We start from the raw sequence: 288,358 nt of genomic DNA on the forward strand, positions 1-288,358 counted from the left end.
CAAGTGTAGTATCTGTTCTTATCAGTGTCCAGTAGGGGTGCTCCATGGTCATTCTAGCTTTGCGGGGATGACTGTATAGTACCCCTGCTGGTATGATGGGGGTCCTGATGGCTATTATGGGGGGAACAGGAACCGGGAGCCCACGAGTAGTAGCTGGGGCCTGGGAGTAATTCCCCTTTGGAACGTCAGAGGGACCCAGTACCTCCTGATTTGGACGGATCTACCTTCTCTGGCCAGGGGTCGGGAAGGCAGAAAGTCTGCAAACCAGTGCCCCCTGAGTAGTCGCCTCAGGGGTGCCACTAGTAGCACCTGGGTGTGGGACCCCACTGTGTGAAGATGGCACATGGTCACTGTGTTTTCACTTTTCCTGCACAGCGCCCTTAGGACCAGGCCTTCTGGTTAGGACCAGGGCAATTTTTGCTACAGGCCTCAGGGCCTGGTCTGTGCACTATTTGGCACGACCACTTTTTTTATTTTCTTTTTATTTAATTTATTCACCTCCCACGTTTTGTCACTTTTTCTTACTTATGTGTGTGTTTTTCTCACAGGATGGAGGGTGTGGGTCCTCGGGCCTGCCGTGAAGTCTAGGGGGAGGATGTGTGGCCTTTTGGTTCCTTCCTCCCTGTCCCTGGGAGGTTTTCTCCTCGTGAGAGCCCACTGACCAAGTACTGAGTGGCTGGCTTCGGCTGGCCACAAGGAACGGTGGTCCACCAGGCCTTTTGGCCAGGAGGACCAAATGGGAACCTTGTCCCTGTCAGGAGCTTCGTGCCCCGGGGGATCAGGGTAGTGGTCCATCCCCTTTGGGGGAAGGACAAAGCACACCCCTAAGTGCACTTTTTCGTGTGGTGTTTTGCACTTGCACTTTTTTTGTGAACACTTACGGGTTTTTTCGTTATCTGCACGTTTGCGGACTTAAAAAAAAACAAAAAAAAACAAACAAAAAAAAACATACAATTTTGAGGACAAGCTTTCGGGGAGTGTCCCCTTCTTCAAGGTCCAAGAAGCTTGGACCTTGAAGAAGGGAACACTCCCCGAAAGCTTGTCCTCAAAATTGTATGTTAGTGCAAATAAAAAAAGTATCACGGACAGTACTCAATTGTTTCTGTCACAAAGGCACCAATACGGTTACAATCACCTCAAGTTTTTATACCATGAAATGTATGCTTTAATTCTTTAAGATGTGTTTTTTTTGGCGTATCGCATTAATAAGTCAATTTATCCTGAATGGGTGGTCTGTGCACTTCAAGGCATAAAAAATTAGATCCTGATCGATATTTAACCCCTTGGTGTGGCACCTCCCAGCCGTTTAAGGGTTTTCTGAGGCCGGGAGGCAGGTCAGGGTCATCAGCTGTCACAGCAGTCACATGATCGGAAAGCTTTATTTTTTTTTTATTGGATATATTTTATAGCATAAAGTAAAAAAAAAATGTTTCTAAAATTTTTTTTTTTTTATTTATAGGGCAAAAAAACCTGAAAAACCCAGTGGTGGTCAAATACCACCAAAAGAAATTGTGAAAAACAAAAGATATAAATTTCATTAGTGTACAGTGTTGCATGACCGCGCAATTGTCAGCTAAATTAGCGCAACGCCGTATAGAAAAAAATGGTCTGGTCATGAAGTCGGGTAAATCTTCCGGAGGGCAAGTGGTTAAAGAAGATAGGATTCTGTGTATAGCAAATAATAACAGAGGTATTTCATATGATTAAAGTGGTTGTAAATGCTCAAGGTTTTTTACCTACATGCATTCTTTGCATGCAGGTAACAAACCTTCTCTGTGCAGCAGCTCCCCTAGCCCCCCCCCCAATGCTCACCTAAGCCCCCTTTTGATTCAGTGGAGTCTCAGCTATTCCGATACTCCCTCTCCTCATTGGCTGAAACAGCAGTGGGAACCATTGGCTCCAGCTGCTGTCAATCACAGTCAGTGAGCCAATGAGAAGTGAGAGTGGGCGGGGCCAAGCTTCGGCTCTGTGTGTGAATAGTCACACGAAGCAATGGGTGCTCCCAAAGCAAGTTGCTTGCTGTGGGGACACCCGACAGGAGGGAGGGTCCAGGAGCATTGGCGGGAACTCAAGAAGAGGAGGATCTGCGCTGTTCTGTGCAAAAACACTGCAGAGATCAGGTAAGTATGATGTGTTTGTTATAAAAAAAAAAATAAACCTTTAAAATCAGTTTAAGAAAAAGAAGAATAACAGTACAAGTTTATGACACAAAAGACAGTCCTCCCCAATGACCATGCAATCTGGAGGTGGCTATAGACCTATGAGGGAAGTTAGACCTGTAGGCATAATCTGATTTAACAGATTCTTACCTGTTGGCCAGCCATCTTTGCCTTTGGATACATGAATTACTAGGTCTTTACACCTACTACATTTAGAGGCATAAGTAATGGCTAATGCAGTCCATAGATTAGTCCTTTTTTTTGTTGTTCAACCATTGAAAAAACTGACTGGATTCCCTCATCCACACATCCAAGCTGGATGGGGAAATTCTCCCCACTTTGACTGATGGAAGACTCCCCCACCCGCCTTCAGAATACACTGTGGCTAAAATCCAATAGGGTGGGTAAGCAGAAGTCGATCTGTAGATCAACTTCTGTTCAACCACAGTGGCCATACATGGATTAAAATTTGGCGAGTCCCTGCTGAACCAGTTGAATTTCGGAATTTCGATCCATGTATGGCCAGCTTAACTGTAAATTTTGTACTACAAAAATATAATAGAAAATAATGAGCAAATTATAATTACATACATTTGTTTATTAAAGGATTTGCTGTGCTTTACACTGATTCAGTTGTAGAGCTTTTTGATTCATTTAGTCCCTTCTCCCCATAACCTATATGGTTATACTGTCTCATTGGGTCCAAAGTCCTACTCTATAGAAGCCATGGTTTCCATACACTGCACTGATAATGACAAACAACCATGAAACATCTGTGTGCAGTTTTGAATAATAGGCTCTATATTAAGTTATATTTGCTCAAGTGGATCTGGATGTGTATCTGGCTGATGGACATAAAGGAATGACTCGCAAAGCTCTACCTGCTGTCCTGAAATGTGGAATAATCGTCTTGTTTTGGGGATATGCTCTAAGTAGGCTTTACTGTGCTAACCACTAAGGCTGCATTCATGCTTGAGCGATTTATAGCTCAAAGCTGCAAAAATGCTCAAACTTAAAAAATGAATTGTTCTCTATGGTGCCTTTTTTTGCATGGTGAGGTGTGAACAGGCACTATAGAGAACAGTGGATTTTATAGGTTTGAGCATTTTTGGAGCTTTGTGGTTCAAGCTACAAGTTGCTCAAGTGTGACTACAGCCTGATTGAACTGGGGTACTTTTTGAGTTTGTCCTCATCCTAACGCGTATGGTTATACAAGCCATTCTCAACCAGGGTTCCTCCACAAGGGTCACCAAAGATCCATTATCTCCTGCGCTCAAGGACTCAGATCAAACAGGCGTTAGTGACAAGCAGCGTGTTGTGTGTTCATCCACTGGTGATCAGAGGTTGTGCAGCTCTATCATGAAGCTGGGGAAGCTTAATAAAACTGTAGAGGAACAAACCTCTAAGGCACAAACCTTGCGCATTACCTCAATAAATAGTGACTAATTTTATTAATAAGGAAATATACTCACAAAATGATTGTATAACAGGCATAAGTAACCATAATCCAAACAGTGTTACAGGTAAATCAAAAAGGGGGTGGGTGAAGGCTAACGCGTTTCGAAGTCACTAAACAGGCTGAACTGCTGTAATATTGACACTCAGTGGCTGAATATTTCCTTGCCATGGGAACTCATCCATACTGAAGTTTCTATCTGCCAAACCCAGCTCTGATGAAGAAGGGAGCACCCTTCGAAACGCGTTAGCCTTCATCCCCCCCTTTTTGATTTACCTGTAACCCTGTTTGGATTATGGTTACTTATGCCTGTTATACAATCATTTTCTGAGTATATTTCCTTATTAATAAAATTAGTCACTATTTATTGAGGTAATGCGCAAGGTTTGTGCGCTCTTTCTTTCATCTTCCTCCACAAGGGTGGCTGAGGGTTCCTTAAGCTGTGGCTAACTGACCCCCAATCTGATGGTGCCTGAATAGTTCCAGGACCAATGCCATTTTACAGAGTCAACAGCATGACTACAAGGGTGTCATTCTGGCCACCCATGTACGGAGAGCATTTTTTTCCACTTACCACCACCATTTTCCCAAATGGACTATTCTTACTAGGGGTTCCCAGAGATCTGAAAATTATTTCAAGTGTTATTCTTGGGTTAAAAGGTTGAGAAAGGCTGGATTATACTAGGACTTGAAATAAAAAAAAAAATGTAAATAACTTTTATACCTTAACAAACTGATCCTTATTGGGTTTCATATTGATTACAACCTGTCACTCTTTAGCACATTTGTTATCACAGTAGCATGCCCTAAATTGCACAGCTAACAATTGTTCTCTCATCACAGCCTTCTCTGTACAGTGTTAGATGTTGGTGTCATTCAGTCTGGTGTCATTCAGTAACCATTCCTACAATTGGATGATTCTTCTTTAATTGACTAGTACAAGAATACAAGTCTGATTTGACCTTGGACAAATGACTTTTAAGTCTATTGTGACTCATGCCTCAACCTGAGAATGCTGAGCAATGGGAAGTTGCCAGGTTTAAAAATAACTAGAGATAAGGAAATGCTAAATTGAGGTCCTTTAAATTCCTGAAAACTTCCTTCTGAGGTTTTATTTTCTGAATTTCTCTTTTTTTTTCCTCAATCCTTTAATTACTGTCACTTTGTCCAAATATCTTCTGCCATTTCTTGTCCATCTAAGGTGTTCCCATCCTTTGCTGGAAAAATCTGTTTGTGTTTTTCTAAATGTATTGCCAGCTTGCCTTCTACCTCCAAAGACATTTCAACTGCCAAACCATCAAAACTGATAATATTGCTGGTATTCGGAGGCTAGAAGGGGATCAGCAATTGATTGACATATTTGTGGATCAAAATGTGAAGGAGAGACTCCAAAGAAAAATAAGCAATCACCATGGCCTTCTGATATGGCCTCAAAATATCTGTCACAGGCTACAAGAATGCACCATTATCTCCAGAGTTTTTCAAAATCATTGCTATGCTATGAATGAACAAAATCTTGGGTTTTCACTTAAACAAAATTTTGGCGGAAAATTAGAACATCAAAGTCAATAATGGAAGGCAAACATCTTTTTTAATTTGTTTAAATGGTCCTTGAGGGTATAGAAGCTTCTTTCAACTATCCTGGACCTGTTCTGGGGCCAACAAACCCTAACAACAATGTTAATACTATTCCTAACTCCATTGTTAATCCTAAAACACTGTAAACAACACACTACTACCAAACCCTCTTACAGTCATTTACCTTCAGTACAGGGGCGGACTGACAACTCATGAGGCCCCTGGGCAATAGGGGATCATGGGGCCCCTGTGTCCTCACCCACACTCAAAAAAGCCTATGAAAAAGCCAATGAAAGGTACCAGGGGCATCTCATGGGGCCCCTTACTGACCCTGGACCCTCGGGCAGAGCCCAAGTGCCCAAATGGTCAGTCCGCCCCTGCTTCAATATAAATCCTAATGGTATAAAAGAAGGCCGTCTGATCTTAGTTGGCATTGTGTAGCCATTTATAACCATGTCAGGGCTGACATGGTAATCACGTGATTTTTATGGATTTTTTCCAAGCAACTCTTTTCAAGGTAAATTTTGCCCACATTTTTGCAAACATGAAATCAGTAATTTGGCAGCAAAATCAGTTTCAGTTAAATAATTTGCCTTATCCTTATACCACACATAAACAGATAACAAGAAATTGCTACAGTTTATTCCAGAGTTACGGTACAGAGACATTGATAGTGAGAAGATGTGCTATATGAGTTCCACAATAAAGGAATTAGGTGTCCGTTTATGAACCAGCGGTAATAGATCTCTGCTCAGTTCTCCTGTGAATGCAGTTTATGAAGCAGTGTAGATCAGTTCTCCAAACGAAGGGAGAACGGTCTACAAACGCTGGAGAACGGTCTACAAACACTGGAAAATGGCTGATTTTACTATAATCTCACGAGATTACAGTAAAAGACCAGTTTACTAAGCAGAGAATCTGGAAGGAGAACACAGATCTCCAGTGAAGGGCTGAACATGTTCTCCGCTGATCTCCTGAGTGTCATAAACTGTGAATGACCAGAGAATAGCTGCGATCCTCGGAATCACAGCTATTCTGTGTGTCATAAACGGACACCTTAGTGGGCAACTTGTTACCCATTTTGATCCATCAATGAAGACGAATTAAAAAAAAAAAGTTCTACCCTTGCAGAGGCTCTTTGATCATGAAACAGAAAACAGGATATTTGTTACACAGCTCTGTCAGCTTGAGTATCTCCCTCCCTGCATCTGATGTCGCTCTAAGTGCCATATGAAGTTCTAGATTGATTAAGCCTTGTTCAAGGGTGAAGTACTTTAGAGTTTAAAGACCATGGGGGAGAGTGTGCTAGTTTTCTCTTGTGTAATAGATGGATGATTGAACACTAATATGACTGTTCAGCTGTATTTCTCATCGTTTGATCATTATTTGGAAGTAGAGACAAATTTGGGACTGGCAACTGCACCTGTGGGCATGAGTTAGAGGGGCTTGGAGTAGAGGCAGTTTGCTTCTCCCTGCTCGACTAGCTGTCTTTAACCTCTGGCTCAGGCCCTCAGACCGTTCAAATGTCAGCTACCTCTGTCTCTCGACAGTTGCCCAGCCTCGATGATGAACTGATACGACCTCGGGTCCATTTTGCCTATCAGGTAGCCACGTGCTATCAGGATGTCTTCCTCAATCTGTTGCTTCAGCAGCAATAATTTGCTCGGGAGCCCTGACTGAAGACTCTTTCCAATTGTGGGTTTAGCGCTACTCCTGTAGGGCACTCTTTCCCAACAGTACAGAGGCTGCCAGTCACCCAAGCACCATTTCATACACTCCAGCTTCAATTAATCAGTCTAGGGATGTCTTTTTGTATTTTATTGCTTGAAGAGCTTTAACGAAGAGGGGTTAGGTTATGGAATATTCCAAAAACACTTAGCACTTAGTAATTAGAGGGCAATCCTCTTCTTAAGGTATTGGACAGTCTAATTCCTCACAGCTGGGGACCATAAGGCAAGTCTCTGGCCAGTCGAAAGCCTCACGGTGATATACCATAATACAAGTCTCTTTAGCATTAGGTAACATTGCCCCAATGCACAACTGCTGGTACCCAGTGCAATTTCCAGAATTCTGCACAGTCACTAGGATCCATTTAGGGTCTTTGCTCACAAGTCCCCTGGACAGCTGCCACCTTTTAGCTTTCTCCGGACACGGTCCAGTGAGGCTGTCCCTCTACAGACCAGATAATTTGTGGTGAGGTTCTGCAATCAGCTTCTAGCAAAGATAATCCAGGTCCTCAGCCCTGACATCACCAAGGCCTCAAGAACAACTGTACAGTCCAGGGGCTGCTGGGGGGAAAAAACCCAGCTCTCCAATGCTTCAGACTATTTATCACCACCCCAGCCTCCTTCTGGACATTCCTTTCCTGGGACTGGCTGGAACCTTTTAAATATTCTGGCTGGTTGTTTTGAATCTACTACCTTGAACTCTGCCAGAGGCAGGGGAAAGCAGTCAAACTCTCAGCCCGTGAAACCGTGAACAGACCAGGACAAAAACTAGATTTTCCTGGCTGCCTGAGCTACAAGGGTGCTACATCGGCAAAATCTACTTGTCTCCAATCAGATTCCTCCACCGGACTATAGACCTTTCATGGCCAGGCCTGACTCTCCCAGTTTCATTTACCACATTAAGACTCCGTTCAGTTCTTTTGTCAGACAACCAGAAAATGTGCCCAGAAGTGCGCAGTATAACATGATATTTTATTCCAAAGTCCGATCAGAATATATACTTAAATATATATCCAGTATATCTAACGGAAAACAATTTGAAGGCAGAATAGCTAAAGGGGTTACTCTGTGCATAGACATAAGACTTATAGGTGATTCCTTGATCATTCAGTGTCTCATACCAAAATCTGTTCCATACACCCCGACTTTCTCTCCAGAGAGAACTGTATGTTTTGCCAAATACATATGGGATGGAGCTGGGTAATATCAAAATAATGCTTCCAGGCTCACAAAATATCATGTGTTACAACTAACAAACAATTGTTTCCTAAGAACCCTATTTTATGTCTTGGACCGCAGTTAAAGCTTTCTGAGTTTACCCCAAGATATAAAATAGGGGTATTAAGAAACCATTGTTGGTTTGCCTTTGAAGAATCCGCAGCTACCTCCTCTAATGCATCTTCTTTAAATTATAATTTTTTTTTTCTCTTGCCCAGTCTGCTTTTTTACTGTTTCATGTACATGTGTTTGTCATGATGTTATTATACCTCCCTCATATGATTTTACTTTATAGATATCAGAGCTGTATACAGTATTAATTACAACGGGCATTTAGTGAAAAGAGGGCTGCATCTTCAAGAGCTGTGCCTGAAGGTTTTGCACTTCAGGAAATCCTGTTTATTAAAGGGTTGCCAATTTTTTTGAGGTTCATCATAACGTCATTGAAAAAATACAAAGGTGGAAAATGCTTTGAAATGGACCTGAATTCAAAAAGTGATGATTTGCAACATTAAAGGGAACATCCAGAATATTTACCTTTGGCCTGGAATTCATGTTGGAAAATAGTACACTTTTGGTATGTGGAGGTGCCTACAGCCTCAGCGATGTACACTCACCAGCCATTGCTTAGTAACATACATTGCTAATCAGCCAATCACATGGTAGCAACTCAATGCATTTAGGTATATTATTATTATTATACAGGATTTATATAGCGCCAACGGTTTGCTTAGCGCTTTACATTATAGTGGGAGACAATACAGCAACAATACAGTTCAATACAAGAGGGATAGGAGTGTCTTGGACTAGGTCACTTACAGACCATTTACCGTGATCTACCAGTGAGCCAAATTAATATGAGAATACGTGCACGTGGAAGTAAGACACTGACACTTCGCAGTTTGCCAACTTCCTAAAATTCTGTTTTATTGAGGAACTAACAGTATCATTTATAGGGCATATGATGCAGGCAAAGCATATACATTGATTGGGTGAAAAGTCCACTGGGTTTCTGTGTGTTCTTCCATCCGTGTTGATATCTTCCAATCATTGTCCCCAAAGAGACTCATTCCCTTTTATGGGAGTTGTTTACATTAAAAGATACTTTTCTCCTAATGAGTCACCAAGGGTGAGACTCCGGATGAAGGCGCCATCTTAATTATCATCATTGTTCTGTCAACCTATATCTGATTGTTTACTTAAGAGAGTAAGGAATTTAAAGAGCAAGAAACAGACAGTAGCAAGACTATAAAATTGTCATTTTACTGATCATCTAATAAAACGTGGACTGTCTATCACAATCCACTACAATCCCCCCTTAAAATGGCTATTTTATTCCTGACTGTCCCTATGTCTTCTGATGTCCTAACTGCCTGGTGGCCCTCCCCTTGGAACTTTTTTAAGACGCATATAGAGCCCCTGAGTGGCTAATCCATCCCTAGAGTCTTGATACGTCCTGAGAAGGCCACAGTCAGGCACTGTCTTTCCCTGCTTATAGTTGTCTGTTAGGGGGGGGGGAAATTTGTAGCATTCCCCTTTTTTTTATAAGTCTGAAATAGGGCACAATCCACTACAGGAGGGCCCTGCTCCTTGGAGCTTACAATCTAGGAGGGAGGGGTGAATGGTATAGTAGGTACTCACTGTGGGGGATGGAGTGGTTGGAAGAGTAGAGGATTCCAGAATTAGCAGAGGGCGGGATAGGCTTCCCTGAAGAGAAAGGTTTTCAGTGATCGCCGAAAGGTAAGTAGAGTAGGTGATAGGTATATAAACAACGACTTGCTGAAGTTCAAACCGAGCATCAGAATAGGGAAGAAAGGGGGTTTAAGTGACTTTGAACATGGCATGGCTGCTAGTGCCAGATGGGCTGGTCTGAGTATTTAAAAAACTGCTGATCTACTGGGATTTTCAATCACAACCATCTCTAAGGTTTACAGAGAATGGTCTGAAAAAGAGGAAATATTCAGTGAGTGGCAGTTGTGTGGATGTCAGAGATCAGAGGAGAATGGGCAGACTGGCTTGAGATGATAGAAATGCAACAGTACCTCAAAAACCACTCATTACAACCAAGGTATGCAAAATACCATCTCTGAACGCACAACACTTCAAACCTTGAAGCAGATGGGCTACAGCAGCAGAAGATCACACCGGGTGCTACTCCTGTCAGCTAAGAACAGGAAATGGAAGCTAAAATTGGCACAGCTCATCAAAAGTGGACAATAGAAGATTGGAAAAAGTTACCTGGTCTGATGAGTCCTGGTTTCAGCTGCGACATGGTAAGGTCAGAACTTGGCATAAACAACATGAAAGCATGGATCCATCCTGCCTTGTATCAACAGTTCAGACTGGTGGTGGTGTAATGGTGTGGGGGATATTTTCTTGGCACTAGCAAGATGTACCTAATAAAGTGGCCGGTGAGTGTATACCTTTGAATCTGCAGCCTTCAACTGTTAAGCTGGCCATGAATGTTTAATTTTTTTGTTGAACCAGCAGGCTGAATGTAAAAAAAATAGACAGATTCTGAAAGCTGATTGGCTGCAACCATTGATCAACATATGTTCTCCAACATTTCCGTTCAACAGAAGTCAGTCTAAAAATTGACTTCTGTCAAGCAGGGACCACCACATATGGATTGAAATTTGTCCGATCCTTGCTGAACTGGCAGAATTTGGATCAATCTATGGCAGTGGTTCTCAACCTTCCTAATGCCGCGACCCTTTAATAGAGTTCCTCATGTTGTGGTGACCCCCAACCATAAAATTATTTTTGTTGCTACTTCATAACTGTAATTTTGCAGTGGGAGGAGTAGTGCCACATCATTGGTGTCAGTGGAAGGAGTAGTGCCACATCACTGATGTCAGTGGGATGAATAGTGTCCCATCTTTGGTATCAGTGGGAGGAACAGTGCCACATCACTGATGTCAGTGGGAGGAATAGTGTCCCATCGTTGGTATCAGTGGGAGGAATAGTGCCCCATCACTGGTATCAGTGGGAGGAATAGTGCCCCATCATTGGTGTCAGTGGGAGGAATACTGCCCCATCATTGGTATCAGTGGGAGGAATAGTGTCCCATCCTTGGTGTCTGTGGGAGGAATAGTGTCCTATCATTGGTGTCTGTGGGAGGAATAGTGGCACATCATTGGTATCAGTGGGAGGAATAGTGCCCCATCATTGGTATCAGTGGGAGGAATGCTGCCCCATCATTGGTATCAGTGGGAGGAATAGTGTCCCATCATTGGTGTCTGTGGGAGGAATAGTGTCCTATCATTGGTGTCTGTGGGAGGAATAGTGCCCCATCATTGATGTCAGTGTGGTGGGGGGGAATAGTGCCCCATCATTGGGGTCAGGGGGGGGAATAGTGCCCCATCATTGGTGTCAGTGGGGGGGGGAATAGTGTCCCATCGTTGGTGTCGGTGGGGGGAGGAATAGTGCCCCATCCTTGGTGTCAGTGGGGGGAGGAATAGTGTCCCATTGTTGGTGTCAGTGGGGGGAGGAATAGTGTCCCATCGTTGGGGTCATTGGGGGGAGAAATAGTGCCCCATAGTTGGTGTCAGTGTGGGGAGGAATAGTGCCCCATCGTTGGTGTCAGTGTGGGGAGCAATAGTGCCCCATCGTTGGTGTCAGTGGGGGGAGGAATAGTGCCTAATCGTTGGTGTATGTGTGGGAGAAATACACACATAGAATAGTGCCCCATCATTGGTATTAGTGACACTAATGATGGGGTACTATTCCTCCCACTGACACCAATGATACTTACCTTGCTGACCCCTGCTCCAGCCTGGGCTCGCTCCCTCCCTCTCCCATCTACAGCCAGCATACCTGGCTGCAGCAGCAAAATTTGCACGGTACATACACTTACCAAATTAGCTGTCTTCCTTCTCTGGCCGCTCTCCTCTTCACTCGCTCCGGCAGCTCCCTCACTCAGTCTTCTTTGATCTACACGCTGCCGCTCGGCTCCTCCTCTCCAAGCTCCATCTCCTCGCCGGTGATTGGCCGCCTGTGTGCCTCTCCTGAGCTACAGTTCTGGTGGCCAATCACCGGTGAGGAGGCGCAGCTGTTGAGTGATCCCGGAGGTGTGGCCAGGTGACAGGGGCAGCATGTCATCCTGCCCATACATCGCCTGAGACAGATAGAGGAGCGGTGTCTCAGTTCCTAAGACCATCGGAAATATGTGTTTTCCGATGGTCTTAGGCGACCCCTGTGAAATGGTCGTTCGACCCCCAAAAGGGTCGCGACCCACAGGTTGAGAACCGCTGATCTATGGCCATCTTTAGTCTCTTGAGATTTGGAGCGAGATTTGGTGATGTCAGTTTTTGTGCTGCTCACTGTTCTTCTTCCTGGAAGTTCAGACATGTGGAAGCAAACCCCTGTCTCTAACAAGATGGCCACCTCCACACACAGACACACTGTAGAACAAGGCATGGTAAGTCAGTAATGAGGAAAAGATCATTTGCAGGGAGACCACAGGCAATAATAGTGACCAGCCTTTGTTCTCTACCTCCATTTTTTGAGCACAGCCTCCAGAATTCTGTTTCTCAGAATTCAGTGTGTTAAAAAAAAATGCTCATGTATGAAAATTCTTCCACTGCATTGCCATCTATATTTATTACATCTAAAGCACAGATATGGCAAAAACTGTTCAACTACTGATTTGATGGTAACTGCAATGGTGTATTTAGTTCATGTGCTGCCCTAGGCAACACTAAAATCTGGCATCCCCCCAACCCACCAGCATCCCTTCCCCCAGGCACCCCTCACCAGCACCCATCCCCCCCCCCCAGCACCCCCCATTAGCACTCCCCGCCGTCCTCCTGAAAATTGCTGCCCTAGGCAAATGCCTTTTTTGTCTTGCGGTAAATACACCGATGGTTAACTGAACCATTTGACCAGACAGTTTCAAGGCTCAATTTACAAAGTTGTATCCTCAAGATTAACCACTTCAATGGCAGGCACTTTCATCCCCTTCCTGCCCAGGCCAATTTTTAGCTTTCAGCTTTGTACCCATATGAAATTTTTATCATTTTTTGAGACAGATAGAGCTTTCTTTTGGTGGCATTTAATCACCTCTGGGTTTTTTACTTTTTGCTAAACAAATTAAAAATACCAAAATATTTGTAAAAAAAAAGTTGATGTGCTCTTTTGAGGCTGCACTGATGGGCACTGATGAGGCTGCACTAATGAGGCAGCAATGATGGGCACTGATGAAGTGGCACTGATAAGCTGCACTGATGGGCACTGATGAGGAGGCACTGATTAGGCTGCACTTATAGGCAGCAGTCTGATATGTTGCACTGATGGTCACTAATAAGCTGTACTGATTTGCACTGATTGGCACTGTTGAGGTACTGCTCTAATTATCAGTGTAAATGTGTGCTGCCTGGAATGTTGTTTATCCGCTTTCCTTTCCTCACTTAGTGACAGCGAGTGAGGAAAGGAAACGCCGATAACCAGCGGGGGTGCACAGGGGGGCAGGGGTCTGGGAGGACACCCATAGACGCCTTCCCAGAACTAGATGACCACACTGTAGCTGTCTGTCGGCTATGGCGTAGTCGGGAGGTGGTTAAGTATCTTTATTTTAGTCACGTGACTGCAGGGGCGGACTGACAACTCATGGGGCCCCCAGGCAATAGGGGATCATGGGGCCCCTGTGTCCTTGCCCAAACTCAAAAAAGCCTATGAAAAAGGTACCAGGGGCATCTCATGGGGCCCCCTACTGACCCCGGGCCCTCGGGCAGTGCCTGAGTTTCCAAATGGTCAGTCCGCCCCTGCGTGACTGTGATTTACAAACCTCACTGGGTTCAGTTGAAAATATCGGTCACATTTTGAAACTAAGTATAAGCTTTGTAAATTTAACCTTCTAAGTATAAGTTTTGAGAATGTGGAACCACTTTGCCTGTGTTTGGCTCCCATTTAGGCAATGCAGGGCAGTGGAGCCAGACAGAGGCATTGTGGTGCCAACTTGGGGAAAGTTCTAACTTTCGGGTATGATCACTCAAAAGCGGACATTCAGCTTTGATGTGTTCTACCCCATAATAGTTAGATAACCTCCCAGGTGAGATCATCATCTGATATCTATGAGTGCCTTTGGAACTAGGATGTAATTATAGCCATAGCAGACCATGAAACTGCTGTGGGGCCCAGAGTTATCTACATGCATGCTAATTTGCTTTAGGAGCAATGACATTTGAATAAAATGAGCATCTGTATAGTTCTATACTATTGCTATGAAAGCAATTTGTATTCTGTATCAAGAGTGGAATTGCCTTATAAATGGAGCTCATGGAGACAAGGTGCCTTTTAATAGTTTCTATGGGGCCCCATCATGCATAGTTGTGACTCTGCTTCAATGGAATGAGATTAAGCAGCTCTGATCTTCAATCTCTGATAATTATTGACTCCTCTTTCAAAACTGATGGATGTTCACAAGCAGTCAAGGTTATCAAATATAATATTGTCCAGATTAAAAATACAATGAACTTTACTGAGATTGAAGAATTGGAAATCCACATTTTGAGAGAACAGCAGCGAATGTGCTGCATAAATATGACAGATGGCACCAAAACACAAATATTCAACATGTTCATCTTTACCATTTCATAACTGTACCTACAAATCATGTGATGAAATTGTGATGTCACTAACAACACATACTTGTAGGAGAGTAGAACTAAAGCATATCAAAACCCCAAAGCTAAATTGAATATATTACAGCTTTGTAGCACCCTCTAGTGTGCTACTAGGGTAGTGTAGGTAAATGTATTGTATATGACTCATGGTAACTGTGTGAATCTGTAATTATGTCAGGTTACTGTAGGGCAGGCTGGATGGCCTAACAGGTTGGGACTCTACATAGTTTTGGAGGACCATGGAAACTTCCAGAAGCCAGTGGGCGTAAGGGTTGAAGATTTAATCTGCATGTTTATGGAAGTCTAACCAATCCCAGGTTTGGAGGCCCAGGTAGAGTGGTGAGACCAACCCATAAATATGGGAGAGTCAGGCTGGCAGTGAAGTCAGGTGAAAGATGGAGTGCTGAGGAGATTGTTGGTGGCTTCGGAGGAGTTCCATAGGTTTAAAGGGAGGCTGTCCTCCAGGCTGGGCTAAGGCTGTCTCAGGAGGGTCCATTCAGCATCACGGTATGAACAGGATCAATGCCTGGGAGCAGAGGGAGCAAGGAGGACAGAGTGAGTACATCAGAACACCCAGGGATTCACAAGAGGAGAGACTGCCACAAGTAGCAAGCTGTCAAAGGACAGCGTTGTCTTTAATTCTTTATCCTTGTCCTGGGAGATCTTCAAAGCAGCCAGGAGGGCTGGTAGTGTCTTCAGGCTGTGGAGCTGTGAGCAGTTCTACAGCGAAGAGGGGAGACTTCTGCATGTAGTTTGCAGCAAGCTAAGCTAACTTTCAAAAGTACTGTAAGTCCCTAGCCCGTAAAGGACAGTTGCTACTGATCCGTAATGAATGACTGCTTTCAAGGAAAAGAACAGTCTAGGATCTGTTTCTGTAAATAGGAAGGAAGTTGTCCCCGGGCATTGATTCAATCAAGTTGGGCATCCCTTAATCCCTATTACCCTAACCATGTTATTGTCCCTAATAAAATAACAAACACCAAGCTCATGGACTGTTCACTGACTGTGGATGGAAGTGTGACAAATGCTTGTTGGCTTGTTGGCTGGCTGTAAAAGCCTATGAAAAAGGTACCAGGGGCATCTCATGGGGCCCCCTACTGACCCCGGGCCCTTGGGCAGTGCCCGAGTTTCCAAATGGTCAGTCCGTCCCTGGTTCCCCTAGACCTAAATAAGCAATTAACCCTTACAGTGCACAGTCTCACTGTAAGGGATAATCTTTGAGTTGCCTGCAGAGCTGTCTTAATACCTGGACACCCCTGGGCACTGCCCAGGGGCCCCAGGTGCATGGGGGCCTTAGGATAACCTTCCATTACATGATACTTGCCAATTGTTCAGGATTTTCTTGGAAAGTCAAGCTTTTTACTAAGCTGTCCCAGGATGGCAGCATCCTCAAACCTGTACTGTACCCTCCTGATCTCAAAATTGTGCCCTCCTGATTCCCCCTGTACCAGGGGCGGACTGACAACTCATGGGGCCCCCGGGCAATAGGGGATCATGGGGCCCCTATGTCCTTGTCCACACTCAAAAAAGGTACCAGGGGCATTTCATGGGGCCCCCTACTGACCCCGGGGCCCTCGGGCAGTGCCCAAGTGCTCTAATGGTCAGTCTGCCCCTGTCCTGTACTGTACCCTTTTGCCATCCCCCCAACCCAGATTGAAATTCACTAACACGACACCCACATTTTACTGGCCCAGCCAAGTTTTACTGGCATTTACAAAAGTTAATCATTTTAAATTTTAAGTGCAAATTTCAATATTTAGGCTACAAACAAGTACAAAATGCAATTGGCAATGTGATTTAGGCTCCACTCACACTAGTGTTTTCTTAAGCTCCTAGAAGCTATTTTCGGCATCATTGTGTTCTGCTCCTAGCAGCTAAATAGTGTCATCCAGGGGTGGACTGACAACTCATGGGGCCCCCGAGCAATAGGGGATCATGGGGCCCCTGTGCCCTTGCCCAAATTCAAAAAAGCCTATGAAAAAGGTATCAGGGGCATCTCATGGGGCCCCCTACTGACCCCGGGCCCTCGGGCAGTGCCCGAGTTTCCAAATGGTTAGTCCGCCCCTGGTGTCATCCTATGTGTCCATGAACACTATTTTAGGCTGTTAGCATTTTTTAGGCTTCAGCATCCATGAGCAGAAAAAAATTGTTTTTGTAGAGTTTTTTGGAGTGTTTTTCCAGCAGAAAAAAAGCTAAACGCTCCTAAACACTAAATAAACGATCCTAAAAGCTTAAAACGCGTAAAAACGCTAATAAAACGCTGACGCTCCTAAATGCTTCTGAATGCTACTAAAACATTACTAAAAATCACTATTACCAACGATTTTATCCAACATTTATCCCAGAGTTTTTTCAGCTTAAAAAAGAATTCTCGTGTTCATGGAGCATAAGCTCCTAGAAGCTATTATTGGTATATTTTGTCTGCTCCTAGAAGCTAGAAGTGTTATCCTATGGGTCCATGCCCACTAGTTTAGGCTGTTAGCATTTTTTGAGCTTCAGTGTCCAGGAACAGAGAAAAAAATTGTTTTTGTAAAGTTTTCGGAGTGTTTTTTCAGCAGAAACGCTCCTAAACTCTAGGTGGTCCCTTCAGTCCAGTCCAAAGAGCACTGACGGTCCAGCTCCCGGCCTGCCTTACTCCTGGGTCGCAGACCAGCACACGAGGCTCCAGCCACTCTGCTTGGCTCCCTTGCACCATGACATCACAAGATACACTCAGACACCGCCTCCGCTAGACCTCCTCTGCCGGATGGTCTCGGGTGGCTCCGGAGCTGAGTGTCACAGCCATATTTTTAAATGGCAGCCTTTTCCTGTCATAGGCAGGAGAAAAGTGGCAGGAAAATTGCCCAGTTTTTATTGGCTGCCAGCAGGGGCGGACTGACAACCCATGGGGCCCCCGGGCAATAGGGGGTCATGGGGCCCCTGTGTCCTTGCCCAAACTCAAAAAAGCCTATGAAAAAGGTACCAGGGGCATCTCATGGGGCCCCCTACTGACCCCGGGCCCTCGGGCAGTGCCCAAATGGTCAGTCCGCCTCTGGCTGCCAGTAACAAAAGTGACGGTTGGCAACACTGAGCTTGTAATATGCCTGTTTTAGTGCCCAGTCATGCCGATTTCAGGTGCGATTTGCGAATTGAAATCGCACCTGAAATCGCATCTAATGAATGTGAATGTCAGTGTATTAACCTGTGCATTTTGTAAAGCGCTGCACAAACTGCTGGCACTATATAAATCCTGTATAATACTAATGTGTGATTTGCTGCAGCGTCATTTCTAAAGTAGTTCTTACATTACTTTTTCTGCAGTTTTGATGCAATTTCACATACATAAAATAAAATGTAAATCGCACTGAAAATTGAAAGAAATCGTTGAAAACAAGTAAACAAGTAGCAATAAAGTCTTTAGAAGTCGCACTGGAAATCACACTGAAATTGCAATTTTTAAATAACAGTGGTGTGATCGGTGACTTAAAGTGTTACTAAACCCACAACAGTAAAATCAGTCTGTATATGCAATAAAGCATGCTTGTTATACTCACTGTGGAACCTAAGGGGTTAGTCCTCTGCATTGTTTAAAAATGCTGTTTGATCCTGTCTTCTCTGATCCTCCCCTTTTTCCAGTGTCCCCCTCTTATCTCCTGATAAGACATATCTTGTGGAGTCACTCTGCACATGCTCAGTTTAGTGTGTATTGCTAGAGAGGTTTTTTTTTTCTTGTGATCAGCACAGGGCCAATCAGCACTGTCCAGACAGAGGTCAGGGGTTCTGCATCCTCCTAGAGCAGAACAAAAACTCCTCCTACAAACTTTAACCAGTACTCTGCTGGACACTGATAGAAGTCACAAGACTGCTCTAACTGCTGATGAGAAAAGGTATTTAGCAGTTTATATTTACCAAAATAATTGCATTTTCATGTTGTGTGTACTTTGGGAGACCAGATATAGTGATTGCAGGGTCCTGGGAGACCAGATATAGTGAGTGCATGGTCCTGGGAGACCAGATATAGTGAATGCATGGTCCTGGGAGACCAGATATAGTGAATGCAGGGTCCTGGGAGACCAGATATAGTGAATGCAGGGTCCGGGGAGACCAGATATAGTGAATGCAGAGTCCTGGGAGATCAGATATAGTGAATGCAGGGTCCTGGGAGACCAGATATAGTGACTGCAGGATCCTGGGAGACCAGATATAGTGATTGCTGGGTCCGGATAGACCAGATATAGTGAATGCAGGGTCTGGGGAGACTAGACATAGTGAATGCAGGGTCCTGGGAGACCAGATATAGTGACTGCAGGATCCTGGGAGACCAGATATAGTGATTGCTGGGTCCGGGGAGACCAGATATAGGGAATGCAGGGTCTGGGGAGACTAGACATAGTGAATGCAGGGTCCTGGGAGACCAGATATAGTGAATGCAGGGTCTGGGAGACCAGATATAGTGAATGCAGGGTCTGGATAGACCAGATATAGGGAATGCAGGGTCTGGGGAGACCAGACATAGTGAATGCAGGGTCCTGGGAGACCAGATATAGTGAATGCAGGATCCTGGGAGACCAGATATAGTGAATGCAGGGTCCGGGTAGACCAGATATAGGGAATGCAGGGTCCTGGGAGACCAGATATAGGGAATGCAGGGTCCTGGGAGACCAGATATAATGAATGCAGGGTCCGGGGAGACCAGATATAGTGAATGCAGGGTCCTAGGAGACTGGATATAGTGGATGCAGGGTCCGGAGAGACCAGATATAGTGAATGCAGGGTCCGGGGAGATCAGATATAGGGAATGCAGGGTCTGGGGAGACCAGACATAGTGAATGCAGGGTCCTTGGAAACCGGATATAGTGAATGCAGGGTCCTGGGAGATCAGATATAGGGAATGCTGGGTCCTGGGAGACCAGACATAGTGAATGCAGGGTCCAGGGAGACCAGATATAGTGAATGCAGGGTCCTGGGAGACCGGATATAGTGGATGCAGGGTCCTGGGAGACCAGATATAGTGAATGCAGGCTCCGGGGAGACCAGATATAGTGGATGCAGGGTCTGGGGAGACCAGATATAGTGAATGCAGGGTCCTGGGAGACCAGATATAGTGAATGCAGGGTCCGGGGAGAGTGGATATAGTGAATGCAGGGTCCTGGGAGATCGGATATAGTGGATGCAGGGTCCGAGGAGACCAGATATAGTGGATGCAGGGTCCTGGGAGACCAGATATAGTGAATGCGGGGTCCGGGGAGACCAGATACAGTGAATGCAGGGTCCTGGGAGACCAGATATAGTGAATACAGGGTCCGGGGAGACCGGATATAGTGAATGCAGGGTCCTGGGAGACCAGATATAGTGAATGCAGGTTCCAGGGAGAGTGGATATAGTGAATGCAGGGTCCTGGGAGATCGGATATAGTGGATGCTGGGTCCGAGGAGACCAGATATAGTGGATGCAGGGTCCTGGGAGACCAGATATAGTGAATGCAGGGTCCGGGGAGACCAGATATAGTGGATGCAGGGTCCTGGGAGACCAGATATAGTGAATGCAGGGTCCGGGGAGACCAGATATAGTGGATGCAGGGTCCGGGGAGACCAGATATAGTGGATGCAGGGTCCTGGGAGATCAGATATAGTGAATGCAGGGTCCGGGGAGACCAGATATAGTGAATGCAGGGTCCGGGGAGACCAGATATAGTGGATGCAGGGTCCTGGGTTTAGGAACAATTTAAGCGACTTTTGTGAGTGGAATTTATTGTACTTTAACATACACCGTTGAATAAATCCTGCTACACAATTGGCGGTTTAGTGCCTCTTTCTCTCCTTCCTCTTCATTTTGTTGAAGTTTCTATTGCTGTCTGTGCCCCCATTAGGGAGATTCCCCCTCTCTATTTGTCCTGTTTACTATTATCATCAAAAGTGAAATAAAATCCCAAATTTTTGGTTATTCCCAAAACAGGAATATAGAGGACAACCAAGGATTCTCTCACTTTGTAGGGATTTCATCCCAACCCCCGCCATGTACATAAAAGGTGGGGATAGGGATATTTAGTCAAATACATCTTCCCATTTATTTTTATTTAGCTGCAGGGACTAGGAGATGTCATTTGCAGTGAGCGCAATGACTGGACTGGACATGTTCATCAATTGGCATTTTTTTACCCGTCGATTGGTGGGCATTATTATTCTACATTCATGAGGGTCATAGGATGGTGTGATTGACAGTGAATGTACATTGTGAAACATTTTTTTTTGGGAGGGGGTTAATTAAAGGACTTGTCAAAATGTGTTTCTTTATGTTTTTCTCTTTTTTTTGTGTGAATGAGTAGGTGTACTATGTATATATAGATGCACCACTTCACTGGCAGGTTAATGCCACTCCTGGCATGTGATTTAAGGAAATTTTGATTTTTCACTTGTAGACTCCATGCACTCTAGCGGTTTTTTTTTTAATCCAAAAAACACTGAATGAAAAATGCTGGTCATAGCATTTTTAGTAGCGCTTTAGTAGCGGCTTAGTAGCGTTTAGAAGCATTTAGGAGCTTTTAGGAGCATTCACGTTTTATTAGCGTTTTTACAGTACATGTAGAAAAAAAGCAATTTTAGTAGCGTATAATAACGTTTAGGAGCGTTTAGCATTTGTTTCTGCTGGAAAAACGCTCCAAACAACTCTACAAAAGCATTATTTTTCTGCTTCTAGATGCTGAAGCTCAAAAAAATGCTAAAAGCCTAAAGTAGTCTGTATGGAAACATAGGATGACACTATTTAGCTTCTAGGAGCAGAAAAAAATGCTAATACCAGCTTCTAGGAGCTTTAAAAACCCTTACTCTGCATGGAGCCTTAGCTTTACTAAAATCACCGCTCCCTGCCAAACGGAATTTACTTTTTTTTTCTAGCTTTTGTATATATTTCCCAGGCAGATTGAGCTGCACCTACCTCCTCACATCAGCCCAGCTATACATTGATGTAAAAGTGGAACATCTCTTTAACCCCTTCCCACCGGCGCCTTCTGGCCCTTTAAGAGTTTCAGATGCCGGGAGGCGGGGCTGGTGGGGCGCGGTTTATGGATCATGTGATCGGGAATGGTCCCGATCGAAAGAGCAGACCGGGACCTTTCCGTGAGTACCGGACATGTGTGCTGGGAGCACGCAGGGTGCTCGCTCTCAGCACATATGGTTTTTCTTACATGAACGCAAATGTGCGACCACTCGGCGTCTAGGCCCAGACACTGAGAGGCCACACATTTGTGTGCGGCCGGCGTAAAGGGGTTAAGAAATGTTGCAAAATTTAAAAAAAAAAAGTGTCCTAACCACGATGCACATTCGCCATATTTTAGCCCGGATTCACATCAGTGTGGTGCATTTTTTCCGCATTACATTTTTTATGCACTTTTTTTACGCCTTTTAAACAAAGGACCCTGCATCCACTATATCTGGTCTCCCACAGTACACAGAACATGGAAATGCAATTATTTTATTAAATATAAACTGCTAAATAGCTTTTCTCATCAGCAGTATATAGCAGTCTTGTGACTTTTATCAGTGTCCAGCTGAGTACTGGTTAAAGCTTGTAGGAGGAGTTTTCCTTCTTTCCTGATTGTCCTATGAGGCTGCATAACCCCTGACCCTCTGTCTGGACAGCGCTGATTGGCTCTGTGCTGATCACATGCACTCTCCCAAGAAAAAAACTCTCTAGTAATACACACCAAACTGAGCACGTGCAGCTTGCTCCCAAGGCTCTGTTTTAGAAGGGCCCTCAAATCCCTCTTGTATTGAACTGTATTGTTGCTATATTGTCTCCTGTTATATTGTAAAGTGCTGAGCAAACTGTTGGCGCTATATAAATCCTGTATAATAATAATAATAATAATAATAATAAATAATAATTATCAGCAGATGGATTGGAGACAAAAGAAGAGGAGAATCAGAGAAGACAGGATCAAACATCCATTTTACACAATGCAGAGGATTAACCCCTTAGGTTCCACAGTGAGTATAACAAGCATGCTTTTCTGCATATACAGTTGTGCTCAAACATTTACATACCCTGGCAGAAATTGTGAAATTTTTGCATTGATATTGAACATATGACAGATCATGCCAAAAAATTCTCTTTTATTGAAGGATGATGAGCATATGAAGCCATTTATTATCAAATAGTTGTTTGTCTCCTTTTTAATTCATAATGATAACAGAAATCACCCAAATGGCCCGGATCACAAGTTTCCATCCCCTGGAATGTGGAATGTTTGGCCTTGGTACAAACACACAAGGTGACACACACGGGTTAAAATGCCAATTAGAGGTTAATGTCCCACATCTGTGGCTTTTTAAATTGCAATTAGTGTCAGTGTATAAATAGTCAATGAGATTGTTAGCTCTTATGTGGAAGCACTGACTAGGCTAGATACAGAACCATGGGGATCAGAAAAGAACTGTCAAAAGTCCTACGTAACAAGGTAATGGAACTTTATAAAGATGGAAAAGGACATAAAAAGATGTCCAAAGCCTTGAATATGCCACTCAGTATTGTTAAATCACCTATTAAGAAGTGGAAAGTTCAGGGATCTCTTGATACCAAGCCAAGGTCAGGTAGACCAAGAAAGATTGCAGCCACAACTGCCAAAAGAATTGCCTGGGATTCAAAGAAAAACCCACAGACAACCTCAAAAGATATACAGGCTGCTCTGGAAAAAGATGGTGTGGTTGTTTTTAAGGCGTACAATACGGTGATACTTGAACAAAAATGAGCTGTTTGGTTGGGGTGCCAGAAAGAAGCTTTTACTGCACCAATGCCACAAAAGAATCCAGTTACAATATGCCCAACAACACCTTGACATGCCTAACCGGGCCTTCTTGTGTCATTGATGCAGTAAAGGCTTCTTTCTGGGACCTCGACCATGCAGCTCATTTTTGTTCAAGTGTCATCATATTGTGCTCCTTCAAAACAACCACACTGTCGTTTTCCAGAGCAGCCTGTATTTTTCTTGTGGTTACCTATGGGTTTCCCTTTGTATCCTGAACAATTCTTCAGGCAGTTGTGGCTGCAATCTTTCTTGGTCTACTTGACCTTGGCTTGGTATCAAGAGGTCTCTGAATTTTCTATTTCTTAGTGGAAGTGATGACTGGCCTATTCAAGGCTTTGGACATCTTTTTATGTCCTTTTCCATCTTTATAAAGTTCCATTACCTTGTTACGCAGGACTTTTGAAAGTTCTTTTCTGTCTCTACATTAATGTAAATAATAATGTCACTACCTGTCCCCTTCCCCCAAGCCCTGTATCCTCTCACGTTCCAGTGCTGTCCGCATCTACAGCAGCACTGCTCTCTCCTCCTGGTCTCATAGGATCCACTGAGAGCAGCAGGAGCAATAGGCTCTTTCTGCTATCAGTCTAATCCTGTGGAGATGGAGGGGTGGAGGGGCTGTGGCCAAGCTGCACCATGTATATCTATGGATGCACACAGCCCAGCTTAGGAAGGCGCCCGTACAAGTGCACACTCAGCACATGGCTTGTTATGGGGGCACCCAGAGGGAGAAGATGCTGCCAGCACTGGCAGGGGACTCTAGAAGAGGGTGTAAGGTTGCACAGAGCAGGTAAGTACACCCTCTTTTTTAATTTTAGAGGAGAAAAAAATTTGTGTTTAGAATCACTTTAAGAAATGTTGCATATGTAAAAAAAAGGTATCTGTACCTCCAAGTACCATTACCATATTTTACTGCAGAGCCCCCTCCTGGTAGGGTGGGAAGTTTGCAAGATTTATTGTCCTCTTGCAAGTAGAACACTCCCTCCTCACATCAACCCAGTGCAGCTCCTGTATACACCTTCATGATTATGAAGATACTGTACATATTAGATTGATATATACTATAGACAAGTATAAAGATGCAAACTAAAAAAAAACACTAAAAAAAAAAAGGTTTTCCCTGGAGATACACTTTGATAAAAAGTTTACTATGGTAGTAGTAGTAGTAGTGGTAGTAGTAGATAAGTTTACTAAGTAGAACACTCTCTCCTCACATCAACCCAGTGCAGCTCCTGTGTACACCTTCATGATTATGAAGATACATATTAGATTGATATATAGACAAGTATAAAGATGCAAACTAAAAAAACAACACTAAAAAAAGGTTTTCCCTGGAGATACACTTTAATAAAAAAGTTTACTATGGTGCTTGCATAGTCATCAAACTATAAATTGATGTAAAAGTGGAACATCCTTTTAAATAATGCTGCAAAATGTAAAAAAAAAAAAAAATGTCTAGCCTCCAAGTACATGTATCATAGTTCTCTGCAGAACCCCTTCCTGAAAATCCCTGGTAGGGTGCGATGTATGCTGTTGTATTTGCAGCATGTATATTCCTCTGGCAGATAATGCTGCAGCTTCCTCCTCCCAGCATCCCATTGCAGCTCCTCTGTGCGTTTTCATGAATGTGAAAATACATATTGGCTTGATGGATGAATAATTATATAGATACATATTATTTAGATAATTATAAAGATACATACTGTAAAAAATGGTTTTGCCTAGAGACACGGTATAATAAAAAAAAAAAAGAAAAAAAAGCTTGCCAAGAGTTTACTAAAATGTTTGCCTTGATATAAGGTTTGCTATGGTGTGCACATAGGTGATGTAAAAGTGGAACATCCCTTTAGGAAAGGTTGCAGAATGTAAACAAAACGTAGCCATACCTCCAAGCACCATTACCATATTTTTCTGCAGAGCCCCCTCCTGATAGGATGCAATACAACTCCTCTGTACACCTTCATGATTCTGAAGATACATATTAGATTGATTGATCAACTATTTTATAGACAATAATAAAAATACAAACACCTAAAAAAAAGTTTTTCCTGGAGATACACTGTGATAAAAAGTTTACTATGGTGCATGCATAGTCATCAAACTATAAATTGATGCAAAAGTGGAACATCCCTTTAAAGAATGTTGCAAAATGTAAAAAAAAAAAAAGTTTCCTAGCCTCCCAGTACATGTAGCATAGTTCACTGCAGAACCCCCTCTTGCAAATCATTGGTAGGGTGGAAGGTATGTCATTGTGTTTGCAGCCTGTATATTCCTCTGACAGATAAAGCTGCAGCTCCCTCCTCCCAGAATCCCATTGCAGCTCCTCTGTTTTTTTTTATGCGTTTTGTTTTTTAAGGCGTTGTTTTTCGATGCGTTATTTTTTATATATATATTTCTTTTTCTGCTTTTTTGACATAACCCGGTCTGAATATGTATGGTTTTTTGTGACTTTATCCCACGTAGACATACGTTTTTTTAAATGTTTTTTTGCATATATTTATATTTATTTTGATCATTTACCTATGTGGCTTCTTAGCCCATATCTTCTTGGGATATTTACTCACTTTTATCTGTGTTTGGTATTCTATTTTTCATTTATAATTTTTTCATAATAATTTTTTCACAATTATTTTTATCAATTTTTCTTTTTCTCTTTCTTTGTTTCTCTTTTTATTTATTTTTTTTTTGTTTACAAACGATTTTATTGTACATGAGTAGACAGTAGAACAACAGCACACTTTAAAAGTGATATTGTCAGCAAAAACAAGGCACTTTTGAAAATTACAATACATAAAGGTATATTAACATAACAAAGAAGATAAGAAAAAAAAGAGGAAGTTACAAGTACATGAAGTACGTAAACGACAAAGTAGGTTAGGTGATACACCTGTCAATAGTACATGCCAGCCAACTTTTACTGGGGATGTTATTAAGCATGTAATAAGTGTCTGCAATCTCTCCATGACTCCCATTTTTTATCGTATAAGTGCATCTTATCCAGTAGGGTATAATGAATGCGTTCCATAAGCATTACAGTGTCAATTCTGTGTAAAACGGAGTCCAAGGGTACAACATTGGACCTCCAATGTAGGGCAATAGACCATAAAGTGGCAATACATAATGTGTGTATCAATCTCAGATTGGCATCAGAGACCCCTGGGATATGGGCCCCCAATAAACAGGTCTGCATGGACAATCGTATCGGGGCACCCGACAATAAGGCAGCGACCTCAGAAATCCTACGCCAGATCAAAGATATGGTCGGGCAATCCCAAAATATATGAACCAAAGTACCCGTGCAGTCACAGCCCCGAAAACATAGAGGGGATGTTTGTGGAAACAGTACATGTAGTCTTGACGGGGTATAATACCATCTGGTTAGAACTTTAAGGGCCGTCTCACGAACCGAAAGAGATCTAGAGCTCTTGCATATATTATCCACCATGGAATCCCAATCCTCATCCGAAAAAGTGACGCCACAATCCTCCTCCCATTTTCGTCTGTACAAAGGGGGAGCATGAAAAAGACAGATCAAAAATTGGTGATAAAGATTTGAGATAAGACCCCTACCCCTGGGAGAGTCACGGCTGATACGTTCAAAAAAGGAAATCGGAGAGGATGGGGTAAGGCCAAAGTGCGCCTTAAAAAAGTGCCTAATCTGTCTATAACGAAGGTACTCACGAAGAGGAACATCAAACAACACGCGCAGCATATCAAAGGTAATATAAGATCCTCCTCTTTGGAAATCAGATAATCTGATAAAAGATCGATCATACCACCAACGAAACATATGAGGGGAAGAAAAGGCTACAACAAAAGTAGGATCCCCAAAAAATGACACACCTGGGGGAATAGAAGAGACTAAACCCAATTTAGATTTGTGTTTGGACCAAAGCGTCAGTGAGTGAGTCACTATGGAGTTATGAAAAACAGTCGATCAGGGGGAGATGTTAGACCATAAAATTCCCGGTAAATAAAAAGGACGTATCGACTGAGACTCAAACTTGATCCACGGGATTTGAGAGTTAATAGTAGCCCATTGTGACAATTGCGCAAAACGAGCCGAGAGATAATATAGCCAAAAGTTAGGAAGACCGAGACCTCCCGACCGTTGTGAGCAATACAAAATGGATGAGGCAAAACGTGGATGCTTATTTTCCCAAATAAAATTATTAATAGTCCGCTGAAAATGATCCAAAAAGGTTTTTGAGACCGGAACTGGAAGTGCTCTAAAAAGATAAAGCAATTTGGGCAAAATATTCATTTTAACCGCCGTGACTCTACCCAGAAAGGAGATATGATAACCGTGCCAGATCTTCAGTAGAGTAGAGAGACGCGATACACATGGTGGATAATTAGCCGCAAATATATCCGAGTATCTGGGAGTGAGGTTAATCCCCAGATAGGATATCCTGTCCTTGACCCAGCGAAATGGGAAAGAACTACGGAGAGATGCACTTAGGGAGTCAGGAACATTAACAGGCATGACCACAGATTTGGTAAAATTAACGGTGAGACCTGACACTTTGGCAAAATCGTTCAATACAGCACACAAGTTAGGTAAAGAAGTCAAAGGGTTAGTAATAAAAAGCATAACATCATCAGCATACATGCTCAATTTAAAATGTGAAACTAATAATGAATAGCCAGAAATATACTAATGTGATTTAATCGCCAATGCCAAAGGTTCCAACACCAGCGCAAATAAAAGGGGTGAAAGAGGACAGCCCTGGCGGGTACCTCTACCCAATGTAAAGAAGTCAGAGTTACAGCCAGGAAGCCTAATTCTCGTTTTAGGAGAGTCATACAGGGCATGTATGCCTGCCAAAAACCCCTCACTAAAGCCCATTTTCTGTAGCAAGGAGAACAAGTAGGGCCAAAGAACACTATCAAAGGCCTTGTTTATATCCAAACTCATCAACAGAACTTCTTTGGAATGTAAATTGGCGTCTTGAATAACATTTAGAGTGAGATGAATGTTATCAGTAATAAATCTGTCGGGAATAAAACCCCACTGGTCTGGAGAGACCAAAGAGGAGATGATAGGGGCCAACCGGTCCGCCAAAATACGGCTAAATATCTTTAGATCATTATTCATGACTGAGATTGGTCTATAGTTTTGTGGCAAACAGTGGTCCTTCTGTGGCTTGGGTATTAGAGACATGTTAGCCAATAACATCTCCTCAGGGAACTTACCCCCCTGCAAAACATCATTAAATAAAGTTATCAAGTATGGAGCCAATGTAGAGGCAAAATGTTTATAATAGCTAGCGGTAAATCCGTCAGGACCCGGCGCAGTAGAGCGCTTGAGCGCGCCTATCGCACATGTTATTTCCTCTAAAGTACAGGGGGCATTAAGAGTGACAATCTGAGAGGGTGTAAGGGCAGGGAGGGGTATAGAGTCCAGCCAAGAGTCCGACAGAGGGACAGAATCCGACTGCGGAGGAGCTAGTAGTTTAGAATAAAAATGTTCGAAAATACCCAAGACTTCCTGAGGTAGAGATGAGATAGCACCCGAATTTGTGCGTAATTTATACACGTGTGGGGGGCGCAGAGAGTGGTTCAACTTCCTTGCGAACATGGTAGATGCCGAGTTACTATGTAATAGGAATGAGGCCTTCGACCAGCGAAGGGCCTTTTCAGTTTTTTGGGAAAGCAGGGCATTCAGTTCCAAGCGCTTTTGGGACAGTAGCTGTTTATTAAGTAGAGATGGATTAGCGACATGGCTTCTATAGTGTGCTTCTAATTCTCGGGTTAGAAGTAGTATTTGCTGCCAACGTTTTCTATTTCTGGATGAGGCCATGGAGATAAGTCGGCCTCGTAGGACCGCCTTGTGGGCTACCCAGAGTGTGGCTGGGGAAATATCAGGGGTTAAATTAGATTGAAAATATTCCTGAATAGATGTAACCACTTCCTGGCGAGAGTCAATATCGGTTAGCATAGAGTCATTAAGTCTCCAAGAGAAGGGAGTAGGTGCCAATCCCACAAATGTGATAGATAAGGCCACAATACTGTGATCCGACCAGGGGCTCAAATGAATGCAAGCTACCTTAGAATTAGCTAGTAAAATTGGGGTACAATATATATAGTCTAATCTAGCATAAGAGTCATGTGGGTGGGAATAAAATGTGTAATCCCTGGCTCCGGTGTTGTGCGCTCTCCAGGCATCCACCAACTGGAGGGTATCTAATTTCTTAGTAAGGGATTTTGGGAAAGCCTGGGAAGAATGCAAGGGGGAACTACGGTCCAAAAGAGGATTTGCCACCAGATTAAAATCCCCACCCACCAAGAGATGAGGAGACAAAAACCTATCCAGAGTACCAAAAAATTTTGAAAAAAAGGTAGCTTGTGCTGAATTCGGTGCATATACATTAGCAATAGTAAGTTCTCGACCTGAAAGGGTGCCTTTAAGAATGATAAACCTACTGTCCGGATCACGATACACATGTTGAACCTCAAAGGGGAATGAGTTATGTAGAAAGATGGCTACGCCCCTACTCTTGGAGGAATGCAGGGTATAATACCCCTGCCTATAAGATCTATGAAAATATGTCGGGTGTTTTGCAGCTGCAAAATGTGTTTCCTGTAATAAGATAATCTTGGCTCCCAGTCGTTTATATTGAAGAAAGGAAGTTTTGCGCTTGTTTGGCGAATTGAAACCCTGGACATTATGCGAAATACATTGAATTACCATAGTAAACAGAGCTTATTACTATCATCATAAAAGTACACATTACAAGGATATCCCCTAAAATTAATTGGCTAGACATAGAAATCCGCAGGTCTATAGCAGACAGACGTACAGGTGGCAGAACCAGCCCAGGGGACCTCCCGGCCCCAAGATGGGGGCCATGATGTCCACAGACCGACACAACACCATCCTCATGCACTAAAGTGTTGAAAAAAAAGAAGACAAAAAACAATAGAGAGGAGATTTGAAGAGCTCCTACAAATAAGGTAACTAAAGAACATGGATCAGGCTGAAAATTTGTCATACCTGATAAAACAAAAAGTTCAAATATTAAGGGGCCAAATGGGCCCAAACCCTGTCTCCCTAAAACATGGAAAACGGAACTGCCACCCCTCAATCGGGCGGCGACACTTCCGGCCATGTCAGGAGGCAGGGTGGGGTAACGTGTCAAAGAGTTGTGGAACCATAAACCAATGGGCGCAATTAAGAGGGACCAAAGACCCTTGTTATACCTTAACTCGTCCAGCTATCAATGCAAGACACACACATTACTCAGGATTATAAAATTAACATAGCAGTAACCATAGAAATACACATCCTGACAGCGTAAAATGTAAGAAACAAAATCCCTGTGTCTCAATTCTCGGTAAAGTCATAAAAGACAATAGGCAAGACCAAGGACTGTCAAACAATAGGTAATAGGCAAGTGAGAATGGACCTATCAACCCGGATCCTGTCTGACTCTCCTTCTATCTCTCCGTGGAGATGGGGTATGCCAAATGGGAGAGACACGAGGGGTGGAGGGTGGACGTTGAGGTGATGGGGCATCCGCTAGGCCCAGTTTGGCCAAGATTGCTCTACCTTCAGAAGGAGATGTAGCTATATATGTGCTCCCATTATGTGGAACAATCAACTTAAAGGGAAAGCCCCATTTGTAGCGGATACGAGCTGAGAACAGGACCGTTGTGACTTCTTTCATTTTTCTACGCTTCTCCAACGTGGCCGGGGAAACATCCGGAAAGATTTGTAAGACCGAGCCTTCAAAGGAGATCGTAGGGGTATTGCGAGCAGCTCTGAGTATTTCCTCTTTGGTCAAAAAGTCCCTCATGCACAGGACAATATCCCTAGGTGGCTTGTCAGTAGGAGGTTTAGGGCGCAGGGCTCTATGGATGCGGTCACAGGCAAAAGACCCAGGGTCACGATCCGGGAGGAGTGATTGAAATAATTTGGTCACAATTAAGGAGAGGTCAGACATAGACTCCGGGATTCCCCTGATTCGCAGATTATTCCTGCGATTGCGATTATCAAGGTCCTCCACCTGCGCCTGTAGTTGAAAAAAGGCCGTTTGTAAATGATCATGCTCTCTGGAAAGTTCACCATAGGCCAGGCTAAGTTCATCGTGTTTGGTTTCTAAGCGGTCTGTCCTGGAGCCCAGCGTGGCTATTTCCTGAGAGAGAACATTAGTGCTTTTATGCAATTCTGATTGAAATTTGGCGGCTAGTTTGGCGTACATAGATTCCAAGCAGGACTCCAAGTCTCCTTTTGTAAGTTGCTGTGTATTTTCACTGACCAAAGCCAATAAGGGAGCGGTGGTATCCTGTGTGGGATCGGACAGGGATGCTCGCTCTGTATTGACTGGAGACATGTTACAAAGCTCGTGTGCCTTAAGTAGGTATGTCGTGAGGGACTTCTGGGCTTGTCCCTTTTTTTTCTTTGTGGACGGCATACAGGGAGTCTCCTGGGGGTGATCAACTGAAAATAGGATAATGAATGGAGATTATAACCCCAGGGGACCTATAACGCCCAAAATAGGTTTAGGGTTGTAGTTACATGAATGCGGTTAAATTAATCTGCGAGAACAATATATTGTAAAGATAATTAGCAAGTCATGGAAGGGTAGAGAGGACATAGATCACAGTAACACGCAGATATAGCACACCGGAGCAGGATGATGGCACCAGATCCCAACCTAGGACACAAGAGGGACAAGTGGGAAGCAGAGGACCTCCAACACCAAGCACAGGGCCCTCCAGGGAGACACTCCACGGGGCAATATTAAGGCCCCAGTAGGCCTCTGAGCCCAACAGGGGCTGTGGTTACAGGAGATGGCAGGCTCCGGAGTCAGCAACGTGAGGCCCACTCCCAGGTCACTGTGGGGGGAGCTAATAATAAGAGGGCACCCGCATCCCCCACTCACTGTGACCAGATGGAGGCTCCAGACCGGTGATGTAGGCCGCAGAGGCCGCCGCCACCGCGGGAAGCAGCAAGGCTCAGCGGCGTCTCTCCCCCAGTCCCAGCAATGCAGAGGGCGCCGCGGATGTCCCCAGGCGATCTCCCACAGCCCGGATGGCAGCAGGTGCGGATGGGAGAGCTGATGGGTGGCGCCGGAGCCCCGGCCCACGCGGCCGCACCAGGCCACGGACGTCAGCCGCCACGAGGGGCGGAAATATCACCCGGGTTCCGACTCCCCGGGATCGGGGATACTACCCGGGTCCTCCGCCGTCACTCCGTGATCCGCTGCCGCACGGATGGCAGCGGATTTAAAAGCTCGGCACCGGAGCTCCGGATTATGCGGCCGCTCCGGTCGCCATCTTGGACAAAGGCACATTTTTTGACTTATTCAAATAACCTTTTTTTGGGAATATTATGAGATTCACTTTTATTATATAATTAATTATTCAAAAGGTGGTATTTTTTTTTTTTATTATATATTATTATATGATACATTTAACATTTGCTTTATATTGGGAGCACGGCATATAGGTTTTATTGTATGGTGTTTACACCTCCAGGTAGGGTGCAGTACAGCTCCTCTGTACACCTTCAAGGTTGTGGAAAAACATATCGGCTTGATGGATGAATAATTATATAGATACATAATATATAGATAACTATAAAGATATAAAATTAAAAAAAAAAAGTTTGCCTAGAGATACCAAAAAAAGTTTGTCAAGAGTTTAATAAAATGCTTGCCTAGATAGACAGGTTAATAATAATAATAGAAAAAAAAAAGGTTTGCTACGGTGTGTACATAGTTGATATAAATATGGAACATCCCTTTAAGAAATGTTGCAAAATGTTTAAAAAAAGTATCCTAGCCTCCCAGAACAGTTGCCATATTTTACTGCAGAGCCCCCTCCTGGTAGGGTGCAGTGCAGCTCCTCTGTACACCTTCATGATTGTGGAAATACATAGTGGCTTGAAGGATGAATAATTATGTAGATACTTATTATATAGATAACTGTAAAGATACATACTGTAAACTAAAAAAAAAAAAAAAAGTTTGCCTAGAGATACAAAAATAAAAAGAAGTTTGCTAACAGTTTAATAAAATGTTTGCCTTGATATAAAGTTTGCTATGGTGTGCACATAGGTGATGTAACAGTGGAACATCCCTTTAAGAAATGTTGCAAAATGTAAAAAAAAAAAGTATCCTAGCCTCCCAGTACAGTTGCCATATTTTACTGTAGAGCCCCCTCCTGGTAGGGTGCAGTACAGCTCCTCTGTACACCTTCATGCTTGTGAAAATTCATATTGGATTGATGGATGAATAAATATATAGATAAAACTGTAAAAAAAAAATAAAGTTTGCTATGGTGTGCACATAGTTGATGTAAAATTGGAACATCCCTTTAAGAAATGTTTTAAAAAAAAGTATCTTAGCCTCCCAGCACAATTGCCGTATTTTACTGCAGAGCCCCCTCCAGGTAGGGTGCAGTACAGCTACTCTGTCCACCTTCATGCTTGTGAAAATACATATTGGATTGATGGATGAATAATTATATAGATAAATTATATATAGATAAAACTGTAAAAAAAAAAATAAAGTTTGCTATGGTGTGCACATAGTTGATGTAAAATTGGAACATCCCTTTAAGAAATGTTTTAAAAAAAAAGTATCTTAGCCTCCCAGCACAATTGCCGTATTTTACTGCAGAGCCCCCTCCAGGTAGGGTGCAGTACAGCTCCTCTGTACACCTTCATGATTGTGGAAAAACATATCAGCTTGATGGATGAATAATTATATAGATACATTATATATAGATAACTATAAAGATACAAACTGTAAAAAAAAAAAGTTTGCCTAGAGATACCAATATAAGTTTGCCAAGAGTTTAATAAAAATGTTTGCTTAGGTATAAAGGTTCATTAAAAAAAAGGTTTGCTATGGTGTGTACATAGTTGATATAGAAGTGGAACATTCCTTTAAGAAATGTTGCAAAATGTTTAGAAAAAGTATCCTAGCCTCCCAGAACAATTGACATATTTTACTGCAGAGCCCCCTCCTGGTAGGGTGCAGTACAGCTCCTCTGTACACCTTTATGTTTGTGGAAAAACATATCGGCTTGATGGATGAATAATTATATAGATACATAATATATAGATAACTATAAAGATATAAAATGTATAAAAAAAAAAGTTTGCCTAGACTTGCCAAAAAAAGTTTGCCAAGAGTTTAATAAAATGTGTGCCTAGATAGACAGGTTAATAATAAAAAAAAAAGGTTTGCTACGGTGTGTACATAGTTGATGAAAATGTGGAACATCCCTATAAGAAATGTTGGAAAATGTTTAAAAAAAAATATCCTAGCCTCCCAGCACAATTGCCATATTTTATTGCAGAGCCCCCTCCTGGTAGGGTGCAGTACAGCTCCTCTGTACACCTTCATGATTGTGAAAATACATATTGGCTTGAAGGATGAATAATTATGTAGATACATAATATACAGATAATTGTAAACTAAAAAAAAGGTCAGCCTAGAGATAAAAAGAAGTTTGCTAACAGTTTAATAAAATGTTTGCCTTGATATAAAGTTTGCTATGGTGTGCACATAGTTGGTGTAAATGCGGAACATCCCTTTAAGAAATGTTGCAAAATGTTAAAAAACGTATCCTAGCCTCCCTCACAGTTGCCATATTTTACTGCAGAGCCCCTTCCTGGTAGGGTGCAGAACAGCTCCTCTGTACACCTTCATGATTGTGAAAATACATATTGGATTGATGGATTAATAATTATATAGTTACATATTATATAGATAAAACTGTTTAAAAAAAATAAGTTTGCCTAGAGATACCAAAAAAAGTTTGCCAAGAGTTTAATAAAATGTTTGCCTTGATTTAAAGTTTGCTATGGTGTGTATATAGTGGATGTAAAAGTGGAATATCCCTTTAACCTGCTTAGCGGTATTCCCGAGTGTAGCTCGGGGTAAAATTTCAGTACCAAAAGCGGTAACCCCGAGCTACACTCGGGCTTACCATGCGGCATTGCTCAGGGAGTCCCTGCAGCACTTACCTTGTCCTTCGCTCCCACGATGCGTCCCCTGCAGCGTTCCCGGCCATCTCCTCCGGCCAATGCCGGCATCCGGCTTCCGTGTTCCGGTCCCTATGACTTCGGGACGTACGGGCGCCGGAACCAGCGGCAAATTTGAAATTTTTAAAAAATGTCATTTTTTTTTAAAATGACTATTACATAGTAAAACATTGCCGTTTCAATGCATTTCACATACATTTTGTCCCGAGTGCTTTGTCCTGTGCCCTGCCTGCATTTTGACTGTTCTTTCTGCCTGGAAACTTAGAAAAGTCCATGGCGTCCAAAAAGCGTCCCTTTAGGTCAAAAGCGGTTTTAGATCAGCTAGAGAACAGCGATAGTAAATCAGAACCACTTGCAGAATTGAGTGATAATGATTCGTGGGGGAAATTCCTCATCAGACACTGAAAACGATTTTGTGACTTTGCTCAGCGATGTGCGAATTTGCCTCTGTATTTCAAATTTCAGTGTTTTTGGTTTGATTATATTATTGAATTAAATTTATTTTTATTATATTATTATTTTTTATGATTATTTATTAAATTATAATTTATGATTTTGTGTTTCAAATTTAATCATACCCGGGATGTTTACTAGACTCTTGTTCGTAAAGATTTCAGTGAGTTATTCCTAAAAATGACAGGCCTGCAATAAAAAACTACATATTTCCATGCAAAAAAATGGTACCACTTTCAGCACAAAAAATCGGAAATAATCAGACCGCCGAGGAGGTTAAGAAATGTTGCAAAATGTAAATATAAAAAAAAGGTTTGTTATGATGTGTACATAGTTGGTGTAAATGTGGAACATCCCTTTAAGAAATGTTGCAAAATGTTTAAAAAAAAGTATCCTAGCCTCCCAGCACAATTGCCATATTTTACTGCAGAGCCCCCTCCTGGTAGGGTGCAGTACAGCTCCTTTGTACACCTTCAGGATTGTGAAAATACATATTGGCTTGATGGATGAATAATTATGTAGATACTTATTATATAGATATCTCTAAAGATACAAACTGTAAACAACAAAAAAAGTTTGCCTAGAGATAAAAAAAAGTTTGCTAACAGTTTAATAAAATGTTTGCCTTGATATAAAGTTTGTTATGATGTGTACATAGTTGGTGTAAATGTGGAACATCCCTTTAAGAAATGTTGCAAAATGTTTAAAAAAAGTATCCTAGCCCCCCAGCAGAATTGCCATATTTTACTGCAGAGCCCCCTCCTGGTAGGGTGCAGTACAGCTCCTCTGTACACCTACATGATTGTGAAAATACATATTGGATTGATGGATGAATAATTAGTTACATATTATATAGATAAAACTGTATGAAAAAAATAAGTTTGCCTAGAGATACCAAAAAAAGTTTGGCAAGAGTTTAATAAAATGTTTGCCTTGATATAAAGTTTGCTATGGCGTGCACATAGTTGATGTAAAAGTGGAACATCCCTTTAAGAAATGTTGCAAAATGTTAAAAAAAAGAAAAAAAAAGTATCCTAGCCTCCCAGCACAATTGGCATATTTTCCTCCAGAGCCTCCTCCTGCAGATCCCTAGTAGGGTGGGAGGTTGGAGGATTCTACTCCTCTTGCAGCTCTTCATCCTGCACCTCCCTCCTCACACCAGCCCAGTGCAGCAGTGCAGTGCAGCTCCTCTGTCCACCCCAGTGCAGGAGGAGGAGGACAGCTCCCTGAATACATCAAACAGCACTTGTCCCCGTTTGAAGCTGCAAATCCGGAGCACTTTGTTATGCTAATGAAGTCTGACATCACTTGTGTGATCAAAGCCAATGACACGGAATATAAGCAGGTTGTGGAGCGGTGAGGGGCAGAGCAGCCTCTAGCTGGCAGTGTCCTCCAGGACTTCGCACAGGCACCAGCACCTTCCTCTCCAGGACTGTACAGTGCGCTGATCCCACTTCTCCTCAACCCCATGGATGATCTGTGGGATCAACACTTCTCCTCCTCCTCCTGACACCCAGCACCAGGGATATTACACTGGCTGTGCCTGCGCTCTGTCTGGGACTGGGACTGACTGACTGACTGCAGGGAAAATTAGAGGGATTCTGCTTTGGCTGGACAAGTGATTCTGAGCTCACACATCATGGTGAGTGCTGGGATTCTGTGCATGGAAAGAAGGGAGGTGATGGATTGTGGGGCTCCTGTGCTTGTCAGGGGTGAACCCTGTCTGTATGGACATTAGACTTATCTGATGTTTTCACTGCATGTCCCAGAGAGAGGAGAAGAGGGGAGAAGAGAGGAGAAGGGAGAAGAGAGAAAAAGGGAGAAGAAGAAGGGAGAAAAGAGGAGAAGAGGGGAGAAGGGAGAAGAAGCGGGGAGAAGAAGAGGGGGGATGAGAGGAGAAGGGTTAGAAGAGGGGCTCCTAACAACTTTATCTTCAGCGACTCTGCTATTTATCATTTATTCTATTCTATCCATCGAACTATCCCTTTCTCCCTCAATAATATGTCTATACCTCTATATCTATCTATCTATCTATCTATCTATCTATCTATCTATCTATCTATCTATCTAATCTGTGAATCTATCAGTCTCTCTCTCTCTCTTTTTCAATTATCTATCTATCTATCTATCTATCTATCAGTCTTTCCCTCAATAGTCTATATATACTCCTCTCTATGTATATCTCAATAGTCTATCTATCAATGCCTCTCTCCCTCAATAATCTATGTATCCATCTTTCTCTCTCTTTCTATCTATCTATCTATCTATCTATCTATCTATTTCAAATCTATCTATCTATCTATCTATCTATCTATCTATCTATCTCTATCTATCTATCTATCTATCTATCTATCTATCTATCTATCTATCTATCCCTCTTTCTCTATCTATCTATCTATCTATCTATCTATCTATCTATCTATCTATCTATTTCAAATCTATCTATCTATCTATCTATCTATCTATCTATCTATCCCTCTTTCTCTATCTATCTATCTATCTATCTATCTATCTATCTATCTATCTATCTATCTATCATACAAACTGTATATCTGTAATTATCTAGCTATCATCTATGGTCCCTATTAAATATACACATATTTAGGTATACACTATATAGAATCCTCATCATGTGTACATGATTTCTGCTATGTCTTTTAGGTTAGATGTGTATAGTCCTCCCTCTAATAATGACAATCATTCACACACTCCTTCTGACACTGAAAATACTTTTTAGTTTTCCTCTAAATTTCTGCTGAACTATAATATGAGTTGGTTGTGTGTGCTATGCAGGGAACGTCAGAGATATCATTCAGACGTGCTCCATTATTTATTTTGCATTGTTATAGTAAACATAGATCTGATTGCGGTTTATTTATCAATAGAAGATTTTTTCCCACTCCTACACTGGAGATTCTGGTAGAAACTGAAAGTGCAGTGGTGACTTTTAATTTGGAGGCAAACTTAAAAGTACTTTTCTTGAGTGTCCTGTGTGACTTAGAGGTGTAGATTAATAAAGAGATGATAAATCAATAGATAGATAAATAGATAGATAGATAGATAGATAGATAGATAGATAGATAGATAGATAAAGACATAGATAAAACAATATATAGAGAGAGAAAGAGAAAGAAAGAAAGAGAGAAAGAAAGTTATGTAGCTGTATTCTACATAAATTGATACATAAATAATAATGAATTTTCATGTTAGCTAGACAGATAATTAATCATGTAGATATATATTACATAGATAATTATAAAGATATATATTTGATATCTCATTATGAAGATAGATATTAGATAGTTACTTATAAAAATACATATTAGGTCATTAATTATGAAGATACATATTAGATACTTCTAAAGACACATATTAGGTCATTAATTATGAAGATACATATTAGATACTTAGTTATAAAGATACATATTAGGTTATTAATTATGAAGATACATATTAGATAGTTACTTATAAAAATACATATTAGGTCATTCATTATGAAGATATATATTAGATAGTTAGTTATAAAGATACATATTAGGTCATTAATTATGAAGATACATATTAGATAGTTACTTATAAAAATACATATTAGGTCATTCATTATAAAGATACATATTAGATAGCTCATTATGAAGATACATATTAGGTAGAAAATCATGAAGATATATTAACTTGACTGATAAGTAATTGTGTAGATACATATTGCACAGATATATCAAGTATTAGATGGATAAAGGATTTGCAATGGTCGGTATGCAGATAATGGGTGAGCACAGAGCAAAGATGATGGATACTTTAGCAGAATACAGAATGGCTTGAAGGAGGCACTTTGGGTGAAGAAAGCAGTAAAGAAGAATTGGAGATAAAGGCGTAGAACAATAAGACGGGAACAATACTAGGAATGTCTTGGTGGGTAATCATTACAGGGCTGCTGGTGCCACATAAATTGGAGAAAGACATAAAGAGTGTGGGAACAAGGAGCCCCCTAAAAAGAGGTCCAAGTTGAGTAAAAACTTTGGCACCACCAGAAAAGATGAGATGGACATCCGTATGTCTAGACTGGAACTTTCTTGTTTTAAATATTCTGTTTCTGGTGCAGTCAAATAACCATGTAATTAGAGGGTGCATTTTGTTTTTTATAGGAAGCAAGGATCTCCGTAGCTCGTAGTAACCATCCAAATTTTGCCCGCAGGAAGAGACAAATCATTGATATGCTTTATTAATGTATGTTTTCATGAAATTCTATGCTATCTCAGCAAATTTCCTTCTTTCTAAACACCCAACCAGTCTCACAGATTTTATATTTTTTTCATATCAGGTTCTGTAAATTCCTAAAAATGTTTTCACATTTTTAAAAATGTTTTTTAAATGAACTTTTATGCCTTTATTGGGTGCGTAAGTGAGCGCAGGTCACCTTGCTTGAGACATATCAAGGTAAACTGGGCCACAGACATAGAATAATGATTACAACAAGCAAAAGGCAGAACAAGTTTTAGATTGGAGATTGCAATTGTCCGGCTTTATAGTATAAGGATATACAACTTAAAACACAGAAGACCTCGGGTCTGAATTTTCTGTTTCTTGTTGTTTGTTCGATTGTTCGTCATTGTGCAACATTACAGTCAGAATATATCTTTTGAGACAACAGCAGGTGAAAATTCAGTCATTGTGCAAAATTTAAAACTAAAATTACAGATGCTTGAATGGTCAGGTCTAAACTTGCTGTATCAGGAAGGAGAATATTTTTGTCTGTCTTGGTTTTTAGGCTGACTATAGAGAGGTAGATATCTTATAGAGGACGATGGGTCATGAGTAGAAATGAGTGGCAAAATTTGTGCAAATTTTCACAACCAATTGATTCCAGCAAACTTTTCCAAAATTTTGCTTAAAGAGAAACTTAATTTTCGCTTAGTCCTCTGTGGATGAGACATTTTGTTTGGGACCTTTTTCAGTAAAACAGATAAAGTAAATTGGAGAACCTTTGCTCAATAATCCTAAATAATTTTTGCAGAAATTTCTATGCTGAATGCTAGGCGAGAGATAGGGGCCTGCAATCCCACTGTTATGAGATGCAATGATTTGCCACAGTCTTCTCTGCTACTCAAGTAACCTGTGGAAGAGGCAAATTTTGCATTGGAAGTTTTGTTTCTTTTTATTTCTAAGAAAAGGGAAAACCACTACCTGTTTAAGAAACAAATTACCACCATGTTTTGTGACCTTGGAAATGCTTTGGCTTGCTAAATCTTACATTTCTTGCAGATCGTTGCCAGTAATGCTCAGTTCTGTTGCAGGACCATGTATGGGCAGTTGAACGGCTAAACTTTATAGGCCATTTATATTTGTCAAAAGTTCAAAAATGTGCATGAACCTAAATTTATACTGTTGTCGTTCAGTTGCTGTGTGTGAGGTTGGGTTGATTTTCAAAAAAAATTGGGCGATTTGCTAAAGAAGTCATTTTCAATCAAGCCTGTGGTCAAGGTACCAAGAGATTTCCAAAAAGAAAATTCCACTGAACTTGATTTGGAATGTAAAGATAATAGGAACTAAACTGAAAACAGCTACTTTAGTAAATAAAGTTTTTTTTACGTTGACCTACCATTTGTACAGTTAAAGAATTTATTCTGGTTATGCATTCTGACAGATGAGAATAATTCCTAGTTTATACTCTGCCAGGTAGTTTACTAAAAGGGAAACTTATACCTTTGCAGGCTACAATTGTTTCTTTGAGTTTGGGGAAAAATATGGGTGATTTTTGAAATTTCCAGTAATTTTTTTTAAATTGATTAGAGTAAAAAATAAAAAAGACTCCTCTATTGTCTTCTATCCCACAATGTTTCTGTATTGTATGACAGCACAGGATCAGTTGCAGAGTCTCGTAACTAAACGATGTTTCTACAGAAATCCATCTGGGCAAAAATATGTGTCGAATTGCAGCTAAGTCCTATCAAAGTTTCAAATTGCCTGTTTGGTTTACATTGACCATGCATGTTCCTTTACTAGCGAGGGGTGAAAACTGTTCAAGTGATAATGTAGTCATTTAGGGGCTAACAGTCAGTTGATAATGAGCACTTTATAGCCTTGTTGCTCGTATTCACACAGAGATTTTCAGGTTTTGTGATCTTTCGGAATGCGCTATTTCAGAACATTGGCCAGGTTGTGAGTTATGATTATGGAAACAGTGATTGCGGAGGATTGAAGGAATGTTCATGCATGAAGGTCTTTCAGAGATCCGCGTTGTTTAATAAATATTTCCTGTAGGATGTAGATTGTCTTTCATTAACTTGTTTGCATGTTATTTTGGGGTCTCATTTAGAGTCAACATTTCCAATTTGTTTTCATGGAAATAATGCTTTCTATATACTCATTTTCACCATATGTTCACCAAGGTAGAAATACGCAAGGATTTTACCATGAATTTCCACAATTTACAAATACTTTTTTAGCCTTTTTCTTTACAAAAGTACAGTGCAAATTGCTGTTTACTATATATATCTGCAAATGAAGGGCAGCACAGTGGCTAAATGGTTAGCACTCCCGCCTGTCAGTACTTGTACAGTACAGGTCGTCGGTTCAAATCCCAACCACGGCACCACCTGCCTGGAGTTGGCATGTTCTCCCTGTGCCTGTGTGGGTTTCCTCCGGTTTCCTCCCACACTCCGAATACATGCTAGTAGGTTAATTGGCTCCTGTCCAGGGGCAGACTGACCATTTAGAAACTCGGGCACTGCCCGAGGGCCTGGGGTCAGTAGGGGGCCCCATGAAATGCCCCTGGTACTTTTTTCATAGGCTTTTTTGAGTTTGGGCAAGGAAACAGGGGCCCCATAATCCCCTATTGCCCGGGGGCCCCATGAGTTGTCAGTCCACCCCTGCTCCTGTCTAAATTGGCCCTAGTATATGAATGTACGTTAGGGACTTTAGATTGTACGCCCCTTGAGGGTTAGGGACTGATGTGAATGTACACTATATATGTGTAAAGTGCTGCGTAAATTGACGGCGCTATATAAGTACCTGCAATAAATAAAAAAAATAAATGATTGGATATTCAAAGTAACAGGAACTTATTTCTTACATGATTGGATAATTGGAGTGAATATTCACACAATGTTTTGAGTGAAGATTGACAATTTCTTTGGTAAATCATTCTCAAAGGCATTGATTTCAACAAAAATTTCACTATGAGTGGTTGATTTACTAAAGGAGTTAAGCAGGTACACTTTGCAAAGTAAAATTTCACTTTGCCAGGAGGTATTCACTTACCTTAGTGAATGTTGTGAAAATTTACTTTGCCGGCAATACCCAGTCACAAGCCAGGAAAATGAAGAAAAACAAGATTTTTGCTTGCGCATGATTGGATAATTGAATTCAATATACATTCACCTCATTCACTAAGCACAGTGAGAATTTCATGGCAAAGCAACATGCAAAGAAACATGCCTCACTGAGACAATTTTGATAGATCGTAAACAAATGGTTCAGGTGCTGAAAGAACTTTCATATTGTTAGTACACATGATGGATTGTATGTGGGACACAACATCTTGTATAAGAAAGATGTTTTCTGTCTTTAGCACTTTCTTTTTTTCTTTGTCATTTGTCTATACTTTATATTCAGAAATCACTTTATTATCCCAGAGAATGGGGGCTGAACTGTCAACTCAGGTTATAAAGCTTGTGGAGTTAATGGACCCACTTTTTCTTGAGTTCAGACTCCAGATAGCAGGTCATTCTTTTCTTCATACCTTGCATAATATGTACCACAGTTTAAAACGTTTCCAAAGGTATCTAAACTTTTTCTTTTGATAGCATATAATGGTGTGAACATGGGTCAGAAACCTGTTCCACATAAAGTGTCAATTTACAAGTATTAGACAACCAGCATGTTATTAAACAATAAGGTACGTAGACCTCCGATCAGACCCACTTCCTGTACATTAGGACCTTAGATGTGCCTTAATTTCTGCACCTACAGATCCCACCGCAGCCGCAGTTTTCACAACTTCTGGCCCCAGAATAGCTACAGTTTCCACAACTGACCTCTGATCAGTCCCAATTCCTCCACCTTCATACCTTAGATCACCCAAAATCCTGTACCTTCACACCACGAATCACCCTAAGTTCTACATCTTCAGATCACAGATCACCCCAATTCCTGCACCTCCACATCTCAGAGCAGCTCCATTTCCCATAAATTCAGACCTCAGATCAGTCCTAATTCTTGCACCATTGGACCTCAGATCAGCCCCAATTCCTGAACCTTCAGAATTGCATTGGGTCTTTCATTTATACCTACTGCTGCTGGCTGTTACACTACTTCCACACTTCAGATCAGGTCCAATTTCTGTATGTTCAGAGTTCAACTCAACTCCTATTCCTGCACCATTACACCACGAATCACCCAAAGTCCTTCACCTTCAGACCTCGGATCATTCCAATTGCTGCACCTTGACAGTTCAGAGCAGCCCAAAATCCCACAACTTCAGACCTCAGATTAGTCCCAATTCTTGCACCATCGGACCTCAGATCAGCTGCAGTTCCTATACCCTCAGAATCATGGTGGGTTTTTCATTCATACCTACTGCAGCTGGCTGTTCCACTTGAAGGAGAAGTTTAGACTGGAAATCACTGAGTAGGCACAGCTACTCCAGTGTACGAGTGGCTGCCCTGCTGCATTCTGAACAAAGAAGATCAGCTGCCCGGCATGGGAACTTTCAGGGAATGCATTTGGGTTTTTGGAATCAAGTGTTTTTCAACTGGATGAGGTGGAGAGGCAGGGTGGTGATGTCATGCTCGCTACTTCATCCAATCAGAGAATGCTTTGCAAAGCATTCTCTAAATGGCGCCCATGCCGAGCGGCTGACCTCCTGTATTGAGAATGCAGAAGGGCATCTGCTTGGCATAGGACTAGGGATCACCTGAGTAGTGGTGTCTATTTCAGTGATTCCCAGCTTCCAGGAGCCAGGTATAGTACATACATACTTACATTGGTCCAAGCTGGATCACTGTAACTAGGTTTTAAGTGTGCGCAGCCTATTGCATTAGGGTGTGCACCCCCAAGCTTAAACACACGTGTATCTTTCTGATCTCCCTGTGGGCTCATTAACTCCCTGCCTGCAGATTCAGAGTAAAAGAGAAGTGCTTCCACACTTCTATAAGCAGAGCTACTCAGTGGGAGATCTTTCCCATCTCATTGGCACACAGAGCAATAATAGTAATGCACATGGGGTGATTAGGGGTTGCCCAGGCACATCTGGCAGACCCTGTGCGTGCCCCTATGAACTAGGTATGAAATCTCCACTCCTGTTATGTTTTGTTGCTGTCAAAGTCCCGGTTTGGTAGATTCACTGTATTTGTCTGAAGTCCACAAAAAAGTGATGGGAAATAAAAAAAATTGTTTACTTATTTTTAAATTTGAATGAAGCTTAGGAAAAATACAATTCACTGAACTCTGTCAAGAACAGTGTGTTGTGACACCCTGATGTGTGTTGGTGTGCAGTGCACTGCGTTAAATTGTAGATACTTTGCATATTTAAGCAATGCACCTGTATGGCGTACTCAAGGCACATTAAAAATGATATTCATTGTGTCCTTACATTCTGCTTATGTTGATCATAGACTGTTTTTGCCTTGGTTATACTATAAGCTGAAATCTTTTAAATACTCTCTTAAAATATTAAAATACCCATAGTTTCAGATATACCATATATATATATATATATATATATATATATATATATTGGGCCGGTGCTAGACTATTTTGCTCCCTAGGCAAGACTAGCTAATGCAACCCCCCCTCCAAAAAAAGGAAGTTTTTTTTCAAAAAGTCCGTCAACAACCAGAAACATCAGCGGCAGCCATCATCAGAGTATGCCAGCTCTGTATGTGGAAGAAGACGTGAGAAGGTGCCACTAAGTGCAGTATTAAGAAACCAATTTATAAAGCAAGCGCTGTTAAACACTTACAAGACAAAAACATTAAATGTCACTTATCATTGATAATGGTCACTGTCAGTCCTTCCTGTCCTAATGATCAGCCAGTGTGAGTCTGGAGCCATGGGTGAAGAGATGGAGAGATGCCAGGACACCGCTGGACAACCGGAAGTGCCTGGACCGGCTTGGAATGCACACGAGGCGAACAAGGTCTGGTGCCTTGGAGGACAAGTTACAGGCTCAGAGCTCTCTGCTCCTTCTTGAGGCCTGGAAGCACACTGCTGTATCCCACTACTTTTGGGCACAACAGCGGCTAGATGGACTACAGATACCAGCATGATAATTTTTGCAACAATTAAATAAAGTAGCAAAAACAAAGTGAACACAAAACCAGAGGGAAAAAAACACTCTATGCGATATAATTCTCTGCAAGCAGGAGAGCAGGGAAACCAGTGGCTGTGACTGCACCCTAGTTGGCTAGCAGTAGCGTTGGCCCATTATATTAAAACAATAAATAAATAAATATATATATATATATATATATATATATCAGGGGTGGACTGACAACTTGGGCACTGCCCGAGGGCCCGGGGTCAGTAGGGGGCCCCATGAGATGCCCTTGGTACATTTTACATAGGCTTTTTTGAGTTTGGGCAAGGACACAGGGGCCCCATGATCCCCCTATTGCCCGGGGGCCCCATAAGTTGTCAGTCTGCCCCTGATATATATATATATATATATATATATATATATACATACACACACATACAGGTATATATATATATATATATATATATATATACATATATGCATAGTCCCTTGACCTCTGAGACTATATTGTGAGATCTAACTAAAACATTCCATTAGCAAAGTGCCCATAGAAATGTTTTAAAATGTTTGCAGTTTGAAGCTGTGAAAGATTTGGAAAATGATTAGTAAAGAATCACCTTCGGACCTTCCTCCAGTTCTCCAACATTGAGGAACCCAACTTTCCAGGGACATCCTAGTAATGTAATACAAGGACGTTTGACAAGTGACTTCCATCAAAGCATTTTTTTTTGCTTGGAAATAGTGGGATCATTGTGATTGCAAATGAAAAAAGAGAGAGGGTCTCGCCCTCCAAGAATTATTCCAAGCGCCGTAGGATCTATTTTAATCACTACAAACATGTCCTTCTTCCTCCAGTGTGTTCCACGCCTGGGAGGAAGGTCTGTCGGGGAGTGGATCAGCTCCCTGTAATTTTGACCTAATTAAAAATAAATGTCACTATAATTAAAGTCTATGCAAGGCATCCACCCTCACCACAACTGTGTTAACAGCCCAGGAGCTTAGGGGGCTTCGAAAAGCATTTGCCGCAGAGGACCTGGATAGTGATAAATAGACCAAAATAGTCCAATATGCAATTAGCAGCTGCAGTTAGGGACTTGCCCTATCGCTCTTCGCTGATAAAGTCAAGTAAAGAACTTTTCCAGATTAAATCTTTTCAACCAGCCACTCAAGGTGATGCTTCTAATAGCTGCTCTCGCCGGCATAAAAATACCAGATGTAATCCCTAAAACAAAAACAGGGAAAGCTCAGAACACGGCTGGTCAGGTAAAAGAGTCTCAGAATACTTGTATAGACACATGTAGCTCTCAAACTTTGCTCAGTTGTTAACAAACATGTTTCATCTCTACGGCTTTTTCTTTAGGGATTAATTAAAGCTTTCTCTTTTTAAGGGATTATCCTAGCCAAGTATCATTTGGGAATACCTCCTTGGACGCATCCCCACTGAGAAAAGTTTTTGTATTATTTGGAGTTGGTTGCAAGATAGGTTGATGGATTTAGGGGCTGTTCATACATTATGTTGCAGTAACGTGATAAAATGATCGAATGATCCAAAATAAATGAGTCATCTATGGCTAGTCTTACTGTGCATTACCGCAACACATGGTGTGTTTGGGTGCCATTCATTTTGACTGTGGAGGTCATAAGTGGAATTTTTTTAAATCATCTCCAAAAAAGGTGTTTATTTCAGGCGTAAATAGCCAATGCTCCTTGATAATTACAGCTGACACCCAACGTTTAAGGGTTTTCTCTAGTTGTGGTCAATGGACACAGGATGCTCCTAAAAGAATCCTGATGGCTATGGTATTGGACAGACTGGCTCTTGAATTCAAAGTTAATTGGTCCACTGTTGGTTTATTTAGCCAAAATAATAATGTGCTTTGGTAATGCCTTATTATTTTTTTTTTTTATCTGCACCCAATTTTGATTTTGCACATAACTGCAGCTTTCCACAACATAAATGTTGGTCATTGAGGTGCCCTGTGCTATTAAAAAGAGGGGTCAGGTCTGTATTTTCACTTTCAATATTTTTATTCCTTCCACCCTCCTTTCACACAATTACATATATAAACTTTTAATTATAACTTTTAATATGCAACTACTGGCCTGCACTTTTGGGAAATCTACAGCACATGTGGATGTGTAACCAATGGCATATTTACCACAAGGCAAACAAGGCGTTTGTCTAGAGTGGAGTTTTTCAGGGGAGCAGAGCCACCCCCCCTGAAGAAGGGACACAAGAGGTATTGGGACCAGGGGGGATCTGAGAGAGACTGCTTGACAGTGTATGCAGATCCCGACTCTTATTCCTGGGGATGTCCAGAGCTGTGAAGGTGAGTGTCTTTCTCTCTCTTGCCTGGGAGAGGGGCGGGGTTTGGAGGGATTGTGTTGACGGGTGTATAGGTGCGGTGCTAATAGAAGGCTCTCTTGGCCATAGGGATGTTGGTGGAAGGCTCTCTCTTCAGCAGGGGGTGGAGGGTTGGTGGGCAGCTTTTAGTGGGTTGTTATTGGAAGGCTCTCTCGGCTGGGGGGGGGAGGGAGCCGGCCTTTGGCGGGTGTTAGTTGAAGTTTTTCTTTGGGGGGTGATGTGGTGTTGCTCGGTGTCAGGCTTTCTCGGCCAGGGTGAGGGAGGGGCCTATGTTGTCGGTTCGTGTCAGGCTCTCTTGGCCAGAGGGTGTGGGGAGAGGTGTAGGTGGAAGGCGTTCCAACTTTCGTGTTGCCTTGGGCAGCACAAAATCTAAATACACTATTGTGTGCAACCGCATGACATCTCTCTGCCACTTACCGGGTGGTCCATCGTGTAGGTTTTTAATATTCCAGCATTGTCCCGCTGAGATGCTCTTGTTCTCTTCCACCTCTCTGTCCCATGCTATCATATTAATGATTACATCAACAAGAGGCCTGCTGTCTCTTCCTGGTTCAGCTGGCACGCCTCCTGATGAATTAGCGCTAGGCACCCTCCATCCTCCTTACTGAATGAAGCACTTTGCCACCTGGGATATGTGATGTGCATATCCCAGGAGGCAAAGGGAGGATGGCAAAGGGAGGCATATGGGGGGGGGGGGGGGCAGGGTCACACTTTTTTTAACCAAAACTAAATTAATAAAAGAATGCAGTGCTATGGGGACCCAGGCAGACCTGTGGCATCATCTGGACCAGAGGGGTTGGCTTGGCCACCTGACCTGCTTTTCTTCATGGTATTCCACCACGATTATACGTAAGTCATGAATATCTTATAATATTTGGAATAACCACTACTTTGTGACTCTCCTCCGGAAAAGGTAAGGGCTTACGCCCTAGTATGTATTTGTGGTTTTTATGTGTACTAATGTAACTATGTGAATGGTGCTGTTTGAACATTCACACGTTTGTTTTGCTTTGTTCTTTCTCTCTGAAATGGAAATTCAAATAAAAATGATTGAAACAGGAAATAAAAAGAATTCAACAGGGATTGTGGGAGCCCCTCATAATGGTCATAGCAGGTGTACAGACTAAGGAACTCAGTACAGAGATCTACACGGAACTGTCAAATTATAGTGCACCTTCACTCTCTTCCACACGTTCTTTCCATTCCACCCCTCCTCCCATCCTGCAGAAGTATGGCACTGTTTTTTTTGCCTTTTCATTTGCAAGAATGTACAGCCCCGCTTTCCCATGCACTCCATTTGGCGAATGATGCACACTGCCCGCTATGCCTCCTGTGATATGCACGTCAAATATCCTAGGAGGCATAGCCTTTCATTCAAGGAAAAGAGGTGGGGGGTGGGCCTATCAGGGCACCATCAAGAGGCCCGAACTCAGAAGCACCGACGGACCTCGATGACATCAGAGAGAACATGGCAACGTGGGACAAAGTGGTGACAGGGCATGAGAGGAACTCAGTTGGACAACACTGGATCCACTGGATGGGTGAGTATCTGAAAAATGCAAAAATCATCTTTGGGTAAGTGGGGCCAAAAAAAAAAATTGGAGGTCTGTTTTAAAGATAAAGGCTGTAGCTGCTGACTTTTAAAAAATGCACACTTATGTACCTGTCCTAGGCTCCAGTGATGTCCTCACCCGACCACCCAGCTCTTTGCCAGTTGTTGGTGTCGACATCTTAACTGTGAGGGAAGGGGGGGAGGCACCAGAAGTGGGAGTGGGTACCTGTCATTATCAGGTGCCTGCTCCTCCCCAAAAAGACATTTCAAATATGGGAGGGGGGAGCAGAATTTCCATTTTTGGGTGACGTTCCACTTTAACTCTTCAGATTAAAAAATATTTTAAGTCAGGTAGAGGGAAAACTTCCATTTTATTGCAAATCTGTTGAATCATATTTATTATTTTATTGATGTGATCCATTGATCCATGTGAACAATACTGGTAGTTGTCCATTTAAAGGCCACTTGTGTTTTAGGCTTACTGGCCCTTTAAGTAGGAGCTGTAGACCGTGGGCCATCAAAGGACTTCACATCCCTCTGTATATGAGCAGAGATGTGTGGGGGGTTTAGGAGGGGGACAGACAATTCATGGTGTAAATGTGCTACTCTCTGACTTGATGGGACCTCTCTGGCACTCCCTTTATGTCTTCTCTACAGGCACAGTTGGAGATGAAAGATGAGCTGCAAGCCATGCTAGAGGACATGAACACCCACATTTCATACAAGGGCAGAGCACATAGCTCGGGGGCTCTATACACTGCCCACTGTCCACACCAAATATCTTCCTGAGTCAGCACAAAACATTTTCACTTTTCCATCTACAGTATCATTTACATATCTATCTATCTATCTATCTATCTATCTATCTATCTATCTATCTATCTATCTATCTATTTATCTCTATCTATCTATCTATCTATCTATCTATCTATCTATCTATCTATATCTATCTATCTATCATTGTTTATGTTTATCCGTATCTAATTGTCTGTAATTACTAATCTCATCTCACATTTTCTCTCCATCTATCCATCCATCTCTTTCCATCCATTCATCTTTCCTTTCTTCCTTCCTTCCTTCCATCTCTATCTATCTCACTATCTATCTATCTATCTATCTATCTATCTATCTATCTATCTATCTATCTATTTGTAATCTCTACCTGTCTATCTGTCGTTGTTTTATCCATATCTGTCTGTCTATAATTGTAAGCTCCGAGGAGCAGGGCCCTCCTAACCCTTTTGTATTGAACTGTATTGTTGCTGTATTATCTCCCATATACTGTAAAGCGCTGAGCAAAGTGTTGGCGCTATATAAATCCTGTATAATAACAGTATAATTACTAATCACATCTCACTCTCTATCTCCATCCATCAATCCATCCATCTGTATATTATCTATCTATCTATTTATGTTTTATCCATATCTATCTGTCTATAATTACTAATCTCATCTCACTCTTTCTCTCCATCTATCCATCCATCTATTTCCATACATTCATCCTTCCTTCCTTCCTTCCTACCTTCCTTCCTTCCTTCCTTCCTTCCTTCCGTCTATCTATCTATCTATCTATCTATCTATCTATCTATCTATCTATCTATCATATCTATCTCCATCCATACATAACATTATCTATCTATCTATCTATCTATCTATCTATCTATCTATCTATCTATCTATTATCTATCTATCTATCTATCTATTTATCTATCTATCTATTTGCAATCTCTACTTGTCTATCTATCTTTGTTTTATCAATATCTATCTGCCTATGATTACTAATCACATCTCACTCTCTCCATCCATCAATCCATCCATCTGTATATCATCTATCTATCTATTTATGTTTTCTCCATATTTAGCTGTCTTTAATTACTAATCTCATCTCAGTCTTTCTCTCCATCTATCCATCTATTTCCATACATTCATCCTTCCTTCCTTCCTTCCTTCCGTCTGTCTATCTATCTATCTATCTATCTATCTATCTATCTATCTATTATCTATCTATCTATCTATCTATCTATCTATCTATCTATCTATTTATCTATCTATCTATTTGCAATCTCTACTTGTCTATCTATCTTTGTTTTATCAATATCTATCTGCCTATAATTACTAATCACATCTCACTCTCTCCATCCATCAATCCATCCATCTGTATATCATCTATCTATCTATTTATGTTTTCTCCATATTTAGCTGTCTTTAATTACTAATCTCATCTCAGTCTTTCTCTCCATCTATCCATCTATTTCCATACATTCATCCTTCCTTCCTTCCTTCCTTCCTTCCTTCCTTCCTTCCTTCCTTCCTTCCGTCTATCTATCTATCTATCTATCTATCTATCTATCTATCTATCTATCTATCTGTCTGTCTGTCTGTCTATCTATCTATCTATCTATCTATCTATCTATCTATCTATCCTTAATCCATCATGTTTATAGTTAAAAAAATGTATTCTCACTTTATCTCTCTGTATAATACATAGGCTATTCACATCCTACATAGTTCACTGAGAATACTCAAAGAATTCTCGATTTTGTATCTTCCCCCTGTCACATTGTAACAGTCAAGAAGGAAAGGAGGAGGTGTTAGAAAGAAGTAACACTGGGTGTACACATAGATTTTTTTCTTTCATCCTTTAGGATGAGCTAAATAACATTTTACAGATCCCTCCATCCAATCCACGCTGAAAAGCAAACATGGACAAATCTCCCTGTCAGGATATCATATTCTGACAGCTGCCACATGTAACTGTCAGAATACCAAACAGAGGTTCCATCTAGTTGTATACAGGCACTGTTGGGATGAAACATTTAATCTCAGATCCAGGGCTTTTTTTCTCAGAGAATAAGTGCAGGAACTCCCCACTTTTTGAGTCACCCATTGTCTCCACACCATACCCACCTCCAAGCACTGCCCCTTGGTTCCACCTTCTACCCACCTGAAAGCACTGTCCCTTGGTTCCACCTTCTATCCACCTCCAAGCACTGCCCCTTGGTTCCACCTTCTACCCATCTGAAAGCATTGTCCCTTGGTTCCACCTTCTATCCATCTCCAAGCACTGCCCCTTGGTTCCACCTTCTACCCACCTGAAAGCACTGTCCCTTGGTTCCACCTTCTATCCATCTCCAAGCACTGCCCCTTGGTTCCACCTTCTACCCACCTGAAAGCACTGTCCCTTGGTTCCACCTTCTATCCACCTCCAAGCACTGTCCCTTGGTTCCACCTTCTACCCACCTCCAAGCACTGCCCCTTGGTTCCACCTTCTACCCACCTGAAAGCACTGTCCCTTGGTTCCACCTTCTATCCACCTCCAAGCACTGCCCCTTGGTTCCACCTTCTACCCACTTTCCAGTACTGGCCCTTTTAGAGAATACAGAACCAAGTATAATTTTGTGGTAATTTGTATGTAACGTGTTAATGATAACAAGAAAGCTGTAAAAATATAGTAGATCCCCTGAAGCCAGCAACAGTTAGACCCACCAGCATCAATGCCCCCCCCCCACAACAAAATACTTCCCCAGTAATTATAGACCCCCAGCAGCAACAACAGATCTCCCAGCAGCCAGCATGAATAGGCCCCCAGCAGCCAGCAACAATAGACTCCTCCCTCAACAGGAGATCCCTCCCCAGGAACAATAGGCCCCCATGCAAAAATGGATTCCCATCAATGACAATTGATCCACAGAATCCAACACCAATAGACCTTCCAGTACACCCCAGCACCCCTTGCCATTACATACATTCAGTGCTGCATGTGCCGGAACTGCATTCCCCCGTGTTCCCACTGAAAAAAATCCTTGCTCAGATCCTTTGATTTTTCAGTTGAAGAATTTTAGACAGAAGCATGTCAACAGGGCCACCAACATAATGAATTTCTACCATTTCATCAGGAACTGGTCAAAATCCACTTCATGTTTGGCCAGATGAGAAAGATGGTTACGATTAGAGATGTGCACAACAACAAAAAATGTGTTTCATTTTGGACTCACTCGTTAAGTTAATCATTTTGTTCTGTCACATTCATTATGTTAGAATGATTTATATATTCAGACTCGTTTGATATAATTGGATTCATTTGATATAATATGGAAGAATAGCTGGTTGTTAGGAAATGGGCGGCCTCCATGTTCTTAATAACCATGACTCAGCTACTGTCAGCGGGATTCCCTGCTGACAGCAGAATATAAACAGAAATATTGCTGGCATTAAAAAAAAAAAAAAAAACAGTATAGGGGTTGTGACGGACGCAGCGTCAGACCCCAGCCCTTCTCACAGACTTGTGACCAAAGGACTAGCCAATCTAAAACTGTGCTAACAATGCCACGCTCAGCTGCACCCTACACAAAGATTTTCCAGCTAATGGACCAGAATCTATGTACCGCAGCCTGAGAGCGATTGTTACTGGGTCAGGTTAATTACGCAATTAACCCTTCACACTGCCACCACCTCCTTTTTGTACAGAGTAGGAGGAAACTCGCCAATCTTACCAGTAACACTATGATGTTTGAATAAGCGTCTGTATACACACTGTCATCGCAGGCAGATGTATCCAGAGGTTTTAAAACACACAGTAGCGCTCTTCAGAGACAGGGATTCTTAGTTTGCATTAAAGAGCTTTAGAAACAGTTCAACACTTTTCAGATAATAGGATTTATTACTAAAAAGGTCAAAATGAGCAACAAAAAAGAAGTTTAGAGAGGTAGAGTACTTGTGGTCAGCCTTGGTTTAAGCAGATCAAGGTCCTGAACAAAAGATTTCCAGGTCCTGTGCTGAACAGGAGACCTGCTGCAATGTGAACACAGGAGGTTAGCCGCTCAGCATGGGCATCAATGAGAGAATGCTTTGCATTTTCTTAATGAATGCAAAGCATTTGCTGATTGGAGAAAGTGGAATGTGTGAAGTCATGCCCTGTCTCTCCACCTCGTTCAATCAGAGACTGGTTTGCATCTATTCAGAAAATGCAAAGCATTCTCTGAATGATGCCTATGCCAAGAAGTTGACCTCCTGTGTTCAGAATACATCAGGCTGGCCTCTCAGCACTGGACCTGGAAGCAAGTGGAGATCATTGGAGTAGCGGTGGTTGGCCAGCTATGATACAGTATACATAGTTGCATTAGTCCAAGCCACACCAATGTAACTATGTACAGGGAAGGAAATAAGTATTTGATCCCCTGCTGATTTTGAATGTTTGCCCACTCACAAAGAAATGATCAGTTTAAAAATAGAATGGTAGGTGTCAGGGGTGGACTGACCATTTGGAAACTCGGGCACTGCCCGTGGGCCCGGGGTCAGTAGGGGGCCCCTTGAGATGCTCCTGGTACCTTTTTCTTAGGCTTTTTTGAGTTTGGGCAAGGACACAGGGGCCCCATGATCCCCTATTGCCCGGGGGCCCCATGAGTTGTCAGTCCACCCCTGGCAGGTGTATTGCAACACTGAGAGACAGAATAGCAACAAAAAATTCAAAAGAGATGCAAGTCTAACAAATTATGCACTGATTTGCATGTTCATGAGAGAAATAAGTATTTGATCCCCTATCATTCAGCAGGATTTCTGGCTACCAGGTGTCTTTCATACAGGTAACAAGCTGAGATTAGAAGCAGTCTCTTAAATGGAGTGCTGCTAATCTCATTTTGTTACCTGTATAAAAGACACCTGTCTGCAGGAGCAATCAAACAATCAGATTCCAAACTCTCCACCATGGCAAAGACCAAAGAGCTGTCCAAGGATGTCAGGGACAAGACTGTAGACCTACACAAGGCTGGACTGAGCAAACAAACTATCGGCAAGCAGCTTGGTGAGAAGGTGACAACAGTTGGTGCAATCAAATGGAAGAAAAACAAAACAACTGTCAGTCTCCCTTGGTCTAGTGCACCATGCAAGATCTCACCTCATGGAGTATCAATGATCATGACAACAGTGAGAAATCATCCCAGAACTACACATGAGGATCTTGTCAATGATCTCCAGGCAGCTGGGACTACAGTCACCAATAAAACAATTGGTAACACACTACGCCGACAAGGATTGAAATCCTGCAGTGCCCGCAAGGTCCCTCCCTCTGCTCAAGAAAGCACATGTCCAGGCCCATCTGAAGTTTGCCACTGAACATCTGAATGATGCAGAAGAGGACTGGTTGAAAGTGTTGTGGGCAGATGAGACCAAAATTGAGCTCTTTGGCATCAACTCAACTCGCCGTGTTAGGAGGAGGAGGAATGCTGCCTATGAGCCCCAAGAACACCATCCCAACTGTAAAACATGGTGGTGGAAACATTCTGCTTTGAGCGTGTTATTCTGCTAAGGGGACAGGACAACTGCACCGCATCAAAGGGACAATGGACAGGGCAATGTACCATCAAATCTTGGGTGAGAACCTTCTTCCCTCAGCCAGGGCATTGAAAATGAGTCGTGGATGGGTGTTCCAGCATGACAATGACCCAAAATACACGGCCAAGGCAACAAAGGAGTGGCTCAAGAAGAAGCACATTAAGGTCCTGGAGTGGCCTAACCAGTCTCCAGACCTAACCAGTCTCCAGACCTGAAATTCTGTGGAGGGAGCTGAAAGTTTGAGTTGCCAAACGTCAGCCACCAAACCTTAATGGCTTGGAGTGGATCTGCCAAGAGGAGTGGGCCAAAATCCCTCCTGAGATGTGTGCAAACCTGGGGGCCAACTACAGGAAACGTCTGAACTCTGTGGTAGCCAACAAGGGATTTGCCACCAAGTACTAAGTCATGTTTTGTGAAGGGGATCAAATACTTATTTCCCTCATGAACATGCAAATCAGTCATCATTTGTTCGACATGCATTTCTTTTGAATTTTTTGTTGCTATTCTGTCTCTCGGTGTTACAATACACCTACCATTCGATTTTTAGACTGATCATTTCTTTATGAGTGGCCAAACTTTCAAAATCAGCAGGAGATCAAATACTTATTTCCTTCACTGTATAAAATATCCCTACCTGGATTTTCTCTTAAAGTGGTTGCAAACCCTTATACATACCCAGTGAAGTGACTGTCCTGAGGTGATACACAGAGATGGAACAAATCCTCCTGCATAAGTTGTACCTGTCTATCTGCGGTCTTCTCTTCTCTACATCCCTTCAAGGTGCTGAATTTATAAAGTTTGTCTGAAAGTTCAGAAAAAAGGGGGCGGGGCGCTGAAATTACACAGTGAAGAGAGCTCTGAAAGCTGATTGGAGGAAAGAGACATTCCCCCCCCCCTTTCACACATTACACAGGAACAGAACAGAGGCTGTCAATGTGCTGGAGGTCCCTCCCCTGTCACTATTTTTCTCTCGGTGTCAGGAAACTTGTCGAAAGTGATTCGTGCTGATAGCAGAGGAATGAAGCAGCAGACAGAAATGACACTTAGTGCTTTTGTATGAGACAAGTACACACTATAAAGGGCTATGCTTTGTTCATATTTCATGTCTGAGGTATACAACCACTTTAACCTCCCTGGCGGTACTTCTGAGTGTAGCTCGGGGTAAAGTTTCAGCACCACAAGCGGTAACCCCGAACTACACTCGGGAATACACTGCAGCGTTGCTCTGGAATCCCTCGATCACTTACCTTGTCCTTCGTTCCAGCGATGTCCCTCTCGCAGTGTCCCCTGTAATGTTCTGCGGCGGATGCCGGCATCTGTCTTCTGGGTTCCGTTCCCTGCGACGTCGAGACGTACGGGGGATGGAACTGGTGGGAAATTTGAAAGTTGTAAAAGTGACATTCACTAAAATCACATAGTAAAACATTATTGTATCAATCCATTTCACATACATTTTGTCCCGAGTGCTTTGTCCTGTGCCCTGCCTGCATTTTTACTGTTCTTTCTGCCTGGAAACTGAGAAACGTCCATGGCGTCCAAAAAGCGTCCCTTTAGGTCAAAATCGGTTTTAGACCGGCTAGAGAACAGCGATAGTAAAATTTAGAACCATTTGCAGAATTGAGTGATAATGATTTGTGGGGGAAATTCGTTATCAGACACTGAAAACGATTTTGCGACTTTGCTCAGTGATGTGCGAACTTGGCGCTATATTTCATATTTCAGTGTTTTTGGTTTGATTATATTATTGAACTAAATGTATTATTGTTATATTATTATTTTTTATGATTATTTATTAAATTATAATTTATGATTTCGTGTTTCAAATTTGATCATACCCGGGATGTTTACTAGACTCTTGTTCAGACAGATTTCAGTGAGTTATTCCTAAAAATTACAGGCCTACAATAAAAAAATACACAAAAAATGTACCACTTTGAGCACAGAAATATGGACATAATCAGACCGCTAGGGAGGTTACGCATATTAAAACTCTGCTATTTTGGGCTCATTTGGAGAATCTTGGGTCCAGATAGAAGACTTAAGGCCATTTCACATGATATGCTTTTTTATTAAAGATACTTTTATAGCACCAACAATTTACGCAGCGCTTTACATATTATATGAGGGGTGTTCAAGTCTGGACTTTTGAGTTTATATAATAAAAGTTTATTTCAAGGAGTGGAGACTGCATTTATTTTTTTTACATACTCCCTTGCTACATTTATACACTTATCCTAGTGTGTAATGCCTGGAAAGCTTCGGCACAGAAAGATTTGTCAGTACGCCTGAACCATCTTAGGACAGCCGGCTTCACTACGTCATCATTGTGTTCACCGTTCCCACAGAAAGATTAGTCTCTTGTGTAATTTCATGACAGGTTATGCATCGATTATCCAGGATTAGGCATTCCACGCCCTGAATGTTCACACGGCCAGAATTGTCACTGATGGACGTACAGCCATCTTTGAAACGTTTACACCATTCAAATGTCTTACTGCAGCTGAGCATCTCATCACCGGGCTGTGCTTGAAGTCTGTAGATATCCGTCAGTTTTATGGCTTCGTTCACAAGAAATTTCATCACCACACGCTGTTCCATGCACGCACTAACACTGTTGTCTGCCATCTTGATTAGCGGTCTCTGGACTGGCCTATCAGCAATAGGACACACTTGGCATTTACTACTGCGTGTAGTACCACCACGCTAGCATCCCTTTTTATACCTGCAAAAATAAAAGTCCCAGTTTGACTTGAACACCCCTAGTACAGTCACATCAGTCCCTGCCCTCAAGGAGCTTAGATCCCTAAAGCAGGCCATAGACGGGGAGAAAACTGGCCGTATTTTTTTTTGAAAAACGAAAAATCGGTCGTTCAATCAGCCGACATTACCACCATTGGTAAAAAAGGTCGGCTGATTTTTGTCCTGTCTACAGCCAGCTATTATATAGAATATGTGCAGAAGAAGAAATAGAATATGAATAAAAAGAAGAAACAGAATATGCAGAAGAAGAAGAAATAGAATATGAATAAAAAGAAGAAATAGAATACGAATAAAAAGAAGAAATAGAAACACAGGTTCAGGTGCCATTATTTTCTATGGCTCCTAAAACATGGTGCGGTTTTGCCATGATTGTCATGTGAAGTCCTGTGCGCTGACAACCCACGCTACGCAACAAAAAAAACTGTCTCCTTTCTTTTTTAGCTGGCTCCTAGATTCAAAGCAAATTTGACAAGCCCTGACATAAGGGGGGACCCTGCCGGGCTCAAGTTTATTTGGAATTTCTTTGTTTTGGTTTACTATAGTTCTTTCTCTGTTCTAAATGATGCTGCTTACAAAACATTTTAATTTCTTTCATTCATTTATAAAACAGTTGGGGTTTTTTTGGCCGGGGAATATTTGTAAAATATACAGAGTGGCCCTCGTGAGACCCCTGTCCTATATGAACTGTTGCAAGTATTTTGCTCCAAGAGATTTCAGAACACAACTTTTTAGCCGTTTTCAGGTCATTCATACTACATTTTGCATCTTTAATACTAGTTTGTGTGCACATTTTGAGCAGATGGCACATGGACCCTGCTGACATGTTGTATTCTTACCTCTGCTACTAATAGATCCAAAAAGAAATGATTTGCTTAATGGCCTCATGGCAGCAGAAGATACAGTTGCTGTTGGAAGGATGGGCTTGCATGTCACAGAGTCACATTTTTGTATTCTTCTTTTTTTCTGCTACCTGTCACTTGTATTCTTCAGTGTCAGCACACACAGGATATAAACAAACCCTACAACCCACGTTCTATTATTATGCAGATATGGAGTAACTAAGGCTAAAGGGGGGGATGGGAGATTGGAATCCTTTGTGCTGGATGACACTGTCACCTCTCCGGTCAAACTGTAATAGATCTTTTTCTGCAAAGTTTTCAAACTTAAAAAAAAAAGTTCAAAACAAAAGGGAAAAATGTTATCAGAATTGTGCGGTTGCACTTAAGCTGGCCACGCACTAGAATTACATTTGAAAATGTTCTTTTGGTTAGAAGGGTCAAATCAACAATCATTTTTGACCGTAATGACAAAAAATTTCAAAGGAGCAGGATAAAAAAAAATTTTCTCAAACAAATAAAATTCTGTTTTCGTTTGGGAAAAAAAAATCATACTTATTGTAAAACACATGTTCTAGGCGCAAAACAAACCTATTTAATACATCTGGGATTCCATTCATGTAGCAATTCATTTAAGGGATTTTGAATGTTAACACATTGACGGCTAGATCGAATGTTCTAATAAACAATTTTTCAGAATGTAAACCAAAAAATAAATACATTTAAAAAAATATATATATATATAATTTTTTTTTAATATATAAATATTTTTTTGCGGAACTTTTGTTCTATGTATTGATTAGTAGGGTCAAATCAACAATCATTTCATTTTAGTTCATGTTGACAAGAAATTTTGAAGGAGCAGGATAAAAAAATTTTCTCAAACGAATATCTGTTCTCATTTGGGAAAAACAATCACACTTACTGTGAATCGCATGTTCCAAGTTCAATAGAAACCTGTTTAATACATCCGGGATTTCATTCAAGTAGCAAGTCCGGATGACATTTTAAGGCCATTTGAATGTTGACACAATGATGGCAAGATCGAATGTTCTAACAAACAAATTTTCAGAATGTAAGCAAAAAAAAAAAAAAAAAAAAAAAAAATATATATATATATATATATATATATAAACAATTGGGCAGATTCATTGGACCCTTTGGCCTTTTTTCTGCCATCAACTAAACTATGTTTCTAGTTTCTGAACACAGATATTCTAGTGGTGCAGGGCCAGTTTTAGTGATGGCGTTGAACCCTTACCCTGCAGGAAGTGGTACATTTATTTTCTAAAACTCAAGAGGAAGAATTGAGATTGGGAAAATATTTTGGTAGTAAAGGAAGCTCTTTTTTCTTTTTCTGGATTAGAGTTTCCATCTGTCTATTTTTTTCAGTAGGACAGTCTGATTTTTTTTTTTGTCCTATGTTTGGATTTATTACTTAAATAATAAATTATATAATAAATAATAATATAATTTATTTATTTGTTGATTTTTGTAAAACTATTTTGCCTTTGCTCTGTACCACAAAGCTCCAGCCCTTTCTATACTAGGTCCTGTTTCCACCTTCAATTTTCACTGCTGGGTCTCATGGTCCAACCAACCAAATGCTCCCATCCAGCAAACATTGTGTTCACTGATTAGACGACAAGTGGAGCAAAAAAACAGGTCCTCTATAGCCCACAGGAGAATCCACTCCTAGTCACTACACATGTATTGCCTGGTTAGGCAGCAACCATAGGAATTTGCAAATGTATTAAAATCTAAGAAGCTGTATTTGACCATGCCCACTTTATACAGGCCACTCCCCTTTCCCACCTCTTTTGTTTTGCACAGGCTCAACGGTTGCAACCCTGTCACCAAATATTGCCTAAAGTCAACCTGTTCCCATACAAAGAAACAAGTATATATTAACCCCAACAAATGTTTATACATACTGAGGATGAGGGAAATCAAGGGACTATTTGCATCAAGATGTTCCGCATGGTATTGCACAACCCATTCACATCAAGACGTTCCATATGTTATGGCATAATCCAGTCACATCAAGATACTCTGTATGCTATGGCACAACCCATTCATCTCCGCTCCACCGCTCCGTTTCCGCCACCCCCCCCTCTGCCAATCCCTCCACTGGCTTCCGATTGCCCAACGGATCAAATTCAAAATCCTATCACTGACGTACAAAGCTGTCCACCATACTGCCCCAAACTACATCACTGACCTAATATCCAAGTACCACCCAGCACGCACACTCCGCTCCTCACAAGACCTCCTTCTCTCTAGTTCCCTGGTCTCCTCCTCCCATGCCCGCCTCCAGGAATTCTCCAGGGTGTCACCCATCCTCTGGAACTTCCTAGCCCAATCCATCAGACTATCACCTACTCTCCTCTCCTTTAGGCGCACTCTGAAAACCCATCTCTTCAGGGAAGCCTACCCCACCCCCTGCTAATTGCCAGCCTCCTCCACTCTTCCTATCACTCCATCCCCCACAGCCATTTCCTCCTGTACCACTCTCCCCTCCCTCCTAGATTGTAAGCTCCAAGGAGCAGGGCCCTCGAACCCCTCATGTATCGCACTGTATTGTTATTGTACTGTCGCATGTACTGTCTCCCATTGTAATGTACAGCGCTGAGCGAACTGTTGGCGTTTTATAAATACTGTATAATAATAATAATAATCTCAAGTTGTTCTGTCTGTTATGGCCCAATCCATTCACATCAAGACTTTCGTATGTTATGGCACAATCCATTCACATCAAGAAGTTCTGTGTGTTATGGCACAACCCATTCATATCAGGTCGTACTGTATGTTATGTCACAACTCATTCATCTCAAGTCGTTCTGTATGTTATGGCCAAATCCATTCACATCAAGACATTCTGTATGTTATGTCACAATCGATTCACATCAAGATGTTATGTATGTTATGTCACAATCGATTCACATCAAGACGTTATGTATGTTATGGCACAATCCATTCACATCAAGTCGTTCTGTATGTTATGGCCCAATCCATTCACATCAAGACATTCTCTATGTTATATCACAACCGATTCACATCAAGATGTTATGTATGTTATGTCACAACCCATTCACATGAAGTCATTCTGTATGTTATGGCCCAATCCATTCACATCAAGTCATTCTGTATGTTATGACACAACCCATTCACATCAAGACATTCTGTATGTTATGGCACAATCGATTCACATCAAGACGTTATGTATGTTATGTCACAACCCATTCATCTCAAGTCATTCTGTATGTTATGGCCCAATCCATTCACATGAAGTCATCTGTATGTTATGGCCCAATCCATTCACATCAAGTCATTCTGTATGTTATGGCCCAATCCATTCACATCAAGTCATTCTGTATGTTATGGCACAACCCATTCACATCAAGACATTCTGTATGTTATGGCACAATCGATTCACATCAAGACGTTATGTATGTTATGGCACAACCCATTCATCTCAAGTCATTCTGTATGTTATGGCACAACTCATTCTCATCAAGATGTTCTGTATGTCATGGCACAATCCATTCACATCAAGACTTTCTGTATGCTATGGCCATTCACAATAATACGCTCATACTGTGTTTCCCCAAAAATAAGACACTGTCTTATATTTTGTTTGGCTCAAAAAAACACACTAGGTCTTATTTTTGGGGTAGGTCTTTTTTTAGCGGAAACAGGGTATATTATGGTGCAAGCTAATGTGCACTGCGTCGAGGCAGCACATTCAAAAAGAATAAGCTGTCAAGCACCACAATGCACGAAAAAGTGCATTTTTACTAAGTCGGCACACCACAACGTACGGTATGCATTGTGGTGCGCCGAAGTGTGTCGTGTTCTACTGTACAATGCATTGATGTGTTCTTCACAGTGAATGGCACCACAATATAATGCACATAGAGCAGGTACGTTGCCATGCTTTGTGTCAATGAGATGTCATTTGCCGACAATTTAAACAATATCACTTTTATTTCTTCGTAAATGTCACTTTCTCTATAACACATCATACAGCACGAATGAACAAAATAATTGTCTGTCTGGTATAGATTTTAAACAGGTACATCACAAAAAAAAGCATGAGGTCCCTCAGGAAATCTATATAAAGGGGGGTTGGTGAGCATGCAAAGCATCATCTCACCATGTTGATGAAGACAAGGGCTTCCTCCCCACAACCCTGGCTGGTCGTTGTGAGGGTCTGTGGGTAGGGAGCTTATTGGAATCTGGAAGCCCCCTTTTTTAAAAAGATACCAGCATCCCCTGCAAAAAAGACTGAAGAAGTGCATAGTACCCTTACTCATCCACAAAAAAAAAATATAACCCAGAAATAAAGACACCCAAACATTTGACAAGTTGACAAATCCCCAAAAATGCCTCTTGTAAATCCATCATCAATCACGATGCCAAAAAAATCCCAGGTGACCTGGTGTGCATGTCCCATCCTGACAGTACTGCTCACCAAATGACAGCTCATTGAGCTGTCTTCATCTATACATGGGGTGGGGATGGTGGTGTATGATGCTCAACTTCTTCCAAACAGGGGGGTGAATGGGTAAAAGTTCGGGCATTGGTCTGAACACCCAAACAGGCAAAATTCAGTCCAAACCTATGTTCGCATCAAACCATCGGCTCATTCCTAGTAAACACATGTGCTTTAGTGTGTGTTGCCCCAACACACAAATGTGTTCCCTCAACTTTTAGTGAAAAGCATTACATTTTGACACAAGTTTCTATTTTGGAGGAATACATTAGGCCTCATGTACACTGCTGCTCCTAAACGTTTAGGAGCTTTTGCCGTTTTTTTTCCTAAAGCCCCGAACTCAACTCAATAAAATCCCATGTGTCCATGTACACATAAGCTTTTGCCAGAGTTTAGGAGCCACATACTTTATGGGCAGTGAAATGTTCCTCTCCTGAACGCTATTCTTCTGTTTTGGCTAGAAAACGCAAAAAAATGCGTGTAAACACAGCTAAACATGTCTAAATGCATCAAAACTCTAGATGCAATAAGCTCTTGAACATTTATCCATGTCAATAGAAAATGTTACAGCCAATCAAATGAATAAACATCCAAGCTCTGAATGTGAGTAAACGCGGTAGTGCGTTTACACGCGTTTTTGTTGCGTTTAGCGTTTTTCTGCTGCCAGCTTAACATCTAGGGGAGTTCATGTGTACATGCGGCCTCATAGTCAAAGGGGAAGGTGAAATCTAGGTGCAGGGCTTTAAATGGTTCCTGAGGAGAGGCGGACTGACCATTTGGAAACTCAGGTACTGTCCGAGGGCCCGGGGTCAGTAGGGGGCCCCATGAGATGTCCCTGGTACCTTTTCCATAGGCTTTTTTGAGTTTGGGCAAGGACACAGGGGCCTCATGATCCCCTATTGCCCAGGGGCCCCATGAGTTGTCAGTCCGCCCCTGTTCCTGAGAGCTGAAAAAGTTCATTTCAACTATCGTTGATCTGCATCCCTCATTAGGGCTCATTTACATGAGCGGCACTCTGTGCATTGGATTGCTTTTGGTAGGTTGGTAAAGCAGCGGCTGCTAGGGACTTAGGAGACAGCACTCCCGCCTGCAAATGCTTTTTTTTTTTCTGCCAAAAGGTGATTTTTAAAATTAATATCCCACACCACAACTGAAAGCCAAGTGGTTTGCGGTTTCTGCATGGTCCTATTCACTTGAATGGATCACGTTTGGATGCGGTTTTGTCTGACGCGGCAGTGAGTGTTAATCAGGGGCGGACTGACCATTCGAGCGCTCGGGCATTGCCGAGGGCGCGGGGTCAGTAGGGGGCACCATGAGATGCCCCTGGTACCTTTCATAGGCTTATTTGGGTGTGGTTTGAGTGTGGGTGAGGACAGAATGGCCCCATGATCCCCTATTGACCGGGGGCCCCATGAGTTGTCAGTCAACCCCTGGTGTTAATATGGTTGCTTGACTTGTTACCTTGCGGCCAAGGGGGGGGGGGGGGGCGGATATGGCAGTAAAATGACAGCTCAGCCACCTATTTTTACGCCTCTGGTGGGGGAGGGCATATACTGGCTAAGGATGGGCTCGGAGATAGGTTTTAAAGTTGGTCAAGCTTTATATATTTTTTCCAGTTAAGAGCATGTGTGTTACCACTCACAGAGATCACCCCCTGAAAAGGCCTACATCTGCTTTTCTCTCTAGAAGGACAGCACCATTTTTGTTCAGGCATCACCCAGAGTCACCATGATCAGTCATGACTATTTCCTAGACGGCTCAGAGATGACACTATGGGGTTATTTACTAAAGGCAACTAGACTGTGCACTTTGCATTCTGCAAAGGCATTTGCTCCAGAGCTTGGTAAATGAGGTGAAACTTCACTTTGCAAAAAATACACAATCACACGCAAGGAAAATATTAAAAAAAACAGCATTTTTGCTTGCACGTGATTAGAAGATGGACATTAGCAGAGTTTCCCCTCAATTACTAAACTCTGGAGCAAATGGTTTTGCAGAATGCAACTGCACCTGCAAAGTGCACAATCTATTTGCCTTTAGTAAATCAACCCTTATGAATCTGGTTGCCTCTTTGTACTTGGCTGTGTCTGCAACATCTAACACAGATCAGCCACTGCGTAGCCTTTCAACTTGTGACTTCCTACAAAGTTGCAATGTTGCAGTCTGCACACTGTGGGAGAGGAGACTGAGGAAATGTTTCCTCCTAACTGCAGCAGATTGATGACATCATCTAAGCCTAGGCAAACTCATGGATTTTTAATAATAAAAGGTGGAGCTTTCTGGAAAAATTATTGTGTTACTGTATATTGTGACATGTCAGGAATTTATTTACGCAGACTGGTAAAGATACTTAAAGGTCCACTTCAGTGTAAACAAATGTATCAATGTGTGATAATATTTGAAATCCCTTGACTCGACGGATGGATGGTAATTACATTAGTACATGGGGGCAGCCAATTTTGTTCATCCTCATACACTTTAATTTTCCTTTATCAAAATATACAGTACAATATGTTCGTTTTGGAAGCCTTGCCCTAAAAAACGACATGGCGAGGGCTGAATTCCCCTTTAATGTGGCTCTAGGTGCACTTTGAAGGAATTAATACATGAGGCCCCCAATGTTTGTTTATTGAAGTGAGAAAGTTAATGAAGTGAGAAGTAAAATAATGGGTGTCACACATATTACATTTCCCCCATCCTATGAGACGCACACCAACATCTGCAGTGCAAGGGGGGGGGGGGGATCGGGGGCATACACGTTCAGCACGGCGGTGAGGGCAGCACCATGTCCTCACTTTCTCTCCAGTGACAATTATTTTCAATGTCTAAGGATCAGCGCCGGGTTTTAAATTTGATTTTCACTTCCCTGGCATGTAAACCTATATAAAGAAATAATAAACAGACATTCGAATCCTACCATATGTAGAGGGTTAAAGAATAAGGGGGGAAAAAAAATCGACGCAGTCAGAAGAATAATTCAAGCCATACGTTCTGCTGTTGTCCTTATAGAAAGGGGTAAAGGCTTAAAGGAAAACTATAGTTTCTTTACGGTGTATATGTATACAGTATATATACTGTATATGTACTGTATAAAGTATTTTATTTATTTAAAAAAAAAAATATATATATATATTATGTATATTTATTATTGTTTACATATAAGTAAGATGTCCTCTCCGGTGAATTATGTGTCCTACCTCCCCTCTGTTCCACATATATATATATATATATATATATATATATATATATCAGGGGTGAACTGACAACTCATGGGGCCCCTGGGCAATAGGGGATCATGGGGTCCCTGTGTCCTTGCCCAAACTCAAAAAAGCCTATGAAAAAGGTACCAGGGGCATCTCATGGGGCCCTCTACTGACCCCAGGCCCTCAGGCAGTGCCCAAGTTTCCAAATGGTCAGTCCGCCCCTGATATATATATATATATATATATATATATATATATATATATATAAAATTGACATATATTATTTATTTTTATTTATACATATAGTAATGTATATTTATTATCATAGAAACATAATTAATGTGTCCTGCAAGAGAATTTTTTCCTACCTCCCCTCCGTTCCATATACACTATATTGCCAAAAGTATTGGGCCCGCCCTCCAAATCATGTGATTCAGGTGTTCCAATCACCTCCATGACCACAGGTGTATAACATCAAGCCCCTAGGCATGCAGACGGCTTCTACAAACATTTGTGAAAGAATGGGTCGCTCTCAGTAACTCAGTGACTCCAAGCGTGGTCCCGTGATAGGTTGTCACCTGTGCAATAAGTCCATCTGTGACATTTCCTTGCTACTAAATATTCCACGGTCAACTGTTAGTGGGATTATAACAAAGTGGGAACAACTGGGAACAACAGCAACTCAGCCATGAAGTAGTAGACCACGTAAAATGACAGAGCAGGGTCAGCGCATGTTTGGTATGTCTTGGTATGCTGACGCCTTAAGAGTTCCCTTCACTGGAACTAGGGGGCCAAGCCCAACCCCTGAAAAATAACCCCACACCATAATTGCCCCTCCACCAAACTTTACACTTGGCACAATGCAGTCAGACAAGCACCGTTCTCCTGGCAACTGCCAAACCCAGACACATCCATCAGATTGCCAGACAGAGAAGCGTGATTGGTCACACCAGAGAACAGGTCTCCACTGCTCTTGAGTCCAGTGGTGGCGTGCTTTACACCACTGCATCCGACACTGTATGTAAGGCTTGGATACAGCTGCTCGGCCATGGAAACCCATTCCATGAAGCTCTCTGTGCACTGTTGTTGTGCTAATCTGAAGGCCACATGAAGTTTGAGGTCTTTAGCTATTGACTCTGCAGACAGTTGGTGACTTCTGCGCACTGTGCGCTTCAGCATGCGCTGACCCCGCTCTATCATGTGACGTGGCCTACCACTTGGTGGCTGAGTTGCTGTTGTTCCCAGTTGCTTCCACTTTGTTATAATCCCACTAACAGTTGACCGTGGAATATTTAGTAGCCAGGAAATGTCACGGATGGACTTATTGCACAGGTGACAACCTATCACGGGACCACGCTTGGAGTCACTGAGCTCCTGAGAGCGACCCATTCTTTCACAAATGTTTGTAGAAGCAGTCTGCATGCCTAGGGGCTTGATGTTATACACCTGTGGCCATGGAGGGGATTGGAACACCTGAATCCAATGATTTGGAGGGATGTCCCAATATTTTTGACAATATAGCCTATATATATATATATATATATATATATATATATATATATAAAATGTATTTATTTATTTTATTTATGTAATAATGTACCAACATACCAGGCCCAACACCAAACTCAACACTCTCCTCCTTCGACCCTGTCACCACCAAGGAAGTTACCGAACTCCTTTCCAAGGACCACTTCACCACCTGTCCCCTGGATCCTGTCCCCTCACGACTGTTGCAGCCTCCTTCCTGCTCTATCCTAAACTCTCTAACCCACATCTTCAACCTCTCTCTCTCCATTGGCACCTTTCCCTCCCCTCTCAAACATGCACTGGTTACCCCCATTCTCAAATAACACTCGCTGGACCCCACCTGTTTGAATAACTTAAGACCCATCTCCCTGCTTTCATTTGCCTCCAAGCTTCTTGAGCTCCTTGTTCACAACCGTATGAACTGCTACCTCACCGACAACAACCTTCTTGATCCCCGACAGTCTGGCTTTCGCCCACAACATTCCACTGAAACTGCCCTACTGAAAAAACTCACTAATGACCTACTAACTGCTAAAACCAACGACCATTACTCCATACTCATACTCCTTGACCTTTCCGCTGCCTTTGACACAGTCATCCACCAGCTCCTCCTAGGCACACTGAAGCTGAAATTTTAACTGGGCTTTAACCTCCTTAGCGGTTTTCCCGAGTGTAGCTCGGAGTAGAATTTCTATACCAAGAACGGTAACCCCGAGCTACACTCGGGCTTACCATGCAGCGTTCTCTGGGGGTCCCTGCAGCACTTACCTTGTCCTTCGCTCCCACGATGTGTCCCCTGCAGCGTCCCCGTCCATCTCCTCCGGCGGATGCCGGCATCTGACTTCCGTGTTCCGGTCCCCGTGACGTCGGAACGTTCGGGCGGCGGAACCGGCGGGAAATTTGAAATTTTTAAAAAATGACATTTTTGCTGTCATTGCTTTTTCACTGCATTTCACATACATTTTGTCCCCACTGCTTTGTCCTGTGCCCTGCCTGCATTTTGACTGTTCTTTCTGCCTGGAAACTTAGAAAAGTCCATGGCGGCCAAAAAGCGTCCCTTTACATCAAAAGCGGTTTTAGAACAGCGATAGTAAATCAGAACCACTTGCAGAATTGAGTGATAATGATTTGTGGGGAAATTCGTCATCAGACACTGAAAACGATTTTGCGACTTTGCTCAGCGATGTGCGAATTTGCCTCTGTATTTCAAATTTCAGTGTTTTTGGTTTGATTAGATTATTGAATTAAATTGATTATTATATTATTATTTTTTATGATTATTAATTAAATTATAATTTATGATTTCATGTTTCAAGTTTTATCATATCCGGAATGTTTACTAGACTCTTGTTCGGACAGATTTCAGTGAGTTATTCCTAAAAATTACAGCCTACAATTAAAAACTACATATTTCCATGCAAAAAAATGGTACCGCTTTCAGCACAAAATTCCTGACATGATCATACCGCCAGGGAGGTTAATGTCTGTGTGTTCCAGTTGGGTAGTCTCATCTTTTGCCCAGAGGAGTTCTTTTCTGATGTGATTTGTCAATGTTTAGCACATGCTGTAATTGTTCCAGACTTTTCCCCTTGATGCACCAGATATTGTTTTTTTTTTCTCAACGTGGAAACTGACAACCCTGCTACCTGCCAGGTTCCAACACTTTGGGGTCTATTTATTAAAGAAGTGCATAGCCATTCATTTATAAAATCTACATGTACATTCATCCTGTGCAAATAGGGAAAAACACATTTTCTTTTACCATGGGGGACAGTATAGCAGCCCTTAGATTATACACTTTAGACATGTGCAGAACGAAAAATGAATTTTGTTTCGGATTGTTCATTTGGTTTCGATCGGATTCAAAATTTTCCAGTAGATTTGAATCAAATCGAATTTGATTCGAATACATCCAAATTCATTGTGAAGAATGACTGGTTCAATTCTATTTGAAGTTGGAATTTTGAAAGACAGTTATATTTTTTCTATTTTATTTTATTCTTTTCTATTCTATTCTATTCAGTTATTCTCTAATCTATTCCTTTATTTTCTATTCAATTTTATCCTATTCTTTTATTTTCTATTCTGTTTTACTTTCTTCTTTTTTATTCTATTCTGATTTGTTCTAGTCTATCATTTCAAAATTTTAATTTTAGAAAACATTTTGGTATCATCTGCCTGGACAATTGGTGCTGCCTATCCATAAGTTATTATCCCTGATAGGCAAAAAGGGCATTATATGACCATCCTGTTAGTTCAGGGGTCATATTTTTAAGGTGAGCAGCTACGATTGTATATGGTGATGGTAGGAAGCATGTTTCAGCACTGGAATAAATAATTTGCCACTTATATGACACATCCCGATCTATCCACCAGGGGCAGACTGACAACTCATGGGGCCCCCGGGCAATAGGGGATCATGGGGCCCCTGTGTCCTTGCCCAAAATCACAAAAGCCTATGAAAAAGGTACCAGGGGCATCTCATGGGGCCTCTTACTGACCCCGGGCCCCCTTGACTATCCACTTATGTTGGTGGTCTGGCTTTTTTGTGTGAACTTTGATACATTTATTTTGCTGTTATCAATTATTGACATAATATATTTTTCATTGCTCTGCACTATTATTTATTCCTATGTCAAGTTTTGAGGTATTGTGAAAATTGCCTTTTTAGTGTTCAGCTTGCAATTTGTAGGATTTTGAATAATTTACGGTGACTTGCGCTGATTTGCCTTCCTTATATTGTCGCAGCAGACAGGTATATTCTTTCTATTCTGTTCTATTCTTTTCTGTACTATACCTTTATTTTCTATTCTATTTTATTCTTTTCTTTTATATTCTATTCTAAACTATTCTTTTACTCAATTTTTTTCTATTTTATTCTATTCTTTTCTTTCCTATTCTATTCTGTTTTACTCTGTTCTATTCTATTTAAAGCTATTCTAATTTTTTTTATTGTTTTCTGTTCTGTTCTTTTCTATTCCTTTTCCATTCTAGTCTATTTAATTCTTTTATTTTCTGTTCCATTCTTTTATATTCTATTCTGTTTTATTCTATTCCATTCTTTTTGAAATTCGAATGGTTTTATTCGAGCACTAATACACATAGGGGTTTATTTACTAAAGCTGGTTCACTCAGAATCTCGTGCTCTTCTGCATGGAAACCTAACAGCTTCCAGGTTTTATTGCTAAAGCTTAAGTTAACAAGCTGAAGTTAGAAGCTGATTGGCTACCATGCACAGCTGCACCAGATTCTGAGTGAACCAGCTTTAGTAAATCTCCCTTTGTGTCTTTGAAGGAAATCAGCAATAGTTTCAAAATATTTTTCAAATTGGATTAGATTTGAATTTTGGAAAAACTTTTGTTTTGTTATTTTGGATTTGTTTAAATTCATTACATTCCGCACATGTCTAATGCAATTGTCCTTTCTTCCAACAAAGTCAGTGTTGATGGAGGAATTTCCCCCCCCCCCAAACTCCCCTGCAGCACTATTGTGTTCTGCCGGTGTGGAGCCTTCCCTGCTGGCAGGAAATAATGATGAATGAAAAAAATTGTTGGCTGTACTGGAGGCGATCAATGGATCGACTTCAGTACAACCAGTTTGCCTATAGGTGGATTGAATCTCAGGCAGCCCCTACTGAACCACCCGAGATTTGACCCATGTATGGCCAGCTTACAATTTCACATGATTGCCACTAGATGGAGCCAAGCATAGGAAATGCATTCATGATTGTAAAAAGGGATACAATGTAACAATTTTTGAGAACGCAAGAGGAAATGAGCAAATAAATGTAACCAATGGCTATATTGATTTACTCATTCCCTCTAGTGTCCTCTAGAATTGTTACATTGTATCACCTGTTAAAAAAAGTATGTATTTCCTATGCTCCTCAGCACCATCTAGCGGCCATAATGTGGAATTTTACTACATAATAAAATAAATCATAATCATAAATGTAATGTTGTTGTTCCAGAACTGTGAAGGCTTTTTTAGATGTCGTTTGGCAAACTCTAATCTGGCCTTCCTGTTTTTGAGGCTCACCAATGGTTTCCATCTTGTGGTGAACCCTCTGTATTCACTCTGGTGAAGTCTTCTCTTGATTGTTGACTTTGACACACATACACCTACCTCCTGGAGAGTGTTCTTGATCTGGTCAACTGTTGTGAAGGGTGTTTTCTTCACCAGGGAAAGAATTCTTCGGTCATCCACCACAGTTGTTTTCCATGGTCTTCCAGGTCTTTCGGTGGTGCTGAGCTCACCGGTGCGTTCCTTCTTTTTAAGAATGTTCCAAACAGTTGTTTTGGCCACGCTTAATGTTTTTGCTATCTCTATGATGGGTTTGTTTTGTTTTTTCAGCCTAATGATGGCTTGCTTCACTGATAGTGACAGCTCTTTGGATCTCATCTTGAGAGTTGACAGCAACAGATTCCAAATGCAAATAGCACACTTGAAATTAACTCTGGACCTTTTATCTGCTCATTGTAATTGGGATAATGAGGGAATAACACACACCTGGCCATGGAACAGCTGAAAAGCCAATTGTCCCATTACTTTTGGTCCCTTAAAAAGTGGGAGGCACATATGCAAACTGTTGTAATTCCTACACCGTTCACCTGATTTGGATGTAAATACCCTCAAATTAAAGCTGACAGTCTGCAGTTAAAGCACTTCTTGTTCGTTTCATTTCAAATCCATTGTGGTGGTGTATAGAGCCAAAAATGTTAGAATTGTGTCGATGTCCCAATATTTATGGACCTGACTGTAGCTGAGGGACAGGGTAGGGCAGGGGTGGACTGACAACTCATGGGGCCTCCGGGCAATAGGAGTCATGGGGCCCCTGTGTCCTTGCCCAAACTAAAAAAAGCCTATGAAAAAGGTACCAGGGGCATCTCATGAGATCCAAAGAGCTGTCACTACCAGTGAAGCAAGCCATCATTAGGCTGAAAAAACAAAACAAACCCATCAGAGAGATAGCAAAAACATTAGGCGTGGCCAAAACAACTGTTTGGAACATTCTTAAAAAGAAGGAACGCACCGGTGAGCTCAGCAACACCAAAAGACCCGGAAGACCACGGAAAACAACTGTGGTGGATGACCGAAGAATTCCTTCAATGGTGAAGAAAACACCCTACACAACAGTTGGCCAGATCAAGAACACTCTCCAGGAGGTAGGTGTATGTGTGTCAAAGTCAATAATCAAGAGAAGACTTCACCAGAGTGAATACAGAAGGTTCACTACTAGATGTAAACCATTGGTGAGCCTCAAAAACAGGAAGGCCAGATTAGAGTTTGCCAAACGACATCTAAAAAAGCCTTCACAGTTCTGGAACAACATCCTATGGACAGATGAGACCAAGATCAACTTGTACCAGAGTGAGGGGAAGAGAAGAGTATGGAGAAGGAAAGGAACTGCTCATGATCCTAAGCATACCACCTCATCAGTGAAGCATGGTGGTGGTAGTGTCATGGCGTGGGCATGTATGGCTGCCAATGAAACTGGTTCTCTTGTATTTATTGATGATGTGACTGCTGACAAAAGCAGCTGGATGAATTGTGAAGTGTTTCGGGAATATTATCTGCTCATATTCAGCCAAATGCTTCAGAACTCATTGGACGCCGCTTCACAGTGCAGATGGACAATGACCCAAAGCATACTGCAAAAGCAACCAAAGAGTTTTTTAAGGGAAAGAAGTGGAATGTTATGCAATGGCCAAGTCAATCACCTGACCTGAATCCGATTGAGCATGCATTTCACTTGCTGAAGACAAAACAGAAGGGAAAATGCCCCAAGAACAAGCAGGAACTGAAGACAGTTGCAGTAGAGGCCTGGCAGAGCATCACCAGGGAGGAAACCCAGCGTCTGGTGATGTCTATGCGTTCCAGACTTCAGGCTGTAATTGACTGCAAAGGATTTGCAACCAAGTATTAAAAAGTGAAAGTTTGAGTTATGATTATTATTCTGTCCCATTACTTTTGGTCCCTTAATAAGTGGGAGGCACATATGCAAACTGTTGTAATTCCTACACCGTTCACCTGATTTGGATGTAAATACCCTCAAATTAAAACTGACAGTCTGCAGTTAAAGCACATCTTGTTCGTTTCATTTCAAATCCATTGTGGTGGTGTATAGAGTCAAAAAAGTTAGAATTGTGTCAATGTCCCAATATTTATGGACCTGACTGTACATCTAATCTGTTCACTACCTCACTGATTCACTTCCTATTGTCTTTCCTTTCATCATTTCTGGAATTTGGGATTACTAGAACGTCCACACTACCATAACTTAATTTTTCTTAGTACAATGCCGAATGGAGTCGTATCCCGTTTTGCTTCTAACTCATGACCCACCAACCAGCCAATGGGGCCTTGGACAACAGTTGTCCTACCTCCTATGTTATCCTCATGATTCACTTTTTGTTCTGTTGTATATCTATATCTTTTACCATTACACCGATCTTTTATAATGTTTAATAAACCTTTACTCTTTTAAAAAAATAATATTCCTTTTCTTTTGCAGGCTCCACTCTTGAGAAAGGACACTTATCAGTGGTAGCAGGACGGGACACTGTGGAAGATCCTTGGCAGAAAGCACTCTGGGATATCTCTATTACCCTGATTGTGTTGGACTGGAGCGCTTATGAAAATGAAGATTCATCTTTTTATTGGGACTATATTAACCTTCATTGTACACACAAGGATATGCCAAAGCATCAAATGGCTGTAAGTACTTTATTTAAAGAGTACCTGCATTTATGTGTATTTGACCTACTTTTGCCCAGCCGTGGGAATGTATTAAGGGAAAACTCCAGCCAGAAAAAAATCAAGTGAAATGCATGCTCAGTCTGATTCAGGTCGGGTGATTGACTTGGCCATTGCATAACATTCCACTTCTTTCCCTTAAAAAACTCTTTGGTTGCTTTTGCAGTATGCTTTGGGTCATTGTCCATCTGCACTGTGAAGCGGCGTCCAATGAGTTGTGAAGCATTTGGCTGAACATGAGCAGATAATATTGCCCGAAACACTTCAGAATTCATCCTGCTGCTTTTGTCAGCAGTCACATCATCAATAAATACTGGAGAACCAGTTCCATTGGCAGCCATACATGCCCACGCCATGACACTACCACCACCATGCTTCACTGATGAGGTGGTATGCTTAGGATCATGAGCAGTTCCTTTCCTTCTCCATACTCTTCTCTTCCCATCACTCTGGTACAAGTTGATCTTGGTCTCATCTGTCCATAGGATGTTGTTCCAGAACTGTGAAGGCTTTTTTAGATGTCGTTTGGCAAACTCTAATCTGGCCTTCCTGTTTTTGAGGCTCACCAATGGTTTACATCTTGTGGTGAACCCTCTGTATTCACTCTGGTGAAGTCTTCTCTTGATTGTTGACTTTGACACACATACACCTACCTCCTGGAGAGTGTTCTTGATCTGGCCAACTGTTGTGAAGGGTGTTTTCTTCACCAGGGAAAGAATTCTTCGGTCATCCACCACAGTTGTTTTCCGTGGTCTTCCGGGTCTTTTGGTGTTGCTGAGCTCACCGGTGCGTTCCTTCTTTTTAAGAATGTTTCAAACAGTTGTTTTGGCCACGCCTAATGTTTTTGCTATCTCTCTGATGGGTTTGTTTTGTTTTTTCAGCCTAATGATGGCTTGCTTTACTGATAGTGACAGCTCTTTGGATCTCATCTTGAGAGTTGACAGCAACAGATTCCAAATGCAAATAGCACACTTGAAATGAACTCTGGACCTTTTATCTGCTCATTGTAATTGGGATAATGAGGGAATAACACACACCTGGCCATGGAACAGCTGAGAAGCCAATTGTCCCATTACTTTTGGTCCCTTAACAAGTGGGAGGCATATATGCAAACTGTTGTAATTCCTGCACCGTTCACCTGATTTGGATGTAAATACCCTCAAATTAAAGCTGACAGTCTGCAGTTAAAGCACATCTTGTTCGTTTCATTTCAAATCCATTGTGGTGGTGTATAGAGCCAAAAATGTTAGAATTGTGTCGATGTCCCAATATTTATGGACCTGACTGTACATTTTGTCCCGAGTGCTTTGTCCTGTGCCCTGCCTGCATTTTTACTATTCTTACTGCCTGGAAACTGAGAAACGTCCATGGCGTCCAAAAAGCGTCCCTTTATGTCAAAAGCGGTTTTAGACCGGCTAGAGAACAGCGATAGTAAATCAGAACCACTTGCAGAATTGAGTGATAATGATTCGTGGGGGAAATTCGTCATCAGACACTGAAAACGATTTTGCGACTTTGCTCAGTGATGTGCGAACTTGGCGCTATATTTCAAATTTCAGTGTTTTTGGTTTGATTATATTATTGAATTACATTTATTATTATTAAATTATTCTTTTTACGATTATTTATTAAATTATAATTTTATGATTTCGTGTTTCAAATTTTATCATACCCGGGTTGTTTACTAGACTCTTGTTCGGACAGATTTCAGTGAGTTATTCCTAAAAATGACAGGCCTGCAATAAAAAAGCAACATATTTCATGAAAAAAAATGTACCGCTTTGAGCACAGAAATATGGCCGTAATCAGAGGTTAAAGGACGGCAAGGACCATTTAACACCGCTTCGTCTTTTCCAAGGCTTTCATGGACTTGCCCCCAGCCCATGATTGGACAGTGAAGGAGAAGCAGCACACTGAGGGGGCTCATCTCTTTTTCTGTTGCCCTCTCCTCCTATCAGCATGTCTCTGATCAGTAAATGAACTATTGAGTATTTGTGTGGCTTCCCCCTCTCCCAGTCTGAGCTCTGTAGGGAATGCAAGAGGCTGTTACCAGTTCAGATTAAATACATAGACTGCTAGTAGTTAAGAAAAATACATTTGGTGATATATTAAAGTGTTACTAAACCCGGGACCCTGCATTCACTATATCTGGTCTCCCCGAACCCTGCATTCACTATATCTGGTCTTCCAGGACCCTGCATTCACTATATCTGGTCTCCCCGGACCCTGCATTCACTATATCTGGTCTTCCAGGACCCTGCATTCACTATATCTGGTCTCCCCGGGCCCTGCATTCACTATATTCACTATATCTGGTCTCCCAGGACCCTGCATTCACTATCTCTGGTCTCCCACAGTACACAGAACATGGAAATGCAATTATTTTAGTAAATATAAACTTAATGCTAAATACCTTTTCTCATCAGCAGTTAGAGCAGTCTTGTGACTTCTATCAGTGTCCAGCAGAGCACTGGTTAAAGCTTGTAGGAGGAGTTTTCATTTTGCTCTAGGAGGATGCAGAACCCCTGATCCTCTGTCTGGACAGCGCTGATTGCCTCTGTGCTGATCACATGCGCTCTTCCAAGACAAAAAAAAACTAACGATGCACACCAAACTGAGCATGTGCAGTGACTCCACATGATATGTCACAGAAGACAGGATCAAACAGCCTTTTTACACAATGCAGAGGACTAACCCCTTAGGTTCCACAGTGAGTATAACAAGCACGCTTTACTGCATACACAGACTGATTGTACTGTTGTGGGTTTAGGAACACCTTAATGATTACTGAACAGCATTAATTTATGTCTTTTATAGCTGCCTAGAGTTCAGCTCTAAAGCCCAACGCCATGAAAATTTATTAAATCTAATTTTTAATTTATTTATTTATTTCATTTTGTTTTAAAGTATTTCATTTTTTAATTTTTAATTCAAAGTTTTTTTTGTGGAGCAGCCATAAATAGGAGATGTCCACAAGTAATGCTGTGTTATTGACAAGTGTCACTTGGACAGGAAGTAAAATAAAATATCCCCAACAGAGACACATCCATAGTAGCTGTTCTAACCCTGTTGGTTAGAGTTGGCCCTAACCACCTCATTACTACCGTATGTGTATATATATGTATATATATATATATATATACATATATATATATTTCCTCTGGGTACTCCAGTTTCCTCCCACACTCCAAAGACATGCTGGTAGGTTAATTGGCTCCTGTCTAAATTGTCCTAGTTTCATCCCTGGCCATGCGGGATCTCCTGCATGGTAGGAGGTTTGGGGAAAGACCTGGCAACCTACCCTGTAAAATAATTGCTAAGAGAATTCATGGAAAAGTCGCTTACGAGTGACGGTCCATGCCAGGGGTGGACTGACAACTCATGGGGCCCATGGGCAATAGGAGATCATGGGGCCCCTGTGTCCTTGGCCAAACTCAAAATAGCCTATGAAAAAGGTACCAGGGGCATCTCATGGGGCCCCCTACTGACCCCGGGCCCTCGGGCAGTGCCCAAGTTTCCAAATGGTCAGTCCAGCCCTGGTCCATGCAATTGCCAAGGGTCAGATGCAACTGAATGGATATATATAAATATATATATATATATATATATATATATATATATACAGTTGTGTCCAAAATTATTCAACCCCCAATGCTGTAAAGGGGTTTAGGGACTATAGTGTACATTTGGAATTGTATTCAGAATCAAATCCTACAAGGACGTTGTAACTACCCAAATGCAACTAAAATGACATCAATTGTTTATGTAATACAGTAGTAAATGGTTCTTATGTGGTTTCTTCATTGCCACAATTATTCAACCCCTTAAAGACTACCACTCTGAAGAACAGAGGTTCATACAGGTGCTTTCCATCAGGTATTGAAAACACCTGTGGATGTCACCGAGCAGCAATCAAGCATAATAAGCACCAATTAGGCAGCTTTAAAATGACTGTGATACTCAGCTCCTTCTAGACATTTACTGGTGTGGTTACAAACATGGTGAAGGCAAGAGAATGGTCCAGGAAGACAAGAGAAGAGGTGATTTCTCTTCACAGGAAGGGCAATGGCTATAAGAAGATTGCAAAGATGTTAAACATACCAAGAGACACCTTAGGAAGCATCATTCGCAAATTCAAGGCAAAGGGCACTGTTGAAACGCTACCTGGTCGTGGCAGAAAGAAGATGCTGACTTCGACTGCTGTGCGCTACCTGAAGCGTAGAGTGGAGAGAAGTCCCCGTGTGACTGCTGAGGAACTGAGAAAAGATTTGTCAGATGTGGGTACAGAAGTTTCAGCCCAGACAATAAGACGCACACTGCGTAATGAAGGCCTCCGTGCCAGAACTCCCAGGCGTACCCCCTTGCTGTCTCCAAAGAATAAGAAGAGTCGACTGCAGTATGCCAAAAGCCATGTGGACAAACCACAAAAGTTGTGGGATAGTGTTCTGTGGACTGATGAAACAAAATTAGAACTGTTTGGGCCCATGGATCAACGCTATGTTTGGAGGAGGAAGAACAAGGCCTATGATGAAAAGAACACCTTGCCTACTGTGAAGCATGGTGGAGGGTCAATCATGCTTTGGGGCTGTTTTGCTTCTGCAGGTACAGGGAAGCTTCAGCGTGTGCAAGGTACCATGAATTCTCTTCAGTACCAGGAGATATTGGATGGAAACGTGATGCAGTCCGTCACACACCTGAGGCTTGGGAGACGTTGGACCTTTCAACAGGACAATGATCCCAAGCATACCTCCAAGTCCACTAGAGCATGGTTGCAGAGGAAAGGCTGGAACATTTTGGAGTGGCCATCGCAGTCACCAGACTTAAATCCGATTGAGAACCTCTGGTGGGACTTAAAGAAAGCAGTTGCAGTGCGCAAGCCTAAGAATGTGACTGAACTGGAGGCCTTTGCCCATGAAGAATGGGCGAAGATACCCGTAGATCGCTGCAAGACACTTGTGTCAAGCTATGCTTCACGTTTAAAAGCTGTTATAACTGTAAAAGGATGCTGTACTAAGTACTAAGATTGAATGTCACTTGGGGGTTGAATAAAACTGATAATGCTGTGAGCACAGAAAAGACATTTGTGGTTATTTCATTATAACTGTTATGTTATATTTGTCTGACCTACAAGTGCCTCTTTAATGTAAATGTAAGCAAGATGACTGAATGATCAAAAGCAATGTCAAACTGGCCAAAACACTCAATTTCAGTGGGGGTTGAATAATTTTGGACACAACTGTATATATATAGCCTTGTATTGAGGTGGTTATACCGGGATCATGGTTGAGGCTACCCAGTACCATGACATTTTTTCTGCAGGAGGTGATTCTCTTTCATGTAAAAGTGATCAGAGTGGCTATATAGCCACTCGATCACTTATATAGGTAGCGGAAGGGGTCCCGTCCCTTCTGCCTCCACCTTTCCCAGGCTCTTCTGCCCCACTGGGAAGCCTGGGACTGATCCAACGGGCAGCATCGAGTGCACTGAGAAGAGTGGAAAGAAAAGGATGTTCCTTCCCCCCTTCAAACTGGAAGCGACAATGATTTAATCAGTTCGTTTTGTCATTACTGGCTTGTAAAGCATCTGAACAAACCAATCTCAGTTTGATCAAATACTTTAGAGGTCAGAGGAAAGATCGGGGGTTTAATAGGCCCCTCATTTCTCCATAAAGAGGATGTTCATCCCTTGTGATAGCAATAAAGTTGATAAAAAAATGAAAGGTACAGTTTTAAAAAAATACATTTAACTAAAATAAATAATAAAGTAATAATTAATAATTTAAAGTGCCCCTTTACCCCTGTGCTCATGCACAAAGATAAACACGCATGTACCCACACACACATGGAAACGGCGATCACACTGCAGATGAGGTTTCAGTGCAAGAGTCAGAGTGAGAGAAAATATTCTAGTGCCAGATCTCCTGTGTAACTCTAATCTGGTAACCTGCAAAGGCTTTTAAAGCATCACTTACGGAGATTTTTAGGTATCGCAGTTTTTCGCTGTTCCACAGTCGTACGCAATTTTAAAGCGTGACGTTTCTTGTATCTATTTACTTGGCGTAACAGCACCTTTTATATTTTACCAATAAAATTGGGTATTATATTGTGTTTATGTGCATTTAAAAGTGTGCTTATTACTGAAAATGCGCCTTTGATGAACTGCTGCACAAATATTGTGAGACTTAGACAACTTCAACAACCACCATTTCATTCTCCAGGGCCTCTGCCTAAAAAATATATAATGTCTAAGTAATTTTCTAGCAAAAAAAAAATGCTGATTTTTACAAGTATGTGAGAAGTGTCAGAATTGGCCTAGGGGTCAGGTGGTTAAAAGAAATGTTTTATAGGGGACATTTTGAAATGAATCAGTGGGCAGTTTAGTAGACAATGCAACAAGGTGTGTGGGTGTGTGAGAAGGTCTTTGTGGAAGCTCACCACTGTGACAACCATTATGTAGCCATAGAAAAGAACTCCTTTTTATTTAGGCAGAAAGTGGTCAACAGAGGTTCACCCTGGCGGGCCCCCTCCCTTTGTTGCTACCTTGTGCCATTGCTTTTAAGATGGAATTGGAGAGATGTAAAGGTATATAAGTGTGCATTTATACCAGACTGTGTCGTATTCAGGGGTGGACTGACAACTCATGGGACCTCCGGGCGACAGGGGATCATGGGGCCCCAGTGTCCTCTCCCACACTCAAACCACAACCAAAAAAGTCTATGAAAAGGTACCAGAGCTATCTCGTGGGGCCCCCTACTGACCCCGGGCCCAAATATCACCCAAACCAGGGGCGGACTGACAACTCATGGGGCTCCCGGGCAATTGGGGATCATGGGGCCCCTGTGTCCTTGCCCAAACTCAAAAAAGCCTATGAAAAAGGTACCAGGGGCATCTCATGGGGCCCCCTACTGACCCCAGGCCCTCGGGCACTGCCCGAGTTCCCAAATGGTCAGTCCGCCCCTGATCGTATTGAGAACTTTTTGATGGTGGACTAATTAGTTCTATGCTGACTTTAACCACTTCCATACCGGGCACTTTTACCCCCTTCCTGCCCAGGCCAAGTTTCAGGTTTCAGCGCTCTCACACTCTAAATAAGAATTGCGTGGTCATGCCACGCTGTACCCAAACTATAATTTTGTTCACATAACTAGAGTTTTCTTTTGGTGGTATTTAATCACAACTGGGGTTTTTATTTTTTGCTAACTTAACAAAACAAACCTGCAAATTTTAAAAAAAAAAAAGTTTTTTTGTTTCTGTTATAAGTTTGCAAATAACAATTGTTCTTCATAAATTTAGGCCAAGATATATTCTGCTCAGGGGCGGACTGACCATTTGGAAACTCAGGCACTGCCCGAGGGCCCGGGGTCAGTAGGGAGCCCCATGAGATGCCCCTGGTACCTTTTTCATAGGCTTTTTTGAGTTTGGGCAAGGACACAGGGGCCCCATGATCCCCTATTGCCCATGGGCCCCATGAGTTGTCAGTCCGCCCCTGATTCTGCTACATGTCTTTGGTGAAAATAACCCAAATCAGTATTTATTATTTAGTCTGTAGGAAAGTTATAAAGTTCACAATCTATGGGATATACAGTATCTGAAAATTGATCAATCCTGAAGTGCTGACGGCCAATCTGATTTCTTGAGGTCCAAGAATGTCAGAACAGTACAGATATCCCCCAAATAACCACTTTTTGAAAAGTAGACAGTCTGACGTATTTCATAAGAGGCATGGCGAGTTTTCTGAAGTCATAATTTTCTTTGTCATAAATTTTCGGAAAATTAAGAAATTAAAAAAATTATTTTCACAATTTTTTTTTTACATACTGTCACCAGTGCAGTACAGCATCATCATATAACTGGCATGGCGGTGATCAGGGACACTGACTGGTGACAGTATGAAAAAAAAAAAGATAATTTTTTTCATATTTTTAAATAATTTTATTTATTTATATATATTTTTCTCTTTTTTTAAGATTTTTTTTCATATTGCACTATGACCAAAGTAGTACAATGTTACCATAGTAACATTGTACTACTTTGTGGAAGTAATCAGTATTTTGTTTTTTTTTTACACAATTTGATTGCTTATAGCAAAGAATTTCTTTGCTATAAGCAAGCATTTAACTGAATGAAATTGGTTCATTCAGTTTTTTTTTTGTTGTGATTAGATGTGATTGGCCACGGCTAATCACATGACACAGATGGGCTGTAATTGGCCCAGCCTGTGCATGTGATCGCTGTGACCATTCACAGCTAGACACAGTTGTATACAATGGATGGAAAGGAAGCCATCCATTGTATACAACTGTCATGTGACCTGCTATGATTGGTCACAGCAGGTCACATGGTACTGGCAACCGGGCTGGTACACAGATCTGTCATCTGCCATGTCCGTGATACACGTCCGGTGACGGATCGCGCCACAGCGCCGCCCTGTGGGCACACGCAAAGAGCGATCCGGGAAGGACATCATATGTTCACCTGTCCGTCATTTGACCATAGACCGGGCAGCAAGTGGTTAAGGAGGATCTGAAGTGTAGAAGCTGTGCCCAAACAAAGCTGAGGGCAAGGCACTAGACACCAGTATTTCCTGTGGTTTCTCTGCAGATGATCTTCTTTTCCCCATTCCTGACTTACCATGCCTTGTTCTGCACTGTGCCCATGTAAAGGTGACCATCTTGGAAGTGGCAGGACTTTGCTTCTTTATGTCTGCCTGGCAGTACTAGGGTCGTTGGTTCAAATCCCAACCATGGGTTAGGGACCTTAGATTGTACTCTCCTTGAGGGTTAGGGACTGATGGGAATGTACAATATATATGTATATAAGCGCTGTATAAATTGATGGCGCTATATAAGTACCTGTAATAATACTTTTAGAGCTTTTACCCCCCCACCCCGCACCCCCTTCCCCGATGACTGGTGATCTGATGATTGGTGGGAGGTAATCAAGAAACCCAGAGGTAAAGGAAACACAGATCCATAGAATAAATTAGGCAGGGAGATCCTTGCACTGCAGATCCTCAGGTACAGCTTCTTCTCCAGTAAGGAGAGCAGTGATCAGCACAGCATCAGATCTCACTCCAAATCTGATGAGACTAGCAGTCAGAGGGAAAAGTGCCTTAGATCTCACACTGCAGATATACAGCTAGGAGGCTGTGTAACAGGAGTGCCTAGGCACAGGAAGTACGCTGCTACATTTTAGGAGAAATCAAAATACAAATTGATCACGGTTCTGCTTAGACACAATAAGCATTTCTTGATGTTCCTATAAGATAGCAAATCTTCACTTTTTTTAATTCAGTTCTGGTTTAGGTAGATAATTACATAAAAAGTTTTTATACCCTAGCATAATAATTTTGAAAACCTAATTTAATTCAATCAATGAATCAATAAATATAATTTTTACATGTCATGAGCCTATTATCACACTGAAAGCAGAGTTCGGAAGGAGAGGTGTTTGTTGAGGAGAAACAAACCTGGTCTGGATGATGTTCTAAAGTGCTTTTGCATATCTGAAATGAGTGGCAATAGGATCTGGACACTTGACACTGGATTGGGGTGATTGGTGGTAGTCGCAGAAGGCTTTGGTGGTAGTCACAGGTCCACCAATGGAATTTGTGCTTATACAATTACTTCAAAGCTTCTTGGGACTGAATGCACTAGACTCCTATGATTTGTTTAAAAACTTTTATTTCACTTTGATCACAGTGGACTTGTTTAAATACAGTATATATATATAATATATTTTTTATCATATATATATATATATATATATAAAAAATTTTTTTATTTGTTTATATGTTTTCCACAGTACTACTACCCCCTCATGATATCCTCCTTAAAGAAGGGTTAACGTAGCAGAAGTGTTTTATTTTGGGAGATTTTTTCACTTTTTTTTTTATTCTGAATGTTGTATATGTTTCACGATCTGAAGCGCGGAGAAGGGATTATATATAAATATCATTTTTGATTGGTCTTTGGGTTTCATTTCCTTTCAAAAGCACATTACTGACCTATTAATACAGTGATTAGATACCAGTTTAATTTACAACCAGCATATGCCTATGTTACTTGTGTACTTTAAATAGTTTTTTGTTTGATTTTAACTTTGAATATTTTTTTTCCTATAGAAATTTTCTTTGGAATTTCTTTTCTTGTGAATTAACACCTTCTATTTGGCTCAATCTAGGTTCAGTTTCAAGCCAAAGTTGGCTCGCTCATGCCTTTGTCAGATTAAATTATTGTTTGAAGTAAAAATTTTTTTTTTTTTTTTTTATTAGAGTTTTGGATAGAGTTGTGGGAGGTTGGAACTCCTGCCATGTTTTTATTGCTGTCTTTGTCCACACTGGGGTCACTTACTTACTTATCCGTGTCCTTTGGATCATTGTCACTGGGATTTAAAGTGTAACTAAGCCCACAACAGTAAAATCAGTCTGTATATGCAGTAAAGCATGTGTGTTATACTCACTGTGGAACCTTAGGGGTTTATCCTCTGCACTGTGTAAAAAAAGCTGTTCGATCCTCTCTTCTCTGATCCTCCCCTTCTTTCACAGTTCCCAATCCATCTGCTGATAGTACAGAGCTCTAGGAAGCACTCTGCATATGCTCAGTTTGGTGTATATTGCTAGAAAGTTTTTTTTGGGAGGGTGCATGTGATCGGCACAGGGCCAATCAGCACTCTCCAGTCAGAAGGTCATGGGTCATGCAGCCTCATAGGACAGTCAGAGAAGAATGAAAACGTCTCCTATAAGATTAACCCGTGCTCAGCTGAACACTGATAGAAGTCACAAGACTGCTGTAACTGCTGAAGAGAAAAGGTATTTAGCAGTTTATATTTACTATAACAATTGCATTTCCATGTTCTGTGTACTGTGTGAGACCAGATATAGTTAATGCAGGGTCCTGGGAGACCAGATATAGTGAATGCAGGGTCCTGGGAGACCAGATATAGTGAATGCGGGGTCCAGGGAGACCAGATATAGTGAATGCGGGGTCCGGGGAGACCAGATATAGTGAATGCGGGGTCCTGGGAGACCAGACAGTGAATGCAGGGTCCTGGGAGACCAGATATAGTGAATGCAGGGTCCTGGGAGACCAGATATAGTGAATGCGGGGTCCGGGGAGACCAGATATAGTGAATGCGGGGTCTGGGGAGACCAGATATAGTGAATGCGGGGTCCGGGGAGACCAGATATAGTGAATGCGGGGTCCTGGGATACCAGATATAGTGAATGCAGGGTCCTAGGAGATCAGATATAGTGAATGCGGGGTCCTGGGAGACCAGATATAGTGAATGCAGGGTCCTGGGAGACCAGATATAGTGAATGCAGGGTCCTGGGAGATCAGATATAGTGAATGCAGGGTCCTGGGAGATCAGATATAGTGAATGCTGGGTCCTGGGAGACCAGATATAGTGAATGCAGGGTCCGGGGAGACCAGATATAGTGAATGCAGGGTCCTGGGAGACCAGATATAGTGAATGCAGGGTCCTGTGAGAGCAGATATAGTGAATGCAGGGTCCTGGGAGACCAGATATAGTGAATGCAGGGTCCGGGGAGACCAGATATAGTGAATGCAGGGTCCTGGGAGACCAGATATAGTGAATGCGGGGTCCTGGGAGACCAGATATAGTGAATGCAGGGTCCGGGGAGACCAGATATAGTGAATGCAGGGTCCTGTAAGAGCAGATATAGTGAATGCAGGGTCCTGGGAGACCAGATATAGTGAATGCAGGGTCCGGGGAGACCAGATATAGTGAATGCAGGGTCATGAATTTAGTAACACTTCCAGACTAAACTCCAGCCTTCCCTTCAGTCTTGCACAGTTGTACAGTCTCCTCTCCTGTACTGAAATGGAGTACTCAGATTGAACTGCACACTGTGAGCTTCTCACAGTGTGAACCACAAGCTACAGCAAGTCCTATAGGGCCCGATTAATTTCCTAGATGAACTTCCAACACCATCTAGCACTTCCCCCCTTAGCCTGTTTCTTGCCTCATCCATTGATTGGATTTCATACTGTTAAAATATGAAATCTTTTGTTATAAGGGTAAAAAAAACACTAAAAGTATGCACTAGAGCAGTGTTTCTCAAACTTTTTTCAGTCAAGGCACCCTTTAAAATTATGGACAGTCCCGAGGCACCCCATTCTAAAATGTGAAAAACTATTCTAATAGTTTTATATAACGCAGCAACATCCACACATGTAGGACACCCAACATTAGAGGTGATTCGTCCAAAGCAAATATACCTTTGCACACTGGTACTGACTAGTATTCCAATGTTTCTCTTCTCCCTCAGTTTTTCTCCATCACTGAGCTAATGTGACCTCAGCACTAGGGAGGGGCAGGGGACGGTCAAACTAGGATGCTGTGCAGGCAGCTGACATCCTCCTTATCAACTGATGATGTAATTGGTTCAGGGGCGGACTGACAACTCATGGGGCCCCCGGGCAATAGGGGATCATGGGGCCCCTGTGTCCTTGCCCAAACTCAAAAAAGCCTATGAAAAAGGTAGCAGGGGCATCTCATGGGGCCCCCTACTGACCCCGGGCCCTCGGGCAGTGCCCGAGTTTCCAAATGGTCAGTCCGCCCCTGCATTGGTTATCAGGACGCCGGTGGCTAGAAGGTCATAATGGTGCACAATGAAAACCTGTGGCTTTGTGTAACTAAAAGGCGTGCTTGTTCCACCCGCTGGCTTGTATACAAGTTTTGGGCAATTTTTAGACATTTTGCCAAGGCACCCCTGAAGAAACCTCAAGGCACCCCGGGGTGCCTGGGCACCCTGGTTGGGAAAGGCTGCACTAGAGTACATCAAATGCCATACTGTTAACATCACAAATATGATAAACACACAAATGCAATTACAAAATCGCATTAGAGATTGACACATTTCACAGTACAGTTGTTTCCTCAGGATCATTTTTTATGTTTTTTAACCATTGTAATAAAGAGTTCCTATTTAATCAGCAATATGATGATTATCCCTGATAAAGCAGAATTAAAGTCCCATAAGATTTAATGTTTCCCACTCCTCATTTGTGGAGTATGGGAGAATTTGGATGGAGCCTAATATTAGTTCATTTTTTGACTTGTATTAAAAACTTTGTGATATCTTAGTATTTAACGGAAATGTTTTTTGTAGAACAGCACACATCCCACTGGAAGTTTGTATAAAGCTCCTCCACATTTTTGTAAACTTGCAGAACTTTAAGAAAAAAAAAAGTCCTTCATTGTCCTCCAAATGATGTTATTCGTGAGTCTCTCTTTTAGTCTCAATAGATACAAAAGAAGCTCCATTCAGTGTCAGGAATTCAGCTGTGGATAGGCGTTAAATGGAATGATATGGGCGATCAAGTTTGCACAAAGCCGCCCAGCCGCATATTGTGTGCGAGCCTTATAGGCGAATGTTATGGTTTTGAAAACACAGCAGCTACACAATTGGGCATCATTCATGCAGCTAATTATTGGAACATATCAGCGCCTTAAGAAAAGTTTTTCTCTCCCCCCCTTTCCCGGCTTACTTTTAATTTACATTTGCTTGTTAAACAAATCGGTCATATTACGGCTGCCTTTGCACGTTTTTCTTTTATAGGGAAGAACTTGTTAAAGAATTTATCGTTATTTTAAGGCCGAGCCGTGCTAGTAAACACCATTTTATTTGTGAATGGTTACTAATGGCGTGATTACCGTTTATTCATCTTTAATACCTTGTTAAATGGCAGCGATTAATTAAATTGACAGGCAAAAGGCACGTAGGGCTGTAAAAGAGGAAGTTGTTGGTACAAGCCGGAACAGGCATAGACCGTCAAGTATGGTTCGGAACGTTGGGGGTTAATTGGCTCACGGAGAATGGATCCCCCTTCCGCCCCCAGATGGTGCGTGGCATGTAAATTTTTGAGACAGATGAAAAGTCTGATTAAGCTGGTATTCCAAGTATGACATGCAGCCAGGTGTAGTTTTCCTGAAGTCACACCTGTTGTATATCCCTTGGAACGCGACGCTCAGCTTCCATTTCACAACTGGAAATGTGCCCAAATGGGATTTTAGAAGAGCACGATCCTTCTGTCCATCGTCATTTATTAATAGAGAACTGCAGGCAAGACAGAAAATACATAACTTATGTATGTAAAGTGAAAAGGTGTTCACTTTGAAGGCGGTGGTTTTAGAAAATGTGATTTCATCCTTATACAGTGAAAGAAATAAGTATTTGATCCCCTGCTGATGTTGAATGTTTGCCCACTCACAAAGAAATGATCAGTCTAAAAATCGAATGGTAGGTGTATTGTAACACTGAGAGACAGAATAGCAACAAAAAAATCAAAAGAAATGCATGTCTAACAAATGATGCACTGATTTGCATGTTCGTGAGGGAAATAAGTATTTGATCCCCTATCATTCAGCAGGATTTCTGGCTACCAGGTGTTGTTTATACAGGTAGCAAGCTGAGATTAGAAGCAGTCTCTTAAAGGGAGTGCTGCTAATCTCATTTTGTTATCTGTATAAAAGACACCTGTCCACAGAAGCAATCAAACAATCAGATTTCAAACTCTCCACCATGGCAAAGCCCAAAGAGCTGACCATTCGATTTTTAGACTGATCATTTCTTTGTGAGTGGGCAAACATTCAAAATCAGCAGGGGATCAAATACTTATTTCCTTCACTGTATATAGTTACATAGTTAGTCTGGCTGAAAAAAGACAAAAGTCCATCCAGTTCAACCATTAAAAAAAAAAAAAAAGTTGTAATCCTAAACCCACAGTTGATCTTATGGGACAAATTTTAATTGTCATAATTCAGGTGATAGTTGAATTTGATCGAATAAGGATGAAAGCCATTTTAGGATTAGATATATGCTTTTATGTGAAAGAGATCCTGTCGCCAGACCATTTGATTCAACAAAAATCTTCCCATAGGATTACATGTACATTTAATATACACTCACCGGCCACTTGTTTACGTACACCTGCTCAATTGTTTGGTAACACAATTTGCTACTCAGCCAATCACATGGCAGCAACTCAATGCATTTAGGCATGTAGACCTGGTGAAGACGACTTGCTGAAGTTCAAACCGAGCATCAGAACGGGGAAGAATGGGAATTTAATTGACTTTGAATGTGGCATGGTTGTTGGTGTCAAACAGGCTGGTCTGAGTATTTCAAAAACTGTTGATATACTGGGATGTTCACACACAACTATCTCTAGGGAAATCGAGATCCATCAGACCAGGCAACGGTTTTCCAATTTTCTACTGTCCAATTTTGGTGAGCCTGTGCGAATTGTAGCTTCTGTTTCCTTTTCTTAGCTGACAAAAGTGGCATCCGGTGTAGCCTTCTGCTGCTGTAGCCCATCCGCTTCAAGGTTGGGCATGTTGCTCATTCAGTGACAGTATTCTGCATACCTTGGTTGTTATGAGTGGCTATTTGAGTTGCTGTTGCCTTTCTGTCATCTCGAACCAGTCTGCCCATTCTCCTCTGACCTCTGACATGAACAAGGCAATTTCATCCACACAACTGCCACTCACTGAATATGAGGGACCAGGGTGCATACTATAGTACAGCTGTTCTCAACCTTTCTACTCTCAGGAAACCCAAAAAAATAAATCTCAGAGCTTGGGAAATCCCTGCTAAAACCAAATCATTGGGGAACCATTGGAAAAAATGACCTTTACATCGGTGGCTACAGATAAAAAGGCCCCTTACATTGGTGGCCAGTGGGAAGAAGGTCCCTTTCATCGTGGCCAGTGGGAAAAATGCTCCTTACATTGGTGATCAGTGGGAAGAATACCCCGTACTTTGGTTGCCAGTGGGAAGAATACCTCTTACATTGGGGATCGGTGGGAAGAATGTCCCTTACATTGTTGACCAGTGAGAAGACTGCCCCTTATATTGGTGACCAGTGGGAAGAATGCCCCCTATATTGTTGGCCAGGTGAAACAATGTACCATCTTACATTGTTGGCCAATGAGAAGAATGTCCTTTGTATTGGTGGCCAATGGAAAGAATGCCCCTTACATTGGTGGCCAGTGGGAAAAATGCAGCCCCTACAGTGGTCAACATAATGCCCCTCTTACAGACAACTAAAAAGATAATTGGTGTCATGCTTAGCTTTGCCAAGCAGTACTAATCCTGGAACTATACAGGCACCATCAAATGGGAAGTCAATCAGCCACAACCTGAAGAATACATAACAACTTCTGGAGAACCCCAGTGTTAAGCAACCATGGCTGAGAATGGCTGATATAGAGTGTCACTTGGGCAACAGCTTAGAGTCTGCTGGGGCTACTAACCGCAGCACATCAGTGTGAAGGCAGCCTTATAGGGGGTTTAGGGCAGTAAGGGCTTGTTTACATGTGTGGTTTGGGGGGGGGGGGTAAAACCCCATAGTTGAGACGTGTTTTTACCACACACACCCAACCACTGGTGTAGCGACAGGGGTCGCAATGGTGACCCTGCCCCAAGCTCCAGGGGGCACATGCGGCCTCCCTGTCACATTCTGTTTTGCACTTGAACAGTAGCGGGGACGGCAAATACAAGAACCACTTAGAGAGGCACTTGAGGTTGATTTAAAAGGATATTGTTACTATACGAGTACACCTCCACCTCAATTAGGTGTTGTCACCGTGACCAAAATAATTTTGCTAAACCAACAACAAAGCCCAAAAGATGGGCACAGCGGTTACTTAAGGTGGCAAGACTTCGGGACTGATAAAACAAGTACAAGACATGAGTTCTAATATATTAAAGATACCATAATTTTATTCACTCAAAAACATCATTTTAAAAAACCACCAGTGTGGAATCCAAACAAGAACTGACTTAAACGTCAATATTGAAGAACATATAACCCTGGATAGACAAACAAAACAAGACAACAGACAATAACAGATAAATGTCTGGACGCTTGTGTGAAGTCACACATGGGTTTATACCACAGCATCCGCCGCATGTAAATTGAAAAACAGTAGACTAGGTATTTCCCATGTGTGAATCCCTGGGAATCTACTACTGTTGACTACTGAGCCTAAAGGGCAATATGAGGGACCAGTATTGTATCATCACTATGGGTCCAGGCTACTTGAAAGTGGTATGGCCCTGGAAAAGTCAGCATGTCAGTCCACAATAAAAAAGTTTATTCAGTTAGATATTGGGCATTCCTCCAAAAGGCAGCTTATTCCTCTGGGAATTAACGTCTTTTGTGTGAAGTAATAAATTGTAAAAGAAAGGAGACTATAAAGGTCCTGTGCATAGATTCATACTCGTATGGTCATGTATATAGGGCGAAATCAATAGAGCATTGGCTGGCTGTGGACATCAAAATTGACCCTTGTATGTTTAGAAACCATTCCGATCCATACTGGATCTACTGTGTCAGGAATAGGTGAAAGGTCTTATGTCCATACAATTGTTTTGCTAGGGGTAGGTCATAGCGGCGGATGACATGGTGTGATTGGCGATCCCCTCTGAAGATGTGCGTGCGCACAAAATGCGTTAGAAGGAGCCACATCACGCTGTGACGTCACGCTGTCGGAGCAACGTGGAGCTCCGGCGGCCATCTTTGAATGTGGACGGTTAGTCCTATGTACCTGTCATGTTTTTAACTACTATCTGATGCATCGGTTTTAACATATTTGGAATAAATTTGCTTATCACCTACTACACTATGGGTATGTCCTTGTTTTAACTCCCTGGGGGAGTTTTAATTTTCAGACACCCTGCCATAAGACGAGATCCATTCTTTATCCAGAGAGGGAATCTCTCATCCAGGGAGCAGCACCTGCTTAACCCCTTTAGGGGAACTCTGGTTGATGTGGATCACCATTTAAAGCCCCAGGATCCCTTTGATGACCATCCATCCCTTAGAGGGAAGACATCTTAATACCTGGCTTGCCCTAATGACTTCTGGAGCTATAGATACAGGCGCATTTTATATGCGTGTCCGGTGAGTGCTCATTCTTTACACAATTACTGCACAGACACCGGTTCCCAGGAAAGCAAGCACCTAAAGAGCACTAAAGTCACTTTTGAACTGTTTATGAACTTCATTTTTGGAGATTTTATTTGGTTTTATTTGGTTTCATATATTATATTCAGCGCTGCACCACTTTTGTATTGCTTTTATCAAGGTTTATTTATGGTTACCTTTGTGCATAGCGGCTTTTACCTACTCTTTAGAGTGCTCACATTTTTATTTATTTATAGGGGTGGTTCATACTTTACCACTCAAGCGGCTCGTACACATGAGTCGTCTTACTGTGGAACTCAGCCGATAACTACTAGGTGAGATAAGATTCACCACTGCTCTGCTGCTAAGAAACCATGTTGCAAGTCTCCCCTCCATTAGAACTCTGTTATTGTAAAGTTCCCAGATGGAAAGGTGGCATCACGTGACTTATGTAGGACGTCAACGCAACATCACATGACGCCACCTTTCCATCATCTAATGGAGTCTCTAATGGTCTCTTTAAGAGCAGTCTCTGCTGCAGCCTCTCACCTTGTGACTTGCTTACAGTTGCAAGTTACAGTGGGGGAGATTTACTACAACTGGTTCACTCAGAGTCTGATGCAACTGTGAATGGTAGCCAATCAGCTTCTAACCTAAGCATGGTCAGTCAAGCTTTGACAATAAAACCTGGAAACCGATTGGTTACAATGCACAGCTGCACCAGATTGTGCACTTTCAAGTTTTAGTAAATCTCCTCCAAGTTTTCAGTCTGATCGCTGGAGGCAAGTAGACTGTGGAAATGCTTCATCATCTCACTTTAGTCAGAGTCACTAGACTGGAGCTCCAGGATGGATTTTTAATGAACATGCCTAGAACATGTGCATAACAATATGTACATTTTTTCCCATATGGAAACCATATTCACAGTCAGAATTTAGTTTGTTCAAGAAAATCTTTCCATCCGGCTCCTTAGAACTGTCTCATCACTACAGTCAAAAACATACATCCATTTGACCCCACTAACCATTAGAAAATTGAACAAATGTTCTGACAATTACATTTTTTAAACTAAATTCTACAAGTGTTTGGCCAGCTTTTGGGAGGGAGATCTGCTTTAAGGTAACTCCGACCAGTTTCAGTGCCTTGCCAATGACGGAAGCAGTCTGACTGATTTTTTTTTTTTGCTACATTGAGTTACCTTTTAATCATTTACTAAGTTTTAGGAAAAGAAGAGCTTTTCCATGGCCCATTCAGCCTTTGTTACGTCTGATACATGAACACATGGATCCGGAGTCTTTTGTGTTTATGAGTGAGAAAATTGCACGGTGTAAGCTTCTGCTCTGTTATTCTTTCCTGTTCAATAGTAGTAAGAGCAAGGGGTAAACATGAGTAGATACATAGAAGGAAGGGTATTATATAGGACAGGTCTTCATAGTAACCTTTTCATGGGTTTCCCCATTTGAGAATGATCCTATCCTTTCCTGCTACTTTCCTGCAATGCCATGTACATAGATGATCAAAAACAGGGCACTGGACCAGTTTCTGCAATATTTGATTGCATGTTACCAGGCAAAGGTGACATAAGTAGAAATGTCTCAGCATTCTAATATGAACATATCCTAAACAAGCAATAACTAAGCTTTAAAACAAGCTTTTACTGACTGATCAATCTAAGATGGTGGCATCCAGAAGCAAGCTCAGTGCTTTAGGATGTCTACATAAGGGAGGTTTATGTGATGTTGGTAGCCCCAGAAGACTCAGAGCTGTCACCCAAGTGATACTCTATATTGGACATTCTCAACCATGGTTGCAGAATTCTAGGGTTCCTCCAGAGGTTCTTCAGGCTATGGCTGATTGACCTCCCATTTGATGGTGCCTGCATAGTTCCAGGATCACTACCACTTGGCAGAGCCAAGCATGACACCAATGATCCTATTAGCTGTCTGTAAGAGGGACATTCTGACCACCACTGTTGGGGCACATTCTTCCCACTGGCCACCAATGTAAGGGGAATTCAGAACTTCAGATATTTGGTCACATGTTACCAGGCAAAGGTACCTAAAGTAGAAATATATCAGACTATGAGCATTCAAATATGTACATATGTTAAACAAACAATAACTAAGCTTTAAAACAAGCCCTTACTGCATGTGCAGATTGTGGAGGTGGATGAGGAGCACCATGCGTGAATATAATGTCTTGGAAACTCCAGCCATTTGAAGAACACTGATCTCATTATAAATGTGTTACATCAAACACAGCTAAGATGTTTCATGGTGATGCAAGTATCTCTTTTTCAGGGCTTTAATAGTGTTAGATCTATTGGAAAACGATAACATTGCTTTGGAGTGTCTGCTGTGGCTTCTGAGTTTTTTGCCACTGCAGACACAGCAACCACCCTGGAACACCATGTCATAAAGACAGAGACTAAAGTGCCCACAGCCAACAGGTCCGACATTATAAAAGCCCTAATGTCAGGGCTCCGGGTATGACCAGAGGTGTGTGTACTGACACAGGGAAACGCAGGCTTCAGATATGGTATAAATAAGACAATTTATTAAGACTAACAATACAAATATAAACGCAGTGCACCAAACCCCAAGCTAACACAAATACATACAACAAGGTGAAACAAACCCAAACCTAAACTGATATAGATACAGAGGTACATACACATATAGAGCACAACGTAGTCAGGCGGGCCGGGTCGATAACTATCGGGCAGGTAGGTACAGGAGGAGCAGGCGGAGAGTAGTCAGGTCATGAGCTGGGTACAGCAACTAACGGACAGGTAGGTACAGGGGGTCAGGCAGAGAATGGTCAGGGTCACAAGCAAGGGATCAAACAGGAGAAGTCAGCAGAGGTCAGGATCAGGCAGGGTCGGCAACAAGTCAGGCAGAAACAAGAACAGGAACAGGTATGCAGGTTACAAGATACAGGGGCCCATGGAAAAACACACACCAAGGCCCTGACTGTGAGTCTGGCCATTCCTTAAATATAACCCCTGCAATCAGCTTCAGTTGTTTTGTCTGACTGCAGGGGTGAGTCTCTGATTGCTGAGAGCACCCGCTGGCCAGCCCTGGTACTGCAGCCCACAAGGCAGGTGAGTCCCACCGTTATTGGCAAGTCCATTCCTGACACCTAAAGAAGGGGAGCTGCAAGCCCCTGAAATACATTGGATATGGTTTATGCCATAAACTAAGAAAGTGCTAATTGTTCTTCAACCAGTTAAAGTTTCTAAGAGTTTGTATTGACGCATAGCACTCCTCACCTATCTTCATGTGTTTGAAGAAACCCACTCCTAGGACCCTCCATGTACCACCACTGACCTACTCAACACAGACAGGATTTAGCTCTATCTCACTTCAGATACATCACAAAACTCTGTAGCTGCAAGTGCTGTAGAGAAATTACTTCTTAAGAAACAGTACAGTTATTCCGGTGGTGTCTCAGCACTGTGCTTTTCTCCTCTTTCTCCACCATATCTTGTGTTTGCATTAGAAATGAAAAGGTTGGCAAATTCCAAAATCACTGCTAGGAGTGAGGAGCAATGAGCTAAGCTGATGAAATGAAAGGGAAACTTGAGAATGAATTACTCCATGGTACTTGCAGCTATAGAGGTCAGTAAGGGCTTCCCTCAACACCTATTTACTGATTGTTAAGAATATATAATATAGATACTTGAATCACCAAAACCTGGCCACAGTGCTACGTTGACACTTTTGCTGCAAGGCAGTGTCCCATTTTGCACCTAAGGTGGCTGGAGCATTTTAGTTTTTCACATGCATATTACAGACTTGAAAAAATTTAAAGACCCCACCCCAAACCTCATATTATCAGAAAGTGCAGACCTTGCAGAACTAAAAGATGGTGAGTTTCATTATGTATGTCCAATAATATTGGCACAAATGTTTATGAAAGCTCACCATCATCCTTGACTCCCTAAGAATGGAAGGTCAAATAACGCCTAATACTCCACACCCAGCAGTTGGTAATACACTTAACAAAAATTGATAAAAGAGGGCGAAACTATATACAAAGAGAGACACCACATAGGGATTACATCTCTCACTGGCAAGTGGACGCAATGAGCTGAGTGTGTCTGGACCCCGATGACATATGGGATGTAAGTGGGACTTTCACTCAGCTAATTTTCCCTCTTCATTTTATAAAGGGTCCCCATGAGACAAGCTACCTAGATTGAACTGCAGTCCCACTACTCCAGCTATCTCATTTACAATCACTGTGGCTTGATGATCGTTATATTAAGCACTTGGTTTGGCTATTTCCTATTTGGATACCCTTGTTGAGACTGCCAAACTAAGTCTGTTAACAGCCATGTTCCCCTACCACATTTCCTCCTGAAGGTTTATAACAACTGTATTTCCAATTCTCCAGATGGCGCTGTAATTATCAACTTGTCTTCAGCATGGCTCTTTCTATTCACCAGATGTCTTCACATGACTGCGCTCTCATGACTTATTGGTCATTTTCTGCTCAACCTTTATGATGGTAGCAGGACTTGTGGTTTTTCATTTTCTTTTTTTGGGAGCTCCAGGTCTCTTTTATCGCATTACTGTTTGAGGCCCGTGCAATTTAAATATTCCAATTTAGATGGATACATGCATTTTTGATGTTTAGCCATTTCTTTATACTAGGATCTGTGATTCACCTCTATGCTATATTGTGACTCTGCTTCCATATGTCCCTTAATTATGTCACTAATGGGTTAATGGTGGCTAAGAGTCTAATGATATAACATTTTGGATACTTGACATTTTGTATCCTTAAGATCTTACCCGGGTGTTCCCTAATTTTTAAAGTGACAACGTTGTCATGTTTTTAATGGTGATGGGTGGAGACATATTTTGATTTTTGTATATGCATTTGCATCATGTTTGTACTTGGGATTTCAATAAAGTTATTTTGTTAGTTAAACTACCTGGGTCTACTAGGAGTACCTTCTGTTTTTATAGGGGTCTTTCTCCATTTTTTCTGGTAATACACTTAAACCTGGACCCGAGGTAACCACACCAGTATGGAATCCACATATATACAAATACAGACTCCCAATAGTGAAGTACCATAAAACACTTTAATATGCAATCAAAAAATAATATAAAAGCAGAGACGGCATAGGCATATAAACGTGTGTTCAAGTTGGTCAGCTATAAGCACACACTCCTGCGCTTCAGCAATCCCGCAGATCAGCGACTGTGACCTCGATGATTTCAAAAGGTCCCGACCAGGGGCGGACTGACCATTTGGAAACTCGGGCACTGCCCGGGGGCCCAGGGTCCCGACCTACACACATGTATTTCATCACAATAACTTCCTCAGTGACTCTTGAAGCAAATGCCTAAGAGAAAACAATTGTGATGAAACTCATTGGGGTAGATTTACTAAGGACAAAAAGACTGTGCACTTTGCAAGTGCAGTTGCACTATGCAGGTGCAGTTGCACTCATTTTCCCCAGAGCTTAGTAAATGTGATACATTTCTGCTGATTTCCATCATCCAATAATGTGCAAGCAAAAAAAGTCCTGACAACTAATGACATCATCAGTTGGTAAGTGGGAGGTCAGTTGCCTGCACAACATCCTAGTTTGACCCTCTCCTGCCCCTCTCCATCAGTGCTGGGGTCACATTAGTTTCAGTGCGGGAGAAGAGAAACACTGGAATACTAGTCAATACCAGTGTGCAAAAGTGTATTTTCTTTGGAAGAATAAATCACGTTGGGTGTCCTACATGTGTGGATGTTGCTGCGTTATATAAAACTGTTAGAAAAGTTTTTCACATTTTAGAATGGGGTGCCCTTTTAAAATTATGGATAGTCTAGAGACACCCCATTTTAAAATGGGGTGCCTCAAGACTGTCCATATTTTTAAGGGGTGCCTCGGGACTGTCCATAATTTTAAAGGGTGTCTTGACTGAAAAAAGGTTGAGAAACACTGCTCCAAGTCATGTGACAAGAGACTACAAACCTTCTTAGAAGCACTATGAAATGTCGGTTGAATCTGGCTGCATGGAATTATTTATAAAATGCAGGTACACTGAAAGGACCTTAACGCTAATGTAGTGATTTCTGGATTTGAAGGTTACTGACTGATTTTATCAACTGCGAGAAGTTATTACTTTTAAGTCTAACCTCTACGACAGGGTTTCTCAACCAGGGTTCCTCCAGAGGTTGCTAGGAGTTCCATTAACCATGAGAAATTTGACCTCTCAGATAAGTTCTCACTGACACCACTGATCTTTTTAGCTATCTGTAAGGGGGTAATTCTTCCCAAAATCCACAAGTGTAAGGAACATTCTTCCCACTGACAATTACACTAATGTATCAGGAGTTCTAGGCAGTCATTTTTAGCAGGGGTTCTCTGAGATTGGAAAGTTATTTCAGGGGTTCCTCTGTGTTGAAAGGGTTGAGGAAGGCTGCGCTACGCAGATATAAGACACATAAATGAATGCAGCTCTGTAATCATTAATACATAATTAACTGTATTTTTTTTTCATTTAATAAGTTCTATTTAAACAACGCATTAACAACATTGCACACATAAAGATAAAGACACTAGATGGATACATGCATTTATCCATATATATGGACAGAGTCCGAAGTGAAACTGGTGTACAGAAGTCTATAGAAGGCAACGATGTGTATAGGGTAATAGGTAAATGGACATTTAAGTGTATTTTTAAGCAGTGTCAGTACCTGAATTTGATCTGGTATCAGCCTCTTGCAGTCACTTTACAGCAGGGCTGGAGTGTGAGAGGAAGAAGCAGCACAAGGAGCCAATCAGTTCATCTGTGCCGAGAAGTACAAACAGAAGACAGTACAGCGCTGAAAAATTACACACAATTAGAATAAAAATAACAAATAATAATTAATAATAATACTAATAATAAATTATAATAAATAGATCATTATTGGTAATCTAAAATATAAGTGAATGAAGTGCTATGATTAGTGCAATAAAAAGAGAATATGTGCAACTTTGAAAGTCTTAAAGCAAAGAGTGTTCACAAGGTGGTGAAGGCATGACACAATCGGGTCAGCAAACAGTGTTGCAAATGGGTCCTGTTGCACAGATGGTGTCAAATTATTCCGTGTGGCTTTATCCGTGCGGGAAATTGATAAAAATGCGCACTCACCAGAAGCACAATATGTTGAACTGTATATTACAACTAAGAATCAGCAGAAAGCCCCCTTTAAACGGACTAGACAGACAGCGTGGGAAAGGACCCTCCACTGAACATGAGACTCCTCTGCAACCCCAAATCCACTGGGGTCCTGTGAATCATTAGCTCAAAAAAGAGACAAACAGGAAGGTGCTTATAGTGTAGTAATATTCCGAATTTATTAGATAAAATAGTATTACAAAACTCTTCCACGTGGAATACAGCAAAGTCAGAGCATAAAAACAAATGGGGGCTGAACAGCCACTCACCAAAATGGCCTCCGGATCTTCGTGAGGCTCCGGCGGAGTGACGTCACGGCGTACGGCTTATCCGTAAGCTCATCACTCTGCTGATTCTACCTTCACTGTCTAGTAACAGTCAGGGGGGCAGGTCCAGGAGGACCTGGACTTAGAGGAGGTCAGTTGAATGATGTTGGCCATCAAACGAAGGACATCTAGTGGCAGCAAAAAGTACTGCAGTGGAAATCTCTGATTTCAGGGCTGTCTTGGTTATTTTATATTTTAACATGTATGTACAGCTCTTTTTTTTTATAAAGTAGGGAAGGATTAGAACTCCTGTCAAGTATTTATTGCTGTCTGTGTCCCTGCTGGGGAGATCCCCCCCCCCCCCCCCACCACCATATGTTCTAGTAACCATTGTCTCTGAGACAGAATGGGATTGGAAACCCGAAATGAGTTGTCACCAAAACAGAAGATAAAGGTGAATCATACAATGGGATACCTGTTCTGGTGACAACTTTATAAATGGAAGTCCTTTCACTTTGTAGAGATTTCTCCAGGAAAGAAAGTGAATTTAAATCTCCCGAATGGGACAAAAACAGGAAAAAAATAAACTTACTGGGGTTCTTACCCTTCCATACTGTTATCCCAGTTTATAAAAGCTTTCTTTCTCATCCATTGAGGGATGCCATAAGTTGTTAACTGTAGTTTTTTGCTGGTGTCCAATCCTCCTGTAGGCAGCAGTATAACCCAACAGTTACTACCTTCCTCTGTCCATCAATGGACTCCAAAAGAAGGATTTTAATGTCCTTCTATTTTCTTTTTTGTTCATTGAGAGGGGAGGAAGAGGGTGGAGCAGGGGAACGACTAGGCTATGGGGCTGTGTGTTGCTATTGATGAACACAGTGTAGGAAGACATAAATGTTGTCCCTGCATGCAAGAGTGGCTCTGTAGGATGCAGCATGAGAAGGGAGCCACTCTGAAACAGGAAACCTGGGGCAGCAATCATGGCACCAGCTTAAACTGGAACATGTGCAAGGATTACAAGATAAAAAGCTGCATGCTCATTAAGTGATTAAATCAGTTGTTGAAGTGCTGAGGGTTTAAAGTGGAGCTCCACCCAAAAGGGGAAGTTCCGCTTCAAGGATTGGAACCTTTGGGGAGCGGGTACCCAAATTTGACAGACACCCGCTCCCACTTCCGCTGTGATCACCTAAGTGATTGGAAGCGGAAGTTGTCCTCCTCCCTCCCTCCCTGAAGTCTTGTGGGACACTTGACAAGTCCCAGAAGACTACGGGGCCATTCACAAAGCGCAGCTTCTCGTACATGCGCAGTGGGCACCCGGCTGTGAAGCCACAAGCTGTCACAGCCGGGTGCCCACAATGAAGATGCCATCGCCGGGGAGAGAAGGCGGCCGATGAAACCAGCGGTGGTGAGGACTTCGCTGGACCAAGGGCCAGGTAAGTGTCTGTATTTTAAAAGTCAGCAGGTACAGTTCTTGTAGCTGCTGACTTCTATTTTTGTTTTCAGCTGGAACTCCGTTTTAATATCAGTGCAACTGTTGGCTGATACTACTGTTTGCAGGAGGATACAGGAATTTTACTGTTGTACATATACTGTAATCCAAGAGAGAGCGGCACTCACGGGTCTTGAGAAGTGAACGCAGTGAAAGTTTTATTTTGACGTGTTGACAAGGTGCAAGCTCATCTTCTTCAGAACATCGAACAAGTGAAGCAACACAACATACATACCCTAAAATCCCTCCCATCATTACCATCCATGTGTGATGACATCAACAAGTACAAATGTCAATGTGGAATTTTACTGTTGGGTTATACTGCCTCCCACAGAAGCATACAAGAATTTAATTGTCGGGTTATACTGCCACCTACAGGAGGATACATGAATTTAATTGCTGCAGTATACTACTTAATTAAAACTTGTGTTGCAGTAAGTGAGCTATAAATACCTCAAAAAATTAGGGTGGGGTATTTGCTCAGTTTAATTATTTCATATTATTGCATTATACTACTGCCTACAGGAGGACACAGTAATGTACCTGTTGGGTTCTTCTGCTACCAACAGGAAGATTGGATACTAGAAAAAAACCTACAGTTTAATAGTATAACTACATAGTAATCCTACTAATTAAATAGTAGTAAAGTATAACTAAAGGCAAAATGTTTTCTTCAGTTTTGGATAAAGTGGAGAGGGATTAGAACCCCTGTCAGGTTTTATTGCTGTCTGTGCCCCCATTAAGGAGATTCACCTTCTCTATTTGTCCTGGTTACCTTCATCATCAAAAGTGAGCCCTGGTTCACACTGATGCGGTGCGGAGTTCGCAGTGTTTTCAGTGTGAATTCCGCACAGCACCACAATCGCACCCTGTTCATGCGGACCACTGCGGGTATGTATGTTAAGTTAACAACACCCCGAAAACGGTGTGCAAATGCGATGTGCAGAATTGGATCACATAGGTGTGAATACCCAGGCGATCCGATTCTAGTGCGGACCAAAAAAAGGGTAATAGAGGGGAAATCTACCAATGGAAACACTAGTTCAGGTGACCTGGGGGTACCAATGGATTCCCTTACAGAGATGTGTGATTCCTATCGCTCAATGCATGGGACATGCAGCTTCGGGCAACAGGGTTTTTTGTACATTTAGCCCTGCAGCGGGCAAGAAGCAGGGTCTAGAGCCAGTGATCGGCTCTAAAGGGGAGTCCCCTCCCGCCACGGGCTGTCCCATCCCACTGCAGCATGCGGCCTGTCTCCGGACTCTCTCCAAAGCTCCCCACCCTCCCAGGAAGTCACTGCCAGGGAATGTGATCCCCTCTCTGGGCCCTCAGCCTGCTATACAGTGAAGTCTGTAGGCATGCTTACATACATACTGTATATACAGTATCTCATAGTGGTAACCTGTGAAGCTCTGGTGACCTCCATGCCCAAGAGGGTTAAGGCAGTGCTGGAAAATAATGGTGGCCACACAAAATATTGACACTTTGGGCCCAATTTGGACCCTGTCACTTAGGGGTGTACTCACTTTTGTTGCCAGCGGTTTAGACATCAATGGCTGTGTGTTGAGTTATTTTGAGGGGACAGCAAATTTACATGTTATACAAGCTGTACACTGACTACATCACATTGTAGCAAAGTGTCATTTCTTCAGTGTTGTCACTTAAAAAGATAGACTAGAATATTTACAAAAATTTGAGGGGTGGACTCACTTCTGTGAGATACTGTGTGTGTGTATATATATATATATATATATATATATATATATATATATTGTTTGGGTAAAATCTTATAGAAAATAAAATAACATTAAAAGCCCCAGACATTCCTAAAATCTCCTCTGCCTAATAGAAAAAACATCAATCCTTCATATTTTCCATCCTGGCAACTTTTTTTTTTTTTTTTTTTAGGGCAAGTAGATTTTCAAGAGGGACAAGTAGATTGAGACCCCAATTTAGTCCCTGGAAGTAGTTTTTACAAAAATTTCCACACCCCCGCCTTAGAGTGTTACTAAACCCTGCATTCACTATATCTGGTCTCCCCGGACCCTGCATTCACTATATCTGGTCTCCCCGGACCCTGCATTCACTATATCTGGTCTCCCCGGACCCTGCATTCACTATATCTGGTCTCCCCGGACCCTGCATTCACTATATCTGGTCTCCCCAGACCCTGCATTCACTATATCTGGTCTCCCAGGACCCTGCAATCACTATATCTGGTCTCCCAGGACCCCGCATTCACTATATCTGGTCTCCCCGGACCCTGCATTCACTATATCTGGTCTCCCAGGACCCTGCAATCACTATATCTGGTCTCCCAGGACCCCGCAATCACTATATCTGGTCTCCCAGGACCCCGCATTCACTATATCTGGTCTCCCCGGACCCTGCACTCACTATATCTGGTCTCCCCGGACCCTGCATTCACTATATCTGGTCTCCCCGGACCCTGCATTCACTATATCTGGTCTCCCATGACCTTGCATTCACTATATCTGGTCTCCCAGGACCCTGCATTCACTATTTCTGGTCTCCCCGGACCCTGCATTCAATATATCTGATCTCCCAGGTCCCCGCATTCACTATATCTGGTCTCCCCGGACCCTGCATTCACTATATCTGGTCTCCCCGGACCCTGCATTCACTATATCTGGTCTCCCAGGACCCTGCAATCACTATATCTGGTCTCCCAGGACCCCGCATTCACTTTATCTGGTCTCCCCGGACCCTGCATTCACTATATCTGGTCTCCCAGGACCCTGCAATCACTATATCTGGTCTCCCAGGACCCCGCAATCACTATATCTGGTCTCCCAGGACCCCGCATTCACTATATCTGGTCTCCCCGGACCCTGCACTCACTATATCTGGTCTCCCCGGACCCTGCATTCACTATATCTGGTCTCCCCGGATCCTGCATTCACTATATCTGGTCTCCCAGGACCTTGCATTCACTATATCTGGTCTCCCAGGACCCTGCATTCACTATTTCTGGTCTCCCCGGACCCTGCATTCAATATATCTGATCTCCCAGGTCCCCGCATTCACTATATCTGGTCTCCCCGGACCCTGCATTCACTATATCTGGTCTCCCACAGTACACAGAACATGGAAATGCATTTATTTTAGTAAATATAAACTGCTAAATACCTTTTCTCATGAGTATATAGCAGTCTTGTAGCTTCTATCAGTGTCCAGCACAGCATTAGCTAAAGCTTGTAGGAGGAGTTTTCTTTCTGCTCTAGGAGGATGCAGAACCCCTGACCCTCTATCTGAACAGTGCTGATTGGCCCTGTGCTGATCACATGCACTCTCTCAAGAAAAAAAAAAAAAAAACCTCTCTAGCAATACACACCTGATCATGTGCAAATGTCTACGGTTCAGTCTGTCTTATCAGGAGTAAAGAGGCGGTTGCTTGAAAAAGGGGAGGAAGAGAGAAGACAGGATCAAACAGCCTTTTACACAATGCAGAGAATTAACCCCTTAGGTCCCACAGTGAGTATAACAAGCATGCTTTACTGCATATACAGACTGATTGTACTGTTGTGGGTTAAGTAACACTTTAACTTGCAGGGATTGCCTCTCACTTCCTGTTTTGGTTATGGGACAGGAAACAAAAGTAAATCTCTCTAAAGGGACACAGATGACAAAAAAAAACCTGACAAGGGTTATAACATTCCCTTACCCTTTCCAAAATTAAAAAAAGTTTCACCTATAGTTCTACTTTAATGACCTCCTGGGTGCCTCAATGGACTCCTAGAGAAGGATCTTACAGTGAGTACGAAAATCAATGTACAAAATAATAACAGTGTGTTGAAAAAAGTGAATAAAGCTCAAAATCCTTCTAATAGCTTTTATTTCCATCCACACAAATGCATTGGGAACACTACACATTCTATTCCAAATCAAAACATGAAGAAAAAGAGATCAAATTCGTGTTGTTCCTCTAAAAAAATGGAAGAAAAGTGAATATTAGACTGTTCAAAAAATCGCAGTGTTTGTATTCCTCTTTACAAACTCAAACATTCACTATATAAACTGAAAAATGTTTGAAGATTTTGCTTTCCTTTGAATCACTTAATGAATATTTGGTTGAAGTCGCACTGTTTCTGCTGTACATCTGTGTTGTATGGAGTCACCCAACTTCTGGCCCCTGTGATCAGGTATTCCAGCCCAGGATGATTGGACGACATTCCACAGTTCTTCTCTATTTCTTGGTTTTGCCTCAGAAACTGCATTTTTGATGTCACCCCACAAGTTTTCTATTGGATTAAGATCCGGGGATTGGGCTGGCCACTCCATAACGTCAATCTTGTTGGTCTGGAACCAAGATGTTGCACGTTTACTGGTGTGTTTGGGGTCGTTGTCTTGTTGGAACACCCATTTCAAGGGCATTTCCTCTTCAGCATAAGGCAGCATGACCTCTTCAAGTATTCTGCTGTATTCAAACTGATCCATGATCCCTGGTATGCGATAAATAGGCCCAACACCATAGTATGAGAAACATCCCCATATCATGATGCTTGCACCACCATGCTTCACTGTCTTCACAGTGTACTGTGGCTTGAATTCAGTGTTTGGGGGTCGTCTGACAAACTGTCTCCGGCCACTAGACCCAAAAAGAACAATCTTCCTTTCATCAGTCCACAAAATGTTGCGCCATTTCTCTTTAGGCCAATCAATGTGCTCTTTGGCAAATTGTAACCTCTTCAGCACATGTCTTTTTTTCCAACAGTGGGACTTTGCGGGGGCTTCTTGCAGATAACTTGGCTTCACATAGGCATCTTCTAATTGTAACAGTACTCACAGGGAACTTTACACCTTCTTTCATCTTCCTGGAGCTGATTGTTGGCTGAGTCCTTGCCATTTTGGCTATTCTTCTATCCATTTGAATGGTAGTTTTTTGCTTTCTTCCACATCTTTCAGGTTTTGGTTGCCATTTTAAAGCATTTGCGATCATTTTAGCTGAGCAGCCGATCATTTTCTGCACTTCTTTATATGTTTTCCCCTCTCCAATCCACTTTTTAATCAAGGTACGCTGTTCTTCTGAACAATGTCTGGAACGACCCATTTTCCTCTACTACACCTGCTAGTAAATTATTTGCCATGTAGAAATATAATTTCTACCAAAAACAGTGATTGATCAGGTTAGTGATGTCTGACTGCTATTATTTTGAACACAACTGTACTTTTAAGTGCAGCAGAGCTCTTGTAACAACTTTTTCCCGGCTTTAAATTCTCCAGTATTTTATCTTCCCCAAAAAAAATCGTGTTGTCAGCCTTCGTATATATTAGGCAGCGCAGGGACAGACCATTGAGCTTTGTCACTCCAACAATGTTCCCATTAGCCATCCATTCATCTCCCCTGCGATTGATGAGTCGCAGCCAGTGTTCCGCTCTTCCTCCTAGGAATGAAGGACATTTTTTACCAGATCCGCTTTCAAAACATCGCAGGCCTCTTGAAACCGAACGCCCAGAATAGGGTCACGGGTAGGGGCGTATTTTTCAGTCCCCCCAGTAATGATCTGTTGAAGGGCTGTGATCCAGGCGAGAGCTCTGCCTTTGTTCTGCTGTCACCCGATAGCCCGCACCTTGACGTGTGAATGAAAAGGTGAGACTGGACAGGGAGAAGTGGCTGTTCTCCTCCTGGTGACACCACCCTTGGCGTCTAAATATATCAATCGCATTCATCTGGATACTGTTCTCGTTTTGTTGCCATCGACCCGTTTAGAGGTCTTAAAGAAGAACTCCTCCAAGCACTTTTATATTTATTTCAGACACTTATATAGCGCCATCAATTTACGCAGCACTTTACTTATATATTGTACATTCACATCAGTCCCTAACCCTCAAGGGGCATACAATCTATTGTATACTACACTGGCACATATCCTCCAACATATCCTCCAGCAACCTTGTAATATATACCTCCAATGAAGAACTTTCAGTAGCTTTTCGCATACAAGTATTCTAACATGTTACAGTATTCAGCAAAAGTATCATTTTTCATAAAAAGTTTCACCTTTGAAAAGCTATCCTCCATCCCCCAGCCAGTGGCCTTGCCTAGGATAAAATGATGTTATCAGTCTGCTGCAGGCAGGAGGGAGCATTTCCTCAGTCTCCTCTCCCCCAGTCATCAGACTTTACTAAAGGCAAATTAGACTGTGCACCGCACAACGTGCAGTTACACTCTGCAAGTTCAACTGCTCCAGAGCTTTGTAAATGAGATAAAGATTCACTTTGAAAGGAATACCAAATCACGTGCAAGGAAAATTGAAAAATAAAGCACTTTTGCATGCACATGATTGGATGGTGGAAGTCAGCAGTGCTTCTGCTCAGTTATTAAGCTGTGGAGCCAGGGGTGGACTGACCATTTGGAAACACGGGCACTGCCCGAGGGCCCGGGGTCAGTAGGGGGCCCCATGAGATGCCCCTGGTACCTTTTTCATAGGCTTTTTTGAGTTTGGGCAACGACACAGGGGCCCCATGATCCCCTATTGCCCGGGGGCCCCATGAGTTGTCTCTCCACCCCTGCTTGTGATTGCTGTCCACCCATGTATTTCATTGCAGTCACCATGTCATAAGTGCCCCAGCTGGAGACTACAAGAGGCTGTGTTGACACACATTGCACAGGCATGTTCCACCTTTTTCAAGCCGATCCAATGCTCATGCGACCCTAAGAAATGACGTGCATCTGACCCAGGAGCAAGAGCATGTAGGTGGGAAGTGGCTGAAAGAGGCCTGAGGAGGAACCTCAGCCTCTTTTTGTTTGGCTCCACCCTCTCTTCAGGCAGGATGTACAGACGCACGTCCATGCAGAGCCCTTTGGCACTTCTGCGCACGGTCTGGGAATTTTCTGCACATTTGCAAAATACAGGCAGGTTTCCCGATCTGCAATGTGTTTCCAATCTGTGGTCCATCAGCTTCAGTGGAGGACAGGTGACATTAGGGGTCTAAAAGACTCCTGATGTTTCATTAAAGAGAACCTGTCACCAGGGCTGGTGCTTCCACTAGGCAAATTAGGCAGCTGCCTTGGGCGCACTGCCACCTAGGGGCACCTGGGCGCAGCACTTTTTCTGTGTGATCCTTCAGCTGAGGGGAAGTGCAGCAGAAGGGAGCAAGAAAGGACAGAGGAGAATGCCGGGTGTCTGAGGCCAGTGTAGCAGCTGAGCTGCCACTCCTTCCAGTGTTTCTCTCAGACTCAGTCCCTTAGTGCAAGCTGATGGTAGCCGCTGATCACTGTGGAGTTCCAGCCCTTTTCTTCCCATTCATCAGCAGAGGAGGACCTGCTCCTGCAGAGGGAGCTAATGTCTGACTCTGATGTAGCGTGTCTGTGTGAGTGTGACCCTGCCGACTGGCCATCCATCACATGTGCAATGTGTCAGTGAGTGATGACATCATCATGATCCCACAGCCTGCTCTTACAGTGCCTGCTGATCTGTGTCAGTGTTGGTGGTGGTGTGTTGTGTCGGATCTGTCACTGTGTGGGATCACTCAGTTCAGCTGCCTGCTGTCACAGTGTTTTACCTCCCCCCATTGCCTGGGGATTCCAGCCTGGGATTTGTCAGTGTGGATCCATCATCCTCCACTCACTGCAACTGTCACCCTGCCACTGCCAGCCACAGATACAGTCCGTCCGTGACACTGATTTTGTCTTTAATATCGGTGCTGCTTAGCAGTTTCATATTTTATTGATTTATTATTTTCTACTTTTTTTGGTAATATTTATTATTTGTCTATTTATTTATATACTTTGGGGGTGTTATTTTAAAGGGGGGTGCAAGTAGCTTGTCTTGCCTAGGGCACAAAATAGTCCAGCACCGGCCCTGCCTGTCACAAAGAGTTTATGTCACATAGGGGATTTTTAGTATAAAAAAATAAATTTAGACCCAGGAACTTAAAAATACTCCCCCCAAATTTTTGAGCATGCCCTGCCCCCCCCATACGTGCACACAAACATAACATGCCTATGTATGAAAATATATCTTGCACTACACGTTGCTTACACCCAGGGGTGGACTGATAACTCATGGGGCCCCCGGGCAATAGGGGATCATGGGGCCCCTGTGTCCTTGCCCAAACTCAAAAAAGCCTATGGAAAAGGTACTAGGGGAATCTCATGGGGCCCCCTACTGACCCTGGGCCCTCAGGCAGTGCCTGAGTTTCCAAATGGTCAGTTTGCCCCTGCTTACTCCGGAGTACAAACAGTAATTCTAGGCCCATTACTCATGATCATCTCGAAACTGATAACCTGTAGAGGTTTGTCATCATTCTCTGGGTAGGCAGAATTTTAAAGCTTGACATGTTGGGTATCTATTTACTCGGTGCAACTTCATCTTTTATATTTTACTAAAGTGGGTGATATATTGTTCTTTTGTGTCCTAAAATTGACTGTGCGTTTTTTACAGAAAATTTGTGCAAATGTTATGTGACATAAAAAAATTGTAACCATATGCAAAAGGTAGCACCACTTAAAAGCTTCTCGCACATCCTTCTGTTGGTTCTCCAACCACAGTGGGTGTCAGCCATTCCAGAAACACGGTCAGTCCATGAGACAGCCACAGTAACGAACCTAGGGGTGCACTCTATCAGCCATAACCACTGGTGATTACACAGCGGCTTCTGCTACAGTCCCTGCATGCCCCACTGACGCGTTTCACCCTGATTGGGCTTTGTTGTAGAGGCGTAACTACCCCCTTTTTATTGTCTATATGGCTCCTTTCAGAAAAGTATTCTTCAGACCTAAAATTATTATTTTTTTAAATGCAAAAATGAATCTGTCAGCAAAAAGGTTAAAGCATTAACGGTAGAACTATAAGCAAAACTGTTTTCTCATTTTGGATGGAGTAAGGAAGAGTTATATTCCCTATCAGTTTCTTTTTTTGTCATCTGTGTGCCATTGGGGGAATTTACCTTCGCTTCCAGTCCCATAGCCAAAACAGGAAGTGAGAGGAAATCCCTACAAACTAAGGGAATTCCTTGGGAATCCCCAAGTCACCAGAACTAGTGTTTCCATTGGAACAATTCCCCTCTGTTGCTTTTCTGGGGACAACCCAAAATTTGGGATTTTCTTGACTTTCACATTTTCGATGGTAATGGTGAACATGACAAATAGAGAGGGTGAATCTCCATAACGGGGACACAGACAGCAATAACAAATGAAACGGGTTCTAATCCATCTGCACTCCATCCAAAACTAAAACTTTTTTTGAATTTAGTTATACTTTAAGATTTCTTAAATCCAGGGATTTAAGAGAGGATTTCTTAGAGAATAGGTGCAGAAACTCCCCCCTTCTGAATCACTTCTTCTTTCCGCCCACTACCCACCTCTGAGCACTGTCTCTTGGTTCCACCTCCCTACCCACCTCCCAGTACCGCTCCTATGTAATTTATATGGAATTTGTTAATGATAACAAGGAAAGAAGTAAAACTGATCTCCTGTAGCCAGCAGCAATAGACCCCCCAAGCAACAAAATATCACCCCAGCAACAATAGACCCCCAGCAGCAACAACAGATCTTCCAGCAGCCAGCAACAATCAACCCCTCCCTCAATAGTAGAATCCTTCCAGCAACAATAGATCCCCAACCAGCAACAAAATACCTCCCCAACAATAGACCAGCATGCAATAACGGACCCCCTTCAAAGACAGTAAATCCCCCAGCAGCAAACAACAATAGACCTTCCAGCACCCCTTGCCATTACATACATTCAGTACTGGAGGTGCTGGAACTGCGTTCCCCCCGCGTTCCCGCTGAAAAAAATCCCTGCTTAAATCTCATCTTTTACAAAAGTTAGTTCTGCATAAAGTGCAGGCACTAGAATTTCCATTAGCTTGCACAGTGACACCCTAGCTGCTGATTACTGCACAGTGACACAGTGACACCCTGGTCAATAATTTATATCCCACTGGGACACTGGGACACTGTTTTCATATGGTATGTTCTCCATGTTAGGCCCCATTCACACATCCAAAGTGCGGCACATACTGTACATGTGTTTTTGCCTTTTGTTGCACCCCACACATAGGGCAGCGCATTCATTTCAATAGGCAATTGGGCAACAAATACAGTAAAGAAGCTCATACACGTTTTCTAGCTTTTTCAGTTTGTGCAGCTTGTGGTTCTGTTGCATTTTTAAACTCGTGCGAAAAATGTGCAACTGCTTGCCACGTCCTGGGTGCCACTAATGATGACTGGCACAAGAAGCACACCATTCATTTTTGGACATTTCATAAGTTCACCCAAAATGACATGATTTTGGGCACATTCGTAAAATGCTATGGTGTGAATGCAGCATTAATGTAGGTCTCCTCTCACCACCATTCTAATTCTGTCAGACCAATGGGTTCTCATTATTATTCAGGATTTATATAGTGCCAACAGATTGCGCAGAGCTTTACAATAGAAAGGGGGAGAGTCCAGTTGCAATACATTAAAATACAAGAGGGTTAAGAAGGCCCTGCTCATAAGAGCTTGCAATCTAATAGAGTGGGCAAGTGGTACAAAAGGTTATAACTGTGGGGAATGAGCTAATGGAAGTGATAAATGTATCATTGGACATGCGATAGGCTTCCCTGAAGAGATGGGTTTTCAGGGATTGCCTAAAGGCAGCCAGGGTAGGGGATCGCTGGACAGATTGAGGTAGAGAGTTCCAGAGGATGGGAGAGGCTGTGATGAAGTCCTGGAGAAGCATAAGGGAGCTTGAGAGCAGGAAATCATGAGAGGAGCAGAGAGGACTATTTGGATGATATTTGGAGACAAGATTGTTGATGTAGTTTGGGACAGAGTTGTGGATGGCTTTGTAAGTTGTTGCTAGTATTTTGAATTTAATTCGCTGGGCAATCAGAAGCCAGTGAAGGAATTGGCAGAGAGCAGTGGCAGCCACTGAGCGTTTGGTAAGGTAGATGATTCTCATGATATGCAGCGCTCACCCCCGAAAGGGCCCCTGTTTTTTCTAAACTAGTGCAGCCGCAGCCAGGCACCCAGTAACAGTCAGTCCTCTGGCTCAGTGAGCAGTCTAGGGGTATCTTTTTTGATTCTTTATTGTAAGTGGAACTTGGATAGGGTGCAGGTTGCTGTGAGATAATCCAACAGCACAATGTATTAACACAAGCAGGGGCGGACTGACAACTCATGGGGCCCCCGGGCAATAGGGGATCATGGGACCCCTGTGTCCTTGCCCAAACTCAAAAAAGCCTATGAAAAAGGTACCAGGGGCATCTCATGGGGCCCCCTACTGACCCCAGGCCCTCGGGCAGTGCCCAAGTTTCAAAATGGTCTGTCCGCCCCTGAACACAAGGACACTCCTCACTTTTTGAAAGTTTCTTCATGTGGTTTCTCTTGCAGCAACTAAGGGAATGAGCAACACTAAGACACCATGGGAAATGTCCTCACTTAAGCAAGCTCTCACATTGATGCACCAGGGATAGTAACAGCAACACTCACTAGGATCCTACACACAGGTCTGTACTCACAAGGTTCCTAGATACTTGGATGCCTCCATCCAGTATTAGACAGACATTTCTCCTGTGAACTCTCCAGACCAGATCCTCAGTGAAATCCTTTGATCCAGCTATTCTAAGAAAAGTAGGTCACCCTCAGCTGTAGCTTAGCTGGGACCTTGAAGAACTCCTGTAAGAACGTCAGCTGCACTGCCCATAAGAGCAAGAACCCTTCAGGCTAGAAACTTCTTCTGGACAAGAGCAGGGCTGCCTTAGGCACAAACTATTTATATACTCCCCAGCCATCGACAGGGCATCCTGCCCCAGGGATTGGCAGAGACAACATAAATATTCAGGCTGCTGATTTGCCTTTTCCAACCTACTACATTCTAGAATTCTCCAGAAGACGGGGAGGCAGTCAAACCTGCAGTCAGTGAAACCTGGAACATCCCAAAGCAATCACACAATGCTCCACTGGTTACAGGGATTACTAAATTTACCTAACCTTCATGGCAACTTATCTAGAAGGGTGCAACGAATAGATCTATGTTGGACGTAGGGTGCCTATAGATGAGATCACATGATACTGTGCTGCAGTACAAGATCTTATGTTCTCTTTTCTTTTCTCCTGATACAGAGCGCTATCGAAGACTTCAACGTCCCTCGCCCTAAACCAGACCCAGCACTGCAAGCAGCTGGATGGCCTGGTCTCTTCGCAGATGCAGCTGTGCAGGAGTAACCTAGAACTGATGCAGACCATTGTCCTGGCAGCTAAAGAGGTGAAGAAGACATGCATCAAAGCCTTCTCGGATATGAGGTGGAACTGCTCGACCATTGAGCTGGCACCACTCTTCAACCAGGATTTGGAGAGAGGTAGGGAACAGGGAATAACCCAATAATCCTGCTTTGCTTTTTTCCCTTTTATTGAGCCTTGTAACCAGGGCTTTTTTTTCAGAAAATAGGCACTTTCCCCTTCTGAATTACTATTTGTCTCCACTCCCTACTGACCTCCAAGCACAGTCTCTTGGTTCCTACCCACCTCCCAGTACTGTTCCTTATAGAGAATACACAGCCAAGTTTCATTTTGTGGTGCTATGTAATTTGTATGGAACTTGTTAATGATAACAAAAAAAGCAGTAAAATAGATCCCCCGCAGACAGCAGCAATAGACCCCCTTCCCAGAAACAATAGATTCCTTTGGCAACAATGGACCCTGGCAACAAAATACAACCCAGGCATCAATAGAACACCAACAGCAACAACAGATCCCCCAGCAGCCAGCATTAATAGACTTTCAAGCAGCCAGCAACAATAGACCCCTCCCTCAACAATAGATCCCCCACTAGCAATGATAGACCACCAGACAAAAATAGATCCTCTCCTGTGACAATAGATCCTCTAGCAGCCAGTATCAGTAGACCTTCCAGCACACCCCAGCACCCCCTGCCATTACATTCATTAAGTGCTGGAGGACAAGGAACTGTGTTCCCCCGCCAGGGGCGTCCCTAGGGTTGGTGTCACCCTGTGCAATAACACTTGGTCACACCCCCTCCAACGATCCCCGCAGAATGGTTTGGATCTGCGGATTGAGCATAATGAATCGGAGTCCGATCCATTATGCTCAATCCACAGATCCGATCCATCCTGCGGGAATCGGCTTGCATTACAACTTAACTTTTCATGGAGCAGGTTCGGTGTCACCTCGTGCGGTAGGTGTCACCCAGTGCGGCGCGCACCCCCCGCACCTGCCTAGGGACGTCACTGTCCCCCACGTTCCCACTGAAAAGAAGCCCTGCTTGTAACTCATCCAAGTCTCTTCTAAGATCTTTGTTCATAAGAGGGTGCAGGGTCACCCATGGTACAGTGTATTCAGCCAAATGCCTCTTTTACTCTTTGGTGACTCGTGTTGCTCCTCTCATATAGTAAACTATAAAATGTTTATCAAGATTTGAGTTGATATGACCTGGTGCTAGGAGTTTTTGGGATATGGGATGTGCATCTTAGAGGGTTTATAGTGATCAGTGAGGTGGTCTTTGCGCAATTCAGCCATTTTCGGGTGATATTCTGTCTGTGGCAGCAGAAGATAACACTGATGGATACTGACCATTGTGGCAGGAATAGTCAATCAGATAGGTTTGGTGAAACCTGCTTTTATAGAATAATGGTTGAATTGTCAATATACACTGCTCAAAAAAAATTAAAGGAACAATTTTTATAGTATCAAATCAATTTAACTCCTGGGATATTGATCTGGTCAGTTAAGTAGCAGAGGGGGTTGGTAATCAATTTCAGCTGCTTTGGAGGTAATGAAATTAACAACAGGTGCACTAGAGGGGCAACAATGAGACGACCCCCAAAACAGGAATGGTTTTACAAGTGGAGGCTACTAACATTTTTTCCCTACTCATCTTTTCTATTTTTCACTAGTTTTGTATTTGGCTAGGGTCAGTGTCACTGCTGGTAGCATGAGGCGATACCTGGACCCTACAGAGGTTGTACAGGCAGTTCAACTCCTCCGGGATGGTACATTAATATGTACCGTTGCCAGAAGTTTGCTGTGTCTCCCAGCACAGTCTCAAGAGCATGGAGGAGATTCCAGGAGACAGGCAGTTACTCTAGGAGAGCTGGACAGGGCCGTAGAAGGTCCTTAACCCATCAGCAGGACCGGTATCAGCTCCTTTGTGCAAGGAGGAACAAGATTAGCACTGCCAGAGCCCTACAAAATGACCTCCAGCAGGCCATGGGTGTGAATGTCTCTGACCAATCAGAAACAGACTTCATGAGGGTGGCCTGAGGGCCCGATGTCCTCTAGTGGGCCCTGTGCTCACTGCCCGGCACCGTAGAACTTGATTGGCATTTGCCATTGAACACCAGAATTGGCAGGTCCACCACTGGCGCCCTGTAATTTACACAGATGAGAGCAGGTTCACCCTGAGCACATGTGACAGACATGAAAGGGTCTGGAGAAGCTGTGGAGAACGTTATGCTGTCTGTAACATTGTTCAGCATGACTGTTCTGGTGGTGGGTCAGGGATGGTCTGGAGAGGCATATCCATGGAGGGACGCACAGACTTCTACAGGCTAGACAATGGCACCCTGACTGCCATTAGGTATCGGGATGAAATCCTTGAACCCATTGTCAAACCCTACGCTGGTGCAGTGGGTCCTCGGTTCCTCCTGGTGCACAACAATGCCCAGTCTCATATGGCAAGGGTATGCAGGCAGTTCCCGGAGGATGAAGGAGGATGAAGGAATTGATACCATTGAATGGCCCCATGCTCGCCTGACCTAAATCCAATAGAACACCTCTCGGATATGTTTCGGTCCATCCGACGCCGACAGGTTGCGCCTCACACTGCTCAGTGATGCCCTGGTCCAGATCTGGGAAAAAACACCCAAGGACACCATCCATCGTCTCATTAGGAGCCTCCCCCGACATTGCCAGGCATGCATACAAGCACGTGGGGGCCATACAAGCTACTGAGTACCAATCTGAGTTGCTGCAATGAAATTTCAGCAAAATGGACTAGCCTTCTGCATTATGTTTTCACTTTGATTTTCAGGGTGTCTTTGAATTCAGTCCTCTGTAGGTTGATAATTTTCATTTCCATCAAACGATGGGGCATCCTTACATTCCTGACACATTACCCATCCATATCAGTATAGAGATCCAGCGTGATATTTTTCCCCATTGAGATCTGATGTGTTTTCAAAGTGTTCCTTTAATTTTTTTGAGCAGTGTAGATCAGATGTCGCACCAGGAGCAAGTGTTGAGAGCAGAGCATTTTTTTTTCTTTTTTTCGGGTTGGCGGCGAGCATCACGATTGACATTGGATCTACTTTGGGGGACATTTTTAAAATTTGACTTGTCAAAGACTGTCTACTATAATTTTTTACACTACACTTTTAGTGAATGAGTAGCGGTACCATGTAGCCCATACTTGTTCACATATCGGAGGGGGGGATCTGGGCCCCCTTGTTAAAGGGGACTTCCAGATTCCGATAAGCCCCTCACCCACAGACCTTACAACCACCGGCCATGGTTGTGGGGAAGAGGCCCTTGTCCCCATCAACATGGGGACAAGATGCTTTGGGGAGGGGAGCTCCCCTGACCCAAAGCACCACCCCGTGTTGAGTGCATGTAGCCTGGTATGTTTCAGGAGGGTGGGGTGCTTGGGCAGGGGGGCTCCCCCCCAAAGCACATTTCTCCCATGTTGATGGGGACAAGAGCCTCTTCCCCACAACCATGGATTTTGGGGGAACCCCCACGCCATTTTTGAAAACAAGTTGGCGTAGGGGTTCCCCTCCAAATCCCTAACAGACCTGAAGAGCTTGGTATGGATGGGGGGGCACCACGCCTTTTTTAGAAAAAATGTTGTAATCGCCGGCAATGCCAGAAATTCTTTTAACATTCAGCTGTCAACATTAAAGAATGTTTTTAGTAGCTGTGTGGTATATTACTGCATACTCACTTTCATTATGTTCAAATGTTCGACCGCGAACCGAACAGGGGTGTGTGCAGCCCATCACATCTCCTAAATAACTTTTTTTTTTTTACATCCCAAGGGTGATAATAAAATTTAAAATGGGTTGCAGTGCACTCTCATTGACTTTAATGGGTGCCTTTGACAGTTGATACCTGTAAAGTTACAGCGCCATCCAGCTGTAATGGTAAAATTTAGTTGGACAGTTAGTGGGTGGTAAAACCACGGCTCAAATACCTGTTTTTACCACCCCCTGGGCTGCTCCCCCTACATACACACACACTTCCAACGACTTCATAAGGTTTCTCCTCAGCGTAACCTCCCTGGCGGTATTCCCGAGTGTAGCTCGGGGTAAAGTTTCAGTACCACAAGCGGTAACCCCGAGCTACACTTGGGCTTACCATGCGGCGCTGCTCTGTGATCCCTCGATCACTTACCTTGTCCTGCGCGCCCGCGATGTCCCTCCTGCAGTGTCCCCGGCAATGTAATCCGGTGGATGCCGGCATCTGTCATCTGGGTTCCGTCCTCTGCGAGCGTCGGGACGTACGGGGGACGGAACTGGCGGGAAATTTGAAAATGACAAAAAGTGACATTCACTAAATACACTAAAATCACATAGTATAACATTACTGTATCAAACCATTTCACATACATTTTGTCCCGAGTGCTTTGTCCTGTGTCCTGCCTGCATTTTTACTGTTCTTTCTGCCTGGAAACTGAGAAACGTCCATGGCGTCCAAAAAGCGTCCCTTTAGGTCAAAAGCGGTTTTAGACCGGCTAGAGAACCGCGATAGTAAATCAGAACCACTTGCAGAATTGAGTGATAATGATTCGTGGGGGAAATTCCTCATCAGACACTGAAAACGATTTTGCGACTTTGCTCAGTGATATGCGAACTTGGAGCTTTATTTCAAATTTCAGTGTTTTTGGTTTGATTATATTATTGAATTAAATTTATTATTATTATATTATTATTTTTCATTATTATTTATTAAATTATAATTTATGATTTTGTGTTTCAAGTTTTATCCTACCCGGGATGTTTACTAGACTCTTGTTCGGACAGATTTCAGTGAGTTATTCCTAAGAATTACAGGCCTACAATAAAAAAACTACATATTTACACGCAAAAAAATGTACCGCTTTGAGCACCAAAAATCTGAAATAATCATATCGCCAGGGAGGTTAAGGACCGATGAGCAGGTTCAAGTGGAAATTGGGTCACACTCAACATTTCCATATAACAGAGCAATTTCAACCTCTGTCAAGTTTTTACTTTTAATCGGTAGCTCCATTATAAACCTTGCTTACTGTTTTGGTGACAATGGTTTAACCAGACAAGTGAGGGAAAATCTGAAAAGTGTATGTAAAATCACAATTCTTTTTTCTTCTTAGGCAGAGTACAGTAGAATTAGAAACTTTGTTTATTACGGTCTGTGTCAACACTGGATTCACCCCTCTATTTGTACTGGTGACTATTGTCACTGACACAGAAGGTGATGGGAAACTTTACAGTTGTCACCAGGACAAGAGGTGAAGGGAAATCATCCAATGGGAACACCTGTTCTGGTGACAGCTGTCTTTAGCTAGCTATACATTAGGAGTTTTCCAAGGGGACATTTGTAGGAAAAGTCATCTGAATATTCTAATAATACCTTTGATGACTGGAGGAATGTTGCTCAAAAGTACTTAAAAAATGTTTGCTTTTAATATTCGATTTTGGAGTGAATGGACTTTTCTGATTGTAAACATATGCACTGTTAGAAAATTGTTCATTAGAGAAACATTTTCCATCCGGCTCCTTTGAATTTTCTCATTACTGGGATTAAAAAGGAATGCCAGTTTGATCCCCACTAATTATTAGAAAGCCGAACAAACATTTTTAAAACAAAAATGTTCAAAGGAAATTCTATTGGTATATGGCCAGGGGAGAATTTCTCTCACTTTGCAGGAGATTGCTCTTGTCATTGTGTCTCTGGGACAGGAAAAGAAGGACACGGACAGCAACAATGTCCTGGGAAGATCAGGGTTAAAGTTTATCTCATGCATTCATTCAGTTATGTAAGAGTTAAAGAGGCTGATTTAACAATCAGTTTCCACCAAAGCAAACAAATAAAAAGTTGGACAAGGATGACAAATTGTTGATTCTAATGCAAATGAACAAACTTCTAATAGTTTCATTGGCTCCTAGCCGAGAAAAATTGTATTGTCTTATGTGCTGACACTTGTCACAGTTAATCTGGAAGTAAAACGTTTGTTCTTTGAAAATCAAGACATTGACATGGTAATTGAACGATCATTCAAAATAAGTCAAATTCGTAAAGGTACCATGGAGTGGTTGGACAACTGGTTTTTATACTTTCTCGTCAACACACATCCAACACCTCCTGCGCTCAGGGACTCAGATCAGAGGAGAGCCAATTAAGTAGTTTGATGATGTTCATCCCACACTGATCAAAGGTTATGCAGCTCTATCATGAAGCTGGGAAAGCTGGATAATGACTGTAGTAAAGAACAAAAAAACGTATATACTTTATACCAGGGGCAGACTGACAACTCATGGGGCCCCCGGGCAATAGGGGATTATGGGACCCCTGTGTCCTTGCCCAAACTCAAAAAAGACTATGAAAAAGGTACCAGGGGCATCTCATGGGGCCCCCTACTGACCCTGGGCCCTCGGGCAGTGCCCGAGTTTCCAAATGGTCAGTCTGCCCCTGCTTTATTCTTTCTCACCTGAATGTTTGAGTGAAATTCTACAGGTGTAAAGTCAGAATAAGACTTCCCTAATATATCAAAAACCAAAACTGTGTTTTGAATATGCCGCAGACGTTTATCTGGATTTCTAATGTATCCCCAAGGAAAATATAGTTGTCAGGGACCGCCACGATCCACGGCTCGGCGCAAGCGCACTGTGCCCGTTCACGCTAGTGTGCGGGCACTAGGTTCTGGACGGCAGCTGCGGAGATGGAGCCCGCGCATGCACACTCAGAGCCGCAGGTGCACGCCTGGCACCAATGACAGCGCAGGGCGCGATATTTAAATCGCCCTGCGCTGACAGGTGGTGCCGTTTGGTCTCCCTGTGTTCCTGATCTTGTTTTGTGATTCCTGCTGACTCGGATTTGTTGCTGACCTGGCTGTTCTCTCCTGCTCTGACCCCTGGCTTGCCTGACCTCCCTTCTGAATGCCCCCTTGTGGATCTGTTCTTCTGTTGCTGACCTGGCGTTTGACCCGACCATTCTCTGCCCGCTGCTTTGTACCGCACTGCTCCCACGGCTACCGACTCGGGTTGTCTGACCACGCTCTTGCTCATCCATCCATCTACCTTGCCCTGGCATATCCGCCTCTTCACATCAGGCTCTCACCCTGCAGGAACCTCTGGCGGATTCCTCTACCACGGGTGGGTGTACTCAGGAGCCGCGACCTGGTCTTGGTTCGCTACAAGTCCATCCCCACAATCAGGGGCCCTGGTGAACAAGCGGACCAGGACTTAGACTCTGCACTCTGGGGAAACCTGACCAGTGGGCTGCTAGAGGTACCGCCAGGCAGTTCCTTACAATAGTGGATCCCCAAGGAAAATTTTAATGGTTCCTAAAGGAAAATTTAATGGATCCCCGAGGAAAAAATGAATGTATCCCCAAGCTAAATAAAAGGGATCCCCAAGGAAATTTTATTGGATCCCCAAGGGAAATTAAATGGATGACCAAATTAAATATAATGAATCCCCAAGGAAAATGTCAATGGATCCCCATGGAAATTTTTTAATGGATCCCAGGGGAAAATTGTAATGTAACCCAATGAAAATTTTAATGTATCCCCAAGGAAAATTGTAATGGATCTCCAAGGAAAATTGTAATGGATCACAAAGGAAAATTGTAATGGATCCCCAAGAAAAATTGAAGGTATCCCCCAGGAAAATTTTAACATATCCGCAAGGAAAAATTTAATGGATCCAAAAGAAAAATTTAATGGATCCCCAAGTGAAAAAGCAAAAGACGCATTTTTATATCTGATAACCTTTACAATATATTGCGTGCATGCTAAATGCTAACAACACAAACCTTCCCCACAAAATAGCAAATTGCAGTTTAGAATTACAAATTTCTGTTGGCATTTGGAGGTATCTGGTGGACAGCGACTTTCTGAGAGGAAGGTGATTTGCGGAAATCTGCTTATTTTCACAACTAGCTCTTCAGGAAAGGTTTTTGTCTCCTTGTCCTAATCAATTACATAGAATAAAAGGGTGTCCTGACCAGACAATAATAGGCGTCATGTCAGAATTAGCGAAGGATTCTGGGTAGGTTTCTTTGTTTTGACAACAAGAAAATAGCTCAATCAGTCCTGTGAAATACAGCGAATTACTGAGCGAGATGGGCTAAAGTGAGCAACAGAGACGGGGATAATGTGGAGTGATGAGAGAGGAGCAGAGAGGTGGAGATGGATAGATGGATCCCAAACAGGGGGGCTCATTTAATGACTACGGCATTTTTTTAAATTACATATATAAAGGCTTCTCATGGATGTTGAATGAATGCAAAGACATTTTTCCAAATATGTCTTCCATTTCCTCTTAGCACCTTTTGCTCCTTGCTCTCAGCACTGTGCATGTGGCACATGCACAGTGCAATATACATCTTCACCCCATTTCCAGCATCTGTAAACAATTCCAACGCGCATGTGCAGAAATGTGATTTTTAGTGGCTGCCCAATGGTGGAACCATTTTGAATATGGGGTTATTAGCACAAGAATGTTTATTGGTTAGGAAATGCCAGCATGTAACCGGAGATACAGCCTTCCCCTTCTTCAGGGCTAACAAATAACAAATAAAAGAAAATAAATAGGACAGTAAAAACAATACCAACTAAAATAATAATACATAATCCTACTAAATTACTTGAATTAATAAAATGTGATGGTAGATGAATAATAATCGATAACATTGTACCTCCTTAGGTATTAAATAACTAATAAACATAAATAAATTGCTGCGCTAAACCACAATTGATAAAAAAATATGTACTTATGTAAAGAAAAGGTGTAAGAAAAACACCATCAATGTATAGTCCCAAATCAAGTCCAAATGAAGAGAAACATAGAAAAAAGTCCTGAAAACATAAATGATCGCGCCACGCTTCTCTTAGGGCTAATGTACACTGCAGCTGATAAACTGATGTTCAGGAGCTTTTCTGCATTTTTTTTTAGCAGCCCCTGAACTCTCCCTAATGTTTTCCTATGTGTTCATGTACACATCGTCGTTTACAGTCATTTTTTTGAACGCACCAAACTTGCGTTCAGGAGTAGCTTTTATCAGCGTTTCAAACGCCAAATGCTTGTAAATGCTTGTAAACACGTGTAAATGCGGCTAACCACGTTTATAAGTGTTTGCGTTTAGAAGCGTTTTTTAACTGTTCCATATCCAGATGCTGTCTAGAGCCTTTTTTTATCATCAGAAATTCATGCAAAGCGTTTTCCAGGTACTCAAATGGACCCGGCACACCAGCGCAGTCAGTTCCAGGTTTAGCATGAAGGAAAAAATGGTAGAACGTGCCGCATTATGCTCATGATGGGATCCATAGTGAATACAACCAGAAAAGACAGGTCATCTCAACACATACTGCTCTCTCTGCTTCTGCTCCCTCTATTTCTCTCAAAATGTCTGAAAACGTTCTTTTTTTTACTGTTTTTCAGTGCATTCTGGGAATTTTGGAAGGTCTCCTGAGGTTATCTTTAAAAATGCTTCTAAATGTAAACGCGCATAAAACGCGGTATGCAAACGTGGCTACACAGACCTTTTTTAACCTACGTTTTCCAGCAGTCAGTTTCCATCGTTCAGAAGTGTTTTCCAAACGTCCCGTGTACATGAGCCTTAATGTTAACCAATAATGTATATAGAATTCCAATGAGAAAAACTTTTATAAATATAAACAAAAAGCTACTAAATAATATAGTCCATCTCCATATCATGATTCTTTCAATATGTAATGATGAATTGTGCCGTTCAAATCTTCCTTTTGACATATACAGTACAATGTGCCTACACTAAAACCAGTTGTGCTCTCACCTGAAATTTTTGACCGCACAATTAAGTTTGGTCAAAAAAGGCTTGCGCCCATTAAATGGATATACAGTATGTTAGTGGCAAGACCGCTATCAAGACTGCTTCACTGCTTCTCCTCCGCTCAGTGCACATATAGGAAAAATATAGGCAAACCAATAATGCTTTATTGTTTAAAAAACTGACAATTTATTATAATATACAATGGTCACTCACATAATACAGGTGCTCCATTGCACCAAATCAGAGGCGGACTGACCATTCGAGCTCTCGGGCACTGCCCGAGGGCCTGGGGTCAGTAGGGGGCCCCATGAAATACCCTGGTACCTTTTTTATAGGCTTTTTTGAGTGTGCTTTGAGTGTGGGCAAGGACACAGGGGCCCCATGATCCCCTATTGCATGGGGGCCCCATGAGTTGTCTGTCCGCCCCTGCACCAAATATTGCACATATGAATAAACAATCCTTAAAACCGTAGCTGACACCCTCAGGCTCTAATGGATCTCACCGGACTCCTCTCCGTGAGCTCTCTCCGGGACAGGTCAGCTGACCGTGAGCTCAGCTGACCGAGTGCGGTCAGTAATAACTTGTGATTCTTTCAATATATAATGATGAATTGTGCCATTCATATCTTCCTTTTGACATATACAATGTGCCTTCACCAACACCAACACCAGTTGTGCTCTCACCTGAAAATTTTGACCGCGCTTGATCAGCTGACCTGTCCCGGAGAGAGCTCACAGAGAGGAGTCCGGTGAGATCCATTAGAGCCTGAGGGAGTCAGAACACAGCAGCAAAAAAAAGGAATATGGGGATTTGGAGGAGGCTGAGAACTAGAAAAGGGATGTTTTGAGTTAAGAATACATACTTGAGAAAATGTAATGTTTTTAAATTTAGTGTAATTTTAAGCGCTTCCCGACCGCCCTATAGCAGAAATGTGCTAAAGGGCGGCACTGTTGTGCAAATCACATATATATATACGATATTTTCCATTTCTGGGTAGGGGGCGTGCACCGCCATTCGTGGCCACAGTTGTTAATCACCGGATCCTGCCCGGTGATTGCCGAGCATCTTCAACGGAGAGGAGAACTGTTTGTAAACAAAACAGTTCTCCTCCTTGTCAGCTCGTGCACAATGCTTTGCATGGCTGTGCAGTGTGCTTACAGTGAAACACACGGACACAACACATAGTAAAAGAGCACACCGTTAACCCTTTGATCGCCCCTCGCGTTAACCCCTTACTGCCCAGTACCATTAGTACAATTTCAGTGCTTTTTTTTAGCACTGATCACTGTATTGGTGTCACTGGGGATGTCAGTGACACCAAATCAGTTCCCCGCAGTGTCAGAATGCCTACCGCAGTCCTGCTATAAGTCGCTGATCGCCGCCATTACTAGTAAAAATAAAAATCCCAGTATATATATATACCGCCATTTGTAAACGCTATAGCTTTCACGTAAACCAATTAATTTACATGTATTTGGATTTTTTTTAGCAAAGATATTTTTTATGTAATTGTATTATACAGTTGCAAGAAAAAGTATGTGAACCCTTTGGGATTACGTGGAGTTTTGCATGAATTGGGCATAAAATGTGCTCTGAATGTCATCTAAGTCACAACAATAGAAGAACACAGTCTGCTGAACATAATACTACACAAACATTAGATATTACCATGGTTTAATTGCACATAACATGTAAACATTCACAGTGCAGGGAGGAAAAAGTATGTGAACCTTTGGACTGAATAACTGGTTGACCCTCCTTTGGCAGCAATAACCTCAACCAAACATTTCCTGTAGTTGCAGATCAGACCTGCACAACGATCTGGAGTAATTTTGGACCACTGCTCTTCACAAAACTGTTTCAGTGTAGCAATATTCTTGGGATGTCTGGTGTGAATCGCTCTCTTAAGGTCATGCCACAGCATTTCAATCGGGTTGAGGTCAGGACTCTGACTGGGCCACTCCAGAAGGCGTATTCTGTGCTGTTGCAGCCATTGTTTTGTTGAATTACTTGTATGCTTTGGGTCATTGTCCTGTTGCATCACCCATCCTCTGCGGAGCTTCAGTTGGCGGACAGATGGTCGTACGTTTTCCTGCAAAATGTCTTGATAAACTCTGGAATTCATTTTCCCATCAATGACAACAATCCGTCCAGGCCCTGAGGCAGCAAAGCAGCCCCAAACCATGATGCTCCCTCCGCCATGTTTTACAGTGGGGATGAGGTTTTGATGTTGGTGTGCTGTGCCTTTTTTTCTCCACACATAAGTGTTGTGTGTTCTTCCCAAACAACTCAATCTTGGTTTCATCTGTCCACAGTATATTTTGCCAGTAGTGCTGTGGAACATCCAGGTGCTCTTTTGCAAACTTCAAACGTGCTGCAATATTTTTTTTGGACAGCAATGGCTTCCTCCGTGGTGTCCTCCCATGTACTCCATTCTTGTTTAATGTTTTCCTTATTGTAGATGTGTCAACAAAAATGTTAGCATGTGCCAGAGATTTCTGTAGGTCTTTAGTTGACACTCTGGGATTCTTCTTTACCTCATGCAGCATTCTGCACTGTGCTCTTGCAGTCATTTTTACAGGACGACCACGCCTAGGGAGAGTAGCAACAGTGCTAAACTTTCTCCATTTGTAGACAGTCTGTCTTACCGTGGACACATGAACATCAAGGCTTTTGGAGATACTTTTGTAACCCTTTCCAGCTTCATGCAAGTCAACAATTCTTGATCGTAGGTCTTCTGAGAGCTCTTTTCTGCGAGGCATGGTTCACATCAGACAGTGCTTCTTGAAACCAGTAAACCCAAAACAGGTGTGTGTTTTTTAAGGGCAGGACAGCTGTTAGCAACACATCCAGTATCATCACACTGATTGGAGTCAAGGTTGGCTCACTCCTGGCTCCAGTTAGCTCTGGGAGAAGTCATTAAGCTAGGGCCTCACATACTTTTTCCTCCCTGCACTGTGAATGTTTACATGTTATGTGCAATTAAACCATGGCAACATCTAATGTTTGTGTAGTATTATGTTCAGCAGACTGTGTTCTTCTATTGTTGTGACTTAGATGACATTCAGAGCACATTTTATGCCCAATTCATGCAAAACTCCACGTAATCCCAAGGGGTTCACATACTTTTTCTTGCAACTGTATATAACTTTTTAATTAATATCATGCATTTAAATGAATATGAATTCTAAGAAATAAAATCCAGTAACGTAAAATAACTTATTGAAAGTAACACACAAAAATTGAACAGAAAATAAAATTAAATATATAATAAATTGGAGGTCCTGGAGAGGGACCTCTGATTGACATCTTCCATAACGCCCATGCTATCAGAGGTGGATAAGCCTAGACCAGACCAGGTTCCATTTGATGGAAGTCCCCTAGACCGGATTATATCATCGATTCACATTACATTAGCGCTTCTGGTGAGTTTGCAATCCCACTAATCTTTCCCACACCACCGGATGTTTTGTATTTCCTGGCTTTCTATTTCCTGGTTGATCATCCACTTCCAGATTTTATATAAATTATTCACTGGAATCTTACCATTTGAAGAGACACTCCCGTATTATTTAATTTATCCAACAGGACTATTATTCATACGATATAGTATATCCATATGCTATATTTTATTTACTGCATAGAATTTCCTGTGACACTCATTCTGCCTGTATATGTTCACTTTTATGTGCTGCACTACTGTATGTTTATTCGATTTCTCGGAGAGGACTTGTAGTTCCTTTTTTTGTGCATTTGCTGCTACCCAAGTTAGCGCTCGCTGATATCATTTGTTTTTATATAATAAATTAAAATACCTAAATAGAGGCACTTTTGCATTGAAGTCAATAGGGGGTGTTTTTGCTTTAAAGTCAATGGGACCCAGTTTTGCATTGAAGTCAATGGGATGCGATTCTGCATTTTGCATATGCATTGATGTTGATTGAAGTCATTTATCATAGATGGTAGGGATGGTCTAGATGAACGTAAGTTCGAATCGAACATCGGGTGTTCGTGTGGTCAGTGAACATACGAATGGTAAGGGTGTTCGGCGGGCTGTTCAGTGACATCACTGGTAGCTCTGCCCTATTGTTGATGACAGTTCTGACAGTTGCCTTTCAGATGTTAGCAATTGGCTATAGCTAGTGGTGCCGTCACCGTTAGCTCCGCCCAATTGTTTACGTCTGACTTGCAAATGCCAGATTGCGGTGAGTTATTGGAGGATGTGCAGGGTCTGAGGGCGTCAGGTTTTTTTTTTATCTTGACAAGTCATCTTCATCGTCCGCCCCCTTTCCTGGCCTGCTAGGCCTGTGCTCAGATCAAGGGTCTGGTAGGAATTTAGGGGGGACCCCATGCTTTTTTTCTCCCATTTTTTGGAGGTGGGATTCCCCTTAAAAGTCCTACCAGGCCTAAAGGGGGGTTTAGTGGTATAGGTAGGGGGTGGTTCATTCTACTCTGGCTTGTGATGCTTTTACAGTTGTGCTCAAAAGTTTGCATACCCTGGCAGAAATAGTGAAATTTTGGCATTGTTATTGAAAATATGACTGATCTTGCCAAAAAATGCTCTTTTATTGAAGGATGATGACCCTAGGAAGCCATTTATTATCAAATAGTTGTTTGGCTCCTTTTTAAAATCATAATGATAACAGAAATCACCCAAATGGCCCGGATCAAAAGTTTCCCTCCCCTGGAATGTTTGGCCTTGGTACAGACACACAAGGTGACACACACGGGTTAAAATGCCAATTAGAGGGTAATGTCCCACATCTTTGGCTTTTTAAATTGCAATTGCAGCTCATTTTTGTTCAAGTGTCATCATATTGTGCTCTTTTTCCAGAGCAGCCTGTATTTTTCTTGTGGTTACCTATGGGTTTCCCTTTGTATCCCGAACAATTCTTCTGGCAGTTATGGCTGCAATCTTTCTTGGTCTACCTGACCTTGGCTTGGTATCAAGAGATCCCTGAATTTTCTACTTCTTTGTGGAAGTGATGACTGGCACATTCAAGGTTTTGGACATCTTTTTATGTCCTTTTCCATTTTTATAAAGTTCCATTACCTTGTTACGCAGGACTTTTGACAGTTCTTTTCTGATCCCCATGGCTCAGTATCTAGCCTAGTCAGTGCTTCCACGTAAGAGCTAACAAACTCATTGACTATACACTGACACTAATTGCAATTTAAAGCCACAGATGTGGGACATTAACCTCTAATTGGCATTTTAACCCGTGTGTGTCACCTTGTGTGTCTGTACCAAGGCCAAACATTCCAGGGGAGGGAAATTTTTGATAATGGCCATTTGGGTGATTTCTGTTATCAATATGATTTAAAAAGGAGCCAAACAGCTATTTGATAATAAATGACTTCATATGATCATCATCCTTCAATAAAAGAGCATTTTTTGGCATGATCAGTCATATTTTCAATATCAATGCCAAAATTTCACAATTTCTGCCAGGGGATGTAAACTTTTTAGCACAACTGTATATACTGTCCTTTTCAATAAATGTATGAATGGTAGTCAATTGGGTGTGCAAGCCTATTTTCTTTTCTTTGTTTATATAGTCTGCATTTTGGCAACACCCCACCTGTCTATGTGGTGGCGCCTCATTCTTTTCATAATAGTGTGGGCTCCCACGGACCATATTGCTGTTTTTATGTTTTACTGTCTTTCATGTATTTTTAACTGTGGGGTCCCTCCTAACCTTCCTATCAGGCATAAAGGGTCTAGTATGGATTGGGGGGGAACCCCACGCAGTTTTTTTTTAAATATAAAATGTATTTTTTTTTAGAAAAATGTAAGTCCTGCTGCAGCAAGTTCTATACATTGTACAGATGTGCAACTTTGCAGATAGTTTAAGGGACCCCCAGGCATGATATTTAAAGGAATTTTTATTTTTCTTTTTTTTTTACTTTAACTGGTTGCCGACCAGCCACTGTATAAAAACGGCGACAGGGCGGCACCGCGGCACAAAATCACGTTTTAAAACATCATTTTGCAAAACAGGTAGGGGGCGCGCGACCGCCCTACCCGTGCCGCCAATCGCGGCCGCAGGTGTCAATCACCGGGTCCGGCTGGTCATTACCCGCCGGGTCCCAGCGATTGCTGGCAAACAGTGACACAGAGCACAGCTGCATTGTTTTCAATGCTCCCTGTCAGTTCCCAACACACTCTTCCTGAGAGCGGAGTTTAGCTCTCAGGATCAGTGTGTTCCTGTGAATTACCCCCCCCCCCCCGCCGCCCACTAGTAAAACACTCCCCTCACACAGTTAACCCTTTGATTGCCTAAAAAAAGTTAACCCCTTCCTCCCCAGTGCCATTACAGTGTCAGTGTTTTTTTTTTGCACTGATCACTGTATTGGTGTCACTGCGGATGTCAGTGACCCCAAGTCAGTTCCCCCCCCAGTGTCAGAATGTACGCAGCAGTCCCGCCATAAGTTGCTGATTGCCGCCATAAGTCGCTCATCACCGCCATTATTAGTATAAAAAAAATTGAAAATCCAGTATCTATCTCGCCATTTGTAAACGCTATAACTTACACGTAAACCAATTAATTTACATGTATTGGGATTTTTTTTAGCAAAGACATGTCGCAGAATACATTTTGGTTGAAATTTATGACAAAATTTGATTTTTAAATTTTTTTACTGGACATGTTTTATAGCAAAAAGTCCTAAATATGTTTTTTTTTTCTCAAAATTGTCGGGTTTTTTTTAGCAAGAAAAATAAAAAACTCACAGGCGATCAAATACCACCGAAAGAAAGCTCAAATTGTGGGGAAAAAAATATGTAAATTTCATTTTGGTGCAGTGTTGCATGACCGCGCAATTATCAGTTAAAGTAACGCAGCACCGTAACATAAACCGCTTATGTAAGCAATGAAAAATGACTGCCCCTTTTGAAAAATGTAAAGGTTTGAGTCCCATAGACTTGCATTGAGTTTGAAGTTCGTGTTCGAACAGGGTGTTCGGCCCATCGCTAATTATTGGCACCTTTTTTTCTTTTTTTATCAACAATACGCCGATAACCCTATTTTCAGCTGATAATTGTCTGCGGAACAATATATCGGTGCATCACTAGCTCATAGTTCTGATAAATTTATCAGTATGCTTTTGAGGACAAATCCTTGCAAGCGCAGGGTTGAAATACAAACAGAGGCAAAGTTCACTGTGGTATTGAAACCCAGACCACCCCCCAGGGCTAAACACCACTGAGCCACAATACTACCCCAGAAGTCTACAGTACCAATGTTTAAGGCAGATGAAACCCTAACCCCCGGTTCCGTGCGGGCCGCGTTTTGCACGGGCACGAGAGCCTATTCATTTGAATGGACTCCCGTGCCCATGACACGCAGGAAAGAAGTCCCTGCACTTCTTTGGAAAATGCAGCCCACATGGGAATCTTGGTTCCCAGCACGGTTGCGTTTTCCAGTGCGGGCGGCGTGCCATTAGAATTTAGAACTAATGGCACCAGCCCGCGGGTCCGCAATTCTCTGTGCCGGTGGTGCGGCTGCACAGATTTTCATGCGGATCTGCAGCGGTACCATCCGCACAGATGTGAACCTAGGGTAAGGCCCCATTCACACTTGGCGATTTGGAATTCCCAATGATTCTGCCCACAATTCTAAATCATGGTAAAATGTGCAATGCATGTTTGGGTGGAATTAATTAGGTCTGCAAAAAAAAATTTTTTCAAGAGCTGTTTTGGTTATTCCACGTAATCTTTGTTTTTTGCTGCGCTGAATCCGAAAATGACCTCCATTTTGTCATAGGACATCACGTTTCCTGACAATTTAGGTAACTATGTTAAATAAGGCAATACCTCAAAATAAATGGAAATAGACTTTTTTTTACAATTGTTTCATGAAAATCCTTTTTTGAACTGAAATGAGCTCACCTACACACACTAAACTCGATTCTTCTTCCCTTTGAGGCTCCTCTTGGTGCATTTACGCTTGTGAGTAGCATTTGGGATGTCTCTCCGAAGCATCCAACAGTAGTCTGCCATCATTGTAATGCTCCATTTTCCCTGGTATCTCCTTTCCATCTCTTTAATGTCTTGGTGGAATCGTTCACCTTGTTCCTCACTCACAGCTCCCAAATTTTCAGGAAAGTAGTCAAGGTGGGACTGGAGGAAATGCACTTTCAAACTCATCAGGCAACCTAAAGCATGAAATGTTTTCAGCATTCATCCGACGATCTTTTTGTAGCGAGGATCTTTGTTATTGCCTAAAAATTTCTGTACGACTTCTTTAAATGCAATCCACCCTTCTTTTTGAGGATCTGTCATGGTATTGACAAACTTTTGATCAACTATAAGCCTTCTAATGTCTGGTCTGACGAACACACCTTCCTTCAATTTTGCCTCCGACAGGCCTGGAAACTTGTGGTGACCAAGTATTTGAAGCATTCTCCATCTCTTGGAAGTGATTTTACAAATTTTTTCATCAATCCCAATTTTATGTGGAGAGGTGGTAGAAGAACTTTATGGGAAGGTACCAAAGTTTCTTGGAGGACATTTTTTTCACCAACTGTTAGCACCCTCGGCTGCCAACTCTTCTTGGTCCAGTGATTTTGTTGGTCTGGACTGTCCCATAGACACAGAAAACAAGGGTATTTGGTATCCCACCCACTGGATTCTTCAGGAAAGATGAACCCCTTCTACCATTAGAAGCACAGACTCAGGGCTGAGGCTTACACATACAGCATGCTGCTGAGTATCCCAGTAGTCAGACATATCACTCAGAGCAGTACTTGTATTCACCCCCTTTGCAGAGGGGGAGGGGCAGAGATTGTTTACCTGCAAATAACAACAAAGGGCCAGAAGAGAACTATGGAAATGAGGAAATAGAATTGTTTTTCCCTAAAACTTGCTTAGCTTATGTATATATTGCTGACCATCAGATTTACAGTGCTATATTTTTTTTCACATAACTCGGACAACCCCTTTAAGGTTTTTTTGGCATTTTAGATCTTAAATGCACTTATGTGCATTAATTAATAGTAATGTGGACTTTAAATTTGGTTAAAAACCCATAATATAAAAAAAATACCAAAAATTTAAAAAATTTGATAAATGTGAAGACAATTTTGCATTTTGTGGCAAATCATGATGTCTTGGAGTTTTTTCAATATTTTATTTGTTTTCAGCACACCAAAATCCATGGAAATTAGATGAAAATAATCAAACAGTTTTTAGTCGCGGACCTTAATGGCTCCCTTAAATGTGGTACAATTTTTCTGCGGTTGTTGCGTGACACAACATGTGAAAATCGCAGCAAAACATGGGTTAAAAAAAGTGTCAGAATGACATTTTATAACATCTTTTATTTATCTATTTACAGTTTTACAGTTTTTTGGTGAAGTTCCTCTTTAGGCAGTATGCCATGTGCAGGCATTAGTTGACACTATCACTATCAAAAAATGTGTAGCTGATGCCGAAGCTGCGATTTTCAAATGGATTGGCTGAAATTGCACTGCAGAGATTTGCAAGTGATTTGTATGCGGTGCGATTCCTGTCCAAATCACATGCGGTTTCCTGCACTGTTCCTGTTTGAATCCAGGCTTGTCTTCAGGGAAACCGCATGGGATTTGGACAGGATTTGGACCGCATTACTGTTCAAATCACATGCGATTCTTTGCAGTGCAATTTGATCCATTCATCTGAGCACAACTGTATATACTGTCCTTTTCAATAAATGTATGAATGGTAGCCAATTGGGTGTGCAAGCCTATTTTCTTTTCTTTGTTTATATAGTCTGCGTTTTGGCAACACCCCACCTGTCTATATGGTGGCACCTCATTCTTTTCATAATAGTGTGGGCTCCCCCCCCCCCCCCGAACCATATTGTTGTTTTTATGTTTTACTGTCTTTCATGTATTTTTAACTGTGGGGTCCCTCCTAACCTTCCTACCAGACCTAAAGGGTCTATTATGGATTGGGGGAAGGGGATAAATAGCTCTCCGGATCAGTGTGTTCCTGTGAAGTACACCCCCCCGCCCACTAGTAAAACACTCCCCTCACACAGTTAACCCTTTGATTGCCTATTTGACTGCAAATCGTACTGCACCCAGGGGTGGACTGACAACTCATGGGGCCCCCGGGCAATAGGGGATAATGGGGCCCCTGTGTCCTTGCCCAAACTCAAAAAAGCCTATGAAAAAGGTACCAGGGGCATCTCATGGGGCCCCCTACTGACCCCGGGCCCTCAGGCAGTGCCCAAGTTTCCAAATGGTCAGTCAACCCCTGACTGCACCCTTAGGGAAACCACATGTGATTCAGACAGGATTCGCACCACATTCCTATTCAAATCACATGTGATTCATTTAGAACTCTCATTTTGTATGGGCTCAAATCGCACCTCACCGCAAGAAAAAGATAGGTATAGGTAATTGGTATCGATGAGTAGCTATGTATCAGTACTTATTCTCAAAAAACTGGTATTGGCGCATCCCTAGTTTTAATGAAAGCTGCAGATTAAAAAAGATCAAAAACAGCTTTTGGAATTACAATAACACATTAGGGCTCCATACACACTGGCTTAAAAAAAATGCTGCTGCTAAGGGCGTTCAGCATTTTTTTTATGTCTCTAGAAGCAATGTTGTCCTATTATGTCCATGTACACAATTTGTAGCCTAGAGGTGGTTTTTAAGCTCAGCGTTTAGGAGCAAAAAAAAAAAGGAACTGCCCAACTACAAACAAACAAACAAAAAAAACTCCTATAAACTGCAAAACGTTGGCACAAAATCATTAAATATGAGCGTTTTTTTAATCCAGTGTTTTTCTGTTGTTTTTTTTAAGCTCCTAGTGTGCATGGAGCCTAACACTTGTATGAGATTTTAAGGATTGGGTTCAGATCTACTTCTCTTATTGATGTAAAATCAATGTGCATTGCCCAGGGGCGGACTGACCATTTGGAAACTCGAGCACTGCCCGAGGGCCCGGGGTCAGTAGGGGGCCCCATGAGATGCCCCTGGTACCTTTTTCACAGGCTTTTTTGAGCTTGGGCAAGGACACAGGGGCCCCATGATCCCCTATTGCTTGGGGGGCCCCATGAGTTGTCAGTCCGCCCCTGCCATTGCCACAACCAAACTCCTACTTATGTGTATTTATACAGCTGCTGCAATTACTAAAAGTGTGTGTTCCCCACTACCAATAAATATAGTGGATAAAAAACAGCGCTGCACTGCTGCCCTTAACTCAATCACTTACATTTGCTAATTCTCATAGATACAATTTGAAAGCAAAAAACACCAAAAAATATAAAAGTCAAACAAACATGCATAAATATAACCCATCAAAATTAATAAAGTGTAATAAATTCAATCTCCAAGGTGTCTCCGTATTACACCGTAATATTACCGTCCCACTGCTGATATGCTCTTGGTGGGTACTGATTACACAATCCCACTGCTGCAGTTAATACTCTTCCCAATCTGTTCATACACCCACCCAGTGACAGTGGTAGTGTTTATGTAGTTTAAAAAGGCATAAAAAAGTATCCAGCATGCTCTCCTCACATCCAGTCCTCCGCTTCTAGCATCACCTGGCTCCGCCCCATGCATGTTGTCACTGGTCACATGACTTCATCAGGGGATGGATGTATGCAGAGATTGGGGAAGAGTGTTGACTGTACCCAAGAGGAATATATCAGCAGTGGAACTCAGGGGCAGACTGACAACTCATGGGGCAATAGGGGATCATGGGGCCCCTGTGTCCTAGCCCACACTTGAATCACACCCAAAGAGCCTATGAAATGTACCAGGGGCACTTCATGGGACCCCCTACTGACCCTGGGCCCTTGGGCAGAGCCCGAGTTCAAAAATGGTCAGTCCGCCCTTGGTGGGACTGTAATATCACGGTGGAATAAGGAGGCACCTTGGAGATTGGATTTATTACACTTTAGGAATTTTGATGAACATTAATTTCTTGTTATATTTATGCATTTTTTATTTGTATATTTTTATAAATGTTTTTGTTTTCACAAAGACTCCTTAAAGAGTTGGTTCTGGCCAGCTCAGTGGATTGCTTCAAAAAAGTCCTGGATTCTTTCTTAAATACACAGAATATAACTGGATACTAACATTTATAGGTAAAGTTGATCCAGGGAATATCCGATTGCCTCTTGGAGGATCAGGAAGGAATTTTTTCCCCAGCAGGAGCAAACTGGATCATACTTTGCTGGATTTTTTTTACCTTCCTCTGGATCAACTGTGGGTATAGGATTATAACTTTTTTTTTTTTAAATGGTTGAACTGGATGGACTTTTGTTTTTTTCAGCCAGACTAACTATGCATTGCATTTATGAGATATGGCAAATTTAAGTGATTGTGTTAGCACAGCACCGCAGCACAATTTTTGATCCAATTTATACTTCTCATGTTGATTTTGGCATTCTTGTATGCCTTAATCCAGTCCACAGTTAAGTTGCCCTTACCGCAAAGAACCCCTGCCCAGGGGCGGACTGACCATTTGGAAACTCGGGCACTGCCAGAGGGCCCGGGGTCAGTAGGGGGCCCCATGAGATGCCCTTGGTACCTTTTTCATAGGCTTTTTTGAGTTCGGGCAAGGACACAGGGGTCCCATGATCCCCTATTGCCCGGGAGCCCCATGAGTTGTCAGTCTGACCCTGCCCCTGCCTGTGTCTATAGTAAAACCTGCTTCCTCAATGCAGCACTGGTGTCCCCTCTTGTCTTTTATACAGACCTCAGAATAAGGAGTCTGTGAAATCTATATGTTGACCTTGGATATTTGTATTTATATGTAATACGTCGATTACTGCTAAGGTGCCTCTTTTCCCAAAATTAAACAAAACAGACTTTTCTGTGATGTGGGTGACTTGAAGCTGCTCTGGGTACACACAGACCACAGCAGACCTCTGGGTGAACTCTCCCACTTCTAAGGATTCATTTCAGTCATTGTGTTTGTACAAAGCCAAGCTCTCTTTTTAATGACTTTTTGACAAGAGGGAGCTGAGGGCAATGCGGCATCTTGTTTGTGAGATGGACATTAATTTAAAAAATATATATATATTTGATATATATTTGAAATTTATATATATATATTTGAAATTTATATACATATATATATATATATATATATATATATATATATATATATATATATATAGTTAAAATGTATATATTTTTTCTTTGTTTTCAAATACATATATGCGTGTGTGTATATGTATGTATATAAATATATATATATATATAGTTAGTCTTTTTTTATTGCATTTTTTAAACTATTACACAAAAATGAATAAAAATATGTATGTATGTATGTATATATATATATATATATATATAAATTTCTAATATATATATATATATATATATATATATATATAAATTTCAAATATATATCAAATATTTGATATATATTGGAAATTTATATATATATATATATATATATATATATATATATATATATAGATAAAATTTATATATTTTTTCTTTGTTTTCAAATACATATATGTGTGTGTGTGTATATATGTATGTATGTATGTATATATATATATATATATATATATAGTTAGTCTTTTTTATTGCATTTTTTAAACTATTACACAAAAATGAATAAAAGTATGTATGTATGTATGTATATATATATATATACACACACTTTTTTTTAATTTGTTTTAATTGTGTGAAAAATGCAATAAAATAATAATAATAAAAATATATATATATATATATATTTATATATATATACACACAGCATATATGTAATTGAAAACAAAAAAAAATATATATATAGCGACCTAGGGTTACACAGAAGCCTGGTTGAGAAAGGCAGGTCTAGAGGAATGTTCCTGCTCTCCATTTTGATCACCCCTTTCAGGGATTCAAAGCTCATGGTGGAGATAGGTGAACTCAGAAACCACAAGTGTAGAACAAGAACTTTGAATGTTGATATATTTGGGTGACTTTAAAGATTTGCCTGACAGCAAAGCATATGTTTGTCTTTAAGGGTAGGATAAATCAACATGGAGGACAGCCAAGAAAGAAGAGACATTGACTGTGCACTGGAATTTTACCACTTTAATACCAGGCCTTTTCTGACATTTTTTGTTTACATGTAAAAAAAATCAGCATTTTTTTGCTAGAAACTGACTTAGAACCTCAAAACATTATATATTTGTAAAGCAGAGGCGCCAGAATATAAAATGGTGGGTGTTGCAATTATTTATGTCAGACAGTATTTGTGCAATGGTTTTTCAAATGCAATTATTTTGGGAAAAAAATACACTTATTTGAATTTTAATGCACAAAAACACAATATAATACTGAATTGTTTGGTTAAAATATAAAAGATGGTGTTATGCTGAGTAAATAGATAGCAAACATGTCATGCTTTAAACTTACACATACCCGTGCAACGGCGATAAATGACGTAAATTTTATTATCCATAGCTGACATTTTAAAAATCTTTACAGGTTACCACTTTAGATTTACACAAACAACCTGGTGCTAGAATTACTGCTCTTGATCTGATGTTCGTGGTAATACCTCACATGTGTGGTGCAATCACTGTTTACGTATGCTCGCGGGACCAATACATCTGTTCGCCTTTGCACATGAGTGGGTGCTTTAAATTATTTTATTTTATTTTTTTTACCACTATTACTGTTATCACAGGGAATATAAACATCACCTGTGATAGCAATAGTGACAGGTCCTTTTTACTGAGAGATCTGGGGTTTATTAGACCCAAGATCTCCCTCTGCCCTTTAAAGCTTCAGTTCATACTAAGATCAGTATGATCCGATGCTCTTTTAAACCCCTAATGGTTTGTTTATAGCCAGCGTAACCGGAAGTATTGAAATACCCATCGCTTCTAGTTTCTTAGACCATAGAGATGATCGGAGCCATTCTGGTCTCCGATCAGCTCCATGGTCAGCTGGGGGAACCGCTGGCTGAACACTCGGGTCTCCCCGTGGGGCGGAAGAGCCCGGGAGAGCTGCAGAAAACAGTGGTGGTGGTGGGGTTGCCCTCTTGCTGCTTGTAAAAGCAATCCAGTGACTAATTATCTGCTTGGATTGATTTTACAAGAAAGCCAACTGCTGGCTGAAAATAATAAGCTGAAGGCATCCTCCTGCTATAACCGCTCAAAGTCTGGAAGTGGGTAAAGCTGAACTCCAAACAAACAGCTAAACACACAGATAAAATACATACTGTACAGTATTTAAGAAATGTTTACTTGGCAAAGTATTTCTTTCTGTCCATCAAGTCCTAAGAGTGTAGCGCCTGCTGAACTTGACCCATGAAAGTGAGATTGGGGCCGCTCTGCAAGTGCATTGCACACAGCTCAAGGGCTAAAGCAGGAGGTGAATCAGCAGGGGCGGACTGACAACTCATGGGGCCCCCGGGCAATAGGGGATCATGGGGCCTCTGTGTCCTTGCCCAAACTCAAAAAAGCCTATGAAAAAGGTATTAGGGGCATCTCATGGGGCCCCCTACTGACCCCGGGCCCTCGGGCAGTGCCCAAGTTTCCAAATGGTCAGTCCGCCCCTGTGAATCAGTGATACAGAGTCTCCTCACTGCCTGCAAATGCTTTCTGAAGAACGATCAGGATGCGGACCACTCTTGGAGACCAAGGCTAGTGAGAATACCGTGGGACTTGTTTATTCCATAAAACAGAGAACACAGTAGAGAAATATAAAAACTCGGTGGAATTCCATCTTAGAAACGCTGCAAAAGGATTGATTCCTAAATTTTGGCAGAAGCAAGAAGTACCAAAAATAAAGGACTGGATAAGTAGGATAGACTACGTTTATAGGATGGAAGAACCTTGACGTCTGGGGGAGGTTAACATTGAGAGATTTCGGGAGAGGTGGAAGAAATGGAATATTTATAGAAAATTATATAATGAAGGAGATGGAGAAGTTGGAGAAATTAGAGAGAGCTAGATGAACTAGGAAGAAGGAGTAGGGAGATCTGAGAATTAATAAGAAATAAAAAGGAATAAGGAGATAGGGAACAGAGAACACTGAGAGAGAAAGGGACCAGAGCGGGTGGAAGAGGGAGGGGAGGGAGTTGGGAGGAAATAGTTTAAAGGTATAAATGATAAGGTTTGTGTTGTTTTTTCAGTTTTCTAAGACGTTATATGTAGTTGAAATGTGATATTTTTTTCTTATGGATTGTATAATTTAATTTAATGAAAATTAATAAAATATTTAATAAAAAAAAGCTAGTGAGAATAAGCCGTAAAGATAAATTCCAGGTATGGATATTTTATACATTGTTACATGGGTCCAGCTTGGACCGGATAAAATTCAAAACATTAACAATAACATATAAAGCCATTTATAACTCTGCCCCAAATTACATCACTAATCTTGTCTCCAAATATCACCCAAACCAGGGGCGGACTGACAACTCATGGGGCCCCGGGGCAATAGGGGATCATGGGGCCCCTGTGTCCTTGCCCAAACTCAAAAAAGCCTATGAAAAAGGTACCAGGGGCATCTCATGGGGCCTCCCTACTGACCCCGGGCCCTTGGGCAGTGCACGAGTTTCCAAATGGTCAGTCCGCCCCTGACCCAAACTGTCCTCTCCGCTCCTTGCATGACCTCCTGCTCTCTAGCTCCCTTGTCTCCTCCTCCCATGCTCATCTCCAGGACTTCTCCAGAGCTTCCCCCATCCTCTGGAACTCTCTACCCCAATCTATCAGACTATTGCCTACTCTGCTCACTTTATGGCGATCTCTGAAAACCTATCTCTTCAGGGAAGCCTCAGCTAATAATGGAATCTTCTACTCCTCCTACCAGTCCATCCCCTACAGTTACTACCTTTTGTATCACTAGCCCCTCCATCCTAGATTGTAAGCTCCAAGGAGCAGGGCCCTCCTATCCCTCTTGTATTCAACTGTATTGTTGCTGTATTGTCTCCCGTTTTATTGTAAAGCGCTGAGCAAACTGTTGGCACTATATAAATCCTGTATAATAATAATATTAATGGTAATAATACTGTACAGTATATACCATACCTGGCTGATGCCTCTGGAAGCAGGAAACCACTGAAGTACACACTGCTACTCCAGTGATCTCCACTAGCTTCCAGGTCCTGAGCTGAGCGGCTTCCCTGCTGCATTCTACACACAGGAGGTTGGATGTTTGGCTTGGGCGCCATTTAGAGAATGCTTTGCAGGGGCATCCAGGGGGCATTGGCCAAGTATGGTATATACATAGTTACAGTGGCCCAAGCCGTATGTTCAAAATAACCATACCTGGAATTCACCATTAAACTTTGTTGGACACCCGTAGAGTAGGAGTGTTACTATGTCTTTAAAGAGCAGCTCCCAGCAGGGCCAAATGGTTTTAGCATGTAAGGGAGTCTGGAGGAGTGATGTGACATAAATTCCAGGTGGACGCAGGGAAAGTCTCAGAAGATGGGCCAGCTTAAAGTCCCTTGGCTGACACTGTCACATTACCCTCCCAGTGTGGTGCCTTGACTTGCCGTATAGATGAGAGTGATGGCACAGGGTCAGGGCATACTGAGAATTCCTGGCCACACTCTCCTGCTGTTTACAAGGATATATGAGTGCCATCTACTAGTCACCCGCCTTCTGTACTACAGGCACTGGATCTGTACATATGAAATCCATCCTCTCTGAATGCCTCTAACACGACCCATTCATGTGTAAACTGGTCCTTACGGATCAACTTCAGTCAGTTTATTTATTTGGGTTTGATATTTGTGCTCTATAACTCGTGCCCACTGGTGTGTGCTGTGAAGGGGTGGTACTGTGTGCTTTACTGTTGATCTTTTTCTTTTTTTACTTTTTTGAAATGTCCCAAAATGACATTTACTTTAACTTTATGAAGTGCAGCTCATGCAGTGCGTCACATGTTAAAATGCGTCCTTTCCTACTTTTCTTCATTGAGTTGGTGAGAATGGAAACAATAGGCATGAGGCACACTGTCTTATCAGTTTGTTGGAATGCAACTCTGCCCAACATAGCCTGATGCATATGATGTGAACAGGCCCTTTGTCAGGTTTTTATTGCTTATTAACTAGGAGGTAATGCTTTTTGCTCAATGTATTTACCCAATATGATATATGAGGGGCATTCAAGTTAAACCGGGACTTTTAATTTTACAGGTATACAAAGGGATGTTCTACATGCAGCAGTAAGTGGCAAGTGTGTCCTATTGCTGATAGGCGGCGCACATGTTGTGACCCAGTCTGGAGACTGTTAACCACTTCCCAACCGCACTATAGCCGAAGGACAGCTACTGTACGGTTGTCTAGTTCTGGGAGGACATCCATGGACATCCTCTTAGAACTGCTCGCCCCCAGCGGCACGCACCCAGCGCCACCGGTGATCGCTGTGTCCTATGGACACAGCTGATCACGTGATACGGAAAAAGGCCAATCACAGCGGCTTTTTACCACATGATCAGCTGTGTCCAATGACACAGCAGATCACCGGGAAAATACAGTTGCCGGTTATCGGGTGCACTTTTCTCACGCTGTCACAGCGTGAGGAAAGTACTACCAATTGTCAGCTAAGGGATTGGCACTGATGATCAGTGTCCTGATGATCAGTGCCCTGATGATCAGTGCCGTACACCTGTGCCACCCACCTGTGCCCATCAGTGCTGCCCACCTGTACCCATCAGTGCTGTTCACCTGTGCCCATCAGTGCCACCCACCTGTGCCCAGCTGTGCCTAGCAGTGCCACCCACCTGTGCCCAGCAGTGCCACCCATTAGTGCTTCCCAACAGTTCCACACATCAGTGCCACCTATCAGTGCCCATCAGTGCTGCCTCTCCATGCCACCTCATCAGTGTCCATCAGTGCTGCCTATCCATGCCACCTCATCAGTGCCCGTCAGTGCTGCCTATCCGTGCCACCTCATCAGTGCCTATCAGTGCTGCCTGTCAGTTCCCATCAGTGCTGCCTATCAGAGCAGCCTCATCAACGCACATCAGTGAAGGAGAAAAATTACCTGTTTGCAAAATTTTATAACAGAAACAAAGAAAAACTTTTTTTTTTTAATTTTTTGCTCTTTTTTTTTTTGTATAGCCCAAAAAATAAAACTCCCAACGGTGATTAAATACCACCAAAAGAAAGCTCTAGTGTAAGTGTAAGAGCGCTGAAAGCTGAAAATTGGCATGGGTAGACAACAGTGTTTGTGCGTGCATGGAACAGCGTGTAATGATGAAGTTTCTTATGGACAAAGGTGTAAAACCCACAGATATCTACAGAAGACTTCAAACACAGTCCGGTGATGAGATGCTCAGCCGCAGTAAGACATTTGAATGGTGCAAATGTTTCACAGATGACATCTGGCTCATGTTAAACTGGCCAAATTTCTATTCATCTATGGCCAGCTTAAGGGAGGGTTATAACTCCTGTCTGGTATTTTTTGCCACCTGTGTCCAATTTGGAAATTATTCTTCACTTTCTGGTCCATAGCCAATACTGCAGGCATGCTCAACCAGTGGCCCATGGTGCCGTCTGATGTGGCCCGTGACCTCAAACGTATGGCAACCTTTGGGTGCAGGCCGCTCTACTGAATGATTGCTGGTCTTTGATAATCCTGATGACTGTCATACACAAGCCACTAGACACTGGGAGAGGAACCTTTAGCCGAGTGGATTACACCTAGTGGCATCCATACAAGGGTTCAGAAGGTTGGTTCTGAAAGTTGTGTAATGAGCTTGGTATAGGGTTGCCACCTTATCCCTTTAAAACTGAACACATAAAAATTACGTTGGTTCTGTGGCTGAGTAAGGTGGCAATTAAACTCACCTAGTTCTTTATCTGCAGTAAATTGGACTGAGAACATGTGTAATTAATATGTGTTGAGTTTTAAAAGGATGATGTGGCAACCGTAGCTTGGTGTCATTCTGGAAGCATGTGAGTGCATTATGTATCATTTTATCTTTGGTTAATAAAGAAGTTTATTACACTACTAGGGCATGTGCTTTGCTGGTCTGTTGTTTTTTTGTTTAGATTGTCCACAGTCCTTGTTTTGGCAATTCAAGAGATGGCTACAAAGACCCTGATATAGTGAAGGCTGCAACACTGGTTCTGAGCTTTTTTGGCAGGTCACACCTGAGCGAGAGAGTGGGATTTATGGTGATCTGGTTAAGTAAACATCCTATGGGGACTGGTCCCACAGAAAATGATGATTCTAATTGTTTAAAATCTTCATTATGCTATTCAAAACAAAAAAAAAAATTGAAATTCTGTGACCTGTGACTTGTTACCAAATCGCTTAAGTAGCCCACGCTCTTCGAAAGTTTGCACACCACTGCAATCTAGAAAGTGAGAGGAAATCCCTGCAAAGTGAAGGAATCCCTGGTTGTCACCAGAACTAGTGTCCCAATTTGAAGATTCCCGGTCTATTACTGTTCTGGGACAACCCAAAATTTGGGATTTTCTTTTACTTTCACTTTTGGTAATAATGGTAACAGGGACGGACTGACAACTCATGGGGCCCCTGGGCAATAGGGGACCATGGGGCCCCTGTGTCCTTGCCCACACTCAAAACACACCCAAAAAAGCCTATAAAAAGGTAACAGGGGCATTTCATGGGGCTTGATTGGTCAGTCCGCCCCTGAATGGTAAACAGGTAGGTTTGCCACCTCATCCCTTTAAAACCGAACACATATTAAATACACTGGTTCTGAGGCTAATTTATTGAACATATGTACTCCATTTTAAAGGGATGAGGTGGCAACCCTATGGTAAACCGGTAGGGTTTCCACCTCATTCCTTTAAAACCGAACACATATTAATTACACAGGTTCTGTGGCTGATTAAGGTGGTAATTAAAGTGATATTTATTTTTTTGTAAAATAACAAACATGTCTATACTTACCTGCTCTGTGTAGTGGTTTTGCACAAAGCAGCCTAGAGCCTCCTCTTCTTGGGGGCCCCCGCAGACTCTCCTGGCTCCTCCTTTCTGTTGGGTGCCCCCGCAGCAAGTAGCTTGTTATGGGGGCATCCACTGCTCCATGTTTCCAATCACATACAGAGCCGTGGCTTGGCCCTGCCCCCTCTCTCTCCTCATTGGCTGATTAACTGTGATTGACAGCAACGGGAGCCAATGGCTCCCACTTGCTGTCTCAGTCAATGAGGAGGCAGAGACCTGAGGCTGTTGTGCACATTGATTGATCGCAATGAGGCTCAGGTAAGTATTGAAGGGGCTGAGGGCACTGCTGCACACAGCAGGTTTTTTATCTTCATGCATAGAGTGCATGAAGGTAAAAAACCTTGAGCTTTTACAACTGCTTTAAACTCAGTGCCTTATCTGCAATTAATTAGCCACAAAACATGTGTAATTAATGTGTTCAGGTTTAAAGGGATGAGTTGGCGACCCTATAAACAGGACAAATAGAGAGGGTGACCTGCCTAATGGGGGCGCAGACAGCATTAAAAACCTTCCAGTTTTGGATTTCCCACCACTTTATGTCTTAGTGACAGTGGCCACCAGGACAAATAACAAGGGCCCATTTACAACAGATGCAATTGGATGCAGTACAATGCATTTTGACTGCAATCCAACTGCATACAGTGGGGATCGAAAGTTTGGGCACCCCAGATAAAAATTTGTATTAATGTGCATAAAGAAGCCAAGGAAAGATGGAAAAATCTCCAAAAGGCATCAAATTACAGATTAGACATTCTTATAGTATATCAACAAAAGTTAGATTTTATTTCCATCATTTACACTTTCAAAATAACAGAAAACAAAAAAATGGTGTCTGCAACAGTTTGGGCACCCTGCAGAATTTATAGCATGCACTGCCCCCTTTGCCAAGCTGAGACCTGCCAGTGTCATGGATTGTTCTCAATCATCGTCTGGGAAGACCAGGTTATGTCAATCTCAAAGGTTTTAAATGCCCAGACTCATCTGACCTTGCCCCAACAATCAGCACCATGGGTTCTTCTAAGCAGTTGTCTAGAAAACTGAAACTGAAAATAGTTGACGCTCACAAAGCTGGAGAAGGCTATAAGAAGATAGCAAAGCATTTTCAGATGTCAATATCCTCTGTTTGGAATGTAATTAAGAAATGGCAGTCATCAGGAACAGTGGAAGTTAAAGCAACATCTGGAAGACCAAGATATCAGACAGAACAGCTCGCAAGTTTGTGAGAAAAACAATTCAAAACCCACGTTTGACTGCACGATCCCTCCAGAAAGATCTGGCAGACACTGGAGTTGTGGTACACTATTCCACTATAAAGAGATACTTGTACAAATATGGTCTCCATGGAAGAGTCATCAGAAGAAAACCTCTTCTACGTCCTCACCACAAAAATCATCATTGAACTTTGCAAATGAACATATAGACAAGCCTGATGCATTTTGGAAACAAGTTCTGTGGACCAATGAGGTTAAAATTGAACTTTTTGGCCGGAATGTGCAAAGGTACGTTTGGAGAAGAAGGGGCACAGAATTTAATGAAAAGAACCTCTGTCCAACTGTTAAGCATGGGGTTGGATCAATCATGCTTTGGGGTTGTGTTGCAGCCAGTGGCACAGGGAACATCTCACGAATAGAAGGAAAAATGGATTCAATAAAATTGCAGCAAATTTTGGATGGTAACTTGATGCCATCTGTGAAAAAGCTGAAGTTAAAGAGAGGATGGCTTCTACAAATGGATAATGATCCTAAACACACCTCGAAATCCACGGGGGATTACATCAAGAGGAATAAACTGAAGGTTTTGCCATGGCCTTCACAATCTCCTGACCTCAACATAATTGAAAATCTATGGATAGACCTTAAAAGAGCAGTGCGTGACAGACAGCCCAGAAATCTCAAAGAACTGGAAGACTTTTGTAAGGAAGAATGGGCAAAGATACCAAGAATTGAAAGACTCTTGGCTGGCTACAAAAAGCGTTTACAAGCTGTGATACTTGCCAAAGGGGGCAGTACAAGATATTAACTCTGCAGGGTGCCCAAACTGTTGCAGACGCCATTTTTTTGTTTTCGGTTATTTTGAAAGTGTAAATGATGGAAATAAAATCTAACTTTTGTTGACATATTATAATAATGTCTAATCTGTAATTTGATGCCTTTTGGAGATTTTTCCATCTTTCCTTGGCTTCTTTATGCACATTAATACAAATTTTTAGCTGGGGTGCCCAAACTTTCGATCCCCACTGTACATAGACTGTCCAAGATCCAGGTTATCCTATGGGAATAGTTCACACCATTGCAGTGCAATGAAAAAAATTACAGCATGCTGCATTTTCCCAAACAAGCAAAAACATACTCAAACGCATGCAAGTGCACTGCAGCTCATCACAGTGCACATAGAAGCCCATGGTAATAAAGAAGGAAGCGACTTTACAGGACAAATGCAGATAGAAAAACTTGCGTCAACTGCATGGAAGTCAAATGCATGCATACGTGCAAGGAAGTAGTTGTGCAGTAGATGTGCATGTTCTTGCGTGAATGGGCCCTAAAGAGGGCAGTTGTCCCCAGCAGGGACACCGATACAAAATTGATGGGGTTCTAACATGCTACATCTAGAACTAAACAAAAGGTTTTGGCTTTACATATACTTTAAATACTCTCTTTTTTTCCCAGGAGGTTCCTTTTAACAGCACATTTTTGTAAGCTTTGAAAAGATTTGTTTGCTTTTTTGGTGACATAGAATTGATGAATGAAATTCCTTTGTTTAATTATCTTTGTGGCATTTTCTTGTGATTACCCGGTAATAGCAAAAACCCATAAAATGAATGTTCCCCTTTGCCTTGTATACTCATCAGCATTATGCCGATGAAAGAGACCCTTCCCATTAAAGCAGCCCTTCTGTCCCCCACACCTAGGAGTGTAACCTTAGCTGCCAGAGGCTCTGGAGAATGGCAGTTACGGCATGGGATGATGGTGGAACGCTGGTGCGAGGAAGCTTCCCTTCATTAGTATTAATGTTTCAGTCTGATGACTGTACGGACTGTGTTATTCTTTCTCATTATGTGGTCTACGGTAGCCAAACATCGGCAGGAAACGGTAACATTCCTACCCTGTGAACTGAAATATTCCACACCTCAAAGCTGGGAATTAAAGGGCAATGGCAGATAAACAGATAATTATCAGACCAAAGCACATACATCTTTTATTTTCTGCTAAAGTAAAGTAATGCACAAACCCCTGATGTGTTACATGGCTTCAAGGAGAGCGCCATCATTTTTAAGAATCTACAGTTCATCAGACCCTATAGAGTAGTGAATCTGACATTCAACAAACATTCACTGCAGGTGATATAAACATAAATTGTGCAGCGCTAGGAATGATATATATATATATAGGCACACCTGCGATAATGTATATGAAATGGTACAGACATGCTTCAATATTACCAATCGTATCGACAGCACGGTGTGTGAATATTGTTCTCAACAACAGTGCAGTGATACAGTATATATCAAACACCTTCGCTACACCGCTTTCCAAATTATTATGCAAATTCTATTTAAGTGTCACAAAGATGAAATATTTTGTTTTTCAGTGTAACTCATGGATGGCATTGTGTGTCAGGGCTCTTTTGATCACTGAAAACAATCTCGGACACCTGTGATAATTAGATTGGCCGGTGAGCCTAATTTAAGGAAAAACTACTAAAGGAGGGTGTTCCACATTATTAAGCAGAGCACCATTTTCAATCAATATGGGGAAGAAAAGGGATCTCTTTTCTGCCGAAAAGAGTGAAATAGTTCAATGCCTTGGACGAGGTATGAAAACATTAGATATTTCACGAACTTAAGCGTGATCATCGCACTATTAAGAGATTTGTGGCTGATTCAGAGCACAGACGGGTTCGTGCAGATAAAGGCACATTGAGGAAGATTTCTGCCAGATCCATGCATCGGATCAAGAGAGCAGCTGCTAAATTACCATTACATAGCAGCAAACAGATATTTGAAGCTGCTGGTGCCTCTGGAGTCCCACGGACATCAAGGTGTAGAGTCCTCCAGAGTCCTGCAACTGTGCATAAACCTTCTATTCAGCCATCACTAACCAATGCTCACAAGTAGAGATGAGCGAAGAAATGAAAAATTCGATTCGACTGATTCGGCGAATTCGTGGACAATATTCGATTCGAGTCGAATAAATTCGCTGTGAATTTAACTTAAAAAAGGGTGTTTCTAGGCTTCAGAGAGACTTAATATTAGTGCAGAACACTGTACCTTTAATTTAAATGCCCTTGGAGTCTGCTGGGGAAGAGAAATAATACTGTCTGTCAGTATGACATGCAGATGAGTGCCGTCGATCTTAGAATCACTGCACACTTCACTCCTTTGGCCAGTCACGGGGCCAAAACCAGTGTTTGGAGCCACAGTGTGGCGGTGGAGGCAGCAGCAATGGGAGGCCATACAGCAACCTATGACAAAATGGAAACCAGCAGGAGCGTGAGGAGACCTGAAAGTGGCACATGGCAGAGTGGGAGCAATGGGAGGCGGTACAGGGACCCAGGTCACACTATGGGCCCAGCAGCAGCGTGACCAGGCGGTACGGGGGCCCATGGCCGATATGGGGCTTGGTGGCACCTATGGAAGGCCTGTAATCTGCCAGCAACCTATGACAAAATGGACAACCGCAGGAGTGTGAGGAGATTTCAAAGTGGCACATGGCAGAGTGGAAGCAATGGGAGGCCGTACAGGGACCCAGGTCACACTGTGGGACCAGCATCAGCGTGAACAGGCGGTACGGGGGCCCATGGCCGATTTGACCTCATTCATCCCATAGTCCTGCCGACTCACGAATAGCGTGGCCTCCTCAAAGGGCCTGAGCAAGCGCAGGTGTCACACATGAGCTGCCAATGGCTGACATCTAAGTTACACAGGGAGTACCTTTATCCGCTTTTAACATCAGGAAATCTGTGATGGCCTTTAGCTGTTCGTAAAGGCGGTCTAACATATGTAGGGTTGAATTCCACCTTGTTGCAACGTCACAGCATGAGGAGTCGGTACGGGGGCCCATGGCAGATTACATGTCTGGCAGCAGCTATGTGAGGCCCGTAATCTGCCTGCACCCTATGTCAAAAAATTTAACACACCAGCAGTGTGAAGAGACCTGAAAGTGGCACATGGCAGCAGAGTGTGGCGATGGAGACAGCAGCAATGGGAGGCCGTACAGGGACCCATGAGAGACTCTAGACTTGGCAGCAGCATGAGGAGGCGGTATATAGGGGCCCATGGCAGATTAGGGGCCTGGCAGCAGCTATGTGAGGCCCGTAATCTGCCTGCACCCTATGTCAAAAAATTTAACACACCAGCAGTGTGAAGAGACCTGAAAGTGGCACATGGCAGCAGAGTGTGGCGATGGAGACAGCAGCAATGGGAGGCCGTACAGGGACCCATGAGAGACTCTAGACTTGGCAGCAGCATGAGGAGGCGGTATATAGGGGCCCATGGCAGATTAGGGGCCTGGCAGCAGCTATGTGAGGCCCGTAATCTGCCTGCACCCTATGTCAAAAAATTTAACACACCAGCAGTGTGAAGAGACCTGAAAGTGGCACATGGCAGCAGAGTGTGGCGATGGAGACAGCAGCAATGGGAGGCCGTACAGGGACCCATGACAGACTCTAGACTTGGCAGCAGCATGAGGAGGCGGTATATAGGGGCCCATGGCAGATTAGGGGCCTGGCAGCAGCTATGTGAGGCCCGTAATCTGCCTGCACCCTATGTCAAAAAATTAAACACACCAGCAGTGTGAAGAGACCTGAAAGTGGCACATGGCAGCAGAGTGTGGCGATGGAGACAGCAGCAATGGGAGGCCGTACAGGGACCCATGACAGACTCTGGACTTGGCAGCAGCATGAGGAGGCGGTATATAGGGGCCCATGGCAGATTAGGGGCCTGGCAGCAGCTATGTGAGGCCCGTAATCTGCCTGCACCCTATGTCAAAAAATTTAACACACCAGCAGTGTGAAGAGACCTGAAAGTGGCACATGGCAGCAGAGTGTGGCGATGGAGACAGCAGCAATGGGAGGCCGTACAGGGACCCATGAGAGACTCTAGACTTGGCAGCAGCATGAGGAGGCGGTATATAGGGGCCCATGGCAGATTAGGGGCCTGGCAGCAGCTATGTGAGGCCCGTAATCTGCCTGCACCCTATGTCAAAAAATTTAACACACCAGCAGTGTGAAGAGACCTGAAAGTGGCACATGGCAGCAGAGTGTGGCGATGGAGACAGCAGCAATGGGAGGCCGTACAGGGACCCATGAGAGACTCTAGACTTGGCAGCAGCATGAGGAGGCGGTATATAGGGGCCCATGGCAGATTAGGGGCCTGGCAGCAGCTATGTGAGGCCCGTAATCTGCCTGCACCCTATGTCAAAAAATTAAACACACCAGCAGTGTGAAGAGACCTGAAAGTGGCACATGGCAGCAGAGTGTGGCGATGGAGACAGCAGCAATGGGAGGCCTTACAGGGACCCATGACAGACTCTGGACTTGGCAGCAGCATGAGGAGGCGGTATATAGGGGCCCATGGCAGATTAGGGGCCTGGCAGCAGCTATGTGAGGCCCGTAATCTGCCTGCACCCTATGTCTAAAAATTTAACACACCAGCAGTGTGAAGAGACCTGAAAGTGGCACATGGCAGCAGAGTGTGGCGATGGAGACAGCAGCAATGGGAGGCCGTACAGGGACCCATGACAGACTCTAGACTTGGCAGCAGCATGAGGAGGCGGTATATAGGGGCCCATGGCAGATTAGGGGCCTGGCAGCAGCTATGTGAGGCCCGTAATCTGCCTGCACCCTATGTCAAAAAATTAAACACACCAGCAGTGTGAAGAGACCTGAAAGTGGCACATGGCAGCAGAGTGTGGCGATGGAGACAGCAGCAATGGGAGGCCGTACAGGGACCCATGAGAGACTCTGGACTTGGCAGCAGCATGAGGAGGCGGTATATAGGGGCCCATGGCAGATTAGGGGCCTGGCAGCAGCTATGTGAGGCCCGTAATCTGCCTGCACCCTATGTCAAAAAATTAAACACACCAGCAGTGTGAAGAGACCTGAAAGTGGCACATGGCAGCAGAGTGTGGCGATGGAGACAGCAGCAATGGGAGGCCGTACAGGGACCCATGAGAGACTCTAGACTTGGCAGCAGCATGAGGAGGCGGTATATAGGGGCCCATGGCAGATTAGGGGCCTGGCAGCAGCTATGTGAGGCCCGTAATCTGCCTGCACCCTATGTCAAAAAATTTAACACACCAGCAGTGTGAAGAGACCTGAAAGTGGCACATGGCAGCAGAGTGTGGCGATGGAGACAGCAGCAATGGGAGGCCGTACAGGGACCCATGAGAGACTCTAGACTTGGCAGCAGCATGAGGAGGCGGTATATAGGGGCCCATGGCAGATTAGGGGCCTGGCAGCAGCTATGTGAGGCCCGTAATCTGCCTGCACCCTATGTCAAAAAATTTAACACACCAGCAGTGTGAAGAGACCTGAAAGTGGCACATGGCAGCAGAGTGTGGCGATGGAGACAGCAGCAATGGGAGGCCGTACAGGGACCCATGACAGACTCTAGACTTGGCAGCAGCATGAGGAGGCGGTATATAGGGGCCCATGGCAGATTAGGGGCCTGGCAGCAGCTATGTGAGGCCCGTAATCTGCCTGCACCCTATGTCAAAAAATTAAACACACCAGCAGTGTGAAGAGACCTGAAAGTGGCACATGGCAGCAGAGTGTGGCGATGGAGACAGCAGCAATGGGAGGCCATACAGGGACCCATGACAGACTCTGGACTTGGCAGCAGCATGAGGAGGCGGTATATAGGGGCCCATGGCAGATTAGGGGCCTGGCAGCAGCTATGTGAGGCCCGTAATCTGCCTGCACCCTATGTCAAAAAATTTAACACACCAGCAGTGTGAAGAGACCTGAAAGTGGCACATGGCAGCAGAGTGTGGCGATGGAGACAGCAGCAATGGGAGGCCGTACAGGGACCCATGAGAGACTCTAGACTTGGCAGCAGCATGAGGAGGCGGTATATAGGGGCCCATGGCAGATTAGGGGCCTGGCAGCAGCTATGTGAGGCCCGTAATCTGCCTGCACCCTATGTCAAAAAATTTAACACACCAGCAGTGTGAAGAGACCTGAAAGTGGCACATGGCAGCAGAGTGTGGCGATGGAGACAGCAGCAATGGGAGGCCGTACAGGGACCCATGAGAGACTCTAGACTTGGCAGCAGCATGAGGAGGCGGTATATAGGGGCCCATGGCAGATTAGGGGCCTGGCAGCAGCTATGTGAGGCCCGTAATCTGCCTGCACCCTATGTCAAAAAATTTAACACACCAGCAGTGTGAAGAGACCTGAAAGTGGCACATGGCAGCAGAGTGTGGCGATGGAGACAGCAGCAATGGGAGGCCGTACAGGGACCCATGACAGACTCTAGACTTGGCAGCAGCATGAGGAGGCGGTATATAGGGGCCCATGGCAGATTAGGGGCCTGGCAGCAGCTATGTGAGGCCCGTAATCTGCCTGCACCCTATGTCAAAAAATTTAACACACCAGCAGTGTGAAGAGACCTGAAAGTGGCACATGGCAGCAGAGTGTGGCGATGGAGACAGCAGCAATGGGAGGCCGTACAGGGACCCATGAGAGACTCTAGACTTGGCAGCAGCATGAGGAGGCGGTATATAGGGGCCCATGGCAGATTAGGGGCCTGGCAGCAGCTATGTGAGGCCCGTAATCTGCCTGCACCCTATGTCAAAAAATTTAACACACCAGCAGTGTGAAGAGACCTGAAAGTGGCACATGGCAGCAGAGTGTGGCGATGGAGACAGCAGCAATGGGAGGCCGTACAGGGACCCATGACAGACTCTAGACTTGGCAGCAGCATGAGGAGGCGGTATATAGGGGCCCATGGCAGATTAGGGGCCTGGCAGCAGCTATGTGAGGCCCGTAATCTGCCTGCACCCTATGTCAAAAAATTTAACACACCAGCAGTGTGAAGAGACCTGAAAGTGGCACATGGCAGCAGAGTGTGGCGATGGAGACAGCAGCAATGGGAGGCCGTACAGGGACCCATGACAGACTCTAGACTTGGCAGCAGCATGAGGAGGCGGTATATAGGGGCCCATGGCAGATTAGGGGCCTGGCAGCAGCTATGTGAGGCCCGTAATCTGCCTGCACCCTATGTCAAAAAATTTAACACACCAGCAGTGTGAAGAGACCTGAAAGTGGCACATGGCAGCAGAGTGTGGCGATGGAGACAGCAGCAATGGGAGGCCGTACAGGGACCCATGAGAGACTCTAGACTTGGCAGCAGCATGAGGAGGCGGTATATAGGGGCCCATGGCAGATTAGGGGCCTGGCAGCAGCTATGTGAGGCCCGTAATCTGCCTGCACCCTATGTCAAAAAATTTAACACACCAGCAGTGTGAAGAGACCTGAAAGTGGCACATGGCAGCAGAGTGTGGCGATGGAGACAGCAGCAATGGGAGGCCTTACAGGGACCCATGACAGACTCTGGACTTGGCAGCAGCATGAGGAGGCGGTATATAGGGGCCCATGGCAGATTAGGGGCCTGGCAGCAGCTATGTGAGGCCCGTAATCTGCCTGCACCCTATGTCTAAAAATTTAACACACCAGCAGTGTGAAGAGACCTGAAAGTGGCACATGGCAGCAGAGTGTGGCGATGGAGACAGCAGCAATGGGAGGCCGTACAGGGACCCATGACAGACTCTAGACTTGGCAGCAGCATGAGGAGGCGGTATATAGGGGCCCATGGCAGATTAGGGGCCTGGCAGCAGCTATGTGAGGCCCGTAATCTGCCTGCACCCTATGTCAAAAAATTAAACACACCAGCAGTGTGAAGAGACCTGAAAGTGGCACATGGCAGCAGAGTGTGGCGATGGAGACAGCAGCAATGGGAGGCCGTACAGGGACCCATGAGAGACTCTGGACTTGGCAGCAGCATGAGGAGGCGGTATATAGGGGCCCATGGCAGATTAGGGGCCTGGCAGCAGCTATGTGAGGCCCGTAATCTGCCTGCACCCTATGTCAAAAAATTAAACACACCAGCAGTGTGAAGAGACCTGAAAGTGGCACATGGCAGCAGAGTGTGGCGATGGAGACAGCAGCAATGGGAGGCCGTACAGGGACCCATGAGAGACTCTAGACTTGGCAGCAGCATGAGGAGGCGGTATATAGGGGCCCATGGCAGATTAGGGGCCTGGCAGCAGCTATGTGAGGCCCGTAATCTGCCTGCACCCTATGTCAAAAAATTTAACACACCAGCAGTGTGAAGAGACCTGAAAGTGGCACATGGCAGCAGAGTGTGGCGATGGAGACAGCAGCAATGGGAGGCCGTACAGGGACCCATGAGAGACTCTAGACTTGGCAGCAGCATGAGGAGGCGGTATATAGGGGCCCATGGCAGATTAGGGGCCTGGCAGCAGCTATGTGAGGCCCGTAATCTGCCTGCACCCTATGTCAAAAAATTTAACACACCAGCAGTGTGAAGAGACCTGAAAGTGGCACATGGCAGCAGAGTGTGGCGATGGAGACAGCAGCAATGGGAGGCCGTACAGGGACCCATGACAGACTCTAGACTTGGCAGCAGCATGAGGAGGCGGTATATAGGGGCCCATGGCAGATTAGGGGCCTGGCAGCAGCTATGTGAGGCCCGTAATCTGCCTGCACCCTATGTCAAAAAATTAAACACACCAGCAGTGTGAAGAGACCTGAAAGTGGCACATGGCAGCAGAGTGTGGCGATGGAGACAGCAGCAATGGGAGGCCATACAGGGACCCATGACAGACTCTGGACTTGGCAGCAGCATGAGGAGGCGGTATATAGGGGCCCATGGCAGATTAGGGGCCTGGCAGCAGCTATGTGAGGCCCGTAATCTGCCTGCACCCTATGTCAAAAAATTTAACACACCAGCAGTGTGAAGAGACCTGAAAGTGGCACATGGCAGCAGAGTGTGGCGATGGAGACAGCAGCAATGGGAGGCCGTACAGGGACCCATGACAGACTCTAGACTTGGCAGCAGCATGAGGAGGCGGTATATAGGGGCCCATGGCAGATTAGGGGCCTGGCAGCAGCTATGTGAGGCCCGTAATCTGCCTGCACCCTATGTCAAAAAATTTAACACACCAGCAGTGTGAAGAGACCTGAAAGTGGCACATGGCAGCAGAGTGTGGCGATGGAGACAGCAGCAATGGGAGGCCGTACAGGGACCCATGACAGACTCTAGACTTGGCAGCAGCATGAGGAGGCGGTATATAGGGGCCCATGGCAGATTAGGGGCCTGGCAGCAGCTATGTGAGGCCCGTAATCTGCCTGCACCCTATGTCAAAAAATTTAACACACCAGCAGTGTGAAGAGACCTGAAAGTGGCACATGGCAGCAGAGTGTGGCGATGGAGACAGCAGCAATGGGAGGCCGTACAGGGACCCATGACAGACTCTAGACTTGGCAGCAGCATGAGGAGGCGGTATATAGGGGCCCATGGCAGATTAGGGGCCTGGCAGCAGCTATGTGAGGCCCGTAATCTGCCTGCACCCTATGTCAAAAAATTTAACACACCAGCAGTGTGAAGAGACCTGAAAGTGGCACATGGCAGCAGAGTGTGGCGATGGAGACAGCAGCAATGGGAGGCCGTACAGGGACCCATGAGAGACTCTAGACTTGGCAGCAGCATGAGGAGGCGGTATATAGGGGCCCATGGCAGATTAGGGGCCTGGCAGCAGCTATGTGAGGCCCGTAATCTGCCTGCACCCTATGTCAAAAAATTTAACACACCAGCAGTGTGAAGAGACCTGAAAGTGGCACATGGCAGCAGAGTGTGGCGATGGAGACAGCAGCAATGGGAGGCCGTACAGGGACCCATGAGAGACTCTAGACTTGGCAGCAGCATGAGGAGGCGGTATATAGGGGCCCATGGCAGATTAGGGGCCTGGCAGCAGCTATGTGAGGCCCGTAATCTGCCTGCACCCTATGTCAAAAAATTTAACACACCAGCAGTGTGAAGAGACCTGAAAGTGGCACATGGCAGCAGAGTGTGGCGATGGAGACAGCAGCAATGGGAGGCCGTACAGGGACCCATGACAGACTCTAGACTTGGCAGCAGCATGAGGAGGCGGTATATAGGGGCCCATGGCAGATTAGGGGCCTGGCAGCAGCTATGTGAGGCCCGTAATCTGCCTGCACCCTATGTCAAAAAATTTAACACACCAGCAGTGTGAAGAGACCTGAAAGTGGCACATGGCAGCAGAGTGTGGCGATGGAGACAGCAGCAATGGGAGGCCGTACAGGGACCCATGACAGACTCTAGACTTGGCAGCAGCATGAGGAGGCGGTATATAGGGGCCCATGGCAGATTAGGGGCCTGGCAGCAGCTATGTGAGGCCCGTAATCTGCCTGCACCCTATGTCAAAAAATTTAACACACCAGCAGTGTGAAGAGACCTGAAAGTGGCACATGGCAGCAGAGTGTGGCGATGGAGACAGCAGCAATGGGAGGCCGTACAGGGACCCATGAGAGACTCTAGACTTGGCAGCAGCATGAGGAGGCGGTATATAGGGGCCCATGGCAGATTAGGGGCCTGGCAGCAGCTATGTGAGGCCCGTAATCTGCCTGCACCCTATGTCAAAAAATTTAACACACCAGCAGTGTGAAGAGACCTGAAAGTGGCACATGGCAGCAGAGTGTGGCGATGGAGACAGCAGCAATGGGAGGCCGTACAGGGACCCATGAGAGACTCTAGACTTGGCAGCAGCATGAGGAGGCGGTATATAGGGGCCCATGGCAGATTAGGGGCCTGGCAGCAGCTATGTGAGGCCCGTAATCTGCCTGCACCCTATGTCAAAAAATTTAACACACCAGCAGTGTGAAGAGACCTGAAAGTGGCACATGGCAGCAGAGTGTGGCGATGGAGACAGCAGCAATGGGAGGCCGTACAGGGACCCATGACAGACTCTAGACTTGGCAGCAGCATGAGGAGGCGGTATATAGGGGCCCATGGCAGATTAGGGGCCTGGCAGCAGCTATGTGAGGCCCGTAATCTGCCTGCACCCTATGTCAAAAAATTTAACACACCAGCAGTGTGAAGAGACCTGAAAGTGGCACATGGCAGCAGAGTGTGGCGATGGAGACAGCAGCAATGGGAGGCCGTACAGGGACCCATGACAGACTCTAGACTTGGCAGCAGCATGAGGAGGCGGTATATAGGGGCCCATGGCAGATTAGGGGCCTGGCAGCAGCTATGTGAGGCCCGTAATCTGCCTGCACCCTATGTCAAAAAATTAAACACACCAGCAGTGTGAAGAGACCTGAAAGTGGCACATGGCAGCAGAGTGTGGCGATGGAGACAGCAGCAATGGGAGGCCATACAGGGACCCATGACAGACTCTGGACTTGGCAGCAGCATGAGGAGGCGGTATATAGGGGCCCATGGCAGATTAGGGGCCTGGCAGCAGCTATAGGAGGCCCGTAATCTGCCAGCACCCTATGTCAAAAAATTAAACACACCAGCAGTGTGAGGAGACCTGAAAGTGGCACATGTTTGAGGCATGATTCATGGCGGATTTAGTCAGTTGTGTCAGGAACTGGTGGTTTGAAATCCAGACTAATCCACGCCTGATTCATTTTCACAAACGTGAGTCTCTCCACACTTTGGGTGGACAGTCGTGTCCTCCGCGGAGTTACAATACCTCCTGCCGCACTAAACACGCGCTCCGATGCCACGCTACTGGCCGGGCATGACAGCCTTTCAAGGGCAAATTCAGCTAGTTGGGGCCAAAGGTCAAGTTTCGTTGCCCAGTAGTCAAGGGGATTGTCTACCTCGGTTGGCAGGGTGCTGTCCAAGTAGGCCCAAGCCTGTTGTTTGAGCTCCTGCTCCAGGTCCACCTGATGCTGCTGCTGCTGCTGCGGCTGGTTAGTAGTTTCCTCACTGCGCTGGTGAAGAAAGCTACTCATCATCGACTGCAGACTGAGGCAGCCACTGCTGGTGGAGCTGCCACTGCTCCTACCACCCCACCCCTCCCCTGCTGCCATGCCAGCGGAACGCGAGCGCACAGGGCCCACAGTGTCTGAGGATGGACGTTGGCGCACAAAGGCAGAGACCAACTGACTACATAGGTGGTTTTTATAGTACGTAATTTTGGCCTCCCTCTCAGCAGGTGTGAAAAAGGCCACCATTTTGGACCGGTAGCGAGGGTCCAACAAGGTGGACAGCCAAAAGTCATCCCTCTGTCTGATGGTTATTATTCGGCTGTCGCTACGCAAGCAACCGAGCATGCTATGGGCCATTTGTGCCAAGGAATGCGAGGGACTCCCTGCCTCCATCTCCACAGCATACTGCCACGGTGCGTCTGGGTCCTCTGTCTCCTCCTCCTCCTCCTCTACCAGATGCTCCTGCTCCTCCACTCCTGTCCGCTGAGTGGAAAAACCACCCATTTCACTCAATAATTCCTGAGCACAAATGTCCTCCTCTACCTCCTCCTCTTCTTCCTGTCCTGCCCCCACAGGGGTCATGTGGCGTTGAGATCTGTGCGCCACGTCTACCGCACCCTGACCAGCCATTGTTAACAGCATTTGTTCCAGGACGTGCAACAGAGGAATGACGTCGTTCATCCCATAGTCCTGCCGACTCACGAATAGCGTGGCCTCCTCAAAGGGCCTGAGCAAGCGGCAGGTGTCACGCATGAGCTGCCAATGGCTGACATCTAAGTTACACAGGGGAGTACCTTTATCCGCTTGTAACATCAGGAAATCGGTGATGGCCTTTCGCTGCTCGTAAAGGCGGTCTAACATGTGTAGGGTTGAATTCCACCTTGTTGCAACGTCGCAGATCAGGCGATGCTGTGGAATTCCGTTCTGCCGCTGCAGCTCAATGAGGGTGTTCTTTGCGGTGTAGGAATGGCTGAAATGCATGCACAGTTTACGTGACATTTTAAGGATGTCTTGCAGTGGGATGGTGGATTTTAGGAACCGCTTGACAACCAGATTGAACACGTGAGCCATGCATGGCGCATGGCACAACCTTCCTTGACGCAGAGCAGACACCATGTTCTTTCCGTTGTCAGTCAACATGGTTCCGATTTTTAGTTTGTGCGGAGACAGCCATCTGTCGATTTCTCTGTTCATTACACTCAGCAGTTCCTCCCCTGTGTGACTACGTTCGCCAAGGCATACCAGGTGCAGCACAGCGTGACACCGTTGCGCCCTGCACATGTGATATGCCGGTCGGGTAATGGGACTTGGCACGGGGGTGGCGGCTGAGGACACGGCGGAAAAAGAGGTGGTAGAGGCGGACATGCTTGCTGGACCAAGGACGTGCAAACGTGGAGGCAAAAGCGTCGTGACCTGTCCAAGTTGCTGGTGCGGCTGTGCCGGCACCACGTTCACCCAGTGGGCCGTAAATGACATGTACTGTCCCTGACCGTAGTTACAGCTCCACACGTCGGCGCTGCCGTGCACTTTGGCAGAGACCGACATGCTCAAAGACTGGCCCACCATCTCTTCTACATGTGAATGCAGGGCTGGCACTGCCTTTTGGGCAAAGAAATGACGGCTTGGCACTCTCCACCGCGGCGCGGCACAAGCCATCATTTCTCGGAAAGGTGCTGAGTCCACCAGTTGGAAAGGGAGGGACTGCAGCACCAGCAACTTGGACAGGAGGACGTTCAGCTTTTGCACCGTCGGGTGCGTGCTCGCAAACTGTTGTCTCTTGGATACGGATTCCAAGAAAGACTGTTGACGGAATCCGAGAAGAGGAGTAGCAGGAGAAGGAGCATCTGAACGAGCGGAAGATGCCAATGAGCGACAACTCCCCTCAGCAGAGGTGTTGGAGCCTTGACTGGCTGATAGAGGGCGATTGACGACGTCGGGTGACGGAGCAAGTAACGGAGCGGGTGATGGAGCGGGGGCTGGGGCAGGCAGAACCGCCGTATGTTTATCACGGTTTTCCCAGGCCACCGAATGGTGACGCTGCATATGCTGACGCAACGCTGTAGTCCCAACATGGGCCCCCTGGCCACGCTTGCATTTCTGGCCACATAGTCGACATACGGCTACGTTTACTTCCTCGGGCGGCTTGAGGAAAAATTGCCACACCACCGAGTAGGAAACTTTGCCCCCGCTACTCTTCACTGGCTGACTGCTACTTCCTCCGTGCGCAACGGCACCACTACTGGCCGTGGTGGTAGGCTGCAGTGGAGCTGGTGCTCTACTCCGTGGACGTTTGGCTCCACTGACACTGATGCGACCCTGCTGCTGTCTCCTGGGCAACCCACCGACTGTTTTGCTCGCTGCCAAGCTGCCACCCTCTTCTCCTGATGATGCGGAAGAAATTGCCTGATGACGACGAGGCTGCCAAGTGCGATCAACCTCCTCATCATCAAGTAGGGTCTCCGCCTCACTACTAGCCCCCTCGGCTGCGTCTGGGTCAGGAGACAGACCTGTCTCTAGACCGGCTACCGAGCCACTCTCCTCGCCAGTACTTGTTCGCTTGGCTGCTGAAAAGGCCGATGTCTCCCCCCGTTCCTGACCGCCCTCTGTTAGCTCTTCCTCACTGTACAGTGGGGCTGAGCCCACAGCATGCGATACTTCGCTTGGTGAGGGAACAGCAAAGGACAGGGGCAGGTAGAGGACACGTGATTTCAGTGGGCTTGGTCCCGGGCCATGCCAACTAACGGTTGTGTCTGACGTACCCACCGACCGTTGGCTGTAGGTGTCAGAGGTGACCTGGGAAGAGGAAGACGACCGAGCCAACCAATCAATGACGGCAGGGTTGTCGGTGGAGACACGACCGCTGGATGACACCGGGAGCACTGGCCTCTGGCTGCGAATACTGCTGCCTCGACCCCTTCCTCTGCTGCCACGTCTGCTCGCTCCTAAAACATTGCCTCCTCTGCCACTCCTCTGCATGTTGTCTGACATACTATTTAATTCAACGATTAGGTGTCCCTGAGTAACAATTCTCTGGCACTCAGTAACAATTCTGTCTGTCCCTGAGTATGAATTCTGTGGCCCTGAGTAACAATTATGTGTCTGTGCGAGTAACAATTCTGTGTCTGTGCGAGTAACAATTCTGTGTCTGTGCAAGTAACAATTTTGTGTCTGTGCGAGTAACAATTCTCTGGCACTCAGTAACAATTCTGTCTGTCCCTGAGTAACAATTCTCTGGCACTCAGTAACAATTCTGTCTGTCCCTGAGTATGAATTCTGTGGCCCTGAGTAACAATTCTGTGTCTGTGCGAGTAACAATTCTGTGTCTGTGCAAGTAACAATTTTGTGTCTGTGCGAGTAACAATTCTCTGGCACTCAGTAACAATTCTGTCTGTCCCTGAGTAACAATTCTCTGGCACTCAGTAACAATTCTGTCTGTCCCTGAGTATGAATTCTGTGGCCCTGAGTAACAATTCTGTGTCTGTGCGAGTAACAATTCTGTGTCTGTGCAAGTAACAATTTTGTGTCTGTGCGAGTAACAATTCTCTGGCACTCAGTAACAATTCTGTCTGTCCCTGAGTAACAATTCTCTGGCACTCAGTAACAATTCTGTCTGTCCCTGAGTAACAATTCTCTGGCACTCAGTAACAATTCTGTCTATCCCTGAGTATGAATTCTGTGGCCCTGAGTAACAATTCTGTGTCTGTGCGAGTAACAATTCTGTGTCTGTGCAAGTAACAATTTTGTGTCTGTGCGAGTAACAATTCTCTGGCACTCAGTAACAATTCTGTCTGTCCCTGAGTAACAATTCTCTGGCACTCAGTAACAATTCTGTCTGTCCCTGAGTAACAATTCTCTGGCACTCAGTAACAATTCTGTCTGTCCCTGAGTATGAATTCTGTGGCCCTGAGTAACAATTCTGTGTCTGTGCGAGTAACAATTCTGTGTCTGTGCAAGTAACAATTTTGTGTCTGTGCGAGTAACAATTCTCTGGCACTCAGTAACAATTCTGTCTGTCCCTGAGTAACAATTCTCTGGCACTCAGTAACAATTCTGTCTGTCCCTGAGTAACAATTCTCTGGCACTCAGTAACAATTCTGTCTATCCCTGAGTATGAATTCTGTGGCCCTGAGTAACAATTCTGTGTCTGTGCGAGTAACAATTCTGTGTCTGTGCAAGTAACAATTTTGTGTCTGTGCGAGTAACAATTCTCTGGCACTCAGTAACAATTCTGTCTGTCCCTGAGTAACAATTCTCTGGCACTCAGTAACAATTCTGTCTGTCCCTGAGTAACAATTCTCTGGCACTCAGTAACAATTCTGTCTATCCCTGAGTATGAATTCTGTGGCCCTGAGTAACAATTCTGTGTCTGTGCGAGTAACAATTCTGTGTCTGTGCAAGTAACAATTTTGTGTCTGTGCGAGTAACAATTCTCTGGCACTCAGTAACAATTCTGTCTGTCCCTGAGTAACAATTCTCTGGCACTCAGTAACAATTCTGTCTGTCCCTGAGTAACAATTCTCTGGCACTCAGTAACAATTCTGTCTGTCCCTGAGTAACAATTCTCTGGCACTCAGTAACAATTCTGTCTGTCCCTGAGTAACAATTCTCTGGCACTCAGTAACAATTCTGTCTGTCCCTGAGTATGAATTCTGTGGCCCTGAGTAACAATTCTGTGTCTGTGCGAGTAACAATTCTGTGTCTGTGCAAGTAACAATTTTGTGTCTGTGCGAGTAACAAAGCTCTGGCACTCAGTAACAATTCTGTCTGTCCCTGAGTAACAATTCTCTGGCACTCAGTAACAATTCTGTCTGTCCCTGAGTAACAATTCTCTGGCACTCAGTAACAATTCTGTCTGTCCCTGAGTATGAATTCTGTGGCCCTGAGTAACAATTCTGTGTCTGTGCGAGTAACAATTCTGTGTCTGTGCAAGTAACAATTTTGTGTCTGTGCGAGTAACAATTCTCTGGCACTCAGTAACAATTCTGTCTGTCCCTGAGTAACAATTCTCTGGCACTCAGTAACAATTCTGTCTGTCCCTGAGTAACAATTCTCTGGCACTCAGTAACAATTCTGTCTATCCCTGAGTATGAATTCTGTGGCCCTGAGTAACAATTCTGTGTCTGTGCGAGTAACAATTCTGTGTCTGTGCAAGTAACAATTTTGTGTCTGTGCGAGTAACAATTCTCTGGCACTCAGTAACAATTCTGTCTGTCCCTGAGTAACAATTCTCTGGCACTCAGTAACAATTCTGTCTGTCCCTGAGTAACAATTCTCTGGCACTCAGTAACAATTCTGTCTGTCCCTGAGTATGAATTCTGTGGCCCTGAGTAACAATTCTGTGTCTGTGCGAGTAACAATTCTGTGTCTGTGCAAGTAACAATTTTGTGTCTGTGCGAGTAACAATTCTCTGGCACTCAGTAACAATTCTGTCTGTCCCTGAGTAACAATTCTCTGGCACTCAGTAACAATTCTGTCTGTCCCTGAGTAACAATTCTCTGGCACTCAGTAACAATTCTGTCTGTCCCTGAGTATGAATTCTGTGGCCCTGAGTAACAATTCTGTGTCTGTGCGAGTAACAATTCTGTGTCTGTGCAAGTAACAATTTTGTGTCTGTGCGAGTAACAATTCTCTGGCACTCAGTAACAATTCTGTCTGTCCCTGAGTAACAATTCTCTGGCACTCAGTAACAATTCTGTCTGTCCCTGAGTAACAATTCTCTGGCACTCAGTAACAATTCTGTCTGTCCCTGAGTAACAATTCTCTGGCACTCAGTAACAATTCTGTCTGTCCCTGAGTAACAATTCTCTGGCACTCAGTAACAATTCTGTCTGTCCCTGAGTAACAATTCTCTGGCACTCAGTAACAATTCTGTCTGTCCCTGAGTAACAATTCTCTGGCACTCAGTAACAATTCTGTCTGTCCCTGAGTAACAATTCTGTCTGTCCCTGAGAATGAATTCTGTGGCCCTGAGTAAGAATTCTCTGGCACTCAGTAACAATTCTGTCTGTCCCTGAGTAACAATTCTCTGGCACTCAGTAACAATTCTGTCTGTCCCTGAGTAAAAATTCTGTGGCCCTAATAACGTTTCTGTGGCCCTAAGTAACAATTCTCTGGCACTGAGTAACAATTCTGTCTGTCCCTGAGTATGAATTCTGTGGCCCTAACTAGCGTTTCTTTGTCCCTAAATAACGATTCTGTGGCCCTCATTAACAAGTCTGTGTCCCTGAGTAATGGTTCTCTGTCCCTAAGTAACTTCTCTCTGTCCCCAATTCTCGTTTCTGTGGCCCTAACTCTGTCCCTGTCCCTAGTACAGAGCGGTCTGCCTCTGTTCAATGACTGCAGGCAAATGAAGATTTCCAAAATGGCCGCTATATATACCTCGACCATTACACAGTGCTGGCTGGCTGGCTGCTGATTGGCTGATGCGATCACATGTCGTTGAGGAATGCATTATGGGGCAGCGCGCCTTGTCTGCGCGCCTTCCCCGACATCCCCGCTCCGTCGCCGCACATGTCAGCCGCCATTTTCGGAAAAATTTCGATTCGCGCGTCCGAATTAGGCTGTTTTTCGGATTCGGCACGAATCGAAATTTTTCCGATATTCGACTCGAATTCCACTTCGGATACTTCGATTCGCTCATCTCTACTCACAAGCAGAAACGGCTGCATTGGGCAGAAAAATACATGAAGACTAATTTTCAAACAGTCCTGTTCACTGATGAGTGCCGTGCAGCCCTGGATGGTCCAGATGGATAGAATAGTGGATGGTTGGTGGACGGCCACTCTGTTCCAACAAGGCTGCAACGTCAGCAACGCAGTGGTGGAGTCATGTTTTGGGCCTGAATCATGGAAACAGAGCGGGTCGGCCCCTTTAGGGTCCCCGAAGGTGTAAAAATGACCTCTGCAAAGTATGTGGAGTTTATGACTGACCACTTTCTTCCCTGGTACAGAAGGAAGAACTATGCTTTCCGTAATAAAATCATCTTCATGCATGACAATGCACCATCTCATGCTGCAAAGAATACCTCTGCATCAATGGCTGTTATGGGGATAAAAGGAGAGAAAGTCATGGTGTGGCCTCCATCCTACCCTGACCTCAATCCTATTGAGAACTTTTGGAGCATCCTCAAGCAAAAGATCTATGAGGGTGGGAGGAAGTTTACATCCAAACAGCAGCTCTGGGAGGCTATTCTGACATCTTGCAAACAAATTCAAGCAGAAACTGTCCAAAAACTCACAAGTTCAATGGATGCAAGACTTGTGAAGCTGCTATCAAATAAGGGGCCCTATGTTACAATGTAACTTGACCTGTTCAAATGTTTAAAAAGTTAAAATGTTGTTAAAAGTTTGATTGAAATAGCTTTTGATTTCAGTAAATATGCTGCAAACACAACAAATGACAATTTTCAGTTCTTTACAACCTATAAAGTGTTTTTGAAACTTACTGTGTGTAATAATTTGGAACAGTGCATTGGAAGTGTTTTATATTTGAAATAAATCCTGTTATCATTAGGAGGTTTGTTCAATAAAATGTGAATTGTACTCTTAATAGTTGATAACATGAGAATTATGCTGACTGTTATTTACATCAATTATTTAGGTAAATGAGAAAAATATCATTTGCATAATAATTTGGAACACGGTGTAGTTGTATAAAACACAGTGCAAATAATAGTCCAACAAATAACCGATGGTGATGAAACCAAAAGGTTACTTGCTTAGATCCCAGTGACAGCTATAATTCTGGTGCCGTGCAGGAATAATGAGTAAATTGCACACTCACCAGAGACGCAATTTGACTGCGCATTTGTTTCATATACACCAGAGGTCCGTTCGGTTATGGATGGAATGTAGCCTGGAATAGATGACTCCGCGGTGGATGGAAACACATCTGGGGGTCCCCTTAATAGACCTGGCTATAGGCGGGATTTGCTGAATACAGCTCTCCTCTGGGCCATGGGATGATCACCTGGTGCTCCTAGGGAGTTAAATGCTCGGTATGGAGCAGAAAAAGGGACCTATAGTGTAGTATTTAGGTTAAAGCAAGAATGACTTTATTGAGGATAAAACAGAAAAAACACACTTTCTTAGGTACTGTAGTAAAAACAATCATCGTGCGCAAAGGATGTAGTAAAAATGGAATACAGCATAACACTGACCAGCTGGTATAAATGGGTGGTTTGACGTCACGGCTAGCAGGGGCTCCTCCTTGACGCGCGTTTCGTATCACACGTACATCATCAGAAGGGGTAAACGCCAGGAGAACCTTCCTGGTGCTAGTGTTGTCAATGACAGCGATTTATTCATGACCAGTGAATGTTTGGTGAAAGTCACGTTGGCTGCTTTGTAAAAATGCCTCTTCTGGCGTTTCTTCGTACTGCTAGTAAACATCATCACATTGGTGACCCCTACCCTAAGCTCTATGTCCCATTGGTTCATCTGAATACTTCATCTTACCCATAATCTCTCACTTTAGTACCTTCTCTACTTCCTGCTCATTGTCTGTAAATATGGCACCTCCCATTAAGTACCTCCTCCTTCTCATTAACCTATAGATAATGTTCCTCCCACTGAGTACCCCCTCGTGCTCATTGACTTATAGATAAGACAGCTCCCATTGAATATTTTGTCCTCCTCTTCAAGCTATGGGTAAGGCACCTCCTCTTTTCCATTAACCTATAGGTAAGGCTCCTCCCACTGAATACCACGTCCTGCCCATTAACCTATAGGTAAGGCACCTCCCACTGAATACCACATCCTGCCCATTAACCTATAGGTAAGGCACCTCCCGCTGAATACCACTTTCTGCTCTTTAAACTATAGGTAAGGCACCTCCCGCTGAATACCACTTCCTGCTCATTAACTTATAGGTAAGGCTCCTCCCACTGAATACCACTTTCTGCTCATTAACCTATAGGTAAGGCTCCTCCCACTGAATACCACTTTCTGCTCATTAACCTATAGGTAAGGCACCTCCCACTGAATGCCACTTCCTGCTCATTAACTTATAGGTAAGGCACCTCCCACTGAATACCACTTTCTGCTCATTAACCTATAGGTAAGGCACCTCCCACTGAATACCATTTCCTGCTCATTAACCTATAGGTAAGGCACCTCCCACTGAATACCACATTCTGCTCATTAACCTATAGGTAAGGCACCTCCCACTGAATACCACATCCTGCCCATTAACCTATAGGTAAGGCACCTCCCACTGAATACCACATCCTGCCCATTAACCTATAGGTAAGGCACCTCCCACTGAATACCACTTTCTGCTCATTAACCTATAGGTAAGGCACCTCCCACTGAATACCACTTCCTGCTCATTAACCTATAGGTAAGGCACCTCCCACTGAATACCACTTCCTGCTCATTAACCTATAGGTAAGGCATCTCCCACTGAATACCACTTTCTGCTCATTAACCTATAGGTAAGGCACCTCCCACTGAATACCACTTCCTGCTCATTAACCTATAGGTAAGGCACCTCCCACTGAATACCACTTCCTGCTCATTAACCTATAGGTAAGTCTGTGGTTTCCATTAGTAGAATTCTCTGATTCCCCCAAACTATTGCCATTTCTAAGACTTTAGATCCTGGTACATACTCTCTTGTAATACGTTGGGCTGATTCCCCCCCCCCCCCAAGTCGGACACCTCTTCTCTGCTTCTCTTTTCCCCCTTTATACTCCCTATTCCTCTACTCTTCCCTATTTTCAGACTCTATTTCCCCATATTTCTTGGAAAAGATGTCCCTGATGGTAATTTTATATTAAACACAACTTCAGCTGGTGCCTTACTCGTGAGAAATCCTGCATTCCCCTAAAATCTATTAAGTCTATTTGGTAATTGGATTTCTTTTTCCATCCCCCTAGCAGGTCTTATTTAGCACAGTTGTCTAAGTGGACGCTCACACCGGTTTGTGAGTTCCTAGTTGTTTTCTTGTATTTCCCCTGAGCCGTATTTGCGATGATTGTATGTTTTGATGTCATTGGGCCCAGACATTGAGCGTGTTAATTGCAGTATAATGCTCAAGTGTCTTACTTTGTTATCCTGCTGTCAATGTGCCACATCTCTCAAAACTTTATTCTTTAAAAAAAAAAAGACTAGAGGTAGGGTACCTCCCATTGAGTACCTCCTCCTGTTCAGTAACTTATAGATAGGGTAACTCCCACTAAGTACCTCCTTCTGCTTATTAACATATAGATAAGGCACCTCCCACTGAATACCTCCCCCTGCTCATTAATTTACATAAAAGGCACCACCCACTGAGTACTTTGTCTTGTTCATTAACCTATAGGTAAGGTACCTCCTCCTTCTCATTAATCTAGAGGTAATGCACCTCCCACTGAATACCACTACAGTACCTGCTCATTAATCTATATGTAATGTACCTCCCACTGAGTACCTCCTCCTGTTTTATTAACTTATAAAAAAGGTACCTCCCACTGAGCACTTCCTGCTGCTTATTAACATATAGATAAGGCACCTTCTACTGACTACCTCTTCTTACCTATTAATATATAAGTAGGGCTCCTCCCACTAGATACCTCCCCCTGCTCATTAACCTATGTAAAAAGCACCACCCACTGAGCACTTCATCCTGTTCATTAACCTATAGGTAAGGTACCTTCTCCTTTGCATTAATCTATAGGTAAGGCACCTCCCACTGAATACCTCTGCCTGCTCATTAAGCTATATGTAAGGTACCTCCCATTGAATTCCTCCTCCTGCTCATTAACTTATAGTTAGGGCATCTCCTATTGAGTACCTCCTCCTACTCATTAAACTATAGATAAAGCAACCCTCCTAAGCAACTTCTCCTGTTCTTTAGCCTGTAGATAAGGTAGCTCCCAAAAAGTACCTCCTTCTCCTGCTTATTAACATATAGATAAGACACCTCCCACTGAATATCTTCTCCTGCTCATTAACCCATAGATAAGGCACCTCCCACTGCTTACCTCTTCTTGATCAGTAATCTATAGATAAGGTTCCTCCCACTGAGTACCTTCCTGCTCCTGCCTATTAACCTACAGATAAGGCTTCTGTCGCTTAGTACCTCCTCTTCCTGTCCATTAACCAATAGATAATGCATCTCCTACTGAGTATCTCCTACTCCTTCCCATTTTCATATAGATAAGCACCACCTACTGAGTAGCCACCCTTCTCCTGCTTATTTTCCTTTACGTATGGTATCTCTCACTACATTCCTCTTCCTGTGTATTAACCAATAGTTTTTCTCTGTGTTTTGCAGGGACACGAGAGTCAGCTTTTGTATATGCTCTCTCTGCGGCCACCATCAGTCATACGATTGCCAGGGCCTGCACCTCGGGTGACATTCCTGGGTGTTCCTGTGGCCCTATACCTGGAGAGGCACCAGCCCCGGGGTATCGGTGGGGAGGATGTGCCGACAACCTCAACTATGGCATTATGATGGGGTCTAAGTTCTCCGATGCCCCAATGAAGATGAAGAAGTCAGGTTCCCAAGCCAATAAGCTTATGCACCTACACAACAGTGAAGTGGGGAGACAGGTAAGAGTGCTACTGAATCCTTAGTTCTTTCTATCATATGCTAAGATTGATAAGTATGGCTTGGCGTGTATATCTATATCCACAATTGGTTGCCTACAGTATAAAGAGAGGAATCAAGACAGTGCCCATACCAAATCCACACAGTGGAAAGCACCCTTTACAAACTTACTGCATCAGGGCATTGGAAGTGCTATTTTTTTCCATATATTTCTACTCCTCAACTCACTCTTTTTATCTCAGGTATCACCAGGGACAGACTGAAAACTCATGGGGCCCCCGGGCAATAGGGGACCATGGGGCCCCTGTGTCCTTGCCCAAACACAAAAAAGCCTATGAAAAAGGTACCAGGGGCATCACATGGGGCCCCCTACTGACCCCGGGCCCTCGGGCAGTGCCCGAGTTTCCAAATGGTCAGTCCGCCCCTGGGTATCACTAATTTACTAGGTAACATATCAGTATGAATGTTACACCACTTCTTCAAATGCAGTCTTTCAAAAACTGAGCTTGTAAAATTTCCATTCCCCTCCTCTGACTTTACTATTGAGATCAATAGCACAACTATTAGTCCCCCATGCATGCCTGGGTGCAAGGTGTAATCTTAGACTTGAGGACCCACATCAAAAATCACTGGCTAAATTTTGCTATCTTAACCTCCATAACATTTTCAAAACTTGACCCTTCTTAACTAACAACACCACAAAGCAACTAATCCACTCACTGGTTATCTCCCACTTCAGCTATTGCAACTCCCTTTTCACTGGCCTATCTTTACACAGGCTGTCTTCCATCTCTACACAGACTATCGCCCTTCAGTCTCTTACATGATGCTTCTAGACTCATTCACTTTATTAACCAGTCTGCAGAGGTTGCCTCTCTTTGCCAACTCCTCTACTGCTTTCCGCTAGTCCAAAATATAAAATTCAAAGTTATGAACTACGACCTACAAAGCCATTCACAACTTTGCCCCGAGACTATATCACCAATCTCATCTTGAAATATTACCCAACTCATCCATTCAGCTCCTACCAAGACTTTCTGCTCTCTAGCTCCCTCATCACCTCATCCCAAACTCACCTCCAGGACTTCTCCAGATCCTCTCCCATCCTCTGGAACTCCCTACCCCAATTAGTCTGGTTATCGCCTACTCTGTTCACCTGTAGGTGATCCCTGAAAAATAATTTATTCAGGGAAACCTATCCTGCCAGCCTAAAAATTTACTTCTACTTTCTCCATCAACTCATCCCTTAAAGTTATTTTTTGTACCACTTGCCCCTCCCTTTTAGACTGTAAGTTGCATGAACATCCTAATGCTCCTGTATCAAATTGTATTGTGATTGTTCTGTCTCTCTTTATTCTGTAAAGTGCTGTGCAAACGGTTGGTGCTATATAAATGCTGTAGTATTATAATAATGTCCTGGTCACACACGCTTCTCTGTCCCTGCCCCAGAGTACCTTACAATGTGCTTTCCTGACCCCACACAGTAATCAGTCCCTGCCTCAAGCAACTTTACATTGTAACGTCTCCACCATACAACTTCATCTGTCCTGCCCCAAAGGAAATTACAGGACAACGTTCCTACCACACTTATTCATCAGCCCCAAAGGACCTTACAGTGTATGCCTCTACCATACATACAGGGCCGGTGCTAGACTATTTTACGCCCTACGCAAGACCAGCTTCTTGCCCCCCCCTTAAAATAACCCCCCAAAAGAAATAAACAAACAAATAAATAAACAAATAAATATATATTTTTTTAAATAGTATAAAATATTAAATCAACAAAACATGAAACTGCTAAATTACTTTTATTTGCAAAAATAGGTGCCATAAGCTGCCACCAGCACCAATATTAAAGACAAAATCAGTGTCACAGACGGACTGTATCTGTGGCTGGCAGTGGCAGGGTGACAGTTGCAGTGAGTGGAGGATGATGGATCCACACTCTGACAGATCCCAGGCTGGAATTCCCCAGGCAATGAGGGGAGATAAAACACTGTGGCAGCAGGCAGCCCAGCCCACACACACAGAGAACACCTGAACTAAGTGATCCCACACTGACAGATCCGAGACAACACACCAACACTGACACAGATCAGCAGGCCCAGCAGGCACTAGAAGAGCAGGCTGTGGGATCATGATGATGTCATCACTCACTGACACATTGCACATACAGTTGTGTCCAAAATTATTCAACCCCCAATGCTGTAAAGGGGTTTAGGGACTATAGTGTACATTTGGAATTGTATTCAGAATCAAATCCTACAAGGACGTTGTAACTACCCAAATGCAACTAAAATGACATCAATTGTTTATGTAATACAGTAGTAAATGGTTCTTATGTGGTTTCTTCATTGCCACAATTATTCAACCCCTTAAAGACTACCACTCTGAAGAACAGAGGTTCATACAGGTGCTTTCCATCAGGTATTGAAAACACCTGTGGATGTCACCGAGCAGCAATCAAGCATAATAAGCACCAATTAGGCAGCTTTAAAATGACTGTGATACTCAGCTCCTTCTAGACATTTACTGGTGTGGTTACAAACATGGTGAAGGCAAGAGAATGGTCCAGGAAGACAAGAGAAGAGGTGATTTCTCTTCACAGGAAGGGCAATGGCTATAAGAAGATTGCAAAGATGTTAAACATACCAAGAGACACCTTAGGAAGCATCATTCGCAAATTCAAGGCAAAGGGCACTGTTGAAACGCTACCTGGTCGTGGCAGAAAGAAGATGCTGACTTCGACTGCTGTGCGCTACCTGAAGCGTAGAGTGGAGAGAAGTCCCCGTGTGACTGCTGAGGAACTGAGAAAAGATTTGTCAGATGTGGGTACAGAAGTTTCAGCCCAGACAATAAGACGCACACTGCGTAATGAAGGCCTCCGTGCCAGAACTCCCAGGCGTACCCCCTTGCTGTCTCCAAAGAATAAGAAGAGTCGACTGCAGTATGCCAAAAGCCATGTGGACAAACCACAAAAGTTGTGGGATAGTGTTCTGTGGACTGATGAAACAAAATTAGAACTGTTTGGGCCCATGGATCAACGCTATGTTTGGAGGAGGAAGAACAAGGCCTATGATGAAAAGAACACCTTGCCTACTGTGAAGCATGGTGGAGGGTCAATCATGCTTTGGGGCTGTTTTGCTTCTGCAGGTACAGGGAAGCTTCAGCGTGTGCAAGGTACCATGAATTCTCTTCAGTACCAGGAGATATTGGATGGAAACGTGATGCAGTCCGTCACACACCTGAGGCTTGGGAGACGTTGGACCTTTCAACAGGACAATGATCCCAAGCATACCTCCAAGTCCACTAGAGCATGGTTGCAGAGGAAAGGCTGGAACATTTTGGAGTGGCCATCGCAGTCACCAGACTTAAATCCGATTGAGAACCTCTGGTGGGACTTAAAGAAAGCAGTTGCAGTGCGCAAGCCTAAGAATGTGACTGAACTGGAGGCCTTTGCCCATGAAGAATGGGCGAAGATACCCGTAGATCGCTGCAAGACACTTGTGTCAAGCTATGCTTCACGTTTAAAAGCTGTTATAACTGTAAAAGGATGCTGTACTAAGTACTAAGATTGAATGTCACTTGGGGGTTGAATAAAACTGATAATGCTGTGAGCACAGAAAAGACATTTGTGGTTATTTCATTATAACTGTTATGTTATATTTGTCTGACCTACAAGTGCCTCTTTAATGTAAATGTAAGCAAGATGACTGAATGATCAAAAGCAATGTCAAACTGGCCAAAACACTCAATTTCAGTGGGGGTTGAATAATTTTGGACACAACTGTATGATGGATGGCCAGCCGGGTCACACTCACACAGACACGAGATATCAGAGTCAGATATTACCTTCCTCTGAAGGAGCAGCTCCACCTCCACTGAAGAATAGGAAGAGAAGGGCTGGAACTCCACAGTAATCAGCTTGCAGTAAGGGACTGAGTCTGAGAGAAATACTGGAAGGAGCCGCAGCTCAGCTGCTACACTGTCCCTAGACACCTGGCATTTTCCTTTGTCCTTTTTTCCTCTCTTCTGCCACCCCTCCCCTCAGCTGAAGGATCATTCATGAGTCTCACACAGAAAAAGTGCCATCCCGTGCTGCACCCAGGTGCCCCTAGGTGGCGGTGACATCAGAGTCAGACATTACCTTCCTCCACTAGCGCAGCTCCGACTCTGCTGATGAATGAGAAGAGAAGGGTTGGAACTCCACAGCGATCAGCAGCTGCCAGCAGGCTTGCAGTAGGGAACTGAGTCTGAGAGGAACACTAGAAGGCAAAAATGTCACTCTCTAGATGTGCAATGCTGGTAGAGACATCCCCAAAAAGACTTGCAGCTGGAATTGCAGCGAAAGGTGGTTCTACAAAGTATTGACTCAGGGGGGGCTGAATACAAATGCACGCCACACTAAAAGATTTTGAAAACCATTTATCATTTTCCTTCCACTTCAAAATTATGTGCCACTTTGTGTTGGTCTATCACATAAAATACCAATAAAATACATATATGTTTTTGGTTGTAACATGACAAAATGTGGAAAATTTCAAGGGGTTGCAAAGCATTATAGCAGAAGTAGTAACCATTTGGCTACAATGCCATCCATGCCCTTCACCCTGCTCTATGGTGAAGATACGGACCTTGGCTTTAACAAAAAAAAGTGCATTAGTACAATCATTTTAGAAGTCATGTTTTGTTGGTTAATGTACAAAAAGCTAATGAAGTGTAAAACCTATGAGTTTTTACACTTCCTTGTCCTCTGCAATATGTTAGTGTGACTCTTTCATACATTTGTGTATTTCTTGAAGGTGTTAAAAGGCTCCCTGGAGATGAAGTGTAAATGTCATGGAGTTTCGGGTTCCTGCTCTATTAAGACTTGCTGGAGAGGTCTTCAAGAACTTCGAGAGATTGCTCTGGACCTTAAAACCAAATATTTGTCAGCCACAAAGGTGGTTCATCGGCCCATGGGTACACGGAAACAGCTGGTACCAAAGGACCTGGACATCAGACCCGTGCAGGAAACAGAACTGATTTACCTCCAAAGCTCGCCAGATTATTGTTTGAAGAATGAAAAATTGGGTTCACATGGAACACAAGACCGGTAAGTCAGAGGATGACTGACCACAACACTTTAAAACATTTAATTAATAGGTATTAGAAATTACAATTGAAAAAGTCGCATTTTGTAGGGTAGTTGTTGGCAAGCTGAGTCACCCATTGGTTTTTAGTAAGCCCAGGGAACAAAAAGACTTTTATTAGCTGAAAAGTTCATATTTAGAAGAAGGTTCTATAAACATTGGGAAATTAAAAGTTTGATTTAATGTATTGTCTTTCTTCTATCTTTTGAATAAAGTGCACATAACCAGATTATTATGTGCCATTGAACACCATTCTTTTTGACACAAGACTTGCTAAGAATACCATCCATCACTCATCACGAGTTCATCTTCAAACACCAATAAATCAGCTACATATACTAAAAACACTCACAGTACGCAAATCATACCCCATGGCTATCAACATTTAAAAGCTAAAAGATTATCTAAAATCTTAAAACAATCAGAAACAATGACTGATCACCCCAATAGAACGATCACAAACCATGCTACTATGGTTCATTGAATTACGACTATTCCAGTAATGTAAAAAGATATACAAAAAGAAATCTAGAAAAGATCTTGGAAACTGATCTCAGATACCATGATTTCTTGGCTGACTGATGTTGTTCAAGTTCTTTGCTCAGAATAGATGTGTTGAGTTGAGCAGCAACTGCACACAGCAAACTTTTGAACTTTCTAAAGGGAAAGATGACTCAAATAACAACCTGGACCTGATAGCTTAGAATATTTCAGTAATTCAACAGGAAATTTAATGTGTCCTTGTTGGAATGTATAAGGTCTTTCCAGAGTTCCTCTTTAAAGCAGGTTTTTGCCAGTGACTCAGGGCTTGCATACAATTCATATCTCAAACTGTCAGCTCTGTGAGACAATCACAGCTTCATAGTTTGTGTCTACGCAATATGATAATGAAGCTTTTAGCGAACCGCTGAAAGTAATAGATTCAGGCGGGCTTATGAATCATGCGTGCCTCAATGGGCTTCATAGACTATGTTCAGGAAATGTAGTGGAATATCGAGAAACATGCTTTTATTGGAAATGAATCAAAAACATTTATTACCAGACTTCTGAATGAGAAACAATGTATGGAGCCCAAGGACATAAAAGCAGATGTTGGTTATAACAGGCGATGAAAAGCTGAGTGAATTCTTTTTTGACATGTTTCATTGCAGTAGGAGTGATGTCAGAATACTCCTTTTTAGTTAAAACAAAATTTAATTGACTAAAGTATCGTAAATGTATTTCTTTCTATTGAGCACTGCGGAAGAAAATTTCACTTACAGTCATATTGTCCACAGTTCTAGTCCTGAAAACATTTAAATCAATTTACTTTAAGGTTCTGCATATTTTCTATGACCATTCCACATTTTCTCATTAACACTACAGTCTAGGCTCTTTTGGGTTTCACAGTCCAGTGAAATTATTGAGTTCAGATGTTTTCAGTGAAGGGTTTGGTTAATACTACAGCGTACAAACACATTTGAGACAGGTTTGCACTTCCAACCTTTTAGTAAAAGTTTGGGTAAGACCCTTTCTTGTCCTAGCATGGCTGTACCCCCAGGGGCGGACTGACCATTAGAGCACTCGGGCACTGCCCGAGGGCCCAGGGTCAGTAGGGAGCCCCATGAAATGCCCCTGGTACCTTTTTATAGGCTTTTTTGGGTGTGCTTTGAGTGTGGTCAAGGACACAGGGGCCCCATGATCCCCTATTGCCCAGGGGCCCCATGAGCTGTCAGTCCTCCTCTGTTTACCCCTGTGTACAAAGCCAGCTTCCTAAAGACATGATTTGATGAGTTTGGAGAACTTAAGTGTCTTCTACAGAGCCCTGACTTCAACCCTACTGAACATCTTTGGGTGCTGATTGTGCACCAGGTCTTCTTATCCAACATCAGTACTTGACCTCACAAATACTTTTCTGACTAAATGAGCACAAATTCCCACATACGCACACCAAAACCTTGTGGAAAGCATTACAAGAAAAGAGGGGGGTACTCCATATTAATGCTCATGTTTTGGGTATTGGGTGTCCAACAAACTTTTATATAGGTCCATATTCCTCACACTGACACTGAAGACAGTGCTTACTTCATCTAATTGACACCAAAATGGAACACTCTTCCTCCCACTGACACCAGCAATGTAGCACTCCTTCCACTGACATCAACGATGATATATTATTTCTCCCACCGACACCAACGATGGGGCACTATGTCTCCCACTGACACCAAGGATGGTACATTTTTCCTCCTACTGACACTAACAAATGGGCACTATTCCCCTCACTAATACCCCCACTGCTGAAAAAAATACCCACAGCATGATGTTGTCACCTCCATGCTTCACTGTTGAGATGGTATTGGGCAGGTGATGAGCGGTGTCTGGTTTCCTCCAAAAATAACACCTATAATTGAGGCCAAACAGTCCAACCCTGCTTTCATCAGGCCAACGAAGCTTGTTCCTCACAGTCTGAGAGTCCTTCAGGAGATTTTTTGCAAACCCCAAGTGGGCTTTTATGTTTTTTGCACTGAGCAGATGCTTCTGTCTAGCCACTCTGCCATGAAGCCCAGATTGGCGGAGGGCTGCAGTGATGGTTGTCCTTCTGGAACTTTGTCCCATCTTCACACAAGATCTCTGGAGCTCAGTCATAGTGACCATTGGGTTCTTGGTCACCTCTCTTACTAAGGCCCTTCTCCCCCGATTGCTCAGTTTGGCAGGGTGACCAGCTCTTGGAAGAGTCCAAGGTATGACAAACTTCTTCCATTTAAGAATTATGGAGGCCATTGTGCTCCTGGGAACCTTCAGTGCAGCAGTTTTTTTTGTAGCCATCCCCTGATCGGTGCCTTGCAATAATCCTGTCTCTGAGCTCTGCAGGCAGTTCCTTTGACCTCATGGCTTTTGCTCTGATACAGTATCCATTGTCAGCTGTAGGGCCTTTTATAGAGAGGTGTATGACTTTCCAAATCATGTCCAATCAATTTAATTTATCACAGGTGGACTCCAATCAAAGTGTAGAAACAACTCAGCAACGATCAAGAGAAATGGGAGGCACCTGAGCTAAATTGTTGTTGTAAAGGGTCTAAATATTTATGCCAATGATAAAATGTTCCTTTTTCATAGATTTGAAAACATTTCTAAAATTTCATGAAAAATAATGAATGTAAAAAATTGGTTGTATCATGCTGCAACATAACAAAATTGAAAAAAAGTGAAGGGGGTCTGAATACTTTATGAATGCACTGTATATTTGCAACAAACTTTGTGCAGCCAGTTATCAACCATTTGTTGTTCATGGTGCACGACAGGGAAGAAGACAACCAATACACCTATTCATTACCCCATTGCTCCTTTGACCTGTGGGCCTTGTGTTAGCTGGCAAGTTGATCTAGGCCAGGGGTCCTCAAACTACGGCCCGCAGGCCACATGTGGCCCACCGAGGACATTTATCCGGCCCGCCGGCAGGGGCGTATTTGCCGCGAGGAAGGGACACTAAGTACAGGGGCGGGCAGGGGGCTGCTGTATCTTACCTGGCTCCGTATACCAGTCCCACGACGATCCAGTCCAGGAAGCGCTGCTCCTTCATTCACTCCGGCCACTCCCTCACTCGATGTTCACGCTGCCGCTCGGCTCCGCCTCCTCACCGGTGATTGGGCAGAACTGTAGCTCAGGAAAGGCACACAGGCAGCCAATCACCTGCGAGGAGCCAGAGCCGAGCGGCCCCGCGAACATTGAGTGAGGGAGAGGCCGGAGTGAAGAAGGACAGCTGACAGGTAAGTGTGCCGTGCAGATGGTGCTGCTGCAACCAGGTATGCTGGCTGCAGCAGCACCATACTGGAACAGGGGTCAGTAAGTGTAATTGGTGTCAGTGTGAGGAATAGTGCCCCATTATTGGTATCACTGATACTAATGATGGGGCATTATTCCTCCAACTGACATCAATGATGGGGCACTATTCCTCCCCCCACTGACACCAATGATGGGGCACTATTCCTCCCCCCATTGACACCAACAATGGGGCACTATTCCTCGCCCCACTGACACCAACGATGGGGCACTATTCCTCCCCCCCACTGACACCAACGATGCGGCACTATTCCACCCCCCCTCACTGACACCAACGATGGAACACTATTCCTTCCCCCTCTGACACCAATGATGGGGTACTCTTCCTCCCACTGACACCAATGTTGGGACACTACCCCCCACTGACACCAATGACGGGGCACTATTCCCCCCACTGACACCAATGACGTACTATTCCTCCCACTGACACCAAAGATGGGGCACTATTCTTCCCACTGACAACAATGATGGGACACTATTCCTCCCACTGACACCAATGTTGGGACACTATCCCCTTCCCCCACTGACACCAATGATGGGGCACTATTACCCCCCCCCACACTGACACCAACGATGGGGCACTATTCCTCCCCCCACTGATACCAACAATGGGGCACTATTCCTCCCCCCACTGACACTAATGATGGGGCACTATTCCTCCCACTGACACCAATGATGGGGCACTATTCCTCCCACTGACACCAATGATGGGGAACTATTCCTCCCACTGACACCAATGATGGGGCACAATTCTTCCCACTGACACCAATGATGGGGCACTATTCCTCCCACTGACACCAATGATGGGGCATGTTTCTTCCCACTGACACCAATGATGGGGCATGTTTCTTCCCACTGACACCAATGATGGGGCACTATTCCTCCCACTGACACTAATGATGGGGCACTATTCCTCACACTGATACCAATGATGGGACACTATTCCTCCCACTGACACTAATGATGGGGCACGATTCTTCCCACTGACACCAATGATGGGGCACGATTCCTCCCACTGACACTAATGATGGGGCACGATTCTTCCCACTGACACCAATGATGGGGCACTATTCCTCCCACTGACACTAATGATGGGGCACGATTCTTCCCACTGATACCAATGATGGGGCACTATTCCTCCCACTGACACCAATGATGGGGCACTATTCCTCCCACTGACACCAATGATGGGGCACTATTCCTCCCACTGACACCAATGATGGGGCACTATTTCGCTCCATAAGATACACTTGGGGGGGAAATGTCTGTGCGTCTTATGGAGCGGCCGGCCCAGTATTCCCGCCGCCGTTGTATGTCCGCAGTCTCTGGTCATCTCCTGTACTGTGTCCGCATTTGTTCATAGTTTTTTTTTTTTTTAAACTATAGTCCGGCCCTCCAACGGTCTGAGGGACAGTGAACTGGCCCCCTGTTTAAAAAGTTTGAGGACCCATGGTCTAGGCTGAGGTTATACCATGCTAAACACTGTTCCCCACCACCTTGTAACAGCGCTTAAGCCTGGCAGTTGGGTACTTAGGCACTCATTAGTGCTTTGCGAGAGAAAGGGGAACCACATGTTCTCCATGCCTGGAAGTACCAGATATATCTGTTTGTCTATCCGAATTGATCAGCAGCGAAGCCAGGGTTAGTTGAGCATATGCAGTGAGGCTGAGTATGAAATGAACCTGAGACTTTTTCCAACATTGGAAAAACACAGGTTCACTTAAATTCTCCTATTCCTGTCCTGATTCCAGACAAGCTCTTTGCCAAATAATATATATATTTAAATCTCCCCCAGATTTCTTTCTTCATGCTGAAAGCTGATCTTGAGTTGAATTCCCCGAGCATCACATCCCGAAGCAGCTCTGTGGATTTATGACTGTCAATAAGCAGAGAAAACGCCATCTCAGCCCGAGACACTCTCCTCCCCGTCATGTTTGCAATCTCATAAGCACACACCCTATAACTTCCCTCTAATGAGGTTCTACCTGACCCTGGAAAACACATTATCGGCTCTGATTAAAGAGGAGCTGTGGTACGAAGTCAGCAAATTATTTGTAAATACAAACTCTGCCTTGTTCCAGCAGGACTCTCAGGGGCCCTACAGAAATATGTTCAAAACCAAACCAAGCAGCTCACTCACTAGATAATTAATGAGCCCATACATACATAAAAATAATAAATAGATTAATAAAAACAGTGTCAGTTCAGCCAAGTTATTTTAGCAGCGCTATCCCCTGGCTTGATGGTTATCCTGTCAAAGATCCGTCTTTCCAGAAATGGGGGATTGTGGGAAAGGAGGCAGCCAAAATGTAGCCATAATTGAGTCTCTTAAAGCATAATAAAACTCAAGGCAGATATAAATGACACAAATGAATGTAGCTTTCTAATAAATAATAAGTCACTAAAAGCATTTTAAATGCAAGCAGTGTAAGTACCTGAATTTAATTGCTATTGGCAGCCTGCAAGCCCTGTACAACAGGGCTGGAGTGTGAGAGGAAGTAGCAGTACAAGGAGCCAATCAATGAATCTGCATATTGATGTTGAGTTGACAGAGAGATTAGCTCATCAATGTGCTGCTTCTCCATTCACTGTTCAGTCAGGTCAGGACTACCTGGACTCACAGGAAGTGGGTGGAAGAATGCTGACCATCAGATTGAGGATGTCTAGTAGCACAAAAATTCTCTTTCTAGATTAAAGAAGAGTATAGCAGCAAAAGTTGGTTTTGTTATTTTATCTATTAATGGACTTTTCCACGAATTCAGCAACTTTGCAGAACGTGCAGGCAGACCATGAGTTAGAGCCTAATAGCTGCCTGTCACATCATGGACTTATCTCTATTATTTACATCCGACAGGTTTATGGCTCTGCCGCAGGATACATTTCACACTCGGAGAAGTACAGTGAGCAGCTATGCCTGCCCCTCCCCTCTGCTGCCCATTCACAGAAGCCTTTGTAGCTTGTGAATAAGTTCACACAATACAAAGGCTTCTATGATTGGGTGGGGGGGGGCATAGTAGCTTCACCAGCTCTGCACTTGAAGGGGCCAGCTAAGTCCAACATCAGAGCTCCTAAAGCTATGCTGCTGTAGCACAATAAGCCTGTCAGATATAAATAATAGAAATAAGCCTAGGAGGTGGCCTCATTGGACTTAACTCATAGAGTGTCTTCACTTTTTAAAAAATTACTGAATTACGGGAATTCAACTTTAATGTTTATGTTATTATTTTTGGCTGAAGTTCTGCTTTAAAACCCTCGTTAGGTTTTTATCGCTAGAGGAACTGTATATGGAACAAGGAGCCCGAATATGTTAATTTAGTGTTGTAATAAATAAATAAAAAATGTGTATCAAGATTCCAATGAACTCTCTTCATCAGGGCTTAGAGAAAAATATAGAGGTATTTATTGAGGAATAAGATAGTGTACCACATATAACATTTTGTGCTGCGTTCATATACAGTACATTTAGAAATATACAGGTCGCACTATGGTCCCTGTGATCTGGAGAGTTGACTAAAATTCCCCATATTGGACAAGACACCCAACTGGGATTTCCGACAAGAAATCCAACGCTCCTCACACTCATCCTTCTACCTTGGTTTTAATCACTGACTCTGCCTGGGAACTGCATGCTCTCTATTTTTCCTGGGGTCCTTTGATACCAAGACAGAAAGTGTTGGCAAATCCAAAACTTTATGGATACCACCAAAACAGTAACAGAGGAAAAAACTTCCAATGCAGACACAGTGACAATCGTCTAAAAGGGCATTTCCTCACGAGTTAGTGAGTAAAAACCTTGACAGGGGTTTTAACCATTCCTTAATGTAGCCAACAATAAAAAGGCTTTTAGATATACTCTTTGTTGAATCCAGCCAGTCCAAGGTCAAGAAGGCAGCTTAGAGACAGAATTTTCAAATACAAGCCAAGGATGGCAGGTATCAGTATTTCTATTCTGAAAGGGTCATATTTTATTTTACAATCTTTTTTTTTAATTTAAAATTTTATTTATTTTCCATATATAATACATATTTCATCATTATTCTCATACAAAAACCATTTCCATATCATTAATAAGATTTCTTACTATCTTTATTCCCATTTACCTCCCCCCCCTATCTAATTTCCCCTCCTCCCTAAATAAAACCTCCCTCCCCCATGTAAACCCACCCACTCTGCATTGTTCTATTACCTCTTTTCCCAATGAGAATATAGGGTATATAAATCCTTCCATCTTTCTCACATTGCTACTTCATATATTTCACCATAAATTCTTCCCATTTTCTCTACCTCTTAGAGGACAACCCCATCCTGTCTTCCTGCATATAACACAATCTCTCCATCTTACATATTTGATTCGTTCTTTCCACCCAGTCCTCTATCTTCGGCACCTCTGGTCTATGCCAAAACTTAGGTATCAGACCCTTCGCCGCATTCAGGTAGCACCATATACCCGAGTCCTTATATTTATTTACTGATAACTCTGTACTATGTAGTAGACATACTTCTGGGTCCAGTCCTATCTTTATCCCAGAGATATTCTCAATTAGTTTGACAATTATCTCCCAGAAACCTTGGATCTTCGGGCACTCCCACCATATATGATATAACGTGCCTATTTTTCCACAACCCCTCCAGCACTCTTGTGAATTTTCCCCACATATCTTATACTCAACCTTCGGTGCAATGTGCCATCTCGTTAAACACTTATAATTTACCTCCACCTCTCTCATACTTATATTCTCGTGTATTAATCTATATATTTTCCCTTATTTATCTTCATCTATCTCTATTCCCAAATCTCTTTCCCATTTTTTTTTTATTTTACAATCTTATAAGGAAGTATCATAAGTCTAAATAATGGCAATTTTGCAACAATTGGGTAATCATTGGAGACAAAGATTTGCTCATAACAAATAAGACATTCCAACTGGTTGCTGATGAGCTAGTGCAATTTGTCATACTAAGAGTTATGGCACTTTAAAATGAACCTCTGCTTGGCCATGCAGGGCAAAGCAACAGGGTCATTTATCTAACTTCTTATCCATCAGCACATACAGTGCTTCCCTTCCCTTCATTTTACAGCCACTGGGAAAAAAAAGGAAATATCTTGTACTTCTATGTAGGAGCATGTGACCCACTGTTTGTGACTGCACTGATGCTTGGTCCTGCGCTGTCCTAGACATTAAAAACCCGACAAAGGTTCTAAACCTTCCCTTCTCTACCCAAAACTAGAAAATAAATTCTGGTTAGAGTTATACCTCAAAGTGCCCATAAGCATTACAAATTAATCTTTGTTATGGTCGTATCAGGTGCAATCCACTGTCTATGCAACAGTATATGACAGCCTTAAACAAATGGATCAAGCAGATTAAAAAAAAACCTAGCCCTTTGGCTTTTGTTTTCCTTGGCATTGGGGCTCTCTGTGGACACTTCCTCCTCCCATTTCCAATGCCAAAAAATTGGAAACTGGTGTGAATAGTCAGCTCATGCATGGAAATTCAGCTGGCTCACCAGGGACTGGCCAAACTTTGATCCATGTATGGGCAGGCTGGTTGTACACAAGTCGATCCGAGCCTGTTGGAAGGTTTTCTCTAAATCATCACTGTCAGCTATAGCCTGCAGTGCTGATGAGTGTATTCTGATGATGGGGAAGTCTCCCCACTGTCAGAATACAAAGACTTAATGGGAGGGGTTCCCTCATCCACATCCAATGTGTTGATGGGGTAATCAAGTCATTTTCTTTCATTCAACCCACTAGTTGAATGAAAAAAAAAAGACTGGTGCATGGCCTGCCTTAGGGGAGGAACTGGCCTAGAAGATATATGAGATGATAGAATATCTATTGTCAGTTTTACATGCTGCATCATTCAATAAAAGCGATTTGCCAGACAATGGTGACTCCATACAGTTGCAATTTGATATATCCAGTGTACAGTGTAATATATAAATACTAGATGCACTAATCGCATCTACTAGCTGTATCAAAGGCATAGCAGGATGTCTCTTACCATAAGGATGGTCACTGATAGTCTGTTTACATTTCATGACAATGATCTTGTCCTTAGGCAAGGCAGGTTGGCTTCAGTGAATGAATAAAATGTTTTCACTGAAATGCGTCTTTAGTTTCAGAAACTCTCATTGTTTTTCTGAATGGTGGAATACAGAGATCTCTGTTCTTTATTAGCCGGTAGTCCACAAAAAGTACTTGAACCATCCATTGCAATCCCTGGTTCTAGTCTACTATGGTTTTTTGCTGTACCAGCAAGTTACATAGTCAGTTTGAAAAAAGAAACAACAGGCCTTCCAATCAAACTTCAATTTCCACTGGACACTCAAAGCCCTGAAATGTCTCAGTACATTTCTGTGGATCTAAAACACACTTTGGTGCTCAAATTTCTTCCTTTCCTTCCTCCTTTCCATCAATGTCTACAAAAATGGAACACTAGCCCTTTTCCTAGTTCAGCTGCTGCAATATCCTTAAAATGATGATTCTCCCGAAATTCCTCTACCTCCTTATGACCCTAGCATCCCACATCCCTCTCCCTTCCTTAAATCAGTGAACTCTCTCTTTTCTAAATTCATGGGTGCCCAAAAACACCCCAGACTTAAATCGAGCACGCTGACCCTTTCCAGAAGGTGTGGAGGCCTGGAGTTCCTTGACATCTACAAATACCAAGCTACCACACACCTTACAAGACTAGTGGACTTGCACAAACATGTATGAGTGAAAGACTGGGTCGCTTTAGAACAATCCGCAGCTAGCTCTTTTCTGAGCTACCTACCCTTATGTTTTCCCCTCATCCTGGCATCCTTGGTAGACCACCCTTTACTCATCTTGCTCTGCTAGGGAACTTCAGAAATATAAACTATCTGTTGTCCTGTCCCCACTGTATCTGATTTTGGGTAACCCATTGCTTTTCCCAGGTATAGGCCCAGGTCCCTTCAGGGAACTTCATTCTCGGAATTTCTTTCAGGCATCACACTTTTTGTCCTTCCTTGGAAGTCCTCTCTAACAGACTTGGCCCCCTCTGATTGAACGTTTGCAGCGCTTCACAGCTCCACCCCTTCCTCCTCACATTTCCTACCCCACTGGCCTTTCAGAGGCCCTTCTCCCAATTTGAATTATTCTGTGATTCCCAAAACATCCCGAGACTCCTTATCTATGATATACTCTCCAATCTCTCATCCTGGAGAGGACTACTGCCCCCCGTTTTTTTTTATAAATTCTTCATTTTTAATCTCCAGTATCCAGTAGAGCCAAGCAAATGGTTTCATTAAACAGAAAACAAATACTGACTGACATGCAAAATCAACGTCTTCTATTCCAAGTGTAGATAAAGCTCAAGAAATCTGAGACAATCACACTTATCAGAATTCTGAATATTTGCAAAAGAATGCATGCATGTCTTTAAATGAAATTTCTGCACTGACTCATACTGTATTCCATTTTCTGAGAAAGAGACAGGAAGGACAAAGGGAGGAGAAGAGAGAAGAAAATGAGAGAGAAAAAAAAGGTGGGGAGGTGGGTTAGAGGGGTAACTTCCTCATGTTCTCCTCCAGAGTGTATCATGGGGATCCATGGTGTCCAGATCTTAAAATGTTTTTACGTTTGCTCCCCAATATCCGCCATCAGTTCTTGTTCCATCAGCTGTATATTGGCTACACGCTCCAGCCATTGTGCAATGGTGGGTGAAGAGGAATTCTTCCACATGGCTGGTATACTGTACATGCCTTAGCTGCATTAAGTAGATGTTCTAGGAGATACTTTTTATAGTGCTTAATGGACATCGGGGTGACATGGAATAGGCATGCCGCTGGGTCCCCCCGCAAGAGACACATCCGTCACCTTATGTATTGTTGTGAGTACTGCAGTCTAAAACTACTGAAGGGCAAGGCAAGACCAGAATATGTAGAGTAAAGTAACTTTCTCCTGATGGCATCTCCAGCAAAGAGGTGATATTCCGGGATCGTTTTTATGTAGTTGGGGAGTTTTGTACCACTGTGACATTATTTTATAGCCATTCTCTTGGTATGTGCTAGCAATAGATGCCTTATGTGCAAATAGAAGTATCCTGTGTTTTTGGGGTTGGGAAAAACCTTTCTGTAAATTTCCCTCCCATTTCCAAAAAGGTATGATCACATGATTGAACGTCTGAGATCAGCATGGAATAGGACAGGGCCAACTGCCCCCCATTTGTAACCAAGTGGGAAGCAGACATTATCTCCCGATAACAAAGGGAACAGATTCTACTTTTTACTCAGAAAACCTCCATTTGTACACAGATCCAAAAAAACAACTTTAAGATCATCACAAGGTGGTACAGGACTCCTACAAAATTGCTCAAACAATTCCCAATTGCACGGAATTGTGCTGGAGGTGTAAAAAGGACGTAGGTATGATCGTGCACATTTTCTGGTCTTGCCCACTACTACAACCATTTTGGAGGGAGCTCAGACTGATCAATCAGAAATGTGCGGACTTTAGTGTTCCTGATTGCCTGCCGTTCTTCTTCCTGCACCGTTCCTCAATACCCCTAAAGACATCTGTATTCTACCACCTCTTAAATGCTGCAAAGGCCTGTATCACCTTGAAATGGAAGGACTGTAACCCTCCCTCCGTAGATGTTTGGTTTCACAAAATAGAGGAAATAAACCACATGGAGGAACTGGTTCTCTCAGCCCAAAATAAACACGAGACTTATAAAAATACCTGGCTCCGTTGGAATTATTACATTGTCTTTAAAGAATGGACCCCACCCACACTCAGCTATGCTGATGACCCCCAAGGGTGAGGTGGTTTTCCTGCCCCTCTTCTGTCCCTGCCCTTCCTTTCCCTATCCCCCCTCAACCCCCCCCCCACACACACACACACCCCACACACACACTGGGAGCTTGTGTAGTATTGGATCTTCTACGGATCTTGCCTATTCCACCGATGTACAGTAGACACAACATCATTCAAATTCAACCAACAGAAAAATTATTAAGAAAAAACACTGGAAACCTGCCTATACAGGACGCTAAACCCTCAGCTGATCCAGTGGAGGGCAAAAAAATGAAATCTTATGAAGCGTGATCCAATTTGCTCAGGAAAAAAAGGGTCCTTCCTGGTCCCCTAAGGAAATCTAATATTCCCTGGATCTATGATCTATGGTGATATTACTTTTAGATGCATAACCAGTTATTTTCATGTAGAAACACATCCAGCTTTCTTTTTTAACAATCAACTGAGCTGGGTAGAACTAGATCCCATAGAAGTCTATTTCACATCATCACAGATTTTATTGTGATGATGCCTTTTCATATGTGCAGGTCAAACCTCTCCTCTTCCAGATGCACAGAGTGCCCCCTTGTCATTTGAAGTGACCATAAAGTGAACAACTCTGCCAGTTCCCTATACCACTGAACCATCATTTATAAAAAGTGATCATTACCCAACCTTCAATGTCTCTTCGCAAGGGAGATTAAGTGCAGTCCAGTAATTTTTCCTCATAGCTGAATTCCTCTGCGTTATTATTAGTTTGGTTGCCCTTCTTTGCACTCTTTTCAGTTTCACACCATCCTTATTGTGAACTGGTACCCAAAACTGAAGTTTGTATTCCAGATGAGGTATTACTAATGATTTGTACAGGAGCAAAATTACAGTATGTCTTTTTCTGGAGTCTATACCTCTTTTAATAAAAGAAAGTATGTTCCTTTGTCTAGAAACTGAAGCTTAGCATTGCATACTATTGTGAAGTCTTTGATCCACCAGAACACCCAGATTCTTCTCCACCATTGACTACCCCAGCTGTTGTCCTCATAGTATGTATGATGCCTGCATGTATTCATCCCCCAAGTACATAACTTTAAATTTATCAACATTAATCCTCATTTGTTACATAGTTGCCCAATTACATACTGCATTGAAGTCGGCTTGTAAATTGGAGGCATCCTGAAAGGACGTTATTCCACTGCACAGTTTGGTGGCATCTGCAAAGACTGAAATGGAACTTTTAATCCCAAAATCTATATAGTTTATAAACAGGTTAAAAAGTAGAGGTGCCAACACGGAACCTTGGAGTAGACCACTAATAACCTTAGACTATTCAGTAATCACTACTCTGAATATGGTCTTTTAGTCAGTTTTCTATCCATTTACAAACTGAATTTTCTAAGCCAATAGACTTTAGGTTACACATAAGCCGTCTGCAGGGAACTGTGCCAAACGTTCTTGCAAAGTCCAAGTATACTATATCCACAGCCACTCCTTTGTCTAGGTTTTTGCTCACTTCCTCATAAAAGAGTAGATTTGTTTGACATCTTCCATCTTTCGTGAATCTATGCTAGTTATTGAGTATAATAATGTTTTCTAGCAAAAAAACTTTTCTGTGTGGTCAAACTCTCAAGTATCTCCCCATTTATAGAAGTAACACTTACAGGCCTGAAATCTTGATCTCTTTTTAAATTATCATCTTCACAATGGCCTAATGCTGATCCATTGGTACCAAGCATGTCAACAGACATTCTAAAAATCAGAAATTATGGCACTGAAATAACAGAGCTCAACTCTCTGAGGACACATAGGTGTAAGCCATCTGGTCCAGGTGTTTTATTCACCTTTATTTTGTCTAATGACGGCCATACATGGGTCGAAATTCGACCGATTTTTTGTCCTCACTGTGTGGCACAAAAAGATTTAGAGTACAAAGCTCCAGAGTATTATTTCTAAGCCGAGAAGACTGGCTTGCCAGTGTTCTCTGGGTTTTATAATCCCAGATCAGGGTCTGGAGCTTAGAGACTTTGAGGAGATTTGGGTGGAAAAAGGTTCTGTGAGTGTCCAGACATGCATACTCATAAGCAAGGCCTGGATACAGCTCAAGGGCCCTATCAGGAAAGAGCTGTGTGCTCAGCCGGGATGGACGTGTGTTCCACCTGGAGTTCAAACTCTTGAGTAGAGCATGTCTGTCTCATGGCAGGAAGAGATTCCTTGTCCATTGGACTGAGAGAGTTGATATGGCTACACGAGTCTAGGAGACTAATGCTGGCCATACATGGGTAGAAATTCAACTGATTTTTTGTCCGAAAATCAGATCTAAGAATAATCGGCCGATTTTTGCTCTGTTAGTGGGTCAATGGCACCGGCCAATTTTCGTGGTTCCTCCCCTTTTCAGTGATCTGGCATGTTGGAAAATTCGAGAAAAACAAACAATTTTCGACTCAATGATGGTCAAATCGTACGATATTTTTTCCAAGAATATGCGCTTGAGCCGTGACCTGGAAGTAACAGAGGTTTCGCCTGTTATATGGGGTGAACTTTATGACTTGGTTGGCCGATTTTCGAAATCATTGATGGCACCATCGGATTACAGAGCGAACGACGGTTTAGATTTTCGGACGAAAAATTGTTCGGAATTCAAACCATGTATGGCCTGCATAACTGTTTCTGGATTGTATCAATTTTGAGACATTGAGGTGTATTAGAGGCTGTTGAGCTACAATCTCCATTATAAACTTGAGCTTTACCATTTTTCTTTGTATACACAGAGTGTAAGACATTATTTAGAGAGAAAAACAGGTGGCGCACACACCTAGTGCATTATCCAAGGTTTATTGTAGGAATTAAATCATAAAAACATACTCACAGACGAAGCATGTATCTAAAAAGCATAGAAAAATGACAATGGCCACAACGGCAGGCAAGGTGTTCTCACTGTCAGTGCGGTCAAATGGCTGACGCGTTTCGGGGACGAATCCCCTTCCTCAGAGCTGATGACCAACCTGTATGGAGGTCAAGTAGTAAATAACCAGGGCTAGATGCCTTGGGAGCAAAGCTCCACCTCCTCTACTTGTTATAAGATGAGGGGTTGGAGGGGGTTATTTAAAGTGCAATATTTTGTAGTTTTTATAAACGCATATACATACATATATACACATGCATATACACATATACAAAGAGATATGCATGCACTAAGAAACAAAGCAAAATAAAAAATTATTAAAAATACATGAATATAGCACCTGTAAATGTAAATAAATAGAAAACATTTTTTTAAAATAAAATAAATAAAAATAATAATGTATATGAAAATAATCATAGTAGTGTCTTGGAAATTCGCTTTACCGAATTTCTCCTTACCGTGAGTACTCGCAGTTGGATGCGCAGAAATCCCCCATAAAGCTGTGTGAATCTCGCTTACCACGACTGCAGCCAAACTACACGATTCCTGCCCATCCAAATACTTTGGTTCTGTTGAATTTGTGGGTGATGGAGCTCCGTTACCCTGGAATGATCACACGACACTCTAAGGCTGGTTGCAATCCACATAAGGGCTGATTTTAGGCTCAGCTCTCTGTTTTATTAAGAATACACACATGCCCCCCACATGAATAAAGTCAATCCCTCCCACCGAACAATACAATGGGGATTGCTTATACAGAGGATGTACATTCCAATTGGAGCATAGCCTTTGCTATTATCTATCACTGGTCCTCCCCCATGAACCTTCTGAGGTCAGCAGACTTCCTCCCCTTCCCCCCTATGAGCCATCTGAGGTCATATTTCCTGTCCTACTAGCTTCTATTGGTATGTAAATTCTCTGCACAAGCACTCCCTAAAAATATCAGTCTGTACCTGGATGGGCCCGATACGATCTTTATTAAAACACATCCATCCCAGATACAGTTTCAAGTTAGTAATGGGTTGTAAGATATGCATAAGCCTACACGTGGAGTTCACACCGCTTGCGCATTGCGTTATGAAGCCCACGTGGTACCATGCTGCTGATATGTGGATACAGGCCCACGGTCTACTGACAGCAGCATTCGCATGGAATGCCGTGGTGGTATACACGCCGGTCTATAAGCGCAGATCTGCCATCTCATCCATTACCAAGCCGAGTACTGTAATACATACATTGTACATGCGCATGGCCCAATTGCAGCCTTCAGAGCTTTAATTAAGCCACACGAGAGACATATGAATAACACTCATATATGACACATTTAAAGTTCGACCAACAATACAAAATTTCCATGACATTCCCTCCTGTTTTATCATATTCTCCTCGTGTCCCTTCTTGATCTTCTTCAGCTTGATGGGTGTAGTCTCAAACTTCAAAGAGTTCCTGTAGTTGTCCCTGAGAATAAAGCTCCACGGGGTACCTGAAACAACAAGACCCGACGCAGACTCGACGCAAACAGGCTTGATTGAAGCGATGATCCTCAAGAGCGTTGGAACCTTCACTACAGGAAGGCTCTTGCAAAAACCACAAACAGACTTGTGGTATGAATAAAGCTTGTGATCCCACGGTGGTCTGGGGAGATCCAGCAACAGATTCTCAAATTGCCCCTGCAGACGGGGCCACACAAGGCTGGTCTCGACCCAGACAGTTTTCCAAATCGCAGACACAAACCATGATGAGGCTTGAAGCTTGCTTGAAGGTCTTGGAGAATGTGGTCTTCAGAGAGATAAATTAGAGGGAAGCCAGGACGTAATCTGTAGAGAAGGTGGATGGTTGGTGAGGTCTTCCTCCGATCAGTGGTTGGAGTGGGATCCCAGGAGCGGGCATGGAGATGTGGTCGTCTGCCCGAGCTTGGTTTACACGGTCGATGAGGCAACAGGAACATCTCACCGCGGCATATAAAAGGCAGATGAAAAAGAGAAGCATCAGGATATACACTCCCACTTCCTTCAACCAAGATCCGATGGAGAACAGGAAATCTCCCAATCCTCCCAAACCCTTGAACGGATTCCAACCCTCACTAGCTATAGCTCTAGCTTTTCCCTGTAGTTCACTAACTTTGTCCATATGGGCCTGGACCTTGTCATCGGTGTCTTCTATCCAAGTACAACAATCCTCTCCGATGAACTCACAGAACCCCCCTTTGGCGGCTAAAAGGTAATCAAGGGCCATCTTCTCCTGAAGCACTAAAATTCCCATCTGCCGTTGTTCTTGGGCAATTTCTCTGACAGCCTCTACGGTCTCGTTAAACATACTATCCACGATGACAGAAAAATTGTTCAGGCGCTTCATAAGTTCTATTCCCCATCCTGTCCATGAGGGGAACCAAGCCCATGCCTGGTCGCCCTCAGAGAACAGCTCCCTGCGAACTCTCCCTGCCATCCTTACCTTCTTGTGGACCATCAACTCTTCATGGTCCATCACTACATAGGATGCGGGGACTAGCTTTATGAGGGCACACGAACCTTTCGCGTTCTGGGGAAATGTTCTATAGGCTGCCGAACCACACAGAAAATAGTATGGACCTGTCAGAGCAGAACAGGAGGAGTTCCTCGTTCGGCCTCTGGTACTGAGCAACAGTTGCACAGACTGGGGGATTGCTCCCTCAGTCTGCACATCACATCCGTCCTTCCAACACACGTGGTCTGGTCGGTCAGTGTGGTTACTCAGAAAGGAAGTCTGGTTAGTCAGATTGACAGTTATACCTCCCTCGCAGGTGGTAGTCCCAACAAACTTGTTACCTGTGCCAAAGCTGATGTTAAAGCACACCTGAGGGCTGCCTAGCTGCCCAGTTACCCATAATGGACTGGTGAGGGCCCTACAGGAGCTAGAGCTAATATTGGTGCTGAAACTGATGTTACCTGCTAAAAATGTGTCATTAAGTTCTACCGACAAATGTCTACGTGGGGGCTGACCAGGGGTCCCTTGCTTTTTCATGCCGACGCGGATGTCATATAGGGCATGAACAGCGGCCATTGCGGACATGTGATGACTGGGTGGGGGCTTAGAGCATACCCAACAGTTGGTTTTGTTGGCGGTTCTGGCTAAACGCAGGTGCATTTTAAATAAAAGGTTGGGGTATCTGCCGTCTTTTCCTCCGTTCACACACATGTATGACATACAAACAAAAAGAAAAAGGAAAATGACACCCCTCATTCTCTGGTGTAGCTGAGAAGCTTCTTGCAGTGGCTTGCGTGCACCCAGTTGTCTCGTCCCTCGAGCTTGAGTGAGGTAGGTGTCGTCAGCTGGACTTGGTATGGTCCGGTGAACCGTGGCTCGAGTCCGGTTCTTTGATGTTTCTTTAGGACGACCCAATCACCTGGCTCAATAGAAAGAACACCTGTTATTGTATTTGGATCGGGGAGCGATTCGCGAACCCGATGGTGTATCTTCTGCAGCTCCCGTTGCAGAGATTGCACATAACCTGTAAGCTGTGAATGCAAAGACGACAACTGTTGAGGAAAGTACAACCCTGTTTTGGGAGGTCCCCCAAACAACACCTCGTAGGGTGACAGCCCATGTGGTTGCCGAGGGGCATTCCGGATGGAATAGGGGGCAATGGGGAGACACTCAGGCCAAGGTTTTTGGGTATCGGAAGACGTTCAACCTTACCGCTACTCTCGGGGTGATATGGGGTGTGTCGCCGCTGACTCCAGTTCCACCAAAGAGATGCAGTCGTGTCCTTTGGAAGAGAGATTAGTAGTGGACAAAGAAGACATGTTAGCAGAAGAGGTGTTAGTATTGTTAGTCGTGTTGCAAAATTCAGCACTGTCATTGCTGTCCTCCCCCCCCTTCTCATCTTCCGACACAGGAAGAAGAGAAGCTGGGTTAAGAATAGTGCATCGTTTGATAGTGAGGTTAGTAGGGGTTAGGAGGGTTTTCCCCTGAGAGGGGTACCTTGCCTTGGATGTCCTGTTTTCGCAGGACCGTTCTTGCTGCACTGGTGTCGGTGAGGCAAGGGAGGGGATATTTTAATTCCTCTAGAAAAAGATGGATCTGGGCCGACACCGATTTGTCAACTTCCTATGAGAATTCATAGGAGTTACTTACCATGGTGGTCATAGGGGCGGAGGACTCATCAGGAATGAACTGCCACCGACCTTTAGGTAATTGGGGACAGCTCCTCCTCATGTGCCCCGTTTGGTGGCACTGGAAGCACCTGGGTGGGGGCCTATTCTTCCTGTGACCCAGATCCCTTGGTTTTTCGTGTGGGGTCTGGGACATAAGAACTTTGGCCTTGTCTTGTTTTCTTCTATCCATTTCCCTCTCTATTGCCGCAAGAGTGGAAAGGATAGCAGGGATAGACATCTCATTATATTCGGGTCGGGCCAGAACCAGCCTTTCCCGAATTTTAGTATCGATGCCTTCCAAAAATTTGGCCCGCAACAGAATGTGCGTCGCGGTCACCTTTACCCCTTCAGTTGGAGCATCAGGTCCAACTTCCAGATCCGCATCCAGTGCCGTCTGCTTGAGACGGCGCCAGAAGCAGGCGCTTTCCTCATTAGGACCCTGGGTGAGCTTCATCATGTCCGTAGTAGAGGTAGCACCATACATTTCTGGAAGCTTTGCCTTTAGCTGTGTACAGAACTCTTTGCCCCCTGAAGTCATCTCCTCATGCGTGGTTATAGAGCACCCTGCAATCACTGTACTGGCCACTTCCATGCCCACCTTTGCCCGTAGGATCTGTGCACAATCTGACCCGCTCATACCATAGCTGAACTGGTTTTGTCCAAACATTCGAGCAAATCCTCTCGGATTGACTCGATAGTCCGGGAGCTCAGCCAGAATAGTGCGGATCTCTGCCGGGGTGAAGGGGACATGCCAAACTACCCGTTCCCCTAAAGTCCGTTCCCCCCGTGCATTGGGAGGACCTTCAAATTGCTGCACCCTGACTGGATAGGCCTCGGTCCGGGAAGAGTGCAAGGGCTGACCCAGCATCATCGGTGGGCTTAGATTAACCACCTCGCTTACTGCACCTTCAGGTTTGAGGTCCCTCAGATCAGGGTATAGCTGGGGGGCAGGGGTCTGATCAGTGGTTCGTAGCGCTTTGATGCAATCCGCCCTGTTTTTTAACCGGGTGTCTATTCCCCTTGATTCACAGATAGTCTGCAAATCGGTTGTTGAGTAGGCTTCATAGTTGGAAACAGAAGGAGCTGGGGTGAAGCAGGGAGAAGGGAGAGGTAGAGGCAGAGGCTGAGGCATAGAGACAGAAGACACAGAAGGTATGTCAAGAGTGACGTCACTAACAGAAGAGACAGGTGCAGTTATACTTATCTCAGCCACTGTTGGTTGTTGGGGGACCCCAGCAGACCCTGATCCTGCCTGCCTTAGTAGAGTCAGCCCTGAAAGAGCTTCCTCCACCTCTGACACCGGATCCTCCTGTTTTATTCCCTCTGGAGGCCAGGTATACATCACCTGGTTCTTCCGGACAGACACCAGTTTATGTATGCCTTGCTTCCCTAATCGGATTGACCTGTGAAGCCATAGCTGTGCGATCTCTAGTTCTGACGCCTGCATCCGTGGTCCAAATTCAGAGATGAATTTTTCCCACCTCCATGCGTCAAATGTACCTTCCCGGGGAATTTCCCATCTGGTACCCTTCGACCATTTATTCCACCTTTTGAGGGGTTCTGTAGACTTCCCCCCCAAACTCACCTTCATCAGTTGTGCAGCTGTCCTTACCCTGAAGAGGGCTGGTTCCCCCTCTCTCTTCATGGACTGACTACTGCCCATCGTGACTAGTCACTGGTATATATCCCGCGTCCGGGTACCTGTTTACCCCCTGGAGCACTCGGTGGGATCCTACCGAGAGGCCTGATTCCACCACTTTCCCAGCACAGCGTAATTTATGTGATTCTTATCGATCACCCGAAGCGCATCAAGTGGCGGTCAGACTGAGAGCACACCTCCCACTCCCACAGCGCAATTTGTGTGATCCTGACCACCCGAAGTGTTTGTGGTAACCAGGATTTCCCTGGACCGCCCACTCACACAGCGTAATTTATGTGGCTCTCATCACCCACTGTGTTTGGCAGGCCACACCGCACAATGATGAAAGTGGCTTTTCTCTCCCTGCACACAGTAGCTAACACAAGTCAAAACAAAAAGAGGGGTTCTTGGATGTTACTTAGGGGTCACTGGTTGGGCAGAAACCTGCTAACTGACCTTTAGGAAATTTGTGTAAAGAAAAAAACTTTCCTAATACACACAGAAAAAAAAACTCTTTTCAACCTGAAAAACTGTTAAAAAGGACAAAGTGGATCCTTATGAAAAACACGGGACGTTTCACAGTAAAACAATTACACAGAGGTAAACCGAAAAACTGCGCCAAAAGTAACCTTGTTGCTGACTCAAAAATCACTCCTATCAGCACCGCTAAACGATCCACATTATACACGCAATCTTTACTGCAACCACCTAGAACCGTTTACACAAAAAGTCTGCTGGACGTGAAACACGCGACACAGCAGCTTAAAACAAACCCGCTTTACAATAAGGAACTACTTTTAACAGGAAAAACACAAGAAAAACATAATCACTATACAAGAAATCTATGTGCAAAAACCCAGACTACACCGCGCTCATTAAATGTGGAACACGTGAAGGGAAAATTCGCTTAATACACTTTAAATTGGCTGGCAATACGCAAATTTAAAGCTAAAAGCAAACAAATGAAACTGTAAAAAATTTGGATTAAAAACACAATATGGGTCAAATGCATATAGGAAACTTCATGCACATTGCATAGAGATTACTGCACATTTGGTAGCCAACGAAATGGCCACCAAACAAAAGGAGTCCATGTGGTTTAGTCAAGAAAATGACCCCCCACAGAGGAGCACATGGCAGATACTAGAATGACCCCCCACAGGGAAGCACATGGTAACGCTAGAATGGCCCCCCACAGGGAAGCACACGGCAGCCTCTAGCCTCAAAATTGCCTCTTACATAAAACAGACGTTTGGACAGAACATACACTGGACAATTACACAACAATATGAAGCACACATACAACACAATTTGGGCACAATCACAGAACGGACATAAAACACCAACATATCACACTAACATGCACATGTAACAGAAAGGACCCCCTGCTGCATGCTTGCTGGGAGCAGTAATACCACAAAACATTGTACAGATCACATACACACAGAGATCTTACAACAGTTAACAATTAACCTAAGCCTTTCAGCACTGTAATAATTACCTCACGTGGAGGGGGGTAGAGCAATCACCACAGTACCTACAGCCCACAAATACTTACCTAACACTATGCAACAACTTTTACCCACTAAAACATATACCCGTTTAATTTTTGGTTGGAAGATTTTTAAACTTGACCAAATCCAGCCAACCAAAACCCACCCCTCTGCTGCTCTCCGCAGAGACAAACCCTCGTCTTTCACCCACAAAATCAAGAGTTTAGGACAAAAAACGAGGTCCTTGTTAAGCGGTATTTCTTGTTAGCTAACAGAGAGCGAAATCAGCCACACGAACACGCAAAAAGCGATCCTCTTAATGGCAGAGAGACCTGAAATGTGCCGGCATACTTTTTGCTAGTTCATGATGGCCATTCCCCCCTCGTTCTAGGTTAGCTACGCAAGAATACGCGTTAGTATCCACCAGGCTCGCCAAACTGTCTTGGAAATTCGCTTTACCGAATTTCTCCTTACCGTGAGTACTCGCAGTTGGATGCGCAGAAATCCCCCATAAAGCTGTGTGAATCTCGCTTACCACGACTGCAGCCAAACTACACGATTCCTGCCCATCCAAATACTTTGGTTCTGTTGAATTTGTGGGTGATGGAGCTCCGTTACCCTGGAATGATCACACGACACTCTAAGGCTGGTTGCAATCCACATAAGGGCTGATTTTAGGCTCAGCTCTCTGTTTTATTAAGAATACACACATGCCCCCCACATGAATAAAGTCAATCCCTCCCACCGAACAATACAATGGGGATTGCTTATACAGAGGATGTACATTCCAATTGGAGCATAGCCTTTGCTATTATCTATCACTGGTCCTCCCCCATGAACCTTCTGAGGTCAGCAGACTTCCTCCCCTTCCCCCCTATGAGCCATCTGAGGTCATATTTCCTGTCCTACTAGCTTCTATTGGTATGTAAATTCTCTGCACAAGCACTCCCTAAAAATATCAGTCTGTACCTGGATGGGCCCGATACGATCTTTATTAAAACACATCCATCCCAGATACAGTTTCAAGTTAGTAATGGGTTGTAAGATATGCATAAGCCTACACGTGGAGTTCACACCGCTTGCGCATTGCGTTATGAAGCCCACGTGGTACCATGCTGCTGATATGTGGATACAGGCCCACGGTCTACTGACAGCAGCATTCGCATGGAATGCCGTGGTGGTATACACGCCGGTCTATAAGCGCAGATCTGCCATCTCATCCATTACCAAGCCGAGTACTGTAATACATACATTGTACATGCGCATGGCCCAATTGCAGCCTTCAGAGCTTTAATTAAGCCACACGAGAGACATATGAATAACACTCATATATGACACATTTAAAGTTCGACCAACAATACAAAATTTCCATGACAGTAGTAACACTGGCAATGATGATAAAAAAGTGTTACTACTATGATTATTTTCATATACATTATTATTTTTATTTATTTTATTTTAAAAAAATGTTTTCTATTTATTTGCTCCCAAGGCATCTAGCCCTGGTTATTTACTACTTGACCTCCATACAGGTTGGTCATCAGCTCTGAGGAAGGGGATTCGTCCCCGAAACGCGTCAGCCATTTGACCGCACTGACAGTGAGAACACCTTGCCTGCCGTTGTGGCCATTGTCATTTTTCTATGCTTTTTAGATACATGCTTCGTCTGTGAGTATGTTTTTATGATTTAATTCCTACAATAAACCTTGGATAATGCACTAGGTGTGTGCGCCACCTGTTTTTCTCTCTATCCAGTGGCTGATTTCCCCGTCTGAGGAGGGATGCACCCCTGGAACATTTCCTTTTGGTTGTCGCTGTCCTGGTACCCTTGGCTTCCCTTTTGGCTGTGCATATCTTGAGGCGCTGGAGAGTACATACGCTGTAAGACATTATTTAACCGCCTCCCACCCGCCATATAGTACAATGATGGGTGCAAGGCGGTTCTCTCGTTCTGGGAGGACGTCATATGATGTTGTCCCATTCCAACCGCGCATGCGCAGCTCCGGGAGCGAGCAACACGGCGATCGGTGGTGCGCTGTGTTCCTCGGACACAGCGAGCGGATCACCAATCAACGGAAAGAGCCGAAGATGTTGGCTCGGTCATGTGATCAGCTGTGTCCAATCACAGCTGATCACATGTAAATAGGGAAATGCCGGTTATCAGCATTTCTCTCACCACGAGCTGTCACACTGACAGAGGAGAGGAGAGCCGGTAATCAGCATTCCTCGGAAGGGACATGTACACTGATCATCAGAGCTCTGATGATCAGTGTAACCAGATGATCTGTGTAGCCCCAGCAGTGCCACCTGCCAGTGACCATCAATGCCACATAGTGCCTACCAGTGCACATCAATGCCACATATCAGTGCCCATCTGAGCTGCCTTTCAGTGTCACCCAGCAGTGCCAGTCAGTGCCACCTATCAATGCTAGTCAGTGCCACCTCTCAGTGCTGCCAATCAGGGCCACCTATCAGTGCCAGTCAGTGCCGCCTATCAGTGCCAGTTAGTACCGCCTATTAGTGTGCATCAGTGCCGCCTATCAGTGCTCGCCAGTGCTGCCTATCAGTGCCGCCTAACAGTGCCAGTCAGTGCCACCTAACAGTGCCAGTCAGTGCCGCCTATCAGTGCCAGTCAGTGCCGCCTATCAGTACCAGTCAGTGCCACCTATCAGTGCCGCCTATCAGTGCCATATATGAGTGCTGCCTTTCAGTGCCCATCAGTCATGCCTGTCAATGCCCATCAGTGCCATCTACAAGTGCCTCCTCTTCAGTGCCCATCAGTGCCACCTATCAGTGTCCATCAGTGCAGCCTATCAGTGCACATTACTACAGCCTCATTAGCGCACATCAGTGAAGGAGAAAAATAACAAAAACGAAAAAAAAAAATTTCAAAATTATCCGTGGTTTTTGGTTTGTTTAAGAAAAAATAAAAAACCCAGAGGTGATTAAATACCACCAAAATAAAGCTCTATCTGTCACAAAAAAATGATAAAAATGTCATATGAGTACAGTGTTGCATGACCGCACAGTTGTCATTCAAAGTGTAAGAGCGATGAAAGCTGGAAATTCGTCCGGGCAGGAAGGGGGTATAAGTGCCTTGTAGGCTAGCGGTTAAAGTATATGTGTACACTCACCTTGTAAAACAACCCCATTCAGTTTAAAATAAAAATGCAGGCAAAACATTTGTGTATAGATATAAAAACATTCTAAACTCATTTTCATCCCTTTTTTTAAGCGATCACATATCCTCTGTTCTCAGCTGCATAAGGAGCTCAGATCGTTGGGGTTGGAGAAACAGTAGCACACTGGTCTTCCTAATAATTGACTGTGCAGGGGAGGCATGTCAGGGCAAGTCTGATCATTGGAGGAGATCAGGCTGAATTCCACAAACTCAAGTAGATCACCGATGCCATGCAGGTCTCCTGCAGCCCTGTCAGTATATCTGCTTGCCTGTACATCCTGCATGGGAAGATTCAATGAACTACCACGGCCCTCCACATCACTGTGGTAGTTCATTGAGAACTACAAGCCCACAGCCGCTAAGGCTTTCGGGACTTGTGGTAAATTCATTCACAGAACACTGTGAAGAAATGACGAGGCCAGGTCTGAGCGCTCATTCACAATAGCAGTTACATAGTTACATAGTCTGGCTGAAAAAAGACAAAAGTCCTTCCAGTTCAACCATAGAAAAAAAAAAAAGTTATAATCCTATACCCACAGTTGAAGGCAAAACAAACCCAGCAAAGCATGATCCAATTTGCTCCTGCAGGGGAAAAAAATCCTTCCTGATCCCCTGAGAGGAAATCGGATATTACCTGGAGCAACTTTACCTATAAATGTTAGTATCCAGTTATATTCTGTGTATCTAAGAAGGAATCCAGGACTTTTATAAAGCAATCCACTGAGCTGGCCAGAACCAACTCTTGAGGGAGTCTATTCCACATTTTCACAGCTCTCACTGTGAAGAAACCTTTCCGTGTTTGGAGATTACACTTCTTTTCCTCCAGATGTAAAGAGTGCCCCCTTGTCCTCTGTGATGACCTCAGGGTGAATAGCTCTACACCGAGTTCACTATATGAACCACTGATGTATCTATACATGGAGATCATATCCCCCCTTATGTATTATACATGGTGATCATATCCCCCCTTATGTATTATACATGGAGATCATATCCCCCCTTATGTATTATACATGGAGATCATATCCCCCCTTATGTATTATACATGGTGATCATATCCCCCCCTTATGTATTATACATGGAGATCATATCCCCCCTTATGTATTATACATGGAGATCATATCCCCCCTTATGTATTATACATGGAGATCATATCCCCCTTATGTATTACACATGGAGATCATATCCCCCCTTATGTATTATACATGGAGATCATATCCCCCCTTATGTATTATACATGGAGATCATATCCCCCCTTATGTATTATACATGGAGATCATATCCCCCCTTATGTATTATACATGGTGATCATATCCCCCCTTATGTATAATACATGGAGATCATATCCCCCCTTATGTATTATACATGGAGATCATATCCCCCCTTATGTATTATACATGGAGATCATATCCCCCCCTTATGTATTATACATGGTGATCATATCCCCCCTTATGTATTATACATGGAGATCATATCCCCCCTTATGTATTATACATGGAGATCATATCCCCCCTTATGTATTATACATGGAGATCATATCCCCCCCTTATGTATTATACATGGAGATCATATCCCCCTTATGTATTATACATGGTGATCATATCCCCCCTTATGTATTATACATGGAGATCATATCCCCCTTATGTATTATACATGGAGATCATATCCCCCTTATGCATTATACATGGTGATCATATCCCCCCTTATGTATTATACATGGAGATCATATCCCCCTTATGTATTATTCGATTCATTCAGGTTGTACTGTATAACACTGATGTCTGTAAGCCTCAGCTTCTCGAATATCCTCCTACAATGCACAGCGCAGCTGAATAGTGTCTGCCTGTGGCATGTGAGTGCCCACACCCTGCTACGACGAGGGCTGTGTATCCACTGAACGCTGGTCTCCATCACATCCTGCGTAGGCTTTGATTTGACAGGAATATATTTTTATGACCTGTGTACATTACCCAGGAGGGCCCTGAGCTATATTGCACAATATGATTAATATTTCCATAAAATATACAAAGTGAGCTTGTCAGGCTGCCACTTCCAGGCCGATAGTACAATCAGGTTTATTCAGCCTGGCAGCTCAAAGAGCATTGATGAGGTGCAGAGGGTAGCAATCTATAGCAACCGGCTCCGGCGCAGAACGTTTCTGATCATCTCCGATCTTGACATGTGAAGTTAGTTTCCCTCCGAATCAAAATTCGGATGAAATTTATGTTATTTGGAGATTCAAAGGTATCTGGATTTTCAAATTACAATTATTTATTTCAGGTACTTATATAGCGCTGTCAATTTACACAGCACTTTATATATATATTGTACATTCACATCAGTCCCTAACCCTCAAGGGGTGTACAATCTAAGGTCCCTAACTCACATTCATACATACACATACTAGGGACAATTTAGACAGGAGCCAATTAACCTCCCAGTATGTCTTTGGAGTGTGGGAGGAGACCGGAAAGCCCAGGGGAAACCCACGCAGGCACAGGGAGAACATGCAAACTCCAGACAGGTGGTGCCGTGGCTGGGATTCGAACCAAAGACCCTAGTGCTGCCAGGTGGAAGTGCTAACCACTTAGCCACTGTGCTGCCCTTATTAGTATTATTATTATACAGGATTTATATGGCGCCAACAGTTTGCTCAACGCTGTACAATATAATGGGAGACAATACAGTAACAATACAGTTCAATACAAGAGGGATAGGAGGGCCCTGATCCTTGGAGCTTACAATCTAGGACAATAGTAATGAATTTAAAGGATAAGTTCACCTTTATACAAAAAATAAAAAATGCATATTTTTTTTGCAGGTAAAAAAAATGTGCATTTATTATTTTTTGTTGCAGGAGCCTGTAAAGCATTGCACCAGCGATCTAGCGTGCAAGTCCCCTGCAGATCTGTCAGTATACTGTATCTACTTGCCTGTACGGGATGTACGGTGAAGCAGATATTTGGATAGGAAGATTCAATGGACTACCATAGCACTCCACAGTGCTGTGGTAGTTATTGAGAACTACAAGCCAACAACCACTAAGGCTGGCCATACACTGTACAATTTTCTGTCCATTTTCTGCCCAATTTCCTTTAGATTTACCTTCCATTATGTAGTGCAAGAGCCCGCCTAATTGGATACAATTGAAAGTGTTGTTTAGGTTTGACCTCCTATTATATGGTTTTTGGTAAATCTAAACCAAAAATCTCAAGAAAATTGTCTAATGTATGGCCAGCCTAAGGCTATCGGGACTTGTAGTTTCTCATTCACAGATTAAGGCTGGCCATACACTATACAATTTTCTTACCATTTTCTGTCCGACTTTCTTTAGATTTACCTTCAACTATGTAGTCCAAGGACCTGCCTATTTGGATAAAACTGAAAGTGCTGTTTAGGTTTGACCTTATATTATATGGTTTTTGGTAAATCTAAAGCAAAATTCTGAAGAAAATTGTATAATGTATGGCCAGCCTAAGTGAATGCGGCCAGGTGGGCGGAGCCCTGCACGGAAATATTTTTATTTTTTAAATCTGACAGATAGCGAGGGGGGAGAGGATCCCCAGCTAGCTGTTGAAGCAGGGGGAGCGGGGCCAGTCTGACCATAGCATATTACATGTTACACCCTGAATATGGGTGTAACATGTAACAGGTTATGAAAGGTGAACTTATTTTTTAAACGAATCGGAAATAGCGAAACAAAATTTCATCCGAAATTCAAATTGAATTAGATTCAAATTCAAAAGTGAAATCAAATCAAATTAAAAAACAAATGAATAATATAAACATATTGCTGATGTCCTTCAAAGACTATATATATTAGTATTAGAATATAGTCGTCTATATAATTCGAATTTTGAAAAGAATAGAATAGAACAGAATAGAAAATAATAAAAGAGAAAATAATAGAATAGAAAATAAAAGAATAGAATAGAATAGAATAAAGTAGAATATAATTGAATTGAATATAAAATAATAGAATAGAATAGAAAAAAAATAGAATAGAAAGAATATAGCTGTCATCCAAAATTTGAATTTAGAAAAGAATAGAATAAAACAGAATAGAAAAGAATAGAACAGAATAAAACAGAATAGAATAGACAAGAGTAAAACAGAACATAATAGAATAGAGTAAAATAGAAAAGAAAATATTATATTAAAATAGAATTGAAAATAAAAGGTTAGAATAGAAAAAAATAGAATAGAACATAAAATAATAGAATAGAAAAAAAAATAATAGAATAGAATAGAAGCATCTGCCAAAATTCGAATTTTGAATCTTAAATAGAAAAGAAGCAGTTCAATCGATATTTTCTATTCAAATTTGATTCAAATTTAGATACTTCGACTTCATACGAAAAATTTGAATCCAGTCAAAAACGAATAAACAAACTGAATTTCATTACCAATGCAAATAAACAAAAATAGTAACTTAACAAATTGTTCTGAAACTAAATCGTTTTTTTCATTCTGCACATGTCTACTCTAATCCCTTATGGGATCAGGTCAGGGCCGGTGCTACCACTGGGCAAACTAGGCAGCCGCCCAGGGGGCACTCCTGCCTAGGGGTGTAACCACGGCTGCTGGTTTCCCTACTCTACGCCATGGCCAGATCTAGGGGGGTGCCGGGATGGGCTTTGGGCGGATTTGGATAAGGTGGATTTTATGCTAGGAAGGGTAATTTGGAGGAGGTTTAGCTAGAGGAGAGATTTGTGGAAATTTGCCTTACATGGAGGAATTAAAGGAAGAAGAGTGATGCTGGGAGGGGGGATTGGGGGGATTTATGCTAGGAGGGGGCTGGGGAGGGGAAATGTGTGCTAGGAAAGGGGAATGGGGAGATTTGTTTTGGGAAAGAGGATGGGAGTGGGGAGGGGGGGCTTTGTGATAGGGGAGAGTATTGGAGGGGGGATTTGTGTTAATAGGGGGGATTGGGGGAATTTGTGCTAGGAGAGGGGATTGGGAGGAGGCTTCTGTTGGAAGGGAGGATGGGGGGGATTTATGCTAAGAGGGTGGATTGTGGGGTGCTAAGAGGGGGGATTTGGGGGGGGGAATTTGTGCTAGGAGAGGGAATCGGGGTGATTTGTTTTGGGAAAGAGGATGGGGGGGGCCTTTGTGTTAGGAGAGAGTTTTGGAGGGGGGATTTATGTTAGATGGGGGGGATTGGGGGAATTTGTGCTAGGAGAGGGGATTGGGAGGAGGCTTCTGTTGGAAGGGAGGATTGGGGGGATTTATGCTAGGAGGGTGAATTGGGGGATGCTAAGAGGGGGGGGATTTGGGGGGGGGGATTTGTGCTAGGAGAGGGGGATGGAGGGGGACTTGTGTTAGGAGGGGGATTGGGAGCGGATGTGCTAGGAGGGGGGGATTTGTGCTAGGATAAGGGATTGGGGTGGGGAGTAAGGATTTGTGCTGGGAAGGGTAATTTGGAGGGGGTTGTACTAGGAGGTGGAATTGGGGGATTTATGCAAGGAGGGGGGATTTGGGGGAGAGTATTTGTGCTAGGATAAGGGATTGGGGTGGGGAGTAAGGATTTGTGCTGGGAAGGATAATTTGGAGGGGGTTGTGCTAGGAGGTGGGATTGGGGGATTTATGCTAGGAGGGGGGATTTGGGGGAGAGGATTTGTGCTAGGGTGGATGATTTGAAGGGAAATAGGGGATTGGAAGTGGATGTGCTAGGAGGGGGGATTTGTGCTAGGATAAGGGATTGGGGTGGGGAGTAAGGATTTGTGCTGGGAAGGGTAATTTGGAGGGGGTTGTACTAGGAGGTGGGATTGGGGGATTTATGCAAGGAGGGGGGATTTGGGGGAGAGGATTTGTGCTAGGATAAGGGATTGGAGTGGGGAGTAAGGATTTGTGCTGGGAAAGGTAATTTGGAGGGGGTTGTGCTAGGAGGTGGGATTGGGGGATTTATGCTAGGAGGGGGGATTTGGGGGAGAGGATTTGTGCTAGGGTGGAAGATTTGAAGGGAAATAGGGGATTGGAAGTGGATGTGCTAGGAGGGGGGATTTGTGCTAGGATAAGGGATTGGAGTAGGGAGTAAGGATTTGTGCTGGGAAGGGTAATTTGGAGGGGGTTGTGCTAGGAGGTGGAATTGGGGGATTTATGCTAGGAGGGGGGATTTGGAGAAGAGGATTTGTGCTAGGGTGGAAGATTTGAAGGGAAATAGGATGGGTGCTAGGAGGGGTTGGGGGTGCAAGTAGATGGTCTTGCCTATGGCGCAAAATAGTTTAGCACCGACCCTAGATCAGTGCATCCAAAATTGATATTTCAGTGTTTGTTGGAGCTAGACCAGATCGCCATATTTACATAAAAAAAATACCTCAAGTGCCATGCAAACATGCAGCTATTGACCACTTCTTGTGGCACTGTCCTTGAATTTTTACCTCCTGGCTTCATGATCCAATACACCAAGAGAAAAAGAATTCCAATCATAGTCACGACCCTTCTTCACATAATCCATCAACCAGCAGCAATCGAAACCCAATTGGTGAAATTCGAACACTCCTGTTTATTGGTTGCCAGAAAACTCCTAATGACATATTGGATTCAACCCCAAATGCCGTCAATGAAGGATCATAGAAAAAGCTTTACCGAAACTGATGATGTTACACAAGCTAGATACCATCCAAGAAAAACACAAAGCAAAGAAATTGGAGTTCAAGTTTTCAAGTACCTGATCATTTCTTCTAAGACTCTATTGGTGAGATCTCTGGCTGAGTTCCCGGCTCTGCACACTGGCTGTGGCCATTATCAGGAGTCTCCACCATCCCTATTGGATTTTATTTTATATAGTGTAGAATGTAACTGGAGTACCTGGAACACAAAAATGGTTACGAGGAACATTGGAACTCCCTGGTGGACAAGAACAGAGCCGTAGATTATAACATGGAGTTCTCACTGAGTATAAAACAACATATAAGAAGCCAGGGGCTGACTCAACCCACCAGGCTCCACTTTTGGATGAATTGACCCTTAAAAGTGGACCTATCATTAAAAGTTAATGAACATGTAAACCCATCATTTCATACTCCTGATATGTGCCTGCTCTACCATGTACTTGTATGACCAAATATTCTGTTCTCTTTGTATTGCTTCCTTTGTGTGGAATCCCTGGTGTTTCCCGTCAGTCCCTCTGCTTTTCTATCAAAAACCGACCACATTGAGCATGTAAGCAGAGCGTGGTCAGTTCTCTAGATGTGCTGGGAACTCAGCTTGCTCTCCTGCAATGATCAGACTTGTCCTGACAGCCCCCCCCCCCCTCATAGCCAATCACTTAGAAGACCAGTGTGCTGCGGTTTCTCCTCCCCCAGCTCTCTGAGTTTATTATGAAGCTGAGTATGTGATCACATGTGCAGCACCTGGAGGGTCCCTCTGATGAAGCCACGTTGGCGTAACGCGTAAGGGTGTGGAGAGAGTGACATTTAGAATTGCTGACGGAGCCCACGGGGTTAGGAGTCAGGAGGTAACCTGGGGATGAGAGCACGGGAGGGAGGATACTGACTTCTTGCACAGAGTCCCCACCAGGTGCTGCATTCATATGGAGGATCTGTTTTGACTATTGCTCTTATTTGGGGTGCACCAGGAAAGTGCATTTTCTTTGTGAGTGTGTGTTTTTTATATACATTTTTATAATAAATTGAATTTACTGGTACACACTATGTTAGTATTTTTTTCCTATATATATTTCAATGTTTAACCTGCACCAGAGGTATTGAGCATCCCAAGATGAAGATAATCCCCGCAACCCAGGGTTAATAGGGTTAAAGGTGCAACTAGACTGAAATTCAGTAGGTCATATTCATCAGGTGAGAGGCTGATGGTGACGGTATCTCACAAGTGGTGATTTCATTAGTTACAGCTTCATGCACATGGATGGGATGGGATCAGTTTACACGGAGTTGATAAGGACGTTTATCTATGAGGTTTTATTTACAGTGGATCCAGAGAAATCCAGCATTTCAGTGTTTACCTAACTTTTATATGAGGACCTTAGCATTGAGATATGTGTAGCGCTGTCCCGGACGTGGTATTGCAATTTGTATATATGTGGTGTGATCATATGGGGACTTAACATATTCCTACTCATTTATTTAGTCTTTTACATAGAGTATGTGATGGGAGTCACTCTGGGTGGGGGGCCCATGGAACACAGCTCACTTTGGAGAGGTGGGGAGACCCCTGTCTCAGCTCTCCATATCCCTATTATGTGTAAGTCACCCTGTGCCTGTTAGGGGTACTGGGTGATCTGTTCTAATATTGTGTAGACATGTTTAGGAGATAGGTGGGGTGTTGTGGATTGTTTGGTGTTATGTGGTTGCATCCCATTGTTCTATTGTGTGTCTTGCTTGGGAGCAAACTATTATGGGATGTATGTGTTTAGGTGTATTGGTTTGGTGGGTGGGTGTCTCAAGCAGCCCTCCCTCCTGATGGAACTGTCTGCTGGTGTGTCTCTTGTTACTAAATGTAGATTGCCCCACCCTGTGTCATTATGCAGGGGTGGGGTTGTTCCCTTCAATGTATATATCTTGTATCTGTGTTAAAATAAACTAGTCTACTTCCTGGTTTACTTCAAGACTGGTGTCGTCTAGTCTTGTATGGTCTGCTGTGGTGTCTGTTGTCGCTGTTCGGACAGGGAAGCAGGAGTCTAACGGAAGTACCCAACTGTAGTCTGGGGTCGGTTCCGTTACAGAGTACATTATTGTTTGCTGTGTTCATTGTTAGTGATTGCGTAAAGGTTTTTACTTATTTATTTATTTATGGGGAGGAATAGTGCCCCATTATTGATATCAATGGGAGGAATAGTGCCCCATCATTGGTATTTGTGGGAGGAATAATACCCCATCATTGATATAAGGGGGAGGAATAGTCCCCAATCATTGGTATCAGTGGGAGGAATAGTGCCCCATTATTGGTATCGGTGGGAGGAATAGTCCCCATCATTGGTATCAGTGGGAGGAATAGTGCCTCGTTATTGGTATTTGTGGGAGGAATAGTGCCCCATCATTGGTATCAGTGGGAGGAATAGTGCCCCATCGTTGGTATCAGTGGGAGGAATAGTGCCCCATCCTTGATATTTGAGGGGAGGAATTGTACCCCGTTATTGGTATTCCTGGGAGAAATAGTGCCCCGTTATTGGTATTTGTGGGAGGAATAGTGCCCCATTATTGGTATTTGTGGGAGGAATATTGCCCCATCATTGGTATCAGTGGGAGGAATAGTGCCCCATCACTGGTATTTGTGGGAGGAATAGTGCCCCATCATTGGTATTTGTGGGAGGAATAGTGCCCCATTATTGGTATTCCTGGGAGAAATAGTGCCCCATTATTGGTATTCATGCGAGGAATAGTGTCCCATCATTGGTATCAGTGGGAAGAATAGTGCACCATCATTGGTATCAGTGGGAGGAATAGTGCGCCATCATTGGTATTTGTGGGAGGAATAGTGCCCCGTTATTGGTATTCATGGGAGAAATAGTGCCCCATCATTGGTATCAGTGGAAGGAATAGTGCCCCATCATTGGTATTTGTGGGAGGAATAGTGCCCCATCATTGGCATTCATGCGAGGAATAGTGTCCCATCATTGGTATCAGTGGGAAGAATAGTGCGCCATCATTGGTATTTGTGGGAGGAATAGCACCCCATCATTGGTATCAGTGGAAGGAATAGTGCCCCATCATTGGTATCAGTGGGAGGAATAGTGCCCCATCATTGGTATCAATGGAAGGAATAGTGCCCCATCATTGGTATTTGTGGGAGGAATAGTGCCCCATCATTGGTATTTGTGGGAGTAATAGTGCCCCGTTATTGGTATTCGTGGGAGGAATAGTGCCCCATCATTGGTGTCAGTGGGAAGAATAGTGCCCCATCATTGGTATCAGTGGATGGAATAGTGCCCCGATCATTGGTGTCAGTGGGAGGAATAGTGCCCCATCATTGGTGTCAGTGGGAGGAATAGTGCCCCATCATTGGTATTTGTGGGAGGAATAGTGCCCTGTTATTGGTATTCGTGGGAGGAATATTGCCCCATCATTGGTATCAGTGGGAGGAATAGTGCCCCATCATTGGTATTATTGGAAGGAATTGTGCCCCATTACAGGCAGTCCCTGAGTTACATACATCTGATTTACATACGACTCATACTTACAAACAGAAGGAGTCAATAGAAAGTGAGAGGAAATCTACCCATAGGAAGGGAAATTCACTGTAGGAGTTTTCATGGGAAAAAGGTTTCTCCATTGAAGCTTTACCACCAATCCTTGTTTCCATGGCAACCCAAATTTTTCAAAATACAATTGTCACAGGGACAGAAAGTGAGGTTGAAATCTTCTGAACAGGGGTACAGACATTCGAAATTCAAGTTTGTTCTGATTCAAATGCGACTGCCAAATTTTTCACATCTAAAAATTGCAATAAGTTTACATTATAAATTTATTTAAAAGTTTGAATCGGATTTGGTTATTTTGGACAAATTTAATTTCGTTGGAGGTTTCGTTTACATTCGTTACTATTGTGCTTCAGAATTTGGAAACATCTGAATTTACAAAAAATTTGTCAGAATTTCGATTAGAAACAAAATGAATCGCACGTGTCTAATGTGGACATTATAGGCAAACGTACATATTCGCCAGCACACCATGGACCTCCAATATGGTCCAAAAAGGTTTTTATTGCAGAAACATCACATCACGAAAGAAGGTGCAATGTTCCAGAGTCACGCAGGACCCCTTTGTCAGGCATGTGATGTCATCACAGAATCTACTCTTCCTCCTATTAGTTCATCCCTTACAGTTATTACCTTTTTGTACCACCAGCCCTTCCTTCTTAGATTGTAAGCCCCCAGGATCAGGGCCCTCCTATCCCTCTTGTATTGAACTGTATCATTGCTGTATGGTCTCCTTTATATTGTAAAGCGCTGAGCAAACTGTTGCCGCTATATTTATTTATTTTATTTATTTTAGGTACTTATATAGCGCCATCAATTTACACAGTGCTTTACATATATATATATATATATATATATATATATTGTACATTTACATCAATCCCTAACCCTCAAGGGGTGTACAATCTAAGGTCCCTAACTCACATTCATACATACACATACTATGGACAATTTAGACAGGACCCAATTAACCTACCTATATAAATCCTGTATTATAATAATAATAGTACAATATTGTACAAGAGGAATCAGAGGGCCCTGTTTTGAGCTTTTCAGCTTACAATCTAAGGCCTTTTGCATACTGCAACTTGAAAAAGCTCAGTACAGCGGGTTTCTTTCTGAATTACTGAGGAAAATGTAGCCCATTATTTACAATGTGCTTTTACACAGAGGCATGTGAGTAAGCGCTGCGCATTCCTTTGTAAGAAAAAAATAGGAAAATCTGCATTTTTGGTCAGTAATTTACTCCACCTGCGCGCAACTGCATGCAAATGCGCATACAAATGAATTTTCCCTAAGAATAGATTGAGCGCATAAATACTCGCGAATACACGCAAAAAAAACGCCTGAAATTACATTTAACAAAAGCAGATACTCAAACATCAGTACCGTGTGCAAGAGGCCTAAGAGGGAGGGTCAAGTGATACAAAGGGTAATAGTTGTGGGGATGAGCTGATGGAGAAAGTAAAAACACAGTGCATTAGTTAAAAGCAGGATAAGCTTCCCTAAAGAGAAGGGTTTTCAGGGATCGTCTGATAGATCTGGAGATAGTCGGACAGATTGGGGTAGGGAGTTCTATAGGATGGGAGAAACTCGGGAGAAGTCCTGGAGCCGAGCATGGGAGGAGGTGACACGGGAAGGTCTTGGGAGGACCAAAGAGAGCAGTTTGGTTGATATTTTGAGACCAGGTTGGTGATGTAGCTGGGGGCAGAGTTGTGGATGGTTTTGTAAGTTGTTATTAGTACTTTGAATTTTATTTGTTGGGTGAGTGGAAGCCAGTGGAGGGATTGGCAGAGAGCGGTACTAGACTATGAAAAGTTGGTAAGGTGGATGAGGCTGGCAGCAGCATTCATGATAGACTGAAGAGGGGATAGCCTGTGTAAAGGAAAGGAGGGAGTTGCAGAAGTCAAGGCGAGAGATAACCAGAGATTGAATTAGAAGCTTTGTGGTGTCATTGGTTAAAAAGGGCGTATTCTGGAGATATTGCAGAGGTTGAGGTGGCATGATGTAGACAGGGATTGGATGTGGGCCTGAAAGTAGTAGAGTTCAGAATCCAGGGTTACCCCTAGCACCCTGCAAAGCGGGAACGGGTTGATATCTGTGCCATTGATCTTGACCAAGAAATCAGGGGAAGAGGCACGTGGGGGAGGAAATATTATGGGCTTAGTTTTGGATAGATTGAGTTTTAGGAAGTGGCGTGGCATCCAGTTTGATATGTCTGTTAGTAAATCAGTGATACGTGACGAGAATTTAAGGGGTGAGCTGAGGGGTAGAGAGATAGCTTTGTGTGTCATCAGCATAGAAATGGTATTGAAAACCATCAGCTGACCCAAGGAGGAGGTGTAGATCAAGAATAGGAGAGGTCCAAAGACAGAACCTTGGGGGACCCTGATGGTAAGGAGATAGAATATATCTAATCATCTATATCCAATCAAGCAGGCCCTTGCATTACATCAGGGGTATCCTGTGGGCTGCATGCCACCTGAGGCCGTCTGAAGAGACACTGGGGTAGTCAGGCAAATGCACGTGGGGAGAGATCCCAGGGATGCTGTAAAAAATAGTTGAAGGATGAAGGGTGTGTACTAATGAGGTTAATGCAGGATGTGTGTGCTAATGAGATCAGTAGGTATCAAGGATCCGGATATGACCAGAGATGTGTGGACTGACACAGGGAATAGCAGGCTTCAGGAGTGATGTAATAATATAATTTATTAAGAGCTACACAAGTATACAAAAAAGCATAGTGCAAACAAAAACCAAACCTTCAACATAATATAATATCTATATGTTCAGAAACACAGGTGTAGTCAGGACTGGAGAGGTAGAGTGGTCAGGCAGGCCGGGTCAGGAACAATCGGGCAGATCTGGTACAGAGGGGTAGGCAAACAGATAGTCAAAAAGGAGAGCAGGGTCGGTGCAGGCAGAGTTCAATCATGGTCAGAATCGAACAGGAGAATCAAGCAGGTAGATGACAGGATACAGGTACAGGACAACAAGGGCTAATGGGAAACAAACACCAAAGCACTGATTGCACGCCTGGTTACTGCTTAAATACACCTCCTGCAATCAGCCTCAGGTGATGGCTTGACTGCAGGAGGTGAGATCCTGGCTGCTGAAAAGCACCCGCTGGTGAGAACTGATACTGCAGCCCACACAGCAGGTGAGCCTCAGCACCACCAGCGGTGAGTTCTTTCCTGACAGTAGGTAATCTGCTTCTGGGGTCCTACTAGCTACTCTGTCTAAATTCCAGGAATTGAAAAAGCTTTCTTTTCTTTTTTTTTTTTCTGTAGACCACAAAAAAAAACTCAAAAAACTTTCACAGAAATTTAGGCTAAGGTAAGGCCTTGCTCTCCAGATCAAAGAGAGCTTGCATATTTTTGCAACTGAGGTACATTAATGATATATTGGTGCATAGGGGAGATGGATTTTATAAATAAAAAACAAAAAAACAAGGTGAACTTAGCCTTTAAGGCCCATTCACACCTGAATGAGTGAAGCTTCATAATAAGATAAAAAGATATATTCTTGGTGTACAGGACTTTAAAGCAGTAGTAAACCATAGCTCAAAATGTCAGAATGTGGTAGTATAGATCGCATACTAGCACATTATGAAGGACTTACCTTAAAATGAAGCCCTCTAGCGGCACGCTGTCACCTCTGCAAAGGCTTTCATCTTCATCTGGTCTTCCTTCCGGATTCGCAAGCTCCGGCCGCCTGACTGGCCAAGCCACGATGACATCACTCCAGCGCATTCGTACAGCTGTCCTAGGCTACAGCACAGTGCTCTGAAGGAATGGCATAGGTATGCCGTGCCTTCAAAGCATATGTGCCAGCTCTCAAAAAGAATGAATATCTCCTAAATAGTGCACTACAGGTAAGCTTTATTATGAGGTTCTGGAGCTTGGAGACTTTGAAGAGATTTGGGTGGAAACAGGGGCGGACTGTCCATTTGGAAACTCGGGCACTGCCCGAGGGCCGGGGTCAGTAGGGGGCCCCATGAGATGCCCCTGGTACCTTTTTCATAGGCTTTTTTGAGTTTGGGCAAGGACACAGGGGCCCCATGATCCCCTATTGCCCGGGGGCCCCATGAGTTGTCAGTCCACCCCTGGGTGGAAAAAAGTCTCCACCCCTGTGCCCAGGTCTTATTGGAGACCTGCAGGTTCTGTGAGTGTCCAGACATGCATACTCATTATAAGCAAGGCCTGAGTACAGCTCAAAGGCCCTGTCAGGAAAGAGCCATGTGCTCAGCTAAGATGGACGTGTGTTCCACCTGGAGTTCAATATCTTGAGTAGAGCATGTCTGTCTCATGGCAGGAAGAGATTCCTTGTGAATTGGACTGAGAGAGTTGAGATGGCTACATGAGTCAAGGAAACTAATGTCGGCCATACATGGGTTGAAATTCGACTGATTTTTCATCCAAAAATCGGACCTAAGAAAAATCGGCTGATTTTCGCTCTGTTAGTGGGTCATTGGCACTTTTTTGTGGTTCCTCCCCTTTTCGGTGATCGGGCATGTTGAAAAATCAGTGAAAAACAACCAATTTTTGACTCGATGATCAAATCGTTTGATCCTTTTTCCAAAAAGAATATGCGTATGAGCCGAGACCTGGAAAGAACAGAAGTTTTGGCTGTTATATGGGGTGAACTTTATAACTTGGTCGGCCGATATTCAAAATCATTGATGGCACCACCGGATTACCGAGCGAACAACATTTTCAATTTTCGGATGAAAAATTGTTCAGAATTCGACCCATGTATGGCCTGCATTAGAGAGAGTCTGGAGACTGGAAAAGCCAGGACAACTAGCCAAGTCGAGGGGACTGAGGGAATCCACAGAGGAGTAAGGCTGGCCATAAACAGTGCAAAAATTTGCATGATTCCCCCATCAACACAAACCATGCCAACAGGGGAATCCCTCCTGCTGAGCAATTGTCTATAGTTCGGTTTGAATCTCAGCTGGTTCAGCAGACAGTCCTAAGAGAGTTCAAGATGTCCAGAAAACCCCTATTGAGGGCAAGGAGTGGGCCTGTGCTGCAGGGAGCATCAAGTGTATGTTTGCACTGACCAGGCTGACATCTGGAATTAAAGTGGATGCAGGCAGCAGTGGGTAAACCTTATTGTGTCGTGGACTGAGGGTATTGTAACTTAAGGTTGAGTGAGCCAGGAGATCTGGGTGATATAGGGACCATTGACAATGGTGCTACTGAAGAGGGAGCCAAGTGGCTCGGAATTTTCCGTTTTCGATGTTGAAATTCCCCTGTGTGGGAAATCATATTTGTGAAACTTTAATTTAATTTCATAAGAGGGCCAAGTCCTTAACCGCAGTTCAGAATGGCATGACTCACTTAAAACACTCACCACCACTGAGCTAAGCAACCCCTATATCACAATGGATATATAGATATACGTATATAGACAGACAATTGTTCAAAATGAAAAAGGTTAGGTTGGGTTATGGTGTGAAGGAACACTATCTACATGCCAATTTTGCTAATAAGAAGGTCTTCAATTACTTATTTATGACTTTATTCATCGCAGACATATGACATCATTTCAATACAAGCCTGATCAAGATTGAAAAGCATAAATATGCCATTAAACAATAACACCCAGCCACAACATATCCTAAGGCCTATAAAAGGAACCTCTGACAAAATGATTTAAACTATATTAAAAACAAAACAACACAAGAACATGTCTAATATATCTGGTGTGGTTAGTTTGTAGAAAACCTTGAGGCATTTGATTTTGTGTGTACATTCCACTAAGAGACGGCATCCAAGGACATGTTACCAGCTCATCCACAGCCTTGGTGCACCAACACAAAGCATTCTGTTACCCCTGACGGGGATGCTTTATTCCACAATAAGTTGATGCATCTGCTGCCAAGTCTTGTTTGACATTAACTAGTCTGCTTTCTGCCAAACAATGCTGTATGTTGAAGGTGACATGATTAACGCTCTTTGTTTTCTTGCAGACAATGTAATAAAACATCCAATGGAAGCGACAGTTGTGACTTAATGTGCTGCGGAAGGGGCTACAACCCGTACATGGACAAAGTGGTGGAGAGGTGCCATTGTAAATACCATTGGTGTTGCTATGTAACCTGCAAAAAATGCGAGAGGACTGTGGAACGATATGTTTGCAAATGAGAAGCTTTTTGGATTAAGACGGGGCAACAAAAAAAAACAAAAAAAGGAAAACAAAAACCAAAGCACTAACTGCGGCAACAAAAACTTTCTTGTGAACCTTTTTTGTTTTTTTTTTTATTTCTTTTTTTGCATGGACATGGGCCTCTTAAAACAAGTGTGCCAAATGAGATTTACTACGGATTAAGGGAAAAAAAGAATATTACACATCTATTTTTCTTTGACCGACCTGAATGTTTTTGGAGTAAAAATAAAATTTAAAAAAAATAAGGACTTTGGTCAACATCTATCAAAACAAGACCGACAAAGCCGACCGACAGACATCATTTTGCTGGATTGTAAATATAATTAAATCCATTGAATTTTTTTTCTGTTTATTTTTATTTTTTTTTATTATTATTGTGGCAAACCATTGCTGTTACACAAATTTTAATAATCCGGGAATTAACAAAATAATCTGTAAAAACATATGGACTGGAAAAAATGAAACCTGTTGATTGTATGTTCCAGTGGACTTCATTAGGAATATCACAAGTGCAATGAACCCCAGACTCTTATCATCAACTTTGTTTACATTCTTCAGAATTCCGCAACGTTTAGCGCAAAAAAAAAAATGCAGTTCCAAGCATCTCAGCTCATTGCCCAGACAACAGTGTTGTGCCACTGTCGGTGGATGTACAAATTTTCTTGTGTATTCAGAACGTACAAAGAGTTATTTATAAATATAGCGTTGGCTTTTTTTTCTTTATTCTACTTTTTTATATATATATATATATAAAATTATAAATGTAAGTAAACAGCTTAAAGTTTGTATGAAATGTATACTTTAAAAAAAGGTAAATATAAAATGTTTTTACAGTATATTTTTGATATTAGTTTTCTGTGCTGTTTTTTTTTTTTTTAAATTTGCTGCTAGATAGGCAACTAAAAGCAGATCTAAACCCAATCAGTAAAATCCAAGAAAAGATAGATAGATAGACAGATAGATAGATAGATAGATAGACAGACAGACAGACAGACAGACAGACAGACAGACAGACAGACAGACAGATAGATAGATAGATAGATAGATAGATAGATAGATAGATAGATAGATAGATAGATAGATAGATAGATGGACGGACGGACGGACGGACGGACGGACGGACGGACGGGCGGGCGGGCGGACGGACGGACGGGCGGACGGACGGACGGACAGACAGACAGTATATACACTATATTGCCAAAACTATTGGGACACCCCTCCAAATCACAGGCATGCAGACTGCTTCTTCAAACAAACAAACAAGCTTCTTCTACAAAGAATGGGTCGCTCTCAGGTACTTAGTGAATTCAAGCCCGTGATAGGTTGCCACCTGTGTAATATAAGTCCATCCGTGACATTTCCTGGCTACTAAATATTCTACGGTCAACTGTTAGTGGGATTATAACAAAGTGGAAGCAACTGGGAACAACAGCAACTCAGCCACCAAGTGGTAGGCCACGTAAATTAACAGAGCGGGGTCAGCACATGATGAAGCGCACAGTGCGCAGAAGTTCAACAACTGTCTGCAGAATCAATAGCTAAAGACCTCCAAACTTCATGTGGCCTTCAGATTAGCACAACAACAGTGCGTAGAGAGCTTCATGGAATGGGTTTCCATGGCCGAGCAGCTGCATCCAAGCCTTACATTACCAAGTGCAATGCAGAGCGTTGGATGCAGTGGTGTAAAGCACGCCACCACTGGACTCTAGAGCAATGGAGTTGTGTTCTCTGGAGTGATGAATCACGCTTCTCTGTCTGGCAATCTGATGGATGGTTTTGGCAGTTGCCAGGAGAATGGTACTTGCCTGACTGCATTGTGCCAAGTGTAAAGTTTGGTGGAGGGGGCATTATGGTGTGGGGTTGTTTTTCAGTGGTTAGGCTTAGCCGCTTAGTTCCAGTGAAGGGAAATCTTAAGGCATCAGCATACCAAGACATTTTGGATAATTTCATGCTCCCAACTTTGTGGGAACAGTTTGGGGATGTTCCCTTCCTGTTCCAACATGACTGCACACCAGTGCACAAAGCAAGGTCCATAAAGACATGGATGAGCAAGTTTGGGGTGGAGGAACTTGACCGGCCTGCACAGAGTCCTGACCTCAACCCCATAGAACACCTTTGGGATGAATTAGAGCGGAGACTGTGAGCCAGGCCTTCTTGTCCGACATCAGTGCCTGACCTCACAAATGTGCTTCTGGAAGAATGGTCAAACCTTCCCATAGACACCCTCCTAAACCTTGTGGACAGCCTTCCCAGAACAGTTGAAGCTGTTATAGCTGCAAAGGGCGAGGCCAACTCAATATTCAACCCTACGGACTAAGACTGGGATGTCATTAAAGTTCATGTGCATGTAAAGGCAGGCTGACCAATACTTTTGGCAATATAGTGTATACAGGGGAGGACTGACCATTTGGAAACTCGGGCACTGCCCGAGGGCCTGGGGTCAGTAGGGGGCCCCATGAAATGCCCCTGGTACCTTTTTCATAGGCTTTTTTTGAGTTTGGCCAAGGACACAGGGGCCCCATGATCCCCTATTGCCCGGGGGCCCCATGAGTTCTCAGTCCGCCCCTGAGTGTATATATACATGGTGTGTTTATTTTTTCAAGTATGTATTCTTAAAAAAGTAAAAAAAGTATATTGCTCTCCAACCCCAGTCACACTTTTGTGTAGCGGGAATAAGCGTTCCTGTTCACTATATTAGCTATTTGTACATGAATTTGTGTGTCGTATAGGGCCAGTTTATTACTTGAATTGGCTGCTCCTTTTTTGGGTGACAAGCTTAATGCGATTTTCAAAGGCGCAATTTGCCACATGACAATCATGACGGAATTGCATCGCAATTCCAGATAGTGAGATGTGAAAAGAGTCTCAGTCTCCTCCAAATCTCTAAATGGTTTTTTTTTCTGATGTGATCCATCTTCCTATTAGAGGGTGGCTACGTTCATTCTCTATGCTCCCACTGTATGTAGGTATGCAGCCACCATTTCTTGTTCACTCCCAAGATGGACTGTTGACTATGAACTATGGGATTTGTAGTGTGTATAAAGCAGGGCATATGACCACAACTAACGTTCATTGGTCTTTCCAAACAAATGGCAGTGAGTGGGAAACGTAGAGGTTAATATATTACAGAGCCTTTAAGTAGTAGATTGTTACAAACTATTTTGGATAATAAGAATATTGTTTAGTGTCAATTTAACATGTTACTAAAGTTTCAAAGGCGGTGTTTGGGGCTCATGCAAATATGGAGCATTCAGATCTGTAATAGGCATGTTTTGTTTTTAATGAATGTCAACACAGTTGTATCTTATGTTATGGACCTATGTGCTGAGCTGTGCACATTTCCACAATCTGGAGCTGCGTTAAGCTGCTCCATAACAATATTAAAATGTGCATCCTTGACTATGAACAATATTTCATATATGTATATGTCTACACCCTTTAGCATAAACCTTGTATTATATTCTCGGGAATGACAGCAAGTATGCAGGTACTGTAACAAGTGCCAGCTATAAACTGGTACCATAATCCGGAATATATCTCCAGCACACTAGGAATCATTGGAATAATATCCAAATGTTTATTCAGGTGATCACATCACAGTGGAAAAATGCAACGTTTCAAGGTCACAAGGACCTCTTCATAAGGCATGTGCATTTAGGTCCTGAAAACCTAGGATGCTAGGCAGCAGGCACCATCTGTCTTAACAATCTAGGACCTAGGTGGAGGGGTGATCCTGCCATAAAGATTCTAGTTCAAGCACTTCCCGTATGACAACTGAAAACTGATTGCTCCTCTGTCACATGTTCCCCTGGTGGGAACTACAAGTGGCCATGTTGATACCCATTGGTCACGATCCACCATTGTCAAAAGGCATTGTAACGAAACCGGCCCCGACCACACTAGGGTATTTCCGTTAGACTCCTGCTTCCCTGTCCGAACACAGATCCACGGACACCACCGCTGGCCAAACAAGACGAGACAGCACCAGACTTGTACTAAAACAAGAAGTAGACTGCTTTATTGTAACATAGATACAAGATATATACCCAGGGCGGGGAGATACACCCCCAGACAGGAAACACATCAGCAGGTCATCCCATCAGGGGGAAGGGCTGCCAGAAACATTACATCCCATAATAGTTTGCTCCCAAGCAAGACACACAATAGAACAATGGGATGCAGCCGCATGGCAATGAACAATGAACAACCCCCACACCAATATTAGAACATTTCACCCTGTACCCCTAACAGGCACAGGGTGACTTACACATAATAGGAATATGGGGAGCTGAGACAGGGGTCTCCCCACCTCTCCAAAGGGGGCTGTGTTCCATGGGTCCCCCACCCAAAGTCACTCCTGTCACATATCTCCCCTTTCGGCAGGAGACTAACGCAGGAGTAAATCCCAGACGGATGGACTCCAAAGTTAGTCTGTACTTCCAGTCCCCCAATGCCAGCACCAACACAGTTCCCCAAACAAATGGTCCTAAACAAAGCATTACTCACCCAGCCAACCTCTGCCTCTCTCATAGAACATACCTGCTGCTGGGGAGAAGTACGGACTGGTCCTTCTCCCTGAAGTCCTCTCAGCCGCTGGAGAGAAGACAGGGTGGCTGGGCCGGCTCCATCATGCTGTGGGGGATCTGGGCTGACTGCCCAGCATCCCTGGGGTATCCAGGTGGGGACTGTAGTTTCATCTACTTTGACTTAATGGACATCCCCCAGTGTTTGCAAAGTAAGGCTGACATCCTCTTGTCCCAATGCCACACCCTTTTCTGGGGTTGTATCAGTGTAGACCGAAGTCCCATCCACGGACATCAGCTCAAGCTGTCGTTGTGAGGTGCCGATTGCATCCTCTTCCTGTAGCTCCTGCAGGGCTGATTGTTGTGGGCAGAGGTCAACCACGCCATGCCCTGATGCCAGGAGGTGTGCTGGCTGGTTCCTCCTCAGCAGAAAAGTCAATCAAATCCCCAGTCTCTGGAACTGGTGTCTGGGGATAGGGGTTCACCATCTCCTGTCCGTGGTACTCAGAAGATGTTAGCAGTGCTGGGCAGAGTTCAGTAATGTTTGGCCCTATTGCCAGTTCTTCTGCTGAAGGCTTACCAAGTTGTTTTTCCTCAGCAGAGAAGTCTATCAAATCCCCAGTCTCTGGAATTTCCACTGCCGATTCTTGGGCATGCTGCCAAACATGTTTTAGTAGTTGCCTGTATGCCCTTTCCAGATGCAGTTCTTTCTTCAGCAGGTAATACAGATCTGGTTCAAGCTCTGAGACCCCTGTGAGACCAAATATAGCCTCTGTGCCTTCTCGCAACTCCTCCAGGGTAGGTTCTCCTTCATCGCCAAACACAAAATGATCTGTAAGGCTCTCCCACAGCAATCCAGAGCCACCAAATTCATATCCCTCAGGAGAGCATTCTGTTGTCACCCCTAAATATTTCTGCTCTGTGTACCATTGCAGAACCCGATATTGGTTGTCCATCTCTATCTCCTGCTGGACCAGCCTGTCCAACTCAGTCACCCATTGCTCCTGGGGTTGCTCTCCCAGGAATGGCATCCGTAACTTCCGATGGTCTTTGGCATATTCCCCTGGGGTTGGATAGCACTTGCCCTTGTCCATACCAGCAACCTGGAGGGCTCCTCTCAAAGCAAGTCTCCTTTCCTGATCTTGAATCCCGGTGGTGGTTTGGACATGTTCACAGCTTGGAAGCACAATCCCACCGCTTGCCACCAATGTAACGGAACCAAACCCAGACCGCTCTAGGGCATTTCCGTTAGCCTCCCGCTTCCCTGTCCGAACACAGATCCACGGACACCACCGTTGGCCATACAAGACGCAACAGCACCAGACTTGTATGAAAGACGGGAAATAGACTGCTTTATTTTAACATAGATACAAGATATATACACAGGGCGGGGAATACACACCCAGACAGGAAACACATCAGCAGGCCGTCCCATCAGGGGAAAGGGCTGCCGGAAACATTACATCCCATAATAGTTTGCTCCCAAGCAAGACACACAATAGAACAATGGGATGTAGCCGCATGGCAGTAAATAATGAACAACCCCCACACCAATATTAGAACATTTCACCCTGTACCCCTAACAGGCACAGGGTGACTTACACATAATAGGAATATGGGGAGCTGAGACAGGGGTCTCCCCACCTCTCCAAAGGGGGCTGTGTTCCATGGGCCTCCCACCCAAAGTCACTCCCGTCACAGGCATGTTCAGAGCAATGATGTGCAGTCAACACTAGGGTCAACACTAGAGTGAGCATGTTGACCGGAGGTGGCTGAAAAAGGTTGAAGGTGATCAACAGAAGTGAGATGCAAATAAGGGTAAAAAAAAACAAAGTTGAAAACATATCTCAAAAAGTTTCAATTTTAGTGCACAGTGCTTTAGTACTCCTATCCTTCACTACAAATATTCAAGCATAGATCTTGATTAGCTTACCTTTGGAGCTCTGTAAAAGTTTAAAGCTACCCGGATCACTTTTACCTTAAAACCCCTGGCCAGGTATAAAGATCAATATGAAGTTTTAACTCTATGTTTACCATGCTGCTGTTTTTAACCTCCCTGGCGGTATGATTATTTCAGATTTTTGGTGCTGAAAGCGGTACCATTTTTTTGCATGGAAATATGTATTTTTTTATTGTAGGCTGTAATTTAGGAATAACTCCCTGAAATCTGTCCGAATAAGAGTCTAGTAAACATCCTGGATATGATAAAACTTGAAACACAAAATCATAAATTATAATTTCATAAATACTCATAAAAAATAATAATATAATAATAAATTTAATTCAATAATATAATCAAACCAAAAACACTGAAATTTGAAATAAAGCGCCAAGTTCGCACATCACTGAGCAAAGTCGCAAAATCGTTTTTAGTGTCTGATGACGAATTTCCCCACGAATCATTATCACTCAATTCTGCAAGTGGTTCTGATTTACTATCGCTGTTCTCTAGCCGGTCTAAAAACGATTTTGACCTAAAGGGATGCTTTTTGGACGTCGTGGACTTTTCTAAGTTTCCAGGCAGAAAGAACAGTCAAAATGCAGGCAGGGCACAGGACAAAGCAGTAGGGACAAAATGTATGTGAAATGCTTTGATACAGGAATGTTTTGCTATGAAATAATCGTTTTAAAAAAAATTTCATTTTTTTTAAATTTTCAAATTTGCCGCTGGTTCCGGCGCCTGTACGTCCCGACGTCACAGGGACCGGAACACGGAAGCCAGATGCCGACATCGATTGGAGATGGCCGGGGATGCTGCAGGGGACGCATCGCGGGAGCGAAGGACAAGGTAAGCGCTGTAGGGAATCCCTGTGCAACGCCGCATGGTAAGCCCGAGTGTAGCTCAGGGTTACCGCTTTTGGTACTGAAACTTTACCCCGAGCTACACTCGGGAATACCGCCAGGGGGGTTAAACCTACCTTGGTAGACAAGGGGTTAAAGGGTTTGTTAACTTAGGTCAGGCCATAGACGGTTCAAATACTGCTGAACAAGCCAAGATGCAAACCATGTATGGGCAGGCTGAATGTACCCAAGTTGATCGATTAACTTGGGTACAACCTGCCTGCCAGATTTTACATATGACTATTGCTGACAGCTGTGTTGTTGTTGGGGGAATTGAGCAAATTTCTTTCCTGCAGCCAGTGGTTGCAGGAAAGAAATTTGCTCAGTCTATGGCCTGCCTTAGTAGCGCCGTAGTTGTTTGGTTGAAGTCTTCTGTCCACTGGAGGTGTTAGCTTACAAGGCAATTTACCAGTTCCTATCCATGGGGCCAATGCTTTATTAAAGTTCTCCAATGCTTTTCTTCTCACTGAGAAGGAAAGCAGTACTTCACCACAATGAGGTACATATTGCAGTCCCACGTATTACATTGTGGATGTGTCACAACACATTTGAAGACTTGCAAATGTCCTCTCGTGTTTTATTCACAAGGAGGCATTTGGCCACCTATGGCCACCTAGGGGGTTGCAAATTGTAATATACCAAAGAGAGGGGTCATGACTGTGAAGAAACAACTTACAACTGTTTTCAGAGAGTGCTGAACTAGATGCAATATATTCCATTGGGTGGGTATAAACCATGGCCAATGTGTATAATTTTTGTTATATGTCTTCAGTAGACCCATGGAGACTTTGGTCTATATACCAAGTGGTTGTCAAAAAGTGCAAACATGCCAGAGCTATGACATTGTAAAGCAGATTTTCTAACTTAATGAATCAACAAGGAAAATGTATGGAGTAACTAAAGAAGTAAAGCTTGGTATGTTTATTCCCCTGGAGTTACGTGCAGCATGGACCCATTTGTATTGGTATCTGCAACTAATCCCTGGCTGCTACTCTCTGTCTCTGGTTCATGTCACATCTTCTGTCCCTCAGCATGAGACATTTTAAAGCTAAAAAAAAAATCACCACTGATGATAAAGCTCTGGTCTGTGAGTAGTCAGAGACCTTTAACTAGCTGATATGAAGATACCCATAGACATGGGATTACAGCCCATGGATCTTACAAGTGCCTCTGTTCCTGTCTCCTAATTATTCCCTAGTGTTGTCACAATGTCACATGTACAGTACTTCCAGTAGAATCAATAGGCAGCCATATTGCACAAACATAGTCCGCAATTATTCCCATCAAAAAAGCCTCCCTGAACAATGATATGCAGCCAAGGCTGAAGTAGGTGCATGTAAGCAAGACCTAGCTGAAAGAAGCTGGAGAAGTTCAGCAGCACTGATGCAAAATGGGATCAAAAAAGGTGAAAAGAAAGTTTTCTTAAAGGAAAAAAAATGTAATTGTTTATAATACACAGTGCTATAACAAACCAGGTGTCATAAAGTTAATGTATATATCTACTTAAATGAGAAGCTCCACCAAATGGTCATTGAAGACTGAAGACCCCTATTGTGAATGTTCTGCTGTGTAAGACCATCCTTTGTGTGTGTGTAGTGTCCCAGTCCCAACATTCCCAGGACCGTAATCTTCATTTTCTGTTTGCTACACCAGATGTCAGGCCTGTAGGACTTATTCTTTGGCACTGACAGAGCAAAGGTTATCAGGTTCAAAATACCGCTTAAATTAACACTTCAAGGCCCAAATTCACTCATGCTGATAATTTGGTTCCAGGTGGTTAAATCACCTGTTATAGCCTCTTAGGAGCCCTATGATATCAAGCAATGCTTGAAATTGGGAATAATGATTTGTTAGTTTTGACCTGACTATGGCAGATGCAAATAAAGAGGTCAAATATACTGTACACAAATATTTGGTGGGTTAGAGTCATTAGAGAGCTAACTCAACCTCAAGGTATATTTAGGTTATAAATGGAGTCAACCCCTGACGTTTATGTCTTGGATACTTCAATAGCAAGATGTCCATTCAATAATCCCCTTCTCTGTTCTTGTCCAAATGAACATTTTAGGTGTTTCTACCCACCTTTGTGCTTCATGACCGCCTGTTTCATTCTCCATAATATAAAATATATAAAAAATTCATCAGAAACCTCTATGAGGCCTGGCCAATTAAAAACCTCCACCATGCGCTTCCCATCAATTCAAACTGATATTTATAGTCATGACAGCTAAAAACAACTTTGGCTAAGGCTAAGGTTCCTGACCATAGCAAAAGTTAAAAGATGTCATGATATCAAAGAATTGTCTACCACCTTACAGTGCCTTGAAAAAAGTATTTATAACCCTTGAACTTGTCTACATTTTGTCATGTTACAACCAAAAACATAAATATATTTTATTGTGATTTTATGTGATAGACCAACAGAAAGTGGCACATAATTATGAAGTGGAAGGAAAATGGGAAATGGTTTTCAAAAATGTTTTACAAATAAATATCTGAAAAGTGTGGCATGGATTTGTATTCAGCCCCCCGGAGTCAATACTTTGTAAAACTATCTTTTGCTGCAATTCCAGCTGCAAGTCTTTTTGGGGATGTCTCTACCAGAGAGGGACATTTCTGCCCATTCTTCTTTGCAAAATAGCTCAAGCTCTGTCAGGTTGGATGGAGAGCGTCTGTGAACAGCAATTTTTAAGTCTTGCCACAGATGCTCAATTGGATTTAGGTCTGGACTGTGACTGGGCCATTCTAACACATGGATATGCTTTGATCTAAACCATTCCATTGCAGCTCTGGCTGGATGTTTAGGGTCGTTGTCCTGCTGAAAGGAGAACCTTCGCCCCAGTCTCATGTCTTTTGCAGATTCTAACAGGTTTTCTTCTAAGATTGCCCTGTATTTGGCTCCATCCATCTTCTCATCAACCAGCTTCTCTGTCCCTGCTGAAGAAAAGCATCCCCACAACATGATGCTGCCACCACCATGTTTCACAGTGTGGATGGTGTGTTCAGTGTGATGTGCAGTGTTAATTTTCTGCCACACATAGAAGTTTACTTTTTGACCAAAAAGTAAAATTTTGGTCTCATCTGACCAGAGCACCTTCTTCCACATGTTTGCTGTGTCCCCCACATGGCTTCTTGAAAACTGCAAACGGGACTTCTTATGGCTTTTTCTCAACCATGGCTTTCTTCTTGCCACTCTTCCATAAAGGCCATATTTGTGGAGTGCACGAATAATAGTTGTCCTGCAGACAGATGCTCCCACCTGAGCTGTGGATCTCTGCAGCTCCCCCAGCTTCCCCATAGGCCTCTTGGCTGCTTCCCTGATTAATGCTCTCCTTGCCCGACCTGTCAGTTTAGGTGGATGGCCATGTCTTGGTAGATTTGCAGTTGTGCCATACTCTTTCCATTTTTGGATGATAGATTGAACAGTGCTCCGTAAGATGTTCAAAGCTTGGGATTTTTTTAATAACCTAACTCTTTTTTAAACGTATCTACAACTTTATCCCTGACCTGTCTGGTGTGTTCCTGATGCTGTTTGTTCACTAATGTTCTTTAACAAGCCCCTGAGGGCTTCATAGAAAAACTGTATTTATAATGAGATTAAATTACACACAGGTGGACTCTATTTACTAATTAGGTGACCTGTGAAGGCAATTAGATTTTAGTTAGGGGTATCAGAGTAAAGGGGGCTGAATACAAATGCACGCCACACTTTTCAGATATTTTTTTGTAAAAAATGTTGAAAACCACTTATCATTTTCCTTCCACTTAACAATTTTGTCTCACTTTGTGTTGGTCTATCACATAAAATCCCAATAAAATACATTTACATTTTTGGTTGTAACATGACAAAATGTGGAAAATTTCAAGAGGTATGAATACTTTTTCAAGGCACTGTATATGATAAAACTATAAAATGTAAGATTAGGAACCCCCAAATTTCAAACCTGGGGGAAATCTTGATGACCTGTCATTGTCAGTTTTATGCTGTCATTAGGGGACTTGTCTTGCGGACAAGGATCAGTTCTGGTTCAACTCCAACTCTAACCCATTCTATTCTTTTTTTTTTCTATTCTTCGTTTTCTCTCTTTCTTTTGGTCTTCTCTTTATCTCCTATACTCTATATCTATTCCCTCTTATGTTCATTTAGCCTGTGACTTTGGTAGCGTCCTCTCAATTAAAAGGGGTTTTCACCATTTCAGGATATATCAGGATATGAAGATCCTGATATAGCCATATGCAGTCTTTCATATTGATCTCATATCTTGAATACTGAGCCCCTCATATGCTGCTCATATGGTGCATCACTTGGTACTTGAGTTTATGCCTTTTCTGCCCTCTTTGGTGGGACTAAATGCTTTTCTATTTTCTTTATGTAATATACAAGAGCCTATGTGTTGTTTTGAAGCTATGTGAGCTCTTAATTACACTCGGGTCTCTGTTAAACATGTATTATATGTTGGTTTCATGGTATGGTTTTGTCTACTATGCTTACTAATAAAAAAATTAAACTAAAAATCCAGCAGAGAAAGTGAAAGCCCCTCATAATAAGCACAGCAGGTCTGTAAACCCAGGAACTAAATACACAGATCTGACCAGTAGATTCCCTAAGAGATAGAAAACACTGTGGGAGGGTGTTTAATGCTGAAGGATCTACAAAATCCTTTGGTGTCCATCCACAATTTTCTAGTGGGGCACGTCATAGGAACATACACGTTAATGTAATGCATGTTAATGCCTGTTATGTGTGTCAGTGTGTTGGAGTGCCATTCACTGTCAATGGGCACTCCAGTGCATTATATTGTAAAGTGCTGAGCAAACTGTTGGTGCTATAGAAATCCTGTATAATGATAATAATAATTATACCAACACATCCCTGATGCACATGTATCACAGCGCTCTGTAACATACTACTGCTTGTTGCATTGGAAAAAAAATGTTGCGTGTCCAAATTTTTGGCCATTCCGGTATTTTGGCAGCCCATTCATTTGAATAGGCTTCCTCAATGTAACACATGTTAATGCGCAATCTAACCTGTATCAACTCTCCTGCATTACTGCAACACACTAGGGAAGACAGGAGAGAATGGGTCCTAAAGTGGCTTGACTGATTTAGTTGTGCTAGTTGCTGCATTCAAAGCACTTCACCTTATTTCAGCTTCCACGACTCTATAGGTTCCCGAAAAGAAAAGCTGACAAAGTCCTTCTCAAATCATAAAAGTATAACAAGGACTTCTTAGACCCCATTCACACTTTGCATAGCGGGAATGCATGTTCGGTTTTTTTGCACATTGCATTTTTTTTTGCATGTTTGCACGCATTTCAGCATGTCACACATAGGGCAGTCCCTTCACTTGAACGGGCTGCTCTACACATGACAAACACACCAACGAAGCTCTTGTACCAAATGTTGGCACTAAGACCGCCACATTTGGTATTGCGCGTTTTTCCACCTTTTTTTGCATTTTTTCACGTGACAGATGTGGCAAAATCGCATCATGTTTGGGGTGCAATTAAAGAGTTACTAAACCCAGGACCCTGCATTCACTATATCTGGTCTCCCACAGTACAGACAACTCATAAATGCAATTATTTTAGTAGATATAAAGGTATAATTACCTTTTCTAATCAGCAGTATATAGCAGTCTTGTGACTTCTATCAGTGTCCAGCTGAGCACTGGTTAAAGCTTTTAGGAGGAGTTTTCATTCTACTCTGATTGTCCTATGAGGCTAAATAACCCCTGACCCTCTGTCTGGACAGTGTTCAGCAGAACACTGGGTAAAGCTTGTAAGAGGAGTTTTCTTTCTGCTCTAGGAGGATGTGAAACCCCTGACCCTCTGTCTGGACAGTGCTGCTTGGCCCTGTGCTGATCAGAAAAAGAAAAAAGCTCTCTAGCAATACACACTAAACTGAGCATGTGCATAGTGTCTCCTAGAGCTCTGTACTGTCAGCAGATGAATTGGGGAGAGTAGAAGAAGGGGAGGATCAGAGAAGACAGGATCAAAAAATCCTTTGTACTCAATGCAGAGGATTAACCTCTTAGGTTCCACAGTGAGTATAACAAGCATGCTTTACTGCATATACAGACTGATTTTACTGTTGTGGGTTCAGTAATGCTTTAAGAAATAATGACACCACAAGTATGTTACGCATCACTTACAACTCTACCTCCTCCTCTCCTACTCCTACTATCGGGGTCCCCCAAGTTTCTGTCCTTGGACCTCTCCTATTCTCGATCTACAACTCCTCCTTGGGTCAGCTGATAGCTTCCCATGGTTTCCAATACCATTTTTATGCTGATGACACACGAATCTATCTCTCTACTCCTCAGCTCACCCCATCAGTTTCCTCACGTATCACCGATTTACTAACAGACATATCAGACTGGAGGTCACACAACTTCCTAAAACTCAATCTATCCAAAACTGAGCTCATAATATTTCCTCCCTCACGTGCCTCTTCCCCTGATTTCTCGGTCAGGATCAGTAGCACCTCTATCAACCCATCCTTGCATGCCGAGGTGCTAGGGGTAACCCTGGATTCTGAACTATCCTTTCAGGCCCACATCCAATCCCTGTCCAAATTATGCCGCCTCAACCTCCGCAACATCTCCAGAATACACCCCTTTTTAACCAATGAGACCAAAAATCTCCTCACTGCTTCCTTTCTTCGCCCCTCTACGGCACCCACCACCTCCTCCTATTACTCCACTCTCACACTGACCCGAACACCTCCACTAGGAGTTTCTCACACTCCTGCACATCCTGCTCCCATGCCACCTTTCTCACCCTTCTCCTCCTCCTAGCCGCGGGGGACATCTCCCCGAATCCAGGCCCTCCAACACCTCCCTCACCTGCACAACACCCTCCTGCCTCCAAGTCCTACCGCAACCCCCGCAACCTAGTATCTGTCCCCCTGCTCCCTAAAATCTCCCCCCCTTTTCATGTGCACTCCTGAACGCCCGTTCGGTGTGCAACAAGCTTACCGCCATCCACAACCTCTTTGTTTCCCGCTCCCTCAGCCTCCTAGCGATCACGGAAACCTGGATCCAGCCCACTGACTCTACTTCCCCTGCTGCACTCTCCTACGGAGGTCTCACCTGGACCCACTCACCCAGACCTAACAGTCGTAAAGTTGGTGGGGTTGGTCTGCTCCTGTCACCACAGAGCACCTTCCGAGTCCTCTCAAACCCCCCCTCCCTATCCTTCTCCTCCTTCGAGGCCCACTGTGTCAGACTATTCTCCCCAACCCCCCTGAAGATTGCTGTGATGTACCGGCCTCCTGGATCCATACCCCGCTTCCTGGATGACTTTTCCTCCTGGCTACCCTTCTTCCTCTCCTCTGAGCTACCCACCATCATTCTTGGGGATTTCAACATCCCTGTCAACCTCGACAACCCGGACACAGCCCGTCTCCTCCACTTAACCTCCTCCTTTGCACTTGCACAGTGCATAAAATCCACCACCCACTCCGATGGTAATATTCTTGATCTTGTCTTCTCCAACCACTGCGCTCCCCACAACCTCACTACCACCCCCTTTCCGCTCTCTGACCACAACCTGATTACCTTCTCTATCTCCTCGTCCTCCAACGCCTACCCCTCCAAATGTCACACTACTACCAGCCGTAACCTCCACAACCTTAACCCTGCCCCCCTCCACTCTGCAGCTGATCAACTCCATGACAGCATCCTCCCCCTGTCCTGCCCTGACTTGGCTATGACTGCCTACAACAACGCGCTGTCAACAGCCCTTGACTCACTAGCGCCTAATCACACGCAACATCAGACCCCGACCGCTCCAGCCCTGGCAGACTGATCACACCAAAACCCTCAAACGACACAGTCGTGCCCTGGAGCGACTATGGCGCAAAACAAAATCCCAACAAGCCTTCACCCGCTACAAATCTGCCTTCCACACCTACACCTCCTCCCTCCATGCAGCCAAACATGCCTACTTCCTGACCCTCATCAAGACCTTCTCCTCCAACCCTCGCCGACTCTTCTCCACCTTCAACTCTCTACTCTCTCCACCCCCACCTCCACCCAGCACCTCACTCACCGCCCTTGAGATTGCCAATCACTTCAAAAACAAGATTGACACAATTCGCAAGGACATTGCCGCAACTCACACACCCTCTCAAACTGTCCCCTCTCACACAGCTACCCCCTTATCCCCCCTCCCCCTCGACATTACCCGCAGGGACTTCGTCACTGCTCAAACTCCCTCCAACCCCGTTCCCCCTCACTCAGCTACCCCCTCATCACCCCTCTCCCACGGCCCCACCACTGCTCTGACCTCTACTTCCACCCCACCCTACATTCCTCATACTGAAGCTCCCCCAACACTCCACACCTTTGACCTTACTACCATCGAGGAAGTCTCCAAGATCCTCTCTGATGCCCGCCTCACCACCTGCCCCCTCGACCCTATCCCCTCACAATTCCTACGACCTCCCTCCCCCTCCATCCTACGCTCCCTCACCCACATTTTTTAATCTCTCCCTCTCCTCCGGCACTTTCCCCTCCCCACTGAAGCATGCACACATCACCCCCATACTTAAAAAGCCCTCCCTGGACCCCAATGACCCGAACAACCTCAGATCCATCTCCCTGCTCCCATTTACATCTAAACTCCTCGAGCGCCTCGTCTACACCCGCCTATGCTCTCACCTCAACGACAACAACCTCCTCGATCCCCTACAGTCTGGCTTCCGTCCCCTACACTCCACCGAAACCGCCTTACTCAAACTCTCCAACGACCTTCTAACCGCCAAAGCTAATGGCCACTATTCAGTGCTCCTACTCCTTGACCTCTCTGCGGCCTTCGACACAGTTGACCACCCCCTCCTCCTCAAAATACTACACTCCCTCGGCCTCAGAGACTCTGCTCTCTCCTGGCTCTCATCCTACCTGTCACAACGCTCTTTCAGCGTTACCTATAATGCTACCACCTCCCCCTCACTCCCCCTCTCTGTTGGGGTCCCTCAAGGCTCTGTCCTTGGGCCCCTTCTCTTCTCCATCTACACCTCCTCCCTTGGCCAACTCATACACTCTCACTGCTTCAACTACCACCTCTATGCCGACGACACACAAATCTATCTCTCAACCCCCCACCTCACCCCCTCGGTCTCTGCCCGAATCACACACCTACTGAGCGACATATCAGATTGGATGTCGCTCCACTTCCTTAAACTGAATCTCTCCAAAACCGAGTTTCTTGTCTTCCCCCCAGCCCGAACCCCACCCCCCACTGACTTCTTCATCACATCCAACAACGCCAATATCAAACCCGCCCTGCAGGCCAGAGTACTTGGTGTCATTCTGGACTCCAACCTATCCTTCCAGCCCCAAGTCCAATCTTTAACAAACTCGTGCAGACTCCACCTCCGCAACATCGCCAAAATCCACACGTTCCTAACCCCAGAAACCACTAAACAGCTCATCCACTCCCTCATCATATCACGACTCGACTACTGCAACTCCCTCCTCCCTGGCCTGCCTTGCCGCTGGCTATCCCCACTTCAGTCGATCCTGAATACGGCTGCCAGACTCATTCACCTTTCCAACCGCTCCATCTCCGCCACCCCCCTCTGCCAATCCCTCCACTGGCTTCCGATTGCGCAACGGATCAAATTCAAAATCCTAACACTGACGTACAAAGCCGTCCACCATACTGCCCCGAACTACATCACTGACCTAATATCCAAGTACTGCCCAGCACGCACACTCCGCTCCTCACAAGACCTCCTTCTCTCTAGTTCCCTGGTCTCCTCCTCTTATGCCCGCCTCCAGGACTTCTCCAGGGTGTCACCCATCCTCTGGAACTCCCTTCCCCAACCCATCAGATTATCACCTACTCTCCTCTCCTTTAGGCGCACCCTGAAAACCCATCTCTTCAGGGAAGCCTACCCCCTGCTAACTTGACCGACCTCCTCCACTCTTCCTACCACTCCATCCCCCACAGCTATCTCCTCCTGTACCACTATCCCGTCCCTTCTAGATTGTAAGCTCCAAGGAGCAGGGTCCTCGATCCCCTCATGTTTTGCATTGTATTGGTATTGTTCTGTTACATGTTCTGTCCCCCTTTGTAATGTACAGCGCTGAGTGAACTATTGGCGCTTTATAAATACTGTATAATAATAATAATAATAATAATTCACTCCCTGGTTATCTCTCGCCTAGACTACTGCAACTCCCTCATTGTTGGCTTACCTTTACATAGGCTATCCCCCCTCCAGTCCATCATGAATACTGCTGCCAGGCTCATCCACCTTACCAACCGTTCAGTGTCTGCTAACCCTCTCTGCCAATCCCTCCACTGGCCTTCAATCAGTGTCCTTCACTCCTCTCTGCCAATCCCTCCACTGGCCTTCAATCAGTGTCCTTCACTTCTCTCTGCCAATCCCTCCACTGACTTCCACTCGCCCAACGAATAAAATACTGACAACAACTTACAATGCCATCCACAACTCAGCCCCCGGCTACATCACCAACCTGGTCTCAAAATATCAACCAAACCGCTCTCTTCGATCTTCCCAAGACCTTCTGCTCTCTAGTTCCCGTGTCACCTCCTCCCAGGCTTTTCCCGAGCTTCTCCCATCCTGTGGAAATCCCTACCTCAATCTGTCCGACTATCTCCTTAACCACTTCCCGACCGGCCGTTGTATATAAAAGGCCGGACGGTGGCACTGCAGGGTCGGGTGGCCGTCTATAAATGGCCTCCCCGCACCCTGCTTGTGCACGCTCCCTCCGGACACAGTGAAACACTGATCGTCGGACGGGACCTCTGTACGAGGTCCCGATCATGTGATCACTGATTGGCCAATCAGTGATCACATGCAAAGTAGTAAGCAAGATGTCACTTGTGACATCATTGCTTACTATGTGTGAAATCTGTGAATGATCACAGAGGTCACATGGTACAAGGCTATTCACAAAAGCCTTGTACCATGTGACAAGTTGTGACCAATCACAGCTCACTCTGTATTTCTCAATGAGTGCAGGAATGCACACAGAGAGAAAGAGAAATGATTGCTTTTACATCCTATATGGGTGTAAAAGCAATCAGTGTAAAAAAAAAAAAAAAATCTTTATCACCCCTCACAAGTAGTACAGTGTCACCATGGTGACACTGTACTGCTAGGGTGACAGTATGTAAAAAAAAAAATAAAAATAAAAAATAATATAAAAAAATAAAATAAAAATGTAAAAAAAAATGTTAAAAATTATAATTTTTGCTTATAAACTAATTTGGATTTTTGTTTTTTTACTAAAAAGATAACGGAATACATTTTGGCTAAGATTTATGATGAAATATTATTTATTTGCAAAATTTTATAAAAAAAACACTTTTTTAAAAAATTTTTGGACATTTCATTTACATAGCAAAAAAAAATACAAATCCCAGTGGTGAATAAATACCACCAAAATAAAGCTTTATCTATCTAAAAAAAATGGTAAAAAATTCATTTGGGTACAGTGTTGCATGACCGCACAATTGTCATTCAAAGTGTGATAGCGCTAAAAGCTGAAAATTGCCCTGGTCAGGAAGGGGGTAAAAGTGTCCGGTCTGGAAGTGGTTAACTATCCACCTTTAGAAGATCCCTGAAAACCGTCCTCTTTAAAGAAGCCTATCCTGCTTCTAACTGGTAGACTACGTTTTATTTCCTCCATCAGCTCATCCCCCCACAGCTATTACCTTTTGTATCACTCAACCCTTCCTCCTAGATTGTAAGCTCCAACGAGCCAGGCCCTCTGTTTCCTCTTGTACCAAATTGTATTGTAACTATAATGTCTGCCTTCATTTTGTAAAGCACTGAGCAAACTTTTATGTTTTCAGCGTAACCAAGTGTGAATGCAGTCTTAAAGCAACAACTCCAGCCAAAACAATGTTACAAAATCATCCAGAACAAGAAACAATGCAGTGGTTATAAAAATGCTGTCTGAGGTTCTAGCACTTTCCTACTTGATTTAAAACTAAAAACGTTACATAGTTACATAATTAGTTTGGTTGAAAAAAGACAAAAGTCCATCCAGTTCAACCATTAAAAAAAAAAGTTATAATCCTATACCCACAGTCAGGGGCGGACTGACAACTCATGGGGTCCCCGGGCAATAGGGGATCATGGGGCCCCTGTGTCCTTGCCCAAACTCAAAAAGGCCTATGAAAAAGGTACCAGGGGCATCTTATGGGGCCCCATACTGACCCCAGGCCCTCGGGCAGTGCCCGAGTTTCCAAATGGTCAGTCCGCCCCTGCTCACAGTTGATCCAGAGGAAGAAAAAAAAAACCCAGCAAATTTGAGCTGGACTGCTTCTTAAAAGTAAACCCATTCATTAACATCACATTAATGTAATTTCAAAAGCTGTTTTCAACCTTTGTAAATCTTCCCTACGATTCATGTTGGTCCTTTTCAGGCACTTCCTGTTATGGCGGTGACAACCGCCCCTATCACATACGCCTTTGGTGGTGACTTCAAGCAAACATGTTGGCACACATGGGCAGGCATGGCCCACTGTTATCACTACCGGAAAGCCGGTCCAGAACAATGAATGCAGCCAATGCTGGAGTGAGTGCATGTAGACTGGAAGTGGGTGAAAGAGAATGGAAGGGATCAGCAGTACTGTGACATTTGCCGTCTGACAGAATCGCTATTGTGCCATAGACCTAAAGGAAACACAGAGACCAGGGGCGGACTGACCATTTGGAAACTCGGGCACTGCCCGAGGGCCTGGGGTCAGTAGGGGGCCCCATGAGATGCCCCTGGTACCTTTTTCATAGGCTTTTCTGAGTTTGGGCAAGGACACAGGGACCCCATGATCCCCTATTGCCCGTGGGCCCCATGAGTTGTCAGTCCGCCCCTGGCAGAGACTATAAAAAAAACTGATAGAGGTTGTAACCTTTCCCTGCTTTATAATTAGATAAAAAAAAGACTTGCCTGGAGCTGGACTTTAATTGAATTGAAGGAACAGATGGTAACAGTGATTGATGCGATTTGAAAGGCACCTTACAGAATACGGCAAGTAAATCAGTTAGTGACGTTCTAAAGCCATTCTGGAAATATTGCCAAAAAAAGTAAAAAAAGACCAATAGAGGAACTTTCATGTGAAAGTTATATAATCCATTGCATCCGGACCATGGACTGGGTGATGTGCTGATAGAACATGGTCCTGCATGGCTGCATATACTGTATGAAACATAGAATAGTAAGCATGCCAGAGCACCGGTAACGTTACAATGTTCGTTGATTAAAAGTACCAATACAAAACTAATGCTTCTGAACGGTTTCCAATGTTTACCCCAATCAGGGTGTCGTAACACCCCTAATACAAATGGGTAAACTATAAAGAACCAAATGGAACTTTTTAGGTACATGTTATCTTATTCCATTAAAGACTAGACATGTCCACGCCATTTTCTTTCCTTTCAGATGCATTCGTTCATTAACCACTTCACTTTCACCCCCTTCCTGCCCAGGCCAATTTTCAGCTTTCAGCGCTATCACACTTTCAATGACAATTGCGCGGTCATGCAACATTGTACCCATATGAATTTTTTAGCATTTTTTTGAGACAGATGAAGCTTTATTTTGGTGGTATTTATTCACCGCTTGGATTTTTATTTTTTTTGCTATGTAAATGAAAAAGTCCAAAACTTTTGAAAAAAATGTTTTTCTTATAAAATTTTGCAAATAAATAATCTTTCTTCATAAATCTTGGCCAAAATTGATTCCGTTATCTTTTTAGTAAAAAAAAAAAAAAATAACCCAAATTAGTTTATAACCAAAAATTATAACTTTTAAACATTTTTTTTTTTACATTTTATTTTTTTTTTATATTATTATTATTATTTTTTTTTTTTACATACTGTCACCCTAGCAGTACAGTGTTACCATGGTGACACTGTACTGCTTGTGGGGGTGATGAAGATTTTTTTTTTTTACAGTGATTGCTTTTACACCCATATAGGATGTAAAAGCAATCATTTCTCTTTCTCTCTGTTTGCATCTTTTTTTTAGTAAAAAAAAAAAAATAACCCAAATTAGTTTATAACCAAAAATTATCATTTTTAAACATTTTTTTTACATTTTATTTTATTTTTTTATATTATTATTTACATGTTCCTTCGCCTTTGACACTGCTATTCTACCTCATGCTAGAGATGTACTGCATGGGTATTCAATACAGGAGTTTCAAATATGGCTCCCACGCCGGAAGTGACGTCACCGCGCACCCGGAAATGCTTCCTCGTGTACCTCGCATTTCCGGATGCACGGTGACGTCACTTCCGGCGTGGGAGCCATATTTGAAACAGATCATCAAACAAATTATAATATTACACAAAGATAACCCGAGCAAATACAAAATGCATTATTTAAATGATGATTTTGTTTATTAAGGGGAAAAAAAGCTGTCCAAATCTGCCTGGCCCTATGTAAAAAAGTAACTGCCTCCTAAACCTAATAACTGGTTGTACCATCCTTGGCGGCATCTACTGCAATCAAGCATTTGCGATGACTGGCAACGAGTCTTTCACATCGCTGGGGAGAAATTTTGGCCTACTCTTCTTTGCAGAATTGTTTTAACTCAGCTGCATTGGAGGGTTTTTGAGTGTGAAGGGCCTGTTTAACCCCTTCCCGCCGGCGCCTCCCCTCCCTTTAAGAGTTTCAGATGCCGGGAGGCGGGGCAGGTGGGGCGTGGTTTAGGGATCATGTGACCGCCGTGATGCATCGTCACGGCGGTCACATGATCAGGAAAGGTCCCGATCGAAAGAGCAGACCGGGACCTTTCCGTGAGTACCGCACATGTGTGCTGGGAGCACGCAGGACGCGCGCTCTCAGCACATATGTTTTTTCTTACATGTACGCAAATGTGCGGCCGCATGGTGTCTAGGCCCAGACGCCGGGAGGCCGCACATTTGCGTAGAGGGGTTAACCAGTTGCCCACCGCAGGCAGCCGAATGACAGTTGCGCTGAAGCCGGCCAGTTCTGGGAGGCCGTCATATGACGTCCTCCCAGAACGCGCTCTCCTGCCCACCCACGCGCTCCCGGCGATTTCTACCACCCACACCACATACGTTTTATTCTGAATTTTTATTGCCTTACACTACCTTTTTTTTTCTTGTATTGTTAATATAATATTGTGTCTATACTCTTATGTACATATCACTCTTAATATTTGTGCTCATATACTGTTTCCATTACTGTGTATTGTTCCACACCAGTTATGTTCTCCCCTTATGGCACTGTGCCTTTAAATCCCCACTGAAGGGTGTTGTCCCACATTGACAACTCCCTCTACTTAAGCTGCTATCGTTTCCAGCACTATTAAGCAAATTGAAGGAGCTAGATGTTCCGAGCACGTAGCCTACTTGTCCCACGCCTGTGCCTCCTGATCGGACTGACCCTCCACCTGTCCCGGCGATGTCACTTCCACCGGTGCTCTCCAAGCTGGTTGTAGGTCTCTTCCTGTACAGATGCCGCTGGATCAGCTTCACAGCACCATTACTCTACAGGACAGACCACCATTGTGCCTTCACACATCTCCATAAGCCCGGGGGAGGACTGACAACTCATGGGGCCCCCGGGCAATAGGGGATCATGGGGCCCCTTTATCCTTGCCCACACTCAAACCACACCCAAAAAAGCCGATGAAAGGTACCAGGGGCATCTCATGGGGCCCCCTACTGACCCCGGGCCCTCGGGCTGTGCCCGAGTTCCCAAATGGTCAGTCCGCCCCTGCCATCAGCCCAGTATATATATATATATATATATATATACAGGGGCGGACTGACCCTTTGGAAACTCGGGCACTGCCCAAGGGCCCAGGGTCAGTAGGGGGCCCCATGAGATGCCCCTGGTACCTTTTTCATAGGCTTTCTTGAGTTTGGGCAAGGACACAGGGGCCCCATGATCCCCTATTGCCCGGGGGCCCCATGAGTTGTCAGTCAGCCCCTGTATATATATATATATATATATATATATATATGCTTTTGTGTATAGTGTATACCTACTATAGAAAGATACATTTCTCAAATATATTCTGAATCTCAAGTATTACTAAGATTATTTCAGAGATCAAGTCATAATAAAAAGCAAAAAAGCGTTCTCTCTGTTCCTCCTGGATGGTGGATTCGGGGCTCTCTCTAACCTTGGTTCCTCTAGAAAAAAGTTTACACAACCTTGTACTCGTGTGTCATAGGAAATAAGTGTGAACATTGAAATTCTGCTTGCTTTGGTGCGTCCCAGATAAGAAACACATGTTAATAGCCTCTTACATTAACCAGTTGTTTTCAGCTGACGGGCCGCCCTGTTTTCCCTGGAGGGTGGCGGACTTCAGCAGAAATATTAGAAGTGAGGATTTTTCTTCCGTCGATGAAGAATTTCATCAGGAGTTTTTCTTTAATTAAAACCAGCAGCACAGTAGTCAAAATGAAGTCACTTCTCTAGTCTGGAAGTAAGGATGATATAATGGAGCTCTGTGTGGAGGAACAATAACTGTACCATCTCTTGTTTCCCAAAATAAAACATATAACACATATAAAAAAAATAAAATAATGGATGAACAGCTGTAGAAAACGTTGTTATTGATCTTCTCTGGGTAAATGTTATCCACTTTATTCAAAAGGTACAAGAGATAAAATAACATATATAAGTGTAGACTATACAGTCGGATTACTTTTAAAGTGAATAAGTGAATCTACACTATGAACATTGTGCCAATAAAAGTTATCAGTTTTGCCTGTGGTCTCCCTGCAGCTGATTTTATCCCTATTACTGACTTTCCATGCCTGCACTGTGTCTTTGGGGAAGGTGGCCATCTTGGAGCAGGACTTTGCTTCCTCTTATCAGATCTGCCCCAACCCCAAATTGCTTTTGGGGTGTTGGTCAAAAAGCAACAGGAGAGGTGGAGGAAGAACAGATGTAGATAGTGGATGAAGTTGAAGCAGGGAGATCCTTGCACTGCAGGTTCACAGTTACGGCTTCCACTTCAGCAAGGAGAACAGTAAGCAGAACAGTAGTGACATCACCAAATCCCATTCCAAAACTAGCAGTCAGAGGCAGCAGATGGTCTCACACTGCAAATACAACTATGAAGCTACAGAACCAATGCCTAGGCACCGGAAGTGCACTGCTATTTGGAATTCAGGACAAAGGATACATTTTTAGAGTACTGTTTAAGCACAAATAACATTTCTAGATGTTCCCTATATGATAACAAATCTTCACTTTAGTCAGAAGTTTACCTTCCTGCAGATAATAAAAAAACTATTGCATGCCAACTCCACAAAGGGACGAATTTACAATGTCTACCCTTACAGCAGCACTAGTCATGGTCAGAGACCAGTATCTATAGCAGTAGAGAGGCTCCTACCAACCAACAGGTTAAGCATACAAGCAGGTCACCCTAACAGATGTCATGGGCTCATCGGAGGTGCGGGGTTCTAAGCACTAACCAGAGTTCCTGATGGTGGAGATAGGTTTTGGAGTGCGTTTGTACCAGGTCACAGCCCTCAGGATCATCCCACCAAAAGGTGACCAAGCTGGGGTCCAGTAGCAGATATAGCAGGTAGGGCTAAACAAACAAGCCTAATGACAGTAATAGGTGGTTGCAAGTTGGGACCAAGCAGAAGCGTAGTCAAGGAACAAGCCAATGGTCAGTAACAAGTTGTTGCAGGTTGGAATCAAGTGGAAGCATAGTCCAAGAACAGTAATGAGTGGTAGCAAAGATACAGACGGCAGCAGGAGAGACATGAGCAAGATATTGGCTGAGGAGGACAGAATAATCTGGCAAAAAGGAAGTCCAAAGCCATGACTTAAGTAGGAAGTTCAAGGGAGCAGCAAAGATTTCAAGGTTCAATAGAAGCAAGGTACAAGGCAAGATTGTCCAAGGAATTGTCCACGGAGCTATCCAGCATCTCAGATGGCTCATCAGGAAGATATACTGCCAGACACCACAGAAGTTGCAGGTTGAGATCTAGATACTACACACCTTTCATGGAAATCATGTTGGGAAAATGACTGAAAGAAAACCAATGGACATATACTAGGAGTTCCTCCCCTGGTGTCCTTATCACCCTCACAAAAATGATCTCAGTTATTTATGCTCTATAGACTGTACCAAACACCTCAAAATTTGTTTCAATATGTCCAGAGTCCATATGTAACGTGCCAGAAATGTGGACATTCTCTAGGTATCCTCATAGATATGCCTTAAATTACACTGATACTGGTCTGAAGTCCTATCTACTGTAAACGTTTTTCAAACCTCTTTTCAATTGGACCCCAACCTGTGTCTACTGGGCCTAATAGAAGAAGAAGTAATCCCTTTACTGTTACTCTTCTTGTCCTGTAAACTTATTGCATGCAGGTGGACTGCTCCTTTGCCCCCAAACAGGGGCGGGCTGACCATTTGGAACCTCGGGCACTGCCCGAGGGCCCGGGGCCAGTAGGGGGCCCCATGAGATACCCCTGGTACCTTTTTCATAGGCTTTTTGGAGTTTGGGCAAGGACACAGGGGCCCCATGATCCCCTATTGTTCGGGGGCCCCATGAGTTGTCAGTCCGCCCCTGCCCCCAAACCATCCAACCTGTGTTAAAATGGTTACTGGTATACAGTTAAGAGAAAACTTGATGTACACCAAGTTGGGTTGTCACATCAAGTTTGACAGATTATGGGGAAATTGGGTCAATATTCCAGGTATAACACTGACTACCATAATACAAGGTAGATTGTTGCTTTGATCTATCAGACCGAAAACTGAAATAAGTAATATCTGATTCTTATTTTATTATATACTATTTATTTCAGATACTTATATAGCTCTGTCAATTTATGCAGCACTTTACATATATATTATACATTCACATCAGTCCCTAACCCTCAAGGGGTGTACAATCTAAGGTTCCTAATTTACATTCATACATACACATATTAGGGCCAATTTAGACAGGATTCAATTAACCTACCAGCATGTCTTTGAAGTGTGGGAGGAAACCAGGGTACCTGGAGGAAACCCACACAGGCACAGGGAGAATGTACAGACTCCAGGCAGGTGGTGCTGTGGCTGGGATTTGAACCAACAACCCTAGTACTGCCAGGCAGAAGTGCTAACCATTTAGCTACTGTGCTGCCCAACAGTATTACCATGGGAGGAGCTCTGTGATGTATAGTCTTGCCATGGCGCGACTATTGTATGGCTGGTATATGACACTTCACACATACTTCATTTACTTTTCATACGTATGTCATAAATGTTCAGCTGCATTTCAGTTGAAGTTGTATTGTACTAATTGACCATTTGCGGACCTACCTGCTTGGAAATATGCATGTGTATTTGTATTTGATTTTTTTTTAAATCCCAATGTCGGGATAATTGTTGAATGGGAAGGGGCACTCTATTTTGGGGAAGGAGGAAAAAAATGTTGGTTTCTTTTTGAACCATACCGAAATCTCAATAAAAATGTATCTGATTAAAAAAAGAAAAAAAATGAACACAATTGAACGCAACAGAGGCACCAAACTGAATAATATAATACAATAGTATAAGGAAGGGATTCACCCAGCATGGAGTTAACAAAATAGAGTCCTAACATTACAGAGGAACTATCAGATTAAGGTTTTGAAGGGAAGAGGAAAATAAGGGGGGGGGGGACACAGGGGAGGAAGGAGGGATATGAATAATGTCACACCCTATCACATCAAAAAAGGTTAAACAGTGGTAAGAAATATAAGTAAAACATCATTAGACAGTCTAGCCTTGTGCATAATTCTAGTTAGCCCAGACTATCAAATTTTTTTACGGCAATTCATACTAGCCTATGAAAGTTTGTACAAAGGAAGAATACCATTGATCATCGTCTTCCAACAACATATGGTGGGGGGGACAAGGATTTCCACTAGAAAAGAGTTTCCCTACTGGCATAAGAAGACAAAAACTTTTACATGCTTATAGGTTTCATATATATCCACGATACCCAGTAAAAAATAGTAGGATCTATTGGCAGTGTTAGGTTACCCACCACATTGATGGTGTCCACCACCACCGTCCAGTATTGCTGTAATATAGGGCATGACCAAACAACCGAAAAGGTACCCCCTTACCATATCTGGAGAAGTTGGGATAAATAACTGACTTTGAGGAGTGTGGTAAACATGGTGGAAAACGTTTAGCTGAATAAACCTATCCCTAGCTGGGTTCATATTGGGAGAAAAGTGCTGTAAACATTCCTCCCAATCTTCCTCAGACAGTGATGGCATATTGGCAAGCTCGAAAGACCAGGGCCCTCGATCCCCTCATGTTTTGCATTGTATTGGTATTGTTCCGTCACATGTTCTGTCCCCCTTTGTAATGTACAGCGCTGAGCGAACTATCGGCACTTTATAAATACTGTATAATAATAATAATATTGGCATGCCATTTTTCATACAAGGAAGTGATTCTAGGTATAGACACAGCAGATAATTGCGAGTATAAAGAGGATAACGGCTTACAACAAGTCATCTAGGAGGAGCAGGCTTTCAACTGGGTCCTATGACAATGTAATCGGCCCTGGAAACTGGGCTTCCATGGAGTGCCGAAGTTGTAGGAAGCTAAAAAACATAGAGTTGGGTAGCTAAAAGGTATGTTTGAGTACATCAAAGGGTAACAAAAGACAGCATGACATTATAGGCTGCAGTGTTTTAATCCCATGTCTAGCCCACAGATGGGGACCCGCTATGGTGTGTAATGAGGAAGATTAGGATTCCCCCAGAGGGGAGTGTGTGGAGAGTAGAAGTCCTCCATTGGCCCTGGCCTGGCACTGAACCGATAGAGTTGTGTTCATTGGGGTAGTGATTAGAGATGAGCGAATCGAAGTATCCGAAGTGGAATTCGAGTCGAATATCGGAAAAATTTCGATTCGTGCCGAATCCGAAAAACAGCCTAATTCGGACGCGCGAATCGAAATTTTTCCGAAAATGGCGGCTGACATGTGCGGCGACGGAGCGGGGATGTCGGGGAAGGCGCGCAGACAAGGCGCGCTGCCCCATAATGCATTCCTCAACGACATGTGATCGCATCAGCCAATCAGCAGCCAGCCAGCCAGCACTGTGTAATGGTCGAGGTATATATAGCGGCCATTTTGGAAATCTTCATTTGCCTGCAGTCATTGAACAGAGGCAGACCGCTCTGTACTAGGGACAGGGACAGAGTTAGGGCCACAGAAACGAGAATTGGGGACAGAGAGAAGTTACTTAGGGACAGAGAACCATTACTCAGGGACACAGACTTGTTAATGAGGGCCACAGAATCGTTATTTAGGGACAAAGAAACGCTAGTTAGGGCCACAGAATTCATACTCAGGGACAGACAGAATTGTTACTCAGTGCCAGAGAATTGTTACTTAGGGCCACAGAAACGTTATTAGGGCCACAGAATTTTTACTCAGGGACAGACAGAATTGTTACTGAGTGCCAGAGAATTGTTACTCAGGGACAGACAGAATTGTTACTGAGTGCCAGAGAATTCTTACTCAGGGCCACAGAATTCATTCTCAGGGACAGACAGAATTGTTACTCAGGGACAGACAGAATTGTTACTGAGTGCCAGAGAATTGTTACTCAGGGACAGACAGAATTGTTACTGAGTGCCAGAGAATTGTTACTCAGGGACAGACAGAATTGTTACTGAGTGCCAGAGAATTGTTACTCAGGGACAGACAGAATTGTTACTGAGTGCCAGAGAATTGTTACTCGCACAGACACAAAATTGTTACTTGCACAGACACAGAATTGTTACTCGCACAGACACAGAATTGTTACTCAGGGCCACAGAATTCATACTCAGGGACAGACAGAATTGTTACTGAGTGCCAGAGAATTGTTACTCAGGGACAGACAGAATTGTTACTGAGTGCCAGAGAATTGTTACTCAGGGACAGACAGAATTGTTACTGAGTGCCAGAGAATTGTTACTCGCACAGACACAAAATTGTTACTTGCACAGACACAGAATTGTTACTCGCACAGACACAGAATTGTTACTCAGGGCCACAGAATTCATACTCAGGGACAGACAGAATTGTTACTGAGTGCCAGAGAATTGTTACTCAGGGACAGACAGAATTGTTACTGAGTGCCAGAGAATTGTTACTCAGGGACAGACAGAATTGTTACTGAGTGCCAGAGAATTGTTACTCAGGGACAGACAGAATTGTTACTGAGTGCCAGAGAATTGTTACTCAGGGACAGACAGAATTGTTACTGAGTGCCAGAGAATTGTTACTCGCACAGACACAAAATTGTTACTTGCACAGACACAGAATTGTTACTCGCACAGACACAGAATTGTTACTCAGGGCCACAGAATTCATACTCAGGGATAGACAGAATTGTTACTGAGTGCCAGAGAATTGTTACTCAGGGACAGACAGAATTGTTACTGAGTGCCAGAGAATTGTTACTCAGGGACAGACAGAATTGTTACTGAGTGCCAGAGAATTGTTACTCGCACAGACACAAAATTGTTACTTGCACAGACACAGAATTGTTACTCGCACAGACACAGAATTGTTACTCAGGGCCACAGAATTCATACTCAGGGACAGACAGAATTGTTACTGAGTGCCAGAGAATTGTTACTTAGGGACAGACAGAATTGTTACTGAGTGCCAGAGAATTGTTACTCAGGGACAGACAGAATTGTTACTGAGTGCCAGAGAATTGTTACTCGCACAGACACAAAATTGTTACTTGCACAGACACAGAATTGTTACTCGCACAGACACAGAATTGTTACTCAGGGCCACAGAATTCATACTCAGGGACAGACAGAATTGTTACTGAGTGCCAGAGAATTGTTACTCAGGGACAGACAGAATTGTTACTGAGTGCCAGAGAATTGTTACTCAGGGACAGACAGAATTGTTACTGAGTGCCAGAGAATTGTTACTCAGGGACAGACAGAATTGTTACTGAGTGCCAGAGAATTGTTACTCGCACAGACACAAAATTGTTACTTGCACAGACACAGAATTGTTACTCGCACAGACACAGAATTGTTACTCAGGGCCACAGAATTCATACTCAGGGACAGACAGAATTGTTACTGAGTGCCAGAGAATTGTTACTCAGGGACAGACAGAATTGTTACTGAGTGCCAGAGAATTGTTACTCAGGGACAGACAGAATTGTTACTGAGTGCCAGAGAATTGTTACTCAGGGACAGACAGAATTGTTACTGAGTGCCAGAGAATTGTTACTCAGGGACAGACAGAATTGTTACTGAGTGCCAGAGAATTGTTACTCGCACAGACACAAAATTGTTACTTGCACAGACACAGAATTGTTACTCGCACAGACACAGAATTGTTACTCAGGGCCACAGAATTCATACTCAGGGACAGACAGAATTGTTACTGAGTGCCAGAGAATTGTTACTCAGGGACAGACAGAATTGTTACTGAGTGCCAGAGAATTGTTACTCAGGGACAGACAGAATTGTTACTGAGTGCCAGAGAATTGTTACTCGCACAGACACAAAATTGTTACTTGCACAGACACAGAATTGTTACTCGCACAGACACAGAATTGTTACTGAGTGCCAGAGAATTGTTACTCAGGGACAGACAGAATTGTTACTGAGTGCCAGAGAATTGTTACTCAGGGACAGACAGAATTGTTACTGAGTGCCAGAGAATTGTTACTCAGGGACAGACAGAATTGTTACTGAGTGCCAGAGAATTGTTACTCGCACAGACACAAAATTGTTACTTGCACAGACACAGAATTGTTACTCGCACAGACACAGAATTGTTACTCAGGGCCACAGAATTCATACTCAGGGACAGACAGAATTGTTACTGAGTGCCAGAGAATTGTTACTCAGGGACAGACAGAATTGTTACTGAGTGCCAGAGAATTGTTACTCGCACAGACACAAAATTGTTACTTGCACAGACACAGAATTGTTACTCGCACAGACACAGAATTGTTACTCAGGGCCACAGAATTCATACTCAGGGACAGACAGAATTGTTACTGAGTGCCAGAGAATTGTTACTCAGGGACAGACAGAATTGTTACTGAGTGCCAGAGAATTGTTACTCGCACAGACACAAAATTGTTACTTGCACAGACACAGAATTGTTACTCGCACAGACACAGAATTGTTACTCAGGGCCACAGAATTCATACTCAGGGACAGACAGAATTGTTACTGAGTGCCAGAGAATTGTTACTCAGGGACAGACAGAATTGTTACTGAGTGCCAGAGAATTGTTACTCAGGGACAGACAGAATTGTTACTGAGTGCCAGAGAATTGTTACTCGCACAGACACAAAATTGTTACTTGCACAGACACAGAATTGTTACTCGCACAGACACAGAATTGTTACTCGCACAGACACAGAATTGTTACTCAGGGCCACAGAATTCATACTCAGGGACAGACAGAATTGTTACTGAGTGCCAGAGAATTGTTACTCAGGGACACCTAATCGTTGAATTAAATAGTATGTCAGACAACATGCAGAGGAGTGGCAGAGGAGGCAATGTTTTAGGAGCGAGCAGACGTGGCAGCAGAGGAAGGGGTCGAGGCAGCAGTATTCGCAGCCAGAGGCCAGTGCTCCCGGTGTCATCCAGCGGTCGTGTCTCCACCGACAACCCTGCCGTCATTGATTGGTTGGCTCGGTCGTCTTCCTCTTCCCAGGTCACCTCTGACACCTACAGCCAACGGTCGGTGGGTACGTCAGACACAACCGTTAGTTGGCATGGCCCGGGACCAAGCCCACTGAAATCACGTGTCCTCTACCTGCCCCTGTCCTTTGCTGTTCCCTCACCAAGCGAAGTATCGCATGCTGTGGGCTCAGCCCCACTGTACAGTGAGGAAGAGCTAACAGAGGGCGGTCAGGAACGGGGGGAGACATCGGCCTTTTCAGCAGCCAAGCGAACAAGTACTGGCGAGGAGAGTGGCTCGGTAGCCGGTCTAGAGACAGGTCTGTCTCCTGACCCAGACGCAGCCGAGGGGGCTAGTAGTGAGGCGGAGACCCTACTTGATGATGAGGAGGTTGATCGCACTTGGCAGCCTCGTCGTCATCAGGCAATTTCTTCCGCATCATCAGGAGAAGAGGGTGGCAGCTTGGCAGCGAGCAAAACAGTCGGTGGGTTGCCCAGGAGACAGCAGCAGGGTCGCATCAGTGTCAGTGGAGCCAAACGTCCACGGAGTAGAGCACCAGCTCCACTGCAGCCTACCACCACGGCCAGTAGTGGTGCCGGTGCGCACGGAGGAAGTAGCAGTCAGCCAGTGAAGAGTAGCGGGGGCAAAGTTTCCTACTCGGTGGTGTGGCAATTTTTCCTCAAGCCGCCCGAGGAAGTAAACGTAGCCGTATGTCGACTATGTGGCCAGAAATGCAAGCGTGGCCAGGGGGCCCATGTTGGGACTACAGCGTTGCGTCAGCATATGCAGCGTCACCATTCGGTGGCCTGGGAAAACCGTGATAAACATACGGCGGTTCTGCCTGCCCCAGCCCCCGCTCCATCACCCGTTCCGTTACTTGCTCCGTCACCCGACGTCGTCAATCGCCCTCTATCAGCCAGTCAAGGCTCCAACACCTCTGCTGAGGGGAGTTGTCGCTCATTGGCATCTTCCGCTCGTTCAGATGCTCCTTCTCCTGCTACTCCTCTTCTCGGATTCCGTCAACAGTCTTTCTTGGAATCCGTATCCAAGAGACAACAGTTTGCGAGCACGCACCCGACGGTGCAAAAGCTGAACGTCCTCCTGTCCAAGTTGCTGGTGCTGCAGTCCCTCCCTTTCCAACTGGTGGACTCAGCACCTTTCCGAGAAATGATGGCTTGTGCCGCGCCGCGGTGGAGAGTGCCAAGCCGTCATTTCTTTGCCCAAAAGGCAGTGCCAGCCCTGCATTCACATGTAGAAGAGATGGTGGGCCAGTCTTTGAGCATGTCGGTCTCTGCCAAAGTGCACGGCAGCGCCGACGTGTGGAGCTGTAACTACGGTCAGGGACAGTACATGTCATTTACGGCCCACTGGGTGAACGTGGTGCCGGCACAGCCGCACCAGCAACTTGGACAGGTCACGACGCTTTTGCCTCCACGTTTGCACGTCCTTGGTCCAGCAAGCATGTCCGCCTCTACCACCTCTTTTTCCGCCGTGTCCTCAGCCGCCACCCCCGTGCCAAGTCCCATTACCCGACCGGCATATCACATGTGCAGGGCGCAACGGTGTCACGCTGTGCTGCACCTGGTATGCCTTGGCGAACGTAGTCACACAGGGGAGGAACTGCTGAGTGTAATGAACAGAGAAATCGACAGATGGCTGTCTCCGCGCAAACTAAAAATCGGAACCATGTTGACTGACAACGGAAAGAACATGGTGTCTGCTCTGCGTCAAGGAAGGTTGTGCCATGCGCCATGCATGGCTCACGTGTTCAATCTGGTTGTCAAGCGGTTCCTAAAATCCACCATCCCACTGCAAGACATCCTTAAAATGTCACGTAAACTGTGCATGCATTTCAGCCATTCCTACACCGCAAAGAACACCCTCATTGAGCTGCAGCGGCAGAACGGAATTCCACAGCATCGCCTGATCTGCGACGTTGCAACAAGGTGGAATTCAACCCTACACATGTTAGACCGCCTTTACGAGCAGCGAAAGGCCATCACCGATTTCCTGATGTTACAAGCGGATAAAGGTACTCCCCTGTGTAACTTAGATGTCAGCCATTGGCAGCTCATGCGTGACACCTGCCGCTTGCTCAGGCCCTTTGAGGAGGCCACGCTATTCGTGAGTCGGCAGGACTATGGGATGAACGACGTCATTCCTCTGTTGCACGTCCTGGAACAAATGCTGTTAACAATGGCTGGTCAGGGTGCGGTAGACGTGGCGCACAGATCTCAACGCCACATGACCCCTGTGGGGGCAGGACAGGAAGAAGAGGAGGAGGTAGAGGAGGACATTTGTGCTCAGGAATTATTGAGTGAAATGGGTGGTTTTTCCACTCAGCGGACAGGAGTGGAGGAGCAGGAGCATCTGGTAGAGGAGGAGGAGGAGGAGACAGAGGACCCAGACGCACCGTGGCAGTATGCTGTGGAGATGGAGGCAGGGAGTCCCTCGCATTCCTTGGCACAAATGGCCCATAGCATGCTCGGTTGCTTGCGTAGCGACAGCCGAATAATAACCATCAGACAGAGGGATGACTTTTGGCTGTCCACCTTGTTGGACCCTCGCTACCGGTCCAAAATGGTGGCCTTTTTCACACCTGCTGAGAGGGAGGCCAAAATTACGTACTATAAAAACCACCTATGTAGTCAGTTGGTCTCTGCCTTTGTGCGCCAACGTCCATCCTCAGACACTGTGGGCCCTGTGCGCTCGCGTTCCGCTGGCATGGCAGCAGGGGAGGGGTGGGGTGGTAGGAGCAGTGGCAGCTCCACCAGCAGTGGCTGCCTCAGTCTGCAGTCGATGATGAGTAGCTTTCTTCACCAGCGCAGTGAGGAAACTACTAACCAGCCGCAGCAGCAGCAGCAGCATCAGGTGGACCTGGAGCAGGAGCTCAAACAACAGGCTTGGGCCTACTTGGACAGCACCCTGCCAACCGAGGTAGACAATCCCCTTGACTACTGGGCAACGAAACTTGACCTTTGGCCCCAACTAGCTGAATTTGCCCTTGAAAGGCTGTCATGCCCGGCCAGTAGCGTGGCATCGGAGCGCGTGTTTAGTGCGGCAGGAGGTATTGTAACTCCGCGGAGGACACGACTGTCCACCCAAAGTGTGGAGAGACTCACGTTTGTGAAAATGAATCAGGCGTGGATTAGTCTGGATTTCAAACCACCAGTTCCTGACACAACTGACTAAATCCGCCATGAACCATGCCTCAAACATGTGCCACTTTGAGGTCTCCTCACACACTGCTGGTGTGTTGAATTTTTTGACATAGGGTGCTGGCAGATTATGGGCCTCCTATAGCTGCTGCCAGGCCCCTAATCTGCCATAGGCCCCTATATACCGCTTCCTCATGCTGCTGCCAGGTCCAGAGTCTCTCATGGGTCCCTGTACGGCCTCCCATTGCTGCTGTCTCCATCGCCACACTCTGCCATGTGCCACTTTCAGGTCTCCTCACACACTGCTGGTGTGTAGAATTTTTTGACATAGGGTGCTGGCAGATTATGGGCCTCCCATAGCTGCTGCCAGGCCCCTAATCTGCCATGGGCCCCTATATACCGCCTCCTCATGCTGCTGCCAGGTCCACAGTGTCTCATGCCATGTGCCACTTTCAGGTCTCCTCACACTGCTGGTGTGTTGAATTTTTTGACATAGGGTGCTGGCAGATTATGGGCCTCCTATAGCTGCTGCCAGGCCCCTAATCTGCCATGGGCCCCTATATACCGCCTCCTCATGCTGCTGCCAAGTCCAGAGTCTCTCATGGGTCCCTGTACGGCCTCCCATTGCTGCTGTCTCCATCGCCACACTCTGCTGCCATGTGCCACTTTCAGGTCTCTTCACACTGCTGGTGTGTTAAATTTTTTGACATAGGGTGCAGGCAGATTACGGGCCTCACATAGCTGCTGCCAGGCCCCTAATCTGCCATGGGCCCCTATATACCGCCTCCTCATGCTGCTGCCAAGTCCAGAGTCTGTCATGGGTCCCTGTACGGCCTCCCATTGCTGCTGTCTCCATCGCCACACTCTGCTGCCATGTGCCACTTTCAGGTCTCTTCACACTGCTGGTGTGTTAAATTTTTTGACATAGGGTGCAGGCAGATTACGGGCCTCACATAGCTGCTGCCAGGCCCCTAATCTGCCATGGGCCCCTATATACCGCCTCCTCATGCTGCTGCCAAGTCCAGAGTCTCTCATGGGTCCCTGTACGGCCTCCCATTGCTGCTGTCTCCATCGCCACACTCTGCTGCCATGTGCCACTTTCAGGTCTCTTCACACTGCTGGTCTGTTTAATTTTTTGACATAGGGTGCAGGCAGATTACGGGCCTCACATAGCTGCTGCCAGGCCCCTAATCTGCCATGGGCCCCTATATACCGCCTCCTCATGCTGCTGCCAAGTCTAGAGTCTGTCATGGGTCCCTGTACGGCCTCCCATTGCTGCTGTCTCCATCGCCACACTCTGCCATGTGCCACTTTCAGGTCTCTTCACACTGCTGGTGTGTTTAATTTTTTGACATAGGGTGCAGGCAGATTACGGGCCTCACATAGCTGCTGCCAGGCCCCTAATCTGCCATGGGCCCCTATATACCGCCTCCTCATGCTGCTGCCAAGTCTAGAGTCTGTCATGGGTCCCTGTACGGCCTCCCATTGCTGCTGTCTCCATCGCCACACTCTGCTGCCATGTGCCACTTTCAGGTCTCTTCACACTGCTGGTGTGTTAAATTTTTTGACATAGGGTGCAGGCAGATTACGGGCCTCACATAGCTGCTGCCAGGCCCCTAATCTGCCATGGGCCCCTATATACCGCCTCCTCATGCTGCTGCCAAGTCCAGAGTCTGTCATGGGTCCCTGTACGGCCTCCCATTGCTGCTGTCTCCATCGCCACACTCTGCTGCCATGTGCCACTTTCAGGTCTCTTCACACTGCTGGTGTGTTAAATTTTTTGACATAGGGTGCAGGCAGATTACGGGCCTCACATAGCTGCTGCCAGGCCCCTAATCTGCCATGGGCCCCTATATACCGCCTCCTCATGCTGCTGCCAAGTCCAGAGTCTGTCATGGGTCCCTGTACGGCCTCCCATTGCTGCTGTCTCCATCGCCACACTCTGCTGCCATGTGCCACTTTCAGGTCTCTTCACACTGCTGGTGTGTTAAATTTTTTGACATAGGGTGCAGGCAGATTACGGGCCTCACATAGCTGCTGCCAGGCCCCTAATCTGCCATGGGCCCCTATATACCGCCTCCTCATGCTGCTGCCAAGTCCAGAGTCTCTCATGGGTCCCTGTACGGCCTCCCATTGCTGCTGTCTCCATCGCCACACTCTGCTGCCATGTGCCACTTTCAGGTCTCTTCACACTGCTGGTGTGTTAAATTTTTTGACATAGGGTGCAGGCAGATTACGGGCCTCACATAGCTGCTGCCAGGCCCCTAATCTGCCATGGGCCCCTATATACCGCCTCCTCATGCTGCTGCCAAGTCCAGAGTCTGTCATGGGTCCCTGTACGGCCTCCCATTGCTGCTGTCTCCATCGCCACACTCTGCTGCCATGTGCCACTTTCAGGTCTCTTCACACTGCTGGTGTGTTAAATTTTTTGACATAGGGTGCAGGCAGATTACGGGCCTCACATAGCTGCTGCCAGGCCCCTAATCTGCCATGGGCCCCTATATACCGCCTCCTCATGCTGCTGCCAAGTCTAGAGTCTCTCATGGGTCCCTGTACGGCCTCCCATTGCTGCTGTCTCCATCGCCACACTCTGCCATGTGCCACTTTCAGGTCTCTTCACACTGCTGGTGTGTTTAATTTTTTGACATAGGGTGCAGGCAGATTACGGGCCTCACATAGCTGCTGCCAGGCCCCTAATCTGCCATGGGCCCCTATATACCGCCTCCTCATGCTGCTGCCAAGTCTAGAGTCTGTCATGGGTCCCTGTACGGCCTCCCATTGCTGCTGTCTCCATCGCCACACTCTGCCATGTGCCACTTTCAGGTCTCTTCACACTGCTGGTGTGTTTAATTTTTTGACATAGGGTGCAGGCAGATTACGGGCCTCACATAGCTGCTGCCAGGCCCCTAATCTGCCATGGGCCCCTATATACCGCCTCCTCATGCTGCTGCCAAGTCCAGAGTCTCTCATGGGTCCCTGTACGGCCTCCCATTGCTGCTGTCTCCATCGCCACACTCTGCTGCCATGTGCCACTTTCAGGTCTCTTCACACTGCTGGTGTGTTAAATTTTTTGACATAGGGTGCAGGCAGATTACGGGCCTCACATAGCTGCTGCCAGGCCCCTAATCTGCCATGGGCCCCTATATACCGCCTCCTCATGCTGCTGCCAAGTCTAGAGTCTCTCATGGGTCCCTGTACGGCCTCCCATTGCTGCTGTCTCCATCGCCACACTCTGCTGCCATGTGCCACTTTCAGGTCTCTTCACACTGCTGGTGTGTTTAATTTTTTGACATAGGGTGCAGGCAGATTACGGGCCTCACATAGCTGCTGCCAGGCCCCTAATCTGCCATGGGCCCCTATATACCGCCTCCTCATGCTGCTGCCAAGTCCAGAGTCTCTCATGGGTCCCTGTACGGCCTCCCATTGCTGCTGTCTCCATCGCCACACTCTGCTGCCATGTGCCACTTTCAGGTCTCTTCACACTGCTGGTGTGTTAAATTTTTTGACATAGGGTGCAGGCAGATTACGGGCCTCACATAGCTGCTGCCAGGCCCCTAATCTGCCATGGGCCCCTATATACCGCCTCCTCATGCTGCTGCCAAGTCTAGAGTCTCTCATGGGTCCCTGTACGGCCTCCCATTGCTGCTGTCTCCATCGCCACACTCTGCTGCCATGTGCCACTTTCAGGTCTCTTCACACTGCTGGTGTGTTTAATTTTTTGACATAGGGTGCAGGCAGATTACGGGCCTCACATAGCTGCTGCCAGGCCCCTAATCTGCCATGGGCCCCTATATACCGCCTCCTCATGCTGCTGCCAAGTCCAGAGTCTGTCATGGGTCCCTGTACGGCCTCCCATTGCTGCTGTCTCCATCGCCACACTCTGCTGCCATGTGCCACTTTCAGGTCTCTTCACACTGCTGGTGTGTTAAATTTTTTGACATAGGGTGCTGGCAGATTACGGGCCTCCCATTGCTGCTGCCAGACATGTAATCTGCCATGGGCCCCCGTACCGACTCCTCATGCTGTGACGTTGCAACAAGGTGTAATTCAACCCTACATATGTTAGACCGCCTTTACGAACAGCTAAAGGCCATCACAGATTTCCTGATGTTAAAAGCGGATAAAGGTACTCCCTGTGTAACTTAGATGTCAGCCATTGTCAGCTCATGTGTGACACCTGCGCTTGCTCAGGCCCTTTGAGGAGGCCACGCTATTCGTGAGTCGGCAGGACTATGGGATGAATGAGGTCAAATCGGCCATGGGCCCCCGTACCGCCTGTTCACGCTGATGCTGGTCCCACAGTGTGACCTGGGTCCCTGTACGGCCTCCCATTGCTTCCACTCTGCCATGTGCCACTTTGAAATCTCCTCACACTCCTGCGGTTGTCCATTTTGTCATAGGTTGCTGGCAGATTACAGGCCTTCCATAGGTGCCACCAAGCCCCATATCGGCCATGGGCCCCCGTACCGCCTGGTCACGCTGCTGCTGGGCCCACAGTGTGACCTGGGTCCCTGTACCGCCTCCCATTGCTCCCACTCTGCCATGTGCCACTTTCAGGTCTCCTCACGCTCCTGCTGGTTTCCATTTTGTCATAGGTTGCTGTATGGCCTCCCATTGCTGCTGCCTCCACCGCCACACTGTGGCTCCAAACACTGGTTTTGGCCCCGTGACTGGCCAAAGGAGTGAAGTGTGCAGTGATTCTAAGATCGACGGCACTCATCTGCATGTCATACTGACAGACAGTATTATTTCTCTTCCCCAGCAGACTCCAAGGGCATTTAAATTAAAGGTACAGTGTTCTGCACTAATATTAAGTCTCTCTGAAGCCTAGAAACACCCTTTTTTAAGTTAAATTCACAGCGAATTTATTCGACTCGAATCGAATATTGTCCACGAATTCGCCGAATCAGTCGAATCGAATTTTTCATTTCTTCGCTCATCTCTAGTAGTGATAGCAGGATTAGAGTTAGGAACTCTAAATGGTAAATTACTGAATTCCGGAGCCCAGCAACATGGTTTCTAGAAGCACTGCTGTGTTGTCATGGGGCTGAGGGACAACCAGTGTGCTGAACAGCTGCCCAGTAGTACGTCAGAAAATTCAGCAGGGCCAAGCCATTCCTATCCCGTGTTAGGTGAAAGGATAGTGTTGGCTAGTCTAAGGGTCTTCCCAGCCCAAACAAAAGAGGAAACAGTTTTATCTATCTTGGCAAAGGAGGTGGGGATCCACACCAGGGTTTGCCATAAGAAATAAAGGAAATTAGGTAGGAATATAATTTTAAGAATATTCACCTGGCCAACTGGGCTGAACATTTCCTAGTAAAACAGCTAAGGAGGGGAGGAACTAAACTTTTTTATTCCAGAAAAAAAAAAATGAACAGCAATAAATTCAACTAGTTTAAGTCCTTGAATCCTGATATCAGCTTGCTGCACAGCAAACCAAAACTGGAAGGGGCAGTACAGGGGCGGACTGACCATTTGGAAACTCGGGCACTTCCCGAGGGCCTGGGGTCAGTAGGGGGCCCCATGAGATGCCCCTGGTACCTTTTTCATAGGCTTTTTTGAGTTTGGGCAAGGACACAGGGGCCCCATGATCCCCTATTGCCCGGGGGCCCCATGAGTTGTCAGTCCGCCCCTGGGGCAGTATCAATCAGGCTCTACTACATGCGCATGTACTGACAAAGAAACATGCAATCAGGAGGAGAAAACAAAAGCAGGAGCCCATCACTGTGCTGCTTCTTCATTGTCCAATCAAAGAATGGGAGCTGAGGAAGCCTAACTGCTGCTTAGAAGGTGGCTCTGCTATCTGAAATAGCTGGTTAAATCTCAAGACTGCCTGGACAGAATTGCAAGTTCTTAGGCATGAAAACTGATCTTTTATATTTATCTCAAATGTGTATTTTGGTATTTGTCTAGAGCAATGTTTGCCAACCAAAGTGCCATTTAGGTTCACCCAGGGTGCTGCATGAGAGCCAGTTTGTCCTGGATTAGATCTGGATGAGGGGACACTGTGGTGTTGGGAGTATAATGTCATGGGGTCCTCTGATGTGAAGGGGGCTCTCATCTATGGGGGAAACTCTGGTGAGATGAGGGCTCTCCTCTAGGGGGACGTGACTCTAATGTGATGTGGAACTCTGTGATGGGGGTAAAATTTCAGTACCACAAGTGGTAACCCTGAGCTACACTCGGGCTTCCCATGCGGCGTTGCTCAGAGATTCCCTGCAGTGCTTACCTTGTCCTTCACTCCCGCGATGTATCCCCTGCAGCATCCCCGGCCATCTCCCCTGGCCAATGCCAGCATCCAGCTTCCGTGTCCCTGTGACTTCGGGATGTACGGGGGACGGACTCGGTGGCAAATTTGAATTTTTTTAAAAACGATTATTACATAGCAAAACATTGCTGTTTCAAACCATTTCACATACATTTTGTCCCGAGTGCTTTGTCCTGTGCCCTGCCTGCATTTTGACTGTTCTTTCTGTCTGGAAACTGAGAAACGTCCATGGCATCCAAAAAGCGTCCCTTTAGGTCAAAATCGGTTTTAGACCGGCTAGAGAACAGCGATAGTAAATCAGAACCACTTGCAGAATTGAGTGATAATGATTCGTGGGGGAAATTCCTCATCAGACACTGAAAACGATTTTGCGACTTTGCTCAGTGATGTGCGAACTTGGCACTATATTTCAAATTTCAGTGTTTTGGGTTTGATTATATTATTGAATTAAATTTATTATTATTTTTTATGATTATTTATTAAATTATAATTTATGATTTCGTGTTTCAAGTTTTATCATACCCGGGATGTTTACTAGACTCTTGTTCGGACAGATTTCAGTGAGTTATTCCTAAAAATGACAAGCCTACAATAAAAAAACTACATATTTCCATGCAAAAAAATGTACTGCTTCCAGCACCAAAAATCTGAAATAATCAGACCGCCAAAGAGGTTAAGAACTACAAGCCAACAGCTGCAAAGGCTGGCGGTACTTGTAGTTTTCACATTCACAGAACTCTGTGAATGAATGACGCAGTCAGGTGGGCGGAGCTCCGCATGCCCGCTTTTTTCTTAAATTGTGACATTGAGTGATAGGAGAAGTTTCCCAGTTCACTGTCAAAATCTGGGATCGGGGGGTTGCAAGGGCAGCTGCATCTGTAACATGTTACAGTACATGTTACACCCTGAATATGGATGTAACATGTAATGAAAGTTATCCATTAAGAGAAGGTGATCAGGCCAATTTGTTATTGGATTGGGAAATGATGACTGAATACCTGCATGCTCTCAACAATGCCCCCCCCCCAGCAAAGGATTAATTGTTCAGCGGCCATATTGCGTCAATGCCTAATGTCTGTAGGCGCCTACGCATACATATTCAGTCAAGCATAATACTATCGGGGTTTGCATCTCACTTATCCAAGCCTTTACTTATCACATTTTATATCAGCTTCTGCAGAACTCCTATAAATATGGAAGTGTTCCTCAATGAACTCTCTTCTACGATGAAATGGTTTGGCGATCTCCCGTTTATCAGTCCCTGGGGAAAGTCATAGAGCCGGAGAGGCTGAGCAAAGACTCGCATTCAAATTTTGTAAAACATACGGTACTTCTCTAACATTAGGATATAAAAGATCCAAACTCCAAATGTTTTCCGCTTTGAGCTCTCGGAGGAGAGATGACATTCTGGCTTGGAGCAAATGAAACACAAATGGATCGTTTTATTAAGATGCCTAAATCCAAAGACAAACATGTCCTTTGCACGAGTTGTACTGTAACCACTACCAGCCTGAGAGATCCGGACTTGTCCTGTAAAGCCTGTTAGTGGACTTCATGGTGCTTTTTTCTAAGCTTAAAGCGTATCTAAAACCAAGAACAAACATTATATATTGCAGCTTAACAGCCCTTAAATGTGGTGGCTGCTTTCCTTCTTTTGCCCTTTTTTTGCCTTTATGTTAACCTGGAAAATTAATAATTCCGATGTAGATGTCACTGTATTTACAGTACCCACTTCCTAGGTTGATTACTAAATAACCAAAAGAATTGCTATATGGGGCCTTTTTATGTTTTTTAACCCAACCTTTGACCCTGACGTTTACTCTGAGCATGACCTTTGAACTTAATCTTGACCCTGACACTGACCTAGATCAAACCCTGATCAAGCTATTTTATCTTTATTTTTGTTAATATTATTTTTGGGTTTTTTTTTACAATGTATCTTTTTCTCCAGTCTGGAGGAGAAAAAAAAAAACACGGGGAGGCTATACAGTGACTGATCTGCAAATGTACACTCACAGGCCACTTTATTAAATACACCTTAAAATAAGATAATATGTCATATGCTGCTAGTAACAAATAATTAAAAAAAAGTTATAATGACATTATCGTGTACATTTGTTTTAATCGGATGACTTTACATAATGTGATAGAAGCTTGGCCCAAGGGGAAATGTATTCAATTTTCAAATTCTCAAATTTGTCTGATAATTGACATTCCAATAACGAATGGATCCAAGTTTCGTTAATCCAATGTACATAATGCCAGTCGATATTGTCCAGTCAGCTCATGGCATTTCTCTTGGTGGGTTGGACTAGCATCCGAAAATTTGGAATCTGTCCTTTTCAATAATATATAGAATATATAGCAATCTTCCAGAAAAAGTGCAAAATTTTTCAAATCCACCCTGACCAACAAATATACAAAGATACAAAATTAATTCCAGAAATAATTCGGGTCAACCAGGGGTGGACTGACCATTTGGAAACTCGGGCACTGCCCGAGGGCCCAGAGTCAGTAGCGGGCCCCATGAGATACCCCTGGTACCTTTTTCATAGGCTTTTTTGAGTTTGGGCAAGGACACAGGGGCCCCATGATCCCCTATTGCCCAGGGGCCCCATGAGTTGTTAGTCCGCCCCTGCTTGTTAGTACCAAAAAAAATAGCCCAAAGGCGTAGCTTGAAGCCAATGGGCCCCGATGCAAAAGTTGACCTGGGACCCCGCACTAACTTCCACCATGTGCCAAGATTCTCCCACCGCACGCCAAGATATGATAGTTGCATGGTGGCTGTCTCTCTCTTCTTTCTCTCCTGCTGCCATATGCATGTGAACACAAGGTGGGGGCAGGCAGGCCACACTCTGAGCTGTCGAGTGAAAGCGGTAGGTTTGTATGTAAAAGAGAAAACTTAGCAGGCTCTCTGACTTCCAGATCCACATATAAGCCCATCACTTTCACCCAGCAGCTCACAGTGTGGCCTGCCTGCCTCCACCTTGTGTGCACGAGCAGGGGGGGTACAGTACTGGGCTGGGTGGGGGGCTGATCAGAGAGTGTGCCACTGCAGATATCACATGAGCTCTGCCCTAGGTGCATGGCAGCATCCTATTCTGTTACTGGGATGAAGGTAACAGAGGTATACTGGACTGGTTCAGTGGGCGTAGGACATTCCTCCTAATGCAACATACAAGTTACAGTGTCTATTGACACAACAGTTTCAGAGGAACTCTGTGCTTTAATTACTGCGCACAGTGAAGGCTCATCTATAAGTCAGGGAACTGCCCTAATGTTAAATTTTTCACTTGACCACAGCAGGGGTGGACTGACAACTCATGGGGCCTCCGGGCAATAGGGGATCATGGGGCCCCTGTGTGCTAGCCCACACTCAAACCACACCCAAAAAAGCCTATGAAAGGTACCAGGGGCATCTCATGGGGCCCTCTACTGACTCCGGGCCCTCGGGCAGTGCCCGAGTTCCCAAATGGTCAGTCCACCCCTGGACCACAGTCTCCACCAGGGGCGGACTGACAACTCATGTTGGCCCCCGGGCAATATAGGATCATGGGGCCCCTGTGACCTTGCCCAAACTCAAAAAAGCCTATGATAAAGGTACCAGGGGCATTTTGTGGGGCCCGCTACTGACCCCGGGCCCTCGGGCAGTGCCCGAGTTTCCAAATGGTCAGTCCGCCCCTGGTCTCCACCTGGTCCTGGGCATTGATGAGCATGCTCCACACAAATGGTACCCCATATGCAGGGAGAGCAGACCCTACCCACAACATGGCATAGTCGGAAGGGAATCACCCAAATACACACTCAAGAGAAAAGTGAAATAAAAATGGACCTTTACTGAAACTCAACATTTCATCTCAACCACCACTCCCCCCATCCTAAATGACAAGTTTTTTTAGTGTATTTACCTATTAAACTTTTTTTCACTCCATCTCTCCTTCTTGCCTAGATGAGAACGACATCTCCTCTGTTCCAGAAGCCTCTTGGGATATGAACATATGCCAGGGGCCATCTGCTTCAACACAGAAGCCGGAGGAGGGCAGATTGGGTGGTGCTTCATCAGGGAGCCAGCTGCTTGAACCAGGAAGAGACAGTCACTTCCCAAGGCATCAGAGAGGAAATCAGTGGTGCGGGACCTGTATGGCAATTAGGTGGATATTAACAACTGGGTTTGCTGGACACGTGAGGACAACCCAGTGGACAAGGTAAGGGAGGAAATAAAAAATAATGTACAGGGGCAAGGAAGTTCCTCTTTTAGGTTTTGTTTAAAGGTGTAGTGGGCCATAAATGGCTCCCGAGGATTAGGGTACCTCATTTAAACTGTTCTGGGCCCATTCTTGTGGCAAATAGCTACTTTTCTTAAGCTTCATAATTTATTTTATTCACAATTAAAAATGCAGACTGCAAAAAAAAAAAAAATGTTAAAGCAACAGTTCATGAATAATCAAATACACAGAAAATAGAAAAAATGTAAAAATATCTAATAAAATAAACTAAACTGTCCTAAATAAAACTCCACTCTCACCTTTTTAAATAAAGAAAAAAAAATAAGTTGTAATTAAATTCTGCCTAAGCAGTTCAATATATGTTTCCATCTTGGCAAAATTTCATCAATCAAATCAGTTGGTGGAGTTTAGCCATGGAGTCTTGGAAATTCATCTTTTTCCCCGAGTATATCTGCACATCCAGAAACTCAAACTTGGATCTCATTTTTGAAAAATGTGAACAGCTGCTCTGCTTAGTATCTACGGATCAGAAGTAGGTAGGAATCTGCAATAAACTTAGCTAAAATCCTTACAATATGTTTGGTTGATCTGGTTTTCTCTTCTAACAAAAGCTTTAGTTTCCCGTTACAATTTCCTGACCTATTCGAAGGGTTATTTGTTTTGTAGGCGTTATTTTTTAGCATAGTCTTGACGTGTATCTTCAGCAGAGCTTAGAACATTTCATTTATAATCCATGGTGGAAGGACAGATCCTGCAGAGAACATTTGCACTCCCATCTCTGGTTACCTGGCCATTGCCATCTGACATTGTTCCTGGGATAAGCGCTGATTGGGAAACCAATTGTGCAACAAGTCAGGAAAAACATCTGGGCAACAAGAAAACAAATGAAGGAAAATCAAAGCAGTTTTTTAAAATAATTTTGAAGTTCATTTAAAAAATAAAATATGCTGCCTAGGGATACAAACAACCCTCCGATTAATTGTTTTACCTGGGGGAATGTGGTGTCATGGCAGTCATACACTATCTGGAGGCAATGCCGCATGTCAACTGCTGTAGGGAATCCCACCACTTTTGGTGAGTAACTCAGCATTAGTAGGAATGGCCTTCAGTACTGGTATTCTGGTTTATACGTAGGCTGACTGGCTTCTACTCTTAGTGTATGTAATTCTATATGAGCAGATTAGATCGTAAAATCCCATGGGGCAGAGGCTGAAATCAAATGGTTTTATGTTTGAAACACCCCCAGGTTTTTTTGCTGAAGGATACTGTCAATACTACATCATACAAAGACCTTTTAGACAACTGTGCACTGCCAACCTTATGACAACATTTTGGGGAAGCCTCTCTTTAGTTCCAGCATGACTTTATCCCTATGTACAAAACCAGCTCCATAAAGATATGGTTTGACTGGTATGATGTGGAGGAAATCGAGTGGCCTGCACAAAGTTGTGACCGCAACCCTACTGAACACCTTTGGGATGATCTGAGATGATTCATAAAGACATAGTTTGGCTAGTTTAATGTGAAGGAACTCGGCTGGCCCACCCAGAGCCCTGGCATCAACCCTACTCAACTCTAACACCTTTGGGATGACTTGGAATGATCCATGAAGACATGGTGTGGTGGAGTGGCCAGAGCCATAACCTCATCCTTACAGAACATTTTGGGGATGATTTAGAACCAGGGGCGGACTGACCATTTGGAAACTCGGGCACTGCCTGAGGGCCCGGGGTCAGTAGGGGGCCCCATGAGATGCCCCAGGTACCTTTTTCATAGGCTTTTTTGAGTTTGGGCAAGGACACAGGGGCCCCATGATCCCCTATTGCCCGGGGCCCCATGAGTTGTCAGTCCGCCCCTGTTTAGAACACCTATTGCGAGCCAGGTCTTCTCATCCAATATCAGAACCTGACCTCACAAATGTTCTTTTAGCTACACAGACACAACCTCCCATTCCCATTCCATTGTGGAAAGCCTTTTCAGAAGAGTGGAGGCTGTTATAGCCACAAAGGGGCTCAACTATCATGTTTTTTATTGGACTAAACTAAGGTGATGTTCTCTACACTCCAATGATCTAACTTCTTTATTTTATTATTGCATTAATTTTCATCATATGTGCAGGTATATTGTGAGCTAGTAAAGGCAAGAAGACTGCCTACTGTTGGTACCAGTGACAGTGACCCAGATCTGTTTTGTCAACTTTTTCTTCTGCATAAACACACATCTATAGCATTATCTACAATTAGATAAGATGCCTTTACCTGTATATGTCGATCCTGAATACGGCTGCCAGACTCATTCACCTTTCCAACCGCTCCGTCTCCGCCACCCCCCTCTGCCAATTCCTCCACTGGCTTCCGATTGCGCAACGGATCAAATTCAAAATCCTAACACTGACGTACAAAGCTGTCCACCATACTGCCCCGAACTACATCACTGACCTAATATCCAAGTACCGCCCAACACGCACACTCCGCTCCTCACAAGACCTCCTTCTCTCTAGTTCCCTGGTCTCCTCCTCCCATGCCCGCCTCCAGGACTTCTCCAGGGTGTCACCCATCCTCTGGAACTCCCTTCCCCAACCCATCAGATTATCACCTACTCTCCTCTCCTTTAGGCGCACCCTAAAAACCCATCTCTTCAGGGAAGCCTACCCCACCCCCTGCTAACTTGACCAACCTCCTCCTCTCTTCCCACCACTCCATCCCCCACAGCTATCTCCTCCTGTGCCACCATCTCCTCCCTCCTAGATTGTAAGCTTGAAAGAGCAGGGCCCTCGAACCCCTCATGTTTTGCATTGTATTGGTATTGTTCTGTCACATGTTCTGTCCCCCTTTGTAATGTACAGCGCTGAGCGAACTATTGGCGCTTTATAAATACTGTATAATAATAATAATAATATATGTAATGTATAAACATAAAGATGATACATTATTCATTTTGAAGCTCTCAGAATCCCACATGTCATTCGCAGATTTGGGTGGCTTTACTTGGAAGTACTCTATTTCTCAGTCCACTGGCAGCAGAGACTTCCACATCTCAGGTATCACCTGTAGAACACTCTCCTCCTGATTGGAACCAGTCCCAGCACCTCAGCAGCAGGGCAGGAAGCATGGCCTGGAGTCTTGGAACCTCTTGGAATGACTACTGTCAGACTTTCCAGTTCTGAGTTTAACATTTGTAAAAGGAGTTATAGCCCCCTTTATCACTACAGACAGCCAGGGCAGCGCGTGAGAACTGGTGGAGCTTGTGCCATCATAGGGACCCAGGCCAGGTGGTCTAGCAAGGATTTTCCAGATTTTCACTTTGCTACAATGAGGAAAGATGAGATTCACATTTATAAAGGATACTGCATCGCCATAAAGATTTATAGACCAAAAGGCTTTCCTCCCTGGAACATAGAGCATGGCAGCCGCTAAAGTTTATTTACACTACATCCAAAAACAAAACCTTAAATCCTGGGATAGAGTAGGGAAAGTTTGAACCTTAATCTGATTTTTATTGCTGTCTGTGTCCTAGCTGAGGAAAATTCCTCTTCTCTATTTGATAATTGGCAAAGGTATAGACAGTGATGGGAAATCCAACATTTTAAAGTTTTCAGCAGAACAAAAATGAATATTCTCCATTGGAGACACTAATTCCAGTGAGATTTCCACTTATTTTGGAGAGATTTCTTCTCATGCTCTATTCTGTCTCCAGGACAGGAAGTTAAATATCTCCAGTGGGAGACACAGACCGCAAAATAAATAAATAAATAAATAAATAAATAAAACAGTGGTTTTAACCATTTCTTACTCCATTCTAAGCTAAAAAATTTGGCTTTAGATATACTTTAATCAAGGACTCATGATCAGTGAAATCATAAAAAAATGTTTTGTTTGCATATGTCCAAAAGCAGGATGGATAATGCTGTATTTAGAGGATATCCTAAACCAAAGGTCTCCGAACTATGGCCCATGGGCCAAATCTGTTCCATTGCAAGATTTTATGTGGCCTATTGATGTAAGTCTGGACTGTGATGTAAAGGGAAGTTCGATGGGAATTCTGATGGGGACCTTGATGTAAGGGGAGACTCTGATGGGGATTCTCATGTAAGGGAAAATCTCATGTAAGGTGGACTCTGATTAAAGTGGAACTCTTATGTAGAGGGGACTTTGAGAAGGACTCTGATATAAGGGAGCTCTGACGTAAGAAGCAATGAGCTCAAGTTTATTGGAAATTTCAATGCTTTGCTTACTGAAGTTTTACATAGAAACATGACGGTAGAAAAAAGACTGCGTGGTCCATTGGGTCTGCCTGTTGGTTTTTTGTTAATACATGTTTTGTTTTTTTGTTTTGCTTTGCTTTTTTTGTACATTTTTTACTTTTTTTTCTAAATCATCAAAGTGTTTTAAGAAAAGCACCACACCCTCTAACTCCAAAGCAGCAAATTCCCAACTCAAAAAATCAAAAAATTTTTTTTGCTTAAACAAATCAATAAAAGGAATGCGCTAATTGAGTAAATAATACAAAGTGAATATAAGAAAAAATATAAAATAAAAAAATGTTGAGTAAAAACTTATGCAAAAAAAGTGTCCATAAATAATGTCCAAAAAGATTTTTAATTAATGTCCACACTGTGTTAGAACCACCACAAAAAAAAAAAAAAATGTTTTTAAATCACCCAACCGAGCTCAAAAAATAAAAATAAAACAAATACCTTTTTGCTCTGGGCAATATATAACAAATCAATTCTTGGATACAATACTGTGTAAATCAACAAACAACCGCCCCGTGAGGACATCGTTGGTGACGAAATGCGTAGGGCGTGGCCTGCTGGATGCTGACGTCTGAGACATTCTTTGGATGTGAGAGGAGGAGATCCAGAGCAAACGAAGATACGTTCGTGCACGATTGCCTAAACACATGCTTGTAAAACTGGTGTCGGTGGAGACACCTGACTTGTGAGTTTTATTCGTTCATTAAAAAGTTCGTTATATTTTTAAAACTTGCTGCACCATGATTCTTTTCTCTTACCTTTAAACATGGTCCCTATGGTATGGAAATATACGAAAGAGTCGTGAGATATATTCCTGGAAATTACCTACACCCTTGAATGGTGGAGTTTCATCTGAAAATTTGTTCGTTTCTCGCATCTAAGAATCGGATTGCGATATATCCTTGCTATATCCTTGAATGGTGGTTTTTCATCTGAGGAAAATTTGTTCGTTGATTCACACAGTATTGTATCCAAGAATTGATTTGTTATATATTGCCCAGAGCAAAAAGGTATTTGTTTTATTTTTTGAGCTCGGTTGGGTGATTTAAAAACATTTTTTTTTTTTGTGGTGGTTCTAACACAGTGTGGACATTAATTAAAAATCTTTTTGGACATTATTTATGGACACATTTTTGCATAATTTTTTATTCAACATTTTTTTATTTTATATTTTTTCTTATATTCACTTTGTATTATTTACTCAATTAGCGCATTCCTTTTATTGATTTGTTTTTCTAAATCATATCTGGCTGATTACAAAAAACTCTACTTAAAATGTATTAATACATTTAACTCGATTTGTTCATTTATAAAACTTATTTTTTTTGGCCCATAAATATTTCGAATATATACGATGTGCTGGAAAGTTAATTGAAGAATGAAATTATTAAACTCATATTGGTGATGCATGTCAGAGGACTAATCCTGGGGGCGGAGCCATTAGCTAAAGCTTGTAGGCTGATTAAAGTTTTGTTTGTGAAGATATCATGGTGGCTTTAATCATTTTTAATTTTCTGAACTTTTTTTTACTATGACTACAATTTTTTCTGCTTTAACTATTGTTTGTCTGAAAGAAATTTAGTGTTACTGTAGGTAAATGACAAATGATATATTATGTTTCTAGTGCAAGAATATTTATATATGAAATGAAGACTTTTTTTTTAGTTTTGTAAATTTTTGAATGTTACTGTAAAATATTTTTAACAACTAAAGGAATACAAAATGATTGAAATGTTGGTTTAAAAAAAAACCAAACAATAAAAATCAGCACTCAATAATAGATAAGAGAAGGAAAGAGTTAATTTGGGCTGATTATGCTCAATTAAAGTTTAACAGAGGCTAAATAGGAACACATTTTATTTTTAAAAACTTTTTTTTTTTACTTTTAAATTTGCTTTAATTGACATCCTATGCTGTTGAAAAGCTCATCCCTTTGATCTGAAGATAAATTAAACAGAGTAAATACAAAGCAATAGGAATCCTGAGTCTGAACAATGTTTCGAAACACTGATCAGAAGGTCAGTGACTAGCGCAAATCCCAGCTGTCATTTAGACAGCAGTAATTGTTGATAAAAGCACCAAGGGCAATGAGCAATGTGCAAGGGACAAGACATGCTACTTTGACACTTTTTTTGGGGGTGTTCATACCACAGCTAGGGCACAAGACTGCAAAATTTTTGCACTGCCCTGGCCATCATTAATTGATAATGTCCCTTTAAAAGGATTGACCACATCCTTGTGGGCAAGCCCACCATATGATAACTACCATTTCTCATATTGGCACCACACCAGGGGCGGACTGACATCTCATGGGGCTCCTGGGCAATAGGGGATTCATGGGGCCCCTGTGTCCTCGCCCACACCCAACAATGTCTATGAAAAAGCCAATGAAAGGTACCAGGAACATCTCATGGGGCCCCCTACTGATCCAGGGCCCTCGGGCAGTGCCCGAGTGCTCGAATGGTCAGTTCGCCCCTGCACCAGACCCCACTTTCTCAGCCACTTCTGAGTTGTGGTTAATGAAGTCACAAGTAGCCTAGTGCTTCAAGCATGTAATTAAGGAGAAAGTACAATAAATTAATGTAGAGTTATGCAGCAAAAAATCCTAGTTATAATCTGCCTGATAATACCTTGACACACCTCACCAAGCTTTTTTTGTGGCATTGGCAAAGTAAAGATTTCTTATTGGCAACTCAACCATGCAGCTCATATTTGTTCAAGTATTGCCGTATTGTGCTCCTTCAAAACGACCACACTGTCTTTTTCCAGAACAGCCTGTTTTTCTCCTGAGGCTACCTGTGGGTTTGTCTTTGTATGCCGATCAATTCTTCTAGCAGTTGTGGCTGCAGTCTTCCTTGCTCTACATGTACTTGGCTCGGTATCAAGAGATTCCCAAATTTTCCACTTCTTAATAAGGGATTAAACAGTACTGACTGGCATATTCAAGGCTTTGAACATCTTTTTATATCTTTTTCCATCTTTATAAAGTTCCATGACCTTGTTACACAGGTCTTTTGACAGTTCTGTTCTGATCCCCATGGCTCATTATCTAGCCTGCTCAATGAGAACTAACAAACTCACTGACTATTTATATACAGACACTAAATGCAATTTAAAAAGCCGCTGATGTGGGAAATTAAACTTTAATTGCCATTTTAACCCGAGTGTGTCACCTTGTGTGTCTGTACCAAGGCCAAACATTCCAGGGGGGGGAAACTTTTGATCCGGGCCATTTGGGTAATTTCTGTTATCATTATGATTTAAAAAGGAGCCAAACAACTATGTGATAATAAATGGCTTCATAGGATCACTATTCTTAAAAAAAAGATTTTTTTTTTGGCATGATCAGTCCTATTTTCGATATCAATTCCAAAATGTAACAGTTTCTACCAGGGTATGCAAACTTCTGAGCACAACTGTATGAAGAAAAGGATAAGCCACTTAACCATCCATAAACCTCATAGTCATTGTATAGTTTTGGTGCAATGTTTCTGATATTAAACACACTGAAAACAATAAAAAAGTGTAATATGTTCCTACCAGGTTTTCTTTAACTTAAGTCTAGCATCTAATTTCATTTTCATTAGTTAAATTGTTACTAAACCCACAGCAGTAAAATCAGTCTGTATATGCAGTAAAGCATGCATGATATACTCACTGTGGAACCTAAAGGGTTAACCTCTGCATTGTGTAAAAAGGCCATTTTGATCCTGTTTGATCTGCTCCTCCTCTTGTTCAAATGTCCACGTCTTATCTCCTGATAAGACAGACTGAACTGTAGGCATTCTGCACATGCTTAGTTTGGCGTGTATTACTAGAGAGGTTTTATTTTCTTGGGAGAGTGCATTTGATCAGCACAGGGCCAATCAGCTCTATCCAGACAGAGGTCAGGGGTTTTGCATCCTCCTAGAGCAGAAAGAAAACTCCTACAAGCTTTAACCAATGCTTGGCTGGACACTGATAGAAGTCACAAGACTGCTATATACTGCTGATGAGAAAAAGTATTTAGCAGTTTATATTCACTAAAATAATTGCATTTCCATGTTCTGTGCTGTGGGAGACCAGATATAGTGAATGTAGGGTCCTGGGAGACCAGATATAGTAAATGCAGGGTCCAGGGAGACATGATATAGAGAATGCCGGGTCCTGGGAGACCAGATATAGTGAATGCAGGATCCGGGGAGACGATATAGTGAATGCAGGATCCGGGGAGACCAGATATAGTGAATGCAGGGTCCTGGGAGACCAGATATAGTGAATGTGGGGTCCGGGGAGACCAGATATAGTGAATGCAGGGTCCCAGGAGACCAGAAATAGTGAATGCAGGGTCCGGGGAGACCAGATATAGTGAATGCAGGGTCCGGGGAGACCAGATATAGTGAATGCAGGGTCCGGGGAGACAAGATATAGTGAATGCAGGGTCCAGGGAGACCAGATATAGTAAATGTAGGGTCCGGGGAGACAAGATATAGTGAATGCAGGGTCCTGGGAGATCGGATATAGTGAATGCGGGGTCCGGGGAGACCAGATATAGTGAATGCAGGGTCCTGGGAGATCGGATATAGTGAATGCAGGGTCCTGGGAGACCAGATATAGTGAATGCAGGGTCCTGGGAGATCGGATATAGTGAATGCAGGGTCCTGGGAGACCAGATATAGTGAATGCAGGGTCCAGGTAGACCAGATATAGTGAATGCAGGGTCCGGGGAGACAAGATATAGTGAATGCAGGCTCCTAGGAGACCAGATATAGTGAATGCAGGGACCAGGGAGACCAGATATAGTGAATGCAGGGTCCTGGGAGACCAGATATAGTGAATGCAGGGTCCTGGGAGACCAGATATAGTGAATGCAGGGTCCGGGGAGACCAGATATAGTGAATGCAGGGTCCTGGGAGACCAGATATAGTGAATGCAGGGTCCGGGGAGACCAGATATAGTGAATGCAGGATCCTGGGAGACCAGATATAGTGAATGCAGGGTCCTGGGTTTAGCAACACTTTATTGGCTACTAAGTAATGTGTATGTGTAATACTTCCAGGTATATATTACAGGTATACATGTGATCTGTGTAAGAGGTAATAATAATAATATTACCTCTTACACAGATCACATGCAATGCAATATGGTCTACTGAACTAATATTTACAAATGCACATAAAATTAATTAAAAATGATATATTTTATAATAACAATAGTAAAAAAAGTACCAAAAACATACATCTTTTAATAAAGCCTTACCAGTAAATGTCAATTTTTGAATTTTTAGTGGAACTGGAGAAGGATTTCTGAGGTGAAGTGACTCACATTGACTTCTGAGTTAGTCTAGCAGTGGAATGTGAATAATATATCAGGAGTGAGTGTCAGACGGAGCCTCCAGTGCGCGGGTCATGACACAGTAAGGAGCAGGGGAAAACAATTAGTTCACTTCCATAGAATGCTGCCAACTTTTAAACATTAACTGAACAGGGCGCTTCCCCTCCTCTGCTGAAGATGAATTAGTTCACAGATAAAAGTCCCGGATATCAGAATGTACTCTACCATCAAGAAACAAATAGACTTGGTGGATAGTTGTAGCCAAACCCATTTTAACATAATCTATATTTTAAAATCATTTTTCAGATATGTACGGTATGTGAATGTGGTCATTATAATGTAATTAATCTTACGGTTTGTGTATAAACAAAAAGGTAGATGACCTGCTGCAACTTATTACTGGTGGGGCAGCAATATAGACACAAGAAGCCGTAAACTGGAAAGAGGTAAACAAAAACTGTATCTGCTGACTTTTAAAATACAGCCACTTACCTGTCCCTCAGTCCAGCGCTGTCCTCACCACCACTGCTTTCACCGGCCGTCTTCTCTCCCCGGCGCCTACATCTCAGTGTGGGCACCCGGCTGTGACAGCTTCACAGCCTGGTGCCCACTGCGCATGCGTGAGAAGTGCTGCGCTTTGTGAATGGCCCCGTAGTTTTCTGGGATCTGTCACGTGTCCCACAAGGCTACGGGGAGAGGGGGGGGGGGACGACTTCCACTTCCGATCGCCTTAGGCGTTCGCAGCGGAAGTGGGAGCGGGTTCCTGTCAAATTCGGGTACCCGCTCCCCAAAGGTGCCAATCCTTAATGGGGAGCAGGGGACAAAGCATTAAAGCAGAAGTTCCCCTTTTGGGTGGAGTTCTGCTTTAATACAGAATTGAATAGGTCTATTGGGTTTTCCTTTTTGATGTGATTCCAGCCTATTATTGTGGTATTAAACACAAAAACAAAAATGTAGTATAGTGCAGCTTTCCAGTCCTTAACCACTTGCCCTCCAGAGGATTTACCCCCCCCCCCCCTTCCTGATCAGGCCATTTTTTGCGTTACGGAGCAGCTTTAACTGACAATTGCACAGTCATGCAAAGCTGCACCCAAATTAAATTCATTATCTATTATACCTGTGGAGCAAAATCAAAGATTAGAAATGTGTTCGTTCCCATTAGACTCAAGAAAAAATTTCTGTCCTGGTTCTTCAATTTTCTTCCTCACTCAAATCTAATTATATCAAATTGTCCCCTCTAACTCTTAGATAATCAAGCAAACATTCTGAAAATGACCATTTCAAATGAAATTTTAGAGGTGTAAAGCCAGCTTAAGACAGTTGTCCTAGGAATAGGTCATTGGAAGATTTCCCATTACTTCTTGTTCTGGTGACAGCTCTAAAATTTTGGATTTCCCTCCACTCTCTTTATAGATAACAATGGTCATCAGTACAAATCAAAAGGCAAATTTTCCCAAGAGGCAGCAAAAAAATAAAACAACGAGGGTCTACCCCTTTCCCACATTTTACTAAGTTAAAAAAAAGGTATGCCTAGAGATACAATTGTTCCGTTGTGGTGTGCTAATACATGTTATGGCATGCATTTACGTGTGTTGTGTTAAGGAAGCCTGTTTATTATGAAAGGGATGCCAACACACCACAGGAAAAAATGATATATTATTATTACACAGTATTTATATAGCGCCAACAGTTTGCTCAGCGCTGTACATTATAATGGGAGACAATACATGAGACAGTACAGTAACAATACAATAAAATACACAAGGGGTTCGAGGGCCCTGCTCCTTGGAGCTTACAATCTAGGAGGGGGGGGGAGTGGTACAGGAGGAAATAGCTGTGGGGGATGGAGTGGTGGGAAGAGCGGAGGGGATCAGCACTTAGGTGAGGGTAGGGTAGGCTTCTCTGAAGAGATGGGTTTTCAGAGTGCGCCTAAAGGAGAGGAGGGTAGGTGACAGTCTGATATATGCACTGGGGGTGCGTTGGGCTCTACGGTAGAATGCATTGGGTGCCATTTACTTAAAACAGCTCAACACATCATACTGTACATAGAGAAGGAGCATTGCCTGGTGTTGTGTTAACAAGTGTGTTTTAGCTGGAGTTGCAACACAACGCACACGTGTGAATCCCTGAGTGTTGTAGACATGTTCTGTTATGCTCTCTAAACATGCAAAAAAAGGATTACTGGCAGCAATGGTAAATGAATACCACAAAATCTGGTTTATTGTTGAGACATTGAAGAGAGGAGGACAGATGGATACTTACAATCTGCATGGCATTTAGCAAACCAGCTCATTTGGAGAGTCCTAAATCCAGTGAGCTCCATATCCTTCCTTATTAGATATTACATAGCAGAAAGGAACATTGGCTAAGCCAGTGACCTGGTAAAGGCACATAAGATCCTTCAACAGCAATTCTCAATTTTGTTCAAATGCTGGTTTGAATGTAGATATCTATTCACTAAATTTAAGCAACATAACCTACAGAAGAACTCAATCCCTAAGTTACTTGTGTTATCTTTTTCCCTCCAACCTGGTTTTTGGGCTATTCTCACACAAAATACATGTCCAGCAAATGCAGTTATCCTGCTGTAATCTGCTGAAGGCGACCACATGCTGGGTCCCGTGCCACCATCTGCTTTGCTTGCATCATTGGGAGCCTTATGTTTCTTTTGGATTTTTTCAGTTGGCCCCCTGATGATGCACAAAGGCACATAAGCATTTTAGATTGTCTCCAAAGCCTCTTGAGATGTCGTGAGTGAGTACCAGGAGGCTAGGGATGTCATTTTAGCATAGGCAAGAAAGGGAGAAGCATGGGTTCTCCCCATAGAAATATATTTTTAAAAATGATATCTGCGATTTCTTTAAAGAAGGAAAGGTAGGCAGATTCTTCAAAGATTGAAAAGAAAATGAAATTCTTCTAAGATTGAAAAGAAAGTGAAGGTCCAGGTTAATATGTTTAAAGGCATTGTCTAGTGCAGGTTCAGTGCAGATCTGAAAGCAATCACTAAAATCTCATGCTAATGTAATTTCAGCTTTGTTTTTATTCTCTTTAACCACTTCCGGTCTGGACACTTTACCCCCCTTCCTGTCCAGGGCCAATTTTCAGCTTTCAGCGCTATCACACTTTGAATGACAATTGCGCAGTCATGCAATACTGTACCCATATGAATTTTTTACCATTTTTTTGAGACAGATAAAGCTTTATTTTGGTGGTATTTATTCACCGCTGGGATTTTTATTTTTTTTACTATGTAAATGAAAAAGTCCAAAAATTTTGAAAAAAAGTGGGTTTTTTTAATAAAATTTTGCAAATAAATAACATTTCATCATAAATCTTGGCCAAAATTTATTCCGTTATTTTTTTAGTAAAAAAAAAAAATCCAAAGTTTTTTTATATTATTATTTTTTATTTATTTATTTTTTTTTATATACGGTCACCCTAGCAGTACAGTGTCACCATTTTTTTTTTTTACACTGATTGCTTTTACATCCATATAGGATGTAAAAGCAATCATTTCTCTTTCTCTCTGTCTGCATTCTTGCAGTCATTGAGAAGTACTGAGTGAGCTGTGATTGGCCACAGCTTGTCACATGGTACAAGGCTGTTGTGAATAGCCTTGTACCATGTGACCTCTGTGATCATTCACAGATTTCACACGTAGTAAGCAATGATGTCACAAGTGACATCTTGCTTACTACTTTGCATGTGATCACTGATTTGCCAATCAGTGATCACATGATCGGGACCTCGTACAGAGGTCCCGTCCGACGATCGGTGTTTCACTGTGTCCGGAGGACACAGTGGGCACCGGATCGTGGTGGTGCGCGCTCCCAGGGAGCGCGCACAGCTAGAAAAGGCGGGTGCCGTTTAGGAACGGCAACCCGCCCCTGGACTGCCACCGCCCTGCCGTTTATAAACAGCAGGCGGACGGCAAGAGGTTAAATCTGCCACATTCATTAAAATATACTTGGTAATCCTGCCACTAAGGTCCTTGTTCAGTCACTTCCCGGTTGTGGCATGGCAATTTCCTCCCAGTTGTGCTCCTTCATTGTCACCCTGTCACATGCGCTTCAGGTTGAGACTACAAGTTGCCATACCACCACCCATTGCTCAAGCATGGCTCATCGTTGTCACCAACAGGAAGCTGGTCCAGAGCAATGATGTGCAACAAACACTGAGTGCATGTACACAGAAAAGTGTCTGAAAGAGGTTGGAGGAGATCAAGATAGAACAACAGGATGAAAAAATGATATCAAAGCTATGCCATGTATGACCACTGAGCTCGCTGATCCACTAGCCTTGGCTTTAGTTTGCCACAAGCTCCATTGTTAAAATATAGTCTCTTCTCAGCCCTAAATGGGCGCCAACATGGAAAAATGCACTCATTATGGCAATTGTGTATACAATGTTTAGACGAATTATTGGCACTATAAATATTTCAGAATGTTATTAATAGCTTCTTTACATGTTGTGTTGTAGGTTTTGCTTTTCAACAAGTCTAAAGAGCAGTTGCCAAGATGTTGCAGCCCTGCGTAGGGTGAGCTAATGTGCCACAGAGAGGTGTTCTAAGCAGAGAGGAAAGGAGAGGAATAGGTCATGGATGCAGTAGAATGAGCTTCATTGAAGCCCTGGGCTGTAGGAGCCAGTATAGAGATTTATGTGGTGGTTTGGCAGGTGGAGAACAACCAGTGAGGTCATTGAGTCTGGCAGCCAAATGCAGGATGGATACAAGTTAGTAAAAGCAGGGTTGGTGGGGTGCCAATGATAAGGTGGTTACTGTATTAAAGGTGGGACATGATGAAAGAAGGGATTATGAGTTTATTGAGTAAGGGCTGGGTTCTAGAATGCTGTAGCAGATGGAATGGGCTGTCCTACCTCCACATTTGCCAACTTTTTCAGGGGCTCTTGGTTCCTGAAGTAGTGTACTTAAAGTAAATGTGTCAAAGTGTTAAATGGAAATTCACTTTTGTCATTTTAACACCCTACAAAATTATGCTTTACAATATTTTTCATAAAGAAAATATTTTAATTATTTTATATGTTATTTCAATTATTTTACATAGTTACATAGTTAGGCTGGCTGAAAAAAAGACAAAAGTCCATCTAGTTCAACCATAAAAATTTAAAAAAACATAAAAAAATTATAATCCTATACCCACAGTTGATCCAGAGGAAGGCAGAAAAACCCAGCAAAGCATGATCCAATTTGCTCCTGCTGGGAAAAATATTCCCTCCTGATCCCCCGAGAGGAAATCAGGTATTCCCTGGACCAACTTCAACTATAAATGTTAGTATCCAGTTATATTCTGTGTATCTAGGAAAGAATCCAGGACTTTTTTAAAGTAATCTACTGAGCTGGCCAAAACCAACTCTTGAGGGAGTCTATTGTATAGGTTTATTTATTTCAGGTACTTATATAGTGCTGTCAATTTACGCAGCGTTTTACATATATATTGTACATTCACATCAGTCCCTAACCCTCAAGGGGCGTACAATCTAAGGTCCCTAACTTACATTCATACATACTAGGGCCAATTTGGACAGGAATCAAATCACCTACCAGCATGTCTTGATGGTATTCGTTTAACAATTATTTTCATTTATTTAAATTTTAATAGTAGAATCTTTATTTCAAAACTTTATTGAGATCAATGTAAGGATAGGGTAATACAGTTTTCAGCAGTAAGCCAATCATGCATAACATAATGCCAATGGATGTTACTGAGAAATAAACTTACAGAGATGTTATGGGGAAGACACCACTGGAAAGAAGAAATAACATTTTCTTCTTGCGGAAATAGCATGTGTGTGGAAAAACCATATACAGTACATATACCAAGTGTACATGTCCCCTGGGATTGCCAATGAGGAAAGTACCGCAAGGGAATAACCCATGGATAACAGGTCTGTCAGTAATCACCTAAAGCCCACAGAGTGAAGCACTAATTCACAGTATTAAATAGGATGAATCCTGAGCACAACTTTCAGTTTACAAATAAACCTTTATTACAGGGTGCACCCATCATGCTCAGCTTGCAAAGTAAGCTGGGTTTTCTAGGATAGCCTAGCACTGCCAGCATGCCTTTTGACTGCCTCTCTGGACTGGACTAATTGAGAGATCCCTGTCCCTGCAAGGAGACAGTGTTATTCAGGTCAATTTTTTACACAAATTGCTTCAGGTAGTAAAACTGTTAAAAAAAATTTTTGTAGCATTTGCTGAAAGATTGTTATTTCTCAACAAAACTGAAACTACACATTAGAGGTTGAGGTTATGTATTAGTCTATTTTTTGAGGGTTAAAAGAAAGAATTAATGTTAAAACAGAACTAAATGTAGCGCCCTCCTAGATAGCTAGGGGGAGCTAGACTTCAATGGTTAGACAGAGGCTGAGTAGCATGGGTGTAATAGCTAGAGAGGGGTCCATTTGTTGTCAGGGCTGAGAGGCTCTGCAGGCCAACCCCTCTGGAATTTCCCCCTGCTGTAGGACTTTTGGAGGAAGGCCCTGGGGGCAGTGGGTGGATCTGAGAAATGACTGGTTGCACTTTTGAGGGATCCTAGACAATCCTCAACAAGAGGTTGCCAAGGGGCTGGGGCAACCTTAAAAATGCTGGAGCCTGCTCAGTAGCAGGAGAGTTTGGATGGAAGACAGAGGAGGATGTGAGGCTGGAATAAAGAAGCTGAAATGAAGCCAAGTGGGATGGGGCCTAACTGCATGCCTGGAGCTGGAAAGGAGCAAAACTCAGAGTTCCATTATTATTATTATTATTATTACATCGAGTTTATATAGCGCCAAAGGGTTTGCTCAGCACTGTACAATAGGGGGGACAATACATGGCACAGTACAACAAAAACAGACAGCGTACGAGGGGTAAGAGGGCCCTACTCTTTCGAGCTTACAATCTAGGAGGGAGGGGGTAGTGGAACAATAGGAAGTGGCTGAGGGGAATGAAGTGGCTGAGGGGGATGAAGTGGTGGGGGGAATGAGGGAGAATGGCCGTTAGGTGAGGGTGGGGTAGGCTTCCCTGAAGAGATGGGTTTTGAGGGAGCGCCTGAATGTGGGGAGGGAAGGGGACAGTTGGATGGATTGGGGCAGTGAGTTCCAGAGGATGGGGGAGGACCTGGAGAAGTCCTGCAGTCGTGTATGGGAGGAGGAGACCAGGGAGCAGGATAGAAGGAGGTCCTGTGAGGAGCGAAGGGTACGGGTAGGGTGGTACTTGGGGATCAGGTTGGTGAGGTAGTCAGGGGCAGTGTTATGAACGGCTTTGTAGGTCAGGATTAGAAGTTTAAATTTGATGCATTGGGCAATTGGGAGCCAGTGGAGGGAGAGGCAGAGGGGGGTGGCAGAGGTGGAGCGGGTGGTGAGGTGGATGAGTCTGGCCGCTGACAGAGGACCACCTGTATGGCAGGGAGGGAGCTGCCCAGCCTGGTAGCAGCCACCATCCCACAAGGACACAGGAGTACAGGAGAGGATCTGAGTGAGTACACCTACACCCCCTGGGTGGATAGGGGAAGGAGCAATCTGGTGGAAAACCAGATTAGCCACCTGCCAAAGACTGTTCATTTCTTAAAGTGACAGGAACCAGATCCCCTGTTCAGGGATACCTCCCGATTGCTGGGTGAAGAGGAGTTTATCCAGGGTCTGGGGTGGTACACTAAGGAGACCCTGGCTAGGTATCCAACTGAGACTGCGTTGCAGAGAAAACTTGTAAATGGTTCCAGGAAGTTGTCCTCAGTTTATCAGTATCCTTGGATATCCTGTACACCCCTAACCCTATCCCAGTTCAAATCCCCTAAAAAAACAAAAACAAAACAAAGCTCAAGGACTGAATTCTGACTCTGGATGCAAGCTTTTGTGAAGATGTGTGATGCCTGGCTCTGCAAGACTATAAGGGAACCCAAATCTTCCTAAGGGGGTAGTGCTACATAAAGTCTGCGCATACTCACCTCTCCACCAACAAACTAAAGCCCATAGGCCTTCGACCATCTTGAATGGCTGGCATGCACACAATTTAATTTATCCCGGCACACAGGCACTGTGCTGGGAACGTAACCTTAGTTGCGCATGTGCACAGTCTAACGAAGGCTGTGATCGGGCAGGTCAATTTGTTTTCTTGCAGAAGAGACCTATAGGGGTTGATTTACTAAAGGCAAATAGACTGTGTACTTTGCAAGACTGGGCATTTGCTCCAGAGCTTACTAAATGAGGAAAAGCTCTGCTGACATCAGTCCATGCCTCATCCAATCATATGCAAGCAAAAATGCATTTTTTAAAAAAAATTTTCTTTGGATATGTTTGGGTGTTCTTTACAAAGTGAAGCTTTACCTCATTTGCACTTGCAAACTGCACAGTGTATTTGCCTTTAGTAAATGATCCTCAGTATGCCTCTTCTTCAATAACGTTTTTGCCTTTATGTTTTGTACCTTTAGTTCCGGATGAAGCTGACTTTAAGTCTAGGTTCACATTAGTGCAGGTCAGGAACACTTGCAAAATTGCACACGTTCCCGACCTACAGGCAAAACGCAATGCTCTTTAACAGACGGTAATGGCACCCCCACACATCGGAAATCGCAACTTTTTTGTGCACGCCAAGTCAATGCAATGTGACTTTAAAAAAAGAGGTAGGGGCTTTTTTTTCACTGCAATCCTCATGGGTACAGCAGCCCATTTCATGAATAGGCTGCCTTACCCACAACGTTTGTGCAGAAGCACGCTGCACATATGTCAACCTAGGCTAAAAGTGAAAGTACCACTCATTTACACCCCAAGCAGCTTGGCCTGCCCCATTGCCCACAGTGACAGCGCTGCATGATGTCACGCATACGCAGTGGGGGCTGGCTGTGAAACAGCAGTAAGTCACGTCCAGCTTCCACATCCAAGATGACTGGGGATCCCATGCCTGGCCAAAAATTGGCTTAGGTGAGGACAGCACTGGACTTCATCAGCTGGTGAGAATCTGCTTCTTAAAAAGTCAGCAGCTATTATTCAAGGGAAAAAAAAAACAAGAAAATTATAATAACAATTTACAGTAAGTATGTGCAAAAAATCCAGCAAGCTGAATCTTGTGTTGTCACACTGTCTACATGTCCCTCTTTTACTCTGAAATCTGTAACTGATGAACACTTAAGCAAATAAACCTTGTGGACGGCCTTCCCATAGACACCCTCCTAAACCTTGTGGATGGCCTTCCCAGAAGAGTTGAAGCTGTTATAGCTGCAAAGGGCGGGGCCAACTCAATACTGAACCCAACGGACTAAGACTGGGGTGCCATTAAAGATCATGTGCGTGTAAAGACAGTTGCCCCAATACTTTTGGCAATATTGTGTGTGTCTCCACAGTGCAACAGGCACCAGAGTTGCGCTCAGTAATCAATATAGACATTTCCCCTTCCCAATACTAATTTGTATGAAGACACTAGTGCTGAGGGGTGTTGTGACAGACCGCCTGTCACCCTGATTGTGTGATGCCTTCAGAGAACTGCTTCCTCACCACTGGGACACAGGACCAAGGTATTATAGCTGGGCATCGCAACCAAGACTAAGTGACTCTAGCTTAGGTGCAACAACTGGATCTCTTTATTGAACAGAAACACAGGTTTTTATACACTTCAGAAATAGGGGCAGTCCCCACATGAACAATAAAATAAAGCATTACACATTGGGATAAACATCCCACACTGATTAGGCAACGAGATCGAGTTGACACCAGACTAATCCCATCATGTAGGAACTTCCAGGAGGAGCAAACAATAGGTAACTCAATTAACAATGGCACAAATACACAATGGTAAACACATCACACCTTTATAAATAGATTACAGTAAGACACTTCAGCATTAGGTTGTATTGAGCTGATTATATTAACATCTGCTTAGAGTCTCTGAATCTGGGGGGGGGGAGAGGTTGAAGCAGTCAATGCTGGTTTGGGCACAGAGACTCCAGAGCTGTATCCTGGTCCTCCAGTTATGGATTCCAGTTGAATCCGAAGTAAAAGGTCCCCCAGGCACACACCTCCCAAAGGAGAGAGCCCCCTCAGATGCCAGGGCCCATGGTTAGTAGTCAAAAGGCTAGCCTGCAGTCCCCTCCAAAATCCCCTGTCACAGGTGTGGCTGTTACTCAGCTCTGTCAACACAGGACTTTGCAGAAGGAGAGCTGGAAACAGCAATTTCACAGAGAGGCAGGCACTTCTAAGTTTGTAGAGGGCTGTAATTCAATAAAAAAGTGTGAGACATTCAGTTGGCTTTAAGATCCATAGTTCAGCTTCAATAAATAGAGGAGGGTGGCAGAAAGGGCAGACATAGTCAGCTGAAATTTTACAAAATAAATATTTCCTACACTTAGGTTTTAACAGAATAGCTCTATCAAGTACCTCTGTGTTAGTGTACATTCAGTGAAAAATATTACAAATTCTTTATTATATTCCTCCAGAAGGTAACTCTGCTGTCTCCAAGTCAGACGTTTGGCCCCAGAATCTGTGATGAGCACATATTACTAACATATAGAGAGGTGCACAGATGACAGGAGAAGGGGTGCAAAAGTCACATTTGGAGCTGGAAGCCTTTGAATGCATACTATTTGCAATGGATTTAATTTTTGTAGAGAAATGTTGAAGGGTGCTGATATATTATTATCACTTCAAGCCCAATTTTGGGCAAAAAAAAGTTTTCGCATGCAGTGGGGAGTTTAGCTGTTCAGTTTTGTCTAGGGGATTGGAGAATGGAGATATACTTACCTAATCCTCCAATTCTCCCCAGACAAGACTGGACCCTGTGGTTCCTTCTCCTCCACCTATGGCCTAGCGGTCTTTTGTGGTGGACTGTTCTTGACGTCATTGTGCCAAAAAGACCTACTCTGGATGTGAGGACGTCAGGAACATAGTTATATAGTCTAGCTGAAAAAAGACAAAAGTCCATCCAGTTCAACCATTAAAAAAAAAAAGTTATTCTATACCCACAGTTGATCCAGAAGAAGGCAAAAAAACCCCCAGCAAAGCATGATCCAATTTGCTCCAGCAGGGATAAAAATTCCTTCCTGATCCCTCGAGAGGCAATCGGATATTCCCTGGATCAACTTTACCTATAAATGTTAGTATCCAGTTATATTCTGTGTATCCAAGAAAGAATCCAGGACTTTAATAAAGCGATCCACTGAGCTGGCCAGAACCAACTCTTGAGGGAGTCTATTCCACATTTTCACAGCTCTCACTGTGAAGAAACCTTTCCGTGTTTGGAGATTACACTTCTTTTCCTCCAGACGTAAAGAGTAACCCCTTGTCCTCTGTGATGACCTCAGGGTGAATAACTCTACACCGAGTTCACTATATGAACCACTGATGTATTTATACATAGAGATCACATCCCCCCTTATGTATTATACATGGTGATCATATCTCCCCCTTATGTATTATACATGGAGATCATATCCCCCCTTATGTATTATACATGGTAATCATATCCCCCCTTATGTATTATACATGGAGATCATATCCTCCCTTATGTATTATACATGGAGATCATATCCCCCCTTATGTATTATACATGGAGATCATATCCCTCTTATGTATTATACATGGAGATCATATCCCCCCTTATGTATTATACATGGAGATCATATCCCCCCTTATGTATTATACATGGTGATCATATCCCCCTTATGTATTATACATGGTGATCATATCCCCCCTTATGTATTATACATGGAGATCATATCCCCCTTATGTATTATACATGGAGATCATATCCCCCTTATGTATTATACATGGTGATCATATCCCTCTTATGTATTATACATGGAGATCATATCCCCCCTTATGTATTATACATGGAGATCATATCCTCCCTTATGTATTATACATGGAGATCATATCCCCCCCTTATGTATTATACATGGAGATCATATCCCCCTTATGTATTATACATGGTGATCATATCCCCCTTATGTATTATACATGGAGATCATATCCCTCTTATGTATTATACATGGAGATCATATCCCCCCTTATGTATTATACATGGAGATCATATCCCCCCTTATGTATTATACATGGTGATCATATCCCCCCCTTATGTATTATACATGGTGATCATATCCCCCCTTATGTATTATACATGTAGATCATATCCCCTCTTATGTATTATACATGGAGATCATATCCTCCCTTATGTATTATACATGGAGATCATATCCCCCCTTATGTATTATACATGGTGATCATATCCCCCCTTATGTATTATACATGGTAATCATATCCCCCCTTATGTATTATACATGGAGATCATATCCCCCCTTATGTATTATACATGGTGATCATATCCCCCTTATGTATTATACATGGAGATCATATCCCCCTTATGTATTATACATGGTGATCATATCCCCCCTTATGTATTATACATGGTGATCATATCCCCCCTTATGTATTATACATGGAGATCATATTCCCCTGTCAAGGTCCTACCTTTTCCCTGAGGTTATGTTACTCCATGTGCTGGCGTCCATCTTGGATTCTGCTGTGCATGATGGGAATCCTTTTATGCCTTCAGGTCTCTGTGGTCCATCCCCCAGAGGGGTGTGGCTGATGACACATAAGCCTGTGGCCCGCACATGCTCTTTGCACTTGTGTCTTGTGTCTTTGTGTTGCTATTACTCTGTTCTGACTCTCGTGACTCTCCTGGTATCTGATTCGGCTTGTGACTTGACTATTCTTTGTATTCTCCCTTGATCTGACCCTCTGTTGCTGAACCCAGCTCGTGACCTGTGATTCTCTGTCTGCTGTCCTGTACTGTTTTGTCCTGTTGTTGTTGACCCGGCTTGTCTGACTACTCTTTTGTCTCTTCCACCAGCTACACGCCATTGGCGGCGGCCATTACCGCAGCTGAGGTGTCTCGGGGGCCGCGACCTGGTTCCTGGCTGCGTCAAGTCCATCCCCACCATCAGGGGCCCTGGTGAAGGGCAGCCTGGGACTTAGACTCCGTGCCCTGAGGGACTTCGGTCTGTGGGTAGTGGTTGTCGTCAGCCAGTGCGTTACATTGTTAGGCCTGCCTGTCCGTTCCTCGGCCCCTGCCCTGACATTACACAAGTGCCATGAACCCTGACGGTGCAGGCACGCCTTCGCTCCCAATGCTAGTCGCCAGACTCGATCAACAGGATCACCTATTGGATCAATTCGCTCAGGCATTGCAAACCCTGCTTGCACGCACTGCACACCTTGCTCCTGGTGCTATTAGGTCGGTAATCACTCCGGTGGTCTCTCCCGCAGCTTCTCCGCCTATTGCGTCCACCACCTCGACGGCTGCATCAGCGGCGCCCAGAGGTATGACTGGTTCAGCCCCTCTTCCACAGCGCTTTGGGGGTGAGCCTAGTCAGTGTCGTGGGTTCCTCAACCAGGTGGGGATTTATTTTGAATTAATACCCCACGCCTTTCCGTCTGAGAGGTCAAAGGTGGGGTTCCTAATTCTAAAAAACTTGACTCAGTAAATAGACTTGTTGATTCTTTGATTAATATCGCCATCTTCTGGTTAGAATGTGATAAATGCTGCAATTGATTAGTATATTTAATTCATGATCCTTTGATCAATATATGCATTGTTAAAATTGCTAAGCCTCTCCCCTCTCTGATGTCTCCAGCCGTCTGTCTTTTTAATTATATTCAATAATGGCCAGCAGCTGTGCTAAGTATTTAGCCCCCTTTTTTTCTTCCATTAGGAATAACTGCAGGCTGGTTTTTTGCATAAATGGGTGGGTCTTTACCCACTATAAATAGGAAATTGAAATGCAGTTGTTTCATTGGTCCTGACGAAGCTGAGTGAGATACGCCCATCGGCGAAACGCGTTGACGTCATACGTCAGATACGTCACTTCCGGTCATGCGCACTAGGTGGAACGCACGCTGACCCATAAGGAGGAAGCCATCTTCACATGCCATGAGGCAAGCTTAAGCAGCACAAGCGCCAAGAAGGGGCTGGAACCCGCGGTATATCGGCGGATGTCAGCGGTGGTTCCTTGGCCTCTTTGGCCCTGTATGGCAGTACCTATGAAGGACTTCTCTTTCATTCCTATTATCCACAGCACAGGTGGTGAGTGGACTGTTACAGGACATTAGATATATGGTCCTCTGTGATCTATATGACCTACATATCCTATATAGAGTGTAAGCTCTGTCAGTGACTTCCCACATATTGTTTGTTTCACTACAGGATGGGGACATCATGGTGCTTTGTATAGGAAACAAGATATACCATATATATTTCAATGGGCAGAAGATCTATTGGGATGTGTCTTGTTGTTCCTACGAAAACTGGTGTGTAGTCCACATATAGTGGTGAAGAAACCATTTCAAGCAGAGTGCTGCTTTGTGCATCTTTTCTTCCATCCTGGGAATTAATGGGGCATATTCTCATTCAAGAGCTCTAGGAAA

The 288,358-nt window shown here is 43.7% G+C and overlaps 1 protein-coding gene across 1 annotated transcript; it reads left to right on the forward strand.

Moving 5' to 3' along the window:
• The first annotated feature begins 37,105 nt into the window (after positions 1-37,105).
• Positions 37,106-219,547, forward strand: WNT11 (Wnt family member 11). The gene is made up of 6 exons (XM_089677985.1): positions 37,106-37,636; positions 75,832-76,034; positions 115,021-115,256; positions 171,049-171,326; positions 176,127-176,419; positions 218,515-219,547. The coding sequence occupies exons 2-6, from the start codon at positions 75,952-75,954 to the stop codon at positions 218,687-218,689; spliced, it is 1,065 nt and encodes a 354-aa protein (XP_089534111.1). The 5' UTR covers positions 37,106-37,636; positions 75,832-75,951; the 3' UTR covers positions 218,690-219,547.
• Positions 219,548-288,358: the final 68,811 nt, after the last annotated feature.

Source organism: Staurois parvus, unplaced genomic scaffold (assembly GCF_062004578.1).
Source record: "Staurois parvus isolate SC_StPar_1 unplaced genomic scaffold, SC_StPar_1.0 ptg000196l, whole genome shotgun sequence".
Classification (NCBI taxonomy): domain Eukaryota; kingdom Metazoa; phylum Chordata; class Amphibia; order Anura; family Ranidae; genus Staurois; species Staurois parvus.

Coding starts and splice junctions, on each gene's coding strand:
- WNT11 (XM_089677985.1), top strand. CDS start 75,952: ATGAAAATGAAGATTCATCTTTTTATTGGGACTATATTAACCTTCATT. Junction 171,327..176,126: donor ACAGTGAAGTGGGGAGACAG/GTAAGAGTGCTA, acceptor TATTTCTTGAAG/GTGTTAAAAGGCTCCCTGGA. Junction 176,420..218,514: donor TCACATGGAACACAAGACCG/GTAAGTCAGAGG, acceptor GTTTTCTTGCAG/ACAATGTAATAAAACATCCA.